At 42.7% G+C, this 288,358-nt stretch overlaps 1 protein-coding gene and 1 pseudogene across 2 annotated transcripts; one reads left to right on the top strand and one right to left on the bottom strand.

The window, feature by feature from the left end:
- The first annotated feature begins 49,582 nt into the window (after window positions 1–49,582).
- Window positions 49,583–252,322, top strand: smchd1 (structural maintenance of chromosomes flexible hinge domain containing 1). 2 transcript variants are annotated; one of them, XM_078216072.1, is made up of 49 exons: window positions 49,583–50,063; window positions 50,138–50,441; window positions 78,708–78,783; window positions 81,779–81,940; window positions 82,107–82,189; window positions 82,356–82,489; window positions 102,819–102,933; window positions 103,591–103,710; window positions 104,214–104,380; window positions 106,814–106,904; window positions 109,012–109,222; window positions 117,593–117,710; window positions 118,205–118,388; window positions 119,846–120,043; window positions 122,219–122,332; window positions 124,366–124,472; window positions 124,569–124,651; window positions 126,860–126,973; window positions 130,059–130,136; window positions 132,632–132,751; window positions 141,319–141,463; window positions 145,633–145,732; window positions 147,036–147,108; window positions 149,616–149,755; window positions 150,901–151,035; window positions 154,785–155,012; window positions 157,671–157,819; window positions 159,335–159,423; window positions 161,686–161,804; window positions 164,127–164,294; window positions 167,701–167,826; window positions 175,090–175,169; window positions 199,934–200,091; window positions 216,734–216,837; window positions 219,495–219,556; window positions 220,446–220,530; window positions 223,533–223,664; window positions 225,872–226,024; window positions 230,816–230,948; window positions 231,515–231,634; window positions 235,226–235,311; window positions 238,727–238,849; window positions 239,471–239,661; window positions 242,411–242,520; window positions 243,243–243,313; window positions 243,552–243,723; window positions 246,397–246,555; window positions 251,551–251,668; window positions 251,777–252,322. In XM_078216072.1, the coding sequence occupies exons 2-49, from the start codon at window positions 50,256–50,258 to the stop codon at window positions 251,880–251,882; spliced, it is 6,096 nt and encodes a 2,031-aa protein (XP_078072198.1). In that variant the 5' UTR covers window positions 49,583–50,063; window positions 50,138–50,255; the 3' UTR covers window positions 251,883–252,322. The 2 variants fall into 2 exon arrangements, with proteins under 2 accessions (XP_078072198.1, XP_078072199.1); XM_078216073.1 differs by lacking the exon at window positions 49,583–50,063 and adding an exon at window positions 78,429–78,609 and having other exon boundaries at window positions 50,241–50,441.
- On the bottom strand, window positions 173,115–173,758 carry LOC144495722 (serine/arginine-rich splicing factor 7-like; annotated as a pseudogene).
- Window positions 252,323–288,358: the final 36,036 nt, after the last annotated feature.

The raw sequence follows: 288,358 nt of genomic DNA, 5'->3' as shown, positions 1-288,358 counted from the left end.
TCTTGTACTTATTTGGTGAATTTGCCAACAATCCAATCATAAGACAAGATATAGATGAATCCTCAACCACATTTGGTGAGATATTGAAAGCCTTTGACAAATATTTTAAACACAAAGTTGTGGAGAACTCAGACCTTAAAGGAAGTTCTGGAACACTTCCAGCAAAGCATCAAAAGGGCAAGGAGATGCTAAGGTGAGGGAGACAATACCCAAGCAAAATACTGGATGGTCACAGAGCATGTCAGCACAATGAATTGCACAAGCTGAAGAGTTTACTGTAGAGGAAAGAAGAGGCTGAGAAGCAGCTGAAAGACTTAATAGTGTTTTGAAAATGCTGACACAATACCCAAACTACAACAACAGGTAGCAGTACAGAGGGAGCAGATGGCTGTGAATGAAGATAAGTTATCTAATGTAACACAAAGGTATCAAAACCTGCAAACTGAAAATGAAACTATTCTTTAGGAAATTGTTCACATCAAAGCTGAATTTTAAAACATGAAGTACAAGATTCAAGCAGTGTATGAAAACACACAATAAGCTAATCTTCAATGAAGCAAACTGTTCAAGATCTGAACAAACAAATTCCTGATGTGTCACAAGAAAGCTTTGAAAGAAACAAGAATGTTGTGAGTGAAAATTTAAATAATGTGTAGGCTCAGTACATATCTTTAGAAAATCACAAGGAGAAATATCAACTTTAAATTTCAATTTTTGCAAATTGAAGAGGGAGTTAAAAGTATTCAACCAGAAATACAGCCAGGCACAACTTCAGGCAGAAAAGGTACTCAAAGCCATTTCTGCCATGAAGTACTCTCTGAATAATCAACTCATGCTCCTGGAAAATCATGAGGAATTAATAAAGATGTTGAACACTACTTTAGAAAATCTGTGTTGGAACTATCAGTAGCAACAAAGCAATGCACTGAAGCATAGAGTAAGTGGGCAAGAGGTCAACAAGAAACTAAGCAGTTGAAAGAATAGCTAATCATCCTTCAAGATCAAATACAAAATGAGTGCAAAACCCTTTAGTGGCATGAAGAAATGAAAATAACCTTCAACAGCAGATTGCAGAAGCAGCAGAAAGAAGTCAAGAAGACTCTGTTGAATCACAAAAATCGCAAGATGAAGCTGTTAAGCTTCAGATAGAAAAAAAGAACCTGTTGAAGAACCTTCTCATGCTACAAGGATCCCTCAAGTCAAAATGTATTCCTTTAGAAGATCACAAAGAGAATCAAAATCAATTTAATGTCACTCAGAATGAACTGAAGAACCAATTGGCAGAGAAGACTCAGCAATGTTCAATATTCCAGGAGGAAGCCAAGAGATACAAGAAAGAGACTGCTGAGTTGAAGGAAATAGGTGGTCATCTGGAAGAAAACTTGGAAAAGCATTATATTTCCAAAGATATATATGGGTAAATGGAAAGCAAGTTTGTTAATAGTATGCATGAAAAGGATGAGCACCTGGAAAAAGTGATGAGGAAGAGTTGAACTGTAAAGTGAAAGATTATAGGAGGAAAAGGAAAAGATTAAGAGTATGCAGGAGCAACAAAAAGTAGAAAACCTGCAGCATCAATCAAAAAAAGAGTTCCTGCCACTTTTGCAACATATCCAATTAAAAGAGAAGATGAACATAGATATTGTTAGATGGCAGAACCAGCTGATTGGAAAGAGGGTGCATTGAAAGAAAAAGCCATTTCTGTAGCATGGAAAGATTGTGTTGTGTTTGGGTAAAACCTAAGGGGAGGTGAAGTATAAGGGTATCTGGCATAGCAGGGGTTAATGTGGGACTGGAGAACATTACCTCCCACAGTCCATGTTTAAAGTTAAGAGTACAACATACCTTTCACTGGGCATGACACTGTCCGTGGCTAAAGAAATTGTAGCAAGCATAGGGGTTGAACAGAAAATCCTTTCTCCTGTATTTCAGATTATTACTTATCATGTGCCTTTATCTGATTTTCCTCATTTCAAAAGACAATAGATTAAAAATTGTAATAGCTCACAGCTAAGGGTAGGATTTATTAAAGCTAAGGGTAGGATTTATTAAATCTACTGTGGTCTTTTAAGAATTCTGGTGGCTAGGGGCTGAGGTGAAGATGAAAGCTACATAGTGGAAAACACAGCAGTAAATGCCAAAGCAGTTGCAACCTGCAAAAGAACAAATATAAATCTAGCTGAGTTTATGAGTGAGTATTTTACGAATGGTCTCATTCAAACATCAGGACACTTTATATTTACTTTTGACTTGGCATTATTGTCTGGCATGCTGAGTACCACTTTATCCAAGTCAGTATTATTGAGGTAGTAATAATTGAAAATTGTGGTGGTGGAGGGAGGGGGGGTGGGGCGGGGGGGGCGGGGGGGGGGGGGGAGGAGGGGGGGCGTGGGGCGGAGGGTGGATTTCAGGGCCAGTTCACCGCAGGCGCAAATCCAATTATGACTCCAAACTCTCGTGAGAGGGCCATGATGGGAGTTGCGCTGGGGAGTGCCGCTGGCAATGTCATCAGTTTCATGCCCAGTGAGGGCACTGCCAACGGGCGGGAAAACGGGAAATGCCTCTAAGGAGCCCATTGGGGGCTTCACATTGTGTGGGGTGGGGGGGGGGGGGAACAGCATTGGGTGGGGATGAGGGGGTTGGAGGGGAGGTACATTGTGGGGAAGGTTGTCTCTCTGTGGTCGATGGTTGTGGGTGTTCCCTCTATCTGTCGGGAGTCCCGATGTCCGAGGGGGGGGGGGACTTTAACTTTAATTTGAGATCAGGGCACCCTTTAAAAAGGGCGCCCTGATGCCTGCAGGTATGTTTAGGCCCTTCCCTCAAGAATGATGCCGCAAAACAAGACCCCCAAATCTCAAATCTGTCCATCTCTGTACCTCAATAAAAACAAATACTACAGAGGTTGGAAATCTGAAATAAATACAGAAAATGCGGACAAACGCAAAGGCTCTGGCAACATGTGTGGAGAAAGAAGCAGAGTTAACATTCCAAGTCTGTATGATTCTTCTTCAGACCTCTTTAGCTCTGAAGAAGAGTCATGCAGACTCAAAACCTCAAAACATTAACTCTATTTTCTCCCTCCAAGATGCTGTCAGGCCTGCTGAGATTTTCCAGCATTTTTTTTTTTGGTTCAACTTTCTGCATCAACTGCTTTCTTTAAGACACTCATTAAAACCAAACTCTTTGTCCAAGCTTTTGGTCTTGTGGTCTAACAATTCCTTCAATGTGTCGGTGTCATACTTACTTTTATAATACTCCTGTGAAACATCTTGAGATGTTTCATTATCTTGGAGGTGCTATATAAATTTAGGTTGTTGTTGTTGTTAAGAAACCACCCCCCTTGACCCACTTGACCCAAGCTTTTGGCCACCACTCCTAATATTTCCATCCTTGGTTTGATAAACTGTTTCCATTATGTCTCCAGGAAGCCCGTTGGGAGATTTTCTTATACTAAAAGCATTTTGTAAATGCAAATTATTGTTGTTAACAGTTTTACAGCACCTAGACTTTTTCAATTGAACCAAAGTTTCCTTCAAAAATTTTTATCATGGTGAATCTTATTGATATTCTAACCATGTACCTAACAACCTTTTTTTAAATAGAAAACCTAAAAAAAACTTTGACACTTGCTGCAGTTCTTATGACGTAGAAGTAAATTTCAATGCCCTGCAAAGGTCTGGGTGCTTCATTATTGTATAGTATGGATTTGCTGCCCTCTGCTGTACAACTGCACACTATTTCATTATCACAATATCAAATTTACAAAAGACAATCTACTGCAAGTAGCATATATGTTCACATTAAAATGCCCTTCCCATACTTAATTATTTTTAAAAGAACTGTTTTTTTTTTAATTCAATTCTTACCATGTTGTGGAAAGGTACAGACAAATTCTACAATTGCTTCAGGAATGAAGTCCCTTCCCAAGAAGAAATCTTCCTCCTTGTATCAAACCAGGAAAATTTGTGTAGTATACATTTCTTTCTGAAGTATGACCAGTAATACAGATCTGCAAAATGGCCCCAGTCCAACTATCTACAAGTACAAACAGTTCTTTAATGTGTAGATTGAAGAAATGCAGAGGTTTGTCCGAGGGCTAATCAGATAATGTATAACCAAAATGTTACATCAAAATTCTTGGCCTAGCCAAGGCCATCAAGTGATTCTATTCAAAGAATGAACTATTCCATCTTTACAACTTTTTACTGAGAGGTGTTTATGAGGGATACATGCATAATGCAGATTTTCCTGAATAGTGATAGCTTAGTACTGACATAGTTCAGTATTTTGTATTCCTTTCTAGAACTGACTGATTCCATAGAAGATGAATGGATATTTTTCACAAGTTGTGCATCAGAAAGTCTACGAAAAGTTTTCTCCTCCAAAAATCTTGTCAATTGTGCAAGAAAAGCTCTCGAAACATATTTTAGCAACTTACAGCTTGATTTTACCTTGATGATTTTAAGTATATGTGCTTTTATGGTCATGTTTGGGTGTTCTTATATAATTTTTGTTACCTCTAAATTAAATGTCAGCATGATGTCTTGATATATAGAGACGATGTTTACACTGTGGGGGAAGTTGAAAACTAGGAGACATAAATACTCTAAAAACCTAATAAGGAATCTGGAGAAATTTCTGCTCGTAGAGATCAGAAGGCAGAACTTTTTTTTCATCTATGTACAGGATGTGGATGTTGTTGACAATACTGGTATTCACTTTCAGTCCCTAATTGCCCTTGGTAAGGTGGTGATGAGCTGCTGCCTTGAACTCCTGCCGTTCATGTGGTGCTTTTATGCTTTGTTGTAGTGCTTTGGTTCGACTGAGTGGCTTGCTAGGCCATTTAAGAGGTCAATTAAGAATCAGCTACATTGCTGTGAGTAAGGAACCACATACAGTCCAAACTGGGTAAGGATGACAGCTTTCCTTCCCTGATGTTTTTTTTAACGATTATCCCTTTTTTTCATATCCATCATGACGAATACAAACTTTTTCTTTCAGTTTTATTTAATTAACTGAATTTAAATGCCACAGCTGCCATCGTGGAATTTGAATTTTGGACATCTCTGGTTCATTTGTCCAAAACATCAGGTAACTACTTGATTACTGTACCCCGACTAACAACCACTTAGAATAATTGGGGTAGTTTGCAAAGATGCATTTATGATAGTGCCATGGATATTTTAAAAGGTGTTTCCCCAAGATGCAAATGTACAATATTTGCACGTGCATGCGTATTTTCTTATCTGAGGAGTGAGAAATTCAACTTAAAATAACCCGGTAGCACAGTCTTTTTACTTAAAAAGGAAAAGGTTAGTTTATTTCGCACAATTGTGTGGCAAGTTATTTAAGAGAACATCACACATATAAACACACATACTATCCCTTATGCACACCTTGTCTGCTCCCCTTGTCTCTCCCCTTGTAAGAGAGAGATTATTCAAATCCACTGTTCTGTCTGGTAGCTTGGAGCCATTTTGAGAACAGTCTTTAAACTCAGTCCAAGGTTTCTTTAAATGTGACCTTCAGAACAGTTTTTTTAAAATTTGTAATATCATAATTATGCACCATAACAATAGAGACAGGGGAATGATAGGAATGGAAGAAAATGTAGGTTAGATGAGTGAGATAGAGTAAGGTGAGAGGAGGCTCATGAGGAGGATAAATATCAGTGTAGCCCTATTGTGTGGATCAAACTGTTTCTGTGTTGTGTTACAATCCCAGTTTATGTTACTACTGGACGGGAAGGATCCAGAATGGAATCCTAGCTCACAAGACTGCAACGATTTGCTTTTGTTTAGAAAACATGGATGAACAGAGTCACAGGACTGCCAATTATCTTTTAACAAAAAATTATGAAACATGACAAGTTTGGTAATAATATAATGCTCCTTCACTCCCACTTATCTTTACGAATGTACCCAGGTTTCAAGGAACACACAGATTACATAAACACACAGTATCTGTAATCCAGCGGGCTAACTATAGTCAGACAACAATCCACTCTGAAACCAAGTGGCAGATCCCACCCAATCAAATTCTGTGCATTCCTCCTCAAATCCCCCTAGATGATTATTATATTGTAAGCCAACTGATCTAACTGGATTCTGACTTTCACACAAATGCTTCCAAACTCCAATCTCAAAAGGTATGCCTTTGAATCTTGTCTCAAACAATGCTTACTCTCAACAGTTTCCAGCAAGGATCCACTTCCAGGATTTCCAACTCTTTTTTCAGTATTCCTTTACCTTGAATAGCTACGAGCTTTTAAATGCTCACACAATCTCTCAGGAATCCAGCCACCAATTGCTTCACAATTGTTTCACAGGAGAATATCATCAGCCCGATGACTACTTTAGACCTCTGCTTTCTCACGAGCCAACTTTGTCAGGTCTGTACTTTACAGCTCTGTCCTTAACTTCAATGAACAGTGCCCTGTTCCAGTTCTTCTATTCCTTTAATTTCAGTTCCCAGGAACTTCTCTTTTCATTCCCTGCTTTCTAGAACTCATTGTCCTTCAGTTTCTGGGATTTGCTTTCTTGTCCATTACTCCATTGTTCAATGTTCTTCTTCTGGCATAGCTGAGAGAGCTGTTCTCCCCCTCTAGCTGCTAAGCTCCTTCTTCCTCGGTCCAGTTAAACTAAAAACAGCAGGTATTTTCCCTAAAGGTGGTCCCTGGTAGTTAGGCAATGGTTCATTCTTTCTCCAAACTCCTGTTTACTTTTCACATTGTAGATAGGGATTCTCTGATCTCATTCATTCCCACCCTGCTGCCAGCGAGAATAGAGAATTTGCCACTCAGCCAAAACTCCATTCAGCTGCACCGGAGAATCCGAGCCATGGACAAGGTCAAAGGCTCCCAGCAGTAAACTCTCTTCTTTGGTCATCACTCACTAACAAGTATGGTTGTCCACCTAAGAAAGTCTGGGCCCGATTTTACCATTTTCATTCTAAGTGCCGAATCTGGGCGTAGTACAGATCCGACTTAGAAATCCGCTTTCAGGCACCCCCATACGCTCTCAGCCATCTCCAGATCGATTCGCGCTGTGGGCGGGGCTTAGCACTGCCGGAACGATCGGAGCACTGAACTGCGCATGCGCAGTTAGACAAAAATTGGAAAAAGCATGCCCGTGTCAGATCGCTCCCGGGCAGCAGAAAGCGGAGAAAACGGCTCAGGAGCGAAAAGCGGGAGCGAGGGTGTATCTCGGGGCGGGGGGTGCAGATGGATCTCTGGTTGGGTGGGGGGGGGCAGATGGATGTCTGGTGGGGGTGCGGGGGGTGCAGGGGGGTCTGCTGCCACTCTGCGGGCGATCGGTGGGGGGGAGGGGGCAGGGGTGGCAATCGGTCTGGGTAGCGGGGGTTGGTGGATAAGGGGGACAGTGATGTGTGTGTGTGCCCCTTATTCACCCCCCCATTGCCCAGACCGATCACCACACCGCCCCCCTCCCCCCCCACCAATCGCCCGCAGAGTGGCAGCGGACCACCCTGCCTCCACCAGAGATCCATCTGCCCCCCCCACCAGAGATCCATCTGCCCCCCACACCAGAGATCCATCTGCCCCCCCCGCCAGAGATCCATCTGCCGCCCCCCCCAAGATACATCTTATCCGGCTTCCTCCTCCCACCCCGCAAGACAACGATCTGGCCTCACTCCCTCCCCCAGCCCCCCCAAGACAACGATCTGGCCTCACACCCGCCCACCCCCACAGAGAATGGTCTGGCCTCACACCCCCTGCCCTCCGTACAACGATCTGGCCTCGCTCTCCCCCCCCCCAGACGATGATCTGGCCTCACTCCCTCCTCCCCCCCACTCCCCCCGCCCCAGACGACGATCTGGCCTCACTCCCTCCTCCCCCCCACCCCCGCCGACGATCTGGCCTCACTCCCCCCCCACCCCCGGCAACGAGCTTGCCTCACTCCCCCCGCCCCCAGAGAATGGTCTGGCCTCACTCCCCCTCCCCTCCAGAGAAACATCTGACCCGCCTTCCCCCGCCCCACCACCAGGCAACGATCGGCCCTCCCCCCCCGCCAGAAAACGATCAGCCCCCCCCACCACCAGACAATGATCGGCCCTTCCCCCCTCCCCCGCCAGAGATAAATCTGACCAGCCTCCTCCTCCTCCTCCCCCCCCAACCAGATAACGATCTGACCTCACTCCCCTCCGCCCCCATCCAACCAGAGAATGTTCTGACCTGCCTCCACCCCCACCCCCACCATTGATCTGAGCCGTTGGAAACACTGAACGTGCTCTTCAGAGGCTGGAGCACCCGACTCAGACTTTTATTTAGCAGGTCCCTAAAAGCACGGTTCCGCATCGGCAAACGCGGTGGTAAAGGGGGAAATGCTGATAGAGTTGGGCGGGCAGTTCATTCATTCAATTTAAAGGCAAGCAAATGCATTTAAATCATTGTTGCGCCCGATTTGGGTGCGGAACGGATCCCCACCATTCGCGGGTCTCGGTAAAGTGGCGATCTGCAGCGACGCGGGTGCAGATCGCGATAAAGGCCTCACACCCGACTTTACCACGATTTCACACCCGAAAACGGGTGCAAATTGTTGGTAAAATCGGGCCCTCTGTGTCACTGAGTCTTTGCATGGCTGATGAGCCCAATCATAGAGCCACATCTCCAACTGCAAACTTGGCAGGAGTTTCCGGGGGATGGGATTGATCCTTGGGCTCAAGATCGCTGGCATTGTTTTCTCAAGTCCCTTTTCCAGACATCCTCTTGCCATTGGGTATTCACAAAGAACTGTGTCCCTTCAATCAGGAGGTACCTCCAGCTATGTTCCTTCTGAGCAAAGGTCTCTCAGGGATTGATGTCTATGTTGCATTTTTGAAGTAAGACTTCAAGGTGTCTTTGAAGTGCTTCCTTTGTCCTCTTCTTGTTAGGGTGCCTTCCTTGAGCTGGACGAAGAACATTTGCTTTGGCAATCAGGACTCTGACATCCTAAGCACGTGGTCAGTCCAGCGGAGTTGGTTTTGGATGGTCATGACCTCGCTGCTGGTGTTCTTGGGCTCCTTCAAGGATGCTGATGTTGGTTTGCCTGTCCTCCCACCTGGTGCGGACAGCCCATCACAGACTTTGTTGATGTTACCTCTCCAGGGTCTTGCGGTAGCATCTGCATGTAGTCCAGGTTTCTGAGCTGTATAGAAGAGTTGGAAGGTTGACTGCCTTGTACACAAGGATCTAAGTATCAGCATGGATGTCAAAGTCATTGAAGATGCTCATTCTTAGGCATCCAAAGGTGGCGCTCGTGGATTGGATACAATCTTGGATCTCCGCATTGATATCAGCCTTAGGTGAGAAGTGGCTCCCCAGATAGGAGAAGTGTTCCACATTTGGGAGGATTTCTCCATTGATCATGATGTTTGGAGAGATGGATTTTGTCCTGCAGTGGGTTGGTAATGGACTTGAGTCTTCTTGAGGTTGAGGCTGAGACCGATACTTCAGTATGTTTCCGCAAAGATGTCAAACATGGCTTGGAGATTCTCTTCTGAGAGAGCAGAGATGGTCTTGCCATCTGAATAGTGAGGTTCCACAAGTGATGTCAGTGTCGGTTTTTTTTGTGAATTTCAACTGGATTGCCTTTCCATGGTTTGCCATTTTGCCATGGTGAAGAGGCTCAAACATTCCGTTGATCCTGAGAGCGATGCCATCAGGAGTCTTAAACTCTTGACAGGATCAGCTATGATCGTAAGGTTGGAGGAGAGGAACCAGACAAAGCGCAATCCAAAAAAAGTCCTCAACGGTGGACCAGGTGTTAGATACTTGTGCAATATCAATGCCTGTGAAGGCAGATGAAGGCTGCAACAGTAGGGAGATCCCCAATCGTCAAGGTTCCCTTGCCACCAGAACTGGACCTAATGTCTGTCAAGGAAACTCTCTAAGCACAATAGAGACACATTTTAAAATTAAACCAAAAACCCCCATTCATGCAAACACATTTGTTTAACATGAATCAGTTTTACCCTTTCTTACACAGAAACAGCAAATTACATTTACTTAAATCTGTACCTTATTTCTAAGATCCAACCATACAAACATAGATCACTTAAAACTACTTCTGTTTCCTGACAGCTGTAAAATTCTATGCCATTCTATTATATTGTGGTATTTGCCACCATCAAAATGGATAGAACAGTACACTGCATCTTCCAATTCGTCTCTGGCTAGTCTTGTTGTTCACTATCCCTTTCATAAAAACTCATAAGTGGAGTGAGTTCAGGTTCAGAGGAAACACAGTCGACAGCTGCCATCCACAATTTTTCCATGAACACAATTTTTGAGAGACCTAAAATCATGCTATAAGTTGTTGCCTATCATGGGAGCATACTGTCCCAAAGTGTTCTTTCAAATTATTTGGAGGGGCGGGGGGCATGCCTTACTGAAACACTAGCATGCTTTGGTGAAACCGCAACTTACATATAATACCCAATTTTCAACTTACATATAATACCCAATTTTCATTTCCAAATATGGAGACTATTCAAGGGACAATCACAAAGCTGATTTCTAGGGTAACATTTTAACCTGACTCGCAGGATAGGAAAACCCAGTTTTGCACCCAATTCTGTCACTTCAGCCTCATTCTCAAGATTAAATTGCCACCAGAAAAAAATTAACATTTCAAATCAATGTACCCTTCATTGGAGCTGGACACAAGAGGATAAGAGGGATGAAGAGGAAAGAAAACAACAATAGATACAAATCAAGTTTCAGAAACTTTAGGGCTAATCTTGTGATTCTCACAAGAGGTTGAAGTCATGGGGAATTTAGGTTGGAGAATTGAAACTGTAGTGCTTATCTCCGACTCCTGTTCCCTTTGCATACCAATTCCTGTTATGAACATGTGTTCTCCAGATAACTGTTGTTGCAGGGGGAAGTTAACAGATTCACTGGCCAACAAGGAGATTTTTCAAAAAGGTGGAAAGTGATAGACGGTAGTGGATATTATGTAAAGATAATCTCAATGAACAGGCTTAAAGTAGTTAAAAAAAAACTAGGGTAATGACATTAGAAAGGCAGACACACAAAAGTACAAAACTGTAAATAAAAGAAGCAAGGATGGAAAATACAAAGCAAATCCCCCAGAAACTGAAAAGCATTAAGACAAATCAATACTACACAGAGCCCTCTGCCTCACCTACCAGCTAAACAACATTCAAAGAAGCAAACTGCAATCTAGATTTTATCTTCCTTGATATCAATGAACTTGCTGTGTAGTTCAAGCGTTTTCTGCAGTTGCCTTTTTACCTCAGTTTTGTTTTCATCACAATGAGAAATGCCATTGTTGGCGACTGGAGTGCTTTCCTGTTTTACACAGCTGTCAAAATCAAACATACCCAAGAGTAAAATTCAATTAGATGCATGTTTTTGAGGTTGGGCCTTAATTATACCAGGGATTTCATATTCTCAAAGCCAAATAATTAATGTTACTTAAAAAGGACTTTAGCAGCAAATAAAGTATTGTTTGATTTTTTTTTTGGCAAATTGCACAACAGTGCCTGTCTTTATTCTTTTCAGAATGCACAATTCAAGCCAATAAATACTCCCAAGTAAACTAATTTAATGTATATTGAAAGGAAAGAAGTTAAAGTTTTGTGCCATCTTTTAGCAATGGAGAATTCCTGAAATCATTCCATTAACAATATTAGGAATATTGGCAAAAAGTGAGACATGTTGCTGAAGCTTTCCATCTTTCACTCTTCAGGCCAAATGCAAGAATGCCAAATTTCAAATGATCATAACAATTTATAGTACAGGAGAAAAGGGTGCTGATTGGTCAAGGCATTGACATGAAGAAAGGAATGGGGAAATATAGGCTCCCCAAATTCCTGGGTAATTCAGAATGCATGCAAGGTTTAAACATATTCATTTTGTGTGCAGAGAACAGATTCCGGCGTATTAATATATGTTGTTTACAGCAAACATAAATGAGTCATATTACGAGTTCAACTGATTATCTTAAAATAATGTGAAGATGCCGGCGTTGGACTGGGGTAGGCACAGTAAGAGGTCTCAAAACACCAGGTTAAAGTCCAACAGGTCTATTTGATAGCACAAGTTTTCGGAGCACTGCCATTTCATCAGGTGAGTGGAGAATTGGGTTCACAGACAGGGCATATATAGACACAGACTCATTACAAGATAATGGTTGGGATGCGAGTCTTAACAGGTAATCAAGTCTTTACAGATGCAGACAATGTGTGTGGAGAGAGGATTAAGCACAGGTTAAAGAGGTGTGAATTGTCTCAAGCCAGGACAGTTAGTAAGATTTTGCAAGCCCAAGCAAGTCGTGGGGGTTGCAGGTAGTGTGACCAGAGCCCAAGATCTCGGTTGAGGCCGTCCTCATGTGTGCGGAACTTGACTATCAGTTTCTGCTCGGTGATTCTGCATTGTCGTGTGTGGCCTTGGAGAACGCTTACCCGAAGATCAGAGGCCGAATGCCCTTAACTGCTGAAGTGTTTCCCGACAGGAAGGGAACGTTCCTGCCTGGTCATTATCAAACGGTGTCCATTCATCCATTGTCATAGTGTCTGCATGGTCTTGTCAATGTACCATGCTTTGGGACATCCTTTCCTGCAGCGTATCAGGTAGACAATGTTGGCCAAGTCGCAAGAGTATGTACTGTGTACCTGGTGGATAATGTTCTCACGTGAGATGATGTTCACACAACGCAGAATCGCCAAATAGAAACTGATAGCTATATATATGTATACTAATTTTATAGAGGCAAAGATAACACATTTGGACCTAAGCCTAAACTGGACAGGCATTTGGGCCACAGCTAAATAGACTGGAGTCTTTTTTTACACTGTCTGAGTGGATGCCTCAAATCAGCACCGGCCTCATTTCAAAATGAGCCCATTATCCACCTACATTTCTAAAGTCAGTTATTCTTTCCCTCAATTTCTTTTGCAGAGTGGGATGGAGCATGGACTGTGGGTGATCCTCCTGGTCCAACAAAGCAACAATAAGGAAATAGCCGGTACTCTCCCTTTTTGATTAATGCCCCCATCCCATGTTTGCCAGTTGGCCTCACTGCTAGCCAAACCTGGTCAGGTCCTGACCCTTGAAATGTATTGGCCACTCAATTGTCACATTTATTGTCCATCCCTAGTTGCTCTTGAGAAGATGGCAGTAAGCTGCCTTCTGGAACCATTGTAGACCCTGAGCTGTAGGTACACCCACAGTGCTGATAGGGAGGGAATTCCAGGATTTTGACCCAGCAACAGTGAAGGAACGGCGATATATTTCCAAGTCAGAATAGTGAGTGACTTGGAGGGGAACCTCCAGGTGGTGATGTTCCCAGGTATCTGCTGCCCTTGTTCTTCTGGATGGTAGTGATCGTGGATTTGGGAGGTGCTGCCTAAGGAACCTTGCTGAGTTCCTGCAGTGCATCTTATACCTGGCTGTCACCGTTCGTCGGTGGTGGAGGGATTGAATGTTTGTAGAAGAGGTAGTAATCAAGTAAGCTGTTTTGTCCTGGATAGTGTCAAGCTTCTTGAGCGTTGTTGGAGTTGTACACATCCAGGCGAGCATCCCATTACTCTCCTGACTTGAGACTTGTAGGTGGTGAATAGGCTTTGGGAATCAGGAGGTGAATTACTCAGTACAGGATTCCTTTCCTTTGACTTGCTCTGGTAGCCACAGTGTTTATATGGCTATTCCAGTTCAGTTTCTGGTCAATGGTAGTTCCCAGGATATTGATAGTGGGGGATTCAGTGATGGTAATGCCATTGAATATCAAGCGGTGATAGTTGGATCCTCTGTTGTTGGAGATGGTCATTGCCTGGTATTTGTGTGGATTCAAAATTGGCTCAGTTATAGGAGACAGAGGGTGATGACAGAAGGCTGCTTTAGTGACTGGAAGCTAGTGTCCAGTGGTGTACCACAGGGATCTGTGTTGGGCCCCCTATTATTCGTCATTTACATAAATGATATTGATAACTATGTGGGGGGTAGGATTAGTAAGTTTACAGATGACACAAAGATTGGACAGATGATTAACAGTGAGGCGGAGTGTCTTGAGCTGCGAGAAGATATAGACAGAATGGTCAAGATCAAATGGCAGATAAGTGGCAGATGGAATTTAACCCTGAAAAGTGTGAGGTAATACACTTTGGAAGGAGTAACTTGACAAGAAAGTACTCAATGAATGATAGGACATTAGGAAGTTCTGTGGAACAAAGGGATCTTGCTGTGTTTGTCCACAGATCTCTGAAGATGGAAGGGGATGTTAGTAGGGTGGTGAAAAAGGCATATGGGACACTTGCCTTTATCAGTCAAGCATAGATTACAAAAGCAGGTAAGTCATGTTGAAGTTGTATAGAACTTTGGTGAGACCACAGCTAGAATACTGTGTGCAGTTCTGGTCGCTACATTATCGAAAGACTATGAATGCACTGGAGGGGGTGCAAAGGAGGTTTACCAGGATGCTGCCTGGGATGGAACATTTAAGTTCTGAAGAGAGGTTTGGATTATTTTTGTTGGAGCAGAGAAAACAGAAGGGCGACTTAGTCGAGGTGTACAAGTTTATGTGAGACATGGACAGAGTGGATGAGGAGCAGCTATTCCCCATAGTTGAAGGGTCAGTCATGAGGGGACATATGTTCAAGGTGAGGGGCAGGAGGTTTAGAGGGGATGTGAGGAAAATCTTTTTTACTCAGAGGGTGGTGATGGTCTGGAATGCACTGCCTGGGAGGGTGGTAGAGGCGGGTTGCCTCACATCCTTTAAAAACTATCTGGATGAGCACTTGGCACATCATAACATTCAGGGCTATGGGCCAAGAGCTGGCAGATGGGATGAGGTGGGAGTTCAGGTGTTGGTGCGGACTCAATGGGCCGAAAGACCTCTTCTTTTCTGCATGATTCTATGATTCTATGATTCAAATGTTACTTCCACTTGTCAGCCCAAGCCTGGATGCTGTCCCGTTGGACTTAGGACACTACCCTGAGAAACTCCTGCAGTGATGTGCTGAAACTGAGATGACTGACCTCTAATCACCACAACCATGTCTGCTGTAAAGGCAGAGACTAAGTTATCTTCAGATATCTAAGACACAATGCCAGAGGAGGTTCAGGCTTTCAAGAGCCATAGTTGCCTCTCTTTGTGACACGCTAGCAGGGGAGATCTCATCCAACTGCATTGGAGTCACCAATTTGCATCAATTGTTGGTTTCCTCAGGGTCCAGGGAGCCATTGACTGCACACACATTGCCATAAAGGCTCCAGCTAGCCAGTCCTGTAACTTTATTAACAGGAAGGATCTCATTCATTGAACATCCAGCTGGCCTGTGACCACAATTGACAGATAATGCAGGTATAAATGAGATACCGGGGCAGCAGCCTCAACTCGTACATTCTGCGTACCTCGCAGGTACCAGACTTATTCTGTGGACCAGATGCCCTGGATAGTTAACTTCAGGGTTACAAGAGTTACCAATTGAAGAGATGACTCATGGTTGCAGTGACCCCAAAGCTGACATGGAGAGGAGCTACTGTGACAACCACAGAAGCACCAGGGCCATTGTACACCAGACAATTGAGCAACCAAAAATGGCTTTCTTTGCATGTGATTATGGAATCATAGAATCCCTACAGTGCTATTCAATCCGTCAAGCCTGCACCGACCACAATCCGACCCAGGCCCTATCCCCATAACCCCCATGTATTTACCCTGATAATCCCCCTGACATAAGGGAAAATTTAGCATGGCCAATCAACTTAACCTGTACATCTTTGGACTGTGGAAAGAAACTAGAGCACCCAGAGGAAACTCACATTGACAAGGGGAGAATGTGCAAACACACAGACAGTCAACCAAGACTGGAATTGAACCCGGATCCCTAATGCTGTGAGGCAACAGTGCCACCAATGCCTTGGCAGATGGAGGGGCATTGCTGTGTGCTTCTTCACGTGTGTCACTCATGGTCATGGTATGGTGTGCCCTCCATAACCCTACCATTCAGGGAAGAAATGTCCTTGAGGAAGAGGGGTACCAGATGCCAGCAACAGCTGCTCAACCTTGGCCTCTGGATCCACTGGTCCTCCCTACCCTCCCGTGAGGTCCCAGTCTCCCTGAGCTCACAGCCAGCTGGTGAGCAGGTCGGGGCACATCATCACACTTAAGTCTAGAATACCTTAAGTTTCTGTTCCAGATTTGCCAGTCTATCCATGGAGGAAGCTTAGCACTTCAAAAAGTATGTGTTTGCAGTGCATGCGGCCAAGATGGTCACCTCCACACTCCAGGCCACAGCACCTGAGCCCTCTGGTATTTCCGTCAAATTTCCACACATTTTGCTCTGGACATCCAGCAGCTGGCACCTTACAGACGACTCCAGAGGCTCATGATCCAACTCCAAATCACGATCTAGGTCATCGCAGGCACTCCTCTAAGAGGCCGAGCCCTTCCTCACCACACTCTCTGGCAGCTGCACCTGCAAATGTGAAGTGCCCTCACCAGATTGTTCATGCCCTTGTCTCAATGCGGTAATAATCCCTGCTGAGGTGTCAATGTCGGTGCTGGTGCTTGGGGCAGAGAGAGGATTGATGGTGCTTCCTCCGAGGGTTCTCAGAGGAAAATGGCGGGTTGGCATCAACATCTTGGTCCATGGAAGAGGCTTCACCTGTGCAAGAGAGACAGAATAAAGGTCAGTTAGTTGGCTTTCCAAACCTTTCAACACCTGGGCAAGGTCACATTGCTCAGCATCATTACAGTCCTGCGCAGTATGAAATATGACACAATGCAAACACTTTACACACTTGCAGCAAGCTTTCCAACGAGGAAGCTTTTAGTGCTGGAAGGAGAATTTTAGCATTTGTTGAATCCAAGCATCAATCCACCTCCCTCTTGCTCTAACCCCTTTGTCCTGGTTTCAGCCATTTGCTACCTCACCGGACTGACACCTTTCCTCCAATCTTCCCTTTGCCAATTGACCTGGAGAATGCAGAAGAACCTCTTTGTATGGCATAGAATTGAAAACTCAGGAACACCATCTCCAGCTCTGGCTCTCTCCTTGGCATTGTGGGCACATTGCTCCTGAAAGTAGTTGTAAAATTGCAATGACTAACACTGTTAGGTTAATTGATGTAATGCCGTTTACGTGTAATCACACAATGCTTGGCAGTAAAGACGCTGTCCACCTTCCTCAGCTGTACAGATTCCCCCCACCCCAACTCCCACTGGGCAAAAACGAAAAGTGTACAGTGGCATTAGCACTAAGACCTTTGCTGCATAATGCTGTCTTGGACGTGCAAACGCCTCATAAACCTCCAGCATTAAGGATGCTACCCTATAATTTCCTGGCGTAAGAGGACACATACTGAAGACTTATTATGGGCCTGGCCAACATCAGGAGATCATTGAACCTCTTCCAGTATTGCATCCAAGTGCAGCGCACTAGCGCTATGCTGCTCACCTCTGTTGTAACCTCCTCCCAGGCTCCACGTCTGACAGAGGGAACTCTCCTCCTCACATCAACTGGCATTAGTTGCTCATGTCTGGTGGACACAGCCTGAAGTAGGGCTAGAAGAGATTAATTATCGAATCTCTGGGCTGTTTTGATCCTTCTTCCCTGTGTCTCCCCTCACTTCAGCTATAGAGGAAAACGTGCAATAATTTGACAGCTCCTCTATGTTAAGATCTTGAAAACATGTTCGTGTTCAAATTGAATACCACCTGTGATCAGGTGGCAACTTTCAGAGAAATGTTAAAAACATGTACATTTACCTGAAACCAAGTCGATACTATATCCTGATCAATTCTGCTGCAGATCTGTGTAAAGTGCATACATTTACTGGGTTATCTGACACTGTCCCATTCCAGATGGCCCTTTAAATGACTGGCTGTGATACCCTTCCAGTTCATGGCCAATGACCTCAGATGCTGGGCATGCTGCCCTCCAGCACTGATTGGGTGGAATGCTGACTCTCTTTGGGCTTCAAGTCCAGGAAACCCACCCTCCATCCAAATTTGCATAATTGCCACCTTATACAGCATTCCTGGACCACGTGGCAGAAGTCAGAAGACCACCCACTTCTGGGTGCAGGTCCCACCCACCGTGCCTGATTATTATTGAGTCCTATATCTGAAACATGTCACTGTACTGTAACCAAAAGATTATTGCAATAAAAAAGAAAGATAGAATTTTCTGCATTTTTGTGTATATCTCTACAGTAATTTACATTTTTAAGTTCCTTTCATCTTGTGTTCATAACATCTACATTTCTATCTCCCTATTAAAATTTAATTTAGCTTGTGTTGCATAACCAGCAGAATTAGCTACTTACAACAAAAAGCAGAGTGCACACAGGAAGTTGCATTTATGTCGGGGCCTATGTGACATTATTGTTCAGATCTGTCCCAGTTCGTACAGTTGACAGTAATGTGACAAGAGCAACTGAAAACCACTGCAGCTGCCACTTCTGTACATATATCACCAACTGTTCGTTTTCCTTTACAGCAGTTTTTTAACACTTTCACAGAGCTCTGCTGACCTGCAGTCTTCAACTGTTGAAATAAGTCCTTAGTACTATCTTCAACAGTGTCCCTTGAATCATCTCAAAGTTGGCAAAATGAAGGAGTGACATATATCCATGGGCTTTATTACACTAAAAAGATACAATAACTTAAGACATAGCACATGAAAGCATCAGAACATGAACATCAAGATACCATCGCAAATTGACAGCAAGACAAATTGCACACTAGAGGGTAGGCTTGTCTCCCATTACATAGAGATTACAATGACATATAATATCTGTTTTGCATTCATTGTTTTAAGGATTGTCATGAACCTGGTTGATGTTACCTGCGAGGGTGTCCCAACCTGAAACACTAGTTTGTGGTGGTGTATAGTTTTGCTTGCAGGATTGGTGCAAAACCCAAGGAGAACAGTAATTAGCCCAGTCATTGTATAACACTAAAGCTTATTTATTACAATAAAGAAAGGATACATATACAAAAACAGGACTATAATGATCTAAGACAGTTACGCACAAGAAACTACCAAACATACCCACGCAGTTTAAGTAGGAAGTACCCTTTTTGTTTCAAAGTACATTCACAAGATCTGAACTCTTTAAGGACTTCCCTCTTCCCAAAGGACATCCAATCCATTTGACCTATAAGTAAAGGCCAGCTTATAGTTACCACACTGTATACAATTGAGCAATTATTCTGGGGCACATCACTTCTTTATTCAACAAAGATAGAGGTCCTAACTGCCTCCATGAAGGTTTCCTGCACTCTTGTTTCTGGGCTGCTAGATAAAATTGGGTTACAGGCTGCTGGAAGGATCTGGGCTCTGCTTCCACAAAAGGGTTGCCAGTTATATCATTGTTTCTCTTTGAAGATTCTCTCTGAATATTGGGCTGTCTGTCCCCTCAGCTTCCATTAGTTTTAAAAGATTAACATATGTATGTCTTCCCTGGAAGATGCGATCGTCTACCCAAAATGTTTCCTGTGAGCAAGATGATGTGTTTCTTTTGGTCTGTGAAATCCTGTAAAATACCTTTTGAAATGCTGGTGGCTTTGAACCTGCTGACACAATCATGGCAAGATAAAATAATGAATGGCTGGGACTGTCTAGGACTGTGAGTTAATTTTGATTTGATTTGATTTGATCTGATTTATTATTGTCACATGTATTAGTATACAGTGAAAAGCATTGTTTCTTGCGCACTATACAAACAAAGCATACCATTCATAGAGTACGTAGTAGAGAAGTAAAGGAGATGGTGCAGAATGTAGTGTTACAGTCATAGCTAGGGTGTAGAGAAAGATCAACTTAAAATAAGTTAGGTCTATTCAAAAGTCTGATGGCAGCAGGGAAGATCGTGGGCTAATCTGATGTAATGATCTCCAAGAACAAAATTGAAGGATTAGAAGTTAGAGCTTTACTCATTCCAAACAGCCTATTCATTTTATAAAATACCAGTTGGTTTCCATGGTGCTGTTCACAAACAAGAGGGCCGATACTCCTGGCCCGCTGCATTGCTCTGGTGATGCAGCAGGCCGGGAGACATCAGCAGAGGCTGTTTGGCTGATAAACAAAGTTAAAGAGCTGCTGGTGGAAAGAATTAGAGATTAGGAGCCAAGTAGAATTGCAGGAGGAATGCTAATTTTATTTCCAATATTTGCCAGGATTCTCAACAACTTGCTGAAAATCCCCGTTGGACGAACGGCCTCCGCGCGTCCCCTGAGCCAGGGTTTCTGGTGTCATCAGCTCTGTGCCAATTTCTGGTGTGGAGCTGATTTAAATATTAAAATTCTGATTTTAATATAATTTTGCTCTGGGCTCTGGGCTAGTAATTCCCACAACAAATTGCTAATCTGTCAATGGGGACATAAAGCTTGAAGGCCACATTAAGCATCTCTGCTGCTCTTACTGCCTGCCATTGGTGTGTCGGAAGGATTTGCAAGTTGACACTTCTGACCAGTTAAGAGTGCACCTTCTTGGCCATCAAGCCCTGGGGTGGGACTTGAGCCTGAAGCCTCTGGCTCAGAAGCAGGCGACACTACCTACCTGCACCACAAGATCTCCTATTGATGAAAGCTTACTGGTAATTTAGAATAACATAAGTGAGAAATTGTACATAAGTGTTAGACAATTCCAACAATGTACAACGCTGTGATAGGAATACAATAGTCTTTAATACTCCAGGAACAACCTGGACGGCACAGTGGCACAATGGTTAGCACTACAGCGCCAGGAACCTGGGTTGAATTCCGACCTTAGGCGACTCTCTATGTGGAGTTTGCACATTCGCCCATGTCTGGTGGGTTTCCTCTGGGTTCTCCATTTTCCTCCCACAGTCCAGAGATGTGCAGATTAGATGGATTAGCCATGGTAAAATATGTGGCATTACGAGGTTAGGGCATAGGTAAGATATTCTGTCAGAGAGTAGGTACAGGCCTCCTTCTGCACTGTAGGGATTCTAACGTCACACCCTTTCAATTGCACAGCCCCAAAATTGACAACATATCTTACTGCAACGGAAATAATATGTGAGGCTACTTTCCTCCCAATCCCTACAGTGCAACTTTGGCAGGTTAGGTTTTCCATCCATCAGATATTTACTCCTGATCCCAGTGCTTTTCCAAGCCCAGCCTCTGACAATTTTGGCAGGATCTCAATGGAATTTCAGCCTGTTCAGAAGGAGGGAGGAAATTGCTGTTACAAGTCTCAAGCTACATCAGGAGTTTAGCTTCCTTTGTTGCTGCCAAATAAAAGTTTATTTTTCCTTAGAACAATTACTTGTAGAAGGATTTAAATTCTAAATGTCCACCCTCTGCATCCTATAGTAACTCTGTATACCAGCTCCATGACTTCGATTATATCATGTATTCTTGTCATTTGCACCTTTTTTCAATGTGCCAGTCCAGGCAGATGCATCAAAACACCATCACTTTTAATGGGATGTCCCAGAAGTGAGAGAGAGAAATCTGAGATGTGTCTTTAGGTGATGGCAGTAATTGGAATGAATCCCCGTCATATTGTTCTGCTCTCAGCTACTGGAATTATACCACAGAGCAGCTAAAACTTGTCACTCCGTGTAATTATACGCATAGATTTATAAAATTGCATGTAAAACAAAATGGAGAATGGTCAATCTGATTTGAAACAAGATAGAGTTGAGTGTGGCGTCCTTTCTTTTTTTTTAGTTCTTTTATGGCATGAGAGTAGCGCTGACAAGAACAACATTTGTTGCCAATTCCTAATTGCCCCTTAACTGAGTGGCTTGTTGGGCCATTTCAATGGAGTTAAGAGTCAACCATATCACTGTGGGTCTGAAGTTACCTGTAGACCAGACCAGGTAAGGATGGCAGATTTCCATCCCTTAGTGAACAAGACGGGTTTTATAACAATCAATGATCGTTGTTATGGATATGATTACCGAGACTAGCTTTATATTCCAGATTTTTATTAATTGAATTTAAACTCCACTAGCTGCCATGTTAGGATTTGAACCCATGTCCCCAGGTCATTAGCTTCTGAATTACTAGTTAACACAATGCCATCATCTCCCCATTCTTTGCCAATATAGATGAAACTGCACAAGGCTGGAAGTTAACCTACTTGTCTGAACAGAACAATAAAATGCAAGTGATATCTTGGAACATGTGGTGAACCATCGTTGGTTCCCACTGGATAGTACTGAGCCAGGGCTGGCCAGTACTACAAGGATGTACATATGTTACTGTTGGATTGTACTACTGTTGCTGTTGGGTTAGGGTGGGGTTGTTACACCTGTGTTTGTTACTATTGTGGCACATCCCAGTCGGGCTCCGCCTCCTGGGAGAGGTATAAGAGTCCCTGCTCTGGCCGGGACCCCTTCAGTCTGGGATAGTGTACTAAAGTTCTGATAGCTTCATTATTAGTTAATAAAAGCCCTCATTTGCTGAAGCTTCGAGCCTCGTGTCTAAATTGATGTGCATCAATTTTATTAACTAATATTAAACTCACGACAGAAGAAAAAAAGAAAGGAGAATATGGAGCAAATTCTCAAGCCAGAACGTCTGACGCTAGATCCACGTGCGGTGGGCGCTTCTAACACCTTCGACCACTGGCTGAAGTGTTTCAAAGATTACCTGGCAGCCTCCGCAGCGGTCACCACAGATGATGACAGACTCCGGGTCCTCCATGCGAGGGTAAGCGACACAGTCTACCTCGCGATCCGTGCGGCCACCACTTACCCGAGGGCCCTCGAGCTTCTAAAGAAGCGCTATACAAAACCTCCTAACGAGATACACGCTCGTTACCTCCTCGCTACACGACGTCGGCAGTCGGGCGAAACCATGGAGGACTATGCCAATGAGCTCTTACAGCTAGCCAGGGGCTGTGACTGCAAAGCTGTGTCGGCTGAGCAGAGCAGGTACGACCTCGCCCGAGATGCGTTTGTGGCCGGGGTCGGGTCATCATACATCCGTCTCAAACTGCTGGAAAAGGGTAATCTCAACCTTACCAAGGCCATCGAATTAGCTGAAATGCTCGAGTCGGCTTCAAAGAGCTTAGTCTTATATCCAGAGGACCACGTGGAGACAATGTGGCAGAAGCAGTCGCAAATCCCTCCTCGCCCCTCGGGCTCAAAGGGCTGTGTTATGGCGTGCTCCGATTTGGGCCAGACGACGGCTGCAGCCCCATGCGGCCCGCGGTGCTATTTCTGCGGAGGAGCAAAACATACCCGACAAAAGTGTCCCGCTAAAGCGGTAATCTGCACCGCATGCGGTAAAAAAGGTCATTATGCAAAGGTGTGCAGATCGAAACCCAGGAACGGCAGTGCGGCCTGCGACTCTTCGGAGCTTGGATCATCACCATCGTCGTCGAAGTCGTCGCGGGGTTCGTCCACGTGCGAGTCCAGGATGACGCCATTACGGTCGACGGAGTCGGAGGAGTATGACCACCAGGGGTCGCTGAGTTTGGCGCCCTCACCCACGTGCGATTCATGGGGGCGGCCATGTTGGTCGACGATGACCACGAGCGACCAGCAGGGGTCCTCAGCATCGACTTCAGCTGCCTGCAGTGGCGTTCATGAACCAACGGTGGCGTCGATCATCCTGGACCAGGCTAAGCCTCACAGGCTCGATCGTTCAATGATGGATATCCAGGTAAACAATCATGTGCTTTATTGTCTGTTTGACAGCGGGAGCACTGAGAGCTTTATCCACCCTGACACTGTGAAGAGGTGTGGACTCCAGATTCAACCTGCCAAACAGACAATATCTATGGCATCAAGGTCCCGGTCTGTTGCCGTGCTAGGGAGTTGCGTGGTAACCTTGAAAGTACAAGGCACAGTTTACGAGCATTTCAAGCTCCTTGTGTTGCCGTATCTTTGTGCGCCAATTCTTCTCGGACTAAACTTCATGGTCCACTTGAGGAGTGTGATCCTACAGTACGGTGGGCCACTCCCTTCGCTGGCAGTGGGAGAACAGCTGCAGTCTCCAAATTGCCCAATGCGCCCCGCCTGCAATCTTTCTACGTTAAAGATCACCACACCCTCCTTATTTCAGAATCTGGTACCAGGCTGCAAGCCCATCGCTACTAAAAGTAGGCGTTACAGCACTGAGGATCGGATCTTCATCAGATCTGAGGTTCAGCGACTCTTCAAAGAAGGGATCATACAGCCCAGTGTTAGTCCGTGGAGGGCACAGGTTGTTGTGGTCAAGAGCGGGAACAAACCCCGGATGGTCATTGATTACAGTCAAACCATTAACCGATATACGCAGCTGGATGCGTATCCTCTCCCGCGCATATCTGATATGGTCAATCAGGTTGCGCAGTACCGGGTGTTCTCCACCATAGACCTCAAATCCGCCTACCACCAACTCCCCATTCGCCCAGAGGACCGACAATACACGGCCTTTGAGGTGGATGGTCGCTTGTATCATTTTCTTAGGGTTCCCTTTAGTGTCACCAATGGGGTCTCGGTCTTCCAGCGTGCTATGGACCGAATGGTGGACCAGAACAGGCTGCGGGCTACCTTCCCGTACCTGGATAATGTCACCATCTGCGGCCATGATCAGCAGGACCATGACACAAACCTCCAAAACTTCTTACGCACTGCATCTCGCCTGAACTTGACCTACAACAGGGAGAAGTGTGTGTTCCGTACGCGCCGTTTAGCCATCCTGGGATACGTGGTGGAAAACGGGGTCGTTGGCCCTGATCCAGACCATATGCGCCCCCTTGCCGAACTTCCCTTGCCCGCTAGCGCAAAAGCACTGAAAAGATGCCTAGGCTTCTTCTCCTATTATGCGCAGTGGGTCCCCAACTACGCGGACAAAGCCCGTCCGCTTATTAAGTCCACGACTTTTCCCCTCACGCCAGAGGCCCAATTGGCCTTCAAGAAATTGAAAGACGACATCGCGAAAGCCACGATGCACGCGGTAGACGAATCCATCCCCTTTCAGGTGGAAAGCGATGCATCTGATTTCGCCCTGGCCGCCACACTTAACCAGGCGGGCAGGCCCGTCGCATTTTTTTCCCGCACCCTCCAAGGCCCCGGAATTCGGCATTCAGCGGTGGAAAAGGAGGCCCAGGCCATTGTGGAGGCAGTCAGACACTGGCGCCATTAACTGGCGGGAAAACGGTTCACCCTGATCACGGACCAGCGGTCCGTGGCGTTCATGTTTAACAACACACAGAGGGGCAAGATCAAGAACGACAAGATCTTGCGGTGGAGAATTGAACTCTCCACCTATAACTACGATATCATGTATCATCCAGGGAAACTCAATGAGCCCTCGGATGCCCTCTCGCGCGGAACATGCGCTAGTATTCAGGAGGATCGTTTGAACGCCCTCCATAATGATCTGTGCCATCCTGGGGTCACTCGGCTCTACCACTTTGTAAAAGCCCGCAACCTGCCTTACTCGGTGGAGGACGTCAGGTCGGTGACAAGGAGCTGTCGGATTTGCGCGGAATGCAAACCGCACTTTTACCGACCTGACCGGGCACATTTGGTCAAGGCCACTCGTCCCTTCGAGAGACTGAGTGTTGATTTTAAGGGCCCCCTTCCCTCAACGGATCGGAACGTGTACTTTCGAAACATAATCGATGAGTACTCCCGGTTCCCGTTTGTTGTCCCCTGTTCGGATACATCCGCTGCCACGGTGATCAAGGCATTCCGTGATCTTTTTACCCTGTTCGGGTACCCCAGCTATATCCATAGCGACAGGGGCTCGTCGTTCATGAGCGATGACTTGAGGCAATTCCTGCTCTCATACGGGATTGCCTCTAGTAGGATCACGAGTTACAACCCTAGGGGTAATGGACAGGTGGAATGAGAGAATGCTACAGTCTGGAAGGCTGTCCTACTGGCGTTGAAATCCAAAGGTCTTCCAGTCTCCCGTTGGCAGGAGATCCTCCCTGATGCGCTTCACTCTATCCGCTCCCTCCTGTGTACGGCAACCAATGCTACTCCCCACGAGAGGATGTTCTCATTCCCTCGGAAGTCTTCCTCGGGGATATCTTTACCAGCTTGGTTGACGTACCCAGGACCCGTCCTCCTGCGGCGACATGTAAGGGCCCGCAAGTCCGACCCCTTGGTCGAACAGGTCCACCTCCTCCACGCCAACACTCAGTATGCCTATGTGGCATATCCTGACGGGCGAGAGGACACGGTCTCGATCTGAGACCTGGCGCCTGCAGGGGACGTAGCAACTCCTGTCGCTCCCATACCCCCAGTAACAAATCCATTATCTCTCATTTCTTCCTCGGACACGGCGCGGGCAGCATCGGGACCATTGCTTAACAACTTTACTCCAATGCACAGCTTGCCTGAGCCCCGAGGATGGTCGCCACCGCAGGGCGTGTCAGGATCCCCTGCACTACCGTCTCATCAGGGTCAACCGGCCTGTGAGTCCATAGAACATAGAACAGTACAGCACAGAACAGGCCCTTCGGCCCACGATGTTGTGCCGAGCTTTATCTGAAACCAAGATCAAGCTATCCCACTCCCTATCATCCTGGTGTGCTCCATGTGCCTATCCAATAACCGCTTAAATGTTTCTAAAGTGTCTGACTCCACTATCACTGCAGGCAGTCCATTCCACACCCCAACCACTCTCTGCGTAAAGAACCTACCTCTGATATCCGTCCTGTATCTCCCACCACGAACCCTATAGTTATGCCCCCTTGTAATAGCTCCATCCACCCGAGGAAATAGTCTTTGAACGTTCACTCTATCTATCCCCTTCATCATTTTATACACCTCTATTAAGTCTCCCCTCAGCCTCCTCCGCTCCAGAGAGAATAGCCCTAGCTCCCTCAACCTTTCCTCATATGACCTACCCTCCAAACCAGGCAGCATCCTGGTAAATCTCCTCTGCACTCCTTCCAGCGCTTCCACATCCTTCTTATAGTGAGGTGACCAGAACTGCACACAATATTCCAAATGTGGTCTCACCAAGGTCCTGTACAGTTGCAGCATAACCCCACGGCTCTTAAACTCCAACCCCCTGTTAATAAAAGCTAACACACTACAGGCCTTCTTCACAGCTCTATCCACTTGAGTGGCAACCTTTAGAGATCTGTGGATATGGACCCCAAGATCTCTCTGTTCCTCCACAGTCTTCAGAACCCTACCTTTGACCCTGTAATCCACATTTAAATTTGTCCTACCAAAATGAATCACCTCACATTTATCAGGGTTAAACTCCATTTGCCATTTTTCAGCCCAGCTTTGCATCCTATCTATGTCTCTTTGCAGCCTACAACAGCCCTCCACCTCATCCACTACTCCACCAATCTTGGTGTCATCAGCAAATTTACTGATCCACCCTTCAGCCCCCTCCTCTAAGTCATTAATAAAAATCACAAAGAGCAGAGGACCAAGCACTGATCCCTGCGGCACACCGCTAGCAACCTGCCTCCAATCCGAAAATTTTCCATCGACCACCACCCTCTGTCTTCGGTCAGACAGCCAGTTGCCTATCCAATCGGCCAACTTTCCCTCTATCCCACACCTCCTCACTTTCATCATAAGCCGACCATGGGGGACCTTATCAAACGCCTTACTAAAATCCATGTATATGACATCAACTGCCCTACCTTCATCAACACACTTAGTTACCTCCTCAAAAAATTCTATCAAATTTGTGAGGCACGACTTGCCCTTCACGAATCCGTGCTGACTATCTCGGATTAATCCGCATCTTTCTAAATGGTCGTAAATCCCATCCCTAAGGACCCTTTCCATCAATTTACCAACCACCGAAGTAAGACTAACCGGTCTATAATTACCAGGGTCATTTCTATTCCCTTTCTTAAACAGAGGAACAACATTCGCCATTCTCCAGTCCTCTGGCACCATCCCCGTGGACAGCGAGGACCCAAAGATCAACGCCAAAGGCTCTGCAATCTCATCCCTTGCCTCCCAAAGAATCCTAGGATACATTTCATCAGGCCCAGGGGACTTATCGACCTTCAGTTTATTCAAAACTGCCAAGACATCCTCCCTCCGAACATCTATTTCCTCCAGCCTATTAGCCTGTAACACTTTCTCTTCCTCAAAAACATGGCCCCTCTCCTTGGTGAACACTGAAGAAAAGTATTCATTCATCACCTCGCCTATCTCTACTGACTCCATACACAAGTTCCCACTACTGTCCTTGACCGGCCCTAACCTCACCCTGGTCATTCTTTTATTCCTCACATAAGAGTAAAAAGCCTTGGGGTTTTCCTTGATCCGACCCGCCAAGGACTTCTCATGTCCCCTCCTAGCTCTCCTAAGCCCCTTTTTCAGCTCATTCCTTGCTAGCTTGTAACCCTCAATCGAGCCATCTGAACCTTGTTTCCTCATCCCGACATAAGCTTCCCTCTTCCTTTTCACAAGACATTCCACCTCTTTTGTGAACCATGGTTCCCTCACTCGGCCATTTCCTCCCTGCCTGACAGGAACATACCTATCAAGGACATCCAGTATTTGTTCCTTGAAAAAATTCCACTTTTCATTAGTTCCTTTCTCTGACAGTTTCTGTTCCCAACTTATGCCCCCTAATTCTTGCCTAATCGCATCATAATTACCCCTCCCCCAATTGTAAACCTTGCCCTGCCGTACGGCCCTATCCCTCTCCATTGCAATAACAAAAGACACCGAATTGTGGTCACTATCTCCAAATTGCTCTCCCACAACCAAATCTAACACTTGGCCCGGTTCATTTCCCAGTACCAAATCCAATGTGGCCTCACCTCTAGTCGGCCCATCCACATATTGTGTCAGGAAACCCTCCCGCACACACTGCACAAAAACTGCCCCATCCAAACTATTTGACCTACAAAGGTTCCAATCAATATTTGGAAAGTTAAAGTCCCCCATGACAACTACCCTGTGACCCCCACACATATCCATAATCTGCTTAGCAATTTCTTCCTCCACATCTCTATTACTATTTGGGGGCCTATAGTAAACTCCTAGCAACGTGACCGCTCCTTTCCTATTTCTAACTTCAGCCCATATTACCTCAGTGTGCAGATCCCCCACGAAGTGCCTTTCCGCAGCCGTTAAACTATCCTTGATTAACAATGCCACTCCTCCACCTCTTTTACCAGCTTCCCTACACTTAGTGAAACATCTATACCCCGGAACGTCCAACAACCATTCCTGTCCTTGTTCTACCCACGTCTCCGTAATGGCCACAACATCGTAGTCCCAAGTACCAATCCACGCCCCAAGTTCATCTACCTTGTTCCGGATGCTCCTTGCATTGAAGTAGACACACTTCAACCCACCTTCCTGTCTACCAGTACCCACCCTTGACCCTGATACCTTCCCCAATACCTCACCACCCTCACTGACTTCTGGACTACAACTCCCTTTCCCACTCCCCTGACAAATTAGTTTAAACCCCCCTGAAGAGCCGTAACAAATTTCCCTCCGAGGATATTGGTGCCCCTCTGGTTCAGGTGCACCCCGTCCTGTTTGTACAGGTCCCACCTTCCCCAGAACGTGTTCCAATTATCCACGTATCTGAAACCCTCCCTCCTACACCATCCCTGCAACCACATATTTAACTGCACTCTCTCCCTGTTCCTCAACTCGCTATCACGTGGTACCGGCAACGTACCAGAGATGACCACATGTTTCGTCTTGGCTCTCAGCTTCCAGCCCAGCTCCAGAAATTCCTGCTTTAAATCCCCGTCCCTTCTCTTACCTATGTCATTGGTACCAATGTGCACCACGACTTGTGACTGTTTCCCCTCCCCCTTCAGAATCTGGAAAACACGGTCTGAGACATCACGGACCTTGGCATCCGGTAGGCAACATACCATCCATGAGTCTCTTTTGCTGCCACAGAACCTCCTATCTATCCCTCTAACTAACGAGTCCCCAATAACTATCGCCCTCCCGCTCTCCCCCTTTCCCTCCCGAGCCACAGAGACGGACACAGTGCTGGAGATCCTCTCACTGCGGCTCCCCACTGGTATGTCATCCCCCTCAACCGTATCCAAAGCGGAATACTTGTTGCTAAGGGGAACGACCACCGGGGATCCCTGCACGGACTGCTTCCTCCCAGCCCCTCTCACCGTCACCCATCTGTTTTCAATCCTCGGAGTAACTGTATTCCTAAAGCTTGTGTCTATGGCCATCTCTGCGTCCCTGATGATCCTAAGTTCCTCCAACTCCAGTTCCCTAACACGGTTTTGGAGGAGCTGCAGATGGGTGCACTTCCCACAGGTGTAATCAGTAGGGACACTGTCCGTGGAAGAACAGCTGGACGCCGTTTTGGGGAGAACGCCACCACAAGTGCCTACTCCGGTGTCACCGCCGGTACTGAGGAGGTCACAACAACGGTGCGGTCCCCCTGACCGTTTGAACTTATAGACTGCTGACATTTTATTCTGGTTTTTGTACCCCGCCGGCCTTTGTTCTCAAAGGAGGGGTGAATGTGGTGAACCATCGTTGGTTCCCACTGGATAGTACTGAGCCAGGGCTGGCCAGTACTACAAGGATGTACATATGTTACTGTTGGATTGTACTACTGTTGCTGTTGGGTTAGGGTGGGGTTGTTACACCTGTGTTTGTTACTATTGTGGCACATCCCAGTTGGGCTCCGCCTCCTGGGAGAGGTATAAGAGTCCCTGCTCTGGCCGGGACCCCTTCAGTCTGGGATAGTGTACTAAAGTTCTGATAGCTTCATTATTAGTTAATAAAAGCCTTCATTTGCTGAAGCTTCGAGCTTCGTGTCTAAATTGATGTGCATCAGAACATTACATTGAGAAGTCATTAAAATACAACAGGCCTTCCCTTAAATGTAATGGCTGCTATTGTCCAAATAACTGCAGAATAACTGCAGAAGCTAGTTTAAAAAGGGCTTTGAAAATTCTCAGCTGTGGAATGGAGTTCCACAAAATTGATGTGAGAAAAACCCAATTCTATTATATTGAGATGCAAATGGCTGAAACTCAAACATTATTGTGTATCATTATTGTATATACACAGGATCTGCTCAGATGAGGAGGATCGCAACAGACACCTGCAGACACTGAAAGATGCCCTCCTAAGAACAGGATATGGTGCTCAACTCATCGATCGACAGTACCGACATGCCACAGTGAAAAACTGCACCGACCTACTCAGAAGACAAACACGGGGCATGGCAGACAGAGTACCCTTCGTCGTCCAGTACTTCCCTGGAGCGGAGAAGCTATGACATCTTCTCCGGAGCCTTCAACATGTCATTGATGAAGACGAAATCTCACCAAGGCCATCCCCACACCCCCACTCTTACCTTCAAGCAACCGCACAACCTCAAACAGACTATTGTATGCAGCAAACTACCCAGCCTTCAGGAGAACAATGACCATGACACCACACAACCCTGCCACAGCAACCTCTGCAAGACGTGCCGGATAATCGACACGATGTCATCATCTCACGTGAGAACACCACCCACCAGGTACACAGTACATACTCTTGTGACTCGGCCAACATTATCTACCTGATATGGTGCAGGAAAGGATGTCCCGAGGCATGGTACATTGGCGAGACCATGCAAACGCTTCGACAATGGATGAATGGACACTGCTCGACAATCACCAGGCAGGAGTGTTCCCTTCCTGTCGGGGAACACTTCAGTAGTCACGGGCATTCAGCCTCTGATCTTCAGGTAAGCGTTCTCCAAGACGGCCTTAACGACACACGATAACGCAGAATCGCTGAGCAGAAATTGATAGCCAAGTTCCGCACACATGAGGACGGCCTCAACCAGGATCTTAGGTTCATTTCACACTATCTCTAACCCCCACGACTTGCCTGGGTTTGCAAAATCTCACTAACTGTCCTGGCTGGAGACAATTCACACCTCTTTAACCTGTGCTTAACCCTCTCTCCACTCACATTGTCTGCACCTGTAAAGACTTGATTATCTGATAAGATTCACATTCCAACCATTATCTTGTAATTGAGTTTGTGTCTATATATGCCCTGTTTGTGAAACAAATCCTGCACTCACATGATGAAGGGGCAATGCTCCGAAAGCTCGTGCTACCAAATAAACCTGTTGGACTTTAACCTGGTGTTGTGAGACTGCTTACCAAGTCATTAGACACCATTTGTGTGGTGAATGGAGATCAGTTACTGTAGTCACCTGACAGAAAGCAGGTTGTGTTAAGGAACATTTATTAGTACATGTTTGAGGGTAACCTCAGTCTGGGAGACAAGGAGACTCAAAGAGATTAGATCCAGACTAGTAAAGAAAGGACCCTGCCTAAGATCCGCCAGCAGGCACAGAATTGAGACAAGTCTTTACCTACCGACTTGAAGAACAAAATCAGGCCTTTGCTACAGGGATTTGACTGCACCTTCACTGGGGAAACTTCCACGCACCACTTCTTAAGTGAATCAACAGGGAATCATCAAGTTCTCAAGAGAGTCAAGTTTTCTTTGTACCTTAAGGACCCATGTGCATGCTAGCTTTTTCACCTTTACTTGTGTGCATGTGTTGGTGTCTGTTTGTATGTTTGTGTGTGTGTATGCTGTTGTGAATACATTCTGGTATTGAGAAATCAACATTTACCCTTTTTTCAAATTTACCACAAAACCTGCCTTTTGTAGGTTCTTCAGAGTCACGGTCCCCCCAGTCGGTTCAGAGGTAGGAAAAGGGAGAACCATCCTCTCCATCTCTCTCGTGGCTGTAACAAACTCCAGAGGAAGATCTGACCCTCCTATATTTTACCATCCCAGAACTACCTTCAAATGATTTCTTATGCCTGATCAACCCGCTTTTAATATTGAATTAAAGCCGAACCTTAATACTGCCAGTGTAATTCTGTTGTCAGAACCAACAGAGGGCAGTCAGATATATCTAATCTTAGAAGGTGCTGCTGAATATCGGTATCAACAGCAGCAAGAACACTAAGGCACTGATGGATGGAAACTAAATGTCAGGAGACAAAATTCAAGTTACCAGCTCTGTTGTCATGGCAACTAGGATTGGGATTGTGTCTCTCGTCTTAAAGAAAAGATAGAAATTCTTACAATCAATTTCCCATCCCTCCCCAGAATATATTGATCAGTTATGAATTTTACAATTTTAGTCATTGTTTGATAATCTGATGTGCAGCATATCAAGCAGCTTTTGTGGCTGTGTTGACAGTGGTCCTATTACTTACATGGGTCAAGTACACTGGCACTATATGTTGTGGAAATTTACCTCCAAGAAAATCAAAGAGAAGAATAAAAAACAAACTCTTTTCCCCACCTTTATTTTCTGCATTGGATGGATTAACCAATGTCCCCAGAGAACTAACTAATTGCAGTGAGGTAGATTCTGCCTGATCAGCTGCTACTGAAAAGCAACTGCCACAGTATTGACAGGTTGGTGGAAAGTGAGACCCTAGAATGATAAAATCATAGAATCCCTACCATGCAGAAGGAGGCCATTCGGCCCATTGGATCCACACTGACTCTCCAACAGAGCATTCTACCCAGGACCTATTCCCATAACCCCACGCATTTACCCTGCTAATCCCCCTAGCCCGCACATCCTGGGACATTAATTTAGCATGGTCAATCAACCTAACCTGCACATGTTTGGGCCATGGGAGGAAACCAGATCACCCAAAGGAAACCCATGCAGACATGGGCAGAACAAGCAAACTCCACACAGTCACCCAAGGCCGGAATTGAACCCAGGTCCCTGGCGCTGTGCCATCTTAGGTACAAGGGGAGCAACCAAGGCTTGGTTTGTGTAGACAGGAAAAGCACTCCTGCTTTTCCTAGTTCCATATAAATGAAGAGGAACTCACTTTCTGGTCCTTTATGGTCGGACCATCAATTATGCACTACACAAGCACCAGCCGGATCAATTCAAAAATGGTAATAAGTCCTATTAATGTATGTATCAATTTCCATTGTGAATGTAATTACTATTTGACTCCAGCTTCTCAATCTTAGGTCCCTGTGAACAATGCTGTGGCCACAGTGGGAAGAGGGTAGTAAGCCATGGTTCACATGTTTAAGGTGTTTCCACCCCATTTCCACTGAGTGGAAGGGCTAAAAATTCAGCCTAGTGTTCTCACCCTTTTATATGCTATTCAGAGCACATGAGTATCTGTCATCCACATGTGTGACTCAGGTATCCATGAAACAGTTGCCCAACAATAGATAACTTTGAACATTCAACATTGAGTTAAAGTTAAAACTAACTGAGCTTCAAAATAACTCTGCCCTATCTATTAATTGAGGCCACAATCCTAAAACAACCAACAAAAGCAAAATATCATGTATGCTGAAAGTCTGAAATAGAATAGAAATGCTGGAAATACTCAGCAGGTCTGGCAGCATCTGTAGAGAGAGAAACAGGATTAACCTTAAAAGTCAATGACCTTTCAACAAAACATTGAAACAAAATTGCTTACCATCCAGGACTGCAGTTGAAATAATTAAAGTCACATAATAAATTGTACTGAAGGGCTCTTTTTGAATCACGGCAGGATGACACTAAATGAAAAGTGTTATATGAGTTTATAAACAGACAAATCCAGATGCTTGTGAAGTTATTGTGATATCTTTGCAAGACAAAAAGAGACTGGTGCATGTACATGGAGTTCAAGTACCCAACGGAAGCTGGTGCTATTCCACTCTCCTTCCTTAATGAGAAAGTTACACAAAGCTCAAATTCCATAACACACCTACGTTTCTTGTTTGTCACTTATTTACAAATCCAACTTAACCACTGGTTTCTTATTCCTAAGAGGATACTATCTTTCTTGATTCAAACTTTCAAAATGCAGTCAATGATCTTGATACATCTTAGCCTGAGTTTGAGGAGATGATTTCTTCAGCAAAGGCTGATTTTGCCTTATCCACAATTCTCAGTTATCGTGCCTGGTGGGCTGTGCCAGCGTGCCCAGCAGGTAGTGTCAGGGTGCCAGGTAGACAGCGCAAGGGTGTCAAGTGTGCTGAGCCAGGCTGAGCACTGCCCAGCCCTGCCCCTAATCACCCAGGGGCTTCAATGGCATCTGCCCCCCCCCCCCCCCCCCCTCCACTGACGAGGCCATCACGTCTGGTCATAAGATTGCAACCTAGGTCTTTCAGAAGCAGTTTGTTTCTGAACCTTCATTCTTGACTTCCAACTCTGAGTGGAAGCATTTGAGAAGTCATGTGGCAAACCTTTATTAAAGTGACAACAGTTCTATGCTTTGGGTAATATTACTGAATTTTTAGAGTTAAAACCTATAACGGAGTTGTAGCCAAGGAGGTGGTTTTGTTTGCATGTTTTGACCAAGTGGGGTATTTTGAGGATTGTTCTGTAAGACTGTTCCAATTGTGTAACTTTAATCTTTTGTGCTTCATTTTTTTGCTTGTTAATAAATCTTTTAATTTTTAAAAATACTGACGCTGTTACTGGAATTCTCTGCTTCTGGGGTCAGCACCATTCCCTCCTTACTTTTAAAATACAAAACAAAATTAAGTTCAGTAGCTCAGGTTTCCTTCTGGGATCTGACTTGCTCAGCAAATGATACATGCTATGGCCATAGCAGTAATGGTCTGACTTGGATGGCCACAGTCACAATTTGAGCCACATTGTGGAGCATGTGGCTAAATCTTCCCTGGTCCATCCTCAGGCAGGTTGTCCAGATTTTCCATGGAAGTTTAAAACCTGAGACTTCACCACTAGCATCATTTAATAATTGCGGTCTGTGATTCTTGCAACCAACCAGGAGGTGAGCCATTAAAGGGGGCGCTGTCGTTAGTTTGTAACCATGATATGGAGATGCCAGCGTTGGACTGGGGTGGGCACAGTAAGAAGTCTCACAACACCAGGTTAAAGTCCAACAAGTTTATTTGGTAGCACGAGCTTTCGGAGCGCTGCTCCTGATGAAGGTCAATTATTATGTGACCTAGAGCTGAATATATACATGTTTGTGTGGCATGTAAGGGCGACGTGGTGGCACAGTGGTTGGCACTGCTGCCTCACAGCGCCAAGGACCTGGAATCAATTCCAGCCTGGGGTGACTGTCTGTGTAAAGTTTGCACATTCTCATTGTCTGCGTGGGTTTCCTTCGGGTGCTCCGGTTTCCTGCCACAGTCCAAAGGTGTGCAGGTTAGGTACATTGGCTATGCTAATTTGCCCCTTAGTGTCTAAAGATTTGTAGGTTAGGAATATTAGCGGGGTAAATGCATGGGGTTACAGGGATAGGGAAGGGGGTGGGCCTGGATAAGATGCTCTGTCAGAGAGTTGGTACAGACTCGATGGGTTGAATGGCCTCTTTCTGCACTGCAGGGACTCTATGATTCTTTGAAATCCTGTGCCTGGTTGAGCAGCAGTACTCTGCTCTTGGGTAGACTAGGGCAATTGAATGAGTGCATGGTGTGTTGACTCAGCTGCCCCAGCTGGAAATGTCAGCCTATGTTGAGAGTCACTCAACGTGACCTTGTCTCCGATGGGCTGATGTGATCTCCAAGGTGCAAAAAGAACTGTTGAGTACTGATCAGGGAGTTGATTAGTTGTAGAGTTTTCACACAGCAGATTTTGGGGCGTTGCAGCAGCATGAACAATGCACTACGCTGCATCATAGACACAGGCCGTTCCTGTCTTCAGGCCTTCCTGGAAAATAATCTCAATGTGAAGCCAGTGTCGGGCCCTACTTGGAGAAATTGTGGCCTGTGTGAAGGTGAGGTGGCACATTGCTGCTTCCAGGGTGGGACTCAGTCTGCTTTGCAGGGGTTATGTTAGGACTTTATATGTGATTTAGAGCAGGGTCATGGGACAGTATTTGCATAGATTGCCAAGTGGATTCCTTGACTTGGCAGTGGCCAGTATCTTGGATCGATGCCAGATGTTTGGAATGGTGATTGTGTGGTGGATGAACTTTTCTAGCCACTAACTTCTCTGTGATCTGATATTATTTAGGAATTCTGGGTAAATAACATTGATTCCTGCTACTTTCCCTGACTTGGTTGTCGTCAGGGCACTCTTCACTTCCAGCTGCTGAGTTCAAGCCAATTTAATCTTTTGGAATGCAACCAAGCATTCATAATAGCCACAGCTATCAGAGGAAACCATTACAGCTGCAAGAACTTAAAATTATAAAAATAGATAGTGTTGCATTTCCACTTCAAACCGAGATTGCCTGGCAACCAATAGAGGGAAACAGGGTATTTAGATTTTCTTTTCATGTTTAGCAGCAAGAGCACATTTATTAGAGTATAAAAAATGTGGGCATTTAAATCTCAGTCCAAAACATGACGGAAGAGTTTCTCAGCATATTTTTCTATAGTTTTGAATGCATTATGGCAGCTCTTCCTTGGGAAAAGTACCTAATTCATGTCAGCATTTACGCAATGCTGGGCAATGTAATGGTCAACTTATATTTGCAGGACAGAGCTCTGTGATAACAGAGTACACTAAAAAAAAAATAACATAACAATATAGCATCTTTTAATGACATTTAAAGGTGTCCAAACATTTTACACCCACCCGTCAGGGTGTTCATGACTCCTCAGCAGGCTCCTGGTAGTCATGAACTCTCCATGGAGGCCCTTTCCTTTTGGCTTCCCCACCAGTACATTAAACCAGCATGTCAGAGGGAATTCAATTTTCCTGTGGTCCTCACAATGGGAGCCCTGACCTCAGGAGAGGTGCATGTATATTTTGCATCCAAGATCTTCCTGACCTATGAAAATAGTCTTGGGTTGGGAAGGCACAGGAACATTTCCAGCAAAAGGACTATATTCTATGTGTTGCAAGGCACTCCCTGCCTCCACAAAGAGACATGTAACCAGGCCATTACCTCAAGTTTAAAAAATCTTAAAACCAGTTTTACTATATTGCTAAAACATTTACCTGAACCAAAATCACAAGAACGATGTTGTCACCCAGTCATCTGTCCCATCAGACCATGTTCTGTCAACATGAAGTTACATGGCAATAAAGGAAATAAGACTATTTTTTGAAAGCATGTGGACTTCAAATTGCAAGATTCTTTTTTCTTTACAAACATCATTACTTAACGAAACACTTTTGTCAGCATAATTGATAGGTATTTTTCACCTCTCCAAAGTAAAGCTACATTGCTTGAACAATTTTCACACTCGCACACGTTATCTGTTGAACATTTTTTTCTGGTTTGATATGGTATTTTTAGCTTACTGTTGAGGCTGGTTATGTTTTTCTAAGTAGGAGACAGACAGTTACAGACAAGTATCTTTTTGTAACCCTGTCTTATATAAAATGTCAGAGTTTAAGCATCCACTTCTGGAAAGTTTACACAGTTTACCATATCTGATAGCCTACATAACCATGGAAAGAATCTGACACAAAATCATTTGCTGATAACTTGGGATAAAAACCTTGTTCAGTTGAGTTTGTGACTTAATTTTCTTCAGCGATTCACAGGCCTACATTTGTTCCTACATTGTCAAACTGCACGCTTTTATAAAGGGGGGATTATTTTCCTTTTCCACGGCATGTTTCACGGCAGCAGGAGGGGCATGTCAATCCTATGGTCCTGCTGTTAGAATCATAGAATCCATTTGGCCCATCAAGTCTGCATCGACCACGATCCCACCTAGGCCCTATCCCCATGACCCCATGCATTTAACCTAGCTAGTCCCCCTGACACTAAGGGGCAATTTATCATGGCCAGTCAACCTAACCCGCACATCTTTGGACTGTGGGAGGAAACCAGAGCACCAAGAGGAAGCCCACGCAGAAACGGGGAGAATGTGCAAACTCCACACAGACAGTGACCCAAGCTGGGAATCGAACCCGGGTCCCTGGCGCTGTGAGGCAGCAGTGCTAACCACTGTGCCGTCATGCCGCCCAGCAGTGCTGTTGTCAATAGGGTTTCAACGTAACCCTCGCCACTGGAAAACCCACGGCCGGGATGCACTGTCAGTGGGAACATAAGACCCTGCTGCCATGAGCAGCAGCAAGATTTTGACGAAAGAGTCTGAAGTTCTGTTTTAAAATCTAAATTTGTGTTGCTGAAAAAAAGAGACTTGTTGAAACTTTTCTTCGTGCACTCATCAGGACACTTCGCAAGAATACAAAGATAAGAGGAAAACAACAATTCATACTGTATGAAAAGAGAGTGCTGAGAGGACTCTGTTTGGTAGAGTATTACCATGGAGAATGCACCAGTTGATGCTGACTGGCAGTTAACTGCCAAACATTATCTGGAAAATTATGCCAAACAGCATGGTCCTGATTGGGCAAGACATTGCCCTGAGGAAAGAGTCACAAATTGCTGTTACTTATTTTGTTTAGCTGAAACAGGCACAATGTTCATATGTGTTGTTTCTGTCTGCAAAAAATAGGGACTTTTGTATTAATATATGTAGCTTCCAGTACATGCAAATGAACCGCAATACACCCTGACTGGCAATCTTCAATGGGTTGATGTTATGTAATTGTATTAATTCTTATTAGCTTACTGAAGCTCTGTATTCATCAGAAGTGACATCATAGAATACCTAGAGTGCCAAAGGAGGGCATTCAGCCCATCGAGTCTGCACCAACTCTCTGACAGAGTACCTGGCCCAAGCCCTCTCGCCTATCCTAACCCCATAATCCCACACATTTACCACGGCTAATCATCTAATCTACACATCTTGGTACACTAAGGGGCAACGTGCCATGTTCAATCCAATCATAAGTCCCTAGCACACGTAACAGTCAAATAAGAAGCAGCCATGTAAGAGAACACACACCTGTAAATAAAGCTCTGTTGTTTTAAACCCTCCATGCTCTCAGCATCACTCCCCAATATACAACATAAAAACTGGTGACCAGGATGACAAATGGTGCTGCTAGCCACCCGGGATGAAGATATTTGCAGTGAAAAGTTGGGAACAGGAAAGTTAGAAAAGAAGCTTTTCATGTGTGCTCTGGACCTGACAGGTTAGGGGGATGTGAGTAACGATAATCTGCTGCAGAGCATTTATGGAGTTGAGTGTGTTAAATAAGAGGCTGAAGCTCAGTTGTTGCCTTGTGTGAAAGAAAAATCAAGGTAACTGCTGGAAATACATTGCGTAGTGTGCATTTGGGAAACGTTCATTAGTAGAGAGAATGATGAGAGTTTTCAGTATCGTTTTACCCTTTGATGAAAACATGGAGCGATGGAGCTCCTATACTGAGCATTTAGACTATTTTGCGCAGGCAAACAAAATAGCTGAAGATATTAAGATCCCATTTTCCTGAGCATGATGGGAGAAAAACATTTAATTGCCTCAGATGTTACGTGCAACCTGAGAAGACAGGCACAAAATGTATGAACAGATCATAGATATTTTGCAAGCACATTTTTCATCACTGCCTTTGGGGATTGCAGAGTGTTTCAGATTCCACAAGAGAAACCAAGAAGATGGGGTGTCAATTGCGCAATGTGTGGCTGTGCTTAAAAAACTTGCATAACATTGTGAGTTTGGAGATGTGCTGAATGATACAATTCAGAACAGATTTGTCTGTGGACTGCTCAGCGAGGCAATACAGAAGCATTTGCTAATTGAGTAACTCTGGAAAAGTCCATGGAAATTGCTATTTTGATGGAACTAGCTGCAAAAGAAGCTCAGCGATTGGGTTTGTGTACTCGAATGCACAAAATGCTGGATGAATTGACATCTAAGAACCTCAAAATTAATACATATGTGCAAAGCCAGGGCATTCTGCAGCTGAATGCTGATGTAAAGACATGGTATGGTGAGGGTGTGGAAAAGAAGGACAGTAAGAGCATTCCTGCTAGAAGAAAAAACAAAGTCTAAGTAAAAATAAGATCCAACCAAATCAGCATTAAAACAGAACAAAAGGAAAAATGTTCACGCTGTACAAAAGGGTCACTCCACTGCTAGATGGACAGCCAGTAAGGATGGGATTTGACACTGGGTCAGTAGTCTTGCTGATTTCAGAAACTGCTAACAAGGAGAAACTTAAACACATTCCCTAAAAGCCATCAAGGATAATGCTGAAGACGTACACAGGGGGAGTTGTTCCACTGAAGGGCCGCATCAAAGTAACTGTGCAACTTAATGCTTGAAGGCACGGTGGCACAGTGGTTAGCACTGCTGCCTCACAGCTACAGGAACCCGGGTTCAATTCCAGCTTCGGTTCACTGTCTGTGTGGAGTTTGCACTTTCTCCCCATGTCTGTGTGAGTTTCCCCTGGGTGCTCCGGTTTCTTCCAGCAGTCCAAAGATGTGTGGGTTAAGTTGATGGGCCATGCTAAATTGACCCTAATGTCAGGGGGATTAGCAGGGTAAATTTGTGAGGTTGTGGGAATAGAGCCTGGTTGGGATGTGGTTGGTACAGATTTGATGGGTGAATGGTCTCCTTCTGTACTATACGGATTCTATGGTTCTATATCGCCTCAGCTCCCACATTGTTTCAAAGAACAATGGATCAGATCCTGAGGGGACTGAGTAGAGTCCAGTGTTATTTGGACGATATCCTAGTCACTGTAAGAGATGAAGAGGAACATCTTCGGTATTTGGATGCCACACTTCAGAGACTGGAAGACCATGGTCTGAGAGTCCAGAAGGAGAAGTGAGTTTTTCCAATCCTCCGCTGAGTATTTGGAACATGTGATCGATGCCATGGGCCTTCACAAATGTCCTTCAAAGGTCAAGGCTATTGTAGAGGTGCCTGCATCTCAGAATATTAATCATAATAAGTTGAATTCATTCCTAAGATTGTTGAATTACTATGGAAGATTTGTTCCAAACTTGGCAAACCATTCTGAAACCATTACATAATCTCTTGTGTCAGAACAAGAAATGGAAATGGCCAGATCAATGCAGTAACACCTTGGTGCAAGCCAAAGAAGCATTACTGAAATCTGAAGTTCTTACGCATTTTGATCCTACTTTATCCTTACAGTTAGCTTGGGCGGCGCGGTGGCACAGTGGTTAGCACTGCTGCCTCACAGCGCCATGGACCTGGGTTAGATCCCTGGCTTGGGTCACTGTCTGTGTAGAGTTTGCACATTCTCCCCGTGTCTGCGTGCGTTTCCTCCGGGTACTCCAGTTTCCTCCCACAGTCCAAAGATGGGTTAGGTGGATTGGCCATGCTAAATTGCTCCTTAGTGTCAGGGGGACTAGCTAGGGTAAATGCATGGGGTTATAGGGATAGTACCTGGGTGGGATTGTGGTCGGTGTAGACTCAATGGGCTGAATGGCTTCCTTCTGCACTACAGGAATTCTAAGATTCTATGATGCATCCCCTTATGGTGTAGGAGCAATGGTCTCCCACAAGAAAGACTCATTGCTTTGGGTCTCAATCTGTGAGCAAAGCTGAAAGAACATATGCACAGACTGAAAGGGAAGCATTAGGGATCATCTTTGGAGTAAAAAACCTCCACTGGTTCCTGCACGGGAGAGAGTTTACATTGCTGATGGAACATCCTCCGCTAACTACCATTTTTGGACCACATACGGGAATCAGCAGCAAGTAGAATGCAAAGATGGGCATTGCTTTTGTCAAAACATACACCATTAAGTATCGACAGTCAAGTCTACATGGTAATGTGGATGGACTTCAAGATTGCCACTGCCAGATAATTTGTCAGACTACTCAAGCTAGAATATCTCCTACTTTGAACAAATACTCAATATATCAGTCACTTCTAGACAAGTGAGGAAGTATATTCAGAGCAATCCAAGGCTCTGATTGTCATAGTATTACGAGAGAAGACCTCAGAACTAACTTGAAACCCTAATACTCCAAGAGGTTGGAGCTGTCAGTACAGTCAAGATGCCTTCTATGGGGACTCAGAGAGATCACGCCGCCACAATTGAGAAAGCAAGTGTCAGAGAAGTTACATTTGGGCCATTGCGAAATCATACATATAAAGGAAATGGTAAGGAGTTATTTCTGGTGGCCTGGATTGGATGCGGAAATTGAAGAGAAATCCAGAACATGTTCTTCCTGTGCGAAGGTAAGAAACCTGGCACCCTTAGCACCATTACATCCATGGGAATGGCTTGAAGAGACTTGACAATGAGTGCATATGGTCCTTGCAGGACCTTCTGAAGGACATATATTCTTTGTAATGGTCAATGCTCACACTAAGTATTGAAATCCACTGCATTGGAGAAGACTATTGAGTATTTAATCAGTTTGGATTCCCTAAACAGCTGGAAAATAATAATGGACCCCAAAATGTCTCACAAGAATTTGAAAGTTTCTTGCAAGAGAATGATACTCAACATATTAAGTCCACATTGTATCATCCGGTGCCGAATGGACTAGTAGCAGAACATTTTGTCCAAACCTTGAGAGTGACCAGGGAACAAGGTTCGCTGATCAAACGTCTTAACAAATTCCTGCTGGCGTATAGGAATACCGCACATTCAATGACCAAGACCTCTCCTGCATTACTAATGAAGAAGAGACAAATAAGATTGGTATTCGATCTGTTGAAACATTCAGAAATGAAAGAAATTGTACAACAGCAACAGCAAGGACAAATGGAATGGTGGGAAAGCAAATGAAAGCACAGGGTTTTCCACCAAGGACATGGAGTTTTGGCTAGGAATTATTCCACAGGAGAGAAATGGGTTCCTGTCACAATCCTTGTACAGTGTGGACCTGTCTCTTACACTGTCCAGGCCAGAGATGATGTTACCTGGAGGAGACAAGCAGACCAGTTGTTGGCTGGGAGAACAGATCCGCTGGAATCAGAACCAGGTTCAACCATACAAATTCCTGACCTGAACCTTCCTACAACCCCAACACAAACAGACACTGTAGAGGAAAGCAACACCTCAATTACAGGTCAGACACAGAAACAACCTCTAATGCCTATGTCAACGCTGGTGAAACCAACCACCGATGATGTTCGTGCAAAGATGAAAATACCAGAGGTTATCACTAGTGTAAAGAAGAAGATGCCAGAGGTTTGCCGTCAATCACTTTGAGAGCAATGACCTACAGACCGTCTGATTTATTAATACTGACTGACTTATTGATCATTGTTTTGAGCTTGTTGGGGACATTCAATTTAAGGGAGAGGAAATGTTATGTATTTGTATTAATTCTTAATGGCTTACTGAAGCTCTGTTGTATTAATGTATTCATCAGAAGTGATGTTATAATTCCCTAGCACGGGAAACAGGTGGAGAAGAAGCAGCCATGTAAGGGAACACACACCTGTAAATAAAGCTCCGTTATTTACCCTCTGTGTTCCCTAGCGTCATCCTCCTGTATACAACAGTTGTCAATGTAATTCTTAGCATGCTGAGGATTATTTAGCAAATGTTGTTCAATTGTGGAATCACATCAAATGTTGGACACTGTGGGCTGAATTCTCACAAACAAATTTCTAAATGTCGAATTTGTGTGAAAACTGGAGTAATTCAGTCTGGGAGTTCAGAGAAGAATCTCTCACACTCTGTGCACTGCACAGGCCACCAGCATGAATATCATTACATTTCAGGGGGCGTGGCCTATCCCCACTGGAGAGGCTGAAACCAGCTGAGCGGGCCACTGCGCATGCGCCGATCTGTCAGTGCTGAGATCGGCGCATGCACAGTGGCCCTTACTGATGGCCTTCCAGTTCGATCTCTGACTGCTGCAACGCTGACTCTCCACCCCCCCTACTGCTGGCTTCTGACCATTCACAGGCCCAGCCCTGACACCCCTCTTCAACTGCCCCCACCGATTCCCTACCGACAGTATCCCCCCCAGCAGTCCTGAACCCCCCTCGCAGTGCCTACCTCCCTCGCAGTGCCTACCTCCCCCCAGCAGGCTGGCCGCCCCCCCCCCCCCCCTCTCCGGCTAACCCCTGTACCCCCTGTCAGAGATCCCTGGGTACCAGCAACCTTAGGCACACTTAATCGGCTCTCAACACAAACAGTGCTGGGCACCATGCATCCAATGCAAGGTCTTTAATTCTTCTTGCACAAGGAGAACTCCCCTCCCTCCATTGAAATGGCTGGAGTAGTTCTGTTGTTACAGAGAAACAACTCAGCAGTTACGGTCAATTAGAGCAAATCAGGAACAAGGGATTTTTCCCATCTTTCATTGACGTACATATTTGCCAATTAAATCCTGGCTTTTTGCCCTTTCTCATTCAATTAAAAATTGACTTCTGCTAATCCTTCATTTGCATAGCATATCCCCATATTTCACCTTTGGTATTTGATGTGGAAAAAATCTGGTCTTGTTCATCCTCTGGTTATGTGGCCGAGTCTGAAGCAGACAGGCTCCCTTGAAGGTCTGCAACTGATAACATTCTCACAAGCTGTCACAGAGAAGGCATGATTTTTTAAAAATTTGAGCATTTTAACTTCCTCGCCCCCAGCCTGCCCCGATCGCTGGCCTCTCTCCTACTCCCACCGATCCCTATGCATAGTGGCAGCGGGACCCCCGCCACCCATTGATCGCACCCAGGACCCGCCCCCTAGTCCGCACCCCATATGCCCCACCCCCTTGTCACTGCCCCATGCCCGATGGGCAGTGCCAAGGTGCTCCTGGGTGTTGGCACTTTGCCCCTTGGGCAGTGCCAGGAAGCACAGGCTGGCACAGCCAGGGTGTCAATGTCCAGGGGGCACCCACCCTGTCGCTCAATCCTCTGGGGGGCCCCAATTGATCCCCTTCACTCCAGCGAGGTCGGGTCACTAGCTCCCCGAAAGTGGGGTGCTATTGTAAACCTTGCTTGAATGAAATACTCTGGTGGGGTGGGAGATGCTAGCGGGCCCAGAGACTTCAGTCCTGGGCCCGCTAATTGCATTTAAATTATATTACAATGAACATGTAAATGGTCTTTGCGCTTCCCCGCCAAATTATGGAGTGCAAGCGCTCACGCAAACCCTGCGAATCGGCCAATGCAAGACCCTCCTGGAAGAGTGGGAGAATCGTGGCCTGTTTTTTGAGTTTTGCAAGCACAGATTTGTTGGGTATGGTCTTACCTTGCCCATTGCGAGAAACTACTGAGACTCGTAATTTGCTTATCATGCAAGCTTGATGCTGAAATAGGGCGCATCAAAGGCATCCTGTAGAATAATGGCTACACTGATCCAATTGGTTCACACTGTATATCATGCAAATGCATGAAAAGGACTAAGATTGTCACATTCAGTCCTTAAAAGTGTTCAGTCTACCTCGGGTTACCCTAGAAGGGCAAGGTAGCTCAAAAATCTGAGCAAAAGGTAAAGCTAGCTGTTTCACATCAGCCTTTGGGATGTACAGCCTACATACCTAGCATCACACGTTTGATAAAGTCCCTCATGGTAGGTTGGTGCAAAAGGTTGGATCTCATGGGATGAAGGGGGAGGTGGCTAGATGGGTGGAGAACTGGCTTGGTCACACAAGACAGAGGGTGGTAGTGGAAGGGTCTTTTTCCGGCTGGAGGCCTGTGACTAGTGGTGTTCCGCAGGGCTCTGTATTGGGACCTCTGCTGTTTGTGATTTATATAAACGATCTGGAAGAAGGTGTAACTGGGGTGATCAGTAAGTTTGCGGACGACACAAAAGTGGCTGGACTTGCAGATAGTGATGAAAATTGTCAGAGGCTACAGAAGGATATAGATAGGCTGGAAATTTGGGCAAAGAAATGGCAGATGGAGTTCAATCCAGATAAATGCGAAGTAATGCATTTTGGTAGGACTAACGTACGGGGGAGCTATACGATAAATGGCAGAACCATAAAGGGTGTAGATACGCAGAGGACCTGGGTGTGAAAGTCCACAGATCCTTGAAGGTGACGTCACAGGTGGAGAAGGTAGTGAATAAGGCATATGGCATGCTTGCCTTAATAGGACGGGGCATAGAGTATAAAAGTTGGGGTCTGATGTTGCGGTTGTATAGAACGTTGGTTCGGCCGCATTTGGAATACTGCGCCCAGTTCTGGTCGCCACACTACCGGAAGGACGTGGAGGCTTTAGAGAGAGTGCAGAGGAGGTTTACCAGGAGGTTGCCTGGTATGGAAGGGTTTAGTTATGAGGAGAGATTGGGTAAACTGGGGTTGTTCTCACTGGAAAGACGGAGGATGAGGGGTGACCTAATAGAGGTGTATAAAATTATGAAAGGCATAGATAGGGTGAACACTGGGAAGCTTTTTCCCAGGTCGGTGGTGATGTTCACGAGGGGTCATAGGTTCAAGGTGAAGGGGGGGAGGTTTAACACAGATATCAGAAGGACGTATTTTACGCAGAGGGTGATGGGGGCCTGGAATGCGCTGCCGGGCAAGGTGGTGGAGGTGGACACACTGGGAACGTTTAAGACTTCTCTAGATAGCCATATAAATGGAGTGGGAATGGAGGGATACAAAAGAATGGTCTAGTTTGGACCAGGGAGCGGCGCGGGCTTGGAGGGCCGAAGGGCCTGTTCCTGTGCTGTATTGTTCTTTGTTCACACTGAAATTCATATAGACATTACTCATTTGTGTGATCAGCAGAATGTCTTTTTGGCTTCAGCATCTTGGAAGTGGCACTCCTGTTGCTACTGCAGAGTAACAGTGTGAAACAGCTAGCTTTACCTTTTGCTCAGATTTTTGAGCTACCTTGCCTTTCTAGGGTAACCCGAGGTAGACTGAACACTTCTAAGGACTGAATGTGACAATCTTAGTCTTATTCATGAGTTTGCATGTTATACAGTGTGAACCAATTGGATCAGTGTAGCCATTATTCTGCAGGATGCCTTTGATGCGCCCTATTTCAGCATCAAGTTTGTATGATAAGCAAATGGCTCTGGCCCTATTTACACAGTTTTAATAAAGCCAATCTTATAGCATGTAGAACTTTAAAAATAGCAGCACATACATTGACAATTGAAGGTTGCCTTGTGGTAGACCCTGGTAGAGCACCCCTGGCAGATTTCTCAACTATATACCAAGAACTCGTATACACATTGCACCTGTTTCAGCTAAACAAATTAAGTAACAGCCATTCATTTCCTTAGGGCAATGACTTGACTAATCAGGGCCAAGTTGCCTGGCTTAAATTTCGAACAATTCTTGGTAGTTAACTGTCAGTAACCATCAACCAATGCATTCTCCACATCACCAATCAGAGTCCACTTGCCAACCAATCAGCACTCTCTTCACATAGTCTAAATTGTTGTTTTCCCCTTTTATTAGTATTCTTGCAAAATGTCCTGATGAGTGCAAGATGAAAAGTTTTGTCACGTCTCTTTTTATAATAATAATCAGTTCCATACAACCAAACAGCTCTACTTATATTTTATTTCCATGATTGTCACAATCATTTTTGCCATCACTTGTCATCATTTCAAGATGCAAGCAGTGCCCTTAACATTACATACTGCACAATTTTAAATTGGATTCTTTCCTGCTGTCTGCGATGCATGAGCATCAGTTTCTTCTCAATATGTAAATGTGGATATAGGTTGTTGGTGGAGTAATAGTAATTAAGAATAGGTCTCTACAAATATTTGAAAGAACTTGCATCTACTTAACCTCTTTATATATTTTCTCTACAAGTTTCAATCTACTACCTCTATATTGGGTTCTCAATAGACTATTGAAATGTATTACAATGAAGAGCAGTTAATGGATTGAGGTAATTTAGGTAGATAATCTCTACTGGATCTCTCTGATCCACTATATTCAGTAAAGTACTTAGAACAAAACTGGGTGAGGTTTGTCAAACATGATCTTTGTTTTCTGAAGTAGTGTTGAATTTACCCCCAGTATGTCGAGGAACCAACTAAGGAACTGGCTATCCTAGACTTGGTATTGTGCAATGAGAAGGACTTAATTAATAATCTTATTGTGTGGGGTGCTTTTGGGAAATGATAGAATTCTTCATTAGGACAGAAAGTTAAGTAGCTTGAACTGAAACTAGGATCCTAAATTAAACAAAGAAAACTATGAATGTATGTCATCTGAGTTGGCTAAGATAGTCTGCAGTATCAATGCAGTAACATTAATGTTGTCCTTGGGGGAGCTGCAGTGGTGAAGGATCAGACTGGGATCCAGTCTGCAGTAACAGTGCAGTAACATTAATATTGTCCCGGGGGAGCTGCAGTGGTGAAGGATCAGACTGGGATCCAGTCTGCAGTAACAGTGCAGTAACATTGATGTCGTCCACGGGGGAGCTGCAGTAGTGAAGGATCAGACTGGGATCCAGTCTGCAGTAACAGTGCAGTAACATTAAGATTGTCCCGGGGGAGCTGCAGTGGTGAAGGATCAGACTGGGATCCAGTCTGCAGTGACAGTGCAGTAACATTGATGTGGTTCTCGGAGGAGCTTCAGTGTGAAGGATCAGACTGGGATCCAGTCTGCAGTAACAGTGTAGTAACTTTGATCTTGTCCCTGGGGGAGCTGCAGTGATGAAGGATCAGACTGGGATCCAGTCTGCGGAACCAGTGCAGTAACATTAATGTGGTTCCTGGGGGAGCTGCAGTAGTGAAAGATCAGACTAGGATCCAGTCTGCAGTAACAGTGCAGTAACATTAATGCGGTTCCTGTGGGAGCTGCAGTGGCGAAGGATCAGACTGGGATCCAGTCTACAGTAACAGTGCAGTAACATTGATGTGGTTCCCGGGGGAGTTGCAGTGGTGAAGATTCACACTGGGATCCAGTCTGCAGTAACAGTGCAGTAACACTGATGTTGTCCCCGGGGGAGCTGCAGTGGTGAAGGATCAGACTGGGATCCAGTCTGCAGTACCAGTGCAGTAACATTAATGTGGTTACTGGGGGAGCTGCATTAGTGAAGGATCAGACTAGGATCCAGTCTGCAGTAACAGTGCAGTAACATTGATGTGGTTACTGGGGGAGCTGCAGTGGTGAAGATTCACACTGGGGTCCAGGCTGCAGTAACAGTGCAGTAACATTGATGTGGTTACTGGGGGAGCTGCAGTGGTGAAGATTCACACTGGGGTCCAGGCTGCAGTAACAGTGCAGTAACATTGATGCTGTCCCCGGGGGAGCTGCAGTGGTGAAGGATCAGACTGGGATGTCCAGATCGCCAGTAACAGTGCAGTAAGTTTCAGACTGGGGTCCAGGCTGCAGTAACAATGCAGTGACATTGATGTTGTCCCTGGGGGAGCCGCAGTGAAGTTTCAGACTGGGGTCCAGGCTGCAGTAACAATGCAGTGACATTGATGTTGTCCCTGGGGGAGCCGCAGTGAAGTTTCAGACTGGGGTCCAGGCTGCAGTAACAATGCAGTGACATTGATGTTGTCCCTGGGGGAGCCGCAGTGAAGTTTCAGACTGGGGTCCAGGCTGCAGCAACATTAATGCGGGTTCTCGAGGGAACCGCAGGCCGGACTCTCGCAGCTCTTAGGCTGAGCCGGAAGTCCCTGATCGTCACTTCCGGCCCCAGTTAATCCGCGCGGCGGGCAGCAAGATGGCGGTGGAGCAGCCGCGGAGCGGGGCTGTGATCCCAGACTCCACAGCAAGCGGCACTGCCAACACAGACAGCAGCAAGAAGGTGGTTTTCATCTTCGATCGTCGCCTGGGAGACTCGCTGGAGAAATGTCTCGACCTCAGCAGCTGGAGCACGTACGCCGAGTTCAAGAGCACCGTGTGTCGGGTGAGCAGCCAGGAGGAGAGATGGAGAGCGGGAGGATAGAGAGGGACCCGCGGCCTCAGAGAGGGAGAGAGGCAAATGCAAAGGATCCGGAAAGGGAGCAGAGACCTCCCCCCAACCCGGCAGAGAGTAGACACCCTCTTTCTCCCACCCCGGGAGAGGGTAGAGACCCACCCCCCCCCCCCGGGGAGAGGGTAGAGACCCTCCCCCCCGGGGAGAGGGTAGAGACCCTCCCCCCCGGGGAGAGGGTAGAGACCCCCCCCCCCCCCGGGGAGAGGGTAGAGACCCCCCCCCCCCGGGGAGAGGGTAGAGACCCCCCCCCCCCCGGGGAGAGGGTAGAGACCCCCCCCCCCCGGGGAGAGGGTAGAGACCCCCGACCCCCCCCCGGGGGGAGAGGGTAGAGACCCCCCCCCGGGGGGAGAGGGTAGAGACCCCCCCGGGGGGAGAGGGTAGAAACCCCCCGCCCCCCGGGGGGAGAGGGTAGAGACGCCCCCCCCGGGGGGAGAGGGTAGAGACCCCCCCCCGGGGGAGAGGGTAGAGACCCCCGCCCCCCCGGGGGGGAAGAGGGTAGAGACCCCCCCCACCCCGGGGGGGAGAGGGTAGAGACCCCCGACCCCCCGGGGGAGAGGGTAGAGAGAGACCCCTCCCCCCCCGGGGAGAGGGCAGAGACCCCCGACCCCCGGGGAGAGGGCAGAGACCCCCGACCCCCGGGGAGAGGGCAGAGACCCCCGACCCCCGGGGAGAGGGCAGAGATCCCCGACCCCCGGGGAGAGGGCAGAGACCCCCACCCACCCCCGGGGAGAGGGCAGAGACCCCCGACCCACCCCCGGGAATGGGCAGAGACCCCCGACCCACCCCCGGGGAGAGGGCAGAGATCCCCGACCCACCCCCGGGGAGAGGGCAGAGACCCCCGACCCACCCCCGGGGAGAGGGCAGAGACCCCCGACCCACCCCCGGGGAGAGGGCAGAGACCCCCGACCCACCCCCGGGGAGAGGGCAGAGACCCCCGACCCACCCCCGGGGAGAGGGCAGAGACCCCCGACCCACCCCCGGGGAGAGGGCAGAGACCCCCGACCCACCCCCGGGGAGAGGGCAGAGACCCCCGACCCACCCCCGGGGAGAGGGCAGAGACCCCCGACCCACCCCCGGGGAGAGGGCAGAGACCCCCGACCCACCCCCGGGGAGAGGGCAGAGACCCCCGACCCACCCCCGGGGAGAGGGCAGAGACCCCCGACCCACCCCCGGGGAGAGGGCAGAGACCCCCGACCCACCCCCGGGGAGAGGGCAGAGACCCCCGACCCACCCCCGGGGAGAGGGCAGAGACCCCCGACCCACCCCCGGGGAGAGGGCAGAGACCCCCGACCCACCCCCGGGGAGAGGGCAGAGACCCCCGACCCACCCCCGGGGAGAGGGCAGAGACCCCCGACCCACCCCCGGGGAGAGGGCAGAGACCCCCGACCCACCCCCGGGGAGAGGGCAGAGACCCCCGACCCACCCCCGGGGAGAGGGCAGAGACCCCCGACCCACCCCCGGGGAGAGGGCAGAGACCCCCGACCCACCCCCGGGGAGAGGGCAGAGACCCCCGACCCACCCCCGGGGAGAGGGCAGAGACCCCCGACCCACCCCCGGGGAGAGGGCAGAGACCCCCGACCCACCCCCGGGGAGAGGGCAGAGACCCCCGACCCACCCCCGGGGAGAGGGCAGAGACCCCCGACCCACCCCCGGGGAGAGGGCAGAGACCCCCGACCCACCCCCGGGGAGAGGGCAGAGACCCCCGACCCACCCCCGGGGAGAGGGCAGAGACCCCCGACCCACCCCCGGGGAGAGGGCAGAGACCCCCGACCCACCCCCGGGGAGAGGGCAGAGACCCCCGACCCACCCCCGGGGAGAGGGCAGAGACCCCCGACCCACCCCCGGGGAGGGGGCAGAGACCCCCGACCCACCCCCGGGGAGGGGGCAGAGACCCCCACCCCACCCCCGGGGAGGGGGCAGAGACCCCCACCCCACCCCCGGGGAGGGGGCAGAGACCCCCACCCCACCCCCGGGGAGGGGGCAGAGACCCCCACCCCACCCCCGGGGAGGGGGCAGAGACCCCCACCCCCGGGGAGGGGGCAGAGACCCCCACCCCCGGGGAGGGGGCAGAGACCCCCACCCCACCCCCGGGGAGAGGGCAGAGACCCCCACCCCACCCCCGGGGAGAGGGCAGAGACCCCCACCCCACCCCCGGGGAGAGGGCAGAGACCCCCACCCCACCCCCGGGGAGAGGGCAGAGAATTATGTTTCTATGATATTCTAAATCATATGTGATTAGGACAGTAAATAGGTAAAACCATTTTCCATTTGGTGGGATGATCGAGAAAGATTGAACTCTTGGTTTGCCACCATTTTTGGATTTTTGCATGCTTTCTACCATGAAGACAGATCCGAAGTATCAGGGCACAGTTTCAAAATTTGTAGATAACAAAGTGGTGCTTCTAATATGTGCTCCTTTTTTCTCAACCGTGGCTTCCCATCTACAGTTGTCGACAAGGCCCTCAACAGCATGCAGTCCACCACCCCTCCCTCCCAGAGCAAGGATAGAGTCTCCCTTATTCTCACATTTCACCCCACCAGCCTCTGCAGGCAAAGCATAATCCTCTGCCATTTTCGCCAACTCCAGCGTGATGCCACCACCAAACGCATCTTCCCATCACTCCCTCTGGCAGCATTCCACTGAGACCGTTCCCTCCGGGATAACCTAATTCACTCCTTCACCTCTCCCGTCACTCATGGCACCTTCCCATGCAATCGCAGAAGGTGTAACACCTGCCCCTTTACTACTTCCATGCTGACCATCCAAGATCCAAAACATTCATTGCGGGTTAAACAGTGTTTCACTTGCACCTCTTTCAATTTGATGTATTGTATTCGCTGCCCCCAATGTGGTCGTCTCTATATCGGAGAGACCAAGCGTAGACTGGGTGATCGCTTTGCTGACCTTTGGTCTGTGCGTAATCAGGACTCTGACCTTCCGGTTGCTTGCCATTTTAACATGATCCTGCTCCCATGCCCACGTCTGTCCTTGGCTTGTTGCAATATTCCAGTGAAGCTCAACGCAAACTGGAGGAGCAGCATCTCATTGTCCTGCTTGGCACTTTACAGCCTTCTAGTCTCAACATTGAATTCAGCAACTTCAGATGATTTGCTCTACCCCACCTCGATCCCTTTGTTTTCATTCTACTTTATTTAGTTTTTTTACTGTTCTTTACCTTTTATTTCTTTATGGTCTTCATTTTTCTTTCCCTCCCCGCCACTCTTTCCCCCCCCCCCCCCCCTACTTCATCCTCCTTCCCTAACCTTTTCTTCCCCCCCCCCTCTCTTTTCTACATTCTACCCCTCTCCCATTCCCCCCTCCCCTAACATCTCCCTCTGTCACAGCTTACAGCTTCTCTGCCGTTTGGCCATTTGCACCCTTTATTCTCTCTATGGATAGCTATTAGCTGTCCTTTCCCCTGGTTTCTATGGCTGTGACTCATCTTTCATTCCCTCCCCCTGCAGTATAAATATCTCCCACTTTCTATGCCTTTTCGCTTTGACAAAGGGTCATCTGGACTTGAAACATCAGCTCTTTTCTCTCCTTTCAGATGCTGCCTGACCTTCTGAGATTTTTCAACATTTTCTCTAACACAGAAGGTATATAGCCTTTGGAATTTAAAGAGAGAAGGGGGGGAAATATATTTGCTGGTGGCATCATGCTGAAGATGGTAGAAATGAAGGGTGATCCATTGAATATGGAGGCTAGTGGGGTGGAAGCTGAGGACAAAAACAACTCTATTGTGGCTTTGTGAGCGAGAGAAATGGGTGAGAGCAGAGTGGGCCCTGTCAACTGTGGTTGGGGAAATTCATGGTTAAGGAAAGAGAGAGATGTATTGTAAGCCCTAGGATGGGAGTTTACATTGTTCAAACAAATGCAACAAAAAAGGAAAAACTGGGAAAATGGAATAGAGTCCTAGCATAGAAGGGATGTGAGGAAGAGTTGTCATGATAGCTGTTGGAATCTGTGGACTTGTAATGATATTTGGTTGATAACCTATCCTTGGAAATGAAGACAAAAGTCAGGAGAGGGAAAAGTCAAAGATGGACAACGAGAAAAGGATAGAAATAAGAAAGTAACCTAAATTTTCAAATTCAGGTGGCGAGCATGAACAGCACTGACTTTTGCTTTCTTTCTTCATTCTTGAGATGCATTTCATTGGCTAAACCAGCATTTATTGCCCATCCCTAATTTCCCATGAGAAGGTGGTTGTGATCTGTTGCCTTGAACCACTGCAGTACATGTGGTGTACACCCACAGTGCTATTAGGAATCCCAGAATTTTAACCCAGTGACTGAATGAATAGCGATATTATTTCAAGTCAAGGTGATGTGTGCCTTGGAAAGAAACTTGCAAGGGGTGGTGTTTCCATGCATCTGCCCTAATCCTTCCAGGTAGTGGAGGTTGCAGACTTGAAAGGTGCTTGTGAAGGAGTGGTAAGTTGTTGTGCACTTTGTAGATACACGCTGCTGCTACTGTTGTTGGAAAGTTACTTGCCATTTATCAGTCCAAGCTTTTGTGTTGGAGGACAACAGCTAAAGGTGATTGGGTGTTATTAGCTAGACCAGCATTTGTTGTTCATCCCTAACTGCTCTTGAAAGGGTAGTGCTGAGCTGCTGCCTTAAACTGCTGCAGTCCATGTGGTGTGGATGCACCCACAGTACTGTTAGGATATGAGTTCCAGGATTTTGACCCAGCTACAATGAAAGAACGATTATATATTTCCAAGCCAGGGTGGTGAGTGGCTTTGAGGGGAACTTCCAGGTGGTCTTAAGTATATGCTGCCCCTGCCCTTCTAGATAGTAGTGATCATGGGTTTGAAAAATGCTGTCTAAAGAGCCTTCGTGAGTTCCTACAATGCGTCTTGTAGATAGAAGCAGCCGTGTGTACTATGCATTGGTGGTGGAGGGAATGAATGTTTGGATATGCTGCCAGCCAATGGATTGCTTTGTCCTGGTTAGTGTTGAGCTTCTTGAATGTTGTTGTAAAAGGACTCCTCCAGGCAAGGGGGGAGTATTCCATCACACTTGTGACTTATGCCTTGTAGATGGCTTTGGGAGTCAGAGGGCGACTTACCACAGGACCCCTAGCCTCTGCCCTGCTCTTGTAGCTACAGTTTATATACAAGGCTGATCCAGTTCAGATTCAGGTCAATGGTGGTGACCCCCCAGGATGTTGTTATTGGGGGATTCTGCGATGGTAATGCCATTTAATATGATAGATTTTCACTTGTTGGGACTGGTCATTGCCTGGTGCTTGTGTGGGAAGAATATTAATTGGCAGCCCAAGTCTGAATATTGTCCAGGTCTTGCTGTATTTGAACACGGGCTGCTTCAATATCTGAGGCTTTGTGAATGGTGCTGAACATTTTACTACCATCAGCAAAGAATCATCATCTGACCTTGTGATGAAAATAAGGCAGCTGAAGCTGGCCAAGACTACAGCACTCCCCGAAGGAGCCCCTACACTAAGTTCAGCTCTTTTGTCTCTGTTTGAACCAAGGCTGAAATGAGGACAGAAACTGACCAATCCTGACGAAAGCCAAGCATAAATTTCAGTTAGCAGGTTGCTAAGCAATTGCTGCTTGATAACATTGTTGATTACCCCTTTATCACATCAATTGATAGGGTAGCATTTGGTTGAGTTAGATTTGTCCTGATTTTTGTGTGCAGGACATACCTGGCCAGTTTTCCACATTATTGGGTAGATGCCAGTGTTGTAGCTATACTTGAACAGCTTGGCGAGGGGCACAGCAAGTTCTAGAGCAGACATATTCAGTACTATTGGCAGAATATTGTCAGGGTCTGAAGCCTTTGCAGCATTCAGCCATTTCTTGATATCATGTGGAGTGAATTAAATTGGCTGAAGACTGGCATCTGTGATGCTGGGGATCTCCAGAGAAGTTCTTCATAGAGTCATAGAGGTTTACAGCATGGAAACAGGCCCTTCGGCCCAACTTGTCCATGCCGTCTCTTTTTTTAACTGTTAAGCTAGTCCCAATTGCCCGCATTTGGCCCATATCCCTCTTTACACGTCTTACCCTTTTAACTGTCTAAACGCTTTTTAAAAGACAAAATTGCACCTGCCTCTACTACTACCTCTGGCAGCTTGTTCCAGACACTTACCACCCTCTGCATGAAAAAATTGCCCCTCTGGACCCTTTTGTATCTCTCCCCTCTCACCTTAAACCTATGCCCTCTCGTTTTAGACTCCCCTACCTTTGGGAAAAGATATTGATTATCTCGCTGATCTGTGCCCCTCATTATTTTATAGACCTCTATAAGATCACCCTTCAGCCTCCTACGCTCCAGAGAAAAAAGTCCCAGTCTATCCAGCTTCTCCTCCTAACTCAAACCATCAAGTCCCGGTTGCATCCTAATAAATCTCTTCTGCACTCTTTCTAGTTTAATAATGTCCTTTCTATAATAGGGTGACCAGAATTGCACACAGTATTCCAAGTGTGGCCTTACCAATGTCTTGTACAACTTCAACAAGATGTCCCAACTCCTGTATTCAATGTTCTGACCAATGAAACCAAGCATGCTGAATGCCTTCTTCACCACTCTATCCATCTGTGACTCCACTTTCAAGGAGCTATGGACCTGGAGCCCTAGATCTCTTTGTTCTGTAACTCTCCCCAACACCCTACCATTAACTGAGTAAGTCCTGCCCTGGTTCAGTCTACCAAAATGCATCACCTCGCATTTATCTAAATTAAACGCCATCTGCCATTCGTCAGCCCACTGGCCCAATTGATCAAGATACCTTTGCAATCTGAGATAACCTTCTTCACTGTCCACTATGCCACCAATCTTGGTGTCATCTGCAAACTTACTAACCACGCCTCCTATATTCTCATCCAAATCATCAATATAAATGACAAATAACAGTGGACCCAGCACCAATCCCTGAGGCACACTGCTGGTCGCAAGTCTCCAGTTTGAAAAACAACTCTCTGCAACCATCCTCTGGCTTTTGTCATCAACAAAATTGATAGGTGATAGTCAGCATGGTTTTGTGGCAGGTAGATCGTGCCTTACTAACCTTATTGAGTTTTTTGAGAAAGTGACCAAGGAGGTGGATGGGGGCAAGGCAGTGGACGTGGTATATATGGATTTTAGTAAGGCGTTTGATAAGGTTCACCATGGTAGGCTTCTGCAGAAAATGCAGATGTATGGGATTGGGGGTGATCTAGGAAATTGGATCAGGAATTGGCTAGCGGATAGGAAACAGAGGGTGGTGGTTGATAGTAAATATTCATCATGGAGTGCGGTTACAAGTGGTGTACCTCAGGGATCTGTTTTGGGGCCACTGCTGTTTGTAATATTTATTAATGATCTGGATGAGGGTATAGTTGGGTGGATTAGCAAATTTGCTGATGACACCAAAGTCGGTGGTGTGGTAGACAGTGAGGAAGGGTGTCGTAGTCTGCAGGAAGACTTAGACAGGTTGCAAAGTTGGGCTGAGAGGTGGCGGATGGAGTTTAATGCGGAGAAGTGTGAGGTAATTCACTTTGGTAGGAATAACAGTTGTGTTGAGTATTGGGCTAACGGGAGGACTTTGAATAGTGTGGAGGAGCAGAGGGATCTAGGTGTATGTGTGCATAGATCCCTGAAAGTTGGGAATCAAGTAGATAAGGTTGTTAAGAAGGCATATGGTGTCTTGGCGTTTATTGGTAGGGGGATTGAATTTAGGAGTCGTAGCGTTATGTTGCAACTGTACACAACTCTGGTGCGGCCGCACTTGGAGTACTGTGTGCAGTTCTGGTCCCCACATTACAGGAAGGATGTGGAGGCTTTGGAGAGGGTGCAGAGGAGGTTTACCAGGATGTTGCCTGGTATGGAGGGGAGATCCTATGAGGAGAGGCTGAGGGATTTGGGATTGTTTTCGCTGGAAAGGCGGCGGCTAAGAGGGGATCTTATTGAAACATATAAGATGATTAGAGGTTTAGATAGGGTGGATAGTGATAGCCTTTTTCCTCTGATGGAGAAATCCAGCACGAGGGGGCATGGCTTTAAATTGAGGGGGGGTAGTTATAGAACCGATGTCAGGGGTAGGTTCTTTACCCAGAGGGTGGTGAGGGATTGGAATGCCCTGCCAGCATCAGTAGTAAATGCGCCTAGTTTGGGGGCGTTTAAGAGATCCGTAGATAGGTTCATGGACGAAAAGAAATTGGTTTAGGTTGGAGGGTCACAGTTTTTTTTTAACTGGTCGGTGCAACATCGTGGGCCGAAGGGCCTGTTCTGCGCTGTAATGTTCTATGTTCTATGTTAACACCAGGTTAAAGTCCAACAGGTTTATTTGGTAGCAAACACCATAAGCTTTCGGAGCTTGCTGCTCCTTCGTCAGATGGAGTGGTCTCACCATCTCTCCATCTGATGGAGAGACCACTCCATCTGACGAAGGAGCAGCAAGCTCCGAAAGCTTATGGTGTTTGCTACCAAATAAACCTGTTGGACTTTAACCTGGTGTTGTGAGACTTCTTACTGTGCTTACCCCAGTCCAACACCGGCATCTCCACATTTTGTCATCAAGCCAATTTTGTATCCATTTAGCTACCTCATCCTGGATCCCGCGAGATTTAACCTTATGCAATAACCGACCACGCGGTACGTTGTCAAAGGCCTTGCTAAAGTCCATGTAGACAACATCAACTGCACTGCCCTCCCCTCATCTACCTTCTTGGTTACCCCTTCAAAAAACTTACCCCTTCAAAAAACTACTTTACCTTTCTCTCCTCCTTTAAAGCCTACCTCTTCGATCAAGTTTTAGGTCACTTGTTTCAGTATCTTGTAGTCTGCTGTCATATTTTACCTAATATTTTTATGAACCACCTTGAAACGATTTTGCTATATTAATGGAACACTTTGTATAAATTGAATTGTTCAGACTTATTTTGACAAATAATTAGGAATAGCATTCATTATTCTTGAATTGCAATCCAACAGGCATCTTGTCGTACTGAGTCAGTGCCTCTTAGGCTGTGTTTGGGCATTCCACTGTTCAAGTACTGACATTTTATAAACATTTTCCATCCCCTAATTGGGGAGGAACAGAAACTTCAATTTCAAGTTAGGTGGTGTTATGGTTAACACCTAAGAAGGCTGCAACGACATAGAAGACGTAGCAAACTTGCAGAATGAGGGTTTAATGAATTTCAATATAGGAAGGTCTGAGGTGTCACAGACTGCTGGCTGAATCAGAAGATTGAGATATAATTAAGGGGCTTGACAAGGTAAATGCTGAGAAAATGTTTCCTTTGGATGGGCAATCTAGAATACTGAGTCACAGCCTTAGAATACAGGAAAGAAAGCAAAGTACTGAGGATGCTGAAAATCTGAGATAAATACAGAAAATACCAGGAAAACTCAGCAGGGCTGGCAGCATTATGGAGAGAGAAATGGTTCATGTTTCGAGTCATGTGGACTCTTCTTCAGAGTAAAGGGCTGCCGTTTAGGATTGAGATGAGAAACTTCTTCACTCAAAAGAGTAATGAATCTGTCTATCTCAGACAGCTATGACTGCTCTTGCTGTTAGGTATATTAGTGGCAGAGGCAAGTAGGGGGATAACCAGCGCAATTTTCAGATTTTGGGAGGAAACCGGAGCATCCGGAGGAAACCCACCATTCTGTTCATTATGCTACATAAAGGATATAGATGCACTTGAGAAGGTGCAACAATAGACTGTCAGTGTTGAAAGTGGAGCTTTGTTCAGTTAATTTTACAGAATGTAGACGTCGCTGGCCAGGCCAGTATTTTTTGCCCATCCTGAGTTGCCCTTGAAAAGGTGGTGGTGAGTTGTCGTCTTGAACTGCAGTCCCTGAGGTGTAGGTACACCCCAGTGCTGTTAGGGAGACAATCCCTGGACTTGGACCCAGTGACCGTTAAGGAACGGTGATATATTTCCAAGTCACGATAGTGAGTGACTTGGAGGGAACCTTCTCCTGAAGTTCCCAGATATCTGATGCTCTTGTCCATCTAGATAATACTGGTCGTGGGGTTGGAAGGTGCTGTTTAAAGAGCCTAGGTGAGTGCCTGCAGTGCATAGAACATAGAACAGTACAGCACAGAACAGGCCCTTCGGCTCACAATGTTGTGCCGAGCTTTATCTGAAACCAAGATCAAGCTATCCCACTCCCTATCATCCTGGTGTGCTCCATGTGCCTATCCAATAACCGCTTAAATGTTCCTAAAGTGTCTGACTCCACTATCACTGCAGGCAGTCCATTCCACACCCCAACCACTCTCTGCGTAAAGAACCTACCTCTGATATCCTTCCTGTATCTCCCACCACGAACCCTATAGTTATGCTCCCTTGTAATAGCTCCATCCACCCGAGGAAATAGTCTTTGAACATTCACTCTATCTATCCCCTTCATTGTTTTATAAACCTCTATTAAGTCTCCCCTCAGCCTCCTCTGCTCCAGAGAGAACAGCCCTAGCTCCCTCAACCTTTCCTCATAAGACCTACCCTCCAAACCAGGCAGCATCCTGGTAAATCTCCTCTGCACTCTTTCCAGCGCTTCCACATCCTTCTTATAGTGAGGTGACCAGAACTGCACACAATATTCCAAATGTGGTCTCACCAAGGTCCTGTACAGTTGCAGCATAAGCCCACGGCTCTTAAACTCCAACCCCCTGTTAATAAAAGCTAACACACTATAGGCCTTCTTCACAGATCTATCCACTTGAGTGGCCACCTTTAGAGATCTGTGGATGTGAACCCCAAGATCTCTCTGTTCCTCCACAGTCTTCAGAACCCTACCTTTGACCCTGTAGTCCACATTTAAATTAGTCCTATCAAAATGAATCACCTCACATTTATCAGGGTTAAACTCCATTTGCCATTTTTCAGCCCAGCTTTGCATCCTATCTATGTCTCTTTGCAGCCTACAACAGCCCTCCACCTCATCCACTACTCCACCAATCTTGGTGTCATCAGCAAATTTACTGATCCATCCTTCAGCCCCCTCCTTTAAGTCATTAATAAAAATCACAAAGAGCAGAGGACCAAGCACTGATCCCTGTGGCATTCCGCTAGCAACCTGCCTCCAATCCGAAAATTTTCCATCCACCACCACCCTCTGTCTTCGATCAGACAGCCAGTTACCTATCCAATCAGCCAACTTTCCCTCTATCCCACACCTCCTCACTTTCATCATAAGCCGACCATGGGGGACCTTATCAAACGCCTTACTAAAATCCATGTATATGACATCAACTGCCCTACCTTCATCAACACACTTAGTTACCTCCTCAAAAAATTCAATCAAATTTGTGAGGCACGACTTGCCCTTCACGAATCCGTGCTGACTATCCCGGATTAATCCGCATCTTTCTAAATGGTCGTAAATCCCATCTCTAAGGACCTTTTCCATCAATTTACCAACCACCAAAGTAAGACTAACCGGTCTATAATTACCAGGGTCATTTCTATTCCCTTTCTTAAACAGAGGAACAACATTCGCCATTCTCCAGTCCTCTGGCACCATCCCCGTGGACAGCGAGGACCCAAAGATCAAAGCCAAAGGCTCTGCAATCTCATCCCTTGCCTCCCAAAGAATCCTAGGATACATTTCATCAGGCCCAGGGGACTTATCAACCTTCAGTTTATTCAAAACTGCCAGGACATCCTCCCTCCGAACATCTATTTCCTCCAGCCTATTAGCCTGTAACACCTTCTCTTCCTCAAAAACATGGCCCCTCTCCTTGGTGAACACTGAAGAAAAGTATTCATTCATCACCTCGCCTATCTCTACTGACTCCATACACAAGTTCCCACTACTGTCCTTGACTGGCCCTAACCTCACCCTGGTCATCTTTCCTCACACAAGAGTAAAAAGCCTTGGGGTTTTCCTTGATCCGACCCGCCAAGGACTTCTCATGTCCCCTCCTAGCTCTCCTAAGCCCCTTTTTCAGCTCATTCCTTGCTAACTTGTAACCCTCAATCGAGCCATCTGAACCTTCTTTCCTCATCCCTACATAAGCTTCCCTCTTCCTTTTCACAAGACATTCCACCGTGCATCGTGTAGATGATATACATGGTTGCCACTATTCATTAGTGGTGGAAGAATTGAACGTTTGTGGAAGGGTAACAATCAAGCAGGCTGCTTTGTCCTGGATGGTGATGAGCTTCTTGAGTGTTGTTGGAGCTGCACTCATCCAGGCAAGTGGAGAGTATTCCATTACACTCCTGACTTGTGCCTTGCACATGGTGGACAGGCTTTGGGGAAGCAAGAGGGAGATAGATACTCGCCACAGGATTCCTAGCCTTTGACCTATTCTTATAGCCACAGTATTTATAAGACTTGTCCAGTTCAGTTTCTGGTCAACAGTGACCCCATAGGATATTGAAAGCTATTTGCACATACTTGATGGCTTGAAAGTGTTATCTGACAGTAAACTTAAACATTTTCCTGAGATATTTTCCCTGTATGTGTGGCAAGTCAAAGGACAGGTTTCTCTTAACTTTAGGCACCAATATTCAACATAAACTCACATCAGATGCAACACTTTATCTCATTTAACTTTAACCCTTGAACTCTAACTCATTTAACTTTAACTTTAAGCGTTAGACTGAAACTAAATACTACCTGTTCAAGTGAGCTGGCCAGACTTGCTCTCAGGTAGGAATTTCCATTGGTTCTTTGTCTTCTCTGACGATGTCTTCAGGGCACAGGTTGTGATGGTGATTCGCTAAAGACAAAGACTCAAGCACCTCTTTTTCTTTTTATCCTATAATTTTCAAAAAAGTTCTCTAGCACTCAGTCAATGATATTACTGGAAACTGATCGCGCTGTTCAGTTATAGGGAATGGAGTTCCTCGTAAAAATGTCCCAAATGTTTATACCAAACTGCAGGTGGGTCACAACCTCATTAAGTATGGAATAAGGCTTGCGTTTGTCCAAACTGCTACCTTTATTTGGTCAACACAGAAAGTGTCAAGTCATGGCTCACTGCAATCTTTCTGATCTGTTTGTAATTATTTATAATTGGACCAAAATTCCCAGCATGCTTCACTCTCATTGTTACTGTTGCCCTCGCTGTTGCTATTGACACCTGGCCACGGTCCCTCCTCTTGATCCTGCACGTGGAGTGAATTGGATCACAAATCATGATGAAGTTCCCCCTCACGTGTAAGTATTAAGATTCCAGTCAAACTGACTATTAACATATTACCACTATTACATCTTCACAATTGACTAAAATCTTGTCTACGTAACACTTCCATATTCAACTGTAGCGTTATCTCTCTTTTTCATTTCACAAACTGAATTGTAAATAACATCAAATAAATGAAAGCACGCAATATTATTAACACTGCAACATGTGACAAGATGAATCCAAGGATGTATTTGTACCCCAGTCCAGTAAAGCATCCCACCAATTAGTCACTTTGGGAGTATTAATGTCCCTTTTAATCTCTTCTGTTCTTGAACCATTTTAGTAAAAGTTTGGGCAATATTAACTATACTTTAATTTGTTTCAGATTCTCAGGTAAAAGTTCAATATTAGTGTCATATTTTCCAAAATAATTACCCAACATCTCAAAGGTCAACATTAAAAGAAACCTCATCTCTTATATATGTATCAATTAACTCTATATAGCCTATTCTAGCTGGGACTTGAGGTTTAAAACAAAAGTCGTATTGATAATATATATCAATGTACCATATTGATAATTCTTCAGTGAGGTAGTAACACAATCTTCCTCTCCCTTATAAGTTACCCTTGTAATAACCATAACCAGACTTTTAGCTTCTATTACAATTTAAATTCATATCCCATTTAAAAACACAGGTGGCACAGTGGTTAGCACTGCTGCCTCACAGCATCAGGAACCCAGGTTCAGTTCCGGCCTCGGGTGACTGTGTGGAGTTTGCACGTTCTCTCTATGTCTGTGTGGGTTTCCTCTGGATGCTCTGGTTTCCTCTTACAGTCCAAAGATGTGTGGGTTAAGTGGATTGACCATGCTAAATTGCCCCTTAGTGCCCCAAGATGTGTACGTTAGGAGAATTAGCAGGCAAGTATGTGGGGTTACAGCGATAGGGCCTGGGTGGGATAGTTGCTGGTGCAGGCTCGATGGGCTGAATGGCCTCCTCCTGCACTGTAGGGATTCTATGACTCTCATAAAGCCTGTTCATTAGAATATATGATGTGTGGGTTAAGTGGATTGACCATGCTAAATTGCCCCTTAGTGCCCCAAGATGTGTACGTTAGGAGAATTAGCAGGCAAGTATGTGGGGTTACAGCGATAGGGCCTGGGTGGGATAGTTGCTGGTGCAGGCTCGATGGGCTGAATGGCCTCCTCCTGCACTGTAGGGATTCTATGACTCTCATAAAGCCTGTTCATTAGAATATATTGGGTGAGGACAAATAATTATATAATCTGTTTGCTGACGTTCAGATCAGTACCTACTAATCTACCCCTCTTCTCAACCACATAAGATATCATCACTCCCTTTCCACATGTCCTTTTCAATAATTCGTATAGTCTCTACCTTTAACCCCACTTCATCCATTGGAATCCCCAATATCATTCCTGTGGCTTTTCCTAGAGTTCCTCCACAATTGTTCTCAAACCAAACCCTAGTCAGTTAAAATTGACAACTCGGTATATTCCACTGACTTGCTACACGAACTAGATATTCTAATTGTATACTGCTAAGTCCAAGATGGAACCTTTCCCTGGTTAGTTGTTTAAGATTTTCCTGAAGCTGTTCTATCATTCAGTTACCATAAGTACCACAGAGTCCTGTTCTGTTGTCTACTGCCATTTGTTATATTCCCTTTAATAATTTGATTCTTAAGATCTAAGAGCAGAATTAGGCCATTCAGCCCATCGAGTCCACTCCACCATTCAATCATGGCTGATATGCTCCCCACCCCCATTTTCCTGCCTTCTCCCCATAACCTTTCAACCCATTACCAATTAAAAATCTGTCTAACTCCTCAAATTTACTCACTGTCCCAACATCCACCACACTTTGGAGTAGTGAATTCCACAACCCTTTGGGAGCAGTAGATTCATAGTCTTGCCATGCCCTTCCAAAATTGTAATCATATAGTTAGCAGCTTGACATCCAACTAACTCTCCATTAACATTCAATTGGTCTTTAATATTTTTGTTAGTTAAAAATTGTTTCACCTTTTGTACTAAAATGCTGTTTATTATTCCAATTGGCTAGATCAAGTGTATTAACAGACATGCCTGCACCATAGGCTGTCATTAAATCATTGAACAATTCTCTTTTTTGTTAATTATTCAAGTGTAAATTTACTTCCTTTCACTATTCTCTGTTTCTTGCTCTAACAACTTGTGGAATAAACCACATCTCCCATATGATCTTCAGTATGTTCATCGCGAAACACTGCTTTTCATTATAATGTGTTGATCACCAAACGAAGAACAATAATTCCCATGACGAACTCCATCTTGAATCGCTCTATAACAGAATCAAGATGGTACCTGCTATTATGTGTAGTTTATAATCAGTTCATTACTTGAACAAGTTTAATTTACATAAATGGTTGCTATACAACATTTACTAGTGTATGGAGATTAACAATTAAGATGACAACATCCCCGATATGATGAGATTTCCCTAGAAGGTCAACCTTAGAAGACCTAAATAATAAGCTGTATATCAACAGCAATCCATTAATCGCAGAGACCTGAACACAAGACGAGCTAAGCTTTCAAGCTACATCAAACAATAGAAATATGGAGACACGTCAATGAGTTACTAGTGGAAGTAAAATCATAGAAGAAAAGTGTCACTAAGTTCCCTGCAGTAATGAAAGTATTGATAGTGTCAAACTGCATATATGTATGACGATGATCATTGTCAATCCAAAACTAGAGAATAATAAAATTAGTTCTTGGGCATCAGAAACAATTTATCCTGAGCACTCTGGCGATCAGGAATCGTGATGTGGAGATGCCGGCGTTGGACTGGGGTAAACACAGTAAGAGTTTTAACAACAACAGGTTAAAAGTCCAACAGGTTTATTTGGTAGCAAATGCCATTAGCTTTCGGGGCCCTGCTCCTTCGTCAGTTGGAGTGGATATCTGCTCACAAACAAGGCACACAGAGACACAAAATCAAGTTACAGAATACTGATATGTTAGCAACATTGTCATCAAACCAGCAGACAAAGGAGGAGCCATAGTCATACTGAACAAAACGGATTACTGCAAAGAAGTGTACCGACAACTGAAGAACGAGGAACACTACAGACAGTTACCCACAGATCCGACCAAAGAACACACCCGTCAACTCAACACTCTGATCAAGACCTTTGATCCGGACCTTCAGAGCACCCTCCGTGCTCTCATCCCATGTACTCCCTGCGTTGGAGATCTCTACTGCCTCCCGAAGATACACAAGGCAAACACACCCAGCCGTCCCATTGTATCGGGCAATGGGACCCTGTGCGAGAACCTCTCTGGCTATGTCGAGGGCATCCTGAAACCCATTGTACAAAGATACCCCAGCTTTTGTCGCGACACTACGGACTTCCTACAGAAACTCAACACACATGGAGCAGTTGAACCAGGAGCACTCCTCGTCACAATGGATGTCTCAGCACTCTACACCAGCATCCCCCACGATGATGGCATTGCTGCAACAGCCTCAGTACTCAACGCCGACAACTGCCAGTTTCCAGATGCAATTTTACAACTCATTCGCTTCATCCGGGACCACAATGTCTTCACCTTCAACAACCAGTTCTTCATCCAGACACACGGAACAGCCATGGGGACCAAATTCGCACCTCAATATGCCAACATCTTCATGCACAGGTTCGAACAAGACTTCTTCACCGCACAGGACCTTCAACCGATGCTATACACTAGATACATCGATGACATTTTCTTCCTTTTGACTCATGGTGAACAATCACTGAAACAACTATATGATGACATCAACAAGTTCCATCCCACCATCAGACTCACCATGGACTACTCTCCAGAATCGGCTGCATTCTTGGACACACGCATCTTCATTAAGGACGGTCACCTCAGCACCTCACTGCACTGCAAGCCCACGGATAACCTCACGATGCTCCACTTCTCCAGCTTCCACCCTAAACATGTTAAAGAAGCCATCCCCTACGGACAAGCCCTCCGTATATACAGGATCTGCTCGGATGAGGAGGATTGCAACAGACACCTCCAGATGCTGAAAGATGCCCTTGTAAGTACAGGATATGGCGCTCGACTCATCGGTTGACAGTTCCGGCGCGCCACAGCGAGAAACCGCACCGACCTCCTCAGAAGACAAACACGGGACACGATGGACAGTGTACCCTTCGTCGTCCAGTACTTCCCCGGAGCGGAGAAGCTATGGCATCTCCTCCGGAGCCTTCAACATGTCATTGATGAAGACGAACATCTCACCAAGGCCATCCCCACACCCCCACTTCTTGCCTTCAAACAACTGCACAACCTCAAACAGACCATTGTCCGCAGTAAACTACCCAGCCTTCAGAACAGTAACCATGACACCACACAGCCCTGCCACAGCAACCTCTGCAAGACATGCCAGATCATTGACACGGATGCCATCATGTCACGTGAGAACACCATCTACCAGGTACACGGTACCTACTCTTGCAACTCGGCCAACATTGTCTACCTGATATGCTGCAGGAAAGGATGTCCCGAGGCATGGTACATTGGGGAAACCATGCAGACGCTACGACAACAGATGAATGAACACCGCTCGACAATCACCAGGCAAGACTGTTCTCTTCCTGTTGGGGACCACTTCAGCGGTCACGGGCATTCAGCCTCTGATCTTCTAATTTGCTAATGCTCTTCGGGAGGGTTTAAACTAATTCAGCAGGGGGGTGGATACCTGAATTGTAGCTCCGGTGTACAGGAGGTTGAGAGTAGTGAGGTAATGGATGAGGTTTCAGGGTCACAGGAGGGTACTGGCAGGCAGGAAGGCAGTTTGAAGTGTGTATACTTCAACGCCAGGAGCATCCGGAATAAGGTGGGTGAGCTTGCAGCATGGGTTGGTACCTGGGATTTCGATGTTGTGGCCATCTCGGAGACATGGATAGAGCAGGGACAGGAATGGTTGTTGCAGGTTCCGGGGTTTAGATGTTTCAGTAAGTGCAGGGAAGGTGGCAAAAGAGGGGGAGGTGTGGCATTGTTAGTCAAGGACAGTATTACGGTGGCAGAAAGGACATTTGATGAGGACTCGTCTACTGAGGTAGTTTGGGCTGAGGTTAGAAACAGGAAAGGAGAGGTCACCCTGTTGGGAGTTTTTTATAGACCTCCGAAAAGTTCCAGAGATGTAGAGGAAAAGATTGCAAAGATGATTCTGGATAGGAGTGAAAGTAACAGGGTAGTTGTACTGGGGGACTTTAACTTTACAAATATTGACTGGAAAAGCTATAGTTCGAGTACTTTAGAGGGGTCGGTTTTTGTCCAGTGTGTGCAGGAAGGCTTCCTGACGCAGTATGTAGATAGACCAACAAGAGGAGAGGCCACATTGGATTTGGTACTGGGTAATGAACCAGGCCAGGTGTTAGATTTGGAGGTAGGTGAGCACTTTGGTGACAGTGACCACAATTCGATTACGTTTACTTGAGCAATGGAAAAGGATAGGTATATCCCAAAGGGCAAGAGTTATAGCTGGGGGAAAGGAAATTATGATGCGATTAGGCGAGATTTAGCTGACATAGGTTGGGGAAGGAAACTGCAGGGGATGGGCACAATTGTAATGTGGAACTTGTTCAAGGAACAGCTACTACGCGTCCTTGATAAATATGTACCTGTCAGGCAGTGAGGAAGCAGACGTGTGAGGGAACCGTGGTTTAGTAAGGAGGTTGAATCTCTTGTGAAGAGGAAGAAGGAGACTTATATTAAGATGAGACGTGAAGGCTCAGTTAGGTCACTTGAGAGTTACAAGTTAGCCAGGAAGAACCTAAAAGAGTTAAGAAGAGCCAGGAGGGGACATGAGAAGTCTTTGGCAGGTAGGATCAAGGAAAACCCTAAAGCTTTCTATAGGTATGTCAGGAGTAAAAGAATGACTAGGGTAAGATTAGGGCCAGTCAAGGACAGGAGTGGGAAGTTGTGCATGGAGTCTGAGGAGATAGGAGAGGCAATAAATGAATATTTTTCGTCGGTATTCACACTGGAGAGGGACAGTGTTGTTGAGGGGAGTACTGAGATGCAGGCTGTTGGACTGGATGGGATTTATGTTCATAAGGAGGAGGTGTTAGCAATTCTGGAAAGGGTAAAAATAGATAAGTCCCCTGGGCCGGATGGGATTTATCCTAGGATTCTCTGGGAGGCTAGAGAGGAGATTGCAGAGCCTTTGGCTTTGATCTTTGTGTCATCATTGTCTACAGGAACAGTGCCAGAAGACTGGAGGATAGCAAATGTTGTCCCCTTGTTCAAGAAGGGGTGTAGGGACAACCCTGGTAATTATAGACCGGTGAGCCTTACTTCTGTTGTGGGCAAAGTATTGGAAAGGATTATAAGAGATAGGATTTATAATCACCTAGAAAGGAATAATTTGATTAGGGATAGTCAGCACGGTTTTGTGAAGGGTAGGTCGTGCCTCACAAACCTTATTGAGTTCTTTGAGAAGGTGACCAAAGAGGTGGATGAGGGTAAAGCGGTTGATGTGGTGTATATGGATTTCAGCAAAGCGTTTGATAAGGTTCCCCATGGTAAGCTTTTGCAGAAAATACGGACACATGGGATTGAGGGTGATTTAGTGGTTTGGATCAGGAATTGGCTAGCTGTAAGAAAACAAAGGGTGGTGGTTGATGGGAAATATTCATCCTGGAGTTCAGTTACTAGTGGTGTTCCCTGTTTTGGGGCCACTGCTATTTGTCATTTTTATTAATGACCTGGATGAGGGCGTGGAAGGATGGATTAGTAAATTTGCGGATGACACTAAACTCGGTGGAGATGTAGACAGTGCGGAGGGAAGTGGCAGGTTACAGAGGGACATAGATAAGCTGCAGAGCTGGGCTGAGAGGTGGCAAATGGAGTTTAATGCGGAAAAGTGTGAGGTGATTCACTTTGGAAGGAGTAACAGGAATACAGAGTACTGGGCTAATGGTAAGATACTTGGTAGTGTGGATGAACAGAGGGATCTGGGTGTCCATGTGCATAGATCCCTGAAAGTTGGCACCCAGGTTGATAGGGTTGTTAAGAAGGCGTACAGTGTGTTAGCTTTTATTGGTAGAGGAATTGAGTTTCGGAGCCAGGAGGTCATGCTGCAACTGTACAAAACTCTGGTGCGGCCGCATTTGGAATATTGCGTACAGTTCTGGTCGCCGTATTATAGGAAAGATGTGGAAGTGTTGGAAAGGGTGCAGAGGAGATTTACCAGAATGTTGCCTGGTATTGTGGGAAAATTGTATGAGGAAAGGCTGAGGGGCTTGAGGTTGTTTTCGTTAGAGAGAAGAAGGTTAAGAGGTGACTTAATAGAGGCATACAAGATGATCAGAGGATTAGATAGGGTGGATAGTGAGAGCCTTTTTCCTCGGATGGTGTTGGCTAGCACGAGGGGACATAGCTTTAAATTGAGGGGTGAGAGATATCGGACAGATGGAGAGAGTAGTAAGGGCGTGGAATGCCCTGCCTGCAGCAGTAGTGGACTCGTCAACATTAAGAGCATTCAAATGGTTATTGGATAAACATATGGATGATATTGGAATAGTGTAGATTAGAGGGGCTTTAGATTGGTACCACTGGTCGGCACAACATCGAGGGCCGAAGGGCCTGTACTGCGCTGTTATGTTCTATGATCTTCGGGTAAGCGTTCTCCAAGGCAGCCTTCACGACACATGAAAGCGCAGAGTCGCTGAGCAGAAACTAATAGCCAAGTTCCGCACACGTGACGACGGCCTAAACTGGGATTTCGGGTTCATATTACACTATCTGTAACCCCCACAGCTTGCCTCCTGGACTTGCAGAATCTCACTGGCTGTCCTGTCTGGAGACAATACACATTTCTTTAACCTGTGCCTAATGCTCCCTCCACTCACATTGTCTGTAGCTTTAAGACTTGATTAGCTGTAAAGATTCGCATTCTAATCAGTATTCTGTAAATTGATTTTGTGTCTCTGTGTGCCTTGTTTGTGAGCAGATATCCACTCCATCTGACGAAGGAGCAGGGCTCCGAAAGCTAATGGCATTTGCTGCCAAATAAACCTGTTGGACTTTAACCTGGTGTTGTTAAAACTCTTACTGTGATCAGGAATCGTCTTGCCCCAGTCTTCCCAGAAACCATTAACACCATGTACACAGATGTGTTGATTTTAGTATGAGGTCCAGAATATCTAAGAGACAAGAATGTACCTGGTTGATAAATTTGGAGCATAATCTTGTCCCACCTGATATTCTATAGCATTCATTTTACCATCGAAATAAGCCTTACTGTGCTTTCTTTTCAGTCCCATTTTAACAGCAGCTGACATCTGAGCAGCTTGAATATTATCAAGTAATTGCTGTACAGTCCTCTCATAACCATGGGCAATAATTTCAATCCTAAAAGAAGTTCAGTTCCTTCCCCTCATGGGACGTCCGGTCATTAAAACAGTTGACCATGAGACTGTATTTAGCACTATCATCAAAACAAAGGATAATACTGGGTAATACAATGTTCCACTTGGAATTATTTTGGCTGTACAGTTTTCCATTGCAGGGATTGTAAAGTACGATTAATCCTTTCTACTATCCCACTTGATTGTGGATGATAGGCAATATGAAATGTTTGATCCTGAAAAAGGTCATGACATCCTCCATTACTTGAGCAGTAGAGTAAGTACCTTGATCTGACTCGATACTATGCGGAAGTCTCCATCTAGTAAACTTATTGTACCAGGATATTAGCTGTCACTTTAGCTATATTACTTCGGGTAGGGAATGCTTCAACCCACTTACTGAAAGTGCCAATTATTACCAAGATATATCTATATCCTTCCTGAGGACTGACATCCATCTACAAATTATTCCATGGTTCTTCAACTGGCAATCAGCACAGTGGTTAGCACTGCTGCTTCACAGCTCCAGGGACCTGGGTTCGATTCCCGGCTTGGGTCACTGTCTGTGTGGAGTTTGCACATTCTCCTCGTGTCTGCGTGGGTTTTCTCCGGGTGCTCCGGTTTCCTCCCACAGTCCAAAGATGTGCAGGGGTTAGGTCGATTGACCATGCTAAAAAAATTGCCCTAGTGTCCTGAGATGCGTAAGTTAGAGGGATTAGTGGGTAAATATGTAGGGATATGGGGGTAGGGCCTGGGTGGGATTGTGGTCGGTGCAGACTCGATGGGCCGAATGGCCTCTTTCTGTGCTGTAGGGTTTCTATGATTTCTATGTCTTGAATACCTCAATTCCCCTTTACTTGCATACCTATGAGGGTTATTTTGAGCACATATTAAACAATTGTCTACATAATGCTTTACTCCTTGTGCACATTAGATCACCAACATAGCCCTTTAATTTGCTCAATAGTTGTTTCTGCTCCCTAATGACCCTGAATATCATGACATTGGTGAATGATTTGATTATGGTCTTGGGTTGGCACTACATACTGTCCATTTTTAAGAACAAGCCCATCCTGGACTTGGAACTTATCTTTCCATTTATCATAAGAAGCAGGATATGCTCCATCCTGTAATTGTTTTGAATCATCATCACTGTGCTGAGCCTATTTCAGATCTTCCATTTTAACCTAACAGTAACAGCATCCATTTATTCATCCATTAGAGGTTGTCGTGGTGCTCCCTCCTCAAGCGTCCTGTTTTGCCAATTCATCTGCTCGAGAATTCCCAACTGGATGATGTGCCTTAACCTTGATAATCTAATTTCTGTCCTTGGGCAGTTTGGAAAATATCTTTCCACAAAAGTGCACTCAGTAGAGGTTTTTCATCTCTGGAGCAAAACCTCTTGCTTCCTACGATGGCAGGAAGTAAGTTAAACTATTGTAGACATCCATGCTGTCAGAATATCTATCTGCTGGTGGCTAAAACTGATCAGGGTGACAAACCACATAAGCCACAGCTGCCAACTTGGCTGCCTGAGCGCTCATCCCACGAGATAATTTTAAGGCTGACTCAAACAAGATGTGTTACTTGATGATCCTCTACATGTATACCACATCCTGTCATTCCATTACCATCCTCCACCATGGAGGATCCATCAGCAAAAATATTCAAGGGCCATCTTGTAGCTTCCCTCTGTACAGGTATGTCAGATGTCTATCCAAACCTAGCAGAATTTAGGGGTCCTCCCTCCTGTTGTTTTGGAACAAACGGTCCCTTGGGATCATTTGTTGCCACAATTTGACACTCATGAGGCTCACCACTATAATTTGCATTGTCAGCTAAGAAAGTGGGCAATTTAGTCCTTTTAACTGCAATATCTCGACCCTGAAGCATTAAAGTCTGTTGTAAATTTGACTGTGCACCATCTTTAATTCGTCCATCTAACAACAGCTGAAAGGGAGTTTTTTGTCAGTATGGTCAAAGGATTAAGCCCAATTGTAGAAGGAAAATGCTGCACCTTCCAGAATATTGTACGAAGATGTCTTTCACCCGTTGTAAACCCTTGCTGTACTGGGGTCATAAGCCTGGAGGCATAAGCTACCGGCTGAGTTTCCCATGGTGTTCCTGCAGAAGCACCTCCGCAATAGTTGAGTCTGTTGCAGTGACCTCCAATGTAAAGGGGAGTTCTGGGTTTGGTGTTTGCAGCATTGGAGCCATGGCTAAAGCTTGCTTTAATTCCGACACAGCCTGTGTGTGCTGCTCAGTCCACTGCCATGGAGTATTCTTTAGAAGATCTGATAATAGGGCAGCTTTAGTAGCAAAACCATCAATATGATTTCTACAATACTCCACTAATCCTAAAATGGTTGGAGCGAATTCACATCTTTTGGAAGGGGCAATTGCACAATTGGTTCAATGCACTTCCGTTCAATTTCACGGTGCCTGTGTGTTACCACAGTTCCCAAATACACCACCTGAGACGTCGTAATTTGCACCTTTTTGGGTCCCAACAAAGTGAGGAGGGTTAATAATTCATCTACTAATTGAAGATATTCCCCTCTTGTGTCAGTTTGGCGAAGAAAATCATCCACATACTGAATTAAACAATCAGATCATGAAAAACTCTCCAACCCTTTAACTAATCTTCGATGGAAGATTGGAGACTTGTGAAGCCCTTAGGGTAAACAAGTCCATGTACACTGCTGGTTTGAAACGTAAAAGCAAACGTATACTGGCATTGCTGATTTAAATGGATAGACCAGAACCCATTACTAATAACTAGGTCAGTAAAATATCTCTCTTGTGGATCTTCTTTCATTATAATTTGAGGACCGGTTGCCACTGTTGGTCCTGTTAATGGAATCATTTTATTTAACTCTATAACCAATTGTCAGTCTCCAAAAGCCATCCAGTTTCCTAACTGGCCAAATTGGTGAATTGTTTGTGGAAGCTCCAGGTCGTAAAGCTCCCTGTTGCAGCAGACTTGTAACTACTCTTGCAATCTCCTCTTCAACTCGTTTAGGGGAAACCGTACTGCTTTTGAGGTTTTGCATCAGAGCTCTCTACAATTACCTCTCTGTTCATTCAACCACAATCATGCTTATGCATTGCTAATGCAGCAGCATGTTTAGCAATTAAATCATTAGAGCTATTGGCAAGTTCAAACCAAAATTCTTCAACTGTGCAAACCCTAACTGCATAAGTAACTGGATATCTCTATTGGAGCTTCATTCACATTGGCCATTTGCCAAATGCAACAATTCACTGGATCAAAAGCCAATTATATCTGCTCATAATATTGGACCTCAATGTGCTCTGCTGTTTGGGGAAAGCGTCCTAATATAGCTGGGTGATAACAAACTACAGCCTCCAACCTAAACTATAGTGGGTCCATTTCAAATCCTTCTCGTAAATGTCCTGTAAACCTACTCTCAATCTTCTTTCCTTCGCCAAGATAAGCCTGGGAGTGTTGAAGAACTCCCTGTATCCCATGGGGATTTGATAGGACAGCCTCCTACCTCACCACCTACCACGAGTCTTCCTACACTATCCCACCTAGCATCACACACCCATGCTACAGAGGCCAGGCATGGTCATGCCCTTGGATTTGGATCTGGTAACGGTGGATCAAGAGAAGCAGTTTCCTCCACTTCCCTTACCGAAGCCTGCAGCACTTGTCCTTCTAGTGGCAAGACTTGATTTCCCTGTCCTCCCGATATAACCCTGTCCCTGTACGTAACGGCAGGGTGCTGTACGCTCCCAAGCAAAGTGACTCATTCGACTGCAATTATAACATTGCACTGTATATATAGGTGCGAAACCCGTAGGATTAACACCACACCCTCTTCCTCTCCTTCCTTCATTTCTCACACCGGACCAGAAGTAAGTTTTGAAGTTTAGTTATTAGTCACAAACAAGGCTTATTTTAACACTGCAGTAAACTTACTGTGAAATTCTCCTAGTCGCTATAGTCTGGTGCCTGTTTGGGTCAATGCACCTAACCAGCACATCTTTCAGAATGTGGGAGGAAACCGGAACACCGGAGGAAACCCACGCAGACACGGGGAGAACGTGCAAACTCCACACAGGCAGTGACCCAAGCCGGGAATCGAAGCCGGGTCCCTGGCGCTATGAAACAGCAATGGTAACCACTGTGCTTTGGACCTTTTACAGGAAACATTTTCTCTCACTTTTTTGCTTTGCTCTCATCTGCCTCTTGGTCTTCCTTCTCCCACGTTCAAGCCATTTACCTTAATACTCATGCCTCAGTATGTGTAGCATCTGTGGGATCAAAGTTCTCACACGCCTTCCTTCCCCCTTCTGAAGCATGCAGTACTAGGGTTTTCTTCCAATTTCAAAGGTCATGCCACGCAGCAGTGTGTGCTCCATCTCCCAAAGAGTTGAGTAAAATGGGTCCACAAATGATCGGCAAATGCAGTTGGATGCCCCCCTTTCCTCTGCACTTATTTAAACCTTCTACTGGATCCCCTCTGTCATAGCCCACCGCAGTTAATACAGCATCTTTCATTTCTTCCAGTGCCCCATCCGCTATGTTCTAGAGAGTGAGTAAAGCTGAATTAATTGAGAGGCTTAAACATATTAACATTAATTTTACTGCATCATTGAGCCCGTGTAAAACATATGGGGGTCAGCAGAGGACACAAGAATGGCGATCTTTTTCATTATTTTCCCTAACTGTGCTACTGTAAGTGGGGTTGTGTAGGTGACCAAATGCAAGTCATCCTCACTTTCCTTGCAACTAGTGGTCACAGGGTTCATTGGAACATGGTCATGCTCTGAGGACTTTGCGGGTTAGGTGCCTCTGAGAAGGGTGGTGGATGTCCCCAGTCATCACCATATGCAGCATACTGTAGGGCGTCCTCTTCTAGCTTCTCCCAATCTGCTCTACAATCACTGTCTCGCTCAGATGTAACTGTCCCAAATACAGACATTATCCCTTTCTGTATGGACAGCTGAGATTTTAATCTATCAATCTCCCATGATTAGCCCCAAAGATTCTATTTTCTTTACTAATTTGATGCAGAACTTTAATCGCAGCCTGCAAATTTGTGCACTTTTCATTCTGTTCGGTCCCAGCCCTTTTGGCTGCACATGGTCACTGTTGGCATGTTGTACTTCCTGACTTACCTCCTTATCCTTCTAAACTCCATTGAGTACAGACCCAGTGTCCTCAAACGTTCCTCAGAAATCCAGCTTTCCATTCCAGGATCATTCTCACGAACCTACTCTGGACCCTCTCCAAGATCAGCGCGTCCTTCCTTAGATGCGAGGCCTAAAATTGCTCGCAATAATCCAAATGTGGTCGGACCCGAGCTTTATAAAGCCTCAGCAGTGCACCCTGCTTTTGTGCATTCTGCTGTTGAAATGAATTGCGTTTGCCTTCCTAATTATCCACTCAACCTTAAGAGAATCCTGAGTTAGGACTCCCAAGTCTCTTTTTTGCTTCTGATCTCTGAATTCTCTCTCCATTTAGAAAATAGTCTCTTTTCTTCCTGCCAAAGTGCATACGCAGTTGGCTGGGTGACCTCAGTTTGCGATATGGAGGGGAGCTGACAGTCGTCATTTATTATTGTCCCACAATTGTTTTAAAATTGCTCATTTAGGGTGTTACTGGACCCAAAGGGGACTTTTAATTCATATAAGGTACCCATTCTTTGTGAGTTTCTTTTGTGTGAAAAACTGCACTTAGAATTAGTTTTGCCTTGCAAAATTAATAAACTGTTTATCCTTAAATTGTAAAGCAACTATGTTTGTGGTCAGAATGTTTGCCAAGTGATTTTAGAGCTTCAATTTTTAACCTAAGAAATTGTTCAGTTGCTTTAGTCAAAACTGGACCATTTCCTGTATTACACGAAAAGTACTTCAAAAGTACCTCTGTGGCTTTAACACGCTATGAGCTATTCGGTGACTGTGAAAGGCATGATATAAATGCAAGTAGTTACTTTCCATTGTTTCCACTATGTAGATGGAACCAGAGCCCTAGATACTGCATAGACAAACAATTGGTTTTGTGTATATTACACTCCTACCAGTGCCAGAATAAGGCTGATTTTTCCTGATTTGTTCCTTCCTAAACACTTCTCATTCTGATTTCAATCTATAGCATATCTAAGGTTGTCACGTGGGTCAGTCCTTATACCTGTACTCAGTGTTTTTAATTTAACTGTGGCACACGAGCATATTAGTCTGAACAATGATGTTATCACTTGCCCCGTCCTGTATTCACGGAGTTTGCACTATAATCAGTCTGCTGCAATGGTATGTACATAATGTGAAATTAAACACACAACGACTTTATTAGGTGAATATTCATGTTTAAAATTTGTGCATTGTCAACATGTAACAGTTACACCCATGACTTCTCATTGTCTCTACAGGACATTGGCAGAATTTGTTACTAACCGATCTTTTAAAAATTGGAATAATGAACACGTAGATCTTCTTCATGTGGAATAGGAAAAATGGGCATTGCCCAAATCCAGCATTGTGAAGAGTCTTTCATGTGTATGATTGGCGTATAGTTTTCATTGAAACTATCAAACAAGATTGTACTATCCGGTGTGTGGAAGGTGCATTTCAATTGAAAACTGAAGAGACTTTGGTCAAGTAAAATTACTTCTTGTGTGCTTAACATTGCTTTTTTTTCTTTTCTTCAGGCCTTTGACATTACTGCAGAAAATAATTTTGTAATTACAACGACAAACAGAAAAGAAATCAAATCTCAAAACTTTGGTAAGTTTATTTGGAACTCCGATTGTCCATTTTAACGGGATGCAATGGTCAGATTTTACATTAAGAAGTTTAACAACACCAGGTTAAAGTCCAACAGGTTTATTTGGTAGCAAAAGCCACACAAGCTTTCGGAGCTCCAAGCCCCTCCACCTGAAGAAGGGGCTTGGAGCTCCGAAAGCTTGTGTGGCTTTTGCTACCAAATAAACCTGTTGGACTTTAACCTGGTGTTGTTGAACTTCTTACTGTGTTTACCCCAGTCCAATGCCGGCATCTCCACATCAGATTTTACATACCATACTTTACCTAGCTGCCTGGCCAAATACAGCAAGAAGTCTCACAACACCAGGTTAAAGTCCAACAGGTTTATTTGGTAGCAAATACCATAAGCTTTCGGAGCAATGCTCCTTCGTCAGATGGAGTGGATATCTGTTCTCAAACAGGGCACAGACACAGAAATCAAATTACAGAATACTGATTAGAATGCAAATCTCTACAGCCAGCTAGGTCTTAAATGTACAGACAATGTGGGTGGAGGGAGCATTCAACACAGGTTAAAGAGATGTGTATTGGAGACAATACACATCTCTTTAACCTGTGTTGAATGCTCCCTCCACCCACATTGTCTGCACATTTAAGACCTGGCTGGCTGTAGAGATTTGCATTCTAATCAGTATTCTGTAATTTGATTTCTGTGTCTGTGCCCTGTTTGAGAACAGATATCCACTCCATCTGACGAAGGAGCATTGCTCCGAAAGCTTATGGTATTTGCTACCAAATAAACCTGTTAGACTTTAACCTGGTGTTGTGAGACTTCTTACTGTACTTACCCCAGTCCAACGCCGGCATCTCCACATGGCCAAATACAAACAGTGATCACAATATGTCTGAACTTTATGTAGTTGGATGTAGCTGGCCTATATGACGCAAGAAAATCAGTTGCTGCCAGAATATCTTGGAATGTTATTTTGGATACAACAGAAAGTGTAGTTATTAGTTGTCAAATTTAAATAAAATTAACTTTCCTGAATCGTTCTACAAATAAGCATGTGCTGATTATGCTAAAGGTCATGCATTTATGATAAACGTGTGGCTTTTTTTAACAAAGAGCTTGCTTATGTTAGCTGAAAAACACATTCTTTCACGTTATGTATATTCATGAACTCGCATAAATATTAGTGATTATGCGGTGCTATAATTGTTTAGAACCCTCCTGTATTGTTGCCCAAGTGCTACTCTACATGCACAAGTATAGAAAAAGGGCATTGCAACCATGTGCTAATCTCCTCACAAGCACTGCCATAGAGGCTATTGCATAACGTTCAGAAGTAGAAATTCTGGCCAACATTTTGCCTTTCCAGTCAGAGGCAGCTAGGACTGATTCCTGTGCCAATACTGTCACTTGGATGCACTTACTCAACACAGATCAGGTTTTGAGCATGGGTTCTTAAGATTTTTGCTGAATGAGTAGATTTTCATTCGGTTCCCGAAGCTACGCAGTAATGCAGTTCCACACACCCACCTTGACAATTGTGCTTGGTCTGATCTGTGGTTTGTTAGCTAGAAAATTCTTTCTTTTCTTATTCTGAAATTAATTTAGCTTTTTGATGTGGACTTAATAGCTGTAGATTTCGATCTTTATTGATACAAATTTTAATGGGGCATCGATGCCATAAAGGAAAAGGAAAAAGGCTTTGCATGCAAGAGTAGGAATATCCATTCTGTTTTCCTTGCCCTTATCAATCTTTTCAAGCTCTGATATCCTTTGCGATGAGATTTGACACTTCATCCAGATTTCTTGTGCATCATACTTTAAATGTGAATTGATTCAGGATGCCACAAGAATAGTACCTGTAGGTGACACTGTGAACATATTAACTGATGTTTCCGGTCAGTGGCAATGCTGGCCACATTACCACTGCCTGTAAAAGTTTTGCGCCCCAGCCGCTTTACACCTTTTCTCTTTGGATTTCCAATCCTGGCTGCAGCAACAATGTATGAACATGGTGCAGAGAAGAGTGGGACATGTCCTTTTTTATGACAGCTGCTGTATTCAGATAAGTTCTTAAAGGTCTCAAATGTTTCAGTGGGTGGGTGGTAGGTTGGGGTACGGGATGTGGGTGTTAGACTGGCTGGAGAGAGAGTTGGGTCAGATTTGTGGGTGACTCAATTCAGGTACACTGGTTAATTAAGTTATATCAGCGCAATATTTCCAGGTAAGTCCTGTGCATCTGATCCAAGTCTCCAACACAGGTCAGTGTAAGAGATAATAGCATAATGCCTGGGGCAGTGGAAATCAATCCACTGGCAGTTTAAACTTCCTGGGAAATTCAAGCACGTGTGTGTCAGGACTTCAGCAAGGCCCCGGCACACATCACAAACCTAAGACTGGATTTTGCTGCTCTGGATCTTGACTCAAGTCAATGTTACATGACTAATTGGTTAAAATGAAGCATCATGTAACTTTTCATGGCAGCCCTCATGAACACTGAGAATTTACAATGTCAACCTTTAAGTAACAGGTTGCTGTACCACACATCTACAGCATGTGCAAAAAGCAGAACCTGTGGTTACATGTGGACTCTGCATGTTACAGAACATATGAACAGGGATCAGGGGTAGGCCATTCAGCGCATCGAGTCTGCGCCACCATTTAAAAAGATCATGGCTGATCTAGTAACCTTAAATCTGCATCCCTCCTATATTCAACAACCTTTTCGTGAAGTGAGTTCCAAAGACTCAAGATCCTCTGAGTGAAAAACATTGTCTCATCTCCATTTATCTCATGCAAAATGCCCATTTAATGTGTTTGCACATTGTATATTAAGATAGTTCTTTTTTACAGATTTAGTTTAATATTGCAAATTTGTTCACAGATGTCTGTCCTTTGTATTTGAGTTCACTATATTGAAGGCATTTTTGTGCCTTGTGTATAATTTCAAGTCATTAATTAATTGGAAATGCATTTTACTAGTTTTGCTTTTTTTTTCAACCTTAGAAAAAAGTGTTAAAGATGGCACCACTTTGTATATACTTCACTCAGTCGACCAAATACTGCCCTCAGCAACAAGGGAGCGAATTGACTTTCTTCCACACTATGATACATTGGTTAAAAGTGGCATGTATGAATACTATGCCAGTGAAGGACAGACTCCATTGCGTAAGTATATGATTTGCACCATTTAATTTGAATAACATTGCAGAAAATAAATTCAAATTAGAGATGCTGTTCTAGATTTCTTGCTCTCAACATGTTGAATTACTTAGATTAGAACATGGCTTCAAGTGTTGCCAAACACAACTAACCTTTTATTTTAACTAAACAGCATTTGCCTTTGCTGAGCTGATAGATAACTCATTATCTGCAACAGCAAGCAACAAAGGAATTCGTAACATACAGGTCCGACTGGTGAGTAATATATATGTTAAAACAAATTTGAAAACTGCAGATCTCATTTAGATTTGCAGATGTGGAGTTAAGACTATCGGAACTTGACTAGTACTGTTGATATATTTCAAATGCTCCCCAGATTATTCTCTGATTCCAATTGTAATGGTCTATTTCTCTTTTTTAGTTGTTTGATGAATCTCAAGGCAAATCAGCAGTAGCTGTAATTGACAACGGGAGGGGAATGACATCTAAGCAGCTTAATAATTGGGCGGTGTATCGACTGTCTAAGTTCACCAGAACAGATGATGACGTTGAAAGGTTTGTTTTTCACATATAATCGTGAGACCTAATTTTGTATAATAACACCTTGTGTGACATGTTATCGATGTGCTTTATGAAATCCAATCATAGAATCCCTACAGTGCGGGAGGAGGCCACTCGGCCCATCGATTCTGCACCGGCAGCAATCCCTCCCAGGACCTATCCCTTAACCCCACATATTTACCCTGCTAACCCCTTGACACTAAGGGGCAATTTACCATGGTCAATCAACCTAGCCCTATTTGGAGTGTGGGAGGAAGCCACAAAGATGTGCAGGCTAGGTTGATTGGTCGTGCTAAAGTGTCAGGGGAATTAGAGTAAGTACGAATGAAAATGATTCAATACTACTTCAGGAATATGTTGTGTGTCTTCTCGCGTGGAGATATGTATGATAGCATTTAATATCTCGAGAGTGGCATGGTGGCACAGCGGTTAACACCCAAGGTTCTAGCCTTGGGTGTCTGTATCTGTGGAGTTTGCACAATCTTCCCATGTTTGCGTGGGTTTTTGCTGGGTGCTCTGGTTTCCTCATACAGTTCAAAGGCATGCAGGTTAGGTGGACTTGCCGCGGTAAGATTGCCTCTCAGTTTGTGTGTGCCTCATGCCAGATGTTGTGATTTGCACTCCTCTGGATCCCACCAGGCATATGCCATGGAGAGTTCATTCACTACTGTGTACCCAGTATCTCTCGGGATGGGGATGAGGCGAATGCAATCTCCACTATAATCTTCCATGCTTAATCTTCTGTCTCAGCCTCTAACAGCCATAGATTTACTCCAGTTACTCTCTCCCTTTTTTATATACGTGCCATGGCTTTTGAGGGTTTTTGTCTCATGCTAGTTTGGTCTTCTACCACCTTGTGTTATCGACGTCTTTACGATCCTTTGAATTTTGATCTCCCAACCCTCAGGCTTTACTGCTCTTTGTGACAGCATCGTCAGCCACCTCCTTTGATCGAATGTTATCTTTAACTTTATAGCCATGGATGGGCCATTTTTCCATGTGGATTTAATTCCTTGAGAGAAATAAGAATTTTGAGTGAATCCTATAAATGTTTGCCTTTTCTATCTACTGTGTCGTATCGTTTAATTTGGGTTCCCAATCTACCTTGCCCAAATTCATCCCTCATACCTACATACTTTGTTCATATTTAAGCCCTTTTACTAAATTACACACAAACCCAATGCAAACTTAAGCATATGACCACAATGGTTAGCGCTGCTGCCTCACAGTGCCGGGAAGCCAGGTTCAATACAGACCTTAGGTGATTGTCTGTGTGGAGTTTGCACATTCTCCCTGTGTCTGTGTGGGTTTCCTCTACCTGCTTCAGTTTCCTCCCACAATCCAAAGATGTGCAGGTAAGGTGGATCGGCAATGGTAAGTTGCTCCTTGGTGTCCAAAGATGTCTAGGTTAGCTGGATTAGTCATGATAAATGTGTGGGGTTGGTGGGAGAGGGGGCCTGGTAAGATTGTCTTGTCAGAGAGTTGGTGTAGACTTCATGAGTCGAATGGCCTACTCCTGCAATGTAGGGATTCTATGAATTAATCCTGAGTCATCAAAGAATACTAGATCTCAAATTGCCTACTCCTCGATTGATTTCTTGATGTAATGATCTCAAATGTTTTGAATATATTCCATGAACTTGTCCTTCACATATAGCAAATTGGGTTCATCCACTATATGAAGATTACATCCACTACATGAAGGCGGCATGGTGGCACAGTGGTTAGCACTGCTACCTCACCGCGTCAGAGACCCGGGTTTGATTCCCGGCTTGGGTCACTGTCTGGGTGGAGTCAGCATGTTCTCCTCATGTCTGCGTGGGTTTCCTCCGGCTGCTCCAGTTTCCTCCCACAGTCCAAAGATGTGCAGGTTAGGTGGATTGGCCATGCTAAGTTCCCCCTCAGTGTACCTAAACAGGCGCCGGAGTGGCGACTAGGGGATTTTCACAGTGACTTCATTGCAGTGTTAATGTAAGCCTACTTGTGACTAATAAATAAACTTTAACTTTATTTTAAGATTAAAGTCCAGCATGAAGACATAAGGCAGCAAATTAGAGGAGTAAATTGGAAGGAGGTATTCTCGGGGAAATGTACTGAAGAGAGGTGGCAGTTTTTCAAGGAATGTCTGTCTAGAGTTCTACAGGACAACGTTCCGAGCAGACAGGGAGGAGTTGGTAGGTTAAAGGAACCGTGGTGCACGAAAGCTGTGCGGAACCTAGTCAAGAAGAAAAGGAAAGCGTACAAAAGGTTCAGAGAGCTTGGCGAAGATAGGATCTAGATGAGTATACGGCTTGTAGGAAGGGACTAAAGAAGGAAATTAGGAGAGCCAGAAGGGGTCACGCGAAGGCCTTGGCAGGTAGGATTAAGGAAAACCCTAAGGCGTTCTATAAATATGTGAAGAGTAAAAGGATGAGACGTGAAAGAATAGGGCCTATAAAAGGTGAAGGCGGAAAAATCTGTACGGAACCAGGAGAAATGGCAGAGGTGCTTAATGAGTATTTTGCCTCGGTTTTCACAGAGGAGAAGGACCTAGGTGGATGTACTGCGGGCTTGCAGTGGACTGAAAAGATTGAGTATGTGGACTTTAACAAAGAGGTTGTGCTGGAATCTTTGAATGGCATCAAAATAGATAAGTCGCCGGGTCCAGATGGGATGTACCCCAGGTTACTGTGGGGGGGGCGAAGGAAGAGATTGCAGAGCCTCTGGCGATGATCTTTGCGTCGTCGATAGAGACGGGAGAGGTGCCGGAGGATTGCGGATGTGGTTCCTATTTTCAAGAAGGGGAATAGGGATAGCCCAGGAAATTACCGACCGGTGAGTCTAACCTCAGTGGTTGGTAAGCTGATGGAGAAGATCCTGAGGGACAAGATTTATGAGCATTTGGAGAGGTTTAGTATGCTCAAGAATACTCAGCCTGGCTTTGTCAAAGGCAGATCGTGCCTTACGAGCCTGGTGGAGTTCTTCGAAAATGTGACTAACCACATTAACGAAGGGAAAGCGGTAGATGTGGTTTATATGGATTTTAGCAAGGCGTTCGATAAGGTCCCCCATGCAAGGCTTCTAGAAAAAGTGAGAGGGCAAGGGATCCAAGGGGCTGCTGCCCTGTGGATCCAGAACTGGCTTGCCCAAAGGATGCAGAGAGTGGGTATAGATGGGTCTTTTTCTAAATGGAGATCGGTCACCAGTGGTGTGCCCCAGGGATCTGTTCTGGGACCCTTGCTGTTTGTCATTTTCATAAATGACCTGGATGAGGAAGTGGAGGGATGGGTTGATAAGTTTGCTGACGACACGAAGGTTGGTGGGGTTATGGATAGTCTGGAGGAATGTCAGAAGTTACAGAGGGGCATAAATAGGATGCAAGACTGGGCAGAGAAGTGGCAGATGGACTTCAACCCAGATAAATGCGTAGTGGTCCATTTTGGCAGGTCAAATGGGATGAAGGAGTACAATATAAAGGGAAAGACTCTTAGTACTGTAGAGGATCGGAAGGACCTTGGGGTCTGGGTCCATAGGACTCTAAAATTGGCCCTGCAGGTGGAGGAGGTGGTTAAGAAGGCGTATGGTGTGCTGGCCTTTATCAATCGGATTGAGTTTAGGAGTCCGGGGATAATGATGCAGCTATATAAGACCCTCGTCAGACCCCACTTGGAATACTGTGCTCAGTTCTGGTCGCTTCATTACAGGAAGGATGTGGAAAAGATTGAAAGGGTGCAGAGGAGATTTACAAGGATGTTGCCTGGATTGAGTGGCATGCCTTATGAGGATAGGCTGAGGGAGCTCGGTCTTCTCCTTGGAGAGACGTAGGATCAGAGGAGACCTAATAGAGGTATATAAGATGTTGAGAGGCATAGATCGGGTGGGCTCTGAGGCTTTTTCCCAGGGTGGAAATGGCTGCTACGAGAGGACACAGGTTTAAGGTGCTGGGGGGTAGGTACAGGGGAAATGTTAGGGGGAAGTTTTTCACACAGAGGGTGGTGGGCGAGTGGAATCGGCTGCCGTCAGTGGTGGTGGAGGCAAACTCAATAGGGTCTTTTAAGAGACTCCTGGATGAGTACATGGGACTTAATAGGTTGGAGGGTTATAGGTAGGTCTAAAAGGAAGGGATATGTTCGGCACAACTTGTGGGGCCGAAGGACCTGTTTTGTGCCGTAGTTTTTCTGTGTTTCTTTCTATGTTTCTATGATTACTGCATTCCCCTGATTTATATATATTTACTGTATTCCTGATTTAAAATTAGCATGACACTATGACTACTCTAAGGGCTCCTATAAACTGGTTGCCAGAGATCATAATGTTCGTTCCCAACCTTTCAGAACTATAGCTACACCACAACATTCGCACTGCTGTCCCTATCTAATCTTGTTTTATATATTTAAGTTTTTAAGTTTATTTATTAGGATCACATGTAGGCTTACATTAACACTGCAAAGGAGTCACTGTGAAAATCCCCTAGTCACCACACTTCGGCGTCAGTTTGGGTACACTGAGGGAGAATTTAGTATGGTCAATGCACCTAACCAGCATGTATTTCGGACTGTGGGAGGAAACCCACACAAACACAGAGAGAATGAGTAAACTCCGCAAGACTGTGACCCAAGCTGGGAATCGAACGCGGGTCCCTGGTGCTGTGAGGCAGCACTGTGCCACCGTGCAGGTCTATATATTTAAAAACTAGCTATGGTTGCGTAACTGATGCTTTTAAGCTAAACTTTGTTCCGCTATTATGTTGTACTATTGATGTTACACAGGCTACTTCTGATAAATGTAATACATTTTTAAAAAAAAAATCTAAACCATATCCTTCAATAATCTGATGAAGCAAGATAACTCTGAGTGTTTTCAGGATGGCCATAGAAACCTTGGTTGTGCTTTCCTTGTGATTATTTGATTAAGTGAATCGTTGTCCTTGGATAAATGATGGAGTTAATGTTGAAGTTACTCATCTGCACGCAGGAATGTTGACAAATAACTTGAAAGACTATAGATCAATCTTGATGAGTTATATAACTCTTTATATTCTCTGATAATCTGCCTTCATTGTTTTGATTGCAACTAATGTTGTCAAAACTACCTGCACCGGCATGTAAACAATTAAAATTGTACTTTGTTCCAGTTAAAGTTCTGAATTTAAACTTGCCGTTCTTAGCAATTAGTCAGTAATTATTCCTCTGCATTATCTGACTTGCAGTTTAAAAACAAGATTGTGTTGAAGATATCCCTGAAATGCATTTGAAACATGGAAGCATCTGGAGATCACTATGTTTCAAATCTTTTACATATTGATATATACCCGATATAACATCATTGGACCAGACTAATGTCATGAGTTCAAATTCCACCATGACAGCTGAACAAATTTGAATTCAATTCATTAATCTGGAATAAAATGCGAGTCTCATCAATAATGATCATGGAAATACTAGAGTGTTGTAAAATCTCACCTGGTTCATCCTTTTTTTTAAAATTTTAAAGTTTATTTATTAGTGTCACAAGTAAGCTTACATTAACATTGCAATGAAGTTACTGTGAAAATCCCCTAGTCGCCACACTCCGGCCCCTGTCCGGATACACCAAGGGAAAATTTAGCACGGCCAATGCATCTAACCAGCATGTCTTTCGGACTGTGGGAGGAAACCGGAGCACCCGGAGGAAACCCGCGCAGACGCAGGGAAAATGTAAGAGTCCGCACAGACAGTGACCCAAGTTGGGAATTGAACCTGGGTCCCTGGTGCTGTGAGGCAGCAGTGCTAACCCCTCCACGTCCTATAGTGGAAGAAACCTGCTGTCCTTGCCTGGCCTGGCCTATATGTAATTACAGAATTCTCTTGGAAATGTTATAGTAAGCCACTACAGAGAAAAACCTTGTGGGTGTACCTTTCATTTATTCTTTATTGCGATATGGACATCATTGGCTAGGTCAACATTTATTTCCCATCCTTAATTGTCCTTGAGAAGTTAGTGTTGAGTTGCCTTCTTGAACTGTTGCAGTCCATGTAGTGTAGGTGCATCTTCAGGAGTTCCAGGATTTTGGGCCATCAGCAGTGAAGGAATGGTGATACAGTTAGGAACAAAAGAGTTGTCGTTAGGAACAAAAGAGTTGTCAGGGAGAAAATCGGACCTCTCAGGGAGGGAGGGAGGGTGGCACGGTAGCACAGTGGTTAGCACTGCTGCTTCACAGCTCCAGGGTCCTGGGTTCGATTCCCGGCTCGGGTCACTGTCTGTGTGGAGTTTGCACATTCTCCTCGTGTTTGCGTGGGTTTCCTCCGGGTGCTCCGGTTTCCTCCCACAGTCCAAAGATATGCAGGTTAGGTTGATTGGCCAGGTTACAAATTGCCCCTTAGCGTCCTGAGATGCGTAGGTTAGAGGGATTAGTGGGTAAATATGTGGGGGTAGGGCCTGGGTGGGATTGTGGTCGGTGCAGACTCGATGGGCCGAATGGTCTCCTTCTGCACTGTAGGGTTTCTATGATTCTATGAGGTGTTGACCCGTTGGAGAATATCTCCATTACAAGAGAGGAAGTGTTAGGTTTTTTAGGGAACATTAAAACTGACAAAGCCCTAGGGCCTGATGGCATCTATCCTCGACTGCTCAGGGAGACGAGAGATGAAATTGCTGGGCCTCTGACGGAAATCTTTGTCGCTTCTTTGGACACGGGTGAGGTCCCTGAGGATTGGAGGATAGCGAATGTGGTCCTGTTGTTTAAGAAGGGTAGCAGGGATAACCCAGGAAATTATAGGCCGGTGAGCTTGACGTCCGTGGTAGGGAAGTTGTTGGAGAGGATTCTTAGAGACAGGGTGTATGTGCATTTAGAACGGAACAATCTCATTAGTGACAGACAGCATGGTTTTGTAAGAGGGAGGTCGTGCCTTACAAATTTGGTGGAGTTTTTTGAGGAAGTGACAAAAACGGTTGATGAAGGAAGGGCCGTGGATGTCGTCTATATGGATTTCAGTAAGGCATTTGACAAAGTCCCACATGGCAGGTTGGTTAAGAAGGTTAAGGCTCATGGGATACAAGGAGAAGTGGCTAGATGGGTGGAGAACTGGCTTGGCCACAGGAGACAGAGGGTAGTGGTCGAAGGGTCTTTTTCCGGCTGGAGGTGTGTGACCAGTGGTGTTCCGCAGGGCTCTGTACTGGGACCTCTGCTATTTGTGATATATATAAATGATTTGGAAGAAGGTGTAACTGGTGTAATCAGCAAGTTTGCGGATGACACGAAGATGGCTGGACTTGCGGATAGCGAAGAGCATTGTCGGGCAATACAGCAGGATATAGGCTGGAAAATTGGGCGGAGAGGTGGCAGATGGAGTTTAATCCGGATAAATGCGAAGTGATGCATTTTGGAAGAAATAATGTAGGGAGGAGTTATACAATAAATGGCAGAGTCATCAGGAGTATAGAAACACAGAGGGACCTAGGTGTGCACGTCCACAAATCCTTGAAGGTGGCAACACAGGTGGAGAAGATGGTGAAGAAGGCATATGGTATGCTTGCCTTTATAGGATGGGGTATAGAGTATAAAAGCTGGAGTCTGATGATGCAGCTGTATAGAACGCTGGTTAGGCCACATTTGGAGTACTGCGTCCAGTTCTGGTCGCCGCACTACCAGAAGGACGTGGAGGCGTTAGAGAGAGTGCAGAGAAGGTTTACCAGGATGTTGCCCGGTATGGAGGGTCTTAGCTATGAGGAGAGATTGGGTAAACTGGGGTTGTTCTCCCTGGAAAGAGGGAGAATGAGGGGAGATCTAATAGAGGTATACAAGATTATGAAGGGTATAGATAGGGTGAACGGTGGGAAGCTTTTTCCCAGATCAGAAGTGACGTTCACGAGGGGTCAGGGGCTCAAGGTGAGAGGGGCGATGTATAACTCAGATATTAGAGGGATGTTTTTTACAGAGGGTGGTGGGGGCCTGGAATGCGCTGCCAGGTAGGGTGGTGGAGGCAGGCACGCTGACATCGTTTAAGACTTACCTGGATAGTCACATGAGCAGCCTGGGAATGGAGGGATACAAACGATTGGTCTAGTTGGACCAAGGAGCGGCACAGGCTTGGAGGGCCGAAGGGCCTGTTTCCTGTGCTGTACTGTTCTTTGTTCTAGGTCAAGGTGGTGTTTGGTTTGGAGGGAAACTTGCAGTTGGCAGTGTTCCCATGCTTCTGCTGCCCTTGTCATTAAAGGTGGGAGAGTTTGCAGGGTTGGAAGGCACATGAAAAGATGCTTGAAGAGTGCAACTTGCAGTTGGTAAACAGTGCTGCCACCATGCATTGGTGACGGAGGGGATGAATGGTTATGGTGGTGGATAGGATGCTGATCAAGTAGGCTTTGTTCTGGATGATGTTGGGACACATGTCCAGGCAAGTGGAGAATATTCTATCATTCCCTAGACCTGGGGACATAGAAAATAGGAGCAGGGAATAGGGCTGCAGGGAAAAGCCTGGGAACTACAGGCCAGTTAGCCTCACATCTGTGGTGGGTAAATTGTTGGAAGGTATTTTGAGAGACAGGATCTACAGGCATTTAGAGATACAAGGACTGATTAGGGACAGTCAGCATGGCTTTGTCTGTGGAAAATCATGTCTCACAAATTTGATTGAGTTTTTTGAAAGGGTAATCAAGAAGGTAGATAGAACATAGAACAGTACAGGCCCTTTGGTCCTTGATGTTGTGCCGAGCTTTGTCCGAAACCAAGATCAAGCTATCCCACTCCTTATCATTCCGGTGTGCTCCATGTGCCTATCCAATAACCGCTTGAAAGTTCCTAAAGTGTCCAACTCCACTATCAAAGCAGGCAGTCCATTCCACACTCCAACCACTGAGTAAAGAACCTTCCTCGGACATCCTTCCTGTATCTCCCACCATGAACCTTATAGTTATGCCCACTAGTAATAGCTACATCCACCCGAGGAAATAGTCTCTGAACGTCCACTCTATCTATCCCCCTCATCATCTTATAAACCACTATTAAGTCGCCGCTCATCCTCCTCCGCTCTAAAGAGAAAAGCCCTTGCTCCCTTAACCGTTCCTCATAAGACCTACCTTTCAAACCAGGCAGCATCCTGGTAAATCTCCTTTGCACTCTTTCCAATGCTTCCACATCCTTATAATGAGGTGACCAGAACTGCGCGCACTATTCCAAATGTGGTCTCACCAAGGTCCTGTACAGTTGCAGCATAACCCCACGGCTCTTAAACTCAAACCCCCTGTTAATAAACGCTAACACACTATAGGCCGCCTTCACGGCTCTATCCACTTGAGTGGCAACCTTCAGAGATCTGTGGATATGAACCCCAAGATCTCTCTGTTCCTCCACATTCCTCAGAACCTTGCCGTTGACCCTGTAATCCGCATTCAAATTTGTCCTACCAAAATGAATCACCTCGCATTTATCAGGGTCAAACTCCATCTGCCATTTTTCGGCCCAGCTCTGCATCCTATCAATGTCTCTTTGCAGCCTACAACAGCCCTCCACCAATCCTGGAGTCATGAGCAAATTTACTGATCCACCCTTCAGCCCCCTCCTCCAAGTCATTGATAAAAATCACAAATAGCAGAGGACCCAACACTGATCCCTGTGGTACACCACTGGTAACTGGTCTCCAGTCTGAAAATTTTCCATCCACCACCACCCTCTGTCTTCTATGAGATAGCCAGATACTTATCCAATCAGCCAAATCTCCCTCTATCCCACACCTCTTTACTTTCTTCATGAGCCGACCATGGGGAACCTTATCAAGCACCTTATACGACATTAACTGCTCTATCTTCATCTACACACCTAGTTACTCCTCAAAGAATTTAATCAAATTTATGAGGCAAGACTTACCCTTCACGAATCCATGTTGACTATCCCAGATTAAGCTGCATCTTTCCAAATGGTCATAAATCCTATCCCTCAGGACCTTTTCCATTAACTTACCACCGAAGTAAGACTAACTGGCCTATAATTACCAGGGTCATTCCTATTTCCTTTCTTGAACAGAGGCACAACATTCGCCACTCTCCAGTCCTCTGGCACTCTGCCCGTGGACAGTGAGGACCCAAAGATCAAAGCCAAAGGCTCTGCAATCTCATCCCTTGCCTCCCAAAGAATCCTAGAATATATCCCATCTGGCCCAGGGGACTTATTGACCCTCAGATTTTTCAAAATTGCTAATACATCTTCCCTCAGAACATCTACCTCCTCCAGCCTATCAGCCTGTGTCACACACTCATCCTCAAAAAGGTTTATAATTGGGGGAGGGGGTAATTATGATGCGATTAGGCGGGAATTAGGGAGCATAAGATGGGAACAGAAACCGTCAGGGAAAGGCACAAATGAAAAGTGGAGCTTGTTCAAGGAACAAATACTGCGTGTCCTTGATAGGTATGTCCCTGTCAGGCAGGGAGGAAATGGACGAGTGAGGGAACCATGGTTCACAAAAGAGGTTGAACGTCTTGTCAAGAGGAAAAGGGAAGCATATGTAAGGATGAGAAAGCAAGGTTCAATTGGTACGCTTGGTAGGGGGGGGCTTCTTCACGCAGAGAGTGGTGGGAGTGTGGAATGAGCTGCCGGATAAAGTGGTAAATGCATTTTAACATTTAAGAAAAACTTGGACGGGTTCATGGATGAGAGGGGTGTGGAGGGATATGGTCCAAGTGCAGGTCAGTGGGACTAGGCAAAAAATGGTTCGGCACAGACAAGAAGGGCCAAAAGGCCTGTTTCTGAGCTGTAATTTTCTATGGTTCTATGGTTCTAAGAAGGCCCCCCTCCTTGATGAACACTGAAGAAAAGTATTCATTCATCGCCTCTCCTATCCCTTCTGACACCATGCACAAGTTCCCACTACTGTCCTTGACCGGCCCTAACCTTACCCTGGTCATTCTTTTACTTCTCACATAAGAGTAAAAAGCCTTGGGGTTTTCCTTGATCTGACCCGCCAAGGACTTCTCATGCCCCCTCCTGGCTCTCCTAAGCCATTTTGTTAGCTCATTCCTTGCTACCTTGTAACCCTCAAGCGTACCAATTGAACCTTGCTTTCTCATCCTTACATATGCTTCCCTTTTCCTCTTGACAAGACGTTCAACCTCTTTTGTGAACCATGGTTCCCTCACTCGTCCATTTCCTCCCTGCCTGACAGGGACATACCTATCAAGGACACGCAGTATTTGTTCCTTGAACAAGCTCCACTTTTCATTTGTGCCTTTCCCTGACGGTTTCTGTTCCCATCTTATGCTCCCTAATTCCCGCCTAATCGCATCATAATTACCCCCTCCCCCAATTATAAACCTTGCCATAGAACCATAGAAAATTACAGCTCAGAAACAGGCCTTTTGGCCCTTCTTGTCTGTGCCGAACCATTTTTGCCTAGTCCCACTGACCTGCACTTGGACCATATCCCTCCACACCCCTCTCATCCATGAACCCGTCCAAGTTTTTCTTAAATGTTAAAATGCATTTACCACTTTATCCGGCAGCTCATTCCACACTCCCACCACTCTCTGCGTGAAGAAGCCCCCCCTAATATTCCATTTAAACTTTTCTCCTTTTACCCTTAACCCATGCCCTCTGGTTTTTTTCTCCCCTAGCCTCAGCGGAAAAAGCCTGCTTGCATTCACTCTATCTATACCCATCAAAATCTTATACACCTCTATCAAATCTCCCCTCAATCTTCTACGCTCCAGGGAATAAAGTCCCAACCTATTCAATCTCTCTCTGTAACTCAGCTTCTCAAGTCCCGGCAACATCCTTGTGAACGTTCTCTGCACTCTTTCAACCTTATTTACATCCTTCCTGTAACTAGGTGACCAAAACTGTACGCAATACTCCAAATTCGGCCTCACCAATGCCTTATATAACCTTACCATAACACTCCAACTTTTATACTCGATACTCCGATTTATAAAGGCCAATGTACCAAAGGCACTCTTTACGACCCTATCCACCTGTGACGTCACTTTTAGGGAATTCTGTACCTGTATTCCCAGATCCCTCTGTTCAACTGCACTCTTCAGAGTCCTACCATTTACCCTGTACGTTCTTCTTTGGTTTGTCCTTCCAATGTGCAATATCTCACACTTGTCTGCGTTAAATTCCATTTGCCATTTTTCAGCCCATTTTTCTAGTTGGTCCAAATCCCTCTGCAAGCTTTGAAAACCTTCCTCACTGTCCACTACACCTCCAATCTTTGTATCATCAGCAAACTTGCTGATCCAATTTACCACATTATCATCCAGATCATTGATATAGATGACAAACAACAATGGATCCAACACCGATCCCTGCGGCACACCACTAGTCACAGGCCTTCACTCAGAGAAGCAATCCTCCACAACCACTCTCTGGCTTCTTCCATTGATGTGGAGATGCCGGCGTTGGACTGGGGTAAACACAGTAAGAAGTTTAACAACACCAGGTTAAAGTCCAACAGGTTTATTTGGTAGCAAAAGCCACACAAGCTTTCGGAGCTGCAAGCCCCTTCTTCAGGTGAGTGGGAATTCCCACTCACCTGAAGAAGGGGCTTGCAGCTCCGAAAGCTTGTGTGGCTTTTGCTACCAAATAAACCTGTTGGACTTTTAACCTGGTGTTGTTAAACTTCTTACTGTGTTCTTCCATTGAGCCAGTGTCTAATCCAATTTACTAACTTCCCATGTATACCTAGCGACTGAACCTTCCTAACTAACCTCCCATGAGAGACCTTGTCAAAGGCCTTGCTGAAATCCAGGTAGACAACATCCACCGCCTTCCCTTCATCCACTTTCCTGGTAACCTCCTCGAAAAACTCTAATAGATTGGTCAAACGTGACCTACCATGCACAAAGCCATGTTGACTCTCCCTAATAAGCCCCTGTCTATCCAAATATTTGTAGATCCTATCCCTTATCATACCTTCCAATAACTTGCCCACCACCGACGTCAAACTTACTGGCCTATAATTTCCCGGATTTCTTTTGGAACCTTTTTTAAACAACGGAACAACATGAGCCACCCTCCAATCATCCGGCACCTCCCCCGTGAATACTGACATTTTAAATATGTCTGCCAGGGCCCCTGCAAGTTCAACACTAGCTTCCCTCAAGTTCCATGGGAATACCCTGTCTGGTCCTGGGGATTTATCCACTCTGATTTGCCTCAAGACAGAGAGCACCTCCTCCCCTTTAATCTGTAAAGGTTCCATGACCTCCCTACCTGTTTGCCCTATTTCCGTCGATTCCATGCCCGTTTCCTCCGTAAATACGGATGCAAAAAAACCATTTAGTATCTCCCCCATCTCTTTTGGTTCCATACACAGTCTACCACTCTGGTCTTCAAGAGGACCAATTTTATCCCTCACTATCCTTTTGCTCCTAACATACCTATAGAAGCTCTTTGGATTTTCCTTCACTCTGTCTGCCAAAGCAACCTCATGTCTTTTAGCCCTCCTGATTTCCCTCTTAAGTAGCTTCTTGCACTTTTTATACTCCTCGAGCATCTGATGTGTTCCTTGCTGCCTGTACATTTCATACAACTCTCTCTTCCTCTTAATCAGTGTTACAATCTCCCTCGAGAACCAAGGTTCCTTATTCCTATTTACTTTGCCTTTAATCCTGACAGGAACATACAAACTCTGCACTCTCAAAATTTCTCCTTTGAAGGCATCCCACTTTCCATTTACATCCTTACCAGAGAACAGCCTGTGCCAATCCACACTTCCCAGATCCCTTCTCATTTCATCAAATTTGGCCTTTTTCCAGTTCAGAACTTCAACCCGAGGACCAGATCTATCCTTATCCACGATCAGGTTGAAACTCATGGCACTATGATCACTGGATCCAAAGTGTTCCCTCACACTCACATCCATCACCTGCCCTAACTCATTTCCCAATAGGAGATCCAATATCGCATCCTCTCTAGTTGGCACCTCTATATACTGATGTAGAAAATTCTCCTGAACACATTTTACAAACTCTACCCCATCTAAACCTTTAACAGTATGCGAGTCCCAATCTATATGTGAAAAATTAAAATCCCCTACTATCACAACTTTGTGTTTCTTTGCCCTGCCGTATGGCCCTATCCCTCTCCATTGCAATAGTGAAAGACACCGAATTGTGGTCACTATCTCCAAAGTGCTCTCCCACAAACAAATCTAACACTTGGCCCGGTGCATTACCCAGTACCAATTCCAAAGTAGCACCACCTCTTGTCGGCCTATCCACATATTGTGTCAGGAAATCCTCCTGCACACACTGTACAAAAACTGCCCCATCCGGACTATTCGACCTATAAAGGTTCCAATCAGTATTTGGAAAGTTAAAGTCACCCATGACAACTACCATGTGACCTCCACACCTATCCATAATCTGCTTTGCAATTTCTTCCTCCACATCTCTATTACTATTTGGAGGCCTATAGAAAACCCCTAACAACGTGACCGCTCCTTTCCTATTTCTAACTTCAGCCCATATTACCTCAGTAGGCAGATCCCCTTCAAACTGCCTTTCTGCAGCCGTTAAACTATCCTTAATTAACAATGCTACTCCTCCACCTCTTTTACCACCTTCCCTACTCTTACTGAAACATCTATACCCCGGAACATCCAACAACCATTCCTGTCCCTGTTCTAACCATGTCTCCATAATGGCCACAACATCGTAGTCCCAAGTACCAATCCACGCTCCAAGTTGACCTACCTTATTCCGAATGCTCCTTGCATTGAAATAGACACACTTCAACCCACCTTCTTGTCTGCCGGTACACTCCTGCGACCTTGATTCCCTCCTCAGTACCTCACTACACTCAACACTGGCTTCTGGGCTACAGCTCATTTTCCCATCCCCCTGACAAATTAGTTTAAAGCCCCCTGAAGAGCCGTAGCAAATTTCCCTCCCAGAATGTTGGTGCCCCTCTGGTTCAGGTGCAACCCATCCTGTTTGTACAGGTCCCACCTTCCCCAGAATAGAGAACATAGAACAGTACAGCACAGAACAGGCCCTTCGGCCCACGATGTTGTGCCGAGCTTTATCTGAAACCAAGATCAAGCTATCCCACTCTCTATCATCCTGGTGTGCTCCATGTGCCTATCCAATAACCGCTTAAATGTTCCTAAAGTGTCTGACTCCACTATCACTGCAGAATGTGATCCAATTATCCACATAACTGAAACCCTCCCTCCTACACCATCCCTGCAGCCACGTGTTTATCTGCACTCTCTCCCTGTTCCTCAACTCGCTAGCACGTGGCACCGGCAACAAACCAGGCATGACAACATGGTTTGTCTTGGCCCTTAGCTTCCACCCTAGCTCCCTAAATTCCTGTTTTAAATCCCCGTCCCTTCTCTTACCTATGTCGTTGGTGCTGATGTGTGCCACGACTTGTGACTGTTCCCCCTCCCCCTTAAGGATCCTGAAAACATGGTCCGAGACGTCACGGACCTTGGCACCCGGGAGGCAACATACCCATCTGTGAGTGTCTTTCGCTGCCACAGAACCTCCTATCTATCCCTCCGACTATCGAGTCCCCAATAACTATTGCTCTCCTGTTCCCCCCCACCTTCCCTTCTGAGCCACAGGGACGGACTCAGTGCTGGAGATCCGGTCACCGCGGCCCACCACTGGTAGGTCATCCCCCTCAGCAGTATCCAAAGCGGTATACTTGTTGCCGAGGGGAACAACCACAGGGGATCCCTGTACTGACTGCTTCTTCCCAGCCCCTCTCTCCGTTACCCATCTATCTTCATTCTTCGGAGTAACTACATCCCCGAAGCTTCTATCTATGGCCATTTCTGCCTCCCGAATGATCCGAAGTTCATCCAGCTCTCGCTCCAGTTCCCTAACGCGGTTTTTGAGGAGCTGCAGATGGGTGCACTTCCTACAGGCGAAATCAGCAGGGACACTGACGGCGTCCCTTACCTCAAACATTCTGCAGGAGGAACATTGCACTGCCTTCTCTGACATCCCTCTAGAAAACTTGCGGAAATGAAAGAATGAAAAAAAAATGCTCTCAAATATGACCATTTGGAAAGGTTAGAGGAGGAGGGAGGGTGGGAGAACCTACAGGTGTAGTGTCGCGGGTTTCCTCCCCATTCAAATTTATTGGGCAAAAACCTTCCCAGGCCTCTCCGCGGCCTACTTCCTGTTTCCTGTTGTACTAGAAAAAAAACTCCAACAAAAAGTAATGTAAAAATCAAAGTCTCATACCTTCAGCTCTTCTCACTCGAATTGCTCCCTCTCCGCTTGTTCCAGTGGAACAATGTGAGGGCAGTGCAGTTGATGTTGTCTACATGGACTTTAGCAAGGCCTTTGACAAGGTACCGCATGGTGGGTTGTTGCATAAAGTTAAATCTCACGGGATCCAGGGTGAAGTATCTAAATGGATACAAAATTGGCTTCTTGACAGAAGCCAGAGGGTGGTTGTAGAGTGTTGTTTTTTAAACTGGAGGCCTGTGACCAGCGGCGTGCATCAGGGATCAGTGCTGGGCCCACTGTTATTTGTCATTTATATTAATGATTTGGATGAGAATATAGGGGGCATGGTTAGTAAATTTGCAGATGACACCAAGATTGGTGGCATGGTGGACAGTGAGGAAGGTTATCTCCAATTGCAGCGGGATCTTGATCAATTGGGCCAGTGGGCTGACGAATAGCAAATGGAGTTTAATTTAGACAAATGCGAGGTGATGCATTTTGGTAGATTGAACCAAGGCAGGACTTACTCAGTTAATGGTAGGGCATTGGGGGGAGTTACAGAACAAAGAGATCTGGGGGTGCATGTTCATAGCTCCTTGAAAGTGGAGTCACAGATGGACAGAGTGGTGAAGAAGGCATTCGGCATGCTTGGTTTCATCGGTCAGAACATTGAATGCAGGAGTTGGGATGGCTTGTTGAAGTTGTACAAGACATTGGTAAGGCCACACTTGGAATACTGTGTGCAATTCTGATCACCCTATTATAGAAGGGATATTATTAAACTAGAAAGAGTGCAGAAAAGATTTACTAGGATGTTACCAGGACTTGATGAATTGAGTTATAAGGAGAGGCTGAACAGACTGGGACTTTTTTCTCTGGAGCATAGGAGGCTGAGGGGTGACCTTATAGAGGTCTATAAAACAATGAGGGGCATAGACAAGGTAGATAGTCAATATCTTTTCCCAAAGTTAGGGGAGTCTAAAACTAGAGGGCATAGGATTAAGGTGAGAGGGAAGAGATACAGAACTGTCCAGAGGGGCAATTTTTTCTCTCTCAGGGTGGTGAGTGTCTAGAACAAGCTGCCAGAGGTGGTAGTAGAGGCGGGTACAATTTTATGTTTTAAAAAGCATTTAAATTGTTGCATGGGTATGGAGGGATATGGACCAAATGCAGGCAATTGGGATTAGTTTCGGGGTTTTAAAAAAAAAAAGGGCGACATGGACAAGTTGGGCTGAAGGGCCTGTTTTCATGCTGTAAACCTCTATGACTCTATTTGGCTCTTCAAGCCTGCTAGTCAGCTGCATCATGACTGTTCTACCTGAATGTCATTTTCCTGCACCAACTGTGTCCCTTACTGTCTTCACTATCTAGAAATCTGTTAATCTGTCTTGAACATATTCAATGACTGAACCTCCACAGCCCCCTCGGGCAGAGAATTCCAAAGATTCGCGACCCTTTGAATGAAAAAATTGCTCCATGTCTCAATGGCCCCTGTTCTGAGACTGTGTCCCTGGCTGTAGATTGCACCCACGCCCCAGCCAGGGGATACAACCTTCCTGTCTAATAGAAACATGGCAGCTAGAATATATAACATCTTACCCTGTAAGAATTTTGTATGTCTCAGTAAGTTCACTTCTCATTCTTTTGAGCTCCAGAGTTTCCTCAATCTCTGCACGTAAGACAATTCTGTCATCCCATCATCCCAGAAATCTGTTGAGTGAACATTTATTGCATTCCCTCTGTGGCAAGTATTTCCTTCCTTGGGTACGGAAACCAAAACTGCAAACAGTACTCTAGGTGTGGTCTCCGGGGCTCTATGTAATTGCAGTAAGGTATCTTTACTCCTCTGCTCAAATGTCCTTGCAGTGAAGGGCAACATACCATTCACCTTCCTAATTGCTTACTGAACCTGCATGTTAACTTTCATTGACCCATGGACGCAACACCCAAATCACTTTGGACATCAACCTTCCAATCCATCTCCATTTAAGAAGTACTCTATATTCCTGTTCTGTCTACCACAGTGGAAAACAATTTTCCACATTATATTCCATCTGCCATGTTCTTGCTTGCACAATTATCCTGTCTGAATCTCCTACATGCTTCTTTGCATCACCCTCACAACTTGCATTTCCACCTAGTTTTGTGTCATCAGCAAACTTGGAAAATTGCATTTGGACCCCATATCCAAATCATTGATATAGATTGTGAGCAGCTGGGATCTAAACACTGATCCTTGCTGAACCCTACAAGTTGTAGCCTGCCAATCTGAGAATGGCAATTTACTCCTCTCAATTTTCTCACCTTAAACCATTAATGTATGCCAGAATACTGTGTCCACTTATGCCTTGTTGATGTTGGGCAGGCTTTAGGGAGTAGGGGCAAGGGTTACTCAGTGCAGCATTTCCAGCCTTGGATTGGACCAGCTCTTGTTGCCACAGTATTCATAAGGCTGGTCCAATTGTTTCTGGTCAGTGCTAAACTCCAAGATGTTAGTGGTGAATTCAGCAATGGTAATATAATTGAATGTCATGAGGAGTTAGTTAGATTCTGTCTTGTTGGAGATGGTCACTTGGGTGCCATGAAAAATTGAATATCATCGACGCTAAGTTTTTATAAGTTTTAGTTTATTAGTGTCACAAGTAGGCTTACATTAACACTGCAATGAAGTTACTGTGAAAATCCCCTGGTCGTCACACTCTGGCGCCTGTTCGGGTACACTGAGGGAGAATTCAGCATGGCCAATGCACCTAACCAGCACGCCTTTCGGACTGTGGGGGGAAACCCACACAGACACCAGGAGAATGTGCAGACTCTGCACAGTCAGTGACCCAAGCCGGGAATCGAACCCTAGTCTCTGGCGCTGTAAGGCAGCAGTGCTAACCACTGTGCCGCCCCAGTGTGTACCATATACAAATTGCACTGCAGCAACTCACGAAGCCTCTTTTGTCTACACCTTCCAAACCCACAACTTTACCACCTAGAAGTAAGAGGGCAGCAGATGCATGGGAACACCAGCATCCTGACTTGGAACTATATTGCTGTTCCTTCACTTTTGCTGGATCAAAATTGTGGAACCCCCTTAACAGCAGGTAGACTGCAGCTGTTCAAGAAAGTGGCTCATCACTGTTTCAAGGTCATTTAGGCTTGGGCAATAAATACTGGCCCAGCCTGTACTGCCGACATTCCGTGAACAAAGCTTGCAGCTTATTAGCCCAAGCTTGCAGGTTGTCACATCTTACTGAACGTTGATAACTGAGGAGTCATGAATGGTGCTAAATATTATACAGTCACCACCGAGCGTCCCCACTTCTGACGTTATGATGATGGAAGGTAATTGAGAAAGAAGCTGTGAGTGGTTGGGCTAGGGCACTATCTTGAGGAACTCCTGCAGCGATGGCCTGGCACTGAAATAATTGACCTTCAAAATCACAACCATATTCCATTGTGCTAGGTATTAGTCCAGCCAGTTGAGTTTTCTCCTGATTCCCACTGAGCTTTGCTGGCTCCTCGATGTCACACTCAGTCATCATCGTCTTGTATCTTACTTCAATTCTTTTGTCTCTGTACGGATCAAGGTTCATAGAAATCATAGAAACCCTACAGTACAGAAAGAGGCCATTCGGCCCATCGAGTCTGCACCGACCACAATCCCACCCAGGCCCTACCCCCATATGTCTATATATTTACCCACTAATCCCTCTAACCTACACATCTCAGGACACTAAAGGGCATTTTTTAGCATGGCCAATCAACCTAAACCGCACATCTTTGGACTGTGGGAGGAAACCGGAGCACCCGGAGGAAACCCACGCAAACACGAGGAGAATGTACAAACTCTACACCGGGAATCGAACCCAGGTCCCTGGAGCTGTGAAGCAGCAGTGCTAACCACTGTGCTACCATGCCGATGAGATCAGCCTGACGAAACCCAAACTATGTATCAGTGAGCAAGTTATTGCTGTGTAGGTACCACTTGATATATATTGTCAACACATGGACTATAGTAGTTCTCGAAGATGCCTCACCACCATCTTTTCAAGAGGAATTAAGAATGGGCAGTAAATGCTGGCATTGCAAATAAACTATTGCTAATAGAAACTGGAGTGAGCATTCAAATTGTTTATTAAGTTTAATCATTTTTGTTGGAAAATTAATGAAAAATAAAATCTTATTTCCTCAGTGATCATTCAGGATATGTTCGTCCACCTGTGGTGCCTCGCAGTCTCAATAGTGACATTTCCTATTTTGGTGTCGGCGGGAAACAAGCAGTGTTCTTCATTGGCCAATCTACAAGAGTAAGTTCAGAAATTCATAGCCATTAGCAAGAGTATTTCAATTCAACAGTAAAAGATTGCTTTTAGCAATTTCTGACTAACTTAGAGTAATTGGCTGGAGCAATGTTTTTGTTTCCAAAATTTCCTGAGAAAACTGAAATGTAATTGTTCTTGCTGGTTTGATGAATCATTATTTTTGTTACATAAATCTAGATTGAACAGAAGTAGCTGTAGCTAAATAAACTATCACGTTAAATTAATCTTGGCGTTTTTCCTTTTGGCTTGGATGTGCTTTCATAATTTGTTGTGACAAGTCCAGACCCTTCCTCAAATGAGAGAGAATACAATGTGAAGTTACATAGAAAATCAATCTGTATAATTTGACGTAAATCAGTATGTCAGTAAATCTCTGAACTTTGAGAAATGTTGAGTTAAATAGAATTTTAATAAAAAACTTTGTGCAGAAAACTAGTTAAATAAAATAAATTGTGTACTCTTCTGAATTTAATTTTGGGATGCCCATTCATTTTAAAGGAAAATTAAAGTTGGTTTACAAGCATCATATGCATATTCCCCACAGCAGGCAATTTGGCTACTGTCCTGATTATTTTGGTGGAAATTTATTTTGTCTTCTCGCTGCATGTTTTAGCAAAGTATGTTTTGTGTGTTTTTCTGTAGATGATAACTAAACCAGCAGATTCCCAAGATGTACATGAATTAATGCTTTCTAAAGATGATTTTGAAAAGAAGGAAAAAAATAAAGAAGCAATATACAGTGGATTCATCAGAAACAGAAAGGTAAAATACTGACTCCTTGCTAAGGCTTTCAGTGCTAAAAATAGCAATCCATTTAAAGGATTTGACTTCATCCTCCCAATATATTTTTGAGTCTTGCAACCTGTTGACATTGATGCAAATTATAGCTTTCTTATTGATAAATCTATATAATGGGTGATACCTGGATCTCATGGAGGGACAGAGAATCTCTAAAGCAATGGAAGGAAGTTTGCCAAGTATGTAACTAATTGTTTAATTTAGAAGAAGGTGGTTTAAAATGACATTCAGAGTTGACTTTAAATTACATTGAAACATGGGTTAATTGAGAATTCTGTACATGGAGTTGTAGAGATATACAGTACAGAAACAGGCCCTTCGGACCAACTCGTCCATGCTCACCAGGTTTCCTAAACTGAACTAGTCTCAAGTGTAGTGTGCGTGATTTTGAGATTTTAGTATTAAATTATTTCAAGTTCATATGTGAATAAAATTTGTTACAAAATGTTATGCATTTTTTAAAATAGCCAACTGATTCAATGCACATCACCAGTGAAGATGAACGATTCCTTCATAGTCTCATTATGGAGGAAAAGAACAAGAAAAACTTTACTGCAGTAATAATCACAGGAGTTCAGCAAGCTCATGTACAGTACCTGAAAAGCTACTTTCATCTTTGGACTAGACAGTTGGCGTAAGTGACAAATGTTCAACCTAAAAGTATATTTTTTCTGTTATCCATTGTCCAAGTTTTAACTCGTTAACATTTCACTTCAAATGCAAGTATGAATACAGTTTCTCTTGCAGTGCAAGAACCCTCTTTCCGCCCCACATGAACCGAGATCAAAATTTTCTTCAAGAGTTTTTTTTGTTGGGACTATTTGGTTTTCACAGGCTTCTTAGAAAAAAAGATTTCCGTTGGATAAAATGTTCTCAATGCAGGAATTTGCAAACTCTACGCCTCCATTGAAAGATATTAAAGAAATAAGGGACTCGGTGCTAGACAGGCAGTCACGAATTCAATTATAATTAAACAGTTTTCCTTCAGCTGCCCACCTTGTCATCTTCCTCAAGTGGCTTATACTAAAACAGACCAAGCCCTGGATATTCTTCTTGATTGATTAATAAAAAAACAAGAGACTGCTGAAAAAGCTTGTAAACAGACAGGCACATCGAAAACATTTAAAGAAAAATCTAAGGGATGCAGTGAAGACTGATTTTCCCTTCTCTTTCCCCCCCCCCCCCAACAATTTTACTTCCTTTACCCCAGATCCCTCAGTTGCTCCCAAAATAATTTATTGGACACAAATGAAAGAGGAAGAAAGCCAATAGAAAGGATTTGACTTTTTTCTTGTTTGGTTATTGTTGTTCCAGCAGTGGTTTGTAAATATGAAAACCAGGTCCAGGAAAGTATTTGAGAAAGAAAAATAAATATTTTTTAAGAGTTGTGAAGTTATATGCATAAATAAAATGAGCCGCAGTGGCCTGAACCTCGGCATCTCCCTCTGCGACTGGATCCTGAACTTCCTAACTCACAGACCATAATCAGTAAGGATAGGCAACAACACCTCCTCCACGATCATCCTCAACACCCATGCCCCACAAGGCTGTGTTCTCAGCCCTCTACTATACCCCTTCTACACTTATGACTGTGTGACCAAATTCTCCTCCTCCACGATTTTCACGTTTGCTGACGACAACCGTAGTGGGTCAGATCTCAAACAATGATGGGACAGAGTACAGGAATGAGATAGAGAATCTAGTAAACTGCTGCAGCAACAATAATCTCTCCCTCAATGTCAACAAAATGAAGGAGATTGCCATCGAGTTCAGGAAGCGTAAAGGAGAACATGCCCCTGTCTACATCAATGGGGATGAAGTAGAAAGGGTCAAGAGCTTCAGGTTTTTAGGTGTCCAGATCACCGACAACCTGTCCTGGCCCCGCCCCCCCCATGCCGACACTGTAGTTAAGAAAGCCCACCAACGCCTCTACTTTCTCAGAAGACTAAGGAAATTTGGCATGTCAGCTACGACTCTCACCAACTTCTACAGATGCACCATAGAAAGCATTCTTTCTGGTTGTATCATGGCTTGGTATGACTCCTGCTCTGCCCAAGACTGCAAGGAACTACAAAAGGTTGTGAATGTAGCCCAATACACCACGCAAACCAGCCTCCCATCCATTGACTCTGTCTACATTTCCCGCTGTCTCGGCAAAGCAGCCAGCATAATTAAGGATCCCCACCCACTCCGGACATTCTCTCTTCCACCTTCTTCCCTGGGGGAAAAAGATACAAAAGTCTGAGGTCACATACCAACCGACTCGAGAACAGTTTCTTCCCTGCTTCTGTCAGACTTTTGAATCAACTTACCTTGCATTAAGTTGATCTTTCTCTACACCCTAGCTATGACTGTAACACTACATTCTGCACTCTCTCGTTTCCTCCTCTATGAACGGTATGTTTTGTCTGTATAGCGCGCAAGAAACAATACTTTTCACTGTATGTTAATACATGTGACAATAAATCAAAGAAGTGAGCGATGTTACTCCTTGCTCATACCTTTCCTCCCCCTCCTCCCTCCCTCTTTTCTCTCTCTCTCTTGAGAGATCACATCCTCCTCATCAGCCCTCTCCTTCCTCAGTGTCTCTCTGTATCATGCCCTAGCACCGCCATTTTTTCTAGCTTAATATCTTTGTTTTATTGTCATGCTTGGGCAAATGTTTTAAGACTTCAGGAACCTGTCTACAGGCCATCCTGAAATGCCGGCCAGCTAAATTTCTTTCTGGACAATCCCTAGAAGCTGAAATGGGATTTTTAAAAGTATATGTATGTGCTGAAGTTCTGTAGTGCTACTATCCTTGCATACATCAAACATTGTCTGCTACCATGCTTGTTTATAAATTAAAATTTAATTTTGTGAAAAAATTTATCAAGTTTATTACCTAGTTTAATAGCTAAGGGTCAGAATGTGAGAGTAGACTTATTAATGGCATGGTGGTTGTTAAGGGACTTGGACTTGACAGATTCTTTTCACGTGGGTTATGTACTTTAAATCTGAAGCTATTATGGTGTTACTATCAGTTTCAACTTTGTGAAAAATGTTAATTTTTTTGCTTTACTTTTAGCCACATTTACCACTACTACATTCATGGACCTAAAGGAAATGATATGACTGCCACTAAAGAAGTAGGACCCTTTAACAACATTGATATTGAGGTAAATTTATTATATTCATTGATATGGGATCTCTTTGAATGCTTAAATACAAGCAAAATCCTGTGGATACTGGAAATCTGAAATAAAATCAATTGTAAATATTCAGGTCTAGTGGCATCTGTGGAAAGAGTGAGTTAATGTTTTGAATCACAGAATTGTAACAGTGCAGAAGAAAGCCATTTGGCCCATTCTGCCTGCACCAGCTCAGTATTATGACTTGGTGCAATTCTCCTGCCTTTTTCCCATAACCCTGCACGATGTTACTTTTTGAATAATTGTCTAATGCTCTTTTGAATGTATCAATTGGACATGTCACATGCTCCTACGGAGGGATTTGAACCCATGTCACCATAAAATCAACCTGTACCACAGGACTGCGAAACTGATGAATTGCCACGACACCCCAATTTTCCACTCCCTGTTGAGCCAAATGTGACTCTTCAGAGCTGAAGGAAAGTAGAAATGTGATGGGTTTTATGCCATTGATAGGGCGGAGGGGAAGAAGAACAAAATGGAAGTTCTGGTATAGGGTAGAGGACTCTGTTCCTTATTCATTTGAGAGAAAATCATTTGGAGTCGTTTCACTAAAAAGCTTATTAAACTAGTTTTTGCAGTTGAAACGAAGGGTGCATTCAAAACTTCTCATTCATCCAATTATCTGTAGGGCAAATTTTTGGAAGTGAACATTTGAATTCAAAAGTGCTTATTTTAAGCCATCAGAGTTTTTAAATTATTGCGTTACTTTGTTGCAAATGTACATGTTAGGTCCTTTATTTTGCTATTTTTCTTAGTAACTTTTGGTTGTGATGATTTTACACTGAGTGAGTCACTGAACCTAGAATGTGAAGGACACAAATTAAAAGCAATTCGTTACTTGAGCTTAAAGATGGACAATAAATGCTGGTGCGACCAGTGGTGCCCACATTCCATGAAGGAATAAATAAAAGAAATAGCAAATGAACTTAAATATTGCTGAAACAGAGATTGTAGCATAAATTGTTGCTCCCGTTGAAATTTGGCAAGACATAAATCTTTGACAGTGTGTCTTTTTTCAGCAAATCATAAAATGGTTACAGCACAAAAGGAGGTAATTGAGCCTCTTTTGAATGCTCTCTGTCCTTAACCTATACCTGGGGAGCTTCACTGCGTGCACTCCTCCAGTCGGAGAAACAACTGGTCACCGCTATTTTGTTTCCTGTCACTCGGCCAACTTTGGATCTATGCTGCCACTTTCCCCTTTATCTGATGAGCTTCCATTTTGTGTTGCCCAAGCCTTTATGTGGCACTTTATCGAAAACCTTTAGGAAGTCCATATACATCGCATTACCCTCATCCAACCAACTGTTATGTCAGTAAAAACTCAGGCAAGTTACTTCACAATTTGCCCTTATCAAATGCATGCTGACTTTCCAAATTAATGCACACTTGTTCAAGTGACTTAATTGTCTTGGAGTATCGTCTCTAAAGGCTTGTAGTTTGTACTGGCATGTAGCTCTTAATGTATTCTTACACCCTTTTATGAAGATTGTAAAAATTACAGTTTTCCAGTGCTATAGCGCCACCTCTGCATGTGAGGAGAATTGGAAAGTTATGGTCAATATGTGTAAATTCCACCCTTAGTTCCCTTAGCATCCTTGGATGATGTTGATGTCGTCCAGCTGACTTACCAACTTTAAGTACACCCAACCTTTGTAATAACCTCTTCATCAATTTAGCCTGCAGCGTATTTTTCACTCTGACTTTGGCAGCATCTTCTTCCTAGGTAGAGACGAATACAAAGTACTCATTTAGTAATGCAGTCGTGCTTTCTGCCTTCATATGTAGATCCCCTTTTTGATCCTTGATCCTCTTATTTCCCTTTTACATACATATAGCGATTTTTGGATTTCCTTTTATATTAGCTGCCAGTTGCCTCTTATGCTCGCTGTTCTCTGTTTTTCATACTTCAACTTGGAAATTTGGATGTTCAACTTTGTTATCGTTATCATTTGTATTATTAACCTGGTATCTGGTTAAAATTTTCTCTCTGTAAGCAGATCTGATAATGTGACTTTCTTAATTGTGTTTTCCATTCTAACATGCCTTTTTGTATCCTTGTTTATATTAGATCTCAATGTTTGAGAAGGGAAAAGTCCCTAAGATTGTGAATCTAAGGGAAATAAAAGATGACATGCAAACTCTCTTCATCAACACTGCTGCAGACTGCTTTGAGTTTAAAGCACATGTTGAAGGGGAAGGCGTTGTAGAAGGAGTGATACGTTATCATCCTTTCCTATATGATAAAGAAACCTATCCTGAAGATGTTAGCTGCCCATTCAGTAAGCAGATTTCTTGAACTGACTCAAATAGTGGAAGTGAGGAGGCTTTCTTAATTTCCTAACTCTGTTTAAGTAGAGTTCAATTTACAGATTTCAGGAGAAAGAGTGCCGCTTTGTATGTTGATCAGAATTTTGGGGGTTTTTTTTCCACTATTCTCCCACCACCAACCTAGTTAACTTTTAGTCTTAACATGTATAGTATAAATATACAGCCCTAATTTGTTTTTTGAGCTATGAAGATTAAATAGCTTGATTTTATCATTATTGGTTCATCATTTTAAACATGGAAAGTAAACAATGCTGAGCTATTGTTGTCACTTATTTCAGAAATAGATACTTAAGTTGCCTGAGAATACAAGAAATCAGAGTAGGGCATTTGGCCCTTTTGAGCCTCTTCCATCATTTAGTAAAATCATGGTTCACCCATCTCGACTCCACCTTACCTCACTATCTCCATATCCCTCGAATTCCTTATTATACAAGAATCAGCTCTGCCTTAAATGTACTTAATGACTGATCATCCACACCTCTCTGGGAAATTCCAAAGATTCACAGCCCTTTCAGTGAAGAAATTTCACCTTGTTGTAGGGAAAAATCCCTTACCAGCACAGAATCGAAGCCGAGTCGCAAATCAAGGTTCAAAGCGTGTCTTTATTGTACAATTTACTAGGATCCTAGGGAGACCCCCGTAGCCAGCTCAGAAACAGTGGCTTGGCCACGTTGATCTCAATTGGATTACATCAGCCCTGGATCTTTATAGGGCTCCAAATTTGAGCGGGAACATTTGATTATGCATCTTTTTACAATATGTATAAAGTGGTCTGTCAGTTTCAAAAGTCCCTAGGAAGTTTCATGGATTTAGCATTTGTATGGTGTGTGTTCGTGTTAATGGGATTACTTGGTCCTGCCCCGGTGTCTAAATGCGTTTCCCATTACTATCTCTATGTGTCCTCTTATTTAAATTGGTCCTATTGTTCCGTGTCTGTGTTTCCTGCTTGTGAGATTGAGTGTTAATGTCATCCTGTCCTGTTGGGTGTCTGGGGTATTTCATTCTTAACCTTTTATCCTTATCTCTTAGTTTATCAGATTTTTATGTCTGCCTTGGCCGAATTAGTAATGTTTCAGTGATAGCTTGGTTTTGATAACCCACTCTGTGTCTCGTTTCATAGGGATCTTGATCGTCCTTGACCAGTTTAAAATGCAGCTACAGGCTGTTGCTAGGCAGATTAGGGATCTCCCGCAGTTTCTGAAATTCGTGAGTCTCTCAGCTGTGCAGGGGGAGACCCGATCGAATATCCATCCGGGGGTGCCCCTCTGCATTGTTGGCCCGTTATGAGTGGTGCCAATTAGTCCAATAAAAATATGTTTGATGATACAAATATGGTTTTCTGGAAAATTTCCTCCTTCAGTCCCTCCTCTCGTCCAGGGGGTGCCATTCATGGCTGACCCCCCATGGACGACCTTCAGAGGAACAGTGATTTGTACAGCTGTTGTCCTTGCCGTTGTTTCTCCTCTTCTGGGTCGTTGTTAAGTTCTTGCATCTGGATACTGGCAGTGGGTAGCATTCTTGATGTAATATTTGCACATATCACTTTAATACAGGTTAGGCCAAGGCAGAGTGTGAACAGGATGGCTACTACTAGGATCAATCCCTTCATAATATATGCTCCCCAAACTGTGTTAAACAGCCATCCTAACCACCCATCAGTCCCTGTTAACCCCTGTTTAAAGTTATCCAATTGCTTTTGTATCCCGGACATGGCTGCTGTTATGTTTAGTGTCTCGTCGTGTACGTATGTGATGCATTTTTCCTTGATGATGGTGCATACCCCCCCTTGTCTGGCTAGCTGATAGTCCACCGCATATCTCGTTTGTTGTGTGTATAGTCTGAGTTCTGCGAGTTCTTGGTCAATTGCGCCTAATGCTTGTAGGGTGTTGTTTCCTAAAATGGTCAGTCCACATATGAAGAAGTTCCTATTACTGGCACTGATCACCCCTGCGGCGCCTCCCAGGGATAGTGTCCCCAGAAATCCATATCCTAAAGAAGACCCTAGTGTGACAGGGGCCTGCCAGTCGGAGCAAAATTCTGCGCTGATGGCCCTGGTCACTATGCGTTTCTGGACATGCCCCTCACTTGGGCATGGAACCGTGAGAGGTCTGATTGTCCCTACGGAAAAGAACCTTGGAGGCCTGTCTGTGGCCGTCATGTATACATTTTTGAATAAAAACACGTACCCGTCTTTAACCCGATAACATGCATTTCCCTGGGGTCGTTTGACCGCATGGCCCCATCTTGTGGGACCTTCCCTCCCCCTGGACTGTCCACTTGATTGTACTTCTTGGTGAGAATCAAATGGATATGTCCCTGAGGCTGAGCTTACGTGGGTGCTGTTGCACTTGCCACACATAAGCTGCCTACCCGCGGTGACTGCAATGCATTTCTGTTGCTTGCAGTCACAGGTGAAGTGTCCTTCCCGGACCCGGCACTCCTGGAGAGCACAATGTGCCTCAGCGCACGAATCATTTTTAGGGACAAAGGCATGCACGCACCCCCATCCCTCTCCCTTAAAACATTGTGGGTAGTTCCCATGTGTCTCCTCCGGTTGGGGTCCCGTCCCCCTTAGAATTCCCGGCTCAGTGAGCTCTACACACCTTCCTTGTATCCCTTGCTTAAAGTACCCAATATGTTCTTTGCAGGGTGCCCCCGATGTGTCAATAGTGAATAACTCTTGTGGGAGCCACCCTGGTGTTGCTATGAATAGGGAGTTTACTGATCGCGCTGAGGGGTAACAAGCGGTCCTATTCCCATAGATCTGGATGTGTGTTCTCAGGAATAGGTTTCCTTCCATGATTGGTGGTTCTGCTCCCCTAACCCCCATATGTTGGAGTGTATTTACAATGGTCAGGGTTATTATCAGATATGTCCCTGTTCCCATATCGCTCTCTTTTTTTCTCAACAGTATTTTACAATTACAGTATATACAAAAAATAAACAGGCAATCAAATTAAAGGTAGTTGGTTCCGACGTCTTGATAGTGGATCTGGTCCTGGTTCCTGTGGAAGTTGAATGAGCAAAACGGTATTTTTTTTTAGTTTATTTGTCCTCATATAGTTTTAATTGGGTCCAGTGTTTCCAGACCCCCTGTCCTCTTATATCTATACAGGCACAGGTATCTCCGCTAATAATGACCTCGTAAGGTCCGTGCCATCTTGGGGCAAATCCTGGTTTTGCAGGAAGCACTTTTGTTAATACCCGGCTCCCGGCTTTTGGGACTTCTGGTAATATTTCTGAGTCCCCCTCTGCGTCGACCTGTGCCTGATTAGAAATTACGGACCGGCGCATCCCCTTCAATTGGGTGCTAAGGTCTCGGATGTATTGTCGGATACATCCATTCATTTGTATGTAGTCTTATCAAAAGACATCGCTTTCCCCATTAAAATCACATGCCATAGAGTTCCGATCTTTATACGAGTACTCTTACACTATCTCTAATTTGATCATTTGTTTGCGTGCAAGCGCTACACCACAGTACTTCACAAAATAATTATGTCTTTATCAATGCCCAATATAGTATATGAATATATCATACAAAGTTGGTTAAGGCTTTTCAGGATTTGATGTTATTCTTGTGTCTATATGGCAGTGCTATACTGTATAATAAAAATAATCAAGCGGCAGTTGTATCATACCACTTTACACATCGTACCCGTGATATCCAAACCCTTTTAATTTAAGCCGTTTCTTTTTTTAAACTGAGCTCCAGATCGAAACCCCCGCACTCTAGGAAAAGTAACAGGCGCCGAATCAAAATCAAAGCAGGTACAATACATACCAGTTATTTGATTAGGAACATTTTGGTTTCTTAACTGGCTAGGTTTTAAGCTTTGCAGTGCTTTTATATTTGGCAAACCTTGAACCTTGATGGCTCATGAAATTCCGACGGCAGTACATAATTTTAAACTAGTTCAGAATACTAAACTATCTGACGTTCGCAAATCGCGATATTCTGCGATTAATACTGTATTTCACTGACTTGATACACTTTAAACTAATTCATAGACCTCAGTCTTTTGTTCCTGCTTTTCTACCTTTCCACAAAATAACTTATTTTCTTCTCTTAACTCCTCAACTAACTCTTATAATTTCTACTTCAAGACAAAGGAAAGAGCACATGCTTCCTTCCAAGGTTTAAATCCTTTCTTAACATTAAAACAAACAACAACAAAGCATCCACGCAACCACTTTGTTTAAACACACACAGACACACACATGGAAGCTTCCAAAAGTCATTCCACAGTACATCCTTTTTCATTCAAACTTATCATTTCAGACTGGGATGAGTGTAAAACATTCAAAGAGAATACTGAGCATTGATTAAGACAATCGCTTTTATTCTTCTTTCTTCCAAACTGTAATTGACTCAAAGCAGAAGTAAATTCAAGAAATCCTATCACTTGAATCTTTACAGTTTTAACACTCTCCCAGCCCCCCTGAGGCTAAACCAAGGTGCAATGTACTGCACCTACTGCCTGTAGCAAACATTCCACAGGAACAAAGAGCTCCCTGCTCTCAATCTAATTACTACAACAACCACCTACATTCGACAAGCTACCAGATCTCACAAACACACTGAAATACAAAAACTAAGATCTCTCCTATCCATCTGCTGCCTTTCCCCTGGCGTAAAAGGCTTATAGGTTGCCTTTGGTTGTGCTAACGTCCCTCCTCTCGTGACTGGCGCTAGATTATAATTGTCTATGTTTTCTTTTGATGCTGGAGTGGCTGTATGTTTCTGCACTGACTCGTATGGGCGCCGAGGGTCCGTTTCCTCTGATCTCTGCGTTATCTCCGCAGTGTTGTTTCTGTATTCTAACTCCCTCACTCTCTCCTGTAATACTTTAATTTGTTCTGTCTCTTTGTGTCTCTCCTCCATGGAGGCATTTACTTCCTCAATTAGTCCAGCTAACTGGGTCACTAATATTACTCCCATTACTTTTGTTTTGTCCCGTTTAACTCCGTCTACCCACTTTCTTTGATCTTCTAAAGTTTGTGATGCGTTCCACCCGTTCCGTTTCATCTTTGCAACAATCGCTTCTCTGGCTAACAGATACTTTAAAATGAGAGCTACTGCAGTTTCTCCCTTAACAACGTGGTCTGCCATTTTTCTGTCTAGCAGTCCTGCAACCCCCGTATGCTGGCTGCTACAGTAAAAGTGCCTCAACTCCTGTCACTGATACTGCCCCAGCACCGTCTGTATTGCTGTAGAGCCTCGTAGTGAGGTTCCAGTGGGTCTCTTTCCCCTGGGCTCCCCCAACTATTCCTGACACCTCACGCTTGGACTATTTTGTGTTGTCTTATTGGGATGTGTGCTGGTTGTTTAGTGGGTTTGTCCGCCCCTGTTCCCAGCCCCTCTAAGTACAACGCCTCCCGCTCGGCCACCACCCCCACTAGCAGGGTTGATCCGTTACCCCCCAAAACCGGGTATCCTGCTATGGGCTGTGGTGTTCTCTACAGACGAACAAGGTTATCAAACTCCGCCCGGGTCCCTAATGGATCCTCCGTCGTCGTGTCTCTTGGTCAGGATGGATCGGGTCCACTTTTCCTCAACACTTACACACCTGTACTCTGTTATCAAAGCCCCTGTTATAGTTAGTAACTGTATCGACTCTGAGGTTGTTCGTCCCTTCAGAGTCAGTGTTGTTACCCGATTTACACTGTCCGTGCCTTGCACCCTGAGTGCCTGTCTCTCTTAGCGCCCGCTTCAAAACCCAACCTTAGCGTGGGAGATTTCTCCTCTTAACGTCCAGTTTAGGGTAGGGCACCTTGAGTCAAGCACTCCCTTGTCCTATTGCCTTGGCACAGACAGCGGTTTCATTTACAATCCTGGGTTAGTTACACCAATTAGTTCTGCATGCGGTACTTATCTTTATATTAGTCTTAATTCTTTGTTATCAAATAGCCCAAAGCCTGTTATCTTTACCTTTGGTCTTTTACTCCTATTAAAGTTAACAGTTACTTACCTTCTTCCACGCGGTTGTTCTGACCTGTACCTCTTTAGTGCGGACTTCTGTTTCAATTTAAAACTTAGGCAAGATTATACAGTTCTACAAGACAACAATACTCAAAACAGACAAACCCTAACCCTTAAAGGTACCTCACTTTGAACGGAGACCTGCACTCGCCTCTGACTGCTCTGGATTTGTATCAGATTCGTTTAAATTTGATCCCGACTTTCAAACTGTGGCCATCAGTCAGAAGTCAGATATCAAATCCTGCCGTGACTACGCCATTTTGTTGTAGGGAAAAATCCCTTACCAGCACAGAATCGAAGCCGAGTCGCAAATCAAGGTTCAAAGCGTGTCTTTATTGTACAATTTACTAGGATCCTAGGGAGACCCCCGTAGCCAGCTCAGAAACAGTGGCTTGGCCACGTTGATCTCAATTGGATTACATCAGCCCTGGATCTTTATAGGGCTCCAAATTTGAGCGGGAACATTTGATTATGCATCTTTTTACAATATGTATAAAGTGGTCTGTCAGTTTCAAAAGTCCCTAGGAAGTTTCATGGATTTAGCATTTGTATGGTGTGTGTTCGTGTTAATGGGATTACTTGGTCCTGCCCCGGTGTCTAAATGCGTTTCCCATTACTATCTCTATGTGTCCTCTTATTTAAATTGGTCCTATTGTTCCGTGTCTGTGTTTCCTGCTTGTGAGATTGAGTGTTAATGTCATCCTGTCCTGTTGGGTGTCTGGGGTATTTCATTCTTAACCTTTTATCCTTATCTCTTAGTTTATCAGATTTTTATGTCTGCCTTGGCCGAATTAGTAATGTTTCAGTGATAGCTTGGTTTTGATAACCCACTCTGTGTCTCGTTTCATAGGGATCTTGATCGTCCTTGACCAGTTTAAAATGCAGCTACAGGCTGTTGCTAGGCAGATTAGGGATCTCCCGCAGTTTCTGAAATTCGTGAGTCTCTCAGCTGTGCAGGGGGAGACCCGATCGAATATCCATCCGGGGGTGCCCCTCTGCATTGTTGGCCCGTTATGAGTGGTGCCAATTAGTCCAATAAAAATATGTTTGATGATACAAATATGGTTTTCTGGAAAATTTCCTCCTTCAACCTCAAACTTGTTCCTAAGTTGTTGATCCCCTATTCTCAAATTAACCCGTCTTTTAAATTCGCTAGTCAGGGAAAACATATTCACAGCATCTTTCCTGTCAAGCTCTTTAGGAACGTTAAGTGTATCAATCAGACTTTCTTTCTTTCTGAAGTCCAGTGCAAGTGGGCCCAGTCAACTCATCTCTACTTATAAAACAACCCCCTTATCTCAGGAGTCAGACTAGCAAACCTTTGTTGTACTCATAAGGCAAGTATATTGTACCTCTGGTAAGGAGACCAAAACTACCAGAGTAAAATTGCATTAAGACTACTTTATCCTCCAGTCCCTTTTTAAGAAAGGCTAACGTACCATTTGCATTCCGAATAACTTGCTGTACCTTAATGATGACTGACTGTTATCTGTGTCCAAGCAAACCCTGGTTGCTCTGAATACCAGCGTTTCCCAGACTTGCACCATTGCTAAAATATTCTGTTTACCTAAATTCACATTTCCCTCTATTTTATTCCATCAACCATGTTCTTGTTTCTCATTTGACCTGTCTGCATCTCTTTGCAGATTCTTTACATCCTACTAACGTACTTCTGCATCAGCAAACTTGGATTCATTAAGCTCGATCCCTTCATCTAAGCCCCTGATATAGATTATTAATAGCTGATGCCTAAGCACTGATCCTTAAGGTGCCCCACCAGTTGCAGCCTACCAACCTGAAAATTACCCACTTATTTATTCCTACTCTGTTTTCTGATCAGTAACCAATTAATTCTCTGCCATTATATTATCCCCTCCCATGAGCCTGTGCCTGGCAGGAAAATATGAATGCTGATGAATATGTTTTTGAAATAGTTTGCAATGAAGATTGTGTAGTGATCTTAAGAGTTTGGTCCATTGGTTGCTACATTTTATGCCTCCTGTTCAGTTTTCTATTAGATCTTAATATTTGTGATCTAATGCATATGCTGGTCATGTTACATTGTACTATGGGTGGCATAAACAATGAAGTTGGAGACTTGTTTTGCTTTGTCTCAAAGTTGCAAATATGCTTATCTTGAGTGTTGAGCTTATTATAAAATCTTGGATTCATGTTCATATTTACATAATTGCAAATGGATGTTAGATTTGCTTAACGAGTAAATAATGTGTGCAGTTATGTACCTAGAATACAAGTAGTAGCTTGGTAATGACACGAGGAGGAAGTAGTGCTATATCTGTTTTTTAAAATCTTTTGACTGTAACACCTCTATTTTTAGATACAGTCGAGGATGATGAGGAAGACTGCTATTCTGTTGATAAAGGGGCTAGAGGAAAAAGGTCAATATTTGAATGCTTTTGGAATGGAAGATTGATTCCCTACACCACAGTGGAAGAGTAAGATCAAGTGTACTATTTTAGTGTTTTTTTTTGTTTTGGAAATTCCTTCTTTACCCTTTCCTCTCCTTGGCCCTTAGATTATTTTGCTGGCTGTGATTCCAAAGACAATAAGACTTCTTCTGATTATTTGCTCATTATTTCCAAGTGAGCATTAACAGACTATTTGAAGCAAGGTCATTGCAGCCAATTCCATCCTGATTTGGGGCACACACTTAATGCACATTTTTTGCCTTTTTTTCACTTTTTATATTGTCATTTATAATAGTGTATGTGTATGTCTTTTATTGCAAGATCTACACGCAGTTTTTTTTTTGCACACATTTCCCCGAGATAACTGAAATTTCAAATCATAAATAAGGGTTTAAGTAATTAATTGCAACTTCAAAAATGCTTAATTGCAGCAATTGAATGGTGGATTAGTATAAAGTTTTAATGTATATTCTGGAACCCTGCATTACAGAAATACTCGACAATAATCATTACTTTTCTAGTTTTGAGTTTTGTGCGCCTCCCAAGAAAAGAGGACTGGTGGCACTGGAATGTTACAACAGGATCTCCGGAGTGCTTTTCACCAATGATAAATTTCAGGTCAGCACCAACAAGTTGACATTCATGGATTTGGAATTGAAGCTAAAGGATAAGAACACACTTTTCACACGAGTTGTGAATGGACAGGTAAGCAAACCTAATTTGTGTTTAATACCACTGTAGATATTAACTTGATGTTTTGCAAGTTGGTTGAGTGTGATAGTTACTCTTATTACTAGCAACCTCCGGAACATGCTGTTTGATATGACCAGGCATTTTGCCTATCGTACAATTGACCAACAATCACGTACGAATTTCAGTGCCAGTATAATGTCGGATATGTAGGTTGTATGTTCCAGCAGTTGTCTGATTGAATTACACAACTTGTTCCTTTGTTTTTTTTTATATAAACATAATATAGGTTGCACCCAATCAGCCTGCGTTTGCAAAACTGAAAGAAAATATCTGATGTTCGATGTGATTTTGAGATTGGGCAAAACTTGCTGAACAATCCTGAGTGTATTAGTGGCTGCACAATCAATTTAAGAAATTGGTCAAGCTCATTACATGCTAAAATAGCAAAATACTGCAGAGGCTGGAATCTGAAATAAAAACTAAAAGATGGAAAAACTCAGCAGCCCTGGCAACACCCATAGGGAGAGAAAACAGAGTTAACGTTATGAGTCCACATGATCCTCCTTCCGAACTAGAGGGAAAAATGTGCTTCTGTATAATAGACTGACCTTTCTCCTCCATCTTTACCATTTTTCTCTCCCAAATGTTTTTAGTTCCTGGGCAAAAACTCCCTCCCATACCGGGCCAACTGTCACTTAAGTTTTGCTGCATCGTTGTTGCAGCTCTGACTAATCACTGTTCTAGCTATCCCAAACCCTTTTTGTGTCTAATCATATTTTTCCCCCTCTTGAATTCTGAAGAAGGGTCATGTGGACTCCAGAGATTAACTGTTTCTCCCTCCCAAAGATGCTGCCAGACTGACAGCTTTTCCAGCGTTCTGTTTTTGTTGTTGAAGCTCTAGCATTCTCCTGAATCTTCTCTGCACTCTGAAGCCTTCACATCTTTCCTAAAGTGTGGTGCCCAGAACTGGATACATTATTCTAGTTGAAGACAAACCAGTGTCCTGTACATCTTTTCCTAGCACCCAATTCCACTACAATTTAGTGGTATTTTAAAAGTGTTATAAATGTATCTTGCAACCTAAATTTTGTCTCCTGTTCAACAGTGGAGATAACTATTTGTGCTCAAGAATAATAACTGTAACAATATTTCTTCCAATTTCCCCTTTGTTCTTGTAGGAATAGTCGGAATGATCGTGAGTCAATGTCTCTTGTTTTGAGCTTGATCAAAGTTCGCTATTTATAGCTCCAAAAACGTTCATAAATTTGAACTCTTGTACTTTGCTTCAATGAATAAATCCATTTGACAAAAAATCCCCTTAATACCCTTCCAACCTTGGTGTTATTCTGGTGAATCTTTGTACCTTTACCAAAGCTCTAATTTCCTGCCTAATACTAGAAGTAATTTCTAATTTACAGAAGTTACTCGTACATTTTGAGTAATATTTGTAACTTAAAATCCTCTTTCAGGAGCAAAGAATGAAGATAGACAGAGAATTTGCTATGTGGCTTAAAGAATGCCACGAGAAATATGACAAGCAAATAAAGTTCAGCTTATATAAAGGCACAATCACAAGAAGTGATCTACCGTCTAAAAGAATGCAGAGTCCTTGGGCTGTATATGCAGCTATTGAGTGGGATGGCAAAACCTTCAAAGCAGGGCACTTGGTAAGTTTCTACACATTGAAAATTAATATTGGTGTTCAGCACTTCACAAAGCAGCTTCCACTGCTCATTGTTAGTGAAGAATTGCGAATGCATTAAAGGAAAGAAATGCTGGAAATACTCTGCAGGTCAGGGACCATCTATGGAGAGCGAAACAGAATTATTCGGGTCGAATGTTTTTTTTTTGTTGTGCTAATTCAAATGAGGAACCAGTGGCAGCACCTGTAGGGTCCTCCGTCTATGCCGACAAGACTTCTTTAAAAATAAGAAAGCTTGCTCACAGGGTGTCTTATGTTTATGACATCACAGAAACTTCAAAAGAACAGTGTAATTGTATTTATATGTTTCTTCTTTTGTCCACCTGTATACCTCAACTTCAGTGAGGAAAAGTTTTAAATATTTATTTCAAATATACAAGAAATGAGTTAATCCATCTTGAACAACATTCTTTGCCTTTCAACAAATATTTTTTATATACATTTACTATGAACTTGTAAAAATATAGTTTTATTAAGTCAGTGAATTTGTTTTTGTTGGATATATTAGCATCTGGAACCTGCTAAATTTCAACTTTGTGCTGTCAGTTTTACTTTAACATCACTTTTTAGACGAAGAACTTTTCTTTAGATCAGCAATTTTTTCGCAACTGTAAGCTTCTGGTCTTTTGAGGTAAACCCTTTTACTAAAAATATCTAAATTCCAATTTAATTTATCACAATGGGGTACTCCATTGTGCCTGACCCAACAAGGTCAAAATCTTGTACAGTAATTAACTGGGCAATACTGATCATGAACGTTTGAAATTTGAGTTAACCAACAACAGCCAGGGCAACTGTAATTGGCCTCTGCATACCTGGATCATGGGGAAAATCCTGGCCCCTTTTCAATTCCTAATAGACCTGGAACAATCCATGGTAAAAGTAAATGCATTGTTGTCAATGAGTAAAGTGGATTGGGTTTGACTCTGCTGCACCATTCCTCTTTCTACCTGCTGTGATGGAATATACTATTGACAATTAATGTTACAGCTTGCAATTTCAAGTGGCCACTGTAAAGTACTGAGGGGAATCAAATGCTTTTGAAGGAATGGAGATTAACCGGCCAAACCTAAATTTAAGATTTTATTCATGTCACAGTGTGGTGTTTTCAAAACAGTAGCAGCACACAAAATTACAAAGTTTCACATTGTCATGTTGAGTCATTTCTTGATAAACTTCAGCATACATCTTACCGCAGTAAGTTAGTCATGTATAATTGTATTTGTGATTCTATAATTATGACATTTACTTTTCATGGCATAGCATCGCATGGTTTTCCTATTACAGTTGAAAAGGTAGTTTTAAATTGGTGACAAAACATTTACTTAAATGTTGGTTATAATGCTAAATAGTTTGATTGCATTGCCTTTGACTTTTTAACTGTACTGATGGTGAATTTGTCACCACGGCTATTATTTTGTCTCTAAAACCAAGAGTAACTTTTGTATACCACACATATACAGCACAATGCAGAAGTTGCTGTTTAGAGATCCTGTGCTTCTCCAGAGAGTGAAGCCCTCACAGGCTGCTGTCAATTAGAATTCACAGAACTGTTGAGAAATTTGCCTTTACTGCTTTTAGTCTTGCTGTAAAAAAAAACATTTGGAGTTGCACCTTAATGAATCAGATGTGGGTTTTTAATATACTAAGTTCATGATTACTGCTGAACAATCTCTCTGGCCCTGAGGAACTAATTTTATATTTGTGGAATATCACATTTCTCCATTTTTGATCTTTTTTAAAGTTGACATTTTTTCTACCATAATCTCATGTCCATATCCCAATCGTTTATTTTTGCCCTTCAATAAAAATGAAGGATAATCAGTGCATTTTACTTCCTGGTTTGCTATCCGAGACTATTTCAATGTGATTGGCGGCTGACCCTGATCTCACTGCTGCTGGGTGTTTGGAGGTCGTCTTTGACTTGATGCCAGATTCATACTGACATTGTGAAAGAGGAAATCCAAGCACAAAAATGCCAGATCTTTCTGTATAGCTTTGCGGTTAGCAGTGAGCGCTGTTGTTTTGCCATTGAATGAAGTCCAGGCCATTATGTGCAAGTATGTGCAAAAAATGTTTCAAATGCCTGTTTCTCTTATGCAGACATTAGACAAACTTTTAAAGGTGTCTTTCTTTCCAGGTTAAAACTATCAAAACATTGCCAATAATTTATGGAAGCATTGTTCGTTTTCTTCTTTACGGTGACCATGAAGGTGATGTGTATTCCACTGGAGGAGAAGTTCAGATAGCTGTGGTGAGTGATGCTAGAATTGATGCTTTACTGACAAATTTTCGGTTAATCTTATCCACTTATTTTTGTATTTAAGCTTTTTTGTATCTTATTTGAGTCTTTATGGGATGTCCCATGAAAATATTTAAAGTTTAATGTTATCCCATATTTGTGTGATAATTAACAATTACTTAGAATAACTGAAATTAAAATTGTCCTGGTTATTTAGGCAAAGTCGCAGTCTGTTGCACTGTTATAATATGGTAGCTCAAAGACTGTGCCAAAGGAAACCTGATCTTTCCTCCAAACAGGACTTTTCTTGGCAGTGTAATTCTGTAAAACAAAAAAATTTAAATCCTCTCTTGATTTGTTTAAATACTCTAAATTAACACACAATACTGGAAAGAGTCAATAGGTCATTCAGCATCTGTTTAGCAAGAAACAGTTAACATTTCAGGTGGATGAACTTTATCAGAACTGCCAGACCTACTTAAGTCTTAGCAGCAAATTGATTTGTTGGAACAAATTCCGCATTTACCTTACTTTGAAAAATCATATTTTCAAAAATAGGTGAATAGCCTCGTAACCAAACAAATATTTTCTGCATTGAGAGCATTGCTTTATTTTATATAACTGGGGGTCTCTTTTGGTCATGTGTATAGGGGATCTCTGGGAAAATCAACTACACAAATTTGTGGACCATTGCTGTAGTTTACATCAGTTTACAAGTGAAAACATGAAACTGTAACAGTGAAATCCTAATAAAGTTGGACAGAAGGAACCCAATCAATCATCACAGCCTTCAAACTCGGGCTTGATATGTACTTTGAACATTTTGAAGTGTGATGTCAGATTATGTTCCATATCAGAAATGATTTGAAGCATTAAACGTAGCCTGTTGTTGGACCTTTGCCAAGGCTGTCAGTATCATTTTTCTGCAGCTATCTATTTATAGACTCATTGTAATTTATTCAAAACTACTTAGTCACCAGATATAAGGAAAGTTATGGATGTCAGACATTTAGTACTTCAGTCAATTCAAGAACACAGTTTTGACTCCTCTTCAAGCAACTCTACCAAACCAAGATTGTTCAAATTTATTAGGATTTCATCTTTTCAGTTTCATGTCTTTAGATACGCTAATAAATATATCAGTTTGCAACACTTTTTTTCTGATGTGGAGATGCCGGTGTTAGACTGGGGTGGACAAGATGAGAGGTGACAAGACACCAGATAACAGTCCAACAGGTTTATTTGAAATCACAAGCTTTCGGAGCACTGCTCCTTCGTCACTTCACTTGACGAAAGAGCAGTGCTCCGAAAGCTTGTGATTTCAGATAAATCTGTTGAACTATAAGCTGGTGTCATGTGAACTCGGAACGTTTTTCTGTGCAGCAATGGTCCACACACTTTTCTGTATGGTTGCTACCACCAGGGATCTCTTACACCTGGTTGTCACCAGTACATTACATTGGTTGTCCAAAAGATTACTTCATTTTAGATCACTGAGGTTATGTTCTCACTGCAGAAAACTTTTATTTACACATACAAAATTCATACAACTAAAGTAACATAAGTCAGTTGTTGTAATATAGACTGTTCAACATATTGTGCACTCAGCTCATATATCCAGCAATAAATAATATAGAAATGTGATGACCTTGTTAAAGACTTCATGAGGTTCAGAGTTGATATTGAGGACTCCCAGGGCAACTCCTGACTATATCACTGTACCACTATCGTTGCAGGGTCTATCCCGCCGGATTCACAGGACATATCCAGGGATGCTGATGATGGTATCAGGGATGTTATCTGTAAATTATGATTCCGTGACTAGTCTGTGAGACATCTCTCCCTGCAATAAACTAATGGTTTTGTGTTGGCTGCCCAATTTCTTTTTCCCTTGACATCAAATAAGATAGTTGGTTAAACTGGTGGCTACCCCACACCACTGCACTCAATTTCCAGTTAGCCAATTTTGTTAAAATTATCCAAGGTGACGAAAAATTAGTGATGATCAACAACACATTCTTTTTCCCTCCTCTGTGGCTCCATAGGAACCCCAAGCTTTGTATGATGAGGTGAAGACCATTCCAATCTCAAAGTTGGATAGAACTGTACCTGTTACAATGATCAAGAAATATATAGAAGACGAAATGGCAAGGTACTATAAAGTTGCATATTATAAAGTCATATTCATCTCTTATTTAATAAAATGGTTTCTGTACTAAAATATATACTTGCTGTTTGTTTGAAACAGGCTCCCTGATCAACTATCTGTCACCTGGCCAGAAGGGGATGAACTTATTTCAAATGAAAGTAGACAAGCAGGAATGCCCATAGGTGAGAAAAAACGTTATTCTATTTATTTGTCTGCATCTATTGAGTGTTGCTTATCAATATTCCATTCCGTAATCCTGCCATCTTTGGCCTACAGCAATGTTTGATTTTGGAGCTTTGTTACAAAAGCCATGCTGGATAATGTATCTTTGGCCTCTATCAGTTTGTGGGCAGTGCAGAGCTTGAAGTCACTTTTTTGTAGGTTTCCATTTTCTGGCAGTTCGCTGCAATTGTCAAAATCCATAAAAATATATATGCCCAGATTTCATATTGGCTGATTCATTCCTCCCATGTCACTGGATAGATTTCTAGATGCCAATTATATCCAGGGATACGGGGATAGTGTGGGAAGATGGCATTGAGACAGAAGATCAGCCAAGATATATTTGAATGGTGCTGAATGCCTACCCCAGCTCCTTGTTCTTGATTTGGTCCTTTTACTTACCTGTAGCCACACAGAAGGTCTTCGTGACTACAGGATGGTGGCTGCTTATATTTTTTGTGTAATTTTCAAGTCTGCTGTTTAATACCCACAACAGTGACCCTGAATCCAGTTATCCCTCCAGTGATTTGGGAGGTTTCTGCATTATAGATATTTTTTAAACTTCAGACTTTACAAGGTAAATTGTGGTTTAAAAAAAAATGTTTTTTGCCAGCTGTATTTGGAAGAATTCCCTTTGTCTCTGCATAGACATATTTGATTGAGATGACAAAAAAGATCGATGTGATGTTATCCAAAGACTAAAATAATATATTGGACAAGAGGCAACTTTGAGGGAATGAAGATGGAACTAAAGGAGATGGGGAAGATAGTGCAGTAGTGGTAATTTTATTGGCATTGTAATCCAGAGGCCCATGCCAATTCCCCTAGGACACTAATTCATATCCCAGCAAGGCAGTTGGTGGAATTTAAATTGAATTAATATATCTGGAATTGAAAACTAGTTTGTCATGGTGACTATGAAACTATCATTGATTGTAGTAAAGATCCATCAGGTTCACGAATGTCCTTTATGGAAGGAAATCTGCCATCTTTACCTGGTCTGGACTATATGTGACTCCAGACCCACAGCAATGTAGATGACTCTTAACTGCCCTCTGAAAAGGCTAGCAAGCCATTGTTCAAGAGAAATTGGCGTTGGGCAAGAAATGTTGGCCTTGCTATCGACACCCAGACCTCATGGAAAAAAAAAACTTCTAAAGAGTGGAGAAAAATACTGATGCATAATAATTAACGGAGAAATTCTTATCATTCAGGAGAAATACATTTAATTTAAAAATAACAAATTATCCAAAAATGAGATGTCATGAGTATGAAGTAAAGATAAATTTAATCTAAAGTAAAAGGCTTTCACAAAATGCATAGACATTTAATAGGGGGATGGCAATAGAAATATGATATGCTTAGGAAAGAGCCACAATTGGGGATAGAGAGAAGATGTTTGAAATGAAAATATTTCGAATTAGAAAGTAATTGTAGAGTTTTTTATAGGGGCGTAAATAACAAAAGCAGGATTAATATGGAGATCCCACGAAAAGATTGGCAAGATGAACTCTCGGGGTAATATTGGTATGGAAGGGATACTGAATGAATACTTGGTTTCAGTTTTCGCTGGAGAGGCTAACCAAATCAATGAAAATAATAGGAGCCAAGAAGAATATTACAACATTTGAGATGGAAAGAAAGTGGAGAATGGAGCAATAGTCAGACCTCAGGACAAATTTGAGGGATCAAACTGCAGCCATAGATACTCAAGCTAGGGAAGAGATAGCAGAAGCTCCAGTATTCAAATATAAAAATCAGTAGAAAATGAATTGTGTCAAGAGTGGCAAACTGCAAATGCAATCTCTATATTTAAGAGGGGGAAGCTATAACTAATGTAGGGAACTATAAATCAGTCACCTTAACATCAGTGTTAGGAAAGATACTAGAATCTTTTCCAAAAGATGAGAAATATGAAAATATAACATATAATCAGAATATAACATTTAAAGAATATAATTTGGTGTATGGGCTTGTAAAAAGGTCATGTTTAGTCAATTTTAATAAATTCTTTGCCTTTGTCTACTTTGTCACATTTCAATGTGTTGGATATGGTTAGCATAGACTTTCAGAAGATCTGTATAACATTTTATTTGTGTGCTTCATTATGAACTCCTCGGAGACAAACTGTATATTCCTTTCAAATGAGATATTGATCCTGTTTCCAGGTGCTTTGAGAATAGAAATTCTCAATAAAAAAGGCGAAGCAATGCAAAAACTTCCAGGAACTAGTCATGGTGGATCAAAAAAACTTTTGGTTGAGCTGAAAGTTATCTGGCATTGTAAGTATGCATCAGGATACTTAGAGATCAAGTTTTTTTTCAAATTTTGAAACTAGTTCTGGATTATGTAATGATGCAGTATTTAAGTTTGTCAGCTGAAGCACACTGAGAAAAACTTGCATTTATATAGTGTCTTTCATGACTACTGGACATGTTTTTAAAATATATAGTTACCATTTGTAATGTAGGAAATAAGGCAGCCAATTAGTGCACAGCAAGCTCCAACAAACAACAATGTGATAATGATCAGATAATCTGCCTTTCTGATGTTGATTGAGGGATAGTTATTGACCAAGACACTGGTGATAATACCCATGAGAATAATGCCATGGGATCTTTCACATTCAGTTGAGTAGCCAGACAGGCCTCATTTTAACCCCTCATCCAAAAGATGGCAACTCTGAGAGCCGGGGGAGGGGGGTCGTCCTCAGTGGGCTGCTTCTCTGATTTCCTCCTGCTTTCTTTATTCCCAATTTCCAGATGATTGAACTGGGCCTAATGTGTGAATCAATTGCATTTTTCATATGGCATGATGAACAGGCTCAAATTTAAAGAAGTCAATCTTTATTTCCCGAAAGTTATCAAGAAATAATATTGTATTACTAACATCAGTAATTCCTTTTTACAAAAATGCTATATGGGATTACTTGAATAGATTTAGCAACTCAAAAATTAGCATCCATGAGGCACTGTGGGACATCAGCAGCAACAGAATTATACTCGACCGCAATCTGTACCCTCATAGCCTGGCATATCTGCCACTCTACCATTACCACCAAACCCGGGGATCGATCCTGGTTCAATGAAGATTGCAGGAGGGCATGCTAGGAGCAACACCAGGCACATCCGAAGATGTGATGTCAACCCGGTGAAGCAGACTAGTTGCCAAACAGCATAAGCAGCAATTAATAGCCAGAGCTAAGCAATTCCTTAACCAATGGATCCAATCTAAGCTCAGCAGTCCTGCCACATCCAGCTGTGAATGGTGGTGGACAATTAACGAACGCAGTGGAGGAGGAGGCTCCACAAATATCCCCATCCTCAATGATGGAGGAACCCAACACATCCGTGAAACAGACCGGGCGGCACGGTAGCACAGTGGTTAGCACTGCTGCTTCACAGCTCCAGGGTCCTGGGTTCGATTCCCGGCTCGGGTCACTGTCTGTGTGGAGTTTGCACATTCTCCTCGTGTCTGCGTGGGTTTCCTCCGGGTGCTCCGGTTTCCTCCCACAGTCCAAAGATGTGCGGGTTAGGTTGATTGGTCAGGTTAAAAATTGCCCCTTAGAGTCCTGGGATGTGTAGGTTAGAGGGATTAGCGGGTAAATATGTAGTGATAAGGGGGTAGGGCCTGGGTGGGATTGTGGTCGGTGCAGACTCGATGGGCCGAATGGCCTCCTTCTGCACTGTAGGGTTTCTATGTTTCTATGAATTTGCTACAGTCTTCAGCCAGAAGTACCGAGTGGATGATCCATCTCGGCCTCCTATGAAGGTCCCGAGCATCAAAGATGTCAGTCTTCAGTTACTTCAATTCACTCCACATGATGTCAAGACATGGGTAAAGGCACTGGATGCCGCAAAGGCTATGGGCCCTGACAATATTCCAGCAATAGTACTGAAGACTTGTGCTCTCGAACTTGCCGTGCCCCTAGTCAAGCTGTTCAGTACAGACACTGGTATTTACCCAGCAGGTTGGAATATTGTGCAGGTATATCCTATATAACAAGAAACAGTACAAATCTAACCCAGCCAGTTACTGCCCCATCAGTCTACTCTCAAGCATCAGCAAAGTGATGGAAGGGATTATAAACAATGCTATTAAGCAGCACTTGGACGCTCAGTTTGGGTTCCACCAGGGTCACTCAGCTTCTGACCTCATTACAGCTTTGGTTCGAACATGGACAAAAGAGCTGAATGCCAGAGATAAGCTGAGAGTGACTGTCCTTGATACCAAGGCAGCATTGGCCATGTGTGGCATCAAGGAGCCCTAGCAAAACTGGAGTCAGTGGGAATCAGGAGGGAAAACGTTTTGCTGGTTGGAGTCTTCCTGGCACAAGGAAGATGATTATGGTGATTGGGGGGTCAATCATCTCCGCTCCGGGACGTCATTGCAGGAGTTCCTCGGGGTAGTCTTGAGCTGCTTCATCGATTACTTTCCTTCCATCATAAGGTCAGCAGTGGGAACATTTGCAGATGACTGCACAATGTTCAGCAACATTTGCGACTCCTCAGATAGTGAGGTAGCCCAAATGCAGCAAGTCCTGGACAATATCCAGGCCTGGGCTGGCAAGTAACATTCACACTGCACAAATGCCAGGCACTGATCATCTCCAACCAAAGAGAATCTAACCATCATCCCTTGACGTTCAATGGCATTACTATCGCAGAGTTCCCCACTATCAACATCCTGGATGTTGCCATTGACTAGATACAGAACTAGTTATGTAAATACTGTGGCTGCAAGAGGAGGTCAAAGGCTAGGAATCTTGCAGCGAGTAATTCACCACCTGATCCCCAAAGCCTGTCCATTCTCTACAAGGCTCAAGTCAGGAGTGTAGTAGAATACTCTCCACTTTCCCTGATGAGTGCAGCTCCAACAACACAAGAGGCTTGACACCATTCAGGACAAAGCCCATTTCATTGCTACCCCTTCCGCAAACATTCAATTCCTCTACCGACGAACAGTGTCAGCCATGTGTACAATCTACAAGGTGAACTCACCCAAGGTTCCTTAGGTTCCTTCCAAACCCACAACCATTACCATCTCGAAGGACAAGAGCAGCTGATACCTGGGAACACCATGACCTAGGGGTTCTGCTCCAAGTCACTCAGCGTCCTGACTTGGAAATATATTGCAGTTAATTTACTGTTGCTGGGTCAAAAGTTTGGAATTCCATCCAAAACAGAACTATCGGTGTACCTCGACCTTGGGGACTGCAGCAGTTCAAGAAGGCAGTGCACCACCACCTTCCTAGGGCATGTAGACATGGGCAATAAATGCTGCCCTCGTCAGCAGCACCCACATCATGCAAAAATGATTGATTAAAAAATCCATAAAATATAGTTATACTTCTGCTTTATGTTACAGCTCCTACCGGTGACAAGGAAATAGTTTCTCACATCAGTCAACATGGTGGCAAATGGCCCTATTGGTTTAAAAAGATGGGTGAGTTTTTCATAAAATTTCAGTAAGTTGTACGTCGCATTTCAAGATTTTTTAGCCTTTTTTCCATTGGGTGTGGGATTAAAAATTTAATATTTTAAACAAAATGTCCACAAACAACTTTTTTTTAAAAAGCACTGATAAAAGATTGTTAATGTGCTGAATTGGAATAGTCTTTCCGGTGACGGATCAAAATATTTATAACAAAAGCTAAATATTAGCTTTTAGGATGCTAGAAATCTGAAATGCAAACAAAAAGTGTTAGAAATGTTCAGGTCAAGTGACATTTGTTAAGTCAGAAACAGCATTTCAGGTTCTTGATCCTGTGTCAAAACTAGAAAAATAAACAAAATGACAGGTTTTATGTAGGTGCAGAGGCCGAGAAAATGAGGTGAGTAGGAGAGAATCAAAAAAAGGTGGCCAAATGTTTGGAAGCGGGCGATTAAATGATGAATGGGATGATAGTATAAGACACAGTGAGCTGGGATGAAGAAGAAATAATAGATGGGTCTAAACCCCTTTTGTCATTTAATTTCTCCTTCCTTCTACCTTATCACAGACCTTAGTTAACTTGACTGGGCAATAAGAACATAAGAAATAGGAGCAGGAGTAGGCCATCTAGCCCCTCGAGCCTGCCCCGCCATTCAATAAGATCATGGCTGATCTGAAGTGGATCAGTTCCACTTACCCGCCTGATCCCTATAACCCTTAATTCCCTTACCGATCAGGAATCCATCTATCCGTGATTTAAACATATTCAACGAGGTAGCCTCCAACACTTCAGTGGGCAGAGAATTCCAGAGATTCATCACCCTCTGAGAGAAGAAGTTCCTCCTCAACTCTGTCCTAAACCGACCCCCCTTTATTTTGAGGCTGTGCCCTCTAGTTCTAGTTTCCTTTCTAAGTGGAAAGAATCTCTCCACCTCTACCCTAACCAGCCCCTTCATTATCTTATAGGTCTCTATAAGATCCCCCCTCAGCCTTCTAAATTCCAACGAATACAAACCCAATCTGCTCAGTCTCTCCTCATAATCAACACCCCTCATCTCTGGTATCAACCTGGTGAACCTTCTCTGCACTCCCTCCAAGGCTAATATATCCTTCCGCAAATAAGTATTCCACAGTATTCCAGCTGCGGCCTCACCAATGCCCTGTACAGATGCAGCAAGACATCTCTGCTTTTACATTCTATCCCCCTTGCGATATAGGCCAACATCCCATTTGCCTTCTTGATCACCTGTTGCACCTGCAGACTGGGTTTTTGCGTCTCATGCACAAGGACCCTCCGGTCCCTCTGCACAGCAGCATGTTGTAATTTCTTTCCATTTAGATAATAATCCAATTTGCTATTATTTCTTCCAAAGTGAATAACCTCGCATTTGTCAACGTTATACTCCATCTGCCAGATCCTCGCCCACTCACTCAGCCTGTCCAAATCTCTCTGCAGACCTTCTACACCCTCCACACGATTCACTTTTCCACTTATCTTTGTGTCGTCTGCAAACTTTGTTACCCTACACTCAGTCCCCTCCTCCAGATCGTCTATATAAATGGTAAATAACAAACAATAACAAACCAAGACATGTTGACACAATGGTTCAGACTGCTGTCTCACAGTACCAGGGACCCAGGTTCCATTTCAGCCTTGGGCGACTGTCTGTGTGGACTTTGCATGTTCTCCCTGTGTCTGCATGGGTTTCCTCCTGGTGCTCCGGATTCCTCCCACAGTCCAAAGGTGTGCAAGTTTGATGGATTGGCCATGCTAAATTGCCCCTTAGTGTCCCAAGATGTGTAGGTTAGGGGGATTAATGGGGTAAATGTGTAGGGTTACAGGGATAAGGCAAGGGGTTGGATCTGGATAAGATGCTCTGTCAGAGAGTCGATGCAGATTCGATGGGCCGAATGGACTGCCTCTGCACTGTCGGTATTCTATGATTCTTCGATCTCATTGTGTTGGAAACTCCTTTGATTCCTGTCTCTGAACATAAAAAGATGAAACAACATGCCTTGTGGAAAGTTGGGTTCTTAAAAGAGAAGATTTGAGGACTTTTGCTGAGGTTTATAAATCAGAAATGTTGGTGTATAGGAAAATTCTAAGATTTTTAAAATTAAGTAAGATGATGCTGATGTGAGCGAACATTTACCTTGCCTGCTGATAAAATTACAGATTTAACTGTATGATTTTGGTCAGAAAGTTTGTTCTCCATGTTTACCTATTTGTGAAATAGAACAGCTCAATATTTCAGGTCTGACTTTGTCTCGAGCTTGTTTCACTGGAGAAATTGAAGAAATACATGTTCCAAAGTTGTAAGTGTCTAGTTCAGTAAATGTCGTGTTCAAGTTATTGGTGTTTTTTACTGTTACTCTTCAAATTTTGCCATAATGCAATGCCATCATCAATCCCCATAAAAGTAAAATGCTCAGTTGGCTTATAGGAGCAGACTGAACTTCATAGCTCCATACTTTCACTATGTAATTACGTTCAATTTTTTTTCCAGAGAATATTAACAAGCTTGGAATCTACACGTTAAAACTGCAAGTGGTGTTAAATGAAAGTAACGCGGATACTTATGCAGGAAGGCCTCTTCCAAGCAGAATGTTCAAATTCACTGTTACAGGTAAAAAATCAGTTATTTTACACTTATTTAAAAAAACAGATAGGAAATATGTCTATTTCAAAAAATTATTATCATTAACTTGTATTTTTCTTCTTTTTGTACCTTGCTGCATTCCCCATTTTGTTCTGATCATTTTTTTCTCAAGCAAGCTGTCCATAGTGATAATTTTCAGGTATCCAGCATTAGCACTCTGGTCAGGTACAGAGTGCAATACTTCATAGAGTAAAGGCCCCTCTACTTGACCAAACTGTAGAGAAGCATCTACTTGTGCCCCCCCCCCCCCCACTCTCCCCCAGCATTTTTAATAAGTTTGATACATTTGGCAAAACAATTCTTGAGAGTAGGACGTTAGTCTCCTTGTTTGTCCATGCATACCTATACTTTAGAAGCCAACTCTTGATTCCAGCTTTATGAAAGTGAGTGGCTCCCCAGAATACCTGCCTTCCATCTTTTGAAAAGGGATGCATTTTCAAAAGCACCACTACAGAAGGTGTATGGTGCCATAGTGGTTATGTAACTGGACCAGTAATCCAGAGGCCTGGAGCCATGTGTTCAAATCCCACCACACAACAGCCAGGGAATTTAAATTCAATTAATTAATTGAACCAGAAATAAAAAGCTGGCATTATTAATGGTGATCCTTAAACCACGGGATAGTTGTAAAAAGCCAGCGATAAGTTATATATTTTAAGGGAAGAAATCCACCAACCTTGCATCCCGAAGGTAATTGGGATGGGCAGTAAATTGATCATGCCAGTGATGCCCATATCTCATGCTTGATCAAAAAGAATCTTTAATGTCATTGTCATTCCTTTTCTACGCAGACATTTGAAGTTGGTTCTTTCAACATGGCAGCACAGTAAATATTGGAACTGACAAGCCAGCTCACTTCTGAAATTGTAAAATATTCATCTTTATACAGTTACTTTCAAATTGCAGTTAGCTGAACTAGGGACTCCCTGATTTACATAAGAAATAGGAGCAGTCCATTCAGAAGTTTGAGTCTGCTCCACCATTCATTGAGATCATGGCTAATCTTCTACTGCAACAACGTTTTCTTGCACTAGCCTCATTTCCCTTCATGTTTTTAATATGTTGAAATCTATTAGTCTTAGTCTTGAACATATACTCGCTGACTGAGTTTCCACAGCCCACTGGGATGGAGAATTCCAAATATTCGCCCCCTCTGAATGAAGAAATTCCCTCGCATCTCTCCTAAATAACCTGCCCTTTATTCTGAAAGTTTGTGCCCTGGTTCTGGACACCTCAGCCGGGCCAAACATTGTTCCTACATCTACTTTGTAAAGCCCTCTAAAAATTTCATATGTTTGAATGAGATTTTCTCATTCTCCTTTTTCTTATGTAAATCGCAGGGTCCCTTCTGAAGTCCAGAGAATAAAGGTCCAGTCTATTTAATTGTTCCTCATAGGACAATCCCTCTATCCTAGGAATTAATTTGGTGAACCTTCATTGTTTTTCCTCTATGGCAAGAAGAACTTCCCTTGGCTGAGGAGACCAAAATAGCACGCAATGCTCCAGGTGTGGTCTCACCAAGGCTCTTTAAATTGGCATGTTAGCTTTCAGTGACTCATGAAGCGGACATCCAAATCTCTTTGAAGTTCAACATTTGCCAGTTTCTCCACATTTAAGAAATGCTCTATATTTCTGTTTTTCCTACCAAAGTGCTCCAGATTCTATTCCATCTGTCAAATTTTTGCCTATTTACTTAGCCTGCCCAAATCCCTCTACAGCATCTTTGCATCTTCCTCACAACTCTCACTTTGACCTCGTTGTTTTTGTCACCTGCAAACTTGGAAATGTTACATTTAATCCTCAAATCCAGATCATTGATGTAGATTGTGAATACCAGTATCTCAGTAGTCACAGCCTGAAATCGCCTGTTTATTCCTACACTTTTTTTCTGTCTGTAAACCAGTTCTCAATCCATGTCAGTATATCTCTCCCCTCCCCCTCCCTCTTCCCCCGCCCCCAACAAATCCCATGTGCTCTAATTTTGTTTACTAACCTCTTGCGTGGGACTTTATGGAAAAGTTTTCAAAAAATCTAAATGTACTCCTTATCCTCATCAGTTCTGCCAGTTACATCCTCAAAAACCCGCAACAGGTTTGTAAAACAAATCCATGTTGACTCTGTCCAGGACACTCTCAAACCATTATTTTCTAAGTGTCTTGTTATCACACCCTTTATTGTCAGCATTTTCCCCACTGCTGATATCATTCTAACAGGTCTGCAGATCTCCTGTTTTCTCTCTTCATTAGAGGGTGGCAAGGTGGCACAGTGGTTAGCATTGCTGCTTCAGTGCCAGGGACCTGGGTTCAGTTCCGGCCTTGGGTGACTCTGTGAAGTTTGCACATTCTCCCTGTGTCTGTGTGGGTTTCGTCTGGGTGCTCTGGTTTCGTCCCACAGTCCAAAAATGTGCAGGTTAGGTGGGCTGGCCATGCTAAATTGCCCTTTAGTGTCCCAACATATGTCGGTTAAGGTTATTAGCAGGGTAAATAAGTGGATTATAGGGGTAGGGCCTAGGTGGAATGCTCTGTCGGAGAGTTGGTGCCGCATTGATGAGCTGAATGGCCTCCTGCACTGTAGGGATTCTATGATTTGGTATTCTTGAGAATGTCCTGATGTGTGCATCATGAAAAGCTTCAACGTGTATTTTCTTAAATAATACTCAAGTACTGGACTACCAAACAATTATTTGTATTGCTCTTTATTTATTAGTGTCACAAATAGGGTTGCATTAACACTGCAATAAAGTTACTGTGAAAATCCCTAGTCACCACACTCCGGCGCCTGTTCGGGTACAGAGGGAGAATTTAGCATTGCCAATGTACCTAACCAGCACATCTTTTGGACTGTGGGAGGAAACTGGTGTACCCTGAGGAAACCCACGGAGCCACAGGAGAACGTGCAGACTCCGCACAGACAGTGACCCAAGCTAGGAATCGAACTCGGATCCCTGAAGCTGTGAGACATCAGTGCTAACCACTGTGCCGCCCTTGTTACATTTCCTGATTTATACTGTGATTTACATTACTACTGCTGTTTGGTGACCTATAAACAGGTCTCGCCAATATTTTCTGACTCTTGCTATTTCTTATTTCTACCCAAACTGATATTATGTCGTGATCTTTTGAACTAAGGTCATCCTTCACTGCAGTGCTAATGCCCTCTTTGTTTAACAGAACTATCCCACTACCCTTTTCCCCAGCTTCTTGTCCTTCCTGAATCTTGCATATCCTTGGATATTCAGGTCCCAGCTTTTGCTTAATTGTAGCCAAAGTCGTGGCTGATCAGTTAATGCATGTGGATTTCTAATTGAGCTGACCATTCACTTGTTTTTGGTATATGTTTAATTTTTATCAGTTGATAATTTTAGTCAGAGTGCAAATTAAATTGGTTCGTACAAAGTTAGTGCCATATGAACCATTCTATACTGCCATATTTAGTGATTGGCCAAACTTGATCGGCCAGACTAACTGAAATGTTAAAGAATCTGTTGTATGTATGCATCCCATTGTGATTGTGATAGGTTATCGGGTTTAAAAAGAGATGTATACTTTAAATTTCTTGAAATAGTTTTGTAAATGAGCTAAAAGAAGAGTATTTCACATGTTTAGAAGCAATATATAAGTAATGTGCCTAGAACACTTTTTGAAATTCATTCTTAGTAGTGGGTTAGTGGTTATGTTAATGAGACTATAGTGATATTAATGGTGTAAGTGTGACATCAATAGTCAGATGACCAAGAAGCTGCTAGAGAGCTACTCACAAAAAAATTAGTATTATAAATATTAAGTGCATGATGCCTTGTAAGTAGTTTTAGTGAAATCATACCACTTATCTACGTCACTTGTGGACTAAGCTAAGCCTCTCCGAAACATGGCGGCAGCGTTGGAGGTCACAGTTCAAGAGGCCACAGATTGGTGACCCACGCATAAGGAATTGGAGCAAATAGAATTCTCAGCACTGATGATCAAAAGTACCTCAACAAGGGGGTCAGACGCATGATATCAGTAACTCCTGAACAACCACTATCCCTTCCACAGCCTTTCCAACACATTGAAGATCCTCAACAGGGATAGCAATGGAAGAAACAGTTCAAAATTCATGGTCTGTACATCAAGTTCAACAATGCATTGTTGGCTCTTTTGCAATACATAGAAGATTCAACTAGATCTGGAGTTGTGACAACAAACCTGGTGTACAGTTTGGAGTGACGTCGAGACTTGGAAGGGGTCATTTCCAGCATGTAGGCCTAATGTCGGGAGCCCTGCCCCAAGAAAAGGCCCACCATGACTGCATCCTCCCACCTGTTTCAGCAGCACTAAAGCACAGCACTGCTGCACAACATGCCCAGCAGGGGGAGCTGAATGCTTTTGCTGTGGCAGGACTGGACATTTTAAACGATTGTGCAGATTTTTAAACATAGTTGAAAGGAACAGCAAAGGAACCAGCTTTTCAAATCTCTGAAATACAGCAGTTAAAAATAGGGACATTCAGAATGAAGAGTTTCTGGAGGAAATGCAAGACCCCATCAAACACTTCTGGTCTGCAGAGTTGGATATGAAAGGTTATAGAACAGAATTTAAGCTGGACACTGGTTGCAGTCATGGGGGGTAAATTTTCCAGTCCTGCTCGCTGCAGGCAGATTTGGTAAACCATTTAAAAGCTGTTGATCTCGGGTTGGAATTTTCATTCTCGACGTTGGTGCAACTGGAAAATCCCACCCGTGGTCTTGTCAGACAAACTGCAACGGCTTAACAATGTAAGTATACAGCCATCAAAATTAGTTACAGGGTGCAGGAGGCACAGACCTTAAAGTGAAGGACCAGATCACTTAAATGCAAAGAAATTAGTGAAACTCGATATTCTGCAGAATCAGCAGCTCTCCCTGATAGGGCAGCATGTTCAGGCCTTGGTTTCGTACAAAGAGTGGAAAGGTAGCACGAAAGGTAGAGTTTCTAAATGAAGGGCTGTGACAAGTGGTATTCCTCAGGGATCAGTGCTGGGACCTTTGCTATTTGTAATATATATAAATGATTTGTAGGAAAATATAACTGGTTTAATTAGTAAGTTTGCGGACGACACAAAGGTTGATGGATTTGCAGATAGCAATGAGGACCATCGGAGGATACAGCAGGATATAGATCGGTTGGGCGGAGAGATGGCAGATGGAGTTTAATCCGGATAAATGTGAGGTAATGCATTTTGGAAGGTCCAATACAGATAGGAAATATACAGTAAATGGCAGAACCCTTAGGAGTGTTGATAGGCAAAGGGATCTGGGTGTACAGGTACGCAGGTCACTGAAAGTGGCAATGCAGGTGGAGAAGGTAATCAAGAAGGCATACGGCATGCTTGCTTTCATTGGCCGGGGCATTGAGTTTAAAAATTGGCAAATCATGTTGCAGCTTTATAGAACCTTAGTTAGGCCACACTTGGAATATCGTATTCAATTCTGGTCGCCACACTACCAGAAGGATGTGGAGGCTTTGGAGAGGGTACAGAAAAGATTTACCAGGATGTTGCCTGGTATGGAGGGCATTAGCTATGAGGAAAGGTTGGAAAAACTTGGTTTGTTCTCACTGGAACGACGGAGGTTGAGGGGCGACCTGATAGTAGTCTACATGATTATGAGAGGCATGGACAGAGTGGATAGTCAGAAGCTTTTTCCCAGGGTGGAAGAGTCAATTACTAGGGGGCACAGGTTTAAGGTGCGAGGGGCAAGGTTTAAAGGAGATGTGCGTGGCAGATTCTTTACAGAGAGTTGTGGGGGGGGGTGGGGGGTGTGTAAGTGGAAGCGGATACGGTAGTGACTTTTAAGGGGCCTCTTGACTAATACATGAATAGGATGGGAATAGAGGGATATGGTCCCCGGAAGGGTAGGGGGTTTTAGTTCAGTTGGTGCAGGCTTGGAGGGCCGAAGGGCCTGTTCCTGTGCTGTAATTTTCTTTGTTCTTTGACAGGACAGCAGAGCAGTGATTAGGAGTGAATTTCCTTGGTGGTTCTGGAATTTGGGAAAGCTCAAAAGTGATTATCACGTTAGTCTGCTCCCAGATGCCAAGCCGTCTGCTTACCCCGAGGGGGGAAAAGTCTAAGAGCAAAATCAACAAGATGCTGCATTGAGGGGTTGTCGCTCCAGTATCTCCAATGTGGTGCTTGGGGTTAGTCATTATCCTTAAACCTAGCAGCAGTATCAGGCTCTGTGATGACCTGACTTAGCTAAATAAAGCTGTCCAAAGGGAGATGTACCTATTGTCCCTTTATTGATAGTTTAATGGAATTGTCCAAAAGTGTCCTTTTTATGATGCTGGATGCCAAAGAGTGAGTTTTGGCAGATTTGACCAAGAATCAAGGTTGTTAACTACATTTATTACTCTCTTTGCTCACTTTTGTTTCCTTCATCTTTTGGCGTATCCCCTGTCCCAGAAATCTCTCAACAAACTGTCTAATATCCTTGAAAGAACAACATGATCAGAGAGTCCAGGAGATTTTAAAAGCTGTTGAACAAGCTGGTCCCACCTTGAAACCCACCATTAGCTTTTTAGGTCACATTATCCAACAGTAGATTCCCAGAAGACTAAGGTAGTTAAAGGATTTCCACAGCCTAAGAACATTGTGGACGTACAGCAATTTTTCTGCAAAGTTTATCAGATGGGGAAATGTATCCCACACCTGTCTGAACCTCTAAAACAAAAGGTCAGCACTGCATAGAGGAGTTGAACAGCAGAACGCCTTTCTCAAGATTGAGTTGTTAGCTGTGACCACTTGGAAGAGACTACTGACCTAAAATAGCACTGATGCATCAGCAACAAGGCTTGGAGAAATTCTGCTGCAGATCCAGGAGGGTGGCAAGAGAAAACGGTTTTACTATGCTTCCTGATCATTAACAGAAACAGAATAGCGCTGTACAATGATGTAAAGGAGGCACTAGCTGCAATATTGGCCTAAGATATTTTCTTTTAATGGGCTCGTAATTTAAAGGAGGGAGGCAAAAACAGGCTAACTATAGGTCAGTTAACTTAACATCTGTCGCTGGAGGAATTTTAAGTCCATTATAAAGGATGTAATAGCAGAACATCTAGAAAAACATAATACAATCAAAAGAGTTAGCACGGCTTTGTGAAGAGCAAATCATGCCTGACAAGTTTATTAAAATTCTTTTGAGGTGGTAATGAGCAGGATAGGCAAAGGGGAACCAGTAGATGCTATGTACAGTGGAACCCCGATTTAACGCGACCCGATTTAGCGCTAATTCGGATATAACGCGATGAATCATTGGACCCTTTTTTTCCCGCTAAAATTTAGCGAGACCCCGCTTTTTTCGCGATAACATTTATGTACCCCAACCATCGCGTTATAACAGGGCTGCACTGTACTTGGATCTGCAAAAAGCATTCAACAAGGTACCGCATAAAGGGCTAATTAAGATGAGATCCAATAGTGTTGGGGGTAGTATATTAGCATGGATAGAGGATTGGCTGACTAATAGAAGACGAGGAGGCATTTTCAATATGGCAACCTATAACTAGTGGAGGGCCACAATTATTTACAATATATACTAATAACTTGGGAAAGGGAAGTGAATGCACTGTTACCAAGTTTGTGATCGGTGGGAAGGCAAGTGGTGAGGATGACGAGTCTGCAGAGAGAAATAGATAGGTTAAGTGAGTGGGCAAAAACTTGGCAGAATATAATGTAAGAAAATGTGATGTTATGCACTTTATTGGGAAGAATAAAGGAGCTGAATCTTATTTAAATGGCGAAAGACTGCAGAAAGCTTCAGCACGGATTTGGGCATCTTTGTGCATAAATCACAAAAAGCTCATGGAAGTTCAGATAATCAGGAAGGCAATGAAGTATTGGCCTTTAATTCAAAGGGAATGGGGTATAACAATAGGGAAATTTTGCTAAAACTATGCAAGGAACTAGTTGGACCACACCTGGAATACTGTGAACAGTTTTGGTCCCTTTATCTAAGGAAAGCTATGCTGGCATTGGAGGCATTCCAGAGAAGGTTCCCTCGGTTGATCCTGGGTATGGAAGGATTTTGTAATGAGAGGTTGAGTAAGATGGGTTTGTACTATTTGGAGTTTAGAAGGACAAGAGGCGACCTTATTGAGAGATATACTATTCTCAGGAGGCTTGGCAGGGTGAATGCTGAGAGGTTTTTTCCCCTTGTGCGAGAGTGTAGGACCAGAGGACATAATTGCAGAGCAAGGGGTCACCCATTTAATGCAGATGAGGAGAAATTTCTTCTGAGGGCAATGAATCTGTGAAATTCTTTTCTGCAGAGGGTTGTAGTGGCTGGGTCGTTGTTCAAGGCTGAGATAGACAGATTTTTAATCAGTGAGGGAATCCGTGGTTATGGAAATATGGTCGGAAAGTGGAGTTCAGAGCTATCAGATCAGTCATGATCTCATTGAATGGTAGAGTAGATTTGCTTACATAAAGATTTTATGCTTTCTGTTAGTATTTTGTAATTTATAAGGTCTTTGACTAAGATTAATCTCAATTTTAATATCTATGTTGATGTTTTTGTTAAGAGGGAAAACCTGATAAATTTACAGTTGGATTGCTGGATCCTCCATTTCGCATTGGTGTGCCTTTCAACATTCCTCTCGATTTGCAAGATGAATTTGGGCATTCTACACAGCCATTACCTAGTATCGAGCCAATTGTGGAGGCAAGGTATTGCAGATATCAGTTTGCGTTGTATTCTAAATGAACATTTGGTGTGTCTCTTTAATTCCCCCTCCATCTTTCTTCCACTTCCCCTTACACCCAGACAGTGCAATATTTATAAGGTCTTTATTAAATGTTTAATCTTCATTCTAATATTCAGATTTCACACTATAGTAAGTCAAGTATTGTAGAAGTTTGGCCATATTGCCGGCCTTTGTATATCTGCTGAATAATTTAAAATGTAGCACTTATTGAAATGCACTAAATTTGTTGTGAATAATTTGCCCTAAGAATAAATTCCTTCTCCAGCTAACTCATTCCCATATTAAGTCAGTGCACATTTGAAACATGAATTGCAATCAAAAGAAGACTTCTTCCTGGCTGTTTAGGCCTATTGTATAAGGTTTTGAAGTCCTAATCTAGATCCCAATAGGGTACAATAAAACTACCCTACTTAGAAAGTTCACTTAGAAAATCCACAGGTGACTGCTGGGGGAATTCAGGTGCTGATTTAATATTTTTTCAAGTAGAGACTGGCCTTCACTCTAAAACGATGCCCTCCCAGGACGAACCCCCAACCAAGGGAAACAACTGCTTCCTGCTCACCCTATCTACCCCCCCACACACACACTATTCGATACCTCAATCATATCCTTGAGGGAAACCCAAAAGAGAAGTACTCACTCCACTCTCACGATACCTGGCACTCTCTCACACACGGAAACTCTCTTGGTCCCCAAAGAGCCTGAACGTCTCCTTTGTTAACCACTACCGCTCTAGGCATTGACAGAATATTTCAGGATCCTACCCAATGCAGTACACAAGCCCCCTCCCTCAGGTCTCCTCAAGTTTCCTCTTTCCCCCTCACTTACCCCAGGAACAAAAGAGCCCCGAAAACTCCAGGGAAGAAGACAACAAGCCACAGTACAATGGCAAGGCATCACAAGGATTGGACGTGAGCCAGTCAAAATGTGGCAGGGAAAAGGGAGATGTCCTCTCTCTCTCTGACCCCAAAAACTGAGAATAAGATGGTCAATGATGAAGCGCTGTTCAGATAGTTTGATTAGAAAACAGCTTAGAAAATTCTGCTCAACAGCTTCATGTTGAAAACTGAGATGACTAAGTAACTTGACTTTGGAAGCTTTGAAGCTTTAAATAGATTCCCATGCCACTGGCAAATGACTTTCATAATCTTATTTTAAAAAGGCTGGTTCGTGAAAAAGCAGCCAGTTTGCCTGCAGAATGTCCTAAATTTACAATGTATTGACACCTCGATAAAGCTTGTCAAAAAAGTTAAACAGCATGAGCAATTATAGACTGAGGAGAATGCTTTAGTGTGTGCTGACCAAACAATGTGTGAAAGCATTCATAAGGGAAAAGTAAGAACATAGGAACAGAAGTAGGCCGGTTAGCCCCTCAAGCATGTTCTGCCATTTAGTTAGATCATTGAATTGTTTCTTAACCCCATCTTAGTTTCATAACCCTTAATACAGTTGCATAACCAAAATCTATCTTCATCAATCTCAGTTTTGAAATTTTCATTTGTTCTAGCCTCAACAGCTTGGTTGGGAAGCAAGTTCCAGGTTTCCACTCCCCTTTGTGAAGAAATGTTTTCTGACATTACCTCTGGCCTACCTTTTATTTTTTTTTAAATATTCCCCCGTTGCCTGAACTGCCGCTTCATCAATGACCTGCCCTCCTCGCTGATGATTGCACGAAGTTCAGCACCATTTGCAACAACTCATACTGAAGCAGTAGCTGTCCATGTGCAGCTTGACCTGGACAACATTCAGGTTTGGGCTAATAAGTGGCAAGTAGCATTCGTGCCGCACAAGTGTCAGGTAATGACCATCTCCAACAGGAGAAAATCTAACCATTTCCCCATGACATTCAATGGCATTGCCATCACGGAGTCCTCCATTATCAGCATCCTGGAGGTTACCTTTGACCAAAAAGTGAACTGGACCAGCCATATAAATGCAGGCCAGAGGCTGGGAATTTTGTATTGTGCAATCCACCCAAGCCTGTCCACCATCTACAATGTGAAGTTGCCGGCGTTGGACTGGGGTAAACACAGTAAGAAGTCTCACAACACAAGGTTTATTTGGTAGCAAAAGCCACTAGTTTTCGAAGCGCTGCTTCTTCATCAGGTGAGTGGGATCTCAGTTCACAAACAGGACATATAAAGACACAAACTCAATTTACAAAATAATGGTTGGAATGCGAGTCTCCACGGGCAATCAAGTCTTAAAGGTACAGACAATGAGTGTGGAGAGAGGGTTAAGCACAGGTTAAAGAGATGTGTATTGTCTCCAGTCAAGCCAAGATCCCACTCACCTGATGAAGAAGCAGCGCTTCAAAAGCTAGTGGCTTTTGCTACCAAATAAACCTGTTGGACTTTAACCTGGTGTTGTGAGACTTCTCACCATCTACAAGTCAGGAGTGTGATGGAACACTCAAGAAGCTGAACAACATTTGGGCCAAAGCAGCCCGCTTGATTGGCACCCTATCTACTGCCTTAAACATCAACTCCTTCCACCATCTTACAAAGTGACAGCAATGCGCACCATTTACAAGATGCAGTGCAGCAACTCTCTGACTCTTTCGACAGCACTTTCCAAACCTATGACCTCTCCCACCTAGAAGGATGAGGGTAGCAGAAGTGGGAGCACTACCACTTGAAAGTTCCTGTCCAAACTATACACTCTCCTGATTTGGAACTGTAACTTTGTTTCCTCAATGTCGCTGGGTCAAAATCCTAGAACTCCCTCCCTGACAGCACTGTGGGTATACCTACACCTCAGGAACTGCAGCAGTTCAACGCAGCTCCACCACCACCTTGAGGAGAATTCTGGATGAGGAATAAATGTTGGCCTTTCCAGAGACACACACGCCGCATGAAAGAATAAAGAAAACCCTTGCATTAAAAGAAATGGTTTCTCTCCTCTCTCTCTTTGCTCACCCCACCCCTCCGCCAGCAAATTCGTGAATTAGATTAAGCATTTGATTTGCTTTCCCCTTAAGTGTATACAAGGGAATATAAGACTAGTTTATTCAACTGTTCCTCAATTTAAACCTTTTGACTCTGGCATCATTTCTGATGAATCTGTATTGCTCTGCATCTCTTCCAAGGTCATGTCACCTCCTGAACTGATACGCAGGCTAAATGCCATTCCCGAGATGTAGTCAAACCAGAGCTCTGTACCACTAACTTTCACACCTTTGTATTTGCCAAATTGACATCTCCACTACAATTGTTATGTCAAAATTACATTAACTATTTCATGGTACTTAGAACATTAGAGAATGAGTTGATGGAAGTTTGTAAGTCCTGCAAATGCTGAAAATCTGAAATAGAACAGAAAATACTGAAAGGACAGAGCGGGGCAGAGAATTGAAATGGCAGCTGTCAGGCTTGAAGTTAGGAAATACAGCTACACATAGTGACAGAAGTTTGGAATTCTCTCATTTTCAAACGATAGTTAACGCCAGGTTAATGAATTTCAAAATCTGAGACTAGTAGATTTTTGTTATCCGAAGATATTAAGGGATGTGGGGCAAAAACATGCATATGGTTTTCGGTCACAGATTAACTGTAATCTGGCTGAATTGAGGACTAGGCATGAGGGGCTAGTAGCCCACCCCTGTTCCTATGTTTGTAATCATAGAATCCCTACAGTGCAGAAGGAGGCCATTCGGCCCATCGAGTCTGCACCAACCACAATCCCACCCAGGTCCTATTCCCGTAACCCCATGTATTTGCCCTGCTAACCCCCTGACACTAAGGGTCAATTTAGCATGGCCAATGCACCTAACCAGCACGTCTTTTGGACTGTGGGAGAAACCGGAGCACCTGGAGGAAACCCATGCAGACATGGGAAGAACATGCAAACTCCACACAGACTAAGACCCGAAGCTGGAATTGAACCTGAGTGCCTTGCGCTGTGAGGCAGCAGTGCTAACCCACTGTGCCACTGTGCTGCCCCAATAGATTGGACAAGTCAATTATGGGCTAGGAATAAGAAGAATGTGAAGCTCTTACAGGGTACTGCTTCAATCTGACCCAGAAATATTTGTTTATAATGTGTATAAAACTGTAGTTGTCCCATTCCTTACACTTGGTTTATAGTTATGGTATGGAATGTAACTCTTTCTAATTTAAATGTACCTTGCAGTGGGTTGGATCTACATTATGATGCCTTCATTGAAAAAGGAACAAATTTCATCATTAAAGGTGTAACAGCCAGGGGTCATGTGACCAATTGCCAAGGCAAGGTATGTTTAATTTTCACAAATCCTCAAAATCTTCTGTAGTTTTCATACTGCATTTAACCCTTTTCCTGTTGCATGCAAATTGGTATTGTTGTCTTAACATGTAGTGTTAACTGTGTGCTGCCAATATCTTGGTTTATTTTAAATTTTGTTTTTTATTTCAGTTGGCCAAATAATCAGCCGCCAGTAAATGGAGTGATTGCAAATCAATAATTTCTGTACTGCTTGTGTAATATGGAATGATCTTCAGATTCGCATGGGATTTGACAAGCTAGATGCTGAGTGGATGTATCCACTTCTGGGGGAATATAGAACTAGGGGCACTGTTTCAAAATATGGCAGCCCAGAAACCCATTCATCTGTTGAAAACCCAGGGAAAGTGTTGCTTCATTGACAGCTCTGGTTCTTTAATTTCTGCTGTCAATTGCATGACGTTTGTTTACACAAGGTTGAGGGGTTTCAGGCAATTGCAGTTTGTGTTAGTGATACTTTGTTGTGTCTGAATGATTGACATTTTTATTGTCCATATACTCGTAAAATGACTTTTTTAATATAGTGAATGACTTTCTTTAAAGTTTTTACATTATCACTGTCGGGATCATTGGTCCTATGCAGTGGATCAACAGGCATTGGAATGCCATAATCTGGCATTGAGAATGATGGGCCTTGGGGGCTGGGTGAGGGCCATTGCCTGTCATAGGAGACATGAGTCATGGGGTAGGTGGGATGCATAGCCTGATATGGGGTGCCAGAGGAGGACCTTTTGAACTTGCCTTTCAAAGGATTTCCTCGTGAAAGCCATAGTTCATGGCACCTCTGAGATGCTGTGAACCACGACTCTTTGAAAAGTTGGCTCAATTCCATGAAAATTGCAGAGGACATGCCTGTCCCCACAATGGAGCCAATTCAGTCGGAAGTGCCGGGTGCAGGCTTGCCGGAAAATCAGATAGGCTAGGAATGCAGTCAAGAATCCCAAAGCAAGACGTGCCTGTCATTGTTAAAGGGCATCGAGTTACCCTAACTAAGTGAAAATCCAGGCCGCCTCCTCCTCAGTGGCATTAATCTTTGGAATTCTTTACCCTCAAACAGTGGATGCTAAGTTATTTAACACGTTGAAGACTTAGTTAGACAGCTTTTTGAACTGCACGGGGAGGGTGAGGCTATGGGGCTAAAGGCAGGAAATTTGAGTTAAGGCCATAATCAGATCAGCCATGATCTTATTGAATGGTGGATCAGGCTCAAGGTGTCATATGGCCTACTCTTTCTTTTATTCTTGTGTTCTTATTGTTGAGTTATTTCTTTATAGAACTTCACTCTTAAAGTAATCTTACCTGGTTTGAAGGAGGATTCACAAACGTTGAAAATTAGGCTATTGCCTGGTAAGTTCCTGCATCTCTCAGATTGTTATAGATTTATTATATTTTTTGTTGTACATTTTAAATTAAATTCTGGTATGTTATCAAGCACCAATAGCAGCATTTTATATATATTTGTAAAATTTGAGGGAAGGGAGTTCAGAAGCTCAAAAGCTATTCTGTCATGGTTGGTTATCATATATATTGGAGTCAGGAGGGTGATTGCATGGTCACCTGTCACATTTCAGCAAGTCTCTGAAGCACTGAATGGGACAGATTTCTTGCATATGATCTCCTTAATGCAGATCATTCGTGCTTTCTCAGCACTGATCCAAAATGCTTTCCTGATCATCTACAGAGATGTAAGAGCATGCATATAAAATTGTTTGACCCTACTTAGTTATTCCAGTTAAGGCTATTACATTTGTAAGTTCAACAGCACAATAAAATTCACCTGGTTTCTTAAAGATGCATTTCTTGATGATTTGTATGTTTAGGTTCTCCAATATCAGTGCAGTAATTCTCTTTCTTTAGCTTGTTACTGAATGTTCTTTGGAAATTTAAAAAATGAAGCCCTCATCAACTCTTCAATTTTGTTTATGATCAGAGGCAGGTGATGGAATTACAATTTGTACAATTATCTCCAACAGAGTCAGCATTACAAAATCCCTCTAACTTCTGAACTAAATCAGCTACCTCAGGGGTTATTGGCAGTATTTGAAGTGACAAGTACAAATAGAAAATAACATCCCATGGATTCTTATTCAGCAGCCCTCACCAGAATTCTCCATGGTTCAATATTAGTTCAACTTTGTTCTCAACAATATCATACTCTTTGCACGGTAAAATTGATATATATCTTGGTGTGTGACCTTTGAGCAAAGCCGCCAGAATAATTCAGTCCCACATGTATTAGTTGTACCGTGCATTTAACTATTCTGTGCAGAAGCCCCTGCCAGTTCCAGATTGAAGTATCATTTGTTCAGTGAAATGGCATTCAGCCATTCTGGACATCAGCGTAGACTACTATCAGCATATAGGAAATGACTTTTGCCCAGTGCTTGCTGAAAAGTAATTCCCCTCTCCTGCTTTGACTGCACCCCTCACCATCACCAAAATCATGCAAGCTAACACACTTTTGTATCAAAGTGTATCGTTGCATTCTTGTTTGTGCTCCTCTTTCTTGCGCTTCCCTCTCCCAAACAAAAGACATTTGAAATGCGTTTGAGGGTTCTATGTAACACCTTAGGGCCAGCATGATGGCACAGTGGTTAGCATTGCTGCCTCAGCGCCAGGGACCCAGGTATGATTCCTAGCTTGGGTCACTGTCTGTGTGGAGCCTGCACGTTCTCCCCGTGTGTGCATGGGTTTCCTCCGGGTGCTCCAGTTTCGTCGCATACTTCGAAAGATATGCTGGTTAGGTGCATTGGCCATGCTACATTCTCCCTCAATGTACCGAACAAGTGCTGGAGTGTGGCGACTAGAAGATTTTCGCAGTAACTTCATTGCAGTGCTAATGTAAGCCTACTTATGATACTGATAAATAAATTTTAATTTTAAAAAGCTTTTCCAATCTGAACAAGTGACATTTGGTTCCAGCCATGGGTGGTAGATGGGTGGTCGAGTTGCTAACTATTCTGGGACTAGATGTGGAGGTTTGCAAACCTTTTATCTTCCTCCACCCCATATCCAATCAAAAGGATAAACGGACCTCAACAGGAAGGAAGGAACCAGCAACAGTGACAACCATAAACAAGTAAAGACATTGGTAACAAGGGCCAATTGCACCCCAAGAACTAAGAGCAAATTGATCATTTTCCAGCATAAGCACAATAAGAATGATAATTTTTCCTACTGTACAGTTTTATAATTGAAATAGCTCCATGCAGTGTAAACTGTCACAAATACAATTTAAGAACTATTTGAAAAAGCAAATTCCATCTATTTATAAGTCTTGTTTTATGATTTTACAAACCTACATCTGTTATGCACTCAAAAAGCACAGTTTTGTATTTTGGAGCAACATTCAATAAAGTGTTTCATTCATTTACACACAAGAGTTGGCAGACCTGGGTCAAATGAATGAAATGTTTCACCATAAAGCAGTATAATGATTCTATTGCCCTGTTGGTTACTGCACTACCCAATGTACTACTGAGCCAGACTACTACTCTTGCCAGTGGATTAGCTAGGCAAAAGATAACAGTAAAATTGTTACATTTAACCTCTCTCAAACATGAAAGAAAAATAATCAGCTAAATTTACCACTATCTTTCTAGTGATCCTTGCTGGAAAATGCATTTATGTGCATATCTCATTGAAAATCTGGCGGTGGTGATGTTTTGCAAAGTTCAATAGACTGTCAGCATTCATGATTTTGATTGCGGTGCAAAGGGTGATCATTTTGTTAAAGTCCTGGAGAGCTTTTGTTGCCTTTGGTTTATAGCTCAATAGAGGAAAGGTAAAGAGAGCATTTAAGAGGACTGGGACAAAAGAGGCAATCCTTGCTGAAGCAGAGCTGTTTATTACAGGTCCACCACGTGAACTGAGGATTAAGCCAGATTCTAATAAAGTAGTTATTGAAAATGGAACCACTTTACCTTTCCAAGCTGAAGTGCTAGATGAAGTGGGGAACATTACAGCACAGCCCAAGTTGGTGGTACATTGTAAGGTAAATAAATTCTTTAGCATTTGAACAACTGATATATTTTAGTTGCCATGAGCTCCATTCTCCCATCCTCTCTCGCCATCCTGCATTCCATTATTTTCATAATGCATCTGTTATCAAGGAATTGCATATTTGTTATATTATAATAAGCATTTGTGCATTTTTAAATATCTGGATAATGTTTTAGATCACTAACTTCATGCTGCCATCAACTTGAATTTTGTTCCCCGATATGCTATTTGGGACAGGGCAGTAGTTTTCAAATTTAGCTTCCTTTAGCCACGTCCAAAATGTTTCTGTCACAACACAGTAAACAATTTTGTACAACATTTTGACATGCATGTCTGGAAGGAATAAACAATTTGAAAATGTAGTGTTTACAGAAAGATTTGAACTATGCAGTTGTGATGAGAGAAGTGTGTAGATTGGTATCGTAGAAGTAATCTGACAAAAATAAACACTTCAGACATCCAGGCAACCATATTTGAGTTACTTGAATTTGACTGTAAGCTGAAACTTCAATGAAAGGAAGAGAAGCTACCCCAGGAGCTGGGATGCATGTTATTTCAGTGATCTGGTTGAACTTTGTTTCTTGTGACCTACTTTACAGATCAAAGTAGGGAAAGTTGGTGTTAAGAGATGGCATTTTAAAATTTTGAATGCCAAGTTTGTGTTTAATATATAGCATGGTTGCAAATTGCTATTGATGTGAAATCAGTTGACCTTGAATCTGAGATTGGTAGGTTTTGTTAAACAAGGTAAAGAGCAAGTATATGGAGTTCAGTCAGGAACCGATCAGGAGTCGATTATGATCTTTTTGAATGACATGGAACAGGGTTGAAAAGCAAAATGGTCGATTCTTGTTCTTGCGTTCCAGTTAGTTCTGAATTAGGGCACATTCCTATTGTAGGTTCACAACCTTGTTTTACGATACTGAATTGAGTCATTTTGTTTTTGCTCACAACGGACAGTTCCATCATCCTGAAGTGGATTTGAGCTTTGAACCTAAAAGTGAAGGCTTATTTTATAATTGCTGCCTGCTTCATTATTTAAGCTTGCATGACATGCCCCAACTCTCTTAAGTTAGCTTGTCCAGTTCTTATTTTGCCTTTATCACCATGTAATTGTTGCATGTGTTTCTTTTTCAGTTTCTTGGTGCTCCAAATTTGCCTGTGTATACAGTAGATTGTAGTAACACTGGTACAGGAATCTTAACTGGCCCTGTGATACATGTCCAAAACATCAAGAAGGACCAAACACTGAAAGCAAGGATTGAGATATCGGTAAGAATTGCTTTTAGTGATTTATTTGAAGTTGGCTCTAATTAATGGTTCAAACTAGGATCTGTTTAATTGTTTATTTGGTACATGTTGGCTGCTTTAAGCCAAGTTCAAGAATTGTTTATAGCTAGGGTATGGCTAGCTGTTCTTGTGTTCTTCCCTGTTGCATTTGGTCTGTTGCCAGTTGAGGACAGTTAAGTTTACCAGGGAGACCAATTTTGCAGTGAAAGAATGTGGAGCTCTGCTTCATGAGGGTTCAGCATTGAAGCACGGTTGACAGCTCTGAAGAAGAGTCACACAAACTCGCAACTCTGTTTCTCTCTCCACAGATGCTACAGGCCTACTAGAAATTCATTTTAGAAATCATAGAAACCCTACAGTGCAGAAGGAGGCCATTCGGCCCATCGAGTCTGCACCGACCACAATCCCACCCAGGCCCTACCCCCACACATATTTTTACCCGCTAATCCCTCTAACCTACGCATCTCAGGACTCTAAGGGGCAATTTTTAGAATGGCCAATCAACCTAACCCGCACATCTTTGGACTGTGGGAGGAAACCGGAGCACCCGGAGGAAACCCACGCAGACACGAGGAGAATGTGCAAACTCCACACAGACAGTGACCCGAGCCGGGAATCGAACCCGGGACCCTGGAGCTGTGAAGCAGCAGTGCTAACCACTGTGCTACCGTGCCGCCCCCTGAAGCCTTCTAGCATTTTCGACACAAGTTATATTTGGGTTTATTTGGAAGTTGATGTAATTTATTTATCAAGTCTGTCAGGGAAATAGTGAGGGAAACAAATGAAGTTTGTGATGAGCAATATTTATTCAGTGTGGGAGGCTTCATGTAATTGTGTACAGTAAGTCACAGGCTATTTCTACTCAAGTTGAAGATTTGAGTTCCCTAGAAATTCCCTAATGTTTAGTCACATCTAGAAGACAGAAGGGTTTCTGTCACATATACTCCAGGAACACCCACCATCTTGACAGTCAAGGGCAAAGATGCACGGGAACTCCGGTCACCTGCAACCTCCCCTCTAAGTCACACATCAGCTTGACTTGGAATGTATATTGCTGTTCCTTCATCAAAGCTGAATCAAAATCATGGAATTTCTCACTCAGCATGTTGCGAGCAACTTGAGCACTGAGATGGTTCCACCACAAGAAAACCTCGATGTCAACAATAAATGCCAAGGATGCTTGCATCCCAAACAGAGTAACCATCCACTGGAGTAGGATAAGGGGACAAGAGGAAATATAGAAAATCAACTGACATTGTGGAATTGATAACAAGGTATTTCCTTCTGAATACCTCCAATAGTAACTCTGCAACCAAGACTGAATCAATGTTAAAGTGAGGCAAGTGGTTGCCAATGAGGGAAAAGTAATGTGCAGAAATAGTAGTAATAGGGAATTTCATAGTTAAGGAATTGATGAATATTTTTGAAGATGCACAATGTTAGTATGGTTCCAATTAAGTTCCAGGATAGCAGATATAATTGAGTAGGTGGAAAAAAATTGCTCCAGTATCAAGTGTTGGCTTTACCTGCTCTCTTTCTGTCAGTTAACATGTTTGATGTAATTAAGTCTATACAGGAAAATAGTTAAATATGCGAGGGGTGACAGATGAAATTGGAGATATGCATTATGTAGTGTTGAATGTTTGTTTGGATCAAACCCTGAATGACACCACTGTATATATGCTGCCATTCTGAAAGAAACCATTCACCAGTAATTGTTGCCCCTTAACCAATTTTGTACCCATATTGCTGCTGCCCCTTTTTATCTCCAGGGCTTTGAGTTTGTTAATATATTTGATATTTTATCAAAACATTTTTGAATACATCAGCTGCACTAGCTTCACCAACTCTCTTCATTACTTTAAAGCAGGGGTCTCCAAACTTTTCAGTACGAGGGCCACATCGTATATTTTACACATTTTCGGGGGCCAAAGAAAAAAATTAGTTTTATAAATGAACTGGCGATGATTAAGCCCGTGAGATGGAATGAAATTCACTGTTGAAACAACAGGTTTCAGAACGCAAGACTTGGAGTTGTGATGTGTCACACACATCAGTTGATTCATCAAGTGCGAGAGAATACAACTGAAAATTTCTTGCTTTGTCTGCAATGTGGTGAAATATATTGCTTCCTATATCCTCAATTCTACGAGCAACAGTATTTGGCGCAAGATTGATGATTTTGAACAGATTTGCTTTTTCTGGGCATAACTCTTCCACTGCTTCTATTATACACTCTTTGAGATCTCCATCGGTGAATGGCTTTCCTCTTTTAGCCAATGCATAAGTTAGTTTGTAATTGGCTCTGGTTAAAGCTTCATTTTCAATTATCTTCTGCGTAAAAAAAGCTTGTTGGGAAAGCAACCTGCGTTGCATTGATTCAAATTTTTCCAAATGCTGTGTTCCTGTGAATTGGGAATAACTTGGTGCATGTTTGGTCTCATAGTGCCGACGTACATTGTACTGCTTCAAAACTGCAACAGTTTCGTTGCATGTGACACACAAGGCTGCTTGTACAAAGAAGTACTTTACACCCCATTCTTCATTAACCAGGTGGCACCCACTGTCCACTTTTCTTTTTTCCTTCCATAACTGAATTGGTCTGAATTGCCACCACCATTGTCATTGTTCTCGCTCATTTCAGACAGATGGAACTTACGGATTGGATAAAGCAGCTGTCACTCAGTCAATGCAGAGTGGCAATTGGATAACGGATGTCTCAATAGCTGATTTGTTTAATGAACTGTCAGTCACAGGACGGCAGCTCTGATTGGACAATAGGCCGGTAAAGAGGGCAGGGATTCCCATGGGTCCATCAGACACCACGCGGAGCGGCAGCAAATGTCCGGCCTGTGGCTTCCATCCCCGCGTCCGGATTCTGAGTCAACGGCAGGGTTCCGGACGCGGGAGTGTTTTCGGCAGCGGGAATCCCGTCCCACCCCACTGGCTGCGGGCCAGATGTTAGCCCGCCGCGGGCCGTAGTTTGGAGACCCCTGCTTTAAAGCATTTAATTAGTTAGTTGAACACGTTTTGTCTTTAATAAAGCTACTCTGGTTGCCATTTATTAACCCTTATTTTGCTGCGTGAATTAATTTAGCCTTGGATTATTGGCTGTAAAAAGATTGCCTACCATCGACATTGGACCACATGGTGCTGGGTTTATCCCCTCCCCTTTTTGGAATGGGCATTACAGTTTTGAGATAATTAGCAAATGCTGAAGAGAACTGCAGGAAAAAGAATGGCAGAATTCTGCTTCTGCTTCAGATGATCCAGCCTGCCAGTTGAAGGAAGTCAGAGAAGATGGCCAAGGCTCTGACACAATTTTTCAATTCCCCTTGGATATCTAAATTGTGGGGACTGGAGGGCAGCCAGAATAACACCTGTTCAAGAAAGGAATAAACTTCATTTAACCTTAATGTCAGTTTAGTTGTCGACATGCTTAGTTTAAAATGTTTACTTTGTCATAATTGACAATAGTTGCAATCTATACAGTTTTTTATTAATATGCATATTTGCATTATCCACTGGTGTGTTGTTGTGGATACTATTATGTTAATATAGATCCCATTATGTACCGAGCTTTGAGTTTGTAATGTGCTTTGAATTTATGTATTGCTAATATTGTGATATTTCAAGAAATACACTCAACATACCAGGATACTTTATAACTTGCAGATCATGTTTTCTTACTCTAATATTTTCAAAAATATTGTGTGGTTCTTAATGTGCAGAGCTGCAAAGATGTGTCAGCAGTGGAGAAGGTAATTAAATTGCTCCCAAGCACTCAAGTCACCAAGCTCCAGATCTTCAGCATAGATGGACAAAAGGCAATTCCTATCAAACATCAGGATGAAATTGATTGGATTGCTGGAGACGTAATTCACCACCTTATCTTTCGGATGTATGATGAGGGGGATCGGCAGATTGTTGTTAATTCATCTCTGGCTGAGAAAATTAAGGTAGTCATTGGTTTCTGACTAACATTTACTAACAATCTCTTGCAAGGATTCTATAGTTTTAAATGCTAAATTTATTTAGCATATGATCTGTGGCGCTAGCATTTTTTGTAATTTCCTCGCGTTCAGTTTAAAAACTGGAGTACTTGACAGTTCATTTGACTAATGCCAGAAATCTAGTGGATCAAATCTTCCGTTTGGCAGCAGTGTTGCATCGCCGCTGTCTGTGAAGATCATTGCGCTCTTACCTTTTTTGCGCCCTTCAAGCTGGGACTTCCAATCCTGGCTGGAACAACAAAGCCCACCGAGCAGTGAATCAGGGGAAGACTGTGAAGAGAAAGTGTATAGGACGCACCCATGTTTTACAACATCAGCTGCAGTATTCGGGTATGTTTTTGAAGGGTGGATGGGTCACTGAGTGGATGGTGCGGTGGGAGAACTAGTTGGGGTGGGTGAGTTGGCTGGAAGGGTCCTGGGGGAGGCGTCGGATGGGTAATGGGATAATGGGGGAGGCAGGGCAGTGGGGTCATGGGGAGGGATGGCGTTGGATAGGAGGGTCACGGGGGAGGGGGTTTGGCTCTGAGTTTCTAGGGGAGTGGATTTGGTTGTGAGATCAGGAGGGAGATTGTTGAAGTGTGGAGGGCAGTGGGTTGGTTGCGCTGTTCAGGACTGAGATGCGTCAAAGGTTGAACAATAAAAGGATTCTGTGGTAAGTATCTGGGTAAGTAACACGTATCTACTTCAAGTCTCCAATACTGAGATCAGTGCAAAGCTCCATTGGTGAAGGGTCCCGTGCAGCACAAACATGTCTAACTGGGGTTCAAACTTCCCAGGCAATTACAGTGCAGGAACATGGGTCAGGATGTCCTCATGGTGCAGACATGCACCAGCAAGGTGAGTTCAGTGCAACATTGCTTCTGATACTGGAATATCTGTCCCAATATCTCTCGATTACTCACTCCATTAAATATCTATTGAATTCGCTTTTTGCTTAAACCTTGCCTTTATCCCCTTCCTGAGCTCTATGATGAGTTTGGTGAATGTTTGGAGCACAAAGTATTAAATGTAAATGTCTGAATTTTTTAAAATAACGCTTTAATGAGTCTTTAGTTGGTTGTGAAAGTTGTGACATTACAAGGCACCTTAGTCCCACAGAATGCACGTGGAGTCACCTCCTGTGTCCTGAACAACCACATGCATAGGAAGTGTTGTCTGCTGGAGGAGCTCGAGCTTTGGGTTTTGGAACTTGTGCAACAGCCAGCGTCACTGCTTTGCATCCACAGGGCTCAGAACTATGTGAATAGCATATTTCTGAATGTGGTCACCCCTAGGCTTAAGGTTTTGCAAAAATTGGCCCCTTTAAGTTACTGTGCATGTGTAGCTCCATGTTTACATCAATTGTTTGTGCACTGTGAAATAAAAATTAAAGGAAACATTGGTGTGCAGGTACTGGGTACCACCAGACAAATATGCAGAACCAGGTAGATACTGCAGAGCCCCCTGAGTGCATCCTGATAAGGCAAAAGGCTCTTTTCTGAAATACAGCCAGAGCCGTACAAATAAGTGGCTCAGAGGGCAGGGGCTAGGATTCTATTGTCCAAGGAGCAGACAGGCATTTGCAGCCACACACGATTCCAGGGTGGTGAGTTGTCTCCCTGGTCAAGGGAGGGAGGTATATCATGGTCCATATCAGTACCAATGACATAGATAGAAAAAAGCTTGCAGTCCTTCAGCCAGATTTCGAGTAGTGAGGAAAGGAATTTTTTTTAAAAAGTAGGATTCCAGAGTAGTGGTTTTCAGATTACTCCTGTTGCTCGGCTGTAGTGAGTACAGAAGTAAGTTTGTACATTTGAATGCACCTATTCACAAATGCAAATGACCACATTTTGGGATTTATCCTTCAGAAATCTTTCCTCTACGTTAACAGCATGTAGTCTATTCGATCTCAAGTTCAGCATTCGTCTGCTTGAAGATTGCAAATTTGACACTTGCGTGACGCATCCTTTCTGGAAACTGGAACCCAAGATATTGTGAATTATAGATGTATACTCCACACAGAAGTAACCCAGTTCCTCCTCTTACCATTATTTTACTCATTCATGTGATATGGTGTCACTGGCTAGACCAGAACTTATTGCCCATCCTAATTAGCCTTGAAAAATTGGCAGTGAGTCATTACCTTGAACCACTGCAGCCTTAGTAAGTACATCTATGGCACTGGGGAAGGAAGTTCCAGGGTTTTAACCCAGCGATAATGTATTGTGCTGTTATCTTTTTTGCTACTTTAAACTTAATTAATTCAAACTAATTCACACCCATTTTTTGGTTTTGCAGTCTATTCTGTCATGGTACCAAATCTGTTTCCTTATCAACTTTGCAAAAGGCATACATTCTGCACACCTACCCTATTTGTTCTATGTCTAGTTCAAAAACTTGAACTAATTCTTTGCGTTCAAAAAATGTCAATTTTTTATCATCTTGTTAGATTTATTAGATTTTAATTTGTACATTTTCTTAAATTAACAAAAATATCATAGCACAGGTTTCAAATTCATATTTTGTGTTACCAGAAAAACTGAGTAAAATGATGTTTGAGTAGTTTGCATTTATTTCTTTTCCCAAATGACCAAATAATAATTGAGTTAAAATTCTTAATTTTAGGTTAACTGGACACCACGGATAAATAGAGAACATTTAATTCAAGGATTGTTGCCTGATGTGAAAGTACCATGCTCTGTTAAGGATGTGCGTTATTGTCAGGTCTCCTATCAAGATGATCACGTTTCACTGGAAAGTGCATTTACAGTCAAGTAAGCCGAAAAGTCTTAGTTTCTCATCCACCTTTAGTACTTTAATGTCACGTCAGTTAAATGTGCAGTAAAAAAGACACAAAATCCTGGAAATATTCAGCAGGCCTGGCAGCATCAGTTAGCATTTCAGGTTTGTGATCTTTTATCAGTTAAATGTATAATTCAATTGCAAAAACAAATGGAAGACTTGCAGTACAGTATAATATATTAGATGCTCGAACATAAATTTGCATGATTAACATGCTGTTTTGCCTTGAGTAAAGGCTATTGAATTTGCCTTGTAAAATTCAGTGATGTAAATTAGACACTCAGCTCCTCATTCAAATAATTGCTATGAATTGAGAAGATTAATTGCTACAGAGGGCCCTATCTTTCACTGCTCTTGTACAAACATTTATTGCATCTAAGCAAAAGGATGTGGGCTTGTATCAATTTGTGAAAGAGATTCTGTATTGAAGCTCATTTGCCATGGATTCATCATTCATGTTTTCAACCTGCTCACAATATACCCATAGCAAAAAATATCCAAGCATCAAGATAGATAGGCTTAAGGTCCATGGATGTTATTTAATGTGGCACACTTAAATTGGAAAACCACATCTTTTTAACTTTGCAGTGGTTTTATTTATAAAAACGGGTGTTTTCATTCTATATTTCTTTGGGGCTGTAACTTTTAAAATATCTAAGCAATCAGATTGGATCCTGCAGAGGGCTAATTGTGGTACTGCTACAATATTCAAAATAGCTTTCTCAGTGCAGTGCATAGCGGAAGTAGATTATATATAAAAATTAATTCCTATACTTGTATATCATCTCTTCAATATTTTAACATCTCGACATGGACTTCAAAATCAGCTTACTGAAAAGTACATATATTATGTAGCCAAACAGCCATTTTACGCACAAGATCCTATAAAAGGCAGTGCAATGAAATGACTAGTCACACTGTTCATGATTATGGTTGGAAAAACACCACAGAGGCACTGGGAAAGCTTCTATTGAATATTATCATCTTTATCTGCCTGTACTGCAATACTAGGTAAAACGGGACAAGCGAAGCCATAAAATCCCACACATGGTGCGGCGTAATTTTTTTTTTTACAAAACTGCCACCTGTTTTTTGTACATATGCTGGTGTTTGTCTCAGAACGTTCCACTGTATTTGTGGAAATTTAAAAGGAAAATATAGAGAGATACTAAAAGCTAGAAATAAAGGAGAGAGATAAATAAGGAACAATATAATTAAGATGGGAATGCAGACGCTAGCATTCAGAAACACTGTGTGGTTAGGCTATAAGGCTCATAATTTACCTTGATAAGTCTTAAATATGGTAAAAACCTATTGGTTGGGCTATCTTTAACTGAATTACAAAACGTACGCTGAAAGAACTATATAATTTTCAGACATATTCTTAAAGTAGTGCAACTTACTATTGGTCCTGATTCGGGGTAGAAGTACAATTAAGGAAGCTTAAACTTTTCATTTAATACAGTGCAATTTGTAACATTTTTTAGGCCACAGCCAGATGAAGCTAGGCTTTTGAAATGTTCATTGAAAGGATTAAGCACTGTTCAGATGGGTGAAGAGCTACAAGGAGAAATACGTAAGTTTGTTTTAAAGTTTATTTTTAATTAATATACTGATATTTTAACATTTTAAAATTTCCACATCTGAGTACTTGTGGGGATTCCAAAGGTACATGGATTAAAAACAGCCTGACTTATCCAGACCAGGCTTTCTCTAATTGTCGGTGCATGCTAAAATAGCTTATCATAGAAATCATAGAAACCCTACAGCACAGAAAGAGGCCATTCGGCCCATTGAGTCTGCACTGACCACATTCCCACCCAGGCCCTACCCCCATACCCCTACATATTTTACCCACTAATCCCTCTAACCTACGCATCGCAGGACACTAAGGGCAATTTTTAGCATGGCCAATCAACCTAACCCGCACATCTTTGGACTGTGGGAGGAAACCGGAGCACCCGGAGGAAACCCACGCAGACACGAGGAGAATGTGCAAACTCCACACAGACAGTGACCCAAGCCAGGAATCGAACCCAAGTCCCTGGAGCTGTGAAGCAGCAGTGCTAACCACTGTGCCACCGTGCCGCTTAGAGAGCACAGCATCTCAATTTCTTTGGTTGTACCATAAAACCATCTTATTAAGTAAACTCTCTATTAATGTAAACATATATTTTGTTGAAAATTTAACTAATTATATTAAGATATTTTCAGGTTGCAAATTAAGTGCAAACCTAAAAATAAGCATTTGGTTCCTGAAGAAATTTTGACATCTGCTGATCTCACCTGTTTAATATCAGCTTTTAATGTCCAAGGAATGGAGGTCAATTATATTGAAGACAATCACAGGATTTCTTTGTGGTTTTAACAAGTGATATTTTGCATGCAAAATTATGATTTACTTTCACAGCATTGCTTTCATTCACTGGGGGACACTGGCCAGAGAAAAACAGAGGCGTTGCTCCTTATTTTAAAAAATCACTATTTTGGCGCAGTGATTTCACCCCATCAATTGCATGTAAAGGTTTTATTTGCAGTCATGCCTCATAGTTTGTGGTTTTCTTTGTTGTATTGGCAATGGTTGCACTCAAATCTTTCCAGCAGAGTTTTTGTGCTTGCTAGAAAAGGCTCATCAGTTTGCCTCTCGGTCTTTTGCCTAAGATCAAGCATCTGATCAAATCCAAGATGGGGTGCAATGCCTTGTTAGCTTGGATCTTGTTTGTCTCTCTTCTGGGGGTCATGAATTGGATTCAATTGGGTTTTGAATTTGGTTTCTAGAGCAAGCAAGGAATGGATGTGGGTTTTCTCGATCCACTCTGAACATTAGCTTTGTAAACTTTAAGGGTGGAGTAAAAAAATTTTAAAAGTTGTGTTTTTGATTTGGAGGTTAGCCACACCCCTCTTTGAATGAATGGTTTATTTTCCACAAGTTGGAACAGGGCTCCTGAGCTGTACCTTTAGTGGCTTGTTTCTGGTCACCTCATTTTTATCTTCCTTTGGTTATGCTTAAATTCCCACTTGCCCTTACACTAGTGGGTTTTATTTTAACCACCCCCTTTTTTAAAAAAAGTTGTAAGTTTAAATGCTTTTTTTGTTACTTAGGCCCTCAGTGCTGCTTCCTTCAGTCAGAGGCAATGCATTATTTAAATCAAGTATACTTTAATGGCATATTGGGAAAGATTATATTGCACAGTCTGCCTAGGTTCCCTTGTGGTTGACTTTCTGAATTTCCAAATGCATGGACAATTTTTATTTCAATGAGGCAAAATATACCACAGCTAGGTAAGTTGTGATCTGCAAAAATATACCACAGCTAGGTAAGTTGTAATTTCTTTGAGAGTAGTGAGTCTGTTGAATTCTTTACAGCAGAGTGCGGTAGAGGCTGGGCCATTAAGCATGTTCAAGGTTGAGATGGACAGATTTTTAATCAGCGAGGGAATCAAGGGTTATGGGGATAAGATGGGAAAGTGGAGATGAGGATTATCAGACAGATCAGTCACGATCTCGTTGCATGACAGAGCAGACTCAAAGGGCTGGATGGCCTGCTTCTGCTCCTATGTGTAATGGTCTTATTCTGTACATTTTATAGTTGACACAAAACTAAAGCCATTATATTCTCAATCTGTTTTTTGTTCCAAGAAGAGTGGTGGATGATTTTTTCAAAGCTCAGGAGTTAGAAAAAAACAACGTATGGTGGAAAAGTAGCAAATTTTGTTTGTAACATAATACTGCACTGGTGGCTTTTTAAAGATAACTACAAGTATTGTTTTTAAGATAGGTTGTGGATAAATTGTTAAAGTTACTCAATGTAAAATATTAATTCATTTTCATTTCTTAGATGCAACGCTTACTGATCGCCATGGCAACCAAATTCAATCCCTAACATCCTCCTGCGTAAATTTATTGGGGATAGCTGGAGAAGGACTTGACAAGAGTCATGTAAAATTCACTTGGCAGGTACGCCAGATAGTCACATTTCATGAAACTCCGCAATCTGTCTTTTACTGAGAGCTATTGCTCTGAATTAAAGTTGATGCTGCTGAATCCACTGCAGAAGTTATTTAGTGGAATAGTTGGCTCTTCCTCATTCTTTCCCCCAAACCATCGATATCGGGTTAATCAGAGCATAGGAAAAAGGCAAAACATCCCTACTCATATTAATCAAAAAACAGGGCTAATGGTGGAGAGAGTGTCCTTTTTCAGAGCTCTTTCAGAGTGTGTCATCATTGCACTATGCATTTCCCCTGCTTTCTCTCTCAAATGATCTTGTCCAGCCTTTCATATTTTTTAAACAGCAGTAGTTTTCTCACCACTCTTTACACACGATGTTGGCCCTGTTGTAGGTAAATAACACTTCTGAGACTAGTCGTGAGTCAAAGTACAGTGGTTTATTTTCACAAGCTTGTGGGAGAAGTCCGATCCCTAAAGCGGTTCTCCAGACTTCTCGCCGAATACAGGTTAAGAGCAAATATTTATACATATCTTTTCGCCCCTGGTCACGTCCGCATTTTCTCATGATTATTGCTGCCTCGGCGGTTCCGTCCTTCGCATAGTCCATGTAATCGTAGCCATCTCAAGGCTGTCTGTTCTGTCACCTCTATGTGGCGGACATCTGTGGTTTGTTTATCCAGCATACAAGATTATAAGTTTGTGCAAACAAGTTAACTGAAGTACAGGGGCCTGTATAACAATTTATATCGGTAAGGATGAATATATAATAAATATATATGAATCTATTATACGATCACAGAAGGCATTCAACCTCCACAGAAGTACATAATATAAAAGAACACAAAATGGATACTAGCTTATACTAGCTGGGTTAGCCACAATGCTGAACACAATTAGCTGGGAAAATCATAAGCTTGTGTACAACAGCAGGGGCAACTGCTTCTCTTATCTGTTTTTGGATACACGAAAACAAGTTCTACAATGCCTTTTACACATAAGTATTACAAAGTTCATTAACCCGTTCCCGTCTTCAGCCCAGATCATCTGTTCCCCTGAAAGCCCGGGGAAGGATTGCATGGGAATTGCCTGGGAAATTTAAACTTGCATTGGGCAATTACCTTTCACCTGGAATGTATCTAATACTCCAATTTAAATCGGAGACTTTTGATTGTTCCGACTCTCCTAGCAGAGTAGTTACCCAGGAAAAGTTAGGAATTTAACCACTTCTAAGTCCTGAGTTAACTATGGTACGAACTACCCCACCCTCCAATACCTGTCAGCTATCCCACCTCTTGATTCCTCCCCCCCCCCCCCCCCCCCCCACCCCATCCCCACCCCAAACAATATTTTCAAGTTCACCCTATCTCAAATTAGCTGTGAAGTTATTAATAGAAATGGGAACACACCAAAACCGAAGGGTTGGACAGTCAGAATCAACACGCCTTTCTATTTACAGATGACTGATGAGAGGAGAAATCAGGGCTGTTTAAATGAACTCCCTCCTGTCCGTAACAGTATGTACGTAAACTCTCCAGCCTCTGCTCCAACACCGTCTTTAAAATTGTACTATTTGGTTTACATTGCCCCTCCTTGCTTTTCTTTGCAAAGTACATTACTTCCTATTTCATTAAATTTCATCTGGCATGTACCTTCACACTCTGTTCTTCTGAAGCATGTCATTATCTTCCTCACTGTTTACTACATTTCCAAGTTTTTCTGTCTGCTATAAATTTTTTAATTATTCTCTTTATACTCAAGTCCAGGACAGTAAGGTGCATCAAGACCAACAGTCCTAATAGGCCCTAAAAGATACCACTGTATAGGTCTGTCAGTCTGAAAAACATGTCATCACTGCACTCTGTTTTCTGTGCCTTGGCCAGTTTTGTATCATATTGCCCTGTCCTTCAGTTTTCTCAATAAATACCTTATCAAATGCTACATTTGATTGAAAAAAACGCGCTAGTTTTATTATTGAGTTAAAGTTCATATGACTGAACAGAAAATTGAATTTCAAAGTACAGATGATGAGCATAAAAATATCCTGTGAAATTTAAAAACTTAATTTAGTTTTAAAGTTTATCAGAATATATGTTTATAATTGCTGCCTATTTAGTAGATGATGGGCTAACTCTTTGGTAGTTTTGAGAAGCTTTTGAAAAATACAGCATCTGTGTCTGTACAGAGTTTGGCTCTAATAGATGTATATAAAAGTATTTTATTTTAAGTAGACAGTAACTGTACTTGAAAAATAAATAATTGGACATGAAGTGAGAGACTTATAGAAATGAAAAGTGATTTATAAATGCAAACCATTGCTTGTCTTCCTAGGAAAATGGCCAGTATGTGGTTGTTCGGGGAATAAAGTTTATACCTGGAGCCACTGGTCAAAAAGAACTTTGTTTTGCTTGGCGTGATTTTGTGGATTATGTAAGAATTCATCTGACTGCAGGACCCCCAACCCAAATTGCCATCCTTGAATGGGGAAATACAGAAGAGGTAAGCTTGAGTAGTTAGTTTACTTTTAATTTTTTTTTTCAGGCAAATTTCACTTTTAAGGTGCTCAAAAATACTGTGAACCTTGAGTGCTGTTTTCATGTCAGCAACTGTATTATAGATAACTTTGTTTATCCAATAACCTAAGTTTGACAAATTTGTAGTACTCGTAACAATCAACTAATTGTAGCCAGCAAGAACAGAGGATGCTGGAAAAACTCAGCAGGTCTAGCAGCATCTGCAGTATTTTGCTTATTTTAATTCATTTTATCTGTTTAGTCGTGTAGGACTTGAGTATTGTCGGGGAAAACAAAAAGAAACATTACTGCTGAAGCTGTCTGTCTTGCACTTTTCAGGACAGATTGGCAAGAATGCCAATTGCAAAGGGAGCATACAAGTTGTACTACATGAGAGTGCTGATTGGTTGACAAGTGGACTCTGGTAGAGGCAGTTTATAGTAATTGAGTCAGTCTGCCTCATTTGAATTCAAACAAAATCAAAACTGGAATCAATGGATATCAGGAGCAAATTCTCTGCTGGTTGGACATAGGAAAATGATTGGGATTGTGGAGGGTCAGTCTTCTCAGATTTGGGACATCTCTTCAGATGCCCCTCACAATAGTGTCCTAGGCCCAACCATCTTCAGCTGCTTCATCAATGACCTTCCCTCCGTCATAAGGTCAGAAGTGGGGATGTTCGCCGATGATTGTGCAATGTTCAGCACCAATCGCGATGAGTCATAGTGAAGCACTCCATGTTCAAATGCAACAAGATCTGGACAATATCCAGGCTTGGGCTGACAAGTGGCAAGTAACATTCGCGCCACACAAATGCCAGGCAATGACCATCACCAATAAGAGACACTCTGACCATTGCCCCTTGATATTCAAACGCATTACCATCACTTAATCCCCCACTGTCAACATCCTTGGAGTTACCATTGACCAGAAACACAAGTGGACTCACCACATAAACACAGTGGCTACAAGAGCATGTCAGAGGCTAGCAATACTGCGGTGAGTAACTCACCACCTGACTCCCCAAAGCCTATCCACCATCTACAAGGCACAAGTCAGGAGTGTGGTGTAATACTCCTCACTTGCCTAGATGGGTGCAGCTCTAACAACACTGAAGCTTGACACCATCCAGGACAAAGCAACCCGGTTGGCACCACATCTGCAAACATCCATTCCCTCCACCACTGACATTCAGTAGCAGCTGTGTGTACTATCTACAAGATGCATTGCAACAATTCACTATAGATCCTTAGACAGCACCTTCCAAACCCATGACCACTTCCTTCTAGAAGGCAAGGGCAACAGGTACATGGGAACACTACCACCTGTAAGTTCCCCTCCAAGCCACTCACCATCCTGACTTGGAAATATATCACTGTTCCTTTGCAGTCGCTGGGTCAAAATCCTGGAATTCCCTCCCTAATGGCATTGTGGGTCAACCCACAGCACATGGACTGCAGCAATTCAAGAACGCGGCTCACCACCACCTTCTCAAGGGCAACTCGGGATGGGCAATAAATGCTGATGTGGAGATGCCGGCGTTGGACTGGGGTAAACACAGTAACAGTTTTAACAACAACAGGTTAAAGTCCAACAGGTTTATTTGATAGCAAATTTGCTACCAAATAAACCTGTTGAACTTTAACCTGGTGTTGTTAAAACTGTTACAATAAATGCTGGCCAGCCAGCGACACCCATGTCCCATGAATGAATAAGCAAAAAACAAAAGCTTGGTAGTTAACTGTTTCTCCATGGCCAAGCCTCTACCAATCAAAATCAACTTCCCAATCAATCAGCACTTTCTCATGCATTATAATTTACTATTACAAGGTAAGAAGTCTCACAACACCAGGTTAAAGTCCAACAGGTTTATGTGGTAGCTCGAGCTTTCGGAGCGCTGCTCCTTCATCAGGTGAGTGATGAGTGCCAGGGAAATGGTGTTGACAGCATGTCTTTTTTCAGCAATGACTTGCTGGAATTTTGTCCCATCACAAATAGCCTATCAGTTAAATGCTTTGACATGCTGGCTTTAATTGGACAAGCTTTGTGCCCTGTACTTGGAAGCAGCATATTTATAACTAGGTAAAATGCGTAATATTTTCTACATGCTTAGTGGTTGCTAAGTGTTTGCTGGACCTAGTCTGTAGAGATTCCTGTGTTTAGGTATTAAACCTCTGCACTGCATCCAATGCAACTATTTCCCTCAAGTAAGAAGACCAAAACTGCACAGTCCTCTTTGTGTGATCTCACCAATGCTCTTTTCAATTGTAGTAAGACTTTTCTATTTTTATCCCTAACCCCCTGGCAACAAAAGTTAATGTTCCATTTGTCTTCCTAATTACTTGTTGAACCTGCATTTTAACTTTCTGTGGTTTTTGCGTGACAAATTAAGATAAATTAAAAAATATCTGTTCACTGCCTCTGCCAATTGTTTGTTTCCCATTAATTCTCTGTCTCATCCTCTAAAGGGCCAACATGTACTTTGGCTGTTCTCTTTTTATATACTTGCAAAAGCTCTTGTTGTCTACTTTTATATTTATTACTAGTTTATTTTCAATCTGTTTGTTCCCTCTTTTTTTATTCATCCATTGCTTTTTTCTATATTTTTTCCTGGCCTACCACTGATGTTTGCAGCATGGTATGCCTTTTTCAATTTGATACCATCTACATTTCCACAGCCACAGATGGTTCATCCTCCCCATAGAGTCTTTATTTTTCAATGGAATATATTTTTGGGAATTGTGAAATGCCTCAAATGACTGCCACTGAATTATCTACCACGTTACTTTTGAATCTATTTTCCTAGCTCATTTTAGTCAACTCTGTCTTCATACCTTTGTTACCTTGAAGTAAGTTTATGGTACTAGTAAATAACTAGATATACCCAAGTTTCTCACCTTCAAACTAAATCTGAAGTCATTACATTATAATCACTCTTCCTTAGAGGATCCTTACTATGGGATCATTAATTAATCCTGCCTCATTTGCCAAGGCCAAAATAGCCTATTCCCTGTTTGTATTCGCAACACATTGTTCTAAGAAACTGTCTCAAATATAAGAAATTGTCACAAAAACACAATGAACCCATCTGATTAAATTTGTCCATGAAGATTCAAGTCTCACATGGTTATTCATAGAATCATTTCTTACAAGTACAGGGCTTAGCAGCAAATTGTGCATTCGCAGGTACCCTTTTAAGTCCATATTTAATTATATGATATCCTTTTATGTATTTGGATGATGAATCATTGATTTGTTTTTGGAGATTCTATGGTGATAACAAACAACATTGAAGGTATTTAGTATGACCATCAGTTCAGTTTTGTGTAGAATTTATTTGAAAGTTGACATTGAGTGTATCTGCCTTAACTGAACATTTTTTTTATATTTAGCCCCTCTCTGTTGTCAATGGTAAGGCTCTTGATAAGCCTTTGGTTATCCAGCTTTGTGATGCTTGGGGGAATCCTTCTCCTGAACCTATGATTAAAATTGTCCTACTAAAAGAAAGTGGCCTAAAGGTAAGGAATTTACTGATGCCATATTGGCTGCAAAATTTAGAATTTATAGTATCACTAACATGATTGGTACACAAATATGGGGGGGTGGTGAGGGAAAATGTGACAGCTTTTCCTGCATGTGAAGGCTAAGAATAGTTTTCCTAAAAATAGGTTTTATAATGCATACAGATAGCACTGATAGAAGCCTGAGGCCTAGTTACCCAGCCCCCAAATCTGAGAAATGTAGTCCTATTTTTCATATATTCCTTTGGTTTCTTCTGTTTTGTGCTTTGGAAATGAAATGACTGCTCTCAAATCAAGACCCTTGATGCAACAAAAAAATTGGAGCGCGATGCTTTGACCACCTGACAATTGCATATTGTCAAACTCTTAAAAACAGGTGACCAACTGCTGCTTTGAATAGTGGTATGTTTATTTTCGATTCAAGTTCCAATTTTAAATTAAGAATGGAAATAGTTAACACTACAAACAAAACAATTAACCATAAATAAGTGAAAACAAATCATTTGTATTTGACTCCAACTACATTACATCTTGAATTTTCAATATATTTCTGAATTGTAACTTTCAAATGACCTTTTCCATTGAGCTAAGTTAATTGAATAAATACAGTAGCTTCTCAAAAATGCCAGATGGATAAAGTAACTTGGGGTACAGTTGGATGACAGCATGATTGTCCACCATTCATCAAAGTTAAATTGAACTGAATTAACAATGCAAAATCCTGTAAGAACTATTATCCTCTAGTCATCTTTCTTTTGTTCATTCATGGGGTATGGACATTGCTGGCTATTCCAGCATTTGTTGCCCATCCCAAATTTCCCTTGAGAGCAGGGTGGCACAGTGGTTAGCACTGCTGCTTCACAGCATTAGGGACCTGGGTTCAGTTGCTAGCTTGGGTCACTGTCTGTGTGGAGTTTGCACATTCTCCCCGTGTCTGCGTGGGTTTCCTCCAGGTGCTCTGGTTTCCTCCCACAGTCCAAAGATGTGCAGGTTGGGTAAATTGGCTATGTTGGATTGCCCCTTAGTGTCAGTGGGACTAGCTAAGGTAAATGCATGGGGTTATGAGGATAGGTCCTGGGTGGGATTGTGGTAGGTGCAGACTCAATGGGGCCTCCTTCTGCGCTGTAGGATTCTATGATTCTTACATGGTGATGAACTGCTGCGATCCATCTAAGTGTCAGTACATCCACACTGCAGTTTGGGAGGGAATTTCCAGGATTTTGATCCAACTTTCTTCATATTGCTTTACTCAAAGGCATGCTGATAAATCAAAGCTATGAAGGGACACAATATTTTCCCCATGTCTCACGAACTTAAATACCTCTGACACTGTTAATTCCATTATGCCTTGCTGTTCTGATTTAGGACTTTTCCACTAACAAGGCACATATTTTGGTTATGGAAGTTGTTGCAAAACCTTCTGATTTATTTATTAGTCGCAAGTAGGTTTACATTCACACTGTAATGAAGTTACTGTGAACATCCCACAGTCGCTACACTCTGGCGCCTAACATCTTTAAATAAAATAGAAGGGGATATGCTGAGTAATAACATTGGTAGTGTACTGAGCTGTGAGAGACCATAAAAATTAATGCTCTGAAAAAATGGCCTAATTAAGAACAATGTGGAAATGCCGGCATTGGACTGGGGTGAACACAGTAAGAGTTTTAACAACACCAGGTTAAAGTCCAACAGGTTTATTTGGTAGCAAATACCATTAGCTTTCGGAGTGCTGCTCCTTCTCACTCTATCTGACGAAGGAGCAGCGCTCTGAAAGCTAATGGTATTTGCTACCAAATAAACCTGTTGGACTTTAACCTGGTGTTGTTAAAACTCTTACTAATTAAGAATAGCCAGGAATGGACTGGAATTACAGGAATTACAAATTTGAGTGTTCTAAGGAAATTATTATATTATAAAGAAAAGATGCTGAATTTTTGTATGATTTTTAGCATTTGCTGAGGTGTCATAGCTTGTAAATTAATGTGGAAATCCAAATTATTTGAGGAAATATAGCTATGTAGATACAAAGTTGGCTAAAAGAACAGTTGTGAATGTTTTTTTTGACTGGAGTATATAACCATTGGCATCCACCAGATGTCAGTACTATCATTAGACCACTCAATGTGGATTATAGGGGGCTTAGGATGCCCTGGAACAGAAATCTTTTAAAAGTTGATAAGATTTTTAAAAAGCAACAAATGGAATCTTAAGTTTTCTGTTTTCTTTTATGGAATATAAACCACTGAAAAGGCCAGCATTTATTGCCCATCCCAAACTGCCACTGAAAAGGTGGTGAGAGTGGTCTTCAGAACTGCTAAAATCCATCTGATGTAGGTACACCCACAGTGCTCTTAAGAATATGTAAAGGCATAGTGGTGATGCAATAAAAGTAAATGGTAACCGTTAATAATTAGGCTGTGGTTAGCAAACTTCAATTTTGGGCTGTTACTACAGGCAAATGCTGAGCATATAGAGGAGATTTGCTCAGCTGATGTCTGAAATGGAATGCTTTAGTTACTAGAAAATCAGGGCTTCTCTCAGAGTTGGATAAATCAAAATTTGATGGATGTTTGCAGGTTTAATAAGATTAACTGTGGTAAAAATATTTCCGTCACAACTAAGCCAGTAACTAAAGGGTATGACTTCAGCATCACTAAGAGAACAAAAGGAGAGGTCAAAAAAATTGTTTATAAAAACTTAAAAACAGTGATAGAAACAGAATCCAAAATAACTTTGAGAAGGCTAATGGGTTAAAATTTGAATAAGTAAGAGTTAAAAAGGTAGAGTTCTTGCCAGAGGAATGGGTCTAAGGCGTTGGCATTAATGGTGTTGGACGAAACAGCCACCACTTGTGTTTCTGAGATTGCATTTTGACATATTGCTCTTCACAAGGATATTTGGTAAAGATTGTTTCAGTGTGCCTTGCCTCTGGATCCATATGATTTGGAGTTGATGTGCTGTTACTTTGGCTTCTTTGTGCTTTCTCCTCCTGGCAGTACACTGGTAGTCTTGACCAGTGGTTCCCAACTTTTTCAGTAACACGACACACTTCAATGATTAACAAATAATTCCATGGCACACCGACTTTTTTTCAGCTGAATTGATTGCTCAGAAACACCCCACAATGTCGTAGCGAACCAACAGTGACCAATCACTTAAAAGGGGTGGGGTGACTTGGTGTTGTGTCTCTATGGAGATGGAACATTTGTGCTTGCTACCTTTTTGGCAGGTTTTGCAAAGATACTTGCAGTTTCAGACCATTCAGAAAGAAAGATTTGGAAAGGTAGTATCATAACCAGCAAGAAATCTTAAATTATATTTGTATATATATTTTCTTAAAATGCCCTTCTTAAATTAAGAATAATTGAATTTAGCAAGGCCAGGGTTGGGGAGGAAGAGGAAATATTTCAAACCTTGAAACTAACTCTCTCATTGAAAGGACAAAATGTGTGGCACTCCAAAATAAGAGCGAGAAAAAGATTCTGATAGGTCCAGAACATTGATCTGAACTGTTGAGTTAAGTTTGTTAATTTTTTTTAAAAACTGCTGAAATCCACACTGGCCTGGTAGGGGAAGTAAACAAGTGATTTCCAGCAAGCATGCTCACCACAAACTAAATATGATCTGTTGGCACCCATGACTAAATATTGCAAGGTCCACACCTGTGGCCAGGATGTAACGTGAAATAAAGTTAAGGCAGCACGTGGATGTTTCTATTTGTGTATCTAGAAACCTCATTGCCTACCAAACCTCTCAATACTTAAATCAGTGGACAATTGCAGGCTGTCCTTCATGTTCTGACGTAGAGTCATAGAGGTTTACAGCATGGAAACAGGCCCTTTGGCCCAACTTGTCCATACTGCCCTTTTTTAAAACCCCTAAGCTAATCCCAATTGCCCGCATTTGGCCCATATCCCTCTATACCCATCGTACCCATGTAACTATCTAAATGCTTTTTAAAAGACAAAATTGTACCCGCCTCTACTACTACATTTGGCAGCTTATTCCAGACACTCACCATCCTCTCTGAGAAAAAATTGCCCCTCTGAACACTTTTGCATCTCTCCCCTCTCACCTTAAACCTATGCCCTCTAGTTTTAGCCTCCCCGACCTTTGGGAAAAGATATTGACTATCTAGCTGATCTGTGCCCCTTATTATTTTATAGACCTCTATAAGATCACCCCTCAGCCTACTACGCTCCAGAGGAAAAAGTCCCAGTCTATCCAGCCTCTCCTTATAACTCAATCCATCAAGTCCCGGTAGCATCCTAGTAAATCTTTTCTGCACTCTTTCTAGTTTAATAATATCCTTTCTATAATAGGGTGACCAGAATTGCACACAGTATTCCAAATGTCGACATGCATAAATGGGTTAAGAGTTATTTCCCTCACTGCACACAAGCATCAAAATATAGTTCACACGTTACAGGAACTTTGCTTTTCTGGGACTTGTAAACATGTTTGACATCAAACTAGTTAGTGCATTTATCAGGTTCAGTAAATAGGAAAACTTTAGTTGTGTATTGCACACAACACTTAATATATTGCACGCAACGTTTATAAAACTAGGAACTATAAAATAATTTTCACAAAGGCTGCTTATCATTCAGTTTACTCATCGCAAATAACATTTGTATTTGTGTGGCGATTTAGCAACAGAAATATGTTGAAATGCCTCACATGGTGAATTTCTTTTGAAGTACAATGACTGTTGTATTTTTTGGCAGTTAACAACCAAAGCATGTTAGAGCAGCTGTGATAAAGGATCCACACTGAAAACATTGACTCATCCACTGTCTCAGTGAAGACAACTAATCTAGTCATAATTTTGAGCACTTTATGGAATTTATTTCAGCATGTTGCAGTTGTTTCCAGTTACGCCTTTTCGTACTGTGGGTTAAGGCTTTTCTTTTATTATTGGGAGGAAAAACTGTAGAGCCAAAATAGTTAACCAGTTTCGAAGCTTTAGAAATTTGTGATTATATAATCTTCATGGCTTTAACCTGGCACACTGCAACAAATTCACTGAAACAGAGTTTCTACTTTGATAAAGGTGTAAAATTTAATACAACAATGCAAGCATTTTACTGAATGCTGCCAGTTAATGAGGAAACTCCACAGAGCAAGCTGGACAGTTGTTTTACAAGATTCACTTAATATTTACTCATGCTAAATGAACATTTGTAACACTTTTCTGTGAAATGCACGTATGTAAAAAGGCACTAAAACATCTAGGTTAGTCAGATGACAAGGGCCCCATTGCTGTTCACAGTCTTTCCATTTCAATCATCTACTCGAGGACTTGGGCTCTTCCAAGAATTTTCTGAAGGGGAACGAGTTTCCCACTTAACGGAAAAAGACCTAGATCTTGAAGGCCTTCATTGATTTGGTGATCTGGCCTTGGACCTCATTGGAGTGAGGGCCAACTTCTCTTTGAATATGAAGGAGAATGAGATCAGGGATTGCAGCTGTGGCTTCGGGATCTGTTGTAACAACGTTCACTTGATCTAGATCTTGAATGGGAATGAGATTTGGACGATAAACAACTGATGCCATGCCTTTTCTTGTAACAGGAACAATAGGCTTGGTGACCATGCTCGCTGTACTGAGAGCAATGGTCACTGGGGACAAACCGGCGGTGAGCAGGATGACAGCCATAGTGTGATTTGCATGACATCCCATTTGACAGCTCAACTCGCATCCTCGATCCATACACAACCGTGCCATCCATCCCACTCCCAGCATCCTCTGCATCTGTGGAGTCTTCAAACTCCACAAAAGCAAAACCTGGAGGCTTCTGTGCTACCCACACATTCCTCAAAGGGCCATAGTAGCTGAAAGATCATTCTGGTTCTCCTTTGACATCTCCTGTTCCCAAATCAGCAATGTAGACTTTGCAGTCTGAAGCTCTGGAGTAATACGCCATTCTTTAGCTCTGTTTTCTTGCCCTCCGCTCCATCTGGTTAAGAGTTGCTGCTTGTGTTAACTGGTTCATGGCAATAGCTATAGCTGCAATAGTGCCATTGGAGCAGGAGCCAAGCCTTCAGGAATTGACAGTGAGGAAGAATGGGCAGCAAGGGACAATGGCACTGCTAAAGGCGTGCCATAAATGGCTTTAGGCAATCCACTGGAAGGCTCCTTCCGAGGCATGGAAGAGGAGGAGCCCACAGTTTATTTTTCCACAAATAAGAAAATAAAGTCTCGAGTCTGCCCCCACGGCCGCAGCACACTTCTCTCAGTGCACCAGTTGAAAACTACCGGTCTAGACATGGTCTTCAACCACAGAATGTGGGGAGGGGAGAGAGGCATCCAAAAGCTTGTTAAAAGGTGAATATTGTTTTTAGCATCTCTTTCATCCCCCTCTCCCCCATTTTGGATTAGAGATTGAATTTCACCATTTTGTGGAAATACATTTTTCAGGATGTTATTTTTCTAACAATGTTGTTATATAACAGAAACATTTACAGCCCACAAATCATAGTGGTACATAGCTCACTGAAAGTGGCAACGCAGGTGGGGAAGGTAGTCAAGAAGGCATATGTTTACCTTCATGGGCCAGGCATTGAGTTTAAAAATTGGCAAGTCATGTTGCAACTATATAGAACCTTGGTTAGGCCGCACTTGGAATATAGGGTTCAGTTCTGGTCGCCACGCTACCAGAAGGATGTGGAGGCTTTGGAGAAGGTACAGAAAAGATTTACCAGGATGTTGCCTGACATGAAGGGCATTAGCTATGTGGAGAGGTTGGAGAAACTTGGTTTGTTCTCACTGGAACGATGGAGGTTGAGGGGCGACCTGATAGAAGTCTACAAGATTACGAGAGGTATGGACACAGTGGATAGTCAGAAGCTTTTTCCCAGGGTGGAAGAGTCAATTACAAGGGAGCATAGGTTTAAGGTGCGAGGGACATGGTTTAAAGGAGATGTACGAGGCAAGTATTTTACACAGAGGGTGGTAGGTGCCTGGAACTCGCTGCAGGGGGAGATAGTGGAAGCAGATACGATAGTGAGTTTTAAGGGGTGTCTGGACAAATACATGAATAGGATGGGAGTAGAGTGGTATAGTCCCCAGAAGGTTGGGGTTTTAGTTCAGATGGGCAGCATGGCCATGCAGGCTTGGAGGGCCAGTGCTGTAATTTTCTTTCTTTGTTGTATAATGTGATCTACCAGGGTTACTTGGATTTCTATAGACCCATGTGTTTTAGTAATAAACTAATTGAATTTTAGTGCTGTAACAAATGATTTCCTTTTCCTCTAGCTGTCACCAACACCGCAACTGCAGAAAACTGATGAAAATGGAAGGACAAATTTAGGGTCGTTTCAGATCTTTGCAGCAAGGTATGGTTAAATCAAATTATTTTTCAACAAGCTTGTATGTTTCCTCTTGATATCATCAGAAATTGCCTTGCTGCTCCCATTGAAACTGCACCTGACAAGGCAACCTCTGATCAGTTATCTACGCAGTTATCTACACCCATATTTCCCCATATTCTTCCAATTTTCTTCTGTGCCTTGGAGAAAATGGTCCCTTAAGTTCTTCCCCAGGGCACTTTCAAATTCCCAACTTTGGTTTTGAAGCATTATTCAATTATGCTCTCTGTTGCTAAAACTGCTCAATATTCTGATTGTCTAGGAATGCAAAGATAATCCCTGGCTTATCTTCACAGACCTAAGATGCCTTCTCTGTCACCTCCACCCTCTCCTCCCACAATAAATGCAAGAAATTTGTGAACATCTTTATCGCAAAGAGAAATTGCCACTGTCTCTTCCCTCCCTTTTCCATGTCGGTTGGTACTAACTTGCATAAATGTTTCCTGCTGCCCCAGCTCTGAACTCAGGGCTTTCCTCCAGATTCCATTTGAAGTCCGAGAATTCGATCTTCAACCTCAACTTGTCTATGGGATCCACCTACTGCTCCTTTGATCCATACTGCCCAATTTGCTAACTGCTGAACTTCTGTTCCTAAGCCCCGTGTTAACGGCCCCCTCTCCTCGGGTACCATTCCACCTGCTTCAAATCTGCTGTCCTCTCTTCAAAACATCTGCCATTTACCTTTGCCATTGAAAACTACCACCCCATTTCCAAACTCTTTTTCCTTGAACACATTGTTGTTTCCCAAATCAGTGTCCATCTTTTCCACAGTTCCATATTTGAAACCTCCCATCGGGTTGTGCACCTAACTGTACTACTGAAATGGCCCATATCAAAATTATTAATGACCTTTTTGACAATGACTGTGATAAACTAATCTGTCTTTGCAGCTTTTGTCACAGTTGGTGACACCATTCTATTCCAATATCTCTGTCATCCAGCTGGGTGGAACTGCTCAACTTTGTTCCATTCTGATCTATCAATTCATAACCAGAGGATCACCTGTAATGGCTTCTTCTCCCACACCTGCACTTATCGGTGGGATCTCAAAGATCTCCTCTACCACTCCTCAATGATATCATCTGAAAGCACATCAGATTCCATATGAACTATATCCTAATCTGCCTTGTCAAATTTCACCAAAATGAAATTTCGCCAAACTAAAAATTGGGAAGATTCCTTGGTCTTTTCTACAAACTCTTCACTGACTTTAGTTTCCATTCCTGGCAACTGTCTGAAGCTGAATCAGACAGGCTGTAGGCTCTAATTGGTATGATGTAAGAGCACCTTTCAAAGCAGATTGTGTTCTTAATTATTATGCTTGTAGTTAGACTGTACATTGTACTGGCATCCTGTAAAATCTTAGTGATGTCCAGTGTTTCAGTATTGCTGCAGAATAACATTTGAAGATGTGTTACAATATCATCCACATGCTAAGGATTCCAGGTCAGTCTTCAATCCTAATGTGGGATTCTGTCTGTCAACTCAAAAGATTTCAATATATATTGCACAAAAACAAGATATGCAGGGTACCAGACGGAGACTATATGGAAATTATCGAGCAATTTTATTTTAATTTTTAAGTTGTCGCGCTTAAAGAATATCTTTGGAATACTGAATACTTGAGGGGGGAGACAATTTGCAGAGCCACGACATTGTTCTGTTAGTTTTCATACTTGTATTTACATAAAATGACCATATTAATAATGCATGTTCATATCGTCCAGTTTTCTAAGTGTGAAATGGATTTATATCCAAGTACTTTAACCATGAAGGTGAGGGCTCCATGTCGGTTGAGAGAAATTGTTTTAGTTGGCTGCCTTGTTTGTTAATTATATGCTAGTTAAATTTGAATTGTCGTTATCTTCCTCTTGTAAATTGGCACACTGTTCTATAATTTGTGTAATGTTCTTATAGGCTAGTGTATTATATGTGGAGTGGCTCAGACTTTCAATAATAACTACGTATGAGGCAGAAGAAAGTGGAGGGTTAGCTAATAGATTTAGATGAGGAAAGGAGGCTCAAGTTGAGCATGAACACCAGCATGGACTGGGTGGACTAAATGGCCTGTTTCTGCCATTTTTTCTATGTTAACTGGTGTTCGGAATGGAAGCCAAATATACTTCGTAACATATAACTCTTACATATTCATGCAAATCCTATTTGCTCACATTACCTTCCTGTAACTCTTTTCTGATAGAACTTACACCTATCTGTACCAATCTTCCCACCTTCCTTTTCCGTAGTCTGTGCTACTATACTCCCTGCCTGAAACTATTTACCCCTCTTATCTCTCCTGGCTACATTTTCACCAGATCAGCCACCATCCAGTCCCAGTCCAAAGAAATTAGTGTATTCCTTTAGAGTCCCACCTTTGAAAGAAATGCCAAGTTCTCAGCAGTAACCAAGAATTAGATTTAAGTTAAACAGTTTGAAAATAAAAGCATTTTGAAAATTACTATGGAATGATGGCTCATGGACTAAATGTTTTCATTTCTCTAAATTACTCGTAGCCAAGTTATTTTAAGTTAAAAGCAAAATATCGCCGATGTTGGAATCTGAAATAAAAACAGGAAATGCTGGAAAATCTCAACAGGTCTGATAGCATCTGTGGAGAGAGAATAGAGCTAACATTTCGAGTCTGGGTGACGCTTCGTCAGAGCTGAAGACAAAATAGGATGAGATTTATACTATAAGGGCGAGGGGGGTGTAATTGACAAAGATGTCACAGACAAAAAGACAAAGGGAATGTAAATGGTGGTAGTAGTCCATTAAAAGATCGGAATGTGTGAATGCCAGAACAAAGGTGTAGAGTGTCAAAGGACAAGCTGAGACATGTGACAGGTGACCCTAGTGGGGTGGGGGGAGGGAGCGAGATGGAAAGCAAAATTTTTAAGAAGTGGACAAATGAAATGATGGAAGAATGAAAAGTAAAAATAATAAGAATATAAAGTAATGAGATTAATGAGATAAAAATAAAATAAATGGAAATGGAGTAGAGGGAGAGCATGGAGTTCATACTCTGAAGTTGTTGAACTCAATGTTAAGTCCAGAAGGCTATAAAGTGCCTAATCAGAAAATCAGGTGCTGTTCCTCCAGTTTGCGTTGGGCTGCATTGGGAGCAAAGTTATTTTAAGTCTTAGTAGAAAAGAAACATAACCAAAGAAAGGATTATCTTCTTCACCTCCTTGCTAGTGCCAAATATCTCTCTCCCATTTCAAACACCCACGCTCCCCACAAACTCTAGTCCTGATTAGAAGAACATAAGATCAGAAAATCTTTCATGTTAAATCACTATGGTCATGACTGATCTTCTGCATTTGTTACACTCGACTGCACTATCCCAATATCCCTTGATCTCTTAGTACTCATTTATTGATCTTTGCCCTAAGTATACAAGAGAATGAGAATTCATACCCTCTAGAATAACGAATTTCAAAAATTCACAACCCTTTCGAGTGAATAAATTTCTCCTCATCGCAAATTCTGAGACAGTGATCCCTAGCTCTAGACAGACTACCCAGTAAGGGGAAACAACCTACTACCCTGAAGCCCCTTAAGAATTTTATACCTTTCAATAAGATCACTTCTCATTCTTCTAAATTCTGCGGAATATAGGCTTAGCCTATTTATTCCCTTCTCATGAGACAATCTCCTCATCCCAGAAAGTAGTCTCGAAATTCTTGTTGCATTATCTCAAAGCCAAGTGTATCTTTCCATGGATAAGAGACCAAAACTGTATAAAGCATTCCAGGTGACTTCTTTACTTGCAGTATTATTCTAATATCCCAATCCTTAAAGGTGATATAATATACTTTTTAATAGCTTGCTATACTTCCATGTTAACTTTGTGATTCATGTGTAAGGATACCCAAGTCCCTCTGTCAATGTTTCTCATCTTTACAACAGCAATTACGCTTCTATTATTGGCCGTAAAATATATTGAGATGTTCCCTGTTGTGAAAAGTGCCATATAAACATAAACCTTTCTTTTGGAATTTATTGGAAGTTTTGATTTTACATTTGCCATGAAATATAACAAATCTCTCAATCTGGAGTAATCATTATTCCACATTACCATACAAAAAAGACGAGTGAATATCCATAAAAATTATTCCAATTATCCATCATTGCAATCGTTTGTAGCTGGCAACTCCTCTCATACTGATATCAGAAAGAGTGGGGAATCTCGGGAGAACAGGACAAAACTGAACCCATGGTGTACACCCTTCTCCACAGGATAACATAGACAGGGCTACAAAATATACGGGATCCCTCATGGGTTAATATACAAATTCTTAATTCAGCAGCTCAGGACCTCCAGATAATGAAAGGATAACCCAGAAAAGGGGGAACATCAGGGTACCACCATCGGTACAGGCTATAGTATAGCGGCATTAGTACAGGAACCAGTGAGCCCAAGGACTCGCACACCTCACCCAGGCTTGCAGCAGTACAAACTCCTCTCCTCGCCAACTGAATCAGAGGCACTGATCAGACTCCCCATCACTGAAAAAGTTTCTTCCAAGGAAATGCTACCGTCAAGGAAAATAAAAATAGTCAAGACGCTCATCAACAGGATGTCTCAGAGAGAAATAAAGCCCTCCTCTTCCAAAAAGATAAGGGGAAATCACTGGGGTAAACTATAACAAATCAGAGCTGATATCAACACTTCTCAGACCCAGATGAAGAGAAGAAGCCCAAAAAAGAGAGGAACATCAGGTTTATCCAATAAATGCCAGATGTAGTCTTTCAGCATCCATAAGACATAGGAGCAGAATTAGGCCACTCGGTCCATCGAGTCTGCTGTGCCATTCAATCATGGCTGATATTTTTCTCATCCCCATAACCCCTGATCCGCTTGTTAATCAAGAACCTATCTATCTCTGTCTTAAAGACACTTAATGACCTGGCCTCCACAGCCTTCTGCGGCAAAGAGTTCCACAGATTCATCATTCTCTGGCTGAAGAAATTCCTCATCTCTGTTTTAAAGGATTGTCCCTTTGGCCTGAGGTTGTGCCCCTCTGGTTCTAGTTTTTCCTACTAGTGGAAACATCCTCTCCACATCCACTCTATCCAGGCCTCGCAGTATCCTGTAAGTTTCAATAAGATCCCCCCGCCTCATTCTTCTAAACTCCAATGAGTACTGACCCAGAGTCCTCCACTGTTCCTCATACGACAAGCTCTTCATTCCAGGAATCATTCTTGTGAACCTCCTCTGGACCCTTTCCAAGGCCAGCACATCCTTCCTTAGATGCGGGGTCCAAAACTACTTTCAATACTCCAAATAGGGTCTGACCAGAGCCTTATATAGCCTCAGAAGTACATCACTGCTTTTGTATTCTAGCTCTCTCGACATGAATGCTAACATTGCATTTGGCTTCCTAACTGCCGACTGAACCTGCACGTTAACCTTAAGAGAATCTTGAACAATGATTCCAAGTCCCTTTGAGTTTCTGATTTCCTAAGCATTTCCCCATTTAGAAAATAGTCTAAGCCTCCATTCCTCCTTCCAAAGTGCAAAATCTCTCACTTTTCCACATTGTATTCCACCTGCCACTTCTTTGCACACACTCCTAACCTGTCCAAGTCCTTCTGCAGCCCCCGCTGCTTCCTCAATACTACCTGCCCCTCTACATATCTTTGTATCATCTACAAACTTAGCAACAGTGCCTTCAGTTCCTTCCTCCAAATCATTAATGTATATTGTGAAAAGTTGTGGTCCCAGCACTGACCCCTGAGGCACGCCACTAGTCACCGGCTGCCATCCTGAAAAAGATCCTTTTATCCTCACTCTCTGCCATCTGCCAATCAGCCAATCCTCTGTCCATGCCAGGATCTTACCCTTGACACCATGGGCTCTTAACATATTTAACAGTCTCCTATGTGGCACCTTGTCAAAGGCTTTTTGGAAATCCAAATAAATCATGTCCGCTGGTTCTCCTTTATCTAACTTCCTTGTTACCTTCTCAAAGAACTCTAACAGATTGTCAGACATGACCTCCTCTTAACGAAGCCATGCTGACTCAGTCCTATTTTATCAGGCACTTCCAAGTACTCCGCGATCTCATCTTTAATAATGGACTCTAAAATCTTGCCAATGACCAAAGTCAGGCTAACCGGCCTATAATTTCCCATCTGCTGCCTTCTTCCCTTCTTAAACAGCGGTTACATTAGCTACTTTCCAGTCCTCTGGAACCCTCCCTGCCTCCAGTGATTCCTGAAAGATCACCACCGATGCCGCCACAATTTCATCAGCTATCTCTTTTAGAACCCTGGGTGTAGCCCATCCTGGTCCAGGTGATTTATCCACATTCAGACTTTTCAGTTTCCCCAGAACCTTCTCCTTAGTGATGGCAACTACACTCTCCTGTGTCCCCACTTTCACAAGAAGGATACCACTAAGACCACTTGGAGGAGGTGACCCACTCATCCAACTACCCTAATCTCCAACCAAAAAGATTCTAACACTGCTGAACCACCCGACCTAGACTTTCACTGAGGCTCACAATTAACAGGGCACCACATCTCCAGGAGAATCAAGCCTCTAAAGAAGAGCAGTCCAGAAGCCCGCAGAAGGAGAAGCCTTGGGGGAGACCAACCTGCTCTCCTTCCACCTGACCCAGATAAACACAGCCACTGCTGCACTGACCTACTCTACAAAACCTTAGAATAAGGGCCAGCAAAGCAAGAATACTCCCATCACTCTAGCATGCCAACTATCCCTCTCTCTAGGTATCCCAAGAGCACCCACTAGACACCACTATCAACACGATTACACCTATTACCCCTCATCAGAGAAATCCCAACAACTGGATAATATGCCCACTGTACATTCCATGGGCCAAATAATCAAATAACTGCCATCACTGCCCATGCTGCCAAATCAAAATAGAAAACCAACCTAGCAAGGCTAGATATTCAGGGATTAGTCAGCTATGGCCAGGCACGCACCTAAAGATAATTCCCCACTCCAACATCAGATACGCAACAATAGAGAGGAAAAAAGAACTGGTCTTTTCCAGGGTACATGATTTGTTCGGTACTTTCTCAGGAAACAAGCAAGGGTTCCTCAGTCCCATAAGAACCAAAACATAAAAGAAAAATGCAACCCCAGTAGTTTGAACGACGGATTTTCCCCACCCACAATGATTTGATTTTTTATTGTCGTGTATTGGGATCCAGTGAAAAATATTGTTGCGCGCTATACAGATAAAACATTTTTCATAGAGTACATAGGGGAGAAGGAAAGTAGAGGGTACAGAATATTGTGTCACAGTCATAGCTAGGGTGGATAGAAAGATCAGCTTAATATATGTTTGGTCCATTCAAAAGTCTGATGGCAGCAGGGAAGAAACTGTTGTTGATTCAGTTGGTACGTGATCTCAGACCTTTGTATCTTTCTCTGATGGAAGAAGGTTGAAGATAGTATGTCTTGGGTGCATGGGGTCTTTGATTATGCTGGCTGCTTTTCCGAGGCAAGGGGAATGTAGACATAGAAACATAGAAGATAGGAGCAGAAGGAGGCCACTTGGCCCTTCGAGCCTGTTCCGCCATTGATTACGTTCATGGCTGATCGTCCAACTCGGTAGCTCAATCCTGCTTTCTCCCCATAACCTCTGATCCCATTTACCCCAAGTGCTGTATCTAACCACTTCTTGAATACGTTCAATGTTTTGACATCAACTACTTCCTGTGGTAATGAATTCCACAGGCTCACCACTCTTCGGGTGAAGAAATGTCTTCTCACCTCCGTCCTAAATAGTCGACCCCGAATCCTCAGACTGTGAGCCCGATTCTGAACTCCCCCACCATCAGGAACATCCTCCCTGCATCTATCCTATCTAGTCCTGTTAGAATTTTATAAGTCTCTGAGATCCCCCTCATTTGTCTGAACTCCAGCAAAAACGATCCTAACGCAGTCAATCACTCTTCATACATCAGTCTCGCCATCCCTGGAATGAGCCTGGTGAACCTTCGCTGCACTCCCTCGAGAGCAAGAACATCCTTCCTCAGAAAAGGAGACCAAAACTGCACACAATATTCTAGATGTAGCCTCACCAAGGCCCTGTATAATTGCAACACATCCCTGCTCCTGTACTCGAAACCTCTCGCAATGAAGGCCAGCATACCATTTGGCTTTACCGCCTGCTGCACCTGCATGCTTACCTTCAGCGACTGGTGCACAAGGACACCCAGATCCCACTGCACACACCCCTCTCCCAATTTACAGCCATTCAGGTAGTAATCGGCCGCCTTGTTTTTGCTTCCAAAGTGAATAACCTCACAATTATCCAAATTATACTGCATCTGCCATTGATTTGCCCACTCACCCAACTTGTCCAGATCACACTGAAGAACCTCTGCATCCTTGTCACAGGTCACCCTCCCACCCAACTTGGTATCATCTGCAAACTTTGAGATGTTACATTTTGTTCCCTCATCCAAATCATTAATATATATTATGAATATCTGGGGTCCCAGCACCAATCCCTATGGCACCCTACTAGTTACTCCCAATTTGAAAAGGACCCATTAATTCCTGCTCTTTGTTTCCTCTCAGCCAACCAGTTTTCTATCCATCTCAATACACTTCCCCCAATCTCATGCACTTTAATCTTGTACAATAATCTCTTATGCGGGATGGATTCAATGCATGGGACGTTGGTTTGCGTGATGGACTAGGCTATGCTGTGGCACAGTGGTTAGCACTGCTGCCTCACAGCGCCAAGGACCCGAGTTCAATTCCAGCCTCGGGTAACTGTGTGGAGTTTGCACATTCTCCCCCTGTCTGTGTGGGTTTCCTCCAGGTGTTCCGGTATCCACCCGCAGTCCAAAGATGTGCAGGTTAGGTTGATTGGCCATGGTAAATCGACCCAAGGGGATTAGCAGGGTAAAGATGTGGGGTTATGGGAATCGGGCCTGGATGGGATTGTGGTTAGTTCAGACTTGATGGGCCGAATGGCCTCCTTCTGTACTGTATGGATTCTATGGATTCTATTCTAACCCTTTGTAGTTTCTTGCGGTCATGGTCAGAGCAAGAGCCATACCAAGCTGAGATACATCAGGAAAGGATGCTTTCTAAGATGCATCTGCAAAAATAGGTGAGAGTCGTATCAGACGTGCCGAATTTCCTTAGCCATCTGAGAAAGTAGAAACATTGGAAGGCTTTCTTATTTATAGTGTCATCGTGGAGGGACCAGGGCAGGTTGTTGGTGACCTGGACACCTAGAAAACTTGAAACTCTCAACCATTTCCACTTCATCCCCGTTGATATAGACAGGGGCATGTCCTCCACTGTGCTTCCTGAAGTCGATGACTATCTCCTTCATTTTACTGAACAAAGGACAGTACAGCACAGGAACAGGCCCTTTGGCCCACCAAGTCAGTGCGGACACAGGTGCCTCTCTACTCTGATATTTTCTTGCCTCTACATGGTCCATATCCATCTATTCCCTGCCTATTCATGTATCTATCCAGATGCCTCTTGAACATTGTTATAAAATCTGCTTCCACCACCATCTCCGGCAACGTGTTCCAGGCATTCACCACCCACTGTGTGAAAAATTTACCCCTTACCTCTCTTTTAAACTTTCCCCCTCTCACTTTCAACCTATGCCCCCGGGTAATTGACCCTTCGACCCTGGAAAAAAGGCTCTGACTATTCAAGACTGTCATAATCTTGTAAACCTCTATCAGGCCCCCACTCAATCTCCGATGCTCCAATGAAAACAATCCAAGTGTGTTCAACATTTCTTCATAGTCCATATCTTCCAAACCAAGCAACATCCTGGTAAATCTCTTCTGCACCATTTCCAATGCATCAACATCCTTCCAGTAGTGTGGCAACCAGAATTGTACACAATACTCCAAACCAAAGTCTTATACAGTTGCAACATGATTTTCCGATTCCTGTACTCAATGCCCCGATCAATGAAGGCCAGCATGCCATATGCCTTCTTGATCACCTTGACCACCTGAGTTGCCTCCTTCAAGAAACTGTGGATCTGCATGCCTAGATCCCTCTGTATGCTAATATTTCTAAGGGCTCTACCATTTACTATATACTTTCCTTCTGCAGTATACTTCCAAATCGCATCACCTCACATTTGTCTGGGTTAAGTTCCATCTAGGTTAAAGTCCAACAGGTTTATTTGGTAGCAAATACCATAAGCTTTCGGAGCGCTGCTCTTTCGTCAGATGGAGTGGAAATGGTGCTGTCAAACAGTGCAAACAGACAAAATGATGTGCATAATCTGTGCAACTTGAGGAAGTGACAAGAAAATATGACCAGGGTAAGGCAATGTAGATGTTGTACACATGGACTTTAGTAAAGCCTTCGATAAGGTTCCTCATGGCAGGCCGATACAGAAGGTGAAGTCATATGGGATCCAAGGTGGGCCAGTAAGATGGATAAAAAAAAACTGACTTGGGCATAGAAAGCAGAGACAAATGTGAGGTGATGCGATTTGGAAGTATACTGCAGAAGGAAAGTATAGAGTAAATGGTAGAGCCCTTAGAAATATTAGCATACAGAGGGATCTAGGCATGCAGATCCACAGTTTCTTGAAGGAGGCAACTCAGGTGGACAAGGTGATCAAGAAGGCATATGGCATGCTGGCCTTCATTGATCGGGGCATTGAGTACAGGAATCGGAAATCCGTTTGCACTGTTTGAGAGCACATTTCCACTCCATCTGACGAAGGAGCAGCGCTCCGAAAGCTTATGGTATTTGCTACCAAATAAACCTGTTGGACTTTAACCTGGTGTTGTGAGACTTCTTACCGTGTTCACCCCAGTCCAAGCCGGCATCTCCACATCTTAAGTTCCATCTGCCAGCTTCCGGCCCAGGTCTCCAGCCGATTTATATCCTGCTGTATCCTCTGACAATCCTCACTATCCGCTACTCCCCTAATTTTTGTATCATCTGCAAATTTATTAATTAGACTACCTATATTTTCCTCCAAATCAGCACTGGTCCTTGTGGAGCACTGCTTGTCACAGATCTTCGGTTAGAAAAGTACCTTTCTACTGCTACTCTCTGCTTTCTATGTCCAAGTCAGTTTTTTTTTATCCATCTTACTGGCCCACCTTGGATCCCATATGACTTCACCTTCTGTATCGGCCTGCCATGAGGAACCTTATCGAAGGCTTTACTAAAGTCCATGTGTACAACATCCACACTGCCCTACCCTGGTCATATTTTCTTGTCACTTCCTCAAGTTGCACAGATTATGCACATCAGGATCAGATAATCATGGATTGTGTGTAAGAATTTTTAAAATTTAAAAATGAGTGGTGCCAGAGCTTGTGAAAATGCAGCTGTTACTTGGCTTGTATCACCTGACCCCCCCTCCATAAGATGGTTTTTATTAAATTTGCTTAGCTATTTTTCTATTGAAGTGCACAACTTTATATTTGTCCACAACATATCACCTGCCATGTGCTTGACCACTTACTTCACTTTTCTTTATTCCTTAGGGGTTACTGCGTCCTCACAGCATAATTTCCCACCTAGTTTTGCAACTTCAGCAAACTTGGATATGTATACTCAGTTCCCTCATCTAAGGCATTAACAGATCGAAAATGGTTGAGGCCCACCTACTGATTCTTACAGTGCCCCTGCTAGTTGCAGCTTGCCAACCTGAAAATGATCTGTTTACTCCTGTATTCTGATAACCAATCCTCAACCCATAATTCCAAATCCCGTGAGCTCTAATTTTGTATACTAGCCTCATGGAAGGCACCTTACTAAATGTGTTTGAAAATCTTCATAGCACTACAGCCACTAGTTCCCCTTACCCTACCCTACTAATTACAGACTCAAAAAGTGTTTAACAAATTTACCAATCATTATTTTCCTTTCATAAATATAATTCATGTAATTTTTCTAATTGCTTTGCTCCTGATTCCAGCATTCTAGTAACAGAATCTACACCTGTCAGGTTAAGTGGCCTTTGGCTTACTATTTTCTCCCCATTCCTTTCATGAATAGTGGAGTTACGTTTCCTACCTTCCAATCTGTGGGGACTATTACAAAAATTTAGAGAACACTGGAAAATCTAAACCATTTTGTTCAGTACATTGTGTATTTCTGGCGCCACCCCCTTTAAAATCCTAGAATGTAGGTCACCAGGTCCAGGGGATTGAGCAGCTTTTCATTAATTTCTGTGCTACTAATTTACGTTCTCATTAGACCCTTGGTTCCGTACTATTTCTGGACTTTTTTTTGCTTTATACTGTGAAGCACCCTTCCATTGTCTGCCATTTCCTTATTTTCCCACATTTGTTTTCCTGTATTGCTTGTGAGGGACCTATGTTTATTCTTGCTAATATCTTATCTTTTAGATCCCAAAGAAACACTTGCAGTCTGTTTGATAAAGTAATTTGCTAGTTTGCCCTCATTCTGTATTCAATTTCTTGATCATCCTTCTAATCCTCAAGTCTTCTATTCTTGAAGTATTATAAGCCTTTTCATATTGTCTTAGACTATCTTTAACTTATCAGGTTGCATTCTTGAGGATTTCTATTCCTTGGGGAATGTACATTTGTGAATTATGAATTATCTTGTTCAATACAGGGTGGGGGGAGGGAGAGGGTTCATTGGAGGTATGAATTGGGATAGAATGACATGGGAAGAAGGGCTGGATTGAGAGGGACAAAGGGAAAGGGTTGGAAATGGCTTGAGAAGAATAGCATAAAGAGGATGGAATGGCATGGGTGGAGATTTAAAGAAGTACTGTTGCAATAAAAATATAAATGTTACTGCCAATGTTTTGCAGACTGAAAGGTGAGAGAAGTTCAACAGCAAAATTACCCTGACTAGAGGGATTGGGTGGAGTGAGTAGTGGGTGTTGGAAGAGGCAGAAATAGAGGGCAAAAATGTGGGAGATTGGAATAGGGGATGGGGGTGGTGATGTGATGTGTTGGGTAGGATGAAATGGAGGATGGGGATGGTATAGGATGATGGGTTTGGGATTATAAAGTGGGTGGATATGGTATGAGAGGGATGGATGGAATGGCATCAGATTTCAGGATACTAATTTAACAGTACATTTTTGCAGGTCTCTGATACCTACATGTTTTGGTCAGATTTAGCCATAATTTTGGACTTAGCTAACTTCTAAGGTCATTCTTCCCTGAGGCTTCTTTACTAGAAAGTTATCGATGAACTCATTCTCATTGAACAATGCCAATACCTGCATCAGCTGTGGCTCAGTCGCTAGCATATTTGCTCGAGTTGGAAAGTTGTTGGTTCAACCTCCACTCCACAAAAATCAAGCCTGATGTTCTAGTGTGATACTGAGGGAATGCTGCACTGCTTGAAGTGCTTTCTTTAAGATAAAAGGCCTGTCTGCGCCCTCAGGTGGATGTGAAAGATTCCATGTTTCTATTCCAAAGAGGTTATTCTGTGCCCTGGCCAGTATTTATTCCCTCGATCCATTTTTTTTGTAATGATTATCTGCCCACTACCACAGTGCTTTTTGTGGGAGCTAGCTGTGCATAATAGACTGTGTTTCCTACATTACTTCAAAAGTATCTTATTGGTTGGAGAGCATGATTAGCATTCTGAGGTCTTGAAAAGCACCATATGAATGCACGGGCGGCACAGTGCTTAGCACTGCTGCTTCACAGCGCCAGGGACCCGGGTTCGATTCCCGGCTTGGGTGTCTGTCTGTGTGGAGTTTGCACATCCTCTCCGTGTCTGCGTGGGTTTCCTTCCACAGTCCAAAGATGTGCAGGTTAGGTGGGTTGGCAATGCTAAATTGCCCCTTACTGTCAGGGGGACTAACTAGGGTAAATGCCATGGGGTTATGGGGATAGGGCTGGGTGGGATTGTGGTTGGTGCATGCAGACTCAATGGGCTGAATGGCCCCCTTCTGCATTGTAGGATTCTATGATTCTATAAGTAATTTTTCATTATCTTGGTTCCTTGACAGGTTGACCTAGGAAACTAAAACTTGCCGTTGCTAGAATTCTCCCTGAATCCTAATGATTTGTTTCACCAGGACATTGGTTTCAGCCAAGTTTAAGTAAATCCTGACTCAACAGAACAATACCTTCATTTTACAAAATTGGGACCATTGCCCCATTCATTAAACCTCCTTCTAAAACACACTTTTAGCGACACATTTTATCAGCTGACTGGTTTTCTCTTTGCCAGTTTGCAATTTCCAGGGCTTATTACATGAGATTCTGCATTTCAATTTGGATCCTAACTCTTCAAGCTCTTTCATGAAATCACCATTCCTAGTTCCACTTCTGTTATTGGTTCTTGCGTGGACCATGACAACTGGATCTGCTATCTCCCACTCAGTTCTTTTCTTATGTCCTTAATCCTGGCACCTTTTGGGAAGTCAAATGGCATATTGAATATAACAATCTCACATAGGGTACAGTACTTCCCACACTGTAATGTACAAGAGCTCATGACCGGAGTCTAGAGGGTAGTCTTATATAGACATAGGCATGTGTAGAGGTAAACAGCTCCTAGCTTCGACTTGTGGTTCTGAGTAGACAACAAACACTTGCTGTTAAACTATACCAGAGTAAGAACCTCTTTGAGACCTACCAAACTACACATATATTCCAACAACATGTTAGCCTTTAATGCAAGGAGATTGTCGCACAAGAATAAGAAATCTTGCTGCAATTGCACAGGGTTTTTGTGAAACCACATTTGGAGCACTCTGCTGCTTTGGTTTCCAGACAGTATTTAAGAAAGGGTATATTTGCCTGAGAGGTGGTGTAGAGAAGGTTCATTACATCGGTGATGAGCTGGTTGTCCTCTGATGAGAGGCTGAGTAAATTGTCCTGTACTCTGGAGTTTAGAAGAATGAGAGATGGTCTCAGTGAAACACAGAAGATTCTGAAGGAGCTTGATATGGAAGTTGTTTCTCCTGGCTGGGGAATCTAAAAGGACCAATCATTTAAGATTGTGAGCTGAAGTGTCTTCATTCTCAGGATTGCAGTCCAGTCCAGTAACATTACCACTATGCTACCATCTCATATTTAATCAAATTGTATGTTTTGTCCTCAATATCCAAAGTTCACTTGTGTTATGATCCCCGCAGGGATAGCTTTTAATAAATTTGAATTCCCAGGGACCAGTTTAAAGAATTACATGACAAGATTTCAAATTTTAAGACATTTACTGTAACAAATGAAGTAAAATCAACATGCACTAAACATTGTTCAGTAGGCAACTAATACTAAAAACTACAGAAAGGATAATGTCTTGACATGGGGGCGGCATAGTGGTTAGCACTGCTGCCTTGCAGTGCCAGGGACCCAGGTTCAATTCCCGGCTTGGGTCACTGTCTGTGTGGAGTTTGCACATTCTCCCTTTGTCTGGTGGGTTTCCTCCAGGTGCTCTAGTTTCCTCCCACAGTCCAAAGATGTGCGGGTTAGGTGGATTGACCATGCTAAATTGCCCCTTGGTGTCAGTGGGACTAGCTAGGGTAAATGCATGGTGTTATGGGGATAGGGCTTGGGTGGGGTTGTAGTAGGTGCAGACTTGATGGGCCGAATGGCCTCCTGCACTGTAGGATTCTATGACTGATAACTACATGCCACATATGTGTATATATATCCTCTGCAGATTGCAGTCTTTACAAGCAACAGTCCTTATACACCTGTGACTGTGGCCAAATTCCCTTCCAACTCGATTTTCAAGTTTGCTGACGACACCACCATAGTAGGTCAGATCTCAAACAATGATGAGACAGAGTACAGGAATGAGATAGAGAATCTGGTGAACTGGTGCGGCAACAATAATCTCTCCCTCAATGTCAACATAACAAAGGAGATTGTCATCAACTTCAGGAAGCGTAAAGGAGAACATGCCCCTGTCTGCATCAATAGGGACAAAATAGAAAGGGTCGAGAGCTTCAAGTTTTTAGGTGTCCAGATCACCAACAACTTGTCCTGGTCCCCCCATGCCAACACTATAGTTAAGAAAGCCTACCTTTGACTACTTTCTCAGAAGACTAAGGAAATTTGGCATGTCAGCTATGACTCTCTCCAACTTTTACAGATGCACCATAGAAAGCATTCTTTCTGGTTGTATCACATCTTGGTATGACTCCTGCTCTGCCCAAGACCACAAGGAACTACAAAAGGTCGTGAATGTAGCCCAATCCATCACGCAAACCAGCCTCCCATCCATTGACTCTGTCTACACTTCCCACTGCCTCAGCAAAGCAGCCAGCATAATTAAGGACCCTACGCACCCCAGACATTCTCACTTCCGTATTCTTCCGTCGGGAAAAAGATACAAAAGCCTGAGGTCACGTACCCACCAACTCAAAACAGCTTCTTTCCTGCTGCCATCAGACTTTTGAATGGACCTAAGTTGCATTAAGTTGATCTTTCTCTACACCCGAACTATGACTGTAGCACTACATTCTGCAGTCTCTCATTTCCTTCTCTATGAACGGTATGCTTTGTATAGCGAGCAAGAAACGATGCTTTTCACTATGTTAATACATGTGACAATAACAAATCAAATCAGTCCAAAGTTACTCCCAGGTTACAGTAATTTACTTCTGTTTTATTGAGTCGTAGCATCAAAGATCTTTTCCCTCAGTCTTCTGCAAATTCTTGAACCAATCTGCAGCATCTTGGCTCAGTCTGATGATTCTCCCTCCGCCCACACCAGGAAAAAATCTTTCAGAATACTTAAGTGTCCATCTTCCTATGTCTTCGACCAGGAAATGTCGTCCCACCCACATTCTGTCTTGTAGCTAATAACAAAAACAGCCCTTTCCCCTCTGTTAGCTGCAGCAGCTCATGCTCTTTCTCGTGCGCTCCTCTCTTAGCAAGCAGGCCTGCAGTCGCAAAAACATCAGTCTCTCCCTTTGTGTTTAGGTGTTAAACCTGGCATTTGACATGGGCAATAGAACACATGTCTCTCTTTATTACACCATTTGCTTGAAATTAAGGAAACAGTTTAAAGCATGGCCATCTGATCAAACCTTACATTTGTAACACTTGTCAAATTTATTTGACGGTTGTGAGTTCCATCAAGGATGTTATTAATTTAATGGGTGCTGTTTAATGAAGCACCAAATGTTTCTGAAGTAAGTGGGACGTAATGTCAATCTTTTATAGCTGCAAAGGCGATTATTGTAGTAGAAAATTCATGCTCACATTTTGCTTAGGTTTTCCCTTACTTTCGGTGAAACTGATTAAATACCCAAACATTGAGAGCTATTCGATAAATTCTAAATGATGTGTTGTAAACCTTGTGTAGTAGTTGTGATCACTTTTAAAATACATTCTCTTAGCTTTTAAGGTCTACAGAATTATCTTCCTAAAATATGTCAACTACAGCTCAGCACTAACGTTCTTGCCTCTGAGTCAGAAAGTTGTGGATTCAAGCCCTATGCAGGCTGACACTTCAGTGCAGTACTGAGCCTTGTTTCAAACCTGGACAAAAGAGCTGAACTTAGAGATGAAGTGAGAGTGACTGCCCTTTACATCAAAGTGACAGATTGACAGTGTACAATCAAGAACCCTAGCAAACTGAAGTCTTTGGAAATTGGGTGGGGGGGGGGGGAGAACGACTCTTCATTGTTTAGAGCCCTACCCAGCACAAAGGAAGATGCTTGTGGTTGTTGGAGGTCAATCATCTCAGCTCCAGGACATCACTGCAGGAGTTTCTTAGGGTAGTGTCCTCAGCCCAACCATCTTCAGCTGCTTCATTGATGACCTTCCTTCCATCATAAGGTCAAAAGTGGGTATGTTCGCTGATGATTGTGCAATGTTCAGCATTGTGACTCCTCAGATATTGAAGCAGTTGATGTCCAAATGCAGCAAGCCTTGTGTCAGACTTGGGGTGACAAAGGACAAAGAAAAGTACAGCACAGGAACAGGCCCTTCCACCCTCCAAGCCTGTGCCGATCATGATGCCCTAACCAAACTAAAAAAAAAACCTTCTGTCCTTACTAGGTCTGTATCCTTCTATTCCCTCCCTATCATGTACCCATTCAGATGCCTCTTAAATTTTGCTAATGTGCTTGCTTCCACCACCTCTGCCAGCGCTTTGCAGGCATCCACCACTTTCTGCCTGCAAAGCTTCTCCCGCACATCTCCCTTAAACTTTCCCCCTCTCACCTTGAACCTGTGGCTCCTTGTAATTGATACTTCCACCTTGGGAAAAAGCCTCTGACTATCCACCCTGTCTATGCCTCTCATAATTTTGTAGATCTCTATCAGGTCTCCCCTCAGCCTCTGTTTTTCCAATGAAAACAATCCTAGTTTATTCAACCTCTCCTCAGCCAAGACCGTTGACACCAGACAACATCCTGGTGAACCTTCTTTGCACTCTCTCCAAAGCTTCCATGTCCTTCTGATATAGTAGTGACCAGAACTGAACGCAATACTCCAAATGCAGCCTAATCAAGGTTTTGTATAGCTGCATTATAATTTCTCAACTCTTATACTCGATGCCCCGGCTGATGAAGGCAGGCATGCCATATGCTTTCTTAATCACCTTGGCCATCTGTATTGCCACTTTTAGGGAACTGTGGACCTGCACGTCCTGATCCCTCTGTATGTCAATGTTCCTAAGGGTTCTTTCATTTACAGTATAATTCACACCTAAATTTGAACCTCCAAAATGCAACACGTGTTCGGATTAAACTCCATCTGCCATTTCTGTGCAGCACAGTATATGGGTGGCACGGTAGCATAGTGGTTAGCACTGCTGCTTCACAGTGCCAGGGACCCAGGTTCAATTCCTGGCTTGGATCACTGTCTGTGTGGCGTTTGCATGTTCTCCCCGTGTCTGCATGGGTTTCTTCCAGGTGCTCTGGTTTCCTCCACATTCTGAAAGGCATGCTGGTTAGGTGCATTGACCTGAACAGGCGCTGAACTGTGGCGACGAGGGGAATTTCACAGTAACTTCATTGCAGTGTTAATGTAAGCCTTACTTGTGACTAATTGATAAACTTTAACTGTGCCCAAGTCTCGAATCTATCTATATCCTGTTATATCCTTTGACAATTCCTGGCACTATCAGCAACTTCATCAATCTTCATGTCATCCGCAAATTTACTAATCAGACCACCTACATTTTCCTCCAGTTCATTTATATATACGACAAACAACAGGTCCCAGCACTGACTCCTGTGGAACACCACTAGCTACAGATCTCCATTTTGAAAAACACTTTTCCACGACTTTACTGTTTTCTCTAACCAAGTAAGAAGTCTCACAACACCAGGTTAAAGTCCAACAGGTTTATTTGGTAGCACAAGCCACTAGCTTTCGGAGCGCTGCTCCTTCGTCAGGTGAGTGGGAGTTCTATTCACAAACAGGGCATATAAAGACACAAACTCAATTTACAAAATAATGGTTGGAATGTGAGTCTTTACAGGTAATCAAGTCTTAAAGGTACAGACAATGTGAGTGGAGAGAGCGTTAAGCACAGGTTAAAGAGATGTGTATTGTCTCCAGACAGGACAGTTAGTGAGATTTTGCAAGCCCAGGCAAGTCATGGGGGTTACAGATAGTGTGACATGAACCCAAGATCCCGGTTGAGGCCGTCCTCATGTGTGCGGAACTTGGCTATCAGTTTCTGTTCAGCGACTCTGTGCTGTTGTGTGTCGTGAAGGCCGCCTTGGAGAACGCTTACCCGAAGATCAGAGGCCGAATGCCCGTGACCGCTGAAGTGTTCCCCAACAGGAAGAGAACACTCTTGCCTGGTGATTGTCGAGCGGTGTTCATTCATCCGCTGTCATAGCGTCTGCATGGCCTCCCCAATGTACCCTGCCACAGCAACCTCTGCAAGACGTGCCGGATCATCGACACGGATGCCATCATCTCACGTGAGAACACCATCCACCAGGTACACGGTACATACTCTTGCAACTCGGCCAACGTTGTCTACCTGATACGCTGCAGGAAAGGATGTCCCGAGGCAGGGTACATTGGGGAGACCATGCAGATGCTACGACAGCGGATGAATGAACACCGCTCGACAATCACCAGACAAGAGTGTTCTCTTCCTGTTGGGGAACACTTCAGCGGTCACGGGCATTCGGCCTCTGATCTTCGGGTAAGCGTTCTCCAAGGCGGCCTTCACGACACACAACAGCGCAGAGTCGCTGAGCAGAAACTGATAGCCAAGTTCCGCATACATGAGGACAGCCTCAACCGGGATCTTGGGTTCATGTCACACTATCTGTAACCCCCATGACTTGCCCGGGCTTGCAAAATCTCACTAACTGTCCTGTCTGGAGACAATACACATCTCTTTAACCATTGCTTAACACTCTCTCCACTCACATTGTCTGTACATTTTAGACTTGATTACCTGTAAAGACTCGCATTCCAACCATTATTTTGTAAATTGAGTTTGTGTCTTTATATGCCCTGTTTGTGAACAGAACTCCCACTCACCTGATGAAGGAGCAGCAAGCGCTTCGAAAGCTAGTGGCTTTTGCTACCAAATAAACCTGTTGGACTTTAACCTGCTGTTGTGAGACTTCTTACTGTGTTTACCCCAGTCCAACGCCGGCATCTCCACATCTTCTCTAACCAAGCCAGTTCTGTATCCATCCAAGCCAGCCCACCTCGAATCCCATGTGATTTTAGTTTTTGTACCGGTCTGCCATGTGGGACCTTGTCAAATGCCTTTCTAAAGTTCATATAAACTACATCCATGGCACTTCCCTCATTCATTATCTTTGTCACCTCTTCAAAAAGAGTGACAAATAACATTTGCGCACTCGAGTGCCAGGCGATGACCAAGTATAGAGAATCTAACCGTTGTCCTTTGCCATTCAATCACATCATCATTGCTGAATATTTCACTATCTGCTTTCTTGGGGGGGGTTACTATTGGCGCCAGATTGAACCGGACTAAACATATAAATACTGTGGCCACCAGAGCAGGTCAAAGCCTAGGAATCGAGCGGCAACTAGCTCACTTCCTCACACCACATTGCCTGTCCACAATTTGCAAGGCACAAGGAGTGTGTTAGAATACTCTCCCCTTGCCTGGATGAATGCAAAACCAAGAACACGGAAAAGCTTGACGTCATCCAGGACAAAACAGCCAGATTGATTGGCACCTGATCAGCAAACATTCACTCCAGCACCAACACCCAGCAGTGTATACCATCTACAAGATGCATTGCAGGAACGCACCAAGGCTCCTTAGCACCTTCCAAACCCACAACCACTACCATCTAGAAGGATGGGGACAGTAGGCACGTGGGAACACCACTCCTGAAAGATCCTTTCCAAGCCATACAGCATCCTGACTTGGAAATTGTAATGAGTCAGGAAGCCTGACTGGAAAGGAAGATACAAGTCTTTTATGTGTGGCATAGAGTATTTGTCTGAGCGGGAGGCTCTGTTGACTGTCAATTTATAATCTCCACAGAAATGGACCAAATTGTTGGGTTTTAAAACTGGGACGACTGGCGTGGCCCATTCAGCAAATTGTACTGGGCATATAATGCCAAGTTTCTCTAGACATTCCAATTCTGCCTCCATTTTGGCATATAGGGACTGGTCATGCTTTGAAGTATTTAGGTCGGGCCTCTGGGTCCATGCAGATTTTGGCCCTAGTGCCTCTAATCTTCCCAAGGCCTTCTTTGAACACTTTGGGATAATTCCTAATTGCTTTATATAAATTGCTAGTACCCAATTTAAAGATCTGTTGCCAATCCAGGCGGATTTTCTGTCGCCAGTCCTTTCCCAAAAGACTGGGCCTTGGGCCTTGCACCTCTATTGGGGAAGTCGGACTGTCTGTTGCCCATGGGTAACTGGGGTTACGGTGGTCCTAACAATACGTTAGGGCTCCTCAGTGTATGTGGCCAATCTAGCCTTGGTGTGCCGTAGGCTTGGAGTCGCCAATAATAGGTACAGCAGCTCCTGCTCCATGTCTAGGGGATGGCCATTTTCTTGGAGTTTAATCGTGATTGGAGTCACTTTGTTTGTGCCAATGCAATTTAGCTGCACCAATTCCTCATTCCCGGACTAATTTATTTGTAAAGCCCTATCCTGAGGTGACTTTGACCTGGGCGGTATCATTGTGTCTGTTTCGACAACCTTGTTCGACATCCACTTTGGGTGGATCCTATAACTACAAGTGCAGCACGGATGTGCTCGCTCCTCACTATATTGTGGAGAGACTTCCCGTCTAGTCCTGGAATCTTACGGCCTCCAACTCTAATCGTCCTTTCTTGGCAGCAAATGGGAAAAGCAAGCGTTATCCGTTGGGGGCTTGGTTCTGCAGTATAGCGGTTGCTGGAGTGGGGGGGTGGTACTGTCTATGGACCCCTGAAGCTCCTGGGCCTTTTTTCTGCATTTTCGTGGGAAAGGGCCTGTTCTGTTGCTTTCTTGAGGTCTAGGGTTTGTTCAGTCAGTCGCTTTCCCTGGGTCACAATATTCTTAATTCCACGTACTAAACAATCCCATAACGTTCCCGGAAGTGCACACCCGTACTGTTCAGCCAATTTCCGCAGCCTCATCAAGAATTCAGCGGCCAGTTCCCCAGGGAGTCTATTTGCCGTGTTAAACCTGTAGCTATGCAATATAACAGATTGTTTAGGATCATAGTGGTCCGATATCATATCTACCAATTCGTCAAAAGATTTTGAATCTGGGGCTGGCAAGTAGGGTTATGCATTTTATGATGCTGAAAGTCGGGGCTCCACAAGCAGTCAGGAGGATGACGTTTTGCTGGTCATCCCATTCAATTGGGTTTGTCTGGAAGAAATATCTAATTTTTCTGGCGTATGGGGACAGTCTTCCATACCCGCGTCATATGTTTCCAGTTTCCCAAACCACAGCATTTTCAATATCCCCACCCCCACAGTGAGTCTTATCAGATTCTTTGAATGCAAATGTACTGACTTGGAAACCCAACTGGAAAGAAACATAGTTTATTACAGAATGCAAAGTAAAACCACTACCGTGGTGTATGCACACTAGTCCCTGCCTGGGATTAACATCCAGCAGGCCCGGTCCTGGGCCTGCCTTATAAAAGGCCCAGGTAATGAGTTCCAGCTGGCAGACCACTGCCTGTTACCAGGGGAACTCCTGTTCAACAGGGAGATTAATCAATGATTCCGCATGGACCTCGTGGGGATCGTCACAGAAATATATCACCATTCCTTCACTGTCACTTGGTCAAAATCCTAGAGCTCCCTCCCCAACAGCACTGTGGTGTATTCACCACACAGATTGCAGTGGTTCAAGAAGGCATCTCACCACCACCTTTCCACGGGCAATTAAGGATGGGCAATAAATGCTGGAAAAGCCCACATCCCTTGAATGAATTTAAAAAAGAAGAATGGTTCACTGTTAAATGTGCCAGCTTTTGAGTGAAATGTTAAACCAAGGCTCTGTCTGTATAGGCAGATGGTTGTAAGAAATCTCATGACACTATTCGAAAAAAAAGCAGGCGAGTTTTCCTGTCTTGGAAAATTATCTTTCAGCCAATTGCATAAAAAGAAACACAACATCTGGTCACATTTCACTGCTCTTTGTGCACCTTGTTGTGAAGGAATTGTCTGCTACATTTCCACAGATTGGAACTGTGAATGCACTTAAAGTACTTATTTGCCAGTAAAGCACTTTGGGATATCCTAAGATCATTAAAGGAGCAATACAAGTGAAAGTTTTTTCTTTTTCTCAGTTACAAAACTTAGTCCATGCTGCTATTTAACTGCAATTTCCTTCATATGGATATTAGGGAAAGGTCAGAATAATGAACAGAACTTTTTTTTATTCATTCATGGGACATGGACGTCGCTGGCTGGCCAGCATTTATTGCCCATGCCTAGTTGTCCTTGAAGTGCAATTGAGAGTCAGCCACCTTGCTGTGGCTCTGGAGTCACATGTAGGCCAGACCGGGTAAGGACAGCAGATTTCCTTCCCTAAAAGGATATTAGTAAACCAGGTGGGTTTTTCCGACAATCGATTCATGGCCATCAGTAGATTCTTAATTCCAGATTTTTTTTTTTATTGAATTCAAATTCCACCATCTGTCGTGGTGGGATTTGAACCTGGGTCCCCAGAATATTAGCTGAGTTTCTGGATTAATAATCCAGCAACAATACCACTAGGCCATCGCCCCCCCCTATACTCTTGCAAGAAAATTATTATTTGTGCCCTATGTATGGTGCACACTTCCTCGCCTACAGTTGTGGAACTCAATTGGCAATGGTCTGGGAGCAGGTTATTTGTCTGATCTGTGCAGATAATAGCACATCGCTTTGAAGAAAAGGGAAGAAGGAAACAAATTGTTGAATTTCTGGTTAGAAAGGACTAAGGGTAATGCTTTTAACAAGTATCATACTGCTACTCCAGATTCTGCATACAAGGCTTGCATCAATATTCAAGTTGTAGATCATCCTGTCAATATGGGAATCACAGTCCAGTTAACCTAATATGGCTAGAACTTATAAAAGTGGAAATGTTTTTCATGTTTGTTAAATTTGAATTATATGCAAGTGTAATGTATTATTGGTATTTTCCGTTTGGGTTTTGGCTATCAGTAATTAAAAAGGAAAGCATAGGAGTCTCAAGCTGCACATGTTCATAAACAGCATGTTAAGTTACTTAAATTTGATTCAGCACTTTACAGTTTTTAATTCTTGAAAATCAAATTGCTTTTCAAATAGATTATATTTAGATGGTCTGAGGAATAGGTGAATGTTTATAAAATGTTAAACGGGCTGCACTGTATGGGTATACGTTTTGTATTTCAGGGGAGAATACACATTGCAAACTAAAGCCATCATTAATAAAAATGCAGTGGATGGTCCGGTGATCAGATTGAATGTAGTACCAGACCCCAACAAACCTGTCAGCTTGCATGTAGACTACGACAAAAATACAACTTTTGTTGCTGGTGGATTTTTAACAGGTATGCATGATTTATTCACTTGTAATAAATATTGATAGATATGTTCGGTAATTGGGCCTTGGCATAAGTGCCAATATTTAGGGCGGGGGAGTTTGGGCCTGGGTAAGATGGTCTTTCAGTGAGTCAGTGCAGACCTGATGGGCCGAGTGGCCATCTCCTGCACTGTAGGGATTCTATGTATTTGCTAGTATGCTTTTGAAAATCGGTAAATGTTGCACTTTAGAATTCTATTTGCACTTTATCAGTTCTCGCTCTTTTTAGTAAACTGATTTTTAATAGCCAAATAATCTAATTGCAGCTTTGTCAGAAATCATTGTGTGTAGGCAAAATGGATAGAACATAGATTAGGAGTAGAACAAAGCGATTTAGTCTTAACTCCTAGTTTTCTGGCTGCTCTCTTTCAGTTCAGCGTGCAGTACAGTGTTTTTGAATCTAGCTTGTGTGTATCCATCCTTGCTTCTGTATATTTCTGTTTCTTCCTGAGAGTATATACCAAACTTGTTTGCCATTAGGTTTTGCCTTCGCTGTATAGTTTAGTTCATTTGTCAGGTTTCCAGTTATATTTAATTTTCCGCAGTTTAAAGTTCTTAACGCACTTTTGGCTTGAACACTGTCCTGATTTGGATATCCTTTGCTGCTATTAGTTAAAGCACACAGGATACTATGCTATAGCAGCAATTTAAAGAAGGGTTAAAGTAGAATAATGTGAATACGTACATTACTTTTCAGTCATTCATAACAATATTATCTGCCTTGTAAGCTTCAGCGATGAAGCTTCATTGTATGAGTTTACAAAGAATGATGAACAGGTAATCAGTTTCTGCTTCATCTACCTGTCCCACACTAATCCATTACTTTATCTGTTGCAATATAGAAGCTACCAGCCCACCATAAGCTATGTGGTTTGCATATGAAAGATGAAAGACTAGATATTAAAAACCAGGGACAATTTGGGGGAGAATCTAAGAAATTCCTTTGTGACCCATCTAGGTGATTGAATCTAGTCTCGGAGATCATTTTAGTTCTGAATTCCTTGAGGTATCTACCTTTTGTAAAAGTTAGTGCTAGTCCCAACCAATTAAACAACTGACGAGGAGGAAACTTCAAGAACATCCTCATCCTCAATATTAGCGGAGCCCAGTGCTCAAGTGCAAAAGGCAAGACTGAAGGATTTGCAACCATCTTCAGACACAAATTGTGACTGGATCATCCATCTTGACCACCTCCTGAAACCCCTACCAATCCAGAAGCCAGTCTTCAGCAAATTTGATTCATTCCATGTGATATAATACTGCTGAACATACTGGTATAGCAAAGCTATGGGACCTGACAAGATCCCGCAGAAAACTTGTGCTTCAGAATAAGTTGCACCACTAACCAAATGGTTTCAGTGTAGATACAACACTGACATCTACTCAAAAAATTGGAAAATTACTCAGCTATGTCCTGTTCCAAAAAAACATGACAAATTCAATCCAAAAAATTACCACCCCATCAGTCCACTCTCAACCATCAACAAAACAATGGATGGATGTCGTCAGCAGTGCTATCAAGCAGCACTTTCTCACCAATAACATGCTTATCGGTGCTCATTTGGTTCGACCAGAACCTCTTGGCTCCAGGTCTCAATGCAGCCTTCCTCCAAACAAGGACAGAAGAGCTGAATTCCGGAGATGAGTTAACAGTGGCTGCGCTTGGCATCAAGGCAGCATTTGACGAATGTGGCATCAAGGGCTTTGAGCAAAATTGAAGTCTGTGAAAATCAGAAAACTTTCCATTGCTGTCATAACTAACACAAAAAGTTGGTGATTGGTTTGGAGGCCAATCATCTTGGTCCCGGAGCATCGCTGCAGGAGCTCCTTGAGGCAGTGCTGTAGACCCAGACAACTTTCCCGTCATCACAAGGACTGACGTGGGGATGTTTGCTGCCAATTGCAGTGTTCAGCCCAATTCCTAAATCCTCATAATGAAGCAGAGCATGCATGCATACAACAAGACCTGGAGAACATTCAGCTTGGACTGATAAGTGGCAAGTACTATTCATACAATACTAATGACAATGATCATTTCCAACAAGAAACTACCTTCTCTTGACAGTGGCATTACCATTGCTGTATCTCACACTATCAACACCCTGACAGCCACCATTGAGCAACCTGACTAATATTGTGGCTACAAGAACCATGTCACCTGACTCCCCAAAGCTTGTCTGCTATCAATAAGGCACAAATATGGATGATTAAATTATCTCCACTTGCCTAGATGAGTGCAGCTCCTAGAGCATTCGAGCTCTAGGAGCTGCACAAAGTAACTCACTTGATTGGCACCCCATCAACCTTCTTAAATATTCACTCCCTCCATCACTAGCTCACCATGTCTGTACTAGGTACCATCTACAAAATGTAGTACAGCAACTTGCCAGGCTCATTGGACAACCATTCCTGAACCTCAACCACTTAGAATAATTGACAGTTAGATGGGAACCTGACCACCACCTGCAGGCACTTCTCTAAGTTGCACACCATTCTGACTTGGAAACTTTATTGCTGTTGTTGCTTTGTTACTGGGTCAAGAATTCTGAAAATCCATACTTAACACTACTGTGGGAATACTTAACAACTGCAGCGGTTCAAAAAGGCAACTCACCCCTGCCCCTTAAGGGCAACAGAGATGGACAATAAATGCTGGCCTTGCCACTGCACCCACATCTCAGGCGGTGGAGGAGGGGGAACAAATGAAGTAAAACAGAAGCAGGTTCTGCTCCTGTAGGTATTCAGCATCCACTGAACAAGATAGTTACACAGTTCCACTATTCTCTGGTGAAAGATCAAGCATCTAGATCTAGTCTTCAGCTTATAATTGTGACCCACTGGTCTCCCTGATCTATTTAATTGGAACGAACTTGATTGGTAAGTGATCTATTCCCTTCATTATCTTAGAAGCCTAATGTACCAAACTGTTTCCGAACAATGCCCATGAATTTCAGCACTGTATACAAAATATTTGTTCGTTATGTTTAAACGCAATTCAGAAGATTATTGTTGAAGTCTGGTTGCAGATTGTAATATAATGGATTTAAATTGTCGTAATGCTCATGATTATTTGTACATGGTTGTCTTTTAAATCAATTTTATCCCTAAACAGTAGGCTAGAAAACAACATTTTTCACTAGAGGTATTAAATGTAAGGCCTGATTTGAAGCCATAGATTCCTTCTACAACCTCAAATTAAACATTTGAACGCTAAATGAAATTTAATTCATTTTCATTGTAATGTTCCCTGACGAAGTATCTTACTTATTGGAGAATAACTGCTATTGTAGCATAACAAGCCAATATCAAATTAAGGTTGGTCTTATCCTGAACTTATTTAAGTCAATGCTATTACATATAGGAAGACCACATTAAAAGTGATTTTTCAGAGTATATTCCAATAGAATAATAATTGTAGATTGAGTGATAATGTATGTTTTCATGATTCCAAAAGTTTTCACTTGACACGATTGTACCTCAGTAAGATTATTTTATTCTGCATAATTTTCACTTCACCTTAATTAACTAAAATCAGATTTTTTTCTGCCAAAGTAAATATGGGTCCCTTAAAAAGACAGGAGAAATTACAATTGAAATGACAGTTTCTGTGAAGGGACCCTCTCATTTGGAAACCACTGACCGAAAAGGACAAGGCCAGCGGGCACATGGAAACACCACCATCTGCAAGTTACCCTCCAAATGACAAACCATACTGACTTTGAGCTATATTGTCTTCATCGCCGCTATAAATGCCAGCCACACTGGCATCCCATGAAAGAAATTAAAGTAACAAATCCAACATCAGTGACAGGGAAAATGCTAGACACACTTATCAGAGACAAAGTAACGGGCAATAAGAAAATATGATTGGGCAGTGTCAATGACAGATTTATAAAAGAAAAATTTGCTTGGCAGATCTAACAAGAGCTTTTTGAGGTTGTAACTAGATAAGGGGAACTAGTGGGATGTGATGCTGGAGGATTTTCAAAAAAATTCACTAAGACACTATACCAGATGTGGTTATACAAAAATAGGATTCATGGGATTGGGGGTAATGGATTGGGGATTGATTAAAAGATAGAAAACAAAGTAGGAAAAAACAGACACTACAAGGATTAATGCTTGGGCCTCAGGTATTTATAATCTTTATTGACTGATTCTTTTGAGGGGATTGTCATATGAGGTAACATTGAATAAGGCCTATATTCCTTAGAATTTAGAAAGATGGCTTGGATCCTCATTAAAACATACAGAATTCTTAACGGGCTTGACAGGTTAGATGTTGAGAGAATGTTTCCCCTGGCTGGAGAATCTGGGATATGGATCACAGTTTCAGAATAAGTAGGTGGCTATTTACTGCAAAGAGAAATTTCTTCAGTCAAAAAGGATTGTGAATCTTTGAAATTCTCTACTCCAGAAAATTCAGTGCTCGTTCATTATATTCAAGTCAGCAGTTGATAATCTGTTGGTGTTAAGGGGCATAGGATAGCATGGGGAGGTGGTGATGAGTTAGTAGATCAAACATGGTCCGACTGAATGGCAGGGTTGATTCAAAGAGTTGAATGGCCTATTCCTGCTCCTATCTCATGTTTTTGTGCATTTGTCTATCTGCACACTGCAGTTAATGCACAATGTCCTGAACAGCTGGCAGGATTTTTTCTGTTACACTTGGAAGATTACCATGAGACTTAAATGGAGCAAGAGTGTTACAGTAGTCATTAATTGACTAGCATTTTGATGGCCTCATGCTCTGCAAATTGTTCATTTACCAGTAGTTACTAATTTGCTTTCTGTTGGACTCAGAAAACTGGGAACTCTTGTGTGTGGGATAACTGCAAAATGCAACACAGCACGCTAAGTTGCTGGATGCCTTATTTCTCTATCCATGAAACATTTTTTGCTTTGTTCTGAGTGGTTCTTTTTACAGTCCTTGATTGACTATGGAGTACAATTTTGGAAATCAGATTTTATAAAAGTAAGATAGCATCTCTGATCCATCAGAGCTGCACCTTTATAATTAATAGTTATGTTGATGTGCTAGTATGTTTTGGTGTTTAGCACTCCTAATGATTTTCATGAAGTCATGCATGCCTTTAGAATCTTTCCATTTTTAGAACCCAGGTTCCTAGCTATATAAAATTAACAGATCAAATGACCAGATGATCCTATTCGCAGCTTTTAATTTCCTGTTTCAACCTCACATCACAAACTTGTGCTCCCCAAAATTCTCGATTGTATTCATTCACCTTTTGTCTCAACCTTCCCCCATCATAATCTGAGGTTCTAAGTTAAGTACCATAGTTCATAACTTGGGCCTTTTTTAAACTGATGAACAAACTTGTGATCTAGCATGCCAGGTGATTACATATGAGCTCACCTTCAAAGTTCAGTAAATAAATGTTCGCACGTTGTCTTGCCTTAGTTTTCACTTTGTCAATGCGGGTTGAAATGCCATAATTATCATAATGTCATAAATGCCATCATATCATAATAACGGGAAGATTTTGTATATGACACCACTAAGCTTAACTTTCAAAATCATTCATTGCAAATAGTGGTAAAGATTTCATTGTTACCAATGACAAAGTATAACTTGTTTCACCAATTCTCAGTCACAATCATGGCAAGTATTTTAACTTATCTTTGAGACTGCATGATTCTTCAGGGAGTGAATTAACCAAAACGTTTATTTAAAACTGATCTGTATAATTCAACTTTTAAAATTCCCTCTGATAATTGCCTTGGCCAGATTCTTCTCCCTTTGTTAGAACTCATAATCGTGATTCATTATAATAATGCACCTTTGCAATTGCTTGGAACAAGGGGGATTTACAGTGGCTGCATGCAAAAGGCTATGTCAACTATCAAGATAGGGTGCAAGCCAGAAGAAATGCGTTTCCCAGCGACGTAAAGTAGTCCTATGTTCACATGTATGACACTACTAGGTTCCTTCATTGGAGTGTGATTACAGATTTACAGGTTAAATTCCGTTTTTATCATCAACGCTTCTGTGATCATCTTTGGAATGATTGTATCTAAATTTATTTTATTTCCCGCCCCTTACAATTGCGTCCCCTATAATAATAGGGAACTCAATTATAAGGGGAAAAGACAGGTGTTTCTGCGGACGCAAACGAGACTCCGGGATGGTCTGTTGCCTCCCTGGTGCAAGAGTCAAGGGTGTCTCGGAGCAGCTGCAGGGCATTCTGGAGGAGGGGGAGGGGGGAGTTGAACAACCAGCTGTCGTGATGCATTTAGGCACAACAATATAGGTTAAAAAGAACGGGGTGACAAGCCGAATTTAGGGAGTAAGGAGTTAAACTAAAAAGTAGGGCCTCAAAAGTAGTCATCTCAGGTTTTCTACTAGTGCCACATGCTAGTCAGAGTAAGAATATCAAGATAGCTAAGATGAATACGTGGCTTGAAGGATGGTGCAAAGGGAGGGATTCAAATTCCTGGGACATTGGAACCGGTTCTGAGGGAGGTGGGATCATACAAATCAGACGGTCTGCACCTGGGCAGAACTGGAACCAATGTCCTTGGAGGAGTGTTTGCTAGTGCTGTTGGGGAGGGTTTAAACTAATGTGGCACAGGGATGGAAACTGATGCAGGAAGTCAGAGGGAAGTAAAGTGGGGACAGAAACAAAAGGCAGTAAGGGAAAAGGTGGAAGGCATAGAAATCAGAGACGAAAATCAAAAAGGGAGAACTCAGTGAATAGGTCCAGTAAGGCTAAGAGAAATACAACATGGGGAGAGTGTACAAAACATGAAAGGACAGATGGTATGCGAAAGCAGGGCAGAGAGCAAGGGAAGCGATCATAATTCTATCTCCTTCACGATAGCATTGGAAAGAGATAGGATCAGGCAGGCTAGGAAAGTGTTTCTCTGGAGTAAAGGGAAATACAGTGTCATCAGGGAGGAAATTAGACGGGTAAATTGGAAGGAGGCATTCTTGGGGAAAAGTACCGAAGGAAAGTGGAGGATTTTCAAGGAATGTTTGTCTGGAGCTCTGCATGACAACGTTCCGATGAGACAGGGGGGTGTTGGTAGGGTACGGGAACCGTGGTGCACGAAGGTTGTGATGAACCTGGTGAATAAGAAAAGAGAGGCGTACAGAAGGTTCAGAGAGCTAGGAGGTGTTAAGGATTTAGAGGAGTATACGGGATGTAGGAAGGAGCTTAAGAAGGAAATTAGGAGAGCGAGAAGGGGTCATGAGAAGGCCTTGGCGGGTAAGATTAAGGAGAATCCCAAGGCTTTCTACAAATATGTCAAGAGTAAAAGGATGAGATGTGAAGGCATAGGACCCTTAAAAGGTGAAGGGAGAAAAGTTTGTGCGGAACCGTTAGAAATGGCGGAGCTGCTTAATGAATACTTTACCTCGGTATTCACGGTGGAAAGGGATCTGGGTGGTTGTACTGCTGGTTTGCGGTGGACAGAAAGGATCGAGCATGTGGACATAAAGAAAGAGGATGTGTTGGAACTATTGAATGGCATCAAGGTTGGTAAGTCGCCGGGACCGGATGGGATGTACCCCAGGTTACTGTGGGAGGCGAGGGAGGAGATTGCGGAGCCTTTGGCGATGATCTTTGCATCGTCGATGGAGACGGGAGAGGTTCCGGAGGATTGGAGGATTGCAGATGTGGTCCCTATATTCAAGAAAGGGAACAGGGACAGCCCGGGAAATTACCGACCGGTGAGTCTAACCTCAGTGGTTGGTAAGTTGATGGAGAGGATCCTGAGAGACAGGATTTATGATCATCTAGAGAAGTTTAGTATGATCAAAAGTAGTCAGCACGGCTTTGTCAAGGGCAGGTCGTGCCTTACGAGCCTGGTTGAGTTCTTTGAAAATGTGACCAAACACATTGACGAAGGAAGAGCGGTGGATGTGGTCTATATGGACTTCAGCAAGGCGTTCGATAAGGTCCCCCATGCAAGACTTCTTGAGAAAGTGAGAGGGCATGGGATCCAAGGGGCTGTTGCCTTGTGGATCCAGAACTGGCTTGCCTGCAGAAGGCAGAGAGTGGCTGTGGAGGGGTCTTTCTCTGCATGGAGGTCAGTGACCAGTGGAGTGCCCCAGGGATCTGTTCTGGGACCCTTGCTGTTTGTCATTTTCATAAATGACCTGGATGAGGAAGTGGAGGGATGGGTTGGTAAGTTTGCTGACGACACCAAGGTAGGTGGTGTTGTGGATAGTTTGGAGGGATGTCAGAAGTTGCAGCGAGACATAGATAGAATGCAAGACTGGGCGGAGAAGTGGCAGATGGACTTCAACCCGGATAAGTGTGTGGTGATCCATTTTGGCAGATCCAATGGGATGAAGCAGCAGTATAATATGAAGGGTACCATTCTTAGCAGTGTAGAGGATCAGAAGGACCTTGGGGTCCGGGTCCATAGGACTCTTAAATCGGCCTCGCAGGTGGAGGATGCGGTCAAGAAGGCGTACGGCGTACTGGCCTTCATTAATCGAGGGATTGAGTTTAGGAGTCGGGAGATAATGCTGCAGCTTTATAGGACCCTGGTTAGACCCCACTTGGAGTACTGCGCGCAGTTCTGGTCACCTCATTACAGGAAAGATGTTGAAGCCATTGAAAGGGTGCAGAGGAGATTTACAAGGATGTTGCCTGGATTGGGGGGCATGCCTTATGAGGATAGGTTGAGGGAGCTTGGTCTCTTCTCCCTGGAGAGACGAAGGATGAGAGGTGACCTGATAGAGGTTTACAAGATGTTGAGAGGTCTGGATAGGGTAGACTCTCAGAGGCTATTTCCAAGGGCTGAAATGGTTGCTACGAGAGGACACAGGTTTAAGGTGCTGGGGGGTAGGTACAGAGGAGATGTCAGGGGTAAGTTTTTCACTCGGAGGGTGGTGGGTGAGTGGAATCGGCTGACGTCGGTGGTGGTGGAGGCAAACTCGTTGGGGTCTTTTAAGAGACTTCTGGATGAGTACATGGGATTTAATGGGATTGAGGGCTATAGATAGGCCTAGAGGTGGGGATGTGATCGGCGCAACTTGTGGGCCGAAGGGCCTGTTTGTGCTGTGGCTTTCTATGTTCTATGAAGTCTAGATCAAACTGCATTTATTTCAATGCAAGAGGCCTTATGGGCAAGGCAGATGAGCTCAGGGCATGGATGAGTACATGGCTATTACTGAAACATGGCTAAGGGAGGGACAGGACTGGCAGCTCAATGTTCCAGGGTACAGATGCTAAAGGAAAGATAGAGCAGGAGGTAAGAGAGGAGGGGAGTTGCATTTTTGATTAGGGAGAACATCACGGCAGTACTGAGAAGTGATATATCCAAGGATTTGCCCACTAAATCTAAAAGGATAGAACTGAGAAATAAGAAGGGAGAGATCATTTTAATAGGATTGTACTACAGGCCCCAAATAAAATAGTCAGTGGGAAATTGAGGAGCAAATAGGTAAGGAGATTACAGATAGCTCCAAGAAAAATAGGGTTGTAATAGTAGGGGATTTTAACTTTCCCAACATTGACTGGGCCAACCATATTATTAGGGGTTTTGGATGGAGAGAAATTTGTTGTGTATTCAGGAGGAATTTCTTATTTAGTATGTGGATGGCCGGACTAGAGAGGGGGCAAAACTTGACCTCCTCTTGGAAAATAAGGAAGGGCAGGTGACAAATGTTAGTGAGGGATCACTTTGGGACCAGTGACCATAATCCCATTAGTTTTAAGATAGCTATGGAGAACGGTAGGCCTGGCCCAAAAGTTAAAATTCTAAATTAGGCTAAGGCCAATTTTGATGGAATTAGACAGGAACTTTCAGAAGTTGACTGGGGGAGTCTGTGGGAAGGCAAAGGGACATCTGGTAAGTGGGAGGCTTTCAAAAGTGTGTTAACCAGGGTTCAGTGTAAGCACATTCCTTTTAGAGTGAAGGGCAAGGCTGGTAGAAGTAGGGAACCTTGGATGACTCGGGACATTGAGGCCCTGGTCAAAAAGGACGAGGAGGATTTCAATAAGGCATTTGACAAAGTCCCACATGGCAGGTTGGTTAAGAAGGTTAAGGCTCATGGGATACAAGGAGAAGTGGCTAGATGGGTGGAGAACTGGCTTGGCCATAGGAGACAGAGGGTAGTGGTCGAAGGGTCTTTTTCCGGCTGGAGGTCTGTGACCAGTGGTGTTCCGCAGGGCTCTGTACTGGGACCTCTGCTATTTGTGATATATAATGATTTGGAAGAAGGTGTAACTGGTGTAATCAGCAAGTTTGCGGATGACACGAAGATGGCTGGAATTGCGGATAGCGAAGAGCATTGTCGGGCAATACAGCAGGATATAGATAGGCTGGAAAATTGAGCGGAGAGGTGGCAGATGGAGTTTAATCCGGATAAATGCGAAGTGATGCATTTTGGAAGAAATAATGTAGGGAGGAGTTATACAATAAATGGCAGAGTCATCAGGAGTATAGAAACACAGAGGGACCTAGGTGTGCAAGTCCACAAATCCTTGAAGGTGGCAACACAGGTGGAGAAGGTGGTGAAGAAGGCAAATGGTATGCTTGCCTTTATAGGACGGGGTATAGAGTATAAAAGCTGGAGTCTGATGATGCAGCTGTATAGAACGCTGGTTAGGCCACATTTGGAGTACTGCGTCCAGTTCTGGTCGCCGCACTACCAGAAGGACGTGGAGGCATTGGAGAGAGTGCAGAGAAGGTTTACCAGGATGTTGCCTGGTATGGAGGGTCTTAGCTATGAGGAGAGATTGGGTAGACTGGGGTTGTTCTCCTTGGAAAGACGGAGAATGAGGGGAGATCTAATAGAGGTGTACAAGATTATGAAGGGTATAGATAGGGTGAACAGTGGGAAGCTTTTTCCCAGGTCGGAGGTGACGATCACGAGGGGTCACGGGCTCAAGCTGAGAGGGGCGAAGTATAACTCAGATATCAGAGGGACGTTTTTTACACAGAGGGTGGTGGGGGCCTGGAATGCGCTGCCAAGTAAGGTGGTGGAGGCAGGCACGCTGACATCGTTTAAGACTTACCTGGATAGTCACATGAGCAGCCTGGGAATGGAGGGATACAAACGATTGGTCTAGTTGGACCAAGGAGCGGCACAGGCTTGGAGGGCCGAAGGGCCTGTTTCCTGTGCTGTACTGTTCTTTGTTCTTTGAGGCATATGACGTGCATGGGCAGCTGGGATCAAGTGGCTTCCTTGAAGAGTATAGAGGTTGTCGGAGTAGAATTAAGAGAGAAATCAGGAAGACAAAAAGAGGGCATGGAGTTTGCTTTGGCAGATAAGGCAAAGAAGAATCCAAAGAACTTCTACAAATACATAAAGGCCAAAAGAGTAACTAGGGAAAGAATAGGGCCTCTTAAGGATCACCAAGGTCATCTATATGCGGATCCACAAGAGATGGGTGAGATCATAAATGAATATTTCTCATTGGTATTTACTGTTGAAAAAGGCATGGATGTTAGGAAATTTGGGGAAATAAATAGTGATGTCTTGAGTGTATATATTACAAAGGTGCTGGAAGTCTTCAAGTACATCAAGGTAGATAAATCCCCGGGACCTGATGAAATGTATCCCAAAACATTGTGGGAGGCAAGGGAGAAAATTGCGGGTCCTCTAGCAGAGATATTTGAATCATTGACAGCTGCAGGTGAGGTGCCTGAAGATTAGACGGTAGCAAATGTTGTGCCTTTGTTGAAGAAGGGCTGCAGGGAAAAGCCTGGGAACTACAGACCAGTGAGCCTAATATCTGTAGTGGGTAAATTGTTAGAAAGTATTCTGAGAGACTGGATCTTCAGGCATTTAGAGCGACAAGAACTGATTAGGGACAGGCAGCATGGCTTTGTGAATAGAAAATCACATCTCTCGAATTTGATTGCGTTCTTTGAAGGGGTAACCAAGAAGGTAGATGAGGGCAGTGCAGTTGACGTTGTCTGCATGGACTTTAGCAAGGCCTTTGGCAAGGTACCACATAGGTTGTTGCATAAGGTTAAATCTCTCAGGATCCAGCATGAGGTAACCAATTGGATACAAAATTGGCTTGACGACAAAAGCCAAAGGGTAGTTGTAGAGGGTTGTTTTTCAAACTGGAGGCCTGTGAACAGCGGTGTGCCTCAGGGATCGGTGCTGGGTCCACTGTTATTTCTCAATTTTATTAATGATATGAATGAATTTATGGGGCATGATTAGTAAGTTTACAGATGACAACAAAATTGGTGGTGTAGTGGACAGCAAAGAAGGTTATCTAGGATTGCAATGGGATCTTAATCAATTGGGCCATGGGCCGATGAATGGCAGATGGAGTTTAATTTAGATAAATGTGAGGTGATGCATTTTGGTGGATCGAATTAGGGCAGGACCTACTCAGTTAATGGTAGGCATTGGGGGCAGTTATAGAAGAAAGAGACCTAGGAGTACACATTCATAGTTCCTTGAAAGTGGAGTCACAGGTGGACAGGGTGGTGAAGAAGGCATTCTGCATGCTTGGTTTCATTGGTCAGAACATTGAATACAGGAGTTGGGACATTTTGTTGAAGTTGTACAAGACATTAGTAAGGCCACACTTGGAATACTGCGTACAGTTCTGGTCACCCTATTATAGAAAGGATATTATTAAACTAGAAACTGTGAAGAAAAGATTTACAAGGATGCTACTGGGACTTGATGGTTTAGGTTATAAGGAGAGGCTGGATGGACTGAGACTTTTTTCCCTGGAATGTAGGAGGCTTAGGGGTGATCTATAGAGGTCTATAAAATAATGAGGGACATAGATGAGGTAAATAGTCAACATCTTTTCCCAAAGGTAGGGGAGACTAAAACTAAGTTAAGGTGAGAGGGGAGAGATACAAAAGGGTCTAAAGGGGCAATTTTTCCACACACAGGATGGTGAGTGTCTGGAGCGAGCTGCCAGAGGTAGTAGTAGAGGCGTGTACAATTTTGTCTTTTAAAAGGGATTTTGACAATTACAAGGATAAGATTGGCATAGAGCAGCGGTCTCCAAACTCTTCAGTACAAGGGCCACATCGTATATTCTACACGTCGTATATTCTTCGCAGGCCAAAGAAAAAAATCAGTTCTATCTAGGCCGGATGTGGCCCACGGGCCGTAGTTTGGAGACCCCTGGCATAGAGGAATATGGGCCACATGCGGGCAATTTGGGCTAATTTAGTGGTTAAAAACTGGGTAGCATGGACAAGTTGGGCCGAAGGGCCTGTTTTCATGCTGTAAACCTCTGTGACTTACAGTACAAAAACTAACTATAACAGATGCTGGAAATCTGAAGTTAAATACTAATATGCTCAGCAGATCAGTCAGTGTCTGGGGAGAGAAACAGAGTTAATGCATCAAGTTGATGACCTTTCCTCACATCTAGAAAAGTTAAAAATGTCATTAGGTTGAGGAAGTGAAAGTGTGGGGAGGTGGGAGTTGGAAAAAGAGCTGAAAGGGAGGTCTTTAATAGGGCAGGAGACACTAAATTGATGAAAGGGTTCATGGTGCAAGGTCCTTTAACAATTTGGTAATTGCAAAGAAACAAAATATGTCTGAAATAGAAATAAATGGAAGAGTGCTGAAAAACTGTCACCCAAAACAAAAACAGGAGAAAAATGAATGCAAGACTGAAAGACAAAGAGTGACAGAGATTACAGCCTAAAATTGTTTATTGCGGTGAGTCTCAAAGGCTGCAAAGATCAATCAAGCTTGGTCTCAAGCTTGCATTGAGCGTCATTGGAGCATTATAGGAGGCTGAGAGCGGAGAGATGGAGTATTGAAATGACAAGCAGCCAGAAGCTCAATGTCATGTTTCTGGACTGATCCAAGGTGTTTTGCAAAGCAATCCCCCAATTAGAGCAGACCAAATTGTGAGCAGCATATGAAGTATACTAAATTGAAAGAAATGCATGTAAATTGCTGTTTCGTCTGGGTGGAGTGTTTTGGATCTTGGATGGTGAGGAGGTGAAAGGATAGGTGCTGCATCTCCTGTGCTTGCAAGGGAAGGAGAGGTGGGGGTGAACTGGGTAATGGACAGGATGTGAAGGGGGATGTGAGAAGGAGAATACAATCGCTAGTCGAGGTGGGAGGGGTGAGAGATGGTGAGGTGAATCCTCAGTTGAAAAAGATGTATTGAAGCACTGGTTTCTGCGTCATCAGAACAGCTGGAGAAACTGGGAAAACTGAATGGCATAGTGTCCTTACTGGAAGTAGGGTGCGAGGCAGTGTCTTTTTCTTTCTTAAAGGTTTATTTATTTAAAAATCAAGTTTTGTCCCAGAAAGAATGAAACTGAGGCACGTTTTGCAATCAGTCATTCCAAGCAAAATACAAAAAATTCAAAAAGAACAGAGTGGTAGAGCATTCTAATCATTAGATTAGAGTACAGATGAGGTCATTGGGCTTGGGTGTCATTGTTTAGTGAATATTTATCGATAGCGTATCCACAGAAATGGGGGCAGAAAAGTCATTAAGTTGATCTTTCTCTGCACCCTAGCTATGACTAATACTATTCTCCACTCTCTCCTTTCCTTCTCTGTGTACGGTTTGCTTTGCCTGTATAGTGTGTGAGAAGAATACTTTTCACTGTGTATCAATATACGTGACAATAAATCAAATCCAAAAAGTCAAGAAGTTGAGACAGCGAAGGGAAGTGTGAGATAGGCACGGTGAAGGAGAGATATGGGTCTAAAGTTAAGTTTTCCAGTTCAGGCTGAGAACTGGAGACAGCGCCAATATATTCATCATGTACTGGAAAAAGAGCTAAGGAAGGGGGCCTGAGTGAGACCATAAGATATAGGAGCAGAATTAGGCCATTCGGCTCATCGAGTCTACTCTGCCATTCAATCATAGCAAGAGACTGAAACAAAGGCAGGACCCATCTGGATAACCATCGCAACACTTCTTATTTGGAAGAAATGAGTTGCGAACAAAGAAAAGTACAGCACAAGGATAGGCCCTTTGGCCTTCCAAACTTGTGCCAAATGTGAGATGTTGTTCATATGAGAACAAGTGCAGCCAGAGGTTGGGGGGGGGGGGGGGGGGGAGGTAGATGATAGAGAGAGAGACTGGTTGGGCCTCTTTTCACATGCCTCAAAATCATCCTGATGGGGGATAAAAGTGTAGAAGAATTGCATGTCCTTGTTGAAGAGAAGATTGTAAGGGCTAGGAAATTGGAACCTGTTAAAGTGACAAAGCACATTCGAAGATTCATGGATGTGGATGGGAAGAGACTGGACAAGGGGAGAAAACAAGGTCTCGATGAAAAATCAGTATAGTAGGGCAGGAACAAACTGCAATGATAAATCCATGAGGGCGGTCCTGTTTATGAATTTTAGGACGGAGGCTGTTTGAGGTTAGGGGACTATGGGGTTGGAAGCAGTGAAGGGAAGATTTGCAGAGGAGATCGGTCTTGGAAACAATGGCCTGATGTTCACTGTTGGGCTTATGGTACAAAGAGTTTAGGAGGAAGTGTCAAAACATTTGCATGTGGCCTTTGCTTAGATAGAGGTCAGTTCAATAGAGAATAACAGCACCATCCTTATCAGCAGATTTGATGGCAATGTTTAGGGTTGGACCTGAGAAAATCGAGTGCAGCAAGTTCAAAGAGAGACATGTAAGAGTGAGGACAGCAGAGAAATTGAGATGACCAATATCATGCCTGCAGTTTTTGATGAAAAGACCAAGAAAGGATTGGAGGCTAGAGGGAGGAATCAAGGTGGAAGGAGAATCTTGGAGATGGGTAAAAGGGATTGCAAGGGAATGACTCCTGGCCAAAGGTGTAGGCTGGGAAGCAAAAGCGACAGGAAAAGAGCTCAGTACTGTACTGAGCTTGAAATTCATTGAGATGGAAGCATAAAAGGATAAAGCTGAGATCATTTGCTAAATACAGATTTTTCAGGATCAAAGAAGGGAAGGTTGAATGATTTTGTAAATGCATAGCAAGGGTTGAGAAAATGAAGGGTCTGGTTTCAGTGCAGACAATTCCTGTTCTGCTATTATAATTTAATGGTGGCCTAACTTCCGAGTTGTACCTTTCTGGTTTTGGCGAAGATTAGTTCTAAGTCTGTCTAGTCATTGAACTATAGAACTGCAGTGACTGCTTTTGAAAAACAATTTGTCTGCAGATTGCTTTGGGATGTCTTGGGCACACACACGAGGCACTATTTAACTGCAAGTTCTTTTCATTATTCAAAAGATGGGTGTTCTGTGCAACTTGCCAAATTTGATTATTATATTCCATTACTTGCTAAATATAGTTATTCTTCTTGTGGCTAGCTTTTAAATATCCTGTCCCAGAAATTGAGTAGATATAATTCACAGATACATTCTGGCTCTGACTATTTATGGTATAGTGTTTGAATAGAGAACACAGATTTGGTTTTTGTATTGAATGGAACTGTGAATGTAGTTACACAGAAAAGGAAATAGAAGACATTTGGAGTAAAATACAATTCATGATACACAGTTAAATTCCGCAAACCAAGCAAGTACAAATTATTGATGCCACATTTCTTTTTTTTCCAGTGTGCTTGAGGATCATTATTGTGCTTGAAAATAACCTAGTGTGATAAGGGGGTTTGCATAACCTAACCCAGATATGTGAAGAAAATTATCTAATGTGAACACATTAATATTTTTTAAACAATTCTCTTCTAGAGTTTATAATTAGTGTTATTTCGGAAGACGGCAATGCCATGAAGAATATCAAACCAAATGATCTTACCATGAGAATCTGGAGAGGTCAGCGACCGTCATCCAATGTGAGTTAAATGAATACCTATTGATGCAATTGTAACAGATTGGGATAGGAGAGAGATGAAACCCGTATTACTTCCCTTGAAGTTAATAATCAGTATGTGTTTGAAAAGGAAGAAATGTGTCTTTCTTAGCCCTTGACTGTGTGGACAAATCGAATAACCAGTAGCAAGGTTTTCATCAGTTTAAATTAAGATTATTTATTCATGCGTTTACCTTGAAAATCTAGCACTACGGCACTCACATATCCACTCTCACAAACCACATCATGCACGTGCGCACACACTCGTGTTAAGGAGAATAGTGCATTATTACAAGTTATTAACAAAACCATTGTTCTTAATTCGCATGATTAGCTTGTCTTGGGAAAAGCAGGTTGCAGGCCTGGTGAAGGAGAAATCTTTTGCTCCTGAAGTGTAATTAAGTGAATTCAGATTCCGAACTCAAATGACAGTCATTGCAGGATTCTCTTGAAAAGTTGGACTTCCTGCAAGTCATAAATTTAGTTACTTGTAGACTTGTTACCAGGAGGTTGGTTTGCTGTATTGGTGGACTTGAGAAGGAACAAACTTTGGAGACCTTACACTATTACTGTCTCCAGTTTTTGAGGCATAGGTGTTACTACCTTTTCTGCTGCAGATGTTGAGACATGTCTTTTTAGAGACAACACTTAAATAATAAATTGGGAGACCAGCATGACTGCCTTGCCATGTGGTTTCTCACCATTCCCTTCTAAATATGATGTTGGGCTTGCATTGATTACCACAACCTGGCTTATTGTTTCCAGACATTCACCCTAGGGATTTGAGACAATCACTGTATTTGTTTCTGAACAACCCATTCAAGTCGAGAAATACCTTTTTGGATGGTTTCAGGAGATGGATAGTAACACCTTTTACCTGAAATGTGCCCTTTTGTCTTTCGAGACTGTGGAAGTTTCAGAATCCACAGACCAATGCTGTTAGGTATTGTATGTTTTGTCTGGCTTGCTGTACTTTGCAAGCCAATGCATTGTGGGATTGATCTTCTGAAACCAACAGCACAACCAAGTGGAGAGAAGAGCACAAAGATCAAAGCCAAGAATGTTTTGTTTGGGACAAGATTTTCTTGGTTGTCATTATGCTACTGGAGCTAAATGGGTTCCTGCTCTGATTGCATAGTCCAAATGACAAATTATCTCATCTGGCGGAGACAAGTTGACCAACTGTTACCAAGTCAAGCTATATCTAAGGATACACCTCTCATGGAAGAACCTGATCAGTTCACCACTTCTAGTGAGCCATCTCCAACTCAAGGAATGCTGACTCCAGTCTCACTGCATCAACCTAGTTCAACTGAAGTTGAAACCATCTCAGCTTCACTGGATAAAACTTCAAATTTGGCTACAAGTCCTAAACTGACATCATTCTACCATGAATATTACTCTTTAAAAACATCAGACATCCGCCATATTCCACACTGGAGGCTACCTCATTTGTTGGATAGTAGCATTCTTAGACCCATGACCATTGGGCAATTATTTTTTTCTTAAATATTTTGGAAAATTTTTATTTTTCCTAAATTTTTAACATACTATTGGGGAACAAATATCTACACTCACTCCCCTCCCATGTATCTACCATTCACAACTGGAATAACTATTTGAAAATCAGTATTGATTTATTTAATTAGTGCAGATGCTGGATATCTCAAATAAAAACAGAAAATGCTGGATAATCTCAGGTCAGGCAACATCTGTGGAGAGAGACAGTTAACATTTTGAGTCTAAATTACTCGTCTACAAACCCTTGCTTAAATAAATCCATGGGAAATAAAGCTCCAAAATATGCTGGAAAGGAGATGGTTATAATGCATCATTTTGCCAAAAGCTGCACAGTTTGGCAACAGGAAACAAAAGCTTCATTTAAAAGCATTTCACTTTAAACAGCCACAGGCTGACACTGCATCTACACATGTGCATGCAGTGCCGCCCCCCCCCCCCCCCCCCCCCCTTCCCCGGCTGTTTGTGGCACAAACAAACAGCCATCTGGGGGAAAAAATGGGCTGAAGGTTATGATCTGAAGTTGTTGAAGTCGACTGGAAGGTTATCCCAATCCAAAGATGAGGTGCTGTTTCTCAAGCTTGTATTGAACTTCATTGGAATAGTGTAGAAGGCCACAGTCTAATTATAATTGTGTATGTAATAAATGTAAAGTCTTTTTAAAAGTGTCTTTTTTTATTTCCACATTTTTGCTGCATGAGACCACCATTCCATGGGTACATTTTTAAACTTGTAACTTTATGTAGATTACCTTTAACGGAATACTTAAGTGCTGTGGGTTCTGCAACTTGAAGTATGGGCAGCACAGTGACACAGTGGTTAGCACTGCTGCCTTATAGCACCAGGGACCTGGATTTGATTCCGGCCTTGGGGGGACTGTCTGTGTGGAGTTTGCAAATTCTCCTCATGTCTCCATCTCTTGCCATGGTTCCTATACAAATTATATTATGATCCAGTTATGAATTATGATTTTCAGATTTTAGACAGGAATCCGTTCTTGGACATGAATGGAAAACATATAGGTTGAATTTATTCCATATACAAAGGAAATATTATAATTGTGTATGTAATAAATGTAAAATCTTTTAAAAATTTTAACCACCTCTGCATGTTTTTCTTCAGCCCACAATTCTAAACTGTAACAAAGGACGGGAAGGTGACAGAGAGGGATGTTTCTACTTCAGGTATTGACAGCACAATTTCTTTTTAAAGTTCTCAATTGCACATTTTTGTGTGGAACAACAGCTTGCATTTTGGTAATGTTGTAAAAGAGCAAAAGATGTGTTGGACATTCGTTCGGTATGCTTGGATGAACTTTAATGTTATATTGTGTTTAATCTAAATGGTGCAAGGCTTAGAATTTTTATAGAATTGTATTTTGTTGCAAATTAGTGTGAACAAATAGCATTTAACTTGCGATATATCTATCGTGACACAGCAAGCCCCATCAGTGATCAACAGGTCAATGACTCTACTGAACTTGATTTTCTGTTTTGTACGAAAAGGCTTGTACATCGATGGGGTTACTGAGCCTAGTTTATACGAGTCTAGTCTAAGATATCAATGGCATGTTGACATGTAGTGGGTTAATTATCTGACTCTTTCAATGTCTTTAACAAATTAAGGTTCTAACCTGTGATTAGAACTTGGTCCTAAAATATCTACTTGATAGTAATATTGAATTTTGAATGTGTGATTTCATGCTGTTATTCCACATCTCACATTCTTTCAACAACTAATGCATTAGTTCAAGTTACAGGACAAGCATGAACTTATTTGGGAGAGGTTGTGGAGCTGACTTAGGGCAGTGGGGGGTGGAGTGGGAGAAGGGGAGGACCGTTACTGATCTGAGAAACCTGATCTGAGAATTAAAAACACATCACAGTTCTTTCTCTTGATCCATATTTTTAAAACAATCAAGCGTTCCATTTTATTTGCCTCTTGATAGACACAGACCATGCTAATTTCCAGAATTGCATAATGAACATTCATGTTTAAGTTACCTGAGTGTGATATTTGTACAGTCACAGAATTGTTCAAGCTCTTCATTTGTAACATACACTTACATTTCAGGGATAAAATCCTTCCAGAGCGTACAGGAGTACATACCGTTCAGTTTGTATATTCACAAGACAAGATCGTGCTTTATAGTGAACAGGTATGATACGTGATGCAAACTGTTTAAATATTTCATATTTGTGTAATATAAAATAATGAATAATGAAAAGTGAAATAAACAGTTTTGGAAATACACATCACTGTGCATCTGACAGGTTAAACTCTTCATCAGAACTGAATACCAAGATATTCAGTATTTTAGAAAGCGGAGGAAAACGGGGAAGAATCAATTGATAGTCAAAAGGGAAGTTGAATGAGTTTTAAACTATAATAGGAAAGTTATTAAATATGACAGCCTGGGATAATGGAAAGGCAAAAAGGATGAAAGACTGGAATTAGATGAGAAATGGAGAAAGAAAAGGAACAGCACATAATAGATATGACATTTATTATGTATGTTATGCATATCTAATTTATCTCTATTCAGTGACACATAATCTCACCTCAGCTGTGCATATTTACGAGAGAAATCTCCAGAAGCTGTAGGTGTCTACCTATACTTACGACAATTTACATTTATACAGTGTAGCTAATGAAATTGAAAGACCTCGAAGTTTTAATACACTTGATGCTGAACATGTACGTCTAATGCAGAGCAACAATCAACAAAATCATAGAATATTGAACTGCAGCATGTAGTCAAAACCCTGCAAAAACATGTGTCAGAGAAAGTTGCATTCAAACATAGCGATCTGGACCTACCACACCTTTCGCACTCTGTTCACATTTTGTCACTTATGATATGAGACATGATACTGATGAAGTCTGCATCAGGGTAGTGCTGCATACAGAGGAGGGGAGAGAAATTAAAGTGCTCAATTCCCTTTCCTTTTATCCATAATTACTGAGATTTGTTTTTTAAAATGTATATATGCATGTTTCTAAACCCCCATTAGCATGTGGATAATTTTAAAGGTACCAGCAGCAGACTGGGTATGAACGAAGATCATTTATTCATACATTCGCCCCAAATGATCTAATCACAGTGCCAGTCAGATACTACACACTCTGAAAAGAAATATTAAAGAAGATAGTGTACTTCTACAAGTATAAACCAAACAAAGAGTTTAACAATTCATGTGTCTTTGAGAGTCTAGTCAAGAAGGAAGCTGTTTTCCACTCTTGAATTGTAGTTCATGTCGGTTCAAATGGCTGGGGGTTGGATCTCAGGATTACTATGAAGAGAAGGATGTTCAACAGGTCTTGAAGTCAGGCACTCAGTTATTGTATCAGGAGGTCCAATCTCTATATAGGTGAACCTGGAGCTTTGGAATCAGGCTGAAAACTGTAGACTTTTGAGTCTCTGGGTTCATAAAAGGCAAAGATGGCACAGCCCTTTTCTGCTATTTTTGCCTTGTCAGTGTTATTCTGCAGACATACCCAGGTCTCTTCTGAGTTTTGGGTTAAAAAGATTTCAGTTCAGAGAACCAGTTTGTCACATGACCAGTGACAATTTGTATGTAATAGAAAGTAGATGCTCGTCCTTCACCCGTAGAGAACTAGTGTTGTCAGCTTTCCTTTGTTACATTGCAAACCTAGGGAAAGAGTCTAGGAATCCATTGACTCTTTGAAGTAAGTTTTAAGCAATGGCAAGTGTAAAGTCCACAAAAATGTTCTGTCTTGGCATGTTCATTCAAGAGGGAAGTCCCCATCCAGTATGATTCAATTGGAATCTTCCGGAAGCTTAAAAATCTGAGTTGATGTTGCAAAGGTCACTTGTCCCCCTTTGCAGCTACTTTAACAGTTGTTCAGGGTCTGTTTTTCAATAAATGGTGGCAGTTCCAGAAGCTTCCAAATGCGCACAGTCCATGTTTAAAGTTATGAATATGACATGTCTTTTACTGACAATACATAGCCTTAACAATGTTCCACATTCCCAGGTAGATGCCAGTGTTGTAGTCTGGTTTCCATGACAGGGAAACCATATGCAATTTCCTATCGAAATTCTAACAGTCCAATGAGGAAGATCCATTACTGGATCAGTTCTGGGGAATGAGGTGCACCGAGTGGATCAAGTGTAAATAGGTAAACATTTAGGGGTGCTTTAATAGGTTTTGGTTAACTATGGTAAATGACCGGGAGTAATCCAAAGTGAAAATAATAAATTGTGGAAGGACCAGTAGTGGGGTGTGAGAGAATCTCATCCAGATAAATTGAAATGAAAGATTGGGGTGCAAACTAAATGAAGAATGGGTTGCCTTTAAAGAGTTGAGATATATTCCCACAAGGAGGAACGTTGAGACACTGGTTTGACTTTTTAAAAAAGTTTGAAGACATAGGCTGTGTGTACTCCAAGGTGATGTCTTCAGGAATACAGTTCCCGTGGTGATGCAGGAGCAGAGGGACCTGGTGGGATATGCGTACAAATCATTAAAGATGGTAGTATAGATTGATAAAACAGGGCACTTGGCATTCTGAACTTTATAAGTCAAGGCATAGGGGTACAAAAAAAAGGAAATTATGATGCACCTTTATAGAACACTTATTCTGTCAAAGCTGGAAAATTGTGCCCAATTCTGGGCACCCTGCTCTAGGAAAGGTGTGAAGAGTGTGCAGAAAAGATTTAGGAGGATGGTTCCATTGATGATGCACTTCACTTACATAGATTGGCGTAGTTAGGACTGTTTGCCTCTTTAGAAAAGTGAGAGTTGAGAAATTGATGAAGGTGCTCAAAATCATGAGGCATCTAGACAGAGTAGAAGGAGGAAAGTTGATCAGGAAGGATCAAAAACCAGAGAACACCAAGGTGATTGGCAAAAGAACCAAATTTGACATGAGAAAAGCTTTTTTACGCAGTGAGTAGTTAGGATCTACAGTGCACTGTCCGAGTGTGTGGTGGTGACTCACTCAATCATGACTTTCAAAAGGGAATTGGATAATTATCTGAGGTGACAAAAATTGCAGGGCTACAGGGGAAAGGTAGGAGTGCTCGGCTAGCTGAGTTGCTCTTGCGGGGAGTTAGCATGAACGTAACAAGCTGAATAGTCACCCTCTGTGCTGCAACTGTTCTGATTCTCTTTTGTACCATTTTCTTAATTCTAGATTACTTTCTCTGTGGTACCAGGTGAACCAGTGAAAATTGTGCCAGAAGAACTCCCAGCCACTCCTACTGTCTCAAATGTTCGCAATGTCGCCCATCGTACGTTGGTCAAAAATTTGAGTCTGAAGATCATGGTAAAGATGAAATTTTTGTTACAGTGCTAAATATGAATAGTAATCCTATTTTCTCTCCTTTATACTTCAGATGCCAACACTCCTGCAAAACCTTGCCCAATGTCTGAACCCAAATCGTAATTGTCAGCAACAAACAAATACTGGAAAAACTGAGCAGATCAGGCAGCATCTGTGAAGAGAGAAACCAGAGTTAATGTTTCAAGTCCAATATGAATCATTTTCAGTTCCAAAGAATCATACTGGACGAGAAACATTAACTCAGTTTCTCTCGCCACAGTTGCTGGCAGACTTGCTGAGTTTTTCTAGCATTTCCTGTTTTTGTTCAGATTTCCAGCACCCTCAGTGTTTTACTTTTATTTTAGTGATTGTCAGCAGGTTACTTGTACAGGATGTCACAGCAGAGCACAATTCTGTTTTCATCCAACATCCACATGAGTGTATTGTGTGGTTTTTTTACTAAATTGAAGTCAGGAGAATAATACCTGGTAAACTGCAATTCTTTGAGGATTATTTTAAAATCTAAATATCTAATTTTTAATCAATTTAGTGATTAAAGCTTGAAACTACCTTTCATTGGTAAAGAGAAAGGAAGCAAAGGAACACACATGAGGAAAAGTGATTGTTTGGGGGGGTGGGGGGGGGAACGAAGAGACGTTGTCATAGTGTGGATTGAAAAGAGAAGCCACTGTTAAACATTTCCTGGTTGTAATCAGGGAGGTAAGAATTAATACCAAGTGAGGGCAGTCCCAGAGAACTCTGTACCCGCTCCTTTCCTTCTCCCCTATGTACTCTATGAATGGTATGTTTTGTCTGAATAGTGCACAAGACACAATACTTTTCACTGTATCTCAAAACATGTGACAAATAAATCAAATCAAGGCCAGCATCAACGCATTAGAGAGAGATGGTGTTGTTGACCATTAAAGGATAGAGTGGTCACGAAGTGAATGGTTCCACACAATCATAGATAGTGTAATTTCTGTCTAGTTTGTAGCTTCACTACTGTAGGGAAAGGGGACCCGTGTTGGAGAAATTTGAATGAGGAGTTGTGGGAATGATGGGCATGAATCTGTGAGATGATAACGTATTCAAGGTTTTTAAAGAGGAAAAACAGGTTGCAGGTATGGAAGTAGTTTGAGGATTTTGTGAGGGATGATGAAAGGAAAAGGGACAGTGCTTAGAAACTATTTACTATGTCAGCCAGCATAGACCCAAAGATGGGATTTTGGGGAGGCTGGAGTGGTATAATGAAATATGAGAGGAGATGGGAAAGACGCCAGGTGAGGGTTTGGGGCTTGTTTAGGTGGGTTGGCATGCAGGAGAAGATTGGGAAGCAGCAGAGATATTTGAACCTATAATGGTAGATTGGTGGCATAGAGCACACAAGCAAGGAAATTAAGGTGAACCTTTATAAACACAGGTTCGACCTCAACTGGAGTATTGCATTCAGTTGTGGGTGCTACACTTTAAGAAGGATGTGAAGGCATTTGAGAGAGTGAAGGAAAGATTTACAAAAATCATTCCAGAAATGAGGGATTTCAGTTATGTGGATAGATTACAGAAACTAGTTCTGTTCTTGAAGAGGAGATTGAGAGGAAATTTTATAGAGGTGTTAAAATCATGAGGGGTCTGGCCTGGGGAGATGAGAAGAAACTATCCCAAATTAATACTTGGGATGGAGGGATTGTTCTACAAGGAACAATTAAATAGACACCAATGAACATAATTCTAACTGACTTAGTCTCTCCTCATGTGGCAGACCTGCCATTCCAGGAATCAGCCTGGTAAACCTTTGCTGCACTCCCTCTAGCAAAGATATTCTTCCTTAGATAAGGACACCAAAACTGCACACTACACTCCAGGTGTGGCCTCACCAAAGCCCTACACAATTGCAGTAAAACATCCTTATTCCTATACTCAAATCTTCTCGCTCTGAAGGCCAACATTTGCCACCTTTACTGCCTGCTGGACCTGCATGCTTACTTTCAGTGACTATGCATGGGGACGCCAAGGTCTCGCTGAGTATCCACCTCTCTCAATTTGCACCCATTCAAATAATAATGTATTCCTATTGCAACTACTGAAGTGGATAACCTCACATTTACAGACATTTGTATTCACTTGAATAAATATTTAGATGTCATTTATTTATCACGATATTTGCTAAAGTAATGTATCCAATCTTTATATTGTTTCTTTGCAATTAGGATGAATATAACAATGCAGCTGGAGAGGATATGTGTGGCAAGTTGGTGCTTACTATTAAAAGTGCAACTGAAGATGATGATGAGATTCCTCAATTTCAAGGAAAGTTCAGTTGTCTGGAGTTTGAACTCAACCAAGGATCCTCTGCTGTTTCAGTAAGTTTACTTTAGTTTAACTCCTCTTGTAATAATCTGCTGACTGGAGCATTTAATCTGTACTACCAATTGACCAATCTACTGTCCTTGCATCTCTCTATAAATTCCCTGCAAATACGTTCCTCTATCCTTAGATGCTGGCCTGTGGAATACACTGGTATTGTGGCAGCTCAATTGTTTCTTAATTCTAACCAAGTGCATTCTGCCCTTGATTAAATGCTTTGAAGTAACAAAGATGTTGGATGAGGTTGATCTTATGGATCTGGACTTTCAAGAGGTGTTGGACAGTCAAAGTACAACATAAACTTGTTTGAATAATTAAAGCCCACAGGACTGGAAGGACAGTCTTGGCATGGATTAAGAATTGGTTAAGGGATAGAAAACAGAATTACTGAATAGTGTGTTGTTTGGATTGAATGGAAGTATAAAGTGATTTTTCTCAGGGATTACAACCATTAGTTGTTTTGATATTTATTAATGGTTTGAACCTGGATATACGAGGCATAATTTCAAATTTTGCAGATGAGATAAACCTCAAAAATGTAGTGAACAATGAAAATGATCTGATAAGGTTCCATGAGGACATGGGCTGATGAAATGAGTAGCACTGTCACAGGTGAAATTCACAGGTGAACTGCGGAGAAGTGGGAGATGCTTCATTTTGGTAGGAGGCAGAGGCAATATGAACTAAATGTACAATTTTAAAGGATCAAGAGAGACCTGGGGGTGTATGTGCACAAATGTTTGAAGGTGGCAGGACAGGCTCCAAAGGCTGTTTCAAGAAAAAGGTTTTTGGGATCCTTCTCTTTATTAACAGATGCTAGAATGCATAAACAAAGTAACATTTCTATAAAGCACTGGTTAGGCCTCAGCTGGAATATTGTCTTTGATTCTGGTCATCACACTAGGATTTAGGTTACTGGCAAAAGAGTGGATGTAAACATGAAACATTTTATTGCACAGTGAGTTATGATCTGGATTCTGCTACCTGAAAGGTGGAAGTAGATGCAATTGTAACACTCGAAAGAGAATTGTATGAATGCTTGAAGGGAAAATGTGCAGGCTTATGGGGAGAGAGCGGGACTAGGCTTAATTGGATAGCTCTATCAAAAAAGCTGACACAAGCATGATGGGCTGAATGGTCTTTCCCTATGGCATTAGAAGGAACAGTAGAGATTTACTAGAAAGGTACCAGGACTAAGGCAGGTCAGTGATGTACAGAGACTGGAGAACTGGGATTAGTCTCGTTAGAGCAGAGAAAGTTGAGAAGATTTATAGAGCTGTTCATATTCATGAATGGTTTGGATAGTTCCTCCTTGTTTGCACTTTCTTGCAGCAGAAGGATCAGTAACTGGAGGACATAGATGTAGGTTACTGGCAAAAGAATGGATGTAAGCCATGAAACATTTTATTGCACTGAGAGTTATAATCTACCTGAAGGATGGAAGTAGAGGCAATTGTAATACTCGAAAGAGAATTGTATGAATGCTTGAAGGGAAAATGTGCAGGCTTATGGGGAGAGAGCGGGACTAGGCTTAATTGGATAGCTCTATCAAAAAAGCTGATACAAGCATGATGGGCTGAATGGTCTCTCCCTATGCTGTATTATTCTATGAATATATATTTCCCAAGATGATAGGAAATTATAATCGAGACTTGACACATAGGACTGTTTCCAGTGCAGCAATGAAACCTTGGAGCAAAATTAGAAGGGAATTTTTAAGATAATCTGGAATCGATGGTTAATGTGTTATAATCCAGGTCAGAAACTCCAAGGTATTTTATGTAATCCGCCTAGATCATAAGTTTTACACTTTAAATTTGGCTAGGGTAAGCATGCGATGCTTCACTTCAGGTAAAATTCAAATGACCCACTAGGGAGCTTTTATCAAACAAAGTTTATTTAAGAATTCAATAACATATAGAAAGAAAATTAGCAATAACTTTTAACAATTACAAACAATATAAAAAAACAACTATGATATTGTATAAACCTTAACAACTAAATACTGTTCCGACCAAACAAATCCCATAAACACCTACCACAGTTTAGCAGAAAATAAGAATGCTCACATGATGCTGGAACTTAGTCCTTTGGTTGGATTCTGCAGCTTTCTTGACACAAGCTTGAAGTCCGAGCTGCTTCCCAAAACACCAGGGAGAGAGAGACAGAACACTGCATCCAGCCTGAAGTAAAATGCCTCCCAACTAAAACAGCAGCCAGCAGCCAAACTGAAAGTAAAATTTCAAAACTGTCCAAAGGCACCTGACCTATCCATCATTCTTTCTCCAACAATACAAGGCCATAAAAATTCTGGACACTGCATTAGGCCCAGAGTAAAAATAAACTAAACCCCATTAGCACCCTTTAAGCAGCAATAAAAGGACTTCTAAGCAGACAACTCGGTGCCTGTTGACAACTGAAGAGAACACAATTAAGAAATATCTTTCTCATAAGGTACAGTAGCATCACAAATGACAAGAACGTAATCTAAAATGATCAGACTTGAGGTCAGGAAAGCTTCACTACTTGAGTTGTTGGAGCCTGTGATGCATTGCCATGGAAGTTTTTGAGGAAGAAATCATTCCTTTTTTTCGGAAAAGCTAGCTAAATATTTGGAGCAGTGGAAGGTCTGGGATGATAAAGAGAGAGTAAGGCCATGGGAATCCAAGTCTTAAGTACAGGCACTTTTAGATGTTCTATTACATCAAATTCTGGTGCTTTATATATCTTAGAATTATTACTGTAGAAGGAGGCAATTTGGCCCATTGTGTATGCACCAGATCTCAAAATGAGCATTATGACTTAGTGCTGTTCTCTTGCCTTTTCCCTGTATCTTGCACAATGTTTCTATTCAAATAATCATCCAATTCCTCCTTGAATGTCTTGATTGAACCTGCCTTCACCATACTTCCAGACAGTGTATTCCAGATCCAAAACACGTGTGTGAATAAGTTTTTTTTCTCACGTCACATTTGCTTTTTTGCCAATTACTTTAAATCTGTGCTCTCTCATTCCCGATTCTTTTACAAGAGGGAGCAGTTTCTCCTCATCAACTCTGTCCAGTCCCCTCATGATTTTGAACATCTCTATCAAATCTCCTCTTAGTCTTCTCTCTAAGGTAGAAGAATGAATGTCCGGGGTGCGTGGGGTCCTTGATTATGCTGGCTGCTTTTCCAAGGCAATGGGAAATGCAGACAGAGTCAATGGATGGGAGGCTGGTTTACGTGATGGACTGGATTTCTTTCACGGCCCTTTTTAGTTTATTGTGGTCTTGAGAGTATATGTTATTGGAATCAGTAATAATTCAAATAAGTACAAGATTTATGTCACTTTTAAAACTTACCAAACATCAGATCTTCTGTCTCTCTGTATTTTACCAAGAGATCTACAAGATATCTGCTGTTAAGCCTCCACAAACGTTTGTTAAAAAGCCATTGATTTAATCTTTATAGCATCAACTTGAACCTTCAATTAATTTAAAATGCCGAAATGGAATTTCCATTTTTTATTTCCTTTTCAATTGTCATGGCCCCCATTGGAACTGTTTGTTATCAAATAAAATCCTATTTGATCCAAAAAGAAACCTTGAAGAGAATTGAATTTATTGGCAATATACTTGGTATGAAGCATGTGAAATGGAAATTACACTTTATTCCTGCAGGGCACAATTAATACATAATGGGCCAGCTCCTCTATAGTATATGTTAATTAAATTTAAGAAAAAATAAAATACAATAGAATAATAGAGATGAATATCGGTAAAATAGTTTTCCACTTGATAAGTGCATTAGAATTATGCTTCTAAATATCTCTAGCTTTTAATTGCATTCCTTTTTTTCTATAAGGACTAAAACCATATGAAGCAGAGGGCTTTTCTATCTGACATGCTCAATTCAACTAATTCTACCTAAAACCTATTAGGCGTTTGCTGCTTTTAAGAGAATCTTCTGAGGGTATGATCAGTTGCTATATGCAAGCAAATTCTTTAATACCATGTGAGAAGAACTCGATGTTTTAAATGTTCAGTTTTGCAGGTTCATCTTTTGTGCATATCTGAAAAGTTTTAGTTGATGTCTGTGACAAAATGAGCATTATTTGGTGTTTAACATACACATTTCAAATTGGTGAATTGAAGGTATTCTCCAAGTTTCTTGGAAAATCCACTATTTCAATAATGAATGTGATTGTAGCTGAGTATGCAATTTTGTGTGCCAGATATTTTTTACAAGATCTGTTCAATCATTACCGAAAATGCCTGATGAATTATTTTGCGGTCAGTGGTCAAAACCAGTTACTTAAGGATCAATGAATGAATTGTGTATTGATCATTCAGTTGGTATACAATCCATTTATTATTGTTTTTTTTAGCAGCTTGTACAAGTAAATAGAATTTATTGCTTGGTATCAATAAGAAAGTATCCAAAGAAGTTCTTGTTAAGAATGTCTTACTGCAGGATTGCCCAAACTTTGTAAAACAAGCATGAACAGGTCAAGTCTGTGCACCTAAATGTTTCAATCAGTAGTTATTGGAATTATTGGCGCTAGAAATTGATTAGCATATTCATTTTTGAAATGAACTTGTAGTCCTGAACCTTCACATAATATCATGTCTTTCTTTGAGTCCTGTGCAAAGTTCATTTGGCCGAAAAATATCTGCTGCATCAGTAATATAATTTTCAGCCATACCTACTTCAATAATTTCATTGAACATAAAAGTGCTTGCTAATTTTTGTTGGTTTTGTTTGATTTTTTTTGTTTGTTTGTTTACTTTTGTTCCCCTTTAATAGAACTTGGTGCTGGCAGAAAACAGTCCTGGCAGAGATAGCACAGAGTACATGCTGGTTTTTGAACCAGTCATTTCGAAACCTGGCAAGAGGAAACCTTTACCTCCATACATTTTACCTTTTATGTTTTATAATGGTAAGGATGACTGTAGCCTATGTTTTGCTTATTTAACTACCTAGAACAACTTGGAATTTTGTGGCTTTTATTGAATGGGTGTGTTAGCTCACTGTTGACCTGATGAATTGTATGTGGGGTTGACTCAGGCTGTTATCAGAACCGTTATCAGTAATGCGACAGTAAGAGTTCATAATAAACAAATTTTTTTCGTGTGGTTTGATTTTGAACTAGGAAGGTTCCCAGTTCAATTTATCATATTTGTGCTGAACAAGCTGAGAGTTGGGGTGCACAGAAAGAAAATTAATTTCCTCTTTTAAATTTACACAAAATTTGTTCCTGATCATAGTTTTGCCAGTGGTATCTCGTTTATTGTTTTGTAAACCAAAATATGCTAACATTGTGCTGGTCAAGTAAAACATTGAAAAACACAGTATTCAAAAGTTGCTAACTCTTCCTTCCTACTAAAGCTTTTAAGGATGTAATATATTGGGGATGTGCAAGTTTAGGGAGAGTTGTTTTTGCTTTACAGTAAAATACAGCTCCTAAAGGAATATAAAAATGAATGGCGGTCTTTTTCTTCGCAGATTTTAAGAAACAGCAGCAGATGACAACCTTGACGAAAGAGAAGGACCAACTTTCCCAGTCCATTGTTGCATATAGGAGTTTGTTTGACACCACCAACCAGTTAATCAATGAAATGAAGTGTAAGCCACGTTATATGAATTTATATTTATACCATACTTAAACTTGCATGGATTAAGGGACTTGCTTTATATGTTTAATTGGAAAATAAACACTGCGGGGGTTGATCATTGCATCTGGAAATACACCAGTAACTGGAGGTCAGTGGAAGCATTTCTAAACTGAGTTCCAACGGCTGAAAATTAGAAAAATACTTAACAGTCCAAATAATTCATAGAATCCCTACAGTGCAGAAGGAGAACATTCGGCCCATCGAGTCTGCACCTACAATAACCCAGGTCCTATCCCCTTAACCACATGTATTTACTCTACTAATCCTCCTGACACTAAGGGGCAATTTTTAGCATGACCAAACCACCTAGCCCGCACATCTTTGGACTGTGGGAGGAAACCAGAGCACCCGGAGGAAACCCACGCAGACACGGGGAGAACGTGCAAACTCCACACAGTCACCCAAGGCCGAAATTGAATCCGGGTCCCTGGTGCTGTGAGGCAGCAGTGCTAACCACTGTGTCACCATGCCACCCCAAATTATGATCAGTTTTTATCCAGTTTTAAATGAGAATTGATTACGATGCTATAAATGTGACATATTGCTTTGTTGTTCTCTGTTAAAGCTGACTTGACACCTTTTCCATAGAGTGCCCATATCCTGAAAATACTCCAAAATGGAGACAAAATATTAAATCTGTTGTCCAAATGTCACTGTTTCCTATGGCAAAATATGGATTAATCTTAACCTAGCTATTCAACAAGGAGTTTAAGATTTCAGGTCTAGCCCTTCATTAGAAAGATTGACCTGGATTTTATGGTCAGTGGTGAAGCAATGGTACTGGCTGTAAGCTCAAAGAAAGCTGCCCACAAAGATGTAGCAACCTCTGTGGTATAGATTTCTCCTTTCCCAGTGTTAGTTTGAATCTGGTCCCAGGACAAGTTCTTTTTTAATTGTTTGCAGCCTGCAAGGTAAATCTGGGTTCTCCATTGGATTTGCTATTGGAAGTGCTGAAAACAACTTGCAGTCAGTTTAAGGGGATTAATAAACATTGACAATTTTGCCATTTTTACCACTGCAAAATTGGGGCCAACTATCTGTTACTATTCCATGCATAAATCATCCCAATCTTCATATATTTTGATTTTTTTTTGTCAAAATTATGCCATTTCCTTATTTGAAATTTAAATTTAGTATTCGCTCTTTGAACAGAAAATAAATTTAAGTGTCTGCCCTGTTTTAGTGCATTAGACTGCAGGATAAATCTTCCTTGATTAGCAATCACGAAAGAGCAGAGGGTGATGAGTGCAGTAAATGAAGATGTAATTTCTGTCGTGCACTTTTGAAGTTAGGATTAAGTCATGTACTTTATTAGGATGGAGGAAACTTTACCCTATATCTGGTTCTTGTATCTGGCTTGGAATGACTTGTTGTTGCCGGTACTTAGAAACAGTGGAAAAACTTTCCATTCTTAAGTGCCTTACTACTTGGGGGGGCGGGGGGTGAGGAACTATGATCTATTTCTATTACTTTGAACTATTTTCATAAGCTAAAGAACACATAGAAGTAGCAAGACAGCAATAGGTATTGGACACAATATTTGAACAAAATAGTTGTCCACAACAGTGTAACATTTCTCAGACAGATATTTCACACATTTGCTCAAACTCTTGAAACACCATCTCAGATGATGGTTAGAGGCAAGTTTGAAATTGAGACATCTATTATCAGTGAGTCAAATCATCATCTGACTATTGTTGGAGTTTCTTTCACTGTCCTGTTTGAATAATGTAGTTAATTCTGGGCTAGTCTCTGCTGGAGCCAGCAAATATTTGCCTTCTATGTGTTGCAAGTTGAATAAGAAACTGAAAGGATTACATTTAAACTATATTAGATGTCCTTTCTTTGCAGCAAAAGTTGTCATCTGCTAAGCGTATGTTCTTACAATATAAGTGTTAAAATATAAATTCCAATTTCCTGCATGAAGCATTAACAAAAGAGGCATTAGGTGTAGAGAAGTGCTCACTCGGATTGGGAGGGTGGGGAATGAGACCCCCGAGACCTCCGTGGTAGCTGGGGGTGAAGAGACTTATTCAGATTCTAATTGGGGTGCCCTTTAAAGATGGCGCCCTAATCTCTGCAGCCGGGTTGTGCCGGCATGTTTAGACTACACCCCCCCTGCATGATGACACGAAACACCCCTTGATTTTTTTTTAGGCAGAGTGTCGTAAGATGTGGAGAGAAAACCAACTGACTTCTCTGGAGAGAAACGCAGTGATTTTCTCGCCAAAAACAATTCTCTGCCATTTTGGGTAAGATTTTGCCCAATATCTGATCTCTCCGGCACCCTGCAATCCTCTGATATGAACATTGTCTTAACTTCAGACTTTAGCTATATTCTTATTTTATTTTAATTTTGTACCTAACACAGAATCTCCATCTCTCCCATTTTCACTGAAATCCTATTTCCTTCATAATAAAAAACATGCCATCATTCTTTAATATCTGTCCATTACTTGGCTGCGATGATCTCTTTCATTATTCAATGCACAATTCTTATACATCCTCTGTCCTTCAAATTTAATTAACATACTGATTTTCATCTTATTTCTCAATACTGATGATGGATATAGATCTGAAATATTAACTTGTCTATTCTCTCCATAGATGCTATCTAATTTTTTAAATCATTTTTCTGTTTTTTTTAGATTTCTAACATCAGCAGTATTTTGTTTTTTGTTCTAATTTAACGGTTAACACCGAAGACGTAATGCAAACCTCTCCCTGTTTTACTACCATACATTCTATATACATTCCCGTCTTACTACAAACCTATACTTCCACTCCTCAAAACAAAATACAATACAAATTATATTTCTGAAGTCTGGATTATGTACAAGAAACACAATCTTTCACGTTAGCTAATTTATGCTTGTTTATATGAAATCTTAAGGATAAACCTCTGCAAGAGTGTAACCCCACCAAAATGTTTTTTGAAAGTTTGCAAATTATAATTCTGGATTCAGTGGATTTGTAGTCTGTTACTTTTTCTCAAATCTGTTTCTAATATTATGATCTTGAGGGCTGGGTGGCTTGGACTACTTGGCAGCCAAAATTGGTCGCACTCTGGTATTAATAACCTTCCCTACTACAAGTAAGCTGGGGATATCATTCCATAATGTGATTGATTATCTGGCTTCAAATGAGATTCGTATTCAAAAACATCACTGTGTGTTTTATTTGAGGGGGTGATGTTGGTGTTGATTTGTGTTGTTGATAACTGGAGCCCACTGGGGCTGGTATATGATGCTCTGTGTTAGACTGGAGCTCTGCCACAGGCCATGGCTAGCTAGCCCCCACTCCTATTTTGGGCACTATAAATATGACCAAAAGTCTTCCCAAAAAGTGATGCATGTACCAGCACAGCTGAAATAACCTTTGAATGTTAAACAGCTTTTATCACGATGTAGTCTTATAATTTGAGTATATCAGAAGATTGTTCATAACATTGCCCTAAGCGGTTCACCAATGCAGACGATCTTTTTAAATGTGATTTGGAAAGGTTTCGCAGATTAATTACTGAAATTGAAATTTAATTTAGGTCAAGCGCAAGAAGCTACAGCAAAAGAAACTCACCTAAGAAATGAACTTCGAAAGCAGAAAATAAATACTGCAGAAATCTCTACTGTAAGTTGACTTGTGCATTAATTTTTAATATGCATGTGCCCAATACTGAAACTGAAGTGATTTGGAGATTCTCATTCTATAAACACTAAAGGAAAGTACATCAGCCAGACGGACTGATTTTAAATATGGGATGCTATTAGAATTCTGAAGGGTGACAAGCAAAATGAAAAACTGAATATGTTTTATCTAGCCAAAGTTTATCTTTCCCCATTTTGAACTATACATTATCCAAGCTATTGTAACGTGGTTTGGAACTGCTAAAATATGTTTTAGCTCACTTCCATCAATTACATTCCCAGATATTTTATCAGGTTGGTGAGCTGGTTTAAAAGAAAATCCTCCCAAACGTGTGTGTTACGCACCAGTCCACCACCTACAAGGCACAACCTTAACTCTCCACTTAGCTGGATGAGTGCAACTCAATAACCTTCAAGAAGCTTGACACCATCTAGAACAAAGCAGCACGCTTGATGGCTACCCCTTCCACAAGCATTCCATCTCTCCACCACCGACGAACAGTGGCAGCGATGCGCACCATCTACAAGATGCATTACAGGCACTCACCAAAGTTCCTTTGGCAGCATCTTCCAAACCCATGACCACTACAGTCTGGAAGGACGAGAGCAGCAGATATCTGGGGCCACCACCCAGGTGGAATTCCCACCCTAACAGCACTCTGGGCGTAACTACACCGCAGACTGCAGCAGTCCCAGAAGGCAGCTCACCACGACCTTCTCAAGGGCAACGCGGGGTGGGTAATAAATGTTGGTCCAGCCAGCGAAGCCCACATCCCGTAAATGTATTTGTTAAAAGTTATACAAATTTCATCATCATTTGGCTATTGTTCTGAAGATCATTTTTGTAATGCTGAAGCAAATGTCTGTAATTTTATATCTAGTTTGGTATAGAACTAAAATTAGCAGTTGTACTACTAGTTACCACATCGATACTCTAAAGTCAGGCTTTATCAATGAAAGGCTGATGTGAACCACAAATTAAAGTACTAATAATTAAAAGCAAGTTTGTAACTACTCCCTATGCACATTTTCCAATAATTTTGATTATTCCACCTGCATAATCATTGGAGTCTCAACCATAAAAACATGTTCTTCAGTTTTACTTCTAATTTGAGGGGTATGGGGAATGTACCTTGCAGATGGGAGAGTCTGATTATGAGCCCCATGAAAATGATCTTTGCCAATGATTACCATTTTGTTTCACTATCTTATTTTCTTTGTTCTTCTAATTTTCTTTGTTCTTCTTTCTTTACATGGTCCCCAGAAGGATAGGGATTTTAGTTCAGTTGGGCAGTATGATCGGTGTAGGCTTGGTGCGGGCCTGTTCCTATGTTGTAATTTTCTTTGTTCTTTTGTAAGTTCACTTTGTGTGTCTTTGAACAATGTTTCAAATAATTAACTGATTTTCTCCAAATATAGAAACAAAGAAGATAGGAGCAGGAGGAGGTCATTTGGCCCTTCGAGCCTGCTCCACCATTCATTACCATCATAGCTGATCATCCAACTCAATAGCCTAATCCTGTTTTTTCCCCATAACCTTTGCTCCCATTCGCCCCAAGTGCTATATCTAGCCACCTCTTGAATACATTCAATGTTTTGGCATCAACTGCTCCCTGTGGTAATGAATTCCACAGGCTCATCACTCCTTCGGTGAAGAAATGTCTCCTCATCTCCGTCCTAAATGGTCTACCCTGAATCTTCAGACTGTGACCCCTGGTTGTGGACTCCCCCGCCATCGGGAATATCCTCCCTGCATCTACCCTGTCTAGTCCTGTTAGAATTTTATAAGGCTCTGAGATTTCACCTCCCCCCCCCCCCCCCCCCCCCAATTTCGTCTGAACTCCAACAAAAACAATCCTAACCTAGTCAGTCTCTCCTCGTACATCAGTCCCGCCATCCCCAGAATCAGCCTGATAAACCTTTGCTGCACTCCCTCGAGAACAAGAAGATCCTTCCGCAGAAAAGGACACTAATACTGCACACAATATTCTAGGTGTGCACTCACCAAGGCCCTGTATAATTGCAACAATACATCCCTGTCATGCCATTTGCCTTCTTTACCGCTTGCTGCTCCTGCATGCTTACCTTCAGTGACTGGTGCACAAGGACACCCAGGTCCCGCTGCACACTCCCCTCTTCCAATTTACTGCCATTCAGGTAGTAATCGGCCTTTTTGTTTTTGCTTCCAAAGTGAATAACCTCACGTTTATCCAAATTATACTGCATCTACCACTGCTTTGCCCACTCACCCAACCTAGCCCAGATCACACTGAAGGATCTCTGCATCCTCGTCACAGTTCACCCTCCCACCCAACTTGGTATCATCTGCAAACTTTGAGATGTTACATTTTGTTCCGTCATCCAAATCATTAATATATATGGTGAATAGCTGGGATCCCTATGGTACCCCACTGGTCACTGCCTGCCAATTTGAAAAGCACCCATTAATTCCTACTCTTTGTTTCCTCTCTGCCAATCAGTTTTCAATCCATCTCAAATCACTTCTCCCAATCCCAAGCGCTTTGATCTGCACGATAATCTCTGATGCGGAACTTTGTCAAACGCTTTCTGAAAGTCCAAATATACCACATCGACTGGCTCCCCCTTGTCAATTCGACTAGTTACATCTTCAAAGAATTCCAACAGATTTGTCAAGTACGAGCACGATCTCCCCTTCATAAATCCATGCTGACTCTGTCTGATCTGCCACTGCTTTCTAAATGCTCTGTTAAAAAGTTCTTGATAATGGATTTGAGAATTTCCTCCACTACCGATGTTAAGCTTACTGGTCTATAATTCCCTGTTTTCTCTCTACCTCCCTTTTTGAATATTGGAGTGCATTAGCTACCCTCCAATCTGCAGGGACTGTTCTCGAGTCTATAGAATCCTGGAAGATGACCACCAATATATCCACTATTTCTAGAGCCACTTCCTTAAGTACTCTGAGATATAGATTATCAGGCCCAGGGGATTTATCCGCCTTCAATGCCATCAATTTTCCAAGCACCATTTCTCTACTAATATTGATCTGATCCATATTACACTAGTTTATTTCTAGTCCCAACTTTCTGGCCCTGCTTTACATTTTAAATTGGCAATAAAAACTAATTTAAAAAGTATTTTACAAAATATCTGAAAGTTACGATTTGAATGTACGTTTTTTATATATCTTAAAAAGGCAAGTGATACTCTAGTTTTGGGGCTCATTTCCTGCAGCTGGTTTATTACATAAGCTTTAAGAGCACATTTGAAACTGGGTGATGCTCTTTAATGCAGTATATATATTTATGTATCTCTGATAAAGTATTCAACTTTTTATCTGTCAGTCTCTGTAACATCCTCTCCTTCAACCACGATTAATGCTTTGAATTTTACCTTTTTTTTGTTCTATAATGTAGATCCAAGGCATTGATGCTGTTCTCAAGCAGATGAAGATTGAGAGAGACAAGATATTCAAACAACCCAGAAGAACGTGTTCCCTGTCTAATTATGCTAGGAGTAGTGTTGATATTTTAGGAAAGGTATGATTAATGTAAATGAGGATCTCATTGTATACCATTCTTTACCAAGTATGGTTTTTGTACTCTCATTTCTCTCTGCAGTATTGCGACTTTGTCCACAACACTTGGCCTAAAGCATTCAATTTCTTAGTATTAGTTCAGTTTAATTGATTCCATTGCCTGTGTCTTTGTGATGCCATCAGTAGTAATTCATACTTCTCTTTCCCCTACTCCTGTTCTTCTTTCACATAATGTGTTCCCTCCCTGTTACCCATTCGACAGTCAGAACTGTTCTATTGATACTTAAAGTAGACTAAATTTTATTTCTTGTGACTTAATTATTTAATTTGAAAGGTATTGAACTACTTAATATTCAGCATTGGGTTGAACCCAGTCTGGAATGTCAGAATTAAATCAGTATTCTGTTTCAACCAAGAGACCAAAGAGAATAATTTTGGGTACTTGTGCTGTTCTGAATCTTGCTTCTACTTTGATGTTCTCGCTTTCCCAACAAAGCACTTTTTTTTCAAAGTGATTCTACCTTCATAATACTGTGTTTTTTCCCCTTTTATTCATTCTCTGTCAGTTTATTGTGATGCAGAAAATTCTTCAACTCAAAACTGATGTTTGACTTCATTACAGATTGCACACTTGGCAATGATAGAAGATGATGAGGTGGCCAAGGTTATCTCTTGGCATATGGCTAGCGATATGGACTGTGTGGTTACCTTAACCACTGATGCTGCACGACGTATCTTCGATGAAAGTCAGGGACGCCAACAAGTACTACCACTTGATTCCATATATAGAAAAAATCTTCCCGATGGTAACAGGTATAAAATTAATAATTGAAATTTCTGCCCCAATTAAATTTCACTAACTTAATGAAAAGATATTCAGTACAAAGTGCTGTAAAATGCATCCAAACTGAAAATCGGATCAGAGTGTAATTCAAAGTCAACTTAGTGATTAACTGGATTTTGGGATAAACACTGGGGGTGATACAGTTTCAGTTTTCAGGTTGGATTCTAACTTTAGATTTGGGATTTAATGCTACTTCTTAGAATCAAAGTACTAGCACTTGGTGTTGTACCAATGCTATCTTTGTCCCTATGGAATTGGTTTTTTAAAAATTTGGCTTATAATTGCTCCTTTTAGAGGCAATCGCACGTAAAAGGAGCTTGAATCAGCTGCAGCCTGCATATTCAGTCAATCTGATGAAAGGTCATCAACCTGAAACATTTTCTGTTGCTCTCTCAGTTGGCGGCATTTATCCCACTAATCCACCTAACCTACAAATCTTTGGACGCTAAGGGGCAATTTAGCATGGCCAGTGCACCTAACCTGCACTACATTGCGTTTACCTCATTCATTTCTCTGCAAAGCTTATGAGGAAGTGAAACCACTTTAGAAGAAACACTGTGACTTCTTCTATTATGTGGTAATGGATGGCTGTTTAGTGTGGCAGAAGGTGGAAAGTGGGGTTAACAATTTATATTAACAAATTAGACTTCAGAATCTAAAGCACAATTTTTAAATTTGTGGATGAAATTAATTGTTTATTTTAATTCTTGGGGAACAAGAATTGTGGCATGGTCAGCATTTATTGCCCATCCCTAATTGCCCTTGCAAAGATGGTGGTGAATTGCTGCAACCAATGTGGTGCAATGCTAATAAGGCAGTTTGGCCCAGTAACAGTGAAGGGACAGATGTATACATTCCAACTCAGGATTGTGCATGACCTGGAGTCAAACGTTCATGTAATGGTGTTCCTCTGTGTCTGCTATCCTTGATCTTCTCGATGGTAGAAGTTGAAGGTTTGGAAAATACTGTTGAAGAAGCCTTGACAGGTTGCTGCAATGTACCTTGTAGATGGTAGATATTGCTACAGCTATGTGCCAGTGGTGGAAGGAGTGGATATTTAAGGTGGTGGATGGAGATTTGTGGGCTGCCTTGTCTTGGATGGCATTGAGCCTCGAGTGCCTTCCAAACTGCACTCATCTGGGAAGGTGGCGAGTATTCCATCAGATTCCTGATTTATACCTTGTAGAGATGGTGGATAGGCTTTCGGGAGTCAGGAAGTGAGTCATCCATGGCCAAATTCCCAGCATACTCTTGCAGCTGTAGTTTTATATAACTGTCCAGTTCAGTTTCTGGCCAGTGTTAGACCCTAGGATGCGATGTGATGCCATTGAATGTCAAAAAGAGATGGGTTCGGTTTTCTTCTTCTTGGGGGTAGTCATTGCCTGGCATTTAAGTGACAAGGATTGTCCATGCTACGTATTAGCCCAAGTTTGCTGTGGTTAGTCTATACTGAGGAGGACTGCAACAAATTGCAGGACAACATTAAGATATGTGTTTAAAGGGAATGAGTGACAAGTAAATTTCAAGAGAGATAAATATGAAGTATTATATTTTGATGCAAAAAATTAATTTTACTTGGGAATTAAGAACCAAAATGGGATAAAGGAACAAATGGTTCTTAGACTTCAAATGCTCAAATCACTGACACAGATTAATAAAGCAACAAAATGACTAAGCAATCATTCAGGTTCACTTCTAGAGGGATAGAATTGAAAAGAAGCAAAGTTATGCTAGACATAAAAACAGAAAATGCTGGAAAATCTCAACAGGTCTGACGGCATCCATGGGGAGAGAATAGAGTCAATGTTTTGAGTCTAGATGACCCTTCGGCAGAGCTTACTCTCTCCCCAAAATGCTGTCAAACCTGCTGAGATTTTCCAACATTTTCTGTTTTTGTTTCAGATTCCAGCATCCACAGTATTTTGCTTTTATCTTAAAGTTATGCTAGCCTTGTGCTGAACCTTGATTAGACCATACTCGAGTACTATGCTCAGTTCTGCTTGCTATACTATATGAAAGGCATAGAAGAACTGGAGAGAGTTCTAAAAAGATGTGATGGTAGGAATGATGCCAGAAATGTTAGGTTACGTCTATCAGTAAAAAATCACATTTGGCTTCTTATCTCTTGAAAAGACAAGTCTCTGAAGTCATCTAATGGGGATCCTTTAAAATTATGTAAGTTCTTGAGAGAATAAGCGCAGAAAATATTTTTCCATTTGTGGGGCGAAGCAAAACTAGAACCATCAATATAAAAGAAACCAAATGGAAATTCCTGAGAAACTTCTTTATCCAGAGTAGTGTGAATGTGGAACCCACCAGCACACAGAATGGTTGAGATGAATAGCATCGATGTATTTAAGGGGAGGCTAAAAGCACACCAGGGAGAAAGAAATAAAGGTTCTGCTGAAAGTTCGGAAAGGAAGACCGAAGGAGGCTAAAAGTGGAACTAATTGCCCTGAATGGTCTGTTTTTCGTGCTGTATGTTTTCTTTGTTAATTCAAATTGCGTGACTGGCATAATACTATGGAGATATTAAAGGAATTAAAATTTGTTTGAAGACCAGTCATTCTATAACTCTCAAAACCAATTTAAACCACTGTCCGAACTGCCATGAGAAGGAAACGCTACATGTATTACAATTATTTTACATTATTTTTTAAAACTACCATTGTTGAATGTTTTATCCATTTAGTTGAGATTATTCATTTTAATTTATAGGCCTTTACCTCACATGCGAAATGGAAAATGTCATTTCAAACCTGAGGGAAACCCTATATTTGCTCGGGAACTACTTATTTTTTCTGAAAGTGTGGAACAATGTCGCACAGGTAAAGTGTGTATTCTAACTGTGTTCAAAGCTGTCAGTATGAGATGACTATATGGGTTAAATTTATAAACTGAGCAATACATTCCAACATTTCATACATTTTTGGTTCTGAAAAATCGGTCTCTTCAACTGAAATATTTTCTATCAACATCTTTCCAAATAGTGCACATCCAAGGGTACGAGGATAGACGTCTTATTGCAGGCATCTGAATGTGATGTTTAGTAGACTCTAATGAGGAGGCACATGACCTTTTATCACCATAAATGTTGATGCACCTGAAATTTTGAGTTTGATAGGGGTTTTGCCAGCAAACATCTGTGTCTTGTTTCATAGTAAGTTGATCCATTCTGATTATAACAAACTACATCTTATCAAAGTTGGCACTCAGTCTGAAAAATTGAGTAAATTATTACATTGGCCTTAATTCAAGATGCTAGTGTTTTTCTGATGGCGTAATCTTTAAACAAGAAACTTTAATAATTTCCTTACTATACAGGTTGTTCGGGTTGCATTAAGACATCTATCACTGACTCGGGTTTTTAAAAGTTATGACATATTGCTTGATAATTACTGATAATGCCATGGAAAAGCTCAACATTACAGTTAAACTTGTAAATTTGTTGAATTGAATTTTGTAGTGTGTAAACCAATGGAATGAACTTGTTCAGTTTTAAGTAATTGTAGGCAAGAGCATTTTCTGAGAATGAAATTTTGTTTTTCAGTGTTTGGAATGCTTCTTGGAGATACAATTATTTTGGATGACTTAAATGCTGCCAATCAGTATAGAAAAGAGGTATGTTCTTGGTTTTCAATTAACCAATACGATGAGTAGTTAAGACATTACTTTTACATGGCATGTGAAACTTGTTATGTATGCTGTAACATTTCACAATATTTGATAAGCTACAAAATAAAGTTAATGGTTTTGTTTTAAAATTAAGATGCATGAATAATTCAATGATTTTTTTTCTGGCAATGCAGTTATTTTTTAAAATGAGCCGTGATTCAGAAATTTGACCTACAATTTTTAGGTTGTGAAAATCACCCATTGTCCTACTTTGCTGACTCGAGATGGGGACAGAATCCGAAGCAATGGAAAGTTCGGAGGCCTTCAAAACAAGGCACCTCAAATGGACAAACTTCGAGGACTAGTGTTTGGAGCTCCTCTACCGAAAGCTTACCATACACTGAATTCCCAAATTGGTATGTTTAACTTTGAGAAGAACACTTAATGCAGTGCAAATAAATCAAGATTTAGATTTGAGTAACAATGTGCATAAAATTGTTAATCTTTGAAGTGACGCGGCTTTGTCTCCACAAGGACTGTGCATTGGTCACTCCTACTAATACTGTCATGGACAGATGCATCAGCGGCAATGTGCATCTGGTGAGGATGAGGTCGAGTATGTTGTTTCCTCTTGTTGGTTCTCTCACCACCTGCTGAAATCCAGCAGCTATGTCCTTTAGGACCCAGCCAGCTTAGTCTATGGTGGTACTACCAAACCACTCTTGGTGATGGACATTGAAGTCCCCCACCCAGAGTATATTCTGCACTCTTGCCACCCTCGGTGCTTCCTCCAATTGGTGTTCAACATGGAGGAGGACTGATTCATCAGCTGAGGGGAGGGACTATACATGATATTCAGCAGGAGTTTACCTTGCCCAAATTTGGCCTGGTGCCATGATACTTGATGGGGTCCAGGGTCGTTGCTCAGGACTCCCAGGGCAACTCCTTCCCACTGTATACCACTGTGCTGCCACCTCTGCTGGTAATACAAGACATGCCCAGAAAGTATGGGAAGCAACACGGTGGCACAATGGTTAGCATTGCTGCCTCACAATGCCAGGGACCCGGGTTCGATTCCCGGCTTGGGTCGCTGTCTGTGTGGAGTTTGCACATTCTCCCGTGTCTGCGTGGGTTTCCTCCGGGTGCTCTGTTTTCCTCCCACAGTCCAAAGATGTGCGGTTAGGTGGATTGGCTATGCTAAATTGCCCCTTAGTGTTAGGAGGGACTAGCTAGGGTAAATGCATCGCATTATGGGGATAGGGCCTGAGTGGGATTGTAGTCGGTGCAGACTCGATGGGCCAAATGGCTTCCTTCTGCATTGTAGGTTTCTATGATTCTATTCTATGAAAGGTAATGGTTATATCTGGAACATAATCTGTAGAGTATGATTCCATAAGTATGACTGTCAGGCCAGTCATGACTAGTCTTGAGAAAGAGCTCCCAATTTTGGCAAAAGCACCCGCATGTTAGTAAGGAGGACTTTGCAGGATCAACGTGGCTGGGTTTGCCATTGTCATTTCTGGTGCCCAGATAGATGCCACGCGATTCATCCAGTTTCGTTCCTTTTTGTTCAATTTGTAGTGTTTGACTACAACTGAGTAGCTTGTTAGGCTATTTCAGAGGCCATTTAAGATTCAATCACATTGCTGTAGGTCTGGACTTGCATGTAAGCCAGACTAGGTAAGGACAGATTTCCTTCCCTAAAGGATAATACTGAATCAGATGTTTTTATTTACAATAGCCAACGTTGGTTTCATGGCCATAGTTAGAGATTTAATTCCAGGTATTTTATTGAGTTTTTAAAAGCACCATCTACCATGGTAGGGTTTGAACCAGAGTCCCCAGAGCATTATCCTGAGTCTTTGGATTACTAGTCAAGCAACAATACCATTATGTCAGCACCTCCCTTGAGTTCTTCAAAATGTTTTCTCCAGCAAGCACTGACCTGCCGCCTTCTCCTTGATGAGCTGCCTTCCATTCTTGGCTCTCGGTGGGGTGGGCCTTCGATTGCTTGGGCCAAAGGTTGCCTTGAGAACACTGAAAAAACTGCAAAAATCAAAGCAAAATACTGCAGATGCTGGAATCTGAAACAAAACAGAAAATGCTGGAAAATCTCAGCAGGTCTGACAGCATCTGTGGAGAGAGAATAGAGTTCTGAGTCTGGATGACCTTTTTGGTTTACCTCTTCAGTGCATAAACTCACTAAACTAGACAGTCTACCTAGAATATTTTCATAAATCTAGAATACTACCTTTCAATCTCTTTCAGATGAAAGCATTTTTTTGTCCTCCAAAAAAAATGCTTTGTTTTATAACTGTGTAATTTTTGTTCTGGTGCAGCACTTCAGCAATCATGGGGCACAGAAATCTTGGTTCACTGAAACAAGTCGGGACAATGCAATAATTACTTTATAGACTGCAGTCACTGCATTATTTGAAAATAATGAGAGCTCCCAATTTTGGCACAAGCCCCCACAGGTTTTCAACGTTTCCTTGAGTTGTCTAACCATAGCTTCAACAAATTCTCCACCAAAGTTGCAGTTTTTTGCATTTAACAGCCTACCAATGTTGTGTAGACAGTTAATTTTTCAGGAAGTTGTTGTGCTACTGCACAAAGTATTCTCTGGATTTTACTTTTATAGTTCGGAAGGTGAGCTTCCAAAACTCCTGCAAGACCTATTTGAAAATTTAAAAATAAATCTCCCCTTAAATAATCGGTGATTTTACCGCTCTTGAGACCCCTGAAGGAGATATTTTTTCCTGATTGATGCACATTAATCAATAATCAGATCCCAGTGCCCTGTTTCCAGAGATTTGCCAGTGCTGCTAAAAGTTATGTTAATTAGTGCCTGGGGTTGAGTAGTGATCAGAAACTCAGCATGTGGAATATTGAAAACAAAGTACAAATGCATTCGCTGACAAGTATTCTGAAACTCCAAGTTTGAAGCCAATACCCTTTCACTGTAGTTTGTGGATTGATTTTCTGATGGGCTTAACAGAAATGTACCAGTTCTTTTCTCGTATGTTTCATGGTGCATTGTTTTTTCAGCATGCCCTGTCTTGTTTTCAGCAGTTTTGTTTCTCTTGTAGATCTTATCCAGCAATATCGCTCTGCTCTGATCAAGCTTAATAATGTCAGACAGGAACTGGATCTGCAACTGAAGTATCTTGGTTCACCAGAAATGACCCTAAAGCACAAGGAGCTGAATGAACAAGAGCACCAACTGAAGCAAATTGAAAAGCAGCTAGGCAAGTTATCAGAGCCCTAATAATCCAGATATTTATGGAAAAATAACAGTGAACTGTTGATGTACGGCACTATAAATTATTAGAGAACAGACCAGAAACTCCAAGCTATATATAATGAAATTAGCCTAGACTTTGACATCAGATTTGATTTTGGCATTTAGGGTGAAGATAAGTTGTTTCACTCCAGGTCTGATTCATTTGATCCACTAGGAAACTCTTATCAAAACAGACTTTATCAAGCCCTACTCTGCAAAGCCCCAGGGAAACACTAAAAACAACAGAACAGCATGAGTCCAGATAAAAACCAATATTCTAGTGATTAGGAGCAATTATGCTGCTGCAGGAACAATAGAGGATGCCGGTTACAGACCCAGCAGCACCGGTAATTAAAAAAATACTGCTAAAACAGATCCTGCACAAGAAGCATGAGAAATACATTTCTTAAAGGCACAGTATTGATACAGAATGCACAAATTGACCAGAATGTTCACAGAAAGATGACGCACTACAAGTTGCAAATCTCTGGAGCTGGCTGGCCAATTACACTATTCTACAGCTTGCCATGTACAAACCAGAGTGCACCCTTTGCCTTACAGTTATTATTTTAAAAACATACTGGACTTGTACATTAATTGTCCATTAAAAACACTAGAAAGGCTTATAATTAACACTTTTAACAGTCTGAACTTTGCTAATGCAATGCCAATCAATCTCTCCAGCTCAGAAAGGGAAGAATTTAAACTAATGAGTCTGATTATTACATTTAATATATTTGTTATACTTCAAATTTTTAATTTATCTTTGTCTCTTCTCTGAATTCAATATTTTTCACTCCTTCCTGATTTAGATAGCTGACTTGACTCTCATTTCTTCCACACTCATTCAGCCTTCCACTTCATCATTCCCCTTTCTTTCCCTAGTCATAAATCTCACTGATTAAGGACATTCACTGTTGATCCCAGTGTTCATCAAAGTACAGTACTGTGCTTACCCCAGTCCAACGCCGGCATCTCCACATCATGGCCTTCATCAAAGTACCCAGTGTCCTGTTGCCCTCATTGTACCATTAACACTTTGCATTTTCAGCACATTACAACACAAATTATATTCGAGGTGAAGGATTCAGAAAAAGTATAATGGCAAGCACCACAAGGTGTCCCGCACCAGCAAGGCCGATGACAGTATTATGTTGCTTGAGAGTTAAAATCTTGGTAAAATTTCATCTTGATTTAATTATTCCCTGGACCTAGTACAAACAAGCAAATCTACACAATTTTCTATCATCTGTTTTGAATCCCTGAGTATATTGCTGTATTTTGCCTTTGGAATGTAATGCTCAATCTGGATCTAATCCTAAATTGCATCATTAATAAGGTAGCCAAATATCATTCCATTTCCACTTGAAGTGAAGTAAACTGGAGTAAAAAGTATTATTTGACCCTAAACTAAACTTAATTACTTTATTTATTTCAAATAATATTTAGAGGCAATTATGGATTAGATTAGAGATTGTTAATCTCAATATACTTTGCATCTGCTTTTTTTTTGCTAAAGTTAGTGGAGACAGGTATGTAATTTAAGAAAAGCTTTAAGCACTGAAATTAACTTGCTATCAGTGCATATTTTACATTAAGTATCTTCCCACTGAAATCCTTCCAAGCATTATTCTGATCATTTCAGCTCATTTTTCAACCATCTTGAACTGCTTCTAAAAAGGCAAATAGTGGACATGAAAGGCTTATTCCTTTTTTGCTCTTCTTGCCAATTTGCTGTCATTAACTTTAATGAAAGTGGTTTGTTGTAGATGTGCCACCCAAGGCACTGAGATATTGTGCAATATTTATGTTTTCTTTGATGTATAATTTTTGTGTAAATAGAAATCAACATGCCTAATGTCCAGTTGTCTATTGTAACCGGAACTAGATGACCATCAGCATACATAGCCTGTAAATTATAAAAGAAAAGTGCCTTTCATAACTTGGGAATGCCTCAAAGTACTTTACAGCCAATGAAGTGCTTTTGAAGTATAGGAAGAGTTGTAATGTAGGGTGAGCAGCAGTCAAAATGCAAATAGCAAGGTGCCACAAAGAGGTAAGTGGTGGCATGATAAAACTGCTTCAATAATAGTTGAGGGATCACTTGACCAGGACACTGGAAAGCTCCCTCAGTGTAGTTGGGAAAATTGTCGTTGTTGTTATGTTCACACAAGAAGGAAGACAGGACATTGGATTAACGACTCCTCTAAAAGATGGCATTTTTGACGGTGTAAAGGTTCCTTCGTACTGCACTGGAATGTCAGCCTAGATTCTGAGTTTGTGTCTGGAGTAGAACTAAAGAGGCAAGAGTACTAGCAACTTGAATTATGGTTAACACCCTAATAATGGGGGAAATGTAATACTTTTAAAAAAACTTTATTTCTCTGATTTTATCAAACAGTGGGTGAGTAACCAGTATTTGCTGGTACATTTGACCAGATTATTACTAAATATTGAAGGAGCTCACTACAATTATGATGGTGATTGTAATGGTTTTGTTAAGAGAACATCTTTACAGTACACAAGCTGCCTCAAATGTGGTAAATCTAGCTAATCTGGACCCATGCTGTGGATCACAATTTTGTGATTGCAGTTCTATACATCACTTTCCCCATTTATTAACGTAACATTCTTGGGACTTTCTTTTCGACTTTACCTTTGCTTTGGCATTGTAAACTTTACTAATTTGTTCTTCCATTATCCAAGTGCTGGGAAGTAGATTCTACTATCTAACTCATCTCTTATTTGTGTTCGATAAATGTACAAATTAGTATTTAATTGTAATTGCTGTTTTTGTTTGAGAATATCTGGAACCATACCTTTAAATATATAATACGAGCAAATCTGAAACTAGAGCCCATGAATGTATAATAGTGACTAATAAATCCAGGAGTGAACTCCGAAGAAACTACTTTGCCCGAAGAGTGATAAAAATGTGGAATTTGCTACCACATGGATTGGTTGAAGTGAAAAGCAAATATACATTTAAGGGGAGGGTATATAAGCACATGAGAGGGAAAGGAATAGAAGGTTATGCTCATAAAAATAGAAGGGGGACACTAGTACAGATGTTTTGGCCCAGTGGCCTGTACCGATGATGTAGAATTGATGTATCATTGCTATAGGCCAACTTGCAGGATCCCAAGGTTTTCCCTGGGTTTGAATTACTGTAAGAAGTCTAACAATACCAGGTTAAAGTCCAACAGGTTTATTAAAGTCCAACAGGACTTTAACCTGGTGTTGTTAGACTTCTTACTGTGTTTACCCCAGTCCAACGCCGACATCTCCACATTTTGAATTACTGTGCAGTTGAATAGAATTCTTTATAAACTTTTGTTTCTATAATATATATATTTTAAAGTGTAAGGAAAGTTTGAAGTTATTTTAAGTCAGTGTTGTCCATAATACTTGCCACCTAGAAAATTGATCACAGCCTTGTAGCAAGTTAATACTCTTCCATCAAGTGAGAGATTTAATCAGATGAAAATTAGATCTCTGTGGCAGCCCACCAACTGAGGACAAGGTTCCGGACGAGCTTCCAGACTCTTGACACAACATATGGCAACGTTGGAAGTAGAAAATCCTACTGAAAAAACAATGTTTAACATTAAATAATCGTAACCTAGCTCCTGCAAGGTGTAAGAATTTGAAAGCACATTGAAATATTTTAGTTGCTACACCACAACTGGATGTTCTGTCGTGATTAGTTGCTGCTGCTAAGAATATCTTTTGACAAAGTTGCTGTCACAGTGCAGTGCATTATTGGCTTACCTTTAGTCCTGTTAATTTTATGTCATCTCTGAGAGATTGTTACAAGATTCTCATTATTCTTTGCATACATTTTGTATCATATGGTGACCTGATTGTCGCAAGTTTGGTGAGCATCAAAATTATTGGACAACACTGTTTGGATTATCTATTTCTAAACATCTGGTTTTAACCAAAAAGAAATCCTGAGGTAGAATCTAAGGGGATTGAACATTGGTACCCTTGATCACTGGTTATAAAATATAATAATTTAGTCCTCCTAAAGCTTTATGAAAAGCTGAACAATGTTCTACGTGTAAGTTTCCCCAATGTCTTGGTGAGTTTATCCATCGTACTGCACAATAAAATTCAGAGAATTGAACCGGTACTCTGCTCCCTCTCCAGAAGATGGCACTAGCAGATGTTTCCTAATTGTGTGAAGTATAATGTATGATCTACTTAGGAAAGGAAAATGCTGGTCGGGAAGGGAAAATTGAAATGGTGCAGAACGTCAAAGACCATCAAGGGTGTTCTAGCAGATATTGAAGCAGATTGGTGAATATCAGAAAAGGATTGAATGATAACTGATTTGGATTAGTATTATAGGAATTGAGTTTTTTTGCATAAAGATGTATTAACTTCATCCCGGAGAGTATAATAATTTCATTAGGTCTGCCTTATTATAATTGATGGACATTATAATCAGCCTGTTTTCTATCCGATGGACAGTCTAGAAGTAGTGCAGCTATGATAGTTTGCTAAAACATAAATTGCATTGCTTTCCATAACTAGCCATTATCCATTAATTTATTCTAATAAGCATTGTTAAAAATCTAATTTAGAAGATTGCCACATTGCCAAGTCTTTTTTTGGCATAGCTTATTTTTGTCTATTTGGCTAACTAGATTATGTTTGCCAAACAATTATTAATAATTAAGCCTCAAATGTTTTACCACACCTGAAACACTTTGTGTAAATGTTAGGTTATGTTTAGCTGCTAACAAACAAGAAAATGCTGAAAGCATGTTACACTTTTTAAAATGTAACTGGGAAGGAGCTTTGGATCTGGCCATTTTCCTGATGTCCAGCTTGATGTAAAGTTTCTTTGACATAAGGTGTAAAACAAACTGATTTTCTTGCAGTAGGTGATATTACTCATTACATACCACTTTATCAATTATGCTAATTGCCCCTTGTTATATCCGTGCCACAGGCATGACTCCAACAAGAACAACCTCTACCTGCAGTCCTAAAATACTGGCTCCAGATTTGTCTGATGGGCAGACTCCAAGCAAAAAAATGCGAAGAGAGAGTGCAAAGAAAACATATAGGTATGTTATCAAAGCCATTTTTTAAAAAAAGAATCATCATCCATTTATCTATTTTCATTTTATGAAATGATGGTAAGTAATGGAACTTTTTTTCTAACTTTAAAACAGTACAGAAGAGTGGGTTTCAATACCTTTGAGGAAATCACAGCAACCACCTTCAGGATCTGGATTGGACACAAATGGAAGTACTTCGTCACGGAAAAGAAAGGCCTGAAACAAATGGAAATACTTTGTCGTTGAACAGAAGACTTAGAACAAATGTAGATGTTTTGTGGGTATATTTTCCTCTGTGAAATTTGGTTACTAAACTTAAATATGTTTTACGAAAATAAATTTCTTAAGCTTCACACAGGGTAATATATCTCATTATATAGATGCGAGTCTGAAGAAATAGAATTACTGTTATGCAGAAATGTATATAGTCTGAGAGGGAAAAATGAACAGTGTATGAATGTTCTACAGAGATTTCTACCCAGCAGTTGCGAATATATAAAAACTGTTGGTAGATAATATGTTCATTTGTAGTTATTTAAATTGAGAAGCTTAATTTTATACATTCAACTTTGTATTTTTTATTTTTAAAAGCTTTTTCAAAAGTTTACTGAACTTTGTTTGTCATGAAGCAAGAAATAAAATCTCTATAATTGGATGTTATTTTCCTTAGGCATACTTTAACATTACTCTGACCAAATGGCACAGGTATTTCCTGAAACACATGTCATGTTTTCCTAAGCATTTTATCCTTGAATGTTAAACAGTTAGATTCCCTTTGCTGAAAATCAGATGTAATGGAACAAGTCAGTGCTATTTGACTCCTCAGTTCACTTCTCCTTCATACATGTTGATCTAGACAATGCTTTCACTCTCGTTTTTGTACTGATTGTTGTCCTGGATTGATTGTCGAATATTGTCTTAACCATGTTCCTTCTGACTATTGGACCATATTCTGATTTACAAGCTTAGTGATCATGCCCAACTCTTTCCAGAGCTCCCTCCAACATGGACTTTTGCCATGAATGCCCTTTCAAAATATTGGAAACTACATGGCATACCCTCTCTGCAACCAGATCCCACATGTTCCCTGAATCTGGCCCCACTGTCTTTTTGTGAATGTAATCTTGCATTAAGTTTCTTAAGATATAAAAGTTTATTTATTAGTGTCACAAGTAGGCTTATATTAACGCTGCAATGAAGTTATTTTGAAAATCCCCTAGTCGTCACACTCCGACGTCTGTTCTGAAGAAGAATTTATCATGGTCAAGTCACCTAACCAGCACGTCTTTCAGACTGTGGGAGGAAACTAGAGCACCCGGAGGAAACCCACGCAAACACAGGAAGAAATGTGTCGACTCCGCACAGACAGTGACCCAAGCTGGGAATTGAACCCAGGTCCCTGGCACTGTGTGGCAACGATGCTAACCACTCTGCCACCAGATATAGGCACTCTTGTAAAATTTGGGAGTTGGTGACTAGATCCAGAATTTGTTGATAAAATTCATTTGACAGACCAGCTAATTCCTGATACTCTATTTATTATCCCTTTTACAATCTATCCATTCTTTTACATACCATATATTACTTAGCCATGAAGAGGTGTCCATTTCCAGGTGTCCATGCACAACTTGTTGTTTTAGTTCTTGTCAAGTGACTGTTTCATGATTCCGAACAACTACTTAGTTCCTTGTGTTTAATTCCTTGCATTTAACTATCTTTTAATGTAGAAAAATTCCCAAGTTTCTTTAGGGACATGGAAAATTAATGCTGCACCTCAGGAGCTGTCAAGAGGGGTCAAAAAACCTTGTCACGGGGTTGGGTATTTGAGAGCCTTAACAAAGAGGAGGAATTTAAGGCGGGACCTGCAGACTCTGCCATATTCCTATTAGAAATCCGGGATATTCCTGAGGAAGTTCATAACTGCAGAATTGAGACATAAGACAACAAATGCATGACATACTATGGGATCTTGTGGGAGCAGGAATTCTAAATGGTTGAAAGAAAGGAAATGGGTTGGGATTGCTACTAGCATGTTAATATCAGCACAAACTGGTTTAACAACCTGTTTGAGATGTAGTATCTCTATAATTCTGTAGGTCACCATTAATATATGTAAGCATCAGGCCGAGGGTATCAGAACAGGACATGTCAATACCAGGGGTTTAACACTTTCTATTTTGCCCCCTAGTCCAATTCAGACATTTCCAGAGTAGATATAACTTTGTCATGGAGCAAAATGCACTTAACTATTTGAGCAACGTGCTAGAGCTTTATCTCACACAGCCAACTGCGGCTATTCATTTGTTGCCACTTTGCACACCAGTCATTATGCCAGTTGAATGCAATTACTGATTTTAATTAGAAGAACCAAGCCCAAGTCACTGTTACTATGTCACCTCAAGTTCTATGTACTCATTAGCTATTGAGAGAAATTAAATAATTTCCTGGGTGGTGATGGATCTTGCAGCTTATTTAGTTCAGGTTCAGCATTTTATCTTGACACTTCTACAATTAGCTTCTAGCTATGGTTAGTATCAAACGTTTAGAAGTCTGCAAAGACCTAACTCGAAAGATGAAAATGACATGCATATCTGAGGACGTTTTTGACAAATTATATTTCTTTCTCTAAGGCCTGCCTTAATTCATTAATTATGAAAGATAATCAGTTTGGAGTTGTTTTTGCATCGTGTCACAGAAACTTTATTGAACCTGAGCGCCAGTATGGAGCAAGGACATACAGTGCAGAATACTTGATATGCACGTCTTCTCAATGTTGCTGCAGTTGATTAAGTAAATGGAATTCAATTCGTTTAGAGATGAGTGTGTTTAGATGTATGAAACAATTGTCAACACAATTGATAAACCATTTGAGTTACATTTTAGGAAATGGAATATCTTAACTATTTAGAAGCCAAAGGATTAACTGAATTATCTAATTGGAAAGGGTTATGAGGATGGGTCAACCATTAATTACTCCTTAAAAAGTTTAGAGATTTATCTGTAAATTACCTCCCATGCTATTTGGTGCCTGAATAGTATGCAATGGCTACACTGCCCTGATATAGTGTGCTCCAATGTTAAGGTTTATTTTGGATCGTGGTACTTGAGCATTTTGAAGAGAATAAAGCCGCCTATATTTGACTTAGCCAGCCATCTATCTGATCGTTACATGTTTTGTGTACGCAAAATGGATTTCCTGGAGAAAGGCCATATCGGCCCATTCTTTTGTAAGGCAAACCATATTTTATTTTATGTTTCCTCTGAGTCAGGGTGTACAAGATTATGACAGGCTCAGACAAGGAAAAACTGCCCATTAGCTGATTGTACAAAGACGAAGGGTCACAGTGGAAATGTTGAGCAGAAGGTGTAGAGGAAATGTGAGGAAGAACCTGTTACTGCAGCAAGTGGTAATGACCTGGAGCTCTCTGCCAGTCAGGGTGGTGAATGTGGAAAATGATGATTTCAGAAAGACCTTGGAACAGGAAATATATTTTCAGGGCTACGAGACCAAGCAAGGGAGTGTTCTGTGGAGCATCAGGATGGGCTGAATTGCTTCCTGTGAAATGATTCCAAGACTAGCAGCCTTAAAAAATAAGCGTGGTGAAAGTAAGTCTGTACTGGATGCACATGATATCTATAATGAAATAAAAGGACAGGAGTCAATCATGTGTTGGGAGAAATCAAACATGGGAGGGATTCCTGAGTAAGGAGTCTAACAACACCAGGTTAAAGTCCAACAGGTTTATTTGGTAGCAAATGCCACTAGCTCTCAGAGCGCTGCTCCTTCGTCAGGTGAGTCAGGGATTCCTGAGACATGGTTACAGAAAAATCAGGATGGGGAATTAAATATTGCGGAATGTAACATTTAGAAAAGATGGGGGGAATTGGGATGAAAAGGTAGCTGTAGAGTGGTGACAGAAAACAGAATTCAGACTGTTAATGACATGCAGGACATGGCTAACTTCTCGCTACCTATCTGTAAACAAAGGTGTTTTGATTTATTTCTATCTTTGTAAGCAGTGGCCTATTTACCAATAACTCAGTTTGGGTATGATCCAATTTTCTATTAACCTCACAGCAAACTCTAGCTAGGATGAACTCAAAAGAGTTAGTTCATTTGCACACTAATCACAGAAAGGAGGTCACAATTTTGCGTTCATACAGTGAAAAGAGGGTGTGAAGATTTTACAGTAGAGATCACAGAGAAAATACATCTTGTTTTATGTGGCTTCCAGTGTCCAGAATCAAAGCCCAATGAGGTATTCCTTCACTGAGGTAAGTGGGTTGAAAACCAGTGCTGTATAATTCACTTTTCCGGTGATGCTTACATTACAAGATTAAATAGACATGCCATGATGAATCAGTCTGGTCGGCAATGGTGCAGAATTTCCAGCAGAAGCAGTGTACATAGTGTTCCACCTGGACAGCGCTCCTTATCTGTGAAGCTGAGTGAGAGATGGTAGCGAGCTTCTCTTTGGCAATCCCTCGGAATCAAGAATGGCTTGCTTCTGCAGTAAAAATGAGTTCTCAGGTGACAGAAGTCTAAAGCATAACCTACAGTCTTTGTCACGGGTGGTGCAGTGGAGGTTTTCTTTTTAAAAGGTGGCTGATGTCTAAAAACTTAGACTCTATTTAAAAACTTGCAAAAGGCAAAGTCCCTGTTCAAAAGATGTAACCAAAAATTATTTTAAATGCAAAAATCACACAAGGCAAAGAAGACATTAAAGTACGGCTGTTTGGAGGCCTCCAGAGGGTCAGACAGCTCAGGTTTAGGGCTGTGAATCTCTCCGAGATCTGAGGCACTCTGCCAAAATACCGAACAATTATACCTTTCATTATCCGAGATACACCTCATTAACTTAGCATCAATTTCATTTAGTGTTAACATGTCAGTCCAGTTTCTGACAAAGTATCTCAGTCAATTGCAATATGCCACTCAGTATAATATTGCATTCACCCACTTAATTCCGAGCATCTTCCCATTATGGCTAAACCCACTTCCTGGTTGCTATTGTTATGAAGTTGCATATGTAAGGTTAGAACTCTGGGGTTTGAAAATGTAAATAGTGAAAAGAAATGCGAAGAAAAAACAAAAGAAATCATATAGCATTGCCTCTTTAAAAATGCATGTGTCTTTTTGTAGATTTTAAACTGCAGAAGCAGGTTTGCAACACTTGTATCCAATGCCTAGCAGTCAGTGTTCCAACATAGCAAAACAGACTTTTGGATTGAACCAATGAGTTTAAAGCAAGTATGCAGAGACACCAAACCAATGGAATTCAAATGTGAAGTTGGTTGACAGCCTCAAGCCACTCAGATCGCAGGAATACTGTGAGGTAATTCCAGGTAATATAAACCCATACAAGGGGGAATAGAGTATGCTTGCCACCTCAAGTCAGAAGAAGGGTAGGTGAGGCTCTCATTAGATCCTGCAGTTTCATATATGTCTTCATAACATTACCATCTAAATAGACCAAATCAGAAAGTATTCCAGATGTGAGCATCACCGGAGAAAGTTTGTATTTCCAAAAGACACTTGTTTAAGTTTTATTCAGTTGACTAATTGTTACCAGTTTTAAAAATGAATAAAGACCTGTTAATTGTTCATGATAGTGTGTCAGATCCTGCTTTAATTTACCAAAACCAATAACTTCCTACTCCCTAACACACACACACATACAAGATTACGAGGCGAGATATTTGAGTGGTTCCAAAATAGCGCAGAGGGAAAAATCACCTCTGCGTCATAACGCTATGGACGCTTTCCATAGCTGAACCTTTCCCGCAGGCACATCGCCAAGACACAGAGATACGTGTTTTTTGGGTCCAAGAAATGCACTGTCTTATGTCTGGACAATGTATGCCACTATAATATTACATTTGAGACTTTAAACTTATAATGCTGACTAATGGATTCCCAGCCTTAAACTTTTGACCTTAGCATTACATTTTTGCAGCATCAGCTCTTTTGACTGAGACAAACAATACATTTTATACATTAAAATACATTCAATACTTTAATATATACTTTAAAATCATATTTATTTGTTTTAATATTACATTCACATATGAGCAAGCTGTCAACATTAACTTTTTATAAAGAATCATTTAACCCCTTCTTGCTTTCCTGTCACTAAAAGACACATCTGTCTGTGAATCTAACTAGCTGATTTGAAGTGACCTTCCACGGGTGGGATAGATAGTGGTTGGAGGAACAAATGGTTGGGGTGCCTGGGTTGTCACACGCTCCATTCACTGACCACGCTTGGCTTCGGCTTGCTCTCGGTGATAAAACTTGAGGTGTTCAGATACTATTCCTCCACTTCCAGCAGTCTTGGTCCAGGGATTCCCAGGTGTAAGTAGGGACGTTACACTTTTTCAAGGAAGCATTGATAATCCCCTTGAAGTGCTTTCTCTGCCCTCCTGGGACTCGTTTGTCGTGTTGAAGCTCCAAGTTGAGTGTTTCAGGAGACTTGTGTCAGGCATGTGAACGATGTGGCTTGCCTGTCAGTTTTTCTTACAGATGTTTAGTGTAAGGCTCATGGTCTCATAGGCTTCAGAGAAGGTATGACAGTGGCTTGGAGTTCGGCCTCCAAGCGTGTGCAGATGCAAGTAGTGTCTGTATACTGTAGTTCAATGACAGAGAATGGGATGACCTTGGATTCGGTTTGCAGGCAGCTAAGGTCGAACTGATTCCCATTTGTTTTGTAGTTTAGCTCCACTCCAAAAGGGAGCTTGCTGGGGGTGAGATGGAGCATTGCAGCAAGATATATCAAGAGGAGTGCTGGTGTGAGGCTACATCCTTGACCCTAGTTCGAACGTGAATTGGGTCTGTAATGGATCCATTGGTCAGGATCACTGCTTTTGTGGCATCGTAGAGCAGGCAGAGAAAGGCGGTAAACTTTTGGGGCAGCCGAAACTCGAGTGCACTCCATAATCGCTCATGATTGACAGTGTCAAAGGCCTTTGTGAGGTCAAAGTAGGACATGTACAAGGGTTGGTGCTGTTCCCTGCATTTCTCTTGTTGCCACGTGGTGAGGGTCATGTCTATTGTGCCCCTTGGCACTGCAACTCTGGGAGGAGATCTTCAGGCAGAGAGAGAAGGAACCACAGAAGACTCTTGCAATGACCTCCTGTGTGGCCGACAGCAGGGAAATTCCTCTGTAGTTACTGCACTTGGTGTCTGAGATCTCCTGGCATGTTCTCTTTCCAGATAAGGGAAATGAGGTCATGCATTTGCACCAATAGTGCTTTCCTGCCGTGTTTTAGTTCTGAGGCAGGAATTCCCCCTCTTTGTTATTCTTCAGCTGTTGGGTAGCCTTTTGTACCTTGTTCAGGGCCAGGATTATGCTAAAATGGTGGTGGGTAGCATGCTGTGGGGTGGAGTTGAGGACACTCATGAAGACAGAATCACCTTGTCATGGTTGTTGTCATGGGTAACTGCTGGATCTCATGCATTTTCTCCACTCACTGTCTGTTTTTTTAGGTTGTGGGTTTCTTTTGCTGGACCTCAGCCTTGAACAATCTGTAGAGCTGCTTCCCTGCTCTCAAGGTGGGTTTTTGTTTCAGCTTTAGAAAAGCTTGCGGCTTATCAGCTGCTGGAACGCCTGGTCATTCTCATTGAACAACTTTTGGTGTTTTCTGGTTGAGTGGCCAAGCATCTCTTCATAGTGCTGAATATGGAGGCCTTGAGGACAGACCAGGCGCTGTGGACACTTGGTGTCTCTGGGTCACTGGGAATCGTCAGGTTGGCAGTAAGGTGCTGGCTGAATAGGGCTCTTTTATCAGGGTCTTTGAGTGTCTCAACATTGATTTTCCTGTGGCATTGTTTCTGTTGCCGTCACTGCTTTGGAGCTGCATTGATGTTGATCACAGAGCAGATTGGATGTTGATCCGTCCAGCAGTTGTCGGCTTCTGTCATTGCACCTGAGATACGCATGTCCTTGCGGACCCTTGCTTGGATGATGAGCAGACTAAGTTATTCAGTTCAGCAAGGCATTATTAACTCCAGATCCAGAGACCTATGTTTTCCAAGTGCTTTGCTATAAAATCTTTGATAATGGATTCTAGAATACTTGCCCCCTACCGATGTCAGGGTTACTGGTCTATAATTCTGTTTTCTCTCTGCCTCCCTTTTTGATGCGCTTCTCAAACACGAGGCAAGATGCTCGGGAAATAAAAGGCTTTTATTTACTGTAATGAAGCAGCCAATAATTATATACACTATCCCAGACTGAAGGGGTCCCAGCCAGAGCAGGGACTTTTATACCTCTCCCAGGAGGCGGAGCCCGACTGGGATGTACCACAACACTACAGTACAAAGGTGTAACAACCCCACCCTAACCCCAACAGCAACATGTAGCACAACCCAACAGTAACATATGTACATCCTTGTAGTACTGGCCAGACCCTGGCTCAGTACTATCCAGTGGGAACCAACGATGGTTCACCACATTCACCCCTCCTTTGAGAACAAAGGCCGGCGGGGTACAGAACAGAATAAAGTGTCATCAGTCTATAAGTTTAGACGGTCAGGGGGACCGCACCGTCGTTGTGACCTCAATACCGGCGGTGACACCGGAGTAGGCACTTGCGGTGGCGTTCTCCCCAAGGCGGCGTCCAGCTGTTCTTCCACGGACTCACAGGCCGGTTGACCCTGAGGTGACGGTAATCCATGGGGTCCTGACACGCCTTGCAGTGGCGACCATCTTCTGGGCTCAGGCAAGCTTACACGGGAGTAAAAGGGTTAAGCAATGGTCCCGATGCTGCCCGCGCCGTGTCCGGGGGAGAAACAAGAGTTAAGGAGTTTGTAACAGGGGGTATGGGAGCGACAGGGGTTGCTACGTCCCCTGCTGGCGCTAGGTCTCGGATCGAGACCGTGTCCTCTCGCCCGTCAGGGTATGCCACATAGGCATACTGAGGGTTGGCGTGGAGGAGATGGACCTGTTCGACCAACGGGTCGGACTTGCGGGCCCTTACATGTCGCCGCAGGAGGACAGGTCCTGAGTACGTCAACCAAGACGGTAATGAGGTCCCCGAGGAAGACTTCCGAGGGAATGAGAACATCCTCTCGTGGGGAGTAGCATTGGTTGCCATACACAGGAGGGAGCGAATAGAATGGAGTCAGGGAGCACCTCTTGCCAACGGGAGACTGGAAGACTTTTTGACTTCAACGCCAGTAAGACAGCCTTCCAGACTGTAGCATTCTCACGTTCCACCTGTCCGTTACCCCTAGGGTTGTAGCTCGTGGTCCTACTAGAGGCAATCCCGTATGAGAGCAGGAATTGCCTCAAGTCATTGCTCATGAACGACGAGCCCTTGTCGCTATGGATGTAGCCGGGGTACCCGAACAGGGTAAAGAGATCACAGAATGCCTTGATAACCGTGGCAGCGGATGTATCAGAGCAGGGAACAACAAAAGGGAACCGAGAGTACTCGTCAATGATATTGAGGAAGTACACATTCCGATCTGTTGAGGGAAGGGGGCCCTTAAAATCGACACTCAGTCTCTCGAAGGGACGAGTGGCCTTGACTAAATGTGCCCGATCAGGTCGGTAAAAGTGCGGTTTGCATTCCGCGCAAACCCGACAGCTTCTTGTTACTGACCTGACGTCCTCCACCGAGTAGGGCAGGTTGCGGGCTTTTATAAAGTGGTAGAGCCGAGTGACCCCAGGATGGCATAGGTCATTATGGAGAGCCTGCAAACGGTCCTCCTGTATACTGGCACATGTTCCACGCGAGAGGGCATCCGAGGGCTCATTGAGTTTCCCTGGACGGTACATGATATCGTAGTTATAGGTGGAGAGTTCAATTCTCCACCGCAAGATCTTGTCATTCTTGATCTTGCCCCTCTGCGTGTTGTTAAACATGAACACCACGGACCGCTGGTCCATGATCAGGGTGAACCGTTTTCCCGCCAAGTAATGGCGCCAGTGCCTGACGGCCTCCACAATGGCCTGGGCCTCCTTTTCCACCGCTGAATGCCGAATTTCGGGGCCTTGGAGGGTGCGGGAAAAAAATGCGACGGGCCTGCCCGCCTGGTTAAGTGTGGCGGCCAGGGCGAAATCAGATGCATCGCTCTCCACCTGAAAGGGGATGGACTCGTCTACCGCGTGCATCGTAGCTTTCGCGATGTCAGCTTTCAATTTATCGAAGGCCAATTGGGCCTCTGGCGTTAGGGGAAAAGTCGTGGACTTAATGAGCGGACGGGCTTTGTCCGCGTAATTGGGAACCCACTGTGCATAATAAGAGAAGAAGCCTAAGCATCTTCTCAGTGCTTTTGCACTAGCAGGCAAGGGAAGTTCAGAAAGGGGGCGCATATGGTCTGGATCAGGGCCAATGACCCCGTTTTCCACCACGTATCCTAGGATGGCTAAACGGCGCGTACGAAACACACACTTCTCCCTGTTGTAGGTCAAGTTCAGGCGAGATGCAGTGCGTAGGAAGTTCAGGAGATTTGTGTCGTGGTCCTGCTGGTCATGGCCGCAGATGGTGACATTATCCAGGTACGGGAAGGTAGCCCGCAGCCCGTTCTGGTCCACCATTCGGTCCATAGCACGCTGGAAGACCGAGACCCCATTGGTGACACCAAAGGGAACCCTGAGAAAGTGATACAAGCGACCATCCGCCTCAAAAGCCATATATTGTCGGTCCTCTGGGCGAATGGGGAGTTGGTGGTAGGCAGACTTGAGGTCTATGGTGGAGAACACCCGGTACTGCGCAATCTGATTGACCATATCAGATATGCGCGGGAGAGGATACGCATCCAGCTGCGTATATCGATTAATGGTCTGACTGTAGTCAATGACCATCCGGGGATTGTTCCCGCTCTTGACCGCCACGACCTGCGCTCTCCACGGACTAGCGCTGGGTTGTATGATCCTTTCTTTGAGGAGGCGCTGAACCTCAGATCTAATGAAGATCCGATCCTCAGCGCTGTAACGCCTACTTTTAGTCGCGATGGGCTTGCAGCCTGGCACAAGATTCTGGAACAAGAAGGGTGTGGTGATCTTCAGCGTCGAGAGGCTACAGGCGGGGCGCGTTGGGCAATTTGGAGGCTGCTGCCGTTTTCCCACTGCCAGTGAAGGGAGTGGCCCACCATACTGTAGGGTTACACTCCTCAAGTGGACCATGAAGTTTAGTCCGAGAAGTATTGGCGCGCAAAGATACGGCAACACTAGGAGCTTGAAACGCTCGTAAACTGTGCCTTGCACCTTCAAAGTTACCACGCAACTCCCTAGCACGGTGACAGACCGGGACCTCGATGCCATAGAGATTGTCTGTTTGGCAGGTTGAATCTGGAGTCCACACCGCTTCATAGTGTCTGGGTGGATAAAGCTCTCAGTGCTCCCGCTGTCAAACAGACAATAAATCACGTGGTCATTTACCTGGATATTCATCATAGATTTGTCAAGTCTATGAGGCTTGGCCTGGTCCAGGATGATCGACGCCACCGTTGGTTCATGAGCGCCACTGCAGGCAGCTGAAATCGATGAGGAGGACCCCTGCTGGTCGTTCGCGGTCAGTGCCGACCAACATGGCCGCTCCCATGAGTCGCATGTGGGTGATGGCGCCAAACTCAGCGACCCCTGGTGGTCACACACCTCCGACTCCATCGACCGTAATGGCGTCGTCCTGGCCTCGCACGTGGACGAACCCCGCGATGACTTCGACGACGAAGACCCGAGCTCTGAAGAATCGCAGGCCGCACTGCCGTTCCTAGGTTTAGATCGGCACACTTTCGAATAGTGCCCTTTCTTACCGCATGCGGTGCACAACACAGCCTTAGCGGGACACCGTTGCCGAGCATGCTTCACTCCCCCCACAGAAGTAGCACCGCGGGCCGCCCGGAGCTGCTGCCGTCGTCAGGCCCGAGTGTGAGCACGCCATTACGCAGCATTTGGAACCCGAGGGACGAGGAGGGATTGGCGACTGCTCTTGCCACGTTGTCTCCACATGGTCCTCCGGATATAATACTAAGCTTTTGGAGGCCGTCTCGAGCATCTCCGCTAGCTCGATTGCCTGGGTAAGGTTAAGGTTACCCTTCTCCAATAGTTTAAGTCGAATGTACGACGATCCGACTCCCGCCACAAACGCATCTCGGGCGAGGTCGTTCATGCTCTGCTCAGCCGACACAGCTTTGCAGTTACAGCCCCTGGCTAGCTGTAGGAGCTCGTTCGCATATTCCTCCATCGGTTCGCCAGACTGCCGTCGTCGAGTGGCTAGGAAGTAACGAGCGTGTATTTAATTGGGTGGTTTGATATAACGCTTCTTCAGAAGCTCGAGGGCCTTAGTATAATCGGTGGCCGCACGGATCGCGAGGTAGACAGTGTCGCTTACCCTCGCATGGAGGACCCGGAGTCTGTCATCATCTGTGGTGACCGCTGCGGAGGCTGCCAGGTAGTCTTCGAAGCACTTCAGCCAGTGGTCGAAGATGTTAGAAGCGCCCACCGCACTTGGATCTAGTGTAAGGCGTTCCGGCTTCAGGATCTGCTCCATGCTCTCTTTTTTTTTTCTTCGACGAGAGTTTAACAACAGTAAATAAAATTGATGCGCTTCTCAAACACGAGGCCAGATGCTCGGGAAATAAAAGGCTTTTATTTACTGTAATGAAGCAGCCAATAATTATATACACTATCCCAGACTGAAGGGGTCCCAGCCAGAGCAGGGACTTTTATACCTCTCCCAGGAGGCGGAGCCCGACTGGGATGTACCACAACACTACAGTACAAAGGTGTAACAACCCCACCCTAACCCCAACAGCAACAAGTAGCACAACCCAACAGTAACATATGTACATCCTTGTAGTACTGGCCAGACCCTGGCTCAGTACTATCCAGTGGGAACCAACGATGGTTCACCACACTTTTTAAATATGCCAACAACTGACTAGTGAAACGGCTGGCCTGGCAATCAAAGCAATACAGAATTTATCTCTCTCAACCATTGTAGCCTATGGTTATATTTCATTTTTAAAGAGCTGGGAATTTAAATAATTTCAGATCTTGACAGCTAAACAGACCTTTAGGAGTGTTTACGTCTAATTAATAAATTCATAATTCTCAGCCTGTGGGTTAGGTCCCTTTCATTAACTAAAATGGAGCCAGCATTGAGTTCAAATGGTTCTGCTGAGTTTGTGCTTCCTCATATGTGAATTACATCCTGCCCTCTTTCCCCTCCTGGCAAAATTTGGATCTGTTGGAAATTGGCCTGAGATTTCCTCATCCAGTTCCTGCCAGTCATTTTTGAAGCCCCACAGAATCTCTGACTCCACCCTCACCAGTCTAGCTGCAAACAACCAGTCACCCATTTCACATGCCCCTCCTTCCCAGCTCTAGTCTACGACCACCCCATCCCAACCCGCCCTGCTTGGCCCCCATCAATTCATGCCTTGGGTTCATATGTTCCAACGAGTTGGCTCCACATCACTGAGGTAGAATGGAATTCCATTAAACATCTGTCCAAACCACAGCTTAGAATTACTTTCTAATAATTCAATCAACTACATTAAATCCATGTGTTAAGATTGAACAATGGTTTAAGTGTAGTGAATCCTGAATGGTGACAAATTCAATAGTGAACAATTTAGGAAATACCCACTAATGTCAAATGAATGGTTATGTTTCATTGCATGACTCTTAAAAAAATACGTTCAAAATAAACAGTGTTTGAAAAACTTTAGGGGCTATTTTGAGGCTGAAAACAGGTGTGAAATGGATGCTGCACTAAAAGACATGTTTAAAAGTCGACTTTCAGCCTGAAACTTTGGGGCTAATTACCGATTATCATGGTCTAACCATGTCTGGAGATAGTGAAATAGACGCCTGCAGGTTTAACTCTCCAATGCAGATTGGGACTGATTTTCCTGGCAAGGTATATGTAGCTGTCATACAACCATTTTGACTGAAGGTCTGGGGTGCACTGGCCCAAACTCAGTCTTACAGCAAAATATCAAGAAAAATAGCAAAAGCTTCTATAGGTATACAAAAGAGGAGAGAGTCACCAGGATGAATGATGGTCCCTTGGAAGATGAAACCAGAGAGTTAATAGTGGGGAACACTGAAATGGCAGAGATGTTAAATCAATACTTTGCCTCAGTTTTCATGGTGGAGGACACAAGCAAGTCAGAGGTAATAGAAAGGATAGAACTTAGAACAACCAACATCGATAGGGAAAAGGTACTCAGTAGACTATTGGGACTGAGGGCAGGTAAGTCCCCTGGGCCTTATGGCTTACATCCTTGGGTATTAAAGGAAATGGCGGCAGAGATAGTGGATCAATTGGTTATAATATTCCAAAATTCCCTGGACACGGGAAAGGTTCCAGTGGATTGGAAAAATGCTGATATAACACCCTTATTCAAAAAGGGAGGGAGGCAAAATGTGGGAAATTACAGGCCAGTTAGTTTAACATCTGTTGTTGGGAAAGTGTTAGAATCAATTATCAAGGAAGCAATATCAAGATATTTGGAAAGTCAAAACACTATCCATCAGAGTCAGCATGGTTTTATGAAGGGTAAATTATGTTTGACTAATTTGCTAGAGTTCCTCGAAGATGTAACAAGCAAAGTGGATAATGGGGATCCTATAGATGTAGTATATCTGGACTTCCTGAAGCCATTTGATAAGGTTCCACACAAAAGTTCAAACAGTTAGATCACATGGGATTAGGAGTAATTTATTAACTTGGATAGGTGACTGGCTGATGGACAGAAGACAGAGAGTCGGGATAAATGCGTTTTTTAACTAGTGGGGTGCCACAGCTATTTATAATCCATATTAATGACTTGGATACAGGAATAGAAGGCTCTATAGCCAAATTTGCAGATGACACAAAAATAGGCGGGACAATAAGTTGCAATGAGGAAATAAGAACCTTACAAATGGATGGAGATAGGTTAGGAGAGTGGGCCAAAATGTGGCAGATGGAGTTTAATGTGGATACATGTGAGGTCATGCATTTTGGTCAGGAAAATGGGAAGGCGACTTATTATCTAAATGAGGGGAGACTTCGCAGTGCTCTGGTGCAGAGGGATCTGGGTGTTCTCGTTCATGAGTCACAGAAAACTAGCATGCAGGTACAATAGATAATAAAGAAAGTGAATAGAATGCTGGCATTTATAGCTAAAGGAATAGTATATAAAGGTGAGGAAGTATTGTTGCAACAAGGCATTGGTGAGGCCGCATCTGGAGTATTGTGCACAGCTTTGGTCTCCTTATTTGAGGCAAGATGTACTGGCATTGGAGGCAGTTCAGAGGAGGTTCACTAGATTGATTCAAGAGATGTGGGCTTGTCATATGAAGAGAGATTGAACTCTCTGGAATTTAGAAGAATTTAGAAGAATGAGGAGAGATCAAATTGAGGTATACAAGATGATAAAAGATATGGATAAAGTGGATGTGGAGCGGATGCTTCCTCTTGTGGGACATTCTAGGACGAGAGGTCATAGTCTTAGGATAAGGGGTAGCAAATTTAAAATAGAGTTGAGGAGAAACTACTTCTCCCAAAGGGTTGTGAATCTGTGGAATTCGCTACCCCAAAGTGCGGTGGATGCTGGGACAGTGAGTAAATTAAAGGAGGAGTTAGACAAATTTTTAATTGGTAATGGGTTGAAGGGTTATGGGGAGAAGGCAGGAAAATGGGAATGAGGAGCATATCAGCCATGATTGAATGGCAGAGCAGACTCGATTGGCCGAATGGCCTAATTCTGCTCCTATGTATTATGAATTTAAGAACTTTGTATGATCTCATGTATGGTCTCATCATACACGTCCTTCCTTACACAGCAACTATATGCGCTGAACCCTAATCCTTCCAACATTGACATCGCGGATTCCAGGGAGAAAGATCCATCTCACCCTAAAGGAACTGGAAGAGGACAAAGAGCTACATTTCCTTACCCACCCAGGAAGAGGGGAGAAGGGCAAGGAGGAGGAGAATACAGAAATAGAGATTACACAGATAGAGGTGATTACAGAGAAAAAGGAGATTACACAGATAGTGATTACACAGATAGAGGTGATTACACAGATACAGATCACAAAGATAGAGATTACACAGATACAGATCACAGAGACAGAGGAGATTACACAGCTAGAGATCACAGAAATTGAGGCGATCACAGAGATAGAGGAAATTACATAGAGAGAGGCGATTACAGAGAAAGACACAGAAAACAACGGGAAACCCTGTTGAAAATGGCGGGACCAGAAAATCTCACCGTCGGCCTATTGTGGGCTGCCTCCACCATCACGAAACATGCCATGGGGCACACGGAAAATCCCACCCATTATCTTAAAGCAGATATAACAGAGTACAAGAAGAGAGAGAAGGAGAAACGACGATGCAGGAATTAGTTAAAAGTCTGTGGTGGACTAACCGTTAGGATCCATAGTTCAAAATAAAATGAACAGAAAAAAGGTTTGCATTTATTCGTAACCTCAGGATAATGCACAGTGAATTCCTGCCAATTATGTGGTTTTGAAGTAGAGTCACACTGTTGTAATTTCAGAAACAAGAGAATACAATTTGATGATAACAAGATTGTCCATACTTTTCAGTGATGCTGAATGAGGGATAAATATCAATTTGGATGTTCAGGATCACTCCATTGCTTGTCTTTTAAACAGTGCCATAGGATCTTTCATCCGAGATGGCACAAAGAACGTTGGTTTAACATTTCATCTGGAATGTTGACACCTCTGATACTGCAACATTCCCTCAGGCTCTTCGAGAGTGTCTGTCTAGATTTAACATTCAGTTCTCAGGAGTGGGACTTGAACTAAGATAGAATAAAATATGGGCGGCACGGTAGTAGTGGTTAGCACTGCTGCTTCACAGCTCCAGGGTCCCGGGTTCGATTCCCGGCTTGGGTCACTGTCTGTGTGGAGTTTGCACATTCTCCTCATGTCTGCGTGGGTTTCCTCCGGGTGCTCCGGTTTCCTCCCACAGTCCAAAGATGTGCGGGTTAGGTTGATTGGCCATGCTAAAATTGCCCCTTAGTGTCCTGAGATGCATAGGTTAGCGGGATTAGTGGGTAAAATATGTAGGGATGTGGGGTAGGGCCTGGGTGGGATTGTGGTTGGTGCAGACTCGATGGGCCAAATGGCCTCTTTCTGTACTGTAGCATTTCTATGATTTCTATGATAATAACATAAGAACTAAGAGCAGGGGTGGGTAGTTCAGCCCCTTAAGCCTGTTCCACCATTCAATACAATCATGGCTTATCTAATCATGTCCTCAATTCCACTTTCCTGCCCGTCCTGCATGATCCTTCTACCCATTATATTTCATTTTTAAAGGGCTGGGAATTTAAATAACTTCAGATCATGACAGCTAAACAGACCTTCGGAACGGTTGTGTCTAATTCATAAATTCGTAACTCTCAGCCTATGGCTAGGACTCTTTCAACAACCAAATGGAGCCAGCATTGAGTTCAAATGGTTCTGCTGAGTTTGGGTTTCCTCATGTGTGAATCACATCATGCCCTCTTTCCCGTACTGACGAAACTTGGATCTGTTGGAAATTAAAAATCAGTCTGTTTACTCCTTAAATTTACTCAATGCCTCGGCATCCACCGCACTCTGAGATAGTGAATTCCATAGATTCGCAACCCTTTGAGAGAAATAATTTCTCCTTATCTCTGTTTTAAATCTGCTATCCCTTATCCTAAAACTTCTTATTTTAGATTACTCCACAAGAGGTCCCTGAGGATTGGAGGATAGCGAATGTGGTCCCGTTGTTTAAGAAGGGTAGCAGGGATAACCCAGGAAATTATAGGCCGGTGAGCTTGACGTCCGTGGTAGGGAAGTTGTTGGAGAGGATTCTTAGAGACAGGATGTATGTGCATTTAGAACGGAACAATCTCATTAGTGATAGACAGCATGGTTTTGTAAGAGGGAGGTCGTGCCTTACAAATTTGGTGGGGTTTTTTGAGGAAGTGACAAAAACGGTTGATGAAGGAAGAACATAAGAACATAAGAAATAGGAGCAGGAGTAGGCCATCTGGCCCTTCGAGCCTGCCCCGCCATTCAACAAGATCATGGCTGATCTGAAGCGAATCAGTTCCACTTACCCGCCTGCTCCCCATAACCCCTAATTCCCTTATCGATCAGAAAACTATCTACCCGTGATTTAAACATATTCAACGAGGAAGCCTCCACCACTTCAATGGGCAGAGAATTCCAGAGATTCACTACCCTCTGAGAGAAGAAGTTCCCCCTCAACTCTGTTCTGAACCGGCCCCCCCCCTTATTTTGAGGCTGTGCCCTCTAGTTCTGGTTTCCCTTCTAAGTGGAAAGAATCTCTCCACCTCTCCCCTATCCAGCCCCTTCATTATCTTATATGTCTCTCTCAGATCACCCCTCATCCTTCTAAACTCCAACGAGTACAGACCCAATCTGTTTAATCTCTCCTCATAAGCCACACCCCTCATCTCCGGTATCAACCTGGTGAACCTTCTCTGCACTCCCTCCAAGGCCAATATATCCTTTCGCAAATAAGGGGACCAAAACTGCACCCAGTACTCCAGTTGCGGCCTCACCAGTGCCTTGTACAGTTGCAGCAAGATCTCCCTGCTTTTATATTCTATCCCCCTCGCGATAAAGGCCAACATTCCATTCGCCTTCTTGATCACCTGCTGCACCTGCAGACTGAGTTTTTGCAGAGGGACCCCCAGGTCCCTCTGCACAGTCGCACGATGTAATTTTTCTCCATTTAAATAATATTCCAATTTACTATTATTTCTTCCAAAGTGGATAACCTCACATTTGCTAACGTTATATTCCATCTGCCAGATCCTCGCCCACTCGCTCAGCCTATCCAAATCTCTCTGCAGACTTTCCGCGTCCTCCACGCAATTCGCTTTCCCACTCACCTTCGTGTCATCAGCAAACTTGAATACCCTAGATTCAGTCCCCTCCTCCAGATCATCTATGTAAATGGTAAACAATTGAGGCCCCAGCACCGATCCCTGCGGCACGCCACTGGTCACCAACTGCCAACCAGAAAAGCACCCATTTATCCCAATTCTCTGCTTCCTGTTAGATAGCCAATCCCCAATCCACGCCAACACCTTACCCCTAACTCCGTGTACCCCAATCTTCTGCAGCAACCTTTTGTGAGGCACCTTATCGAACGCCTTCTGGAAATCTAAAAACACCACATCCACCGGTTCCCCTCTGTCAACCGCCGTGGATGTCGTCTATATGGATTTCAGTAAGGCATTTGACAAAGTCCCACATGGCAGGTTGGTTAAGAAGGTTAAGGCTCATGGGATACAAGGAGAAGTGGCTAGATGGGTGGAGAACTGGCTTGGCCACAGGAGACAGAGGGTAGTGGTCGAAGGGTATTTTTCCTGCTGGAGGTCTGTGACCAGTGGTGTTCCGCAGGGCTCTGTACTGGGACCTCTGCTATTTGTGATATATATAAATGATTTGGAAGAAGGTGTAACTGGTGTAATCAGCAAGTTTGCGGATGACACGAAGATGGCTGGACTTGCGGATAGCGAAGAGCATTGTCGGGCAATACAGCAGGATATAGATAGGCTGGAAAATTGGGCGGAGAGGTGGCAGATGGAGAGATAAATGCGAAGTGATGCATTTTGGAAGAAATAATGTAGGGAGGAGTTATACAATAAATTGCAGAGTCATCAGGAGTATAGAAACACAGAGGGACCTAGGTGTGCAAGTCCACAAATCTTTGAAGGTGGCAACCACATGGTATGCTTGCCTTTATAGGACGGGGTATAGAGTATAAAAGCTGGAGTCTGATGATGCAGCTGTATAGAACGCTGGTTAGGCCACATTTGGAGTACTGCGTCCAATTCTGGTCGCCGCACTACCAGAAGGACGTGGAGGCGTTAGAGAGAGTGCAGAGAAGGTTTACCAGGATGTTGCCTGGTATGGAGGGTCTTAGCTATGAGGAGAGATTGGGTACACTGGGGTTGTTCTCCCTGGAAAGACGGAGAATGAGGGGAGATCTAATAGAGGTGTACAAGATTATGAAGGGGATAGATAGGGTGAACGGTGGGAAGCTTTTTCCCAGATCAGAAGTGACGTTCATGAGGGGTCACGGGCTCAAGGTGAGAGGGGTGAAGTATAACTCAGATATTAGAGGGATGTTTTTTACACAGAGGGTGGTGGGGGCCTGGAATGCGCTGCCAAGTAGGGTGGTGGAGGCAGGCACGCTGACATCGTTTAAGACTTACCTGGATAGTCACATGAGCAGCCTGGGAATGGAGGGATACAAACGATTGGTCTAGTTGGACCAAGGAGCGGCACAGGCTTGGAGGGCCGAAGGGCCTGTTTCCTGTGCTGTACTGTTCTTTGTTCTTTGTTCTAAGAGGAAACATTAACTCTATGTCAACCCTGTCAATCCTCTTTAGCATCATTTTTAAAAATTCTTCCAGGATAAAGTAATGTGAGCTCCCTTCCATGGAACTGTATCTCCATTCTGAGACAAGTTTCTCTGAACATTTCTCCAAACCTATTGTATCTTATTTGTTTTCATATCAAAACACATACAGAAAGCCTGGAAGTGAGGCCTTGGCCATCTTGCTGCTAATGATAGCTATGTTTCTCTATTTCTCATCATTCCTGCTTTCCAATGAGAAGGAATTAAGAAAATTATGGAATCGCTGCAACCACCCACAACAGAAAATATAAGTGCTGGCTAAGATAATACATACAATGTACTGCATCCAACACTGGATCCACAAAACCACCACTCCCTCAGGGACAGATACTGGAGAGACAGAACAGTACACTTCTGTACTTGTCTGGCTTTGTCCCTTTATTCAGCCAATGTGGCAGCAGTCCAGATGTCCATAGGGAAGTTGCGACGTCTCAAAGCCCCTGCCAGTCTGGAAATGTCCTTTTGGCCTACTTGTACAAAGCGTGTAGAATTGCAGGATAACTGTAAATACTGTCTCAGCATCTATGGAACATGTGTCACTCATAAAGAGTTACAAATGCATACGAACCAGAAAGCAGTAAATTCCAAACAATCTGCAATCTAATGTGGAACCCCATATGATCCAGAGAGACCTAGGCCGTTCCCCAAGAAGGTCAGAATCAGGCTATAAACTAATGTATTATAGTGCATCAGAAAAGACAATTCTCCAATTGTTGACCAGTTGCTGTATGCTTACCAAGTCAGATGTCAGGGACCATCATCAAGCATAAGCATTGTGTGCAAAATTATACACTGACTTCATAACATATTTTACATACATTTTTCTTATGGAATGGAGGTCTTGTGGTGCAGTGGGTAGCATCCCCGTCTCTGAGCCAGAAGCTTCAGGTTTGAGTCCCACCCTGGGTCTTGATGGTCAAGGAAGGTGCATTCTTAATGCGGCCAAATAGGTTGAGTGTGTCAATTTACAAATCCTTCCAAACATGCCAATGGCTAGCGGTAAGAGCAGGAGAAGGTCCTGGTCAGACACGCTTAATGTGGAGTGGTGCCTCTCTAGCTATAAGCCCCTTGCAACAGACTAGAAACCCTGTTCCAGGAATTACTAGCTATGGAAACAGATAAAAGTCTGCCTTACATGTGCCACTAGGGTGCAGGAAGAGAATTGGAATTTCTTATGGGACAATAAGAAAATAAAACATGTCTTTTGCTGCCGTGAAACAGAAAGGTACCGTTTATCATTATGTAATTGGTTGGTAGTTGGAGATTCATTTTTTATTGATGGCAAGTGTTTCCGGCAGCTAACACTGACATGAAAAAGAATGTTGTCACTGGTTGCATGATTGCTGAATACTAACCAGGAATCCTATCCCAGGGTGCTGAACTCAGTCCTAGCCCACCTTCCGTCCATTGACTCCATCTACACTTCCCACTGCCTCAGAAAAGCAGCCAGCATCTTCAAGGACCCCAAGCAACCCGGATGTACTCTCTTCCACCTTCTTCAGTCAGGAAAAAGATAGTGTACCAACGGATCAAGAACAGCTTCTTTCCTGCTGCCATTAGACTTTTGAATGGTCCTATCACATATTAAGCTGATCTTTCTCTACACCCTAGCTATAACAGTAACACTATATGCTGCATCCTCTCCTTTCCTTCTTCCCATGTACTCTATGAACGGTATGTTGTCTGTACAGTTTGCAAGAAATGATACTTTTCACTATATCCCAATATATGTGCCAATAATAAATCAAATTCAATTCAATTTAAAAAAAACCCTGCAGCAACTCCAAATAAACTCACTGAGCACAGCCCAAGGACCTTTTGGCCTGCATGGCTCAATATCACACCACACATAAAATGTTAAATCACACTCAATATTGAGGAACACAGAGCAGCAGTTAAGCTGGAAAGCGCAACAGAAATATCAAGCATTCCAGTTTAATTTAAGGTGGGTTGCTTTATTCAAGTAGAAACCTATTCATTTTAACAACATCAGATGAATAATCAAGCAACTGAACAAAATTTTAAAACTCTATTTGTATCAGAAAAGCAGCCAGCATAATCAAGGACCCCAAGCAACCCGGATATACTCTCTTCCACCTTCTTCAGTCAGGAAAAAGATAGCGTATCAACCGACTCAAGAACAGCTTCTTCCCTGCTGCTATTAGACTTTTGAATGGCCCTATCACATATTAAACTGACCACCCCACCACGACCCTCTGCACATCCCTGTACTCATTTGTTTTACAATAGTACAGGATATAACCTGATCTATAATACAGAAATCAATTTAAAGTTAAAGAAGTCATCCAAATGGAGTTGTATTATTATTACTAATCCAGTCTCCCGACGGTTGCGAGATTCCCTAATTCCCGTAAATGACTCTGGACCTGCCTGCTTCTACCCATAAAAGGAGTCAGAGTGCAGCATTCCGTAGGTGCGCTGATTGCTGCTTTCACTTTTAATGGGCCGTAATTTGGCTGAATGCGTGACTGCGCCTAAAAATCGGGCTGCTGGAATTTCTCAGAACACTCAGTTAAGAAAGCGAGATTGGATGGCGAGAAAGCGAGACTAATGAAGTGTATGTTTGCAGTTTTGGGTTAGTGTCTCATTCCAACAGATACTAGTCTCTGGGAATTCAATGTGAAGTCATGGTTTGGTTTCTGACTCATGCTGGCATCGGGTTTAGAATGTGGGATTAAGAGCTGGAAACATTTATTCACAGATGCTGAACACAGTCCAGCCCACAACTTAATTTGGTGTTCATGAAGACAAAGCAATAAGTTAGAATCGTACCTTAAGGTAAGTCTGTAAGGACCAACCTGCAGACTTCATTTTAAAAAGTAGCATACAACAGAAAGTCTGAGAGATTACATTCGAGTTGGATGATTTCTTTAACTTTAAACTGATCTTGACTATTTCTGCATTATAGGTCAGGTTATATACTGTACTATTGTAAGACAAATAAAAGTGTGTGACTAATTTTTAAGAATGTAATGACAAGGATACCATTCATATCCTGCATTACAAATGGGCACTAACCAAAGACAACTAAAAAAGGCAATTTTCAGACACTGAGGTTTCCTGGAATCTGACAGTTTAGATTTTAGACTAGTCCTTCCCAGAATTAATAGACAACAAAGTGGTTAGCTGCCTCACAGCGCCAGGGACCTGAGTTGGATACCCAGCTTGGGCCACTGTCTGTGTGGAGTCTGCACGTTCTCCCCGTGTCTGCATGGGTTTCCTCTGGGTGCTCCAGTTTCCTCCCACAGTCGGAAAGACGCACTGGTTAGGCGCATTGGCCATGTTAAATTCTCCCTCAGTGTACCCAAATAGGTTCCAGAGTGTGGCGACAAGGGGATTTTCACAGTAACTTCATTGCAGTGTTAATATAAGCCTAATCGTGACACTAATAAAAAAAACTTAGGCACAATGCTTGAAACTGGTAAGTATTGATATCAACCTATCACTTTCTAAAATGAAATGTTACTTCATTTTTTAATTGTGTGAGTTTAATGGATAAATGTTGATAGCCTTACTGTGAGAAACCTGTTCAACAAGGGTTTACTCACGCTAACGCTTACTTCAGATTACCCAAATGGCTTAACTAGTTTTTTAATGGTCAATTTATTAATCCCACTCTGGGAAGTGTGAATCTGTAAGAAATAAAGCATCTATGTACAAAAAGAGTTCACTCACAATATCGCTCATTTCAGACCAAGAACTCTGAGTGCTGCTGGGTTCTTGAATCTTGAGATAGAGGCAAAATACTGCGGATGCTGGAATCTGAAACAAGAACAGAAAATGCTAGAAAATATCAGCAGGTCTGAGATTTTCCAGCATTTTCTGTTTTTGTACTGAATGTGAGGTGAGGTCATCACTGTTTGTGTTTTGAAATGTAATCAGTCAGATGTCACACCTAGCTTTCCATAGTCAGTTGACTATGGAATGAGGCTCTCTTTGGGCCAACATCTTAAGGTGATTCAGTAATGACTCGTGCTGAGACAGACACAGATGAACCACAACTTTCCTTAAACATTGTGTCTAGAAGTAGGGATAAAATAAATTTTTGAATCTGGCAAATGTTGTAGAGAAGACACTGAGAAGCCAGGCACATGGAAACGTTTGAATCTGCATAAAGTTACTGAAAAAGGACAAAGGAAAAGCAAACATTGAAGAGATAGCTCAGGAAGACATACTACAAAAAGAGTAGCCACACTTTTAACACTGCTGGGGAGGGAATGCTACAAAGATTATACCACCCTAATTTCAACCAACGAACAAAGAAAAGAGATGGCAGAGACTTTGAAAGCCTTGAATGAATGCTTTGAACCCCAAGTGAATGTTACATATGAATTCTTTTTCTTCAACATTAGATCTCAGGGTGAAAATAGAACATAGAACAGTACAGGTGGCAGAAATCAGACCGGGTTCCCACTGCTGAGAATTATCCAGTTTTGGTGCTGACAGCTCAGTGTAGAACATAGAACATAGAACAGTACAGCACAGAACAGGCCCTTCGGCCCACGATGTTGTGCCGAGCTTTATCTGAAACCAAGATCAAGCTATCCCACTCCCTATCATCCTGGTGTGCTCCATGTGCCTATCCAATAACCGCTTAAATGTTCCTAAAGTGTCTGACTCCACTATCACTGCAGGCAGTCCATTCCACACCCCAACCACTCTCTGCGTAAAGAACCTACCTCTGATATCCTTCCTATATCTCCCACCACGAACCCTATAGTTATGCCCCCTTGTAATAGCTCCATCCACCCGAGGAAATAGTCTTTGAACGTTCACTCTACCTATCCCCTTCATCATTTTATAAACCTCTATTAAGTCTCCCCTCAGCCTCCTCCGCTCCAGAGAGAACAGCCCTAGCTCCCTCAACCTTTCCTCATAAGACCTACCCTCCAAACCAGGCAGCATCCTGGTAAATCTCCTCTGCACTCTTTCCAGCACTTCCACATCCCATGAAAATGGGACAATTGAACGGCATGTGATGGCAGCAATGCAGCTTGAAGAATCATGTGAACTCGGACAGTTAAGAGATGATCTGATTATAGGTAGATAGTCTTAGGCATGCAGGAGCCCTTGGTGAGAGCAAGTCTACTGAAAGATGAGAAACTGATGCTAAAGGAGGTGATAGACATGTACGGAAGTTGTGAAATGTCAGCTTGAGCATATGTATGGCAGAGCAGACCAGGATACATGGTTTGCTGAAAGATATTTCAGGGTGAAAGAGCAGAGCAATTGCAGACAAAGGGCAGAATGCAAATACAGCAGAGGGCAGCGTACAATGGAAAAAAAAGGATTGCCCAGCTTGGGGCCTGTGTTTTGACGACAAGAAGCAGAATCATTTTGTACAAGTGTTTACCAAGAAAGAAGCAAAACAAGCCTATACAGATGGGCACTGGAGAGATATCAGCAGAACCATACACAATACAACTGGCTAGTTCCATCAAATCTAGAGGCAACAAATAATTTGTGACTGTTGCAATTATGACCGCAGAGGGAAAGCATCAAGTGAACACAAAATGTCAAGGACAGTGTGTTATGCAACATAATGACCTTCACAGATATGTACAAAGTGGCACAATATTGTCATCTGTAAATGAATCCCGCAAAAGTGAGGTTGATGCAATATGATGGCATGATACTTATGCCAACAGGATAAATCAATCTAAGAGCCCAATGCAAAGGCAAGAAGGTTGATCTCAAGTACCAGATCATGGATGCAATGACCACTCATCTCAGCCTAAGCATGTTTAAAGCCTGGGTTGGCAGCCCTGAATGAGCCACCAGAGAAAGGGCAATGAAAGACCACAGGGAGAAAGTGATAGAAAACTGCAGAGGGAAACAAAATAATCCAGAATGGGAGAAACTAAAGACTCCAGAGCAAGGGAGACAATACTTAAGTAAACCACACAATGGTTGCCAACCACATCAGTGCAATGAAACGCATGAGCCAAAGGTAAATTAAGCTATTCTACAGGAAAATGTTCGCAGCGGAACTGACTGGAAGATTTGAAGCACAAAATTCAAGCTGAATGCATATCTTTGAACACGCATCATAACTGAATCTTCAATGAACCAAGCTGTGTGAGTTCTGAATAAATAAATATCAGAGATGACACAAAGATACTAGGAGGAAGTAATGTTAACAACTCAAAGTGGAAGTTGGATAAAACTCAACCAGTTCCAGCCGGGTAACAGGGCAGGCAGAAAAGGCATACAAAGAACTTTTAATGACTCCTTGAAGAATCAATATGTAACTATTGAAAACGTAAGGAGTCACTCAAGTTACAAACCCCCAATGTAGGAATCAGCCTAATGTGTAAACTTGGGACATTTATAGTGAAATTGTCACCTCAGTTAGACATGATGTAATTGAATGACCACATATATCGGTATAACTGCAACCATATACAATCAACCAGTGCAGTAGTTCCTTCACTGCAGTTGACTGGGCAGGGAGAAGGGACCTCACCAGCTGTACTGAGTACAGAACTACCATCAATCCCAGAGGCCCACGGATCCCAAACAAGCACAATGGAACAACAACAGGCAAAAAGTCCATGAGAATGACACTCCTCAGACAAGGAACATCACCAGGACAAGCAGTCAATGACAACATTCACACAGACCATTTAGAGACTTGGATGATGTGTGCAATGCATGTTCAGAGACTGACTATTGGAACAGTCAGTTGTTAATGCATGAGAACAGTGGGTAACTTTGGTAACTCACAGTTACATGTGATTGTGCATACAAATGTGTCTTTTGTTCACAGGAAAAGAGATGTTTGTATCTTTTGTTCAGTATGAAAATGGTTTTGAAATGTAATCAGTTTGATGTCACATCTGGCTTGATGTAGTCATGTGACTATGCCATACATAGTTTCTCTGGAGGCAGATATTTTAAGCAGTTCAATAAAGACACTCACCGAGACAGATACAGATGAAGCACAACTGTCCTTAAACATTGAAACCATCGCAGTTGAACATAAGCCCTGTCATCCCTAACTTCCACAGTTTCTATTTTAGGTGACAGGTAACAAGTAGACATAGGAACCTTGGTTGCTTTTTTTTTTGCCCCAGTCCAGGGAGTTTGTGGGGGGATGGGCGGCAGTTTAGTGCCTGAATATTACACAAGCTGAGATCAGCTAACTGCAGCCTAACCTGAGGATCCTCCTCATTTGTTAGCTCAGTACTATATCAGGCACTGCATTTACACACAATGATTTTATTCTCTATTTTGTCTAGAAATGGTCTAATTCTCTAGTCTCGTTCCATTATCCTTAACTTCATGGAACTGTCATTGAGAATATGGTGGTTATAATTAAATCTCATTGTACCCTGTTATTATGTTGATGAGATAAATTTTCAAGCATCCTTTGTATGTGTAGAATAATAAACCATATTATAAAATGGCATTCTTGGAATCAAGTTTAACCCAAAATATATTTATAGTTTCAAGAATTTAGTTTCCATTTTCTCCATTGTTCCTTCAAAGATGTTCTTTTTAACTTGTATAACCACATAGATCTCAGTAGAGAAGCAAACTAACTCCCAAAAGATTTATCCTTGGAGCCATATCTCTCATAAATGCCTCAAAGTGTTCCACAAACAATAATTCACTTCAATAATCTTGTTACGTCGGGAAACATGGCAGTCAATTGTATGCATCATGATCCCATAAACAGCAATGTATGACCATTAACCCATTGTCCATAGCATTGGTTTGAGAGAGAAGTGTTGACCTGTGTAGTATATATTCATTTATTCTAACAGGTACAATTCTTCAGGCTACAAACATAGGATGGAATTTTTTTTTAAATCCAGGCGAAGAAAAAAATTATTGGATAATGGCACTGTGTCCGTCTCTGTGGCTCGGGAGGGAAAGGGGGAGAGCGGGAGGGCGATAGTTATTGGGGACTCGTTAGTTAGAGGGATAGATAGGAGGTTCTGTGGCAGCAAAAGAGACTCACGGATGGTATGTTGCCTACCGGATGCCAAGGTCCGTGATGTCTCAGACCGTGTTTTCCAGATTCTGAAGGGGGAGGGGAAACAGTCACAAGTCGTGGTGCACATTGGTACCAATGACATAGGTAAGAGAAGGGACGGGGATTTAAAGCAGGAATTTCTGGAGCTGGGCTGGAAGCTGAGAGCCAAGACGAAACATGTGGTCATCTCTGGTACGTTGCCGGTACCACGTGATAGCAAGTTGAGGAACAGGGAGAGAGTGCAGTTAAATATGTGGTTGCAGGGATGGTGTAGGAGGGAGGGTTTCAGATACGTGGATAATTGGAACACGTTCTGGGGAAGGTGGGACCTGTACAAACAGGACGGGGTGCACCTGAACCAGAGGGGCACCAATATCCTCGGAGGGAAATTTGTTACGGCTCTTCAGGGGGGTTTAAACTAATTTGTCAGGGGAGTGGGAAAGGGAGTTGTAGTCCAGAAGTCAGTGAGGGTGGTGAGGTATTGGGGAAGGTATCAGGGTCAAGGGTGGGTACTGGTAGACAGGAAGGTGGGTTGAAGTGTGTCTACTTCAATGCAAGGAGCATCCGGAACAAGGTAGATGAACTTGGGGCGTGGATTGGTACTTGGGACTACGATGTTGTGGCCATTACGGAGACGTGGGTAGAACAAGGACAGGAATGGTTGTTGGACGTTCCGGGGTATAGATGTTTCACTAAGTGTAGGGAAGCTGGTAAAAGAGGTGGAGGAGTGGCATTGTTAATCAAGGATAGTTTAACGGCTGCGGAAAGGCACTTCGTGGGGGATCTGCACACTGAGGTAATATGGGCTGAAGTTAGAAATAGGAAAGGAGCGGTCACGTTGCTAGGAGTTTACTATAGGCCCCCAAATAGTAATAGAGATGTGGAGGAAGAAATTGCTAAGCAGATTATGGATATGTGTGGGGGTCACAGGGTAGTTGTCATGGGGGACTTTAACTTTCCAAATATTGATTGGAACCTTTGTAGGTCAAATAGTTTGGATGGGGCAGTTTTTGTGCAGTGTGTGCGGGAGGGTTTCCTGACACAATATGTGGATGGGCCGACTAGAGGTGAGGCCACATTGGATTTGGTACTGGGAAATGAACCGGGCCAAGTGTTAGATTTGGTTGTGGGAGAGCAATTTGGAGATAGTGACCACAATTCGGTGTCTTTTGTTATTGCAATGGAGAGGGATAGGGCCGTACGGCAGGGCAAGGTTTACAATTGGGGGAGGGGTAATTATGATGCGATTAGGCAAGAATTAGGGGGCATAAGTTGGGAACAGAAACTGTCAGAGAAAGGAACTAATGAAAAGTGGAACTTTTTCAAGGAACAAATACTGGATGTCCTTGATAGGTATGTTCCTGTCAGGCAGGGAGGAAATGGCCGAGTGAGGGAACCATGGTTCACAAAAGAGGTGGAATGTCTTGTGAAAAAGAAGAGGGAAGCTTATGTAGGGATGAGGAAACAAGGTTCAGATGGCTCGATTGAGGGTTACAAGTTAGCAAGGAATGAGCTGAAAAAGGGGCTTAGGAGAGCTAGGAGGGGACATGAGAAGTCCTTGGCGGGTCGGATCAAGGAAAACCCCAAGGCTTTTTACTCTTATGTGAGGAATAAAAGAATGACCAGGGTGAGGTTAGGGCCGGTCAAGGACAGTAGTGGGAACTTGTGTATGGAGTCAGTAGAGATAGGCGAGGTGATGAATGAATACTTTTCTTCAGTGTTCACCAAGGAGAGGGGCCATGTTTTTGAGGAAGAGAAGGTGTTACAGGCTAATAGGCTGGAGGAAATAGATGTTTGGAGGGAGGATGTCTTGGCAGTTTTGAATAAACTGAAGGTCGATAAGTCCCCTGGGCCTGATGAAATGTATCCTAGGATTCTGTGGGAGGCAAGGGATGAGATTGCAGAGCCTTTGGCGTTGATCTTTGGGTCCTCGCTGTCCACGGGGATGGTGCCAGAGGACTGGAGAATGGCGAATGTTGTTCCTCTGTTTAAGAAAGGGAATAGAAATAACCCTGGTAATTATAGACCGGTTAGTCTTACTTCGGTGGTTGGTAAATTGATGGAAAGGGTCCTTAGGGATGGGATTTACGACCATTTAGAAAGATGCGGATTAATCCGAGATAGTCAGCACGGATTCGTGAAGGGAAGTCGTGCCTCACAAATTTGATAGAATTTTTTGAGGAGGTAACTAAGTGTGTTGATGAAGGTAGGGCAGTTGATGTCATATACATGGATTTTAGTAAGGCGTTTGATAAGGTCCCCCATGGTCGGCTTATGATGAAAGTGAGGAGGTGTGGGATAGAGGGAAAGTTGGCCGATTGGATAGGTAACTGGCTGTCTGACCGAAGACAGAGGGTGGTGGTCGATGGAAAATTTTCGGATTGGAGGCAGGTTGCTAGCGGTGTGCCGCAGGGATCAGTGCTTGGTCCTCTGCTCTTTGTGATTTTTATTAATGACTTAGAGGAGGGGGCTGAAGGGTGGATCAGTAAATTTGCTGATGACACCAAGATTGGTGGAGTAGTGGATGAGGTGGAGGGCTGTTGTAGGCTGCAAAGAGACATAGATAGGATGCAAAGCTGGGCTGAAAAATGGCAAATGGAGTTTAACCCTGATAAATGTGAGGTGATTCATTTTGGTAGGACAAATTTAAATGTGGATTACAGGGTCAAAGGTAGGGTTCTGAAGACTGTGGAGGAACAGAGAGATCTTGGGGTCCATATCCACAGATCTCTAAAGGTTGCCAGTCAAGTGGATAGAGCTGTGAAGAAGGCCTATAGTGTGTTAGCTTTTATTAACAGGGGGTTGGAGTTTAAGAGCCGTGGGGTTATGCTGCAACTGTACAGGACCTTGGTGAGACCACATTTGGAATATTGTGTGCAGTTCTGGTCACCTCACTATAAGAAGGATGTGGAAGCGCTGGAAAGAGTGCAGAGGAGATTTACCAGGATGCTGCCTGGTTTGGAGGGTAGGTCATATGAGGAAAGGTTGAGGGAGCTAGGGCTGTTCTCTCTGGAGTGGAGGAGGCTGAGGGGAGACTTAATAGAGGTTTATAAAATGATGAAGGGGATAGATAGAGTGAACGTTCAAAGACTATTTCCTCGGGTGGATGGAGCTATTACAAGGGGGCATAACTATAGGGTTCGTGGTGGGAGATACAGGACGGATATCAGAGGTGGGTTCTTTACGCAGAGAGTGGTTGGGGTGTGGAATGGACTGCCTGCAGTGATAGTGGAGTCAGACACTTTAGAAACATTTAAGCGGTTATTGGATAGGCACATGGAGCACACCAGGATGATAGGGAGTGGGATAGCTTGATCTTGGTTTCAGATAAAGCTCGGCACAACATCGTGGGCCGAAGGGCCTGTTCTGTGCTGTACTGTTCTATGTTCTATGTTCTATGTCAACATCTGCAAAGGAAAAAGGCAATGTGTTACTGCCAAAGTGATATATATCTTTTCCCTTTACAGATGTGGTGCGCGTGATCGTACTTTCTACCACTTGTTGTCTTTATTTCCTACTGTCAGCAGATACAGTTTTTATTAGTTTTATTGTCCAAGCCACTTCAGGGATAGGCAAGTCAGGAATAGAGAGAGAATGAGGTGTTACCCAAAACTTTGTTGAAGAGTACGCTTTTGAAAAGGTTCTTAAATGCAAACAGGTTTAGAGGAGCTGTAAATTCTGCAATCAACAGTAGGAGAAAGGCTGAGGCTGAAAGAGTGAGAGGAATGGAGTGCTCACTGGGTAATCTCGGCTTGTAAGAAATTATGGAGAGGGGAAGAGGTGAGTCCATAGAGGGATCTACAAGTGGTAAAATTTCAAACCAGACAACAGTGTGCAAAGAACAAAGAACAATACAGCACAGGAACAGGCCCTTCGGCCCTCCAAGCCTGCGCCGCTCATGTGCCCACTGGACCATTCTTTTGTATCCCTCTATTCCCAGTCTGTTCATGTGGTTATCTAGATAAGCCATAAACTATCCCAGCGTGTCCGCCTCGATCACCTTGCTTGGCAGTGCATTCCAGGCCCCCACCACCCTCTGTGTAAAATATGTCCCCCTGACATCTGTGTTGAACCTTGCCCCCCTCACCTTGAACCCGTGACCCCTTGTGTTCGTCACTCCGACCTGGGAAAAAGCTTCCCACTGTTTACCCTATCTATGCCCTTCATAATTTTATACACCTCTATTAGGTCGCCCCTCATCCTTTGTCTTTCCAGGGAGAACAACCCCAGTTTACCCAATCTCTCCTCATAGCTAAGACCCTCCATACCAGGCAACATCCTGGTAAACTTTCTCTGTACTCTCTCCAAAGCCTCCACGTCCTTCTGGTAGTGTGGCGACCAGAACTGGACGCAGTATTCCAAATGTGGCCTAACCATTGTTCCATACAGCTGCAACATCATATGCCAACTTTTATATTCTATGCCCCGTCCAATAAAGGCAAGCATGCCATATGCCTTCTTCACCACCCTCTCCACCTGTGCTGCCACCTTTAAGGATCTGTGGACTTGTACACCCAGGTCCCTCTGTGTGTCTATACTCCTGATGGTTCTGCCATTTATTGTATAGCTCCCCCTTACATTAGATGTACTGAAATGCATCACTTCGCATTTATCTGGATTAAATTCCATCTGCCATTTCTCCACCCAATGTTCCAGCCTATCTATATCTTGCTGTATTCCCTGACAATGTTCATCACTATCCTCAACTCCAGCAATCTTTGTGTCGTCCGCAAACTTACTGATCACACCAGCTACATCTTCCTCCAAATCATTTATATATATCACAAACAGCAGAGGTCCCAGTACAGAGCCCTGCGGAACACCACTAGTCACAGACCTCCAACCGGAAAAAAACCCCTCCACGGTTACCCTCTGTCTTCTATGGCTAAGCCAGTTCTCCATCCATCTAGCTAGCTCACCTTTTATCCTGTGAGATTTAACCTTTTGCATCAGCCTGCCATGAGGGACCTTGTCAAACGCTTTACTAAAATCCATATAGACGACATCTACGGCCCTTCCCTTGTCAATCGTTTTTGTCACCTCCTCAAAAAACTCAACCAAATTTGTGAGGCATGACCTCCCTCGTACAAAACCATGCTGTCTATCGCTAATGAGATTATTCAGTTCTAAATGCGCATATATCCTATCTCTAAGAATCTTCTCCAACAATTTCCCTACCATGGATGTCAAGCTCACCGGCCTGTAATTACCCGGGTTATCCTTGCTACCCTTCTTAAATAACGGGACCACATTTGCTATCCTCCAATCGTCTGAGACCTCATTTGTGTCCAGTGAACCGAGCTTCTATGCTTATTGACCTATTGTTCTGATCCCCACCCCCCTGCCACCTTAGTTTAAACCCACCCGAACCACACTAGCAAAACTCCCAGCTAGGATATTCATACCCCTCCAGTTTAGGTGCAACCCGGCCTTCTTGTACAGGTGCCATCCTCTCTTGAAGATTTCCCAGTGATCCACGAATTCAAAACCCTCCCTCCTGCACCAGTCCTTTAGCCACGCGTTCAGCTGTGCAGTCTCCCTGTTCCTAGCCTCACTAGCTTGTGGCACTGGGAGTAGTCCAGAGATCGCTACCCTCGAGGCCCTGCTTTTTAGCCTACTACCCAACTCCCTGAATTGCTCTCGCAGGACCTCCCTGCTCTTTCTGCCTACGTCATTTGTACCAATGTGGACAATGACGTCTGTCTGGTTATCCCTGCCTTTTTTAGGATGCTCCCTACCCGCTCAGAGACATCCAGGACCCCGGCACCAGGTAGGCAGACTACCGTCCTGGAGTCTCATTCACGCCCACAGAACCGCCTGTCTGTGCCTCTAACCATTTTAGCCCTCACTACTATAGCTCTCCTGGTTCCCCTCTTTCCCTTCTGAGCCACAGAGCCCAATTCCATGCCAGTGACCTGGTCATCGTGGCTTACCCCTGGAGGTCATCCCCCCCCCCCCCCCCCCCCCCCCACACACAGTATCCAAAATGATATACTTATTTTGGATACTGTGTGTATCCAAAATAAGTATAGTGTGTGTAAATTTACTGTGTGTAAATGAGGCAATATTAAATCAGCCACTCCAGAAAGGCAGGAGTTCAGGGCTAGAGTCAGTGGGGCTGAAATTTAGAGGGAAGGTCCAGTTGAGACAGCTGCATGCAAGGCTCTAACTTCGCAATGAAAAAATACATGATCCCCCTTAAACTTGTCTTTTTGAAATGAGAGTGTAGAGAAGAGAGGAGGGTTTTCAAAATACAATTGATGTTGAAAGTAAAAAATGTCTGATATTGCCCTTTTAGAATGTTCCTAGAATAGTGCAGAGTTCAATTCCAAACTCGGTTGACTGTGAGAAATTTGCACATTCTCCCCGTGTCTGCATGGGTTTCCTCTGGGTGCTCCGATTTCCTCCCACACTCCAAAGATGTGTGTTAAATTGATTGGCCATGCTAAATTATCCCTTAGTATCAGGGGGATTAGCAGGGTAAATACGTGGGGTTATGGGGATAGGATCTGGGTGGGATTGTTATTGGTGCAGGCTTGATGGGCCAAATGCACTATAGGGAATGATGGTGAGCCAACATTTGGAATTGCTTCAGTCCATCTTATAGAGGTAAACTCAGAATGTTCTTAAAGGGTTCCTTTGACGAGGTTTGATGTGATCAAGCCAGATCTAGCTTTAGATGACTGGACCCTAGATACTGACCTCGGAAAGAGGAAGTGAAATTTGTGGCAAGATGTTTTTGTATTACTTCAGACTTTGCTAATGAATATTTAGGAAAAGATGTGGCAGTCATCCATCTGGGAATTAAATTGAAATGACCCAATAGCTCACCCACTCAGCTAGAATCAATTCAATGATGGAATAGCTAAGCAATCTGGCTGGAGTATCTGTTTAAGCAAACCTTGCTACAATTGTTATAGTAATATATTCAGTGTGGTGGGAGAGGGCGATCAAAAGTGTGGGATCCATTGGAGCACCCATATCACTACGAATACCATCTGGGTTTTTACATAGTTTCCAGACTGACTGATACTTAAATCAGCTGTATGTTTTTAGAACGCAGTATTGTAATTTGTTTTATTTCAAAATTCAAAACTCGGAGTTTTAATACATAGACAAGAATTAATCTTTAGTTCTGACACCATGCATTCACAAATTGGTCTTCTGTACATGGATGTACCACTCTGCTTTATTTCTTACATAGTCACACTTTCCAGGGTGGAATTAATATAATTGACCATTATATGACTAGTTAAGCCAATGAGGGTTATTGCAGTAAACCCTTCTGAACCAGGTTTCTCACAGTAAACTCAGACAGCTAAAAAGTGAAGTAATTAATCTTTTTCATTCTCTTCTGTTCATTTTATTTTAAATAGCAAGACTGGTGCTCCAGTTTCGAAAAGCAGGGTTTTTCCTCCAAAATCTTTTCAAATATGATTGCGGAACATTGCAACAATAGACAGCCTAAATTCTGCAAATGCTAACATGAGAAAAATCACTGGCAAACTTTTGAAACATTTAGACAGACTGTATTGTAGTGGCTGTCATGTTTCAATTCATATTGTTAAAGAAGGTTTACGCCAAAATCTTGCTGCCGTTTACATCGGCGAGATCTTACAGTGCTGCACCCCCGCTGCGGGCTTCCCGGCAGCAAGGGGTATATTTAATGGGAAACCCGTTGACAACGCCGGGGCCATAAGATCCCACCACCAGTGAGTGGCATGCCGCCTCCCGCGAAACACCCTACGGAGAGGGAGGAAAATCCTGCCTATAATTTTTGAAAAACTCAGATTGAACTGCAAAAGTCCGCTATAGAGGCCGGAATTCTCCCATCCCGTCCGCCACTGGAATTTTAGCGGGCGGGTTGCGGACAATGTGAAACGCCATTGACAGTCGGGCGGGAATTTCCGGCTTTTAGACCAGCGCCGCAGGGAGAAATCTGGCCAGTATCTCTGCAGCAGGATTCCTAAAAGTGTTATTTTAGGGCTGAATGGCCAACTTCTACTCCTATTTCGTATGTTGAAGTCACAAGTTTCAGAATCAGTTGTCCCACTGAGTTTTATTTTATTCCCCAGATTGTTTATTTAATTGTCATATAACAGCACAATTAAATTAAATTATAGACTGTCTTTTCTGGTGCTGATAGGTCAGTGATTTCTGTCCAAATACTTTGGGGATTGTCTTCCTCATCTTGGGTACCCTGCGACCATGTGGGCAGATATTCATGTCTATAATAAGTGATGTGTGAGGAAGAGAAAGAACTGGACAACTCTGACTTCACA

Source organism: Mustelus asterias, chromosome 7, assembly GCF_964213995.1.
Source record: "Mustelus asterias chromosome 7, sMusAst1.hap1.1, whole genome shotgun sequence".
In the NCBI taxonomy this organism is placed as follows: Eukaryota; Metazoa; Chordata; class Chondrichthyes; order Carcharhiniformes; family Triakidae; genus Mustelus; species Mustelus asterias.
The sequence above is the reverse complement of the archived record's forward strand: the minus strand, read 5'-3'. Positions and strand labels throughout refer to the sequence as shown.

What these genes read in the sequence shown, in the direction of transcription:
- smchd1 (XM_078216072.1), top strand. Translation starts at nt 50,256, where the DNA reads ATGGCGGTGGAGCAGCCGCGGAGCGGGGCTGTGATCCCAGACTCCACA. An exon ending in CTTTGGACTAGACAGTTGGC is followed by an intron (nt 104,381 to 106,813) that starts GTAAGTGACAAA and finishes CTTTACTTTTAG; the next exon opens with CCACATTTACCACTACTACA. An exon ending in CCTTCAAAGCAGGGCACTTG is followed by an intron (nt 120,044 to 122,218) that starts GTAAGTTTCTAC and finishes CTTTCTTTCCAG; the next exon opens with GTTAAAACTATCAAAACATT.